Here is a 226,584-nt window from a genome sequence, read left to right on the forward strand (position 1 = left end):
TACTTTTCTGGTTTTGCAATCCAGAAGCAAAAGCACAGGAGAGCAGTTAGTGGATTGACTCTGCAAGGTCAACTGAGTCAGTCTTACTGCAAGATTTGTAAAAATTACTATTTTTACCACCCACTACCAAAAAACCCCCTCGTCTTCCAATGAACTAATAGCCACTAATCTTAAAGCATCATCTTTGCAACAAAATTTGTGTGAATCTGCACACCTACATCCAGCCATGCTTACGTGTGTAAATACATGCCTGTGTGAGATGGCACTCACACTGCTATGGACACACACAGAGCTGGTGCAGGGCAAACCCAGGGGTGTGCAGCAGCTACACTGAGATGGCTGCTGGCATGCATTGTCCCACTGCCCCACGAACTGGCATCAGCTGAAGTGGAAATGTAGTTGCCCTGCATCTACAGGGGAGAAGAGCCTGTTCACAGGCAGTTATGGTAGATTAGCTCAACCATTGTGAGTTCATTACCAAGATCAGTTACTTACATATCTATAAACAAAGCCTCACATCCCCAAAAATAGTCAGCAGTAGCCCCATGCATCCAGGCTAGACACAGTCACAGAGTTGCACCCCTTACAGAGAATAAGTATTCCACTCACTCTCATTTTGAGTTTAGCTGGGAGCAACAAGCACTGATTACTTAATTTAAACAGTGCCCTGGTTATTTAATGCACTAAATAACAACAGACATCCATAAACTCACTTATTTTATATACTTTTTTAATGCCCACAGCCTTCTCTAATTTGTGAATGCTGTCAACTTTATTGCACCACTAAAGCCTTATCAAACTTCGGAGCTGTCTCAGGTCAGACCGTAATGGATCATTTTCAACACTATAACTGGAGTACAGGGAGGCTAAATCATTTCACTGGAGTCCCACTTTCACATGCAATCCATATGTTTGTCTTTTCAATTCAGATAAGGTTTCTTGGTAGTAAAAGATGCCAGATATGGAGTCGTCTGTGTTCACAGCATGTGGAGTGACCCTGGAAGCTGTGTCTGTCCTCAGTCTCCAGAAACCACTTCTATGAGCTGAGCAATACTTAAGACCACCTATTTCAATCTGCCTTTGTATTCAACGTGGGCATCCACAGCTACAGCTCACCCAAATTTATACATGTAAAGGCCACTTGTCACGTTCTAAGCTGCCTTAGTAATCATCAGAGAAAAATAGGTGCCTCCTAGGAATTATTCATCCTGATTGTATTCAGCACCAAACTGCCTACACAGCTGTCTAGTATGATTTGAGATGCTTGACTGGCCTCCACTGTCTCAATTTTAAATTGACACCTATCTCAAAAGTTAGGAATAAAGCACCTGCCCCTCTTTGGCACATACTGGGTATCCAGCAGTCCCATCAGTCATCTTTCCCTTGACTTTTTAATCAGGGGGAGCAGGTTAGGCTTCTCAGGCTGATATGAGATGGGGTCCCTAAAGCATTTGTTTCTTTGCTTATGTCACTGAAAAAGGGAGAAGAAACCTAAGGAACTTGTGAAGTTCCACCATCCATGGTCAGTATAAGACTTCAACTACCAGACCTCTTTTCCCTGCAGTTAATTGTGCTTATGGTCTATAGCTTGATACATCTGTTGCTTGCAACGTCTCCTATTCTTAACTTCTGTTCTGAATTTGCAAAAAGCATGGAATAAAATACTGTTCAACTTTTCCTGGAAATAAAAAAACCCCACTTTCTAAACCAATTTAGGGCCTTAAAATTACTGTTAGGGCCTTAAAATTACTGTTACTTCCTAAAAATTCAAGCCTGAATTTCTAAACTCTCAGGGGAAACCCAGCATTTTTTAAACAGCAAATTCTTCAAGGCTGTGGATGAAGCCTGGCAAAGAGCTGTTCTCTAAGCAAGGCAGCTTAGTCCTATGCCTGTCACCATTTGTGACTCTCATCATTACAGCATGTCTTGTAACAGAAGCATCTTTCAGAGCTTTGGGGAATTGTTTGTTTTCTTGTTTAAAGACTGCAGTAGAAGGGAGAAAAATCCTGAGAAAACAGAAAAGGGAAGGTAGAAAGAGGCTAAGTACACAGGCAAAATGGAGCAAGTACAGCCACCATAGCCAACAACTGGCCTGATGGAAAGCAGAATCTCATGCTAAAGGATAGCCCCTGGATTAGAAAGCATGCCTGAACATGTTTAACTAAAGCATTTGCCTGATAGCCAAAGCAAACAAGAAGAGGCATTCAGAAGTGTGTTGAGGCTTTAAAATACTATTTGCAAGATTGGAGATCAGAGACTCAACAAGCCAAAGTTGTTGGTGCCCGTTCTATTTTCCAAAGTAACAGATCTAAGAAAGGAATTCACTCATGACCTCACACAACAAGCAACTGATGTTTTCGGGGAGAGCTCTGCTCCCAGCAGACATTCCTTGGACTGCTCTTCTCAGCTACCCAAACAGTAGTGCTCCTCTCCCCATCACTTGACCTGCAGCCTGTCTCAGAGTCCCCTTCAGGAAAGCCAAGACATGCTGTTCTTCTGCAGGGCAGGGGCAGATGACACTGGCTTCAATTCCCCCCCAGCAAGTGGCCACTGGGCCTGTGCACACAAGCACCAGCAGCTATGGTGGGATCACTCCTATACTGCACATGGACACCATCAAAGGGGACCAGCAATCATGTTCCTTGCAGTGGACTTGATTTGAACCCATCAGGTTACACTAAAACTACAGCCCAGGAGGCATTGGAAACATTCACAGTACATTCTAAGCACACTGTTTCTGAACATGCGTAAAATAATCCCATTACTTTACTACTCCAGAAAAAAAAAATCCACTGTTGCCTTTGGCATCTGTCTTCACACTTCTTCCACACTCTTCTCTGGCATGTGATGGTGGTGGTATTTGCTGCTGTTACTGAGATGCACGAGATTATGCAACTGTCTAGCATTTTGATTTAATCAGCTAGGGGGAAAAAACCTGCTCCAAATTCTATTAATAACTAGCAGCCAGCTCCCTCCTTCCCTCACTCCTCAAATTCCCTTAGAGGGAGGATCACAGACAGATCCCTGCAAGCACAAACTAGCAGCCTGACTGGATCAATAACATTCACAGTGCCAGGAATTTGCAATGAATTCTGGGTAATTAATCTGCCAGGGAAAGACAACCTTAATTAAGAACAGCCAAGCTGTTCTTTTCCCAAACCTTTTGATTAATAAAGCCACAGTATTGGTTTTGCCAAGGATTTTGGTCTTAATTTTAACATGTTTTGTGCTCCTAACAAATGTTTTGAAAGCAACCACGCAGGCAGCAGTAAAGTCTTCACACAACAGTCAGAGAGGTAACTCCTTTGCCTTCTTGACACCACCCTAAAGGTGAGTGGCCTCATTATGTAGGATGGCCTCAGTGCTGGGGAGAAGCACTGGCTTCACAGCTGGGATGGACAGTGCCATGGAGAGGTTGCCCTCATCCTCATATAAAGGGACAATAGTTGAGATAAAACTGCGACCTTCCCTCCACTTCTTCTCAGGAAGAGCATCCAGGACAAAAGGTTTCCTCAGTAAACCAAAGTCCTTGCTTTCATATCCCTTTCAGGCAAAATCTTGGAAATACCATTTGGGAGCAAAGGCAGATTGCCAGCACCCGTATTAGGCTGCAAGCAGCTATTTGGATATGAGCACTTGTACAGGTCACTCTAAAGTTCCTGAAGCAGCTGCTGTCACAAGGCAGTGAGAAATCCTCCCAGGCATCACATGATGATTCAGGAGGAGTATTGATTACATTTCAGAAACATAGGATTTAAGTTCTTTGTTCTTTTGCTTCTGGTTCTACTTCAAATTCTTAATTTAATGCATGATAAGTATCTACGGCAACACGTATCCTAGTATGCTCAGTGAGCTCAGAACCTTTTTCTGGTGCTGATGCCAACTGGTGCAGACTCAGCCATGTCCAAACTCTTTTTCCTCAGGGCAAAAAAGTCCAAAGGGTGGCTGCATCCAAACTGTGTATTGCTTCTGATCTGTGTTAACTCCTGAGCCTTGTTGGCTACTCTCATGGAGACAGCCTGGGCCAAAAGCATGTCAAAAGCTGTGCTAACAACTTACCAAGACAATCCTGGGAGCGTTTCCTGGGCATCCATTCATGGAGGACATGTCTCAAACGACTTAGGTAGAGTATATGCAGAAAGTCCCAGGAAACTCCTCCCAAACTGGCACTATACCCCAGCAAGGACTTAGCTGAGAGCAAAACCCTCCTGAAGCAATTTGCACATCCAGTTTTGAGGGCCTAAAAAGGTGTGTTCTTTTTATTTCTCCAAGGTAGAAAGGCTGTTTTGGTCTGTGAAACATGCAACAGTTGACTGCATTTCTGTCTTAACACAGTGCAAACAAGGAGACCAGACGGTTCAGGACAGGATGTCTCTGGAGGCACTGGGTGAGTCACAAAGAAATTCCAGAGACTTTCAAAGGGATCACTAATTTCACCAGCCCTACTCATCTTTGCTGATTGAACTCCACTCACCTATCTGAAGCCAAGGAGGGTCTTCATATTTATTGGGAAAAATTAGCATTTTCCCTAATAGTATCCTGGATACAGGGTAATTATGGTAAAGACTGATGAAAATCATTTAACTCCTACTATGGGGACAGCATGATGACAGCTAGATTAAAGATGTCCTTTATAAACCATCACAAAGCAAGAGAACATGATAATGAATGAGTTAATTACACCAGCATTTGAGGCTGATACTACCCATCTGCCGCTTTGATTAATTAAAACTCTGACGGACAACGAGGCCCTTCTCAGGTCTGAAGGCAATTAATTGCCAAAGTCCTCAATAAATCTAACAGCATCACTGCCTGAACTGGCAGAAGAGACCACTTCGAACAGGCCCAGAACAGAGGCAGCAGAGCATATCATGGAGTTCAAAGCATCCCCACCATGGTGCATTAATCTTTTGATGTAACACTGGGAGCTGGGGCCTAGCAATTTTAATTTCTTGTTTGATCTCCTTCTCTCTCCCCTTTCTTTCTCTCCTCTCAACATCAGTGGAAGGCGCAGTCTCAGTAAAGGACATGAACTGCTGAGGAAATTAAGGAGGCTTTGGCCCTTTCTGTCCTTTGTCCAGACTCTCCAAGCTATAATGAATGGGTTAAATATTGCTCTTGAGTCTCTGTTCTCCTTGGAATAGTTGTAACCAGTCCTAACAAAGCAGGATTTTGGAAATGTAATGGGGACCCAAACTCTTCCAATGCTTCCCATGTTCATCATTCAAAGAATGACAAAAAGCATCACCAGTTGCTCAAAAAGTGGTGGCAAATTAAATTTTCCTGTGGGAACCTCAAGGAAAGACTCAGAAACCAGACATAGACTGTGTGTCCTGACTTGGTCAGGAGCAAAGAGAGGGTGTGAGAGACAGAACCATAGAACATCCTGAGTTGGAAGGGACCCATAAGGTTCATTAAGTCCAACAAGATGAACCCAATCAAAGGACTTTCTACTGTGAGAAATCCTAGACTCCAGAACCACTTTCCAAAGAAGGAAGAAGAGGAAATCTCTAATGCACAACCATTTAAATGCAAAAGATGTTGTCTGTGTACTGCAGGGAAAAATGGCCACAGACAGCAGGAAGGAATTAGTCCTTTTCATTTTTCGCCCTCTGTCTGCACTGATCATCAGTCTTGCAAACTAAGCCTGGCTGGAACACAATGGGATTTTGAGGAAACACCATGAAATACCACTTTATTTTGCAGCAAACAGGGCTGGATGACACCAGACTATCTTCAAAGACAGTGCAGCTCACATGTGTAGTTTGGAGACCTTGCACTGCAAGGTGCTGCTTTTTTCAGAGGGAAAAAAGCCTTTTCTTCCATTTTTATCCTACTTATGCATTGTTAAGCAGTTCTTGCATTTCACCTTGAACAGTAACAATTGAGGAACTAAGGCTTCTTCATACTACAGATCCAAGACAATAATTAATAACAATTATCAGCAGTGCTTAGTTAATACGACCATAATACAACAATCCCACTGACTGCCAGTCAATCTTAGGCATCAGTGTGTTGAAGCATGACAGCTGTTCTCATTAAACACTGCCTCTCTCCTGAGGACAAGAGGAGAATCCTCTTTGCAACAGCAGCCTCAGCTGAGCATGATGCAGGCTACAACTTCCCATAACTTTCCATGCTGGAATGGGGCAGGAAACAGTGGGATTAGACATGTTGAAGTCAATAGAGAGATCATTGCTCTATAATCATAGAATGGTTTGGGTTGGAAGCAACCTTAAATGTCATCTACTTTCAATCCCCTGGCATGATCTGGAACACTTTCCACTAGCCTGGGTTGCTCAGAGTCCCACCCAACCTGGCACTGAACACTTCCAGGGATGGGGCATTCACAACTTCCCTGGGCAACTTGTTCCAATGTCTCACCACCCTCACCTTAGAGAGAAGGTGATTATATTCTGGGTGCATGGCTCTTGCTTATTGCTGGGTCTTTAGTTCAGTAATTGAAAACAAACCACCTATCAAAGAGTAAAACAGGAGCAAGTAAGCAGAAGAAAATAAATACGGGGCTTTTGTTTCAAACTATAGTAGCTGGTTCTTAAAGTGTTTCAGACGGGTTCGCTATGGAAAGGAACTTTTAACATACAAATAGAGTAAACAACAGACCCCTTTTCCAGTTACATAAAAAGAGGTAAACAATCAAGGAAAGAAATAGATCTGAAAGGGCAGTGGTAGGAAGGCACTTTCCAACAGATGCAGCGGCCATTTCCAAATACTAATAACTCTTTGTCTCCATCTAAACAAAGGAGGGTGAAAGACAGATGCCACATACATACCTAGATTTCCCAGGAGAAGATTGGAAGAGAAATTAGGACAGAGCAGATGTTCAAGGATTAACATTATTGAAGAGTAACAGAAACATTCAAGGAGCTGTCATTGCTCAGGTGAGCCCCAGCTGCCCCAAGGTATGTCTGTACCACGCAGAACAGAAGCATGCAGGTGTGCCCTAGGCATCTCAGAAAAGTCAGCTAGGTCAGAGTCATGTAAGTATCTCTTCAGAACACTGTGATCCCCTGAGCCCAAAGGGCAAGAGGAGGTTAATCTTCTGCCAGTGCATTTTAAGCCATCTTCAGAAAGCAGATAATGCAGCATGTCTCTGCAGATCAGTTGATGTGACAGATATGTACAGACGTGTGCATCCACTGTGGAGTGAATCCATCACTCAAACTAAGATTTGGGTCAGATTTTCTGACTCCACCTGCAACTCAGCTAAAGACCACTCTAAAAAAAAGAGAGCAAGGATGTGGGGGGGGGTGGGGTTTTTCAATTCTTTTACTTTCAATCCCTTCCCAGTATCACACATTTAAGTTGTCTTATTCTCCAAAAGTCCTTCCTCTCTTGTCCAGCCCCATAAGACTGCACATTCAGGAAAGGTACCAAGAAAACAGCTCTCCAAAGGCAGGGATATTTTTTTGTCCCCGTTTTAGGTTTAAGCCCATTTCACATATTGACTTCTAATGTTAAAGCCATAACTCCCTCCAAAAGATCAGGTTAGAAGAAACAACTTTCATAACAACAGGAAAGTCTTACAGCATACTGCAAGCAGAACCATCATTCCAAGCTCCCTGCAGCATTTGGCCATTACAAAGTAAGATGGGGATGTGGGTATAACTTTAGCTTCAAATTTCTTTCTTACCACTGTCAGTTCAAGGTAAGCCCCAATGTTATTTTTATCCAATGTATAGACCTAGTGCTACAGAGGTACTTGGTGTAACCTGCCACACTGCAAAACAGGTGTCATATTGAATTAGCTATTCTCTACTACACTTCTGTTCTGTTCATCCACAAACAGGCATGTAGTAGAAGTGTAATAAAAATCACTTTCTAACTCTTATTTTATAAATCAATTAATACCTCCAATTACACAGCACTATTGTCATGGACAGTCAAGAGAAACATTAATTAGACTGGCACATTAAACACTTGTTAATTACAGTCTCAGTTCTCAATGTCAGGAGAGTCTCCCATTTGTACCTTCAGGAGCTGTGAGAGGAGGAAGAAGGGAAAACAAAACCAACTCTTCTCTGATGCTGTTTGGTTCTTGGCTAACCAGCTACTGCAGTGTAGCTGCCTTATTTTCATATATATGTATGCATCTGGATATGCAGAGGGACTGATTTTATCCACAAGAATATAAAAAATAAGCATCCCTCTGCTGAAATCAGTGAAACTGTATTGTTATGTAAACCAGCAAAAATAAAACCAAATGCAACACATTGCTCCTAGAATTTTGATTTTGGTCTGAGACCTGCAATCATAGATTACGTTTCAGAGTATTTCACTCAGGTCTGGAGTTGAGCAGTTTGGTCCAGTTCAGCTGATAAGAATGCAGTTCAAGAGACAGAAGCATCATCAAGGCTTGAACGAACTAGAGATAATAATTTTTGATTGAGGCTCCACTCTAACTTGACCTATCTTCCCCTCACCCATGTATATGGTACATCTTTTATCTTCCTCTCCAACAAAATTATTACACTTTTCTCATGCCTTTCCATCTCATGTGCTTAACACTGCATTTTCACACATCCTTCACAGGTGGCCTCTGAGCTAAATGTCCCTTCTGAAGCACAGAAAGGGGAAAGATGTCTGTCCAAGAAACTGTAAAAGATGTGTTGAATTTAGCAAAGGGCTCAAGAACTGCCCAGTAAGTTGCTTTCAAACAAAGGAGCACTGAAAGTGCATTGTCCCTCTTGCATAGAAACTGACTGAAGCAAAGGGTGTACCAGAAATGACAGAGTGCATGTGCTGAGCAGCACTGAAAACTGCAGTTAATGTCCTGCTCAAAGCTCTGCATGGACAATTGATCTAAACTACCCCCCCTGGGGTTAGAAACTCACAGCAAAACTAAAAAGTAGAACTCATAAGCCCTAATTACAGGTACCACCAATTAACTACCAGCACATAAAATATGGCTGGCAGCACACAAGATCTTTGAAATCTTTTCATATGCTTTGATTTGCCAGGCAGAGAACAACACCAACTCTGATGACACATTCCAGCATTGTCTCCTCCATCAGCCAAGCTGCAGCAGATAGCAAAGAGTGCACAAACAATCTCTTGCAGAGAAGCAATTTTGTCCGGAGCCCTCTTGCATGCTCCCACGGAAATAAGCATAAACAGATTATTAGATTCCTTTAATAGTTTTGCAAATGTTCTTTTAGACATTTTAAAAAGCAATCAAGAGAGTGAAGGCCTAGTTGAAAGGGAGTATATTTGTTCCATTTGGAGCGAGGATCTCAGGCAGCTGCATGAGACAGTGAACCCCTACACACTGGGCTACAGCAATGTCCTGGTTTCAGCTGGGAGAGAGTTAATGTTTTTCTTAGTAGCTGGTACAGTGCTGTGTTTTGGATTTAATATGAGAATAATGTTGATAACACACCAATGTCTTAGTTGTTGCTAATAGCATTTACCCTAAATCAAGGACTTTTTAGTTTCTGATGCTCTGCCAGTGAGCATTTGCACAAGGAGCCAGGAGAAAGCATGGCCAGGACAGCTGACTAAAACTGACTGAAAGGATATTCCATACCACAGAACGTCATGCTCAGTATATAAACTGGGGGGTTTGGCCAGGAGGCACCAATTGCTGCTGGCGAACTGGCTGGGCATCAGTCAGCAACTGGTGAGCAATGAATTGTACTGCACACATGAAGACATGCCACCAGCATCACTGCCACACTGGCTTTGACTTGCCCAGCTCAAGGGTGCAGAGTCAGTCCACCAAGATCTGTGGCAAGGACATGACTTGTCTGACAGCCTAGAGCCCCACCTGAGGACTGTGCCTGCCCTCCTCTAACAGACACGGTTGGGGGAACAGTTGTGCAGGACCACAGCACTGTAGTTGTGAATTTACAGATCCCCAGTTGTTGCTCATAACAGTGAGTAGTTCACAAGCCAACTTGGTGCCAACAAATAAGGAAAGTTCCACAGTGAGTTTTCTTAGGATACCAGACCACCATATCACACATTGCTAGATCAGCTAAGCGCAGGTGCTCTCTCAGCTGCACTATATAAATTCAGACACAGCTCCGTCCACGCAACACAGTGACCCCAAAAACCTCAGCAGCATGGGCTCATCTCAAGGCCATCTTTTTTTGCTGAGTAGGTGGAGCCAGTATCAGATGAGATGGCTGAAGCTTTTGCTTTAGGATCACGATTCTATGCTGAATTCTCTACAGCCTGTACCAGCTTTTGGCCTTGAAAGCATACATGGGTGACACTCTTTCCTTCCTCATGCTGATCTACAGATCAATATGAACCTCTTTATTATCTAATTATAGCTGCAGGGGGCTCTTCGCAGCTCGAGAACATTTGTCTCCCTGTGATGTTAATACAATCAGGCACAAAGATCACTTCATTAAAAGATCATCTATGCTCGATCTTATTTGAGCTAAAAAAATCACTCCTTTTTCATACAAACTGCATGGAAAAAAGTGCAAAGCTGGATGATTCGCTGTAGCCCAGCGAGCAGAGTTCAGCTCCAAAGAGCAGCTGGAGGCGGACCTGTCACTAAGTAAATGCAGCACTTCCACCATGATTCAGATGGAAGATCCATCCACTGCACAGATAAATGGGCACTCTGCAATCATGTACGGTGAGGAAGTGAGGAGTACATTGAATGTAAGGTGCAGAGTATCTGTGGCAAAACCAGAACAAAGTCTAGCTCTCCTTTACTGTAAAATTATGTCTTTTTTTTTTTAGTTCAGCTTCCTACTACATATCCCTCCTGAAGTGCAAAATACCGGGTTTGTTTATTTATAGTGCAGTCAGATAGACACTGTCCTCAGAGCAAAGAGGCTCTCAGAGCAAAGTAGCTGGTGGTCCAAAGGGGATGTTGTCTGCAAAGGAGGCTAAGAGTGTCCCAGCAAATGCAGTTCTAGGTTGGTGCTTCACAGTCACCTGATAGCTGTAGCTTCCAGCTGGTCGCCAAGTGAATATTACACTTATACAAAAGAGCACATCTTCAGTGGTAAAGACTAAGATTAGAGATTAACAGCCCAGAGGAATCAGGTAGAGGAAGGATTTGAATTTGAAATTCTGTTATTGCTAGAAAATGCTTTAGCCTCTTGAGTAGGATATACAATAAGGGGGTAAGGGAACAGCACAACCATCTTGCCTTCACTAGGTTTTTTTCAGATCTAACCTATTTTTGCAGACATCATCTGAGGACACCTACCCTCAAGGCCTGTGGATGGAGAACAGTTTCTTTGTAAATTCTGCAAGGAAATCAATGCAGCCTTTGGACACAGTAGCATGCACAGATAATCTGCAGGCAGAGCACAGCCTTTGCTGCTGTGTCCCAGTACAAAATGGACATCTTAAAAATCCTCCATAGAAACAATCTTGCCTTGCCTACATCTACATTTCTACCAATACTAACCTGTGTTCATATTTCCCTCTACAATATAAATCACTCATCTGAAAAATAGGAGCAACACAATGTTCTTTTGAAAACCTCAGGATGAAAGTAAGCTATTACAGCACTCTCCGTGCCACTAAGTTATTAATAAACACACGAAGTTCTGAAATCTTTTTAGCAGATTCTCACTGCAAAAACCCTGTACTCTAGTACATGCTAGAAATTCAGCAGCAGGGAAACCAGAATCCTTGGTTCGTCATTTGTAGAAGGTTCGGGACATGAATTAAAGATCAGAATTGCTCATATAGCAGCACCATAATGCAAGTTGCTTTCACCTTATCACTCAAAATAATTTTCAGGAACTAGTGATCACAAGAAGACTCAGGGAGATACAATTATAGGTCACCAGGTTGACACTGGCCTCAGAAAACAAAGATTACTTGTACAGCAGGAACAAGATGAAAAGCTATAATGGAGCACCCTAGTGCTAAAGAAAATAAATTGGCAAGAGGTCTACCATGCAGCACTGGAGAAATAGCTATATCCCCAAAGAATGGTGTCTTGAAACCTCCTTGGTATCCTTCTGGAGAGGCGAATTTTGAAAAGACACTAAGACAGAAGGATTTGAGGGATCTCATTCCAGTCCCCAAGGATCACAATCAGACGGCAGCTTCCTGCAACCAGTGGCTGTGGCTCTCAAACCTGGAGTGCAGCACACATTGCTGATTTTATCTGAAGGCAAGAGCTGAGACTGGAGCACAGCAGCAAAACAGACTGGAGGAAGCTGTCATATGGCCGGGATGCATCCTAGTAAGAGTAAGGGAGCAAAGCTGGACAGACACCTGTAGCCAAGTTCAGAAGTGCTTTGTATGTGCATATGGCACATGAAGGAGGCAGGGGAACACATTGAGAAGGTGCCATGCATGAAAAGAGATAGAAAAGTTACAGTGCTCCCATGTGGGGTCCTCTCTCTAGAAACCATCACATCTTTGCTTTCTGCTGACCAGTGAGGTGGAGATGGTTACAGCAAGAGCCTCCATACATTCAGTCTAAGGCAGTTTGTAAACCACTCCTTGCTTATTATCCTCTAAATTGGGATCTCTGCATTCTCAAACACATATGCCAAAGCAGTGGGACAGCAGTTGTACGAGGAACCAAATGTGCTGAAGGTAAGAGATACACAGCAGAGCCATGGCAATGGTAAGGGGGAAAGAGAAGACGCTGGATATAGCACATAGAGCCAGGCCAGCTCACTTCCAACACATCTCTGCTAGTTCACAGTGGTGGCATTTCCCTGACTCTTCACAACAAAGTATGAAATTCTGGAGCTGCTCAAACACCAACCAGCAAAGCCACTGTCACTCAACACAATGCCTTCCCTTTAAAATCTCACAGAGAAGTATCACCCAGTTGAAGGGATTGCTTTGTTTTCTGTTCTACACACGAGGGGCAAAGTATGTGAATACATTTTGTGCCCAAAGGCCTGCTGAGCTTGAGATGAGTGAGACTATCCCCAAGTTCTGATAATAAATATAAAATATACATTTCATCCTAGGGTCTAACAGTCAGCTGGTCAGCAAATGAGCCTGTTAATGATCTCAGGGCACCGGTAAAAAAAAAAAAAATCATACACACACAGCCTATGACACCTCATAAAGCACTAACTACTTCTTGCTCCAAATTAAAACAGCATGCAAAGACAGGAGAAGGGCATAACCCATCTATTTCATATTTTAAAAATTAATTCGGAGGATGTCAGTGTTTGTTCTGTACCACTGTGAAACTGTGGGCTTGTATGGGAGCATCTGTCACTTGTACACATGCGTTGACATGTTCACAGATATCATCACCACAGAAGCAACCTTTCCCAAAGGAAATGAAGAAAGTGAGAGCCTGACTCCAGGTTACCAAAAAGTTCCCACCTGCACAGGGAGTGAAGGCTGTTTACATCATCATTTTGATAAACCTTTTTCTATATGTTAGTCTTGTTTTGCTGTAGGTGCAGTTTCCAAGGATGGTTGCACAGGCAGGCAGGAAGGATAACTATGATACTCTACCCTGGATCCCCATACCTGCACTCTTGATACAGGCAGGCCAGATGCACCTTTCAAGGTGCACCTTTCAGCATTCTACAGGAATGCTGGCAGAAGTGACAAATTTGGCTTCAATCAGCCCACTGAAAAAATACAAGACAATGGAACTGTCTGGTCTGGAATGCATGACTGCTTATGAAAAGTTTGGTGTATTAGAGAAATTCTATAGCCCTATGTTGTGACTTCTTTTTTTTTTTTTAAATGCCCTCAGCGAGCAATGCAAGTCTGGGTAATCATTGCTTAAAGCATTCCATTAAGGAACTACAGCTCTAAGACACCTGGATGTTACCTAGAAACAGCTAATGAGTATTAATACAGACTGGTTTATACACTACAAATATGGACAAGCTCCATTCATAGAAGCTACAAGAACTCTCTATTACCAAATAGCATTTTGAGCTGATGACACACAACTGAATCCCAAAAGCCACAGAAAGTCCAAGAAAGAACTTCTTTTTTTTCCTTTCTGCAGTACTGTGCTGCTCCTTAGGATCTTGGTGTGTCGGTTTAAATGAATCCTAAGGGAATGTTCTTGATATGATTTGCTCACTTCTCATACTAAATTATATCCTTATCCATTTGATTTCATCCCTCCTTGTCTTGAAGCACTATTTTTTTCAGTTACTATCTAATCCCAAACAGTGTATGTATATTTTGAGTTATCTTTCCCTTCTCCTCTCTTAGTTCCCTTAATGCCTTTAATTCATGCAGGGAGCAATTCGTGCTCTACAGACATGTCTGGTTTGCAAATCCCCAAAAGACCGTAGAGGAACAGCATTCACAGCAGTCATGCAAGCTTTCCTGCACCCTACTGTCAGAGCTTTTAGAACCTGAGCAACCAGGCTGCCAGTTCTTGGCACACCTGGTGATTTTGCCTCAGTATCCTCTGTGCAGTCATTGCTATCCAGAGGAAAACTGGTACAATGAAGACATCAACTTCTGTCCCATTGGCTGGTTTCATGCTGTCTCTGAGAGCACACAGGAAATCCCGAGAGATTTCAGAAAATCTTTGTACAATGAAGGCTACAGACACAGGCAAGTTATCTTCAGACGCATTTGTTCTTCTAGGATTTGGAAGGTGGAGTTGATTGTTTCTTTAAAGAAACATGACAGAGCGCTTGGACTAGGTGGCCTTTAAAGGCCCCTCCCAACTCAAACTATTCTATGACTTAAAGCCAAACAAAATACAGAATTGCATCCCAACAATTCCGGTCACTCTGCAGCTACTGAGTGAATCATAGAAGCATATTTTCTTCAGTTTCACTCATCCCATAGGAGCAGTTTTTGTACCACTCTCAAACCATCTACAGCCTGGCCCAGAGTAATTTTTTAAGACTAGATACTGGCAACCTAGAGGTCAGATTCCATCACAAGGAAATTCCTGCACAAAAACTCCAGCAGTTAAACTTAAGAGAAGGAAATAATATGTTTTGAATACTTAACATATATTTCTCCACGTAGCTGTGATTTGTCTTTCAATTCTCTTTACCCCACAGTAAATCTCTGAAACTGCCCACATCTTATCTGTGAAGAACTAGATTTCACTGTCCAGAAGGTAAAGCTGGTCCTGCCTTCCAGCACACACTGACTGTGTAAAATATATGCATAATTTTATGTTCCCTTGATTTCCAGTGGTCCCCTTGGGTATGTGTTGTTCTTGTGTTTCAAGTTACACTGAACTGTTGGTGGCAAAAGGTTTTTCTCTCTTAATGTTTGTTCTTTTTCACATGCCCTCTGTTTCATCACAGTTCTTACTTCTGAGTCATCATCAGCTTTAAGTTAACAGGGATTATACACAATCTCATGTGTAGACCTTGAGCTATGAGTCATTCAAATGCTAAAGCTCCCATTTCCTGAGGATTGCAGAGAAATCTCTTGCAGACAAGCTACAACCCAATTACGTATTGTCTTGCTGGACTAACCCTATTCCTTCCACATTGATTTTGTCACTGCTGCCCAAAGGGAACTTTGTGACCATTTGCATTTTTAAGTAGGTCAGTGTGTGTGTGTCTGGGAGAACTGTAAGTAAATGTTCATTATGTAAAACAGCTCATTCTTTCTGGACTGTGAAAGAGATATAGAAAGGCTGTTCTTTTTAATAATAAGCTTTGAAACCTCATCTGTTTCCTCTCCTTGCCTTTCAAAGTCATTAAGTGGAATAACTGATCCTCCATTTCTCCAGAATATCTCGATCTTTGTCTGTTTAATGTCTGCCTCTCACATACTCCTGCTGCCTGTGAGACACTTAATGGAATTCCCGCTGCTCCACTTCTCCTCAAGACTAATGATCATGTTCTCCTCGTGTCCCAGGGAGCATCACAATAACTTGCTTTTTTCTTCATTTACTCCCACCTCCTAAATCTTTTGCCATAAAACTTTTGCACTGACATACCCTCTCTATATGAAGTCTCATCCAACTGAAGTCCCTCAAAAGTCTTTCAACTGCCTTCCCTGTGAGACACCAAAAGTAAACAACTTTCCCCAATTGCAAACGGAGGATAATCAAGAGGCAGAGAGAATGAGTAAGTGGCCCCAAATGAGTCTTCTGCAGAAGTAAGAATAAAACCCTACTGTTGCTGTCCTCTGCTAGTGAACCACATTAGCTCTCTTACATTCTTAGGAAATAAGACAATTAAAAAAATTTAATGGAGCTACAGGGGACACAGCCTGTTTCTCTGTTCAACTTCCAGGTTGATTTAGTATTATTAGTACATCACTGAGGATTCCACCTGTTACAGAACACACCTTCTTTATCTCCCAAGAAGCCTGGCCACCAGATCTCACAAATTTTTGAATCATCCCTTTTGATAGAGCCACAGGCCCCTTACAAACAACATGCAGCAAACCCAACCAGCTTAGCTATGCATATGGTCCCTGCAAGGGCAGGTGTCCTCAAGTTTTCCATGTTTGCTAGCCATCAAAAGTACATTCAGATCAGGGCCTTCTGTGCTGCTCTGCTTGGGACCTAAGAAAAAAAATTTTCTCCCTGCCACCCCCTCCTTTTTTAGTAAGTAAAGGGTCCCTAAACATTCTGATACAGCTCCTGTAATTCTTGTGAAAAGTCACAGAGTACAGGGGGCTATTTCTTCACATTGTGGATGCACTGACTCCATGGGGAGAGAACCTTTATCATTTGACTACTTGCATTAGCAGGCTGGAGAAGGAATTCTCATACATCCAAGCCGTGTAAAACTCCAATAATCAGGTATTAACAGCTCTTTTACCTTCCTTTACCTAGCATTATGTCTGATCCACATGCTTCAGGCAAAAATATCTGCACCACAGTTGGTCTCCTCAGGGGCTTGTTCTCCCTTTATGCATTGTCTCAGAGAGCAGATAGAAAATGTTTCTAGTTATACCCTACACTGGAGGTATTTCTGTTTTCTGTTAATATCTTGAAAGCTGCAAGATTCACTCCCTTCTGGAGGAAAAGAAAATGACAGTTATTACTGCCTATTATTGCACATTAAAATAGGAAGAAAGGATGAGACAGAGTTGGAACTCAGTAAGATTGTGAAGAAAAACAATCCTTTGGTTTGATGCATTTAAAGCAACAGTAAATACATTTCTATGGTCAACCGACTAATTCCATCATAGACTTCCCAAAGTCTCATAGGAGTGCACACACTTGACTTGATGCATACAGAGGGGTCCTAAAAATTAGTACACCAGTAAATATATATATGAGTTTGAGTACTTTTTAGTGGTGTGTAATAATTCATTATTTGGTAACAGCAAAAAGTACTGTGAGTTGCTGGTAAAAGAGGTTGTTTTGATGGTCAGCAGTTGAGACTTGTATTGGTGAGGCATCAAAAAGCTCAGAATTCATTTTACTATGTCTTAGTCATGCTGGCTTTGCAAAGTTATTGGGAAGAAGCAGCAGATTAACTTCTGTCCAACTTGAGTCACTGAAGTACAATAAGTATGGCCAGAGAAAGTCAGATGAGTGAAGGTTCTATTATAAGGCACTCAGCTCACAGATGCACTAAGGTTATGCCTCATCCATAAAAACTAGAAGAAGGGACAGCTTTTCTAGTTCCTGTTTAGTTATTTTATTTTCGTAAATGCAAGTACTATTCCAAAACACTAAAAGGGGGAGGTTAGAGTGGGATAATAACCTTTCCACTTAATCAAAACTTGCTGCATGGAAAAATATGATTAAACTTTAAGCTAAGCTATGTTCAAATATTTTCCAAGTAATTTTCTTGTATAGCAAAAAGTATCTCTGCCTCTATTCTAAACTTTTACGCAGAGTTCAATGTGGTTTTCATCCTTTCGAAAAGGTAAGAGAGGCTAAAAATCACAGCCTTGTCTTTTTTAATGTATCTATTTTAGTTCTCCATATTAGATTATGACAGTATTACAAAAGAAAACTATTCTGGTTTCCTTTATTTTCTTTAGTATGTGTAATCCATTTCTCTAAAACTTTCAGGTTCAGTAATTGCAAGAGAAGAAGAGTCCAAACTGGTGCAGAACTTCTCCCAAAGCTGCCTTCAAAACAGTGCACATAAATCCTATATATATAACCACCACCACCCAGAAAGACAAGTCACCTCTTGCAGAAAATGCTGCCTTCATTTACCAGCACCTTTACATGGTGGAGGCTTATAGAGAGAACTGTTCTTTTCTATGCAGGAGTTCTTCAAAGCATTTAGAAACACAAGTGTGGGTGGGCCTCCAGTCCCCTGCTAGTACTAGGAACATATTGCTTTTTAAATAATCTTTGTAACCTGCATCTTACAAGAGGGACAAGAAAACTCAGAGGTTTTCCACATCTGATATTCTTAAGTGCTGCCCTGCACTGCACTCCATTACTGTCCTGGTAGCAAGAGAAGAAGAATGAAGACAGAAGGGAAAAGGAAACAAAGCTGAAGGTTGGGCGAAATGAGTTTTTCTCTGTCACAAACTAACAGCTAAAGTCAACTGCTTATTTCACAAGGTGGAACAAACCTAAAACCACTCTGTTGCTTACAAGCACAGCGGGAATATCTACCAATGTATTTGTCAGTTTAACAAAATACAAGCCAAAAGTCTTCTTCCCAGATTATCCCCAAGCCACATGAGATCACGAGGGAACTCCTCCTTTACCTTCTGTCACGTTCAAGTGAAGAATATAAAGATGGTCCCTAGTTGTAGAATTCACAACTGAAATAGATTCTCCAGTCTTCCACACATAACTGCTCTTCCTTCCTCATTTTCTAATTCCAAAGACCCTGATCCAACATCAGACAGATAATTCTGTCAAAACCAAAACATCAGGGAAGTTAGGAAGATGAAAATCTACCCTGGCCAACTAAGAGACCACAGTGCAGCAGAACAGATTTCCTCGCATTGGAAGTGTTTTCATGGTATGTGTAATACTTTTATGTCATATTCTAAGGACAGAGATGAAGCCTTACTTTCAGAAATCTCCAAACATGTTGACACCATACTATTGACCTGACATTCATTTCAAGCTGATTAGAATCGCACAAATCACAAGTCTTCAACTTTGTAACGTTTTAGAAGTTATTTTCCACTACTTCTGTGGCATTTTTACAACTGTCCAAGAGCACAAATTGGGTTTTTGAATACAAAAATGAATGAAACCAAACTTGAGAACTGTGTTAGAGTCAGGAGACCCCACTATTCAGTGACAGAGCAACCACCTTCATTTGCTGAATTGATATGGCCTGGATACTTCATATTCATGATACATTGTCACCAGAAGAGCCTGATTCCTCCTCTATGACTCCCAAAACTAGTATTTTGTCCTCTCTGTGGAGTATTCAGAGTTTCATGCTATGATCCCAGCTCCCTCACATATTAATTACACTTCCTGGTATAGTACCTCTGGATACTTTCCACCTCCCAGTGTCCACACTGGAAAACACTGTTTTTTAGTCCACACTCCTAAGGAAGAGAAGAAGGAAGAGGACCTGCGGACTAGGCAACATGTGATATGGCTGAGGTGACATGACAATTCGGCTGTTGGCTGGTACGCTCAGCTACTGGGCCAGCCAAAGAAAATGAGAAAAGGCTGAACTCTTTACTTCTTGTGTGGTGTTTCCTGTATATTTGCTTTTGAAGTGGACAACTAACTCCTCTAGTGCTTCTGAAGACTGGCAAGTACTGCAATTCAAAATGAGTATTCTCAATGTAAACAGTGAGTCAGACCTACTAAACAGTAAATCAGACTTTATAACTGAAAAGATAAGCTTAAATAGGTGTAAGATCTTTTCTAGTCATTGAATAAGAACTTCAAAGCTGGCCCTTTGCCAAAGAACAAGTGCAAAATCAGGCTGCTATTTGATAGACCCTAAGTAAGACAGATCAGAAGTTTCTGATAACTGATACTCAGAAGGTTGGGCAGAATGAAAGACACTTTACTTGTCTTTTAAGAATTTGCTTTCACTTGTTTTTAGTCATAAATTCACATTCCTCTCTTCAGTACTATCAACTCAATTACCACACTGAGCCTATCTGTACATACTGTGTTGTACAGGCAGCAATAAGATCTATGCAGCACTTCTCCATGAACTACACGTCTATTGCTTGACAGAAGCAATACACTCTGGAAATGCGGCCAACTGGTGCAAAAGAAACAGAAAGCCCTAATCCTTGTTTTGATTTGCAAAGTAATTCTATCTCATCTGAGGTCTTTACCAGGATTTTCTCATCATCTCTACAATATGGTAAAAATTATTTTATTGGGTTGTTGTGAAATTTAGAGTTTGTAAAGAATAGCATAAGTAATTAAACTCTGCTTCTGTAGAGGAATTTCGATATTCTGTGTTCATATTGTAGGCCCAGGAAAGAGGCTTTAGATTGTTTCTCTTAGGTACTGCATAGCTGGTCACCTGATTTTAGCAAACACGGTTCTGAAGACGACAAAAAACAATTTTTAAAATATTTTTATTAAACAAACAAACAAACAAAAATGAAGTGTAAAAAAACCCCCAAACAAACCAGTCCATGCTGTACTCCATAAATTTGCCTTAAAAGACAATCAAAACACTGATCAAATATTTATTTACAGTTGAGAAATATAAAATGCTATAAAGATCTGCAAAGATCACTTATACTCCCAGCCATCTGCATTTGAGAAACCCTTTCAATGAACTCACCTGGGACAGGTTGCAAGAGAGGGGAGAGCAGGCTGCTGTCAAGGGAAGTAGGGGCAAAAAGCAACTGCTGTTTCCCACAGGGGAGCTGTTGGTCAGTACGAAGTGCAGATGTTCCACAACATTTTGGAATTACAGATCATGATTTTTTTCTTTTTTTTATGATCTTAATACCATTTTTTACAGTATGTTTATACATTTATCATAATGGAATTAATTTGGTTGTAACAAACAAGCATGTGTGAAGGTGTCATTACTGTCTCTCTCATCTGTAATCAAATTTGAGTATCTCTTTCTAAGCAGTATTTGACCACTGGATTGCTCTCCTGGTTCCCAGTGTTAACTATTATCAGTTATCTGTCACAGGTGTCAGTGCACAGTTAGTACCAGGTGTATCTGCAGTAACTGTACTACTTAGAAGTCTAAACAAATCAAAAATCCCAGCACATGAAACAGGAAAAAGTATAACAGAAAGGGACAGACTTAGAGTTGCTGCTGAGCTGACAGAATAGAGAACCTGTAATATAGAGATGACCATAATTACTGATTTGGGTACAGTGTGACAAAATCAGCACACGTGGCTCTGCTGTGTGCTTTAGATTCTGTTATGCATTTCAAACTATTACTTTGTGAGTCCCTGGCCTAGAATTTCCTCCTGTTCCACCCCCCCCCGCCCCCAGTTTGTTTTTGTTCCTTTATTTTTGTTTTGGGTTGATTGGGGTTTCTCTAAAAGCATGAAAATAGTGACTTTTTCCTTTCTGTAACCATAATGCTAAGGGGTTACCTCCACTAAAGATTCAGTATGACATGGTAACCTCACTGTGACATTTCTGTCTTCCTTCCCAGGCAATGTAACAAGAACTTCAGGCACCAGAGCAGATTCTCATTAAATTTAGTAGTGTTTAGCTGAAAGCAATACCAAGGATAAGCTAGATTCAGTGTTCTTAAAAAAAAAAAAAAAAAAAAAGATGCCTTAAAGCTATTATTACTTCCCAAACACTTCATTTCAGTCTTCTTTTCTAGTTTTGAAAAGTCAGATGATATTTATACCAGCTGGAAGTGTTTCTGGGATTTCTGCTCTCATTTGAGAAAATAAAGATGGATGTACTGTCTTCTCGTTAACATCTTTTTTGTGCCCCATCTCACAGGGAGATCTCTTCCAAAACTTTGGTTGTATAGTCCCCATATATTACCCAGTCACATCATGTCCAACTGCAAACAGAAGAAACAGATTTGAAGGGAGCAGCAATGAATTCAAGTTATTCTTACATGTGTTTAGCACTTAGAATACACAGCAAATTTGGAAATCCTTATCATGTAACATGAATGGATTGCACAGAGCTTATTACTAAGCTTCTATAAAGTACAAAAGCAAACTTAAAAATTTCATCTTCCTATAAACATATGTGCAATTTATAAATTTTAAAAAGTACAATCTAAAAGTAGAAATCTGTCTGTTATTGAATCTTCTTTAAAACCATCTACACCATCAGCTTAAGCCTTGGAGTCAGACTTGTAATGACTCAGCCTGCAAAAGATGGCTAAAATATTTATTAAAAACCCTCTTGAAATCCTTGAATTTCAGCAAGTCTATATAGAGAAGTTTAATTGAGAAGATTAAAACATCTTTTCTTAAACAATTTTAGTTTTCAACCCACACAAATAGCTGATCAAGAAATACAAGCTTTGTTAAATGCTATTATAGTAAATTATAACAATCCACCATCAAATGAGCAGCCTCACTGGCTGTTTTGAAACACACTAGAGGACACATTTTGCCTATGTAAACACCTATGTTATGTAGTAACATAGTATTTGCCATCATGAAATTACACACCTGGTTAATTTTACGATAGCAAATAAGTAATTTCATGTGGCTCTTTTCTGACTCAATTTCTTTAGTGTTTTCTAAGCCATGCACTCTAATCTATTGCTTTAAGAAGTACTTGTGCTCTCTCATTGCACCTTTCAGTTACAGTTGAACTCTAAAGCCACATCATATCTTTACGGTACTCACCAAATCATCAACATCACCACCTTCATCTGTGGGAGGCAGAGTTTCATTTTTACTTTCTTTCGGAGCCAAGAACTGAAAATACAAATGTATTTATGTGATACTGACAAAGCTGAGAGTATTTCAGGCTATTTTAACAGAATGTCTCCTCTCTGTATCAAAATAAATCCACCCATAATTAAAAATCACGAAGAAAGTTTTTTCTGGTTTCCCCTCTCCAAAATCATCTTAAACTACAAGAAATTTCCTAAACTTGCTTTTAAAGGATTTATGGTGAAATGTGTCAAAAACTAGACAAAAGGATATGGTTCTTCAGACAACATACGGTTAAGGCTGCATAACACCCTACAATAAGGATGCTGTAAATATTAGCCCCTAGGCTCAGGGGGAGATGGGGAAACTTCACAGAAGAGAAATCATTTGAAATCTACTAAGTTCACAGAAACAACCTCAAGCATAAAAAGTTCTTGAGACATCAGTGGCTGGAGCCTGGGATTGTACACTTTCCCCTACCCATTTGTTTTTGTCCGCTGTCAAATACGGGATTCTGGGTTAGACGAAATTTTGTCCCCTACCGTTTGGCCATGTTTGTGTTCTTAAAAAAATATAATTTTTAAAAGTAATATTGTATGTAGCTACAAAATACTCAAGGATAACAAACTGGTCCCCACTGATATAAATACATATATGAGCTGACCAATGACTTAAGATATTTCCTATGTACAACATTCTAGTTCTGTGTAGAAGTTTCCCTGCTTAATTCAATTAACATTTAACAAATGAACAAAGACATGAATTAAAAAAAAAACACAAATCCTCAAACATGCAAGATGGTTAGAATGCCAGTCTTTAAAATTAGAAAATTCATTATGTAAAATTGTATTGCTGTAGCTGCTGATACAACTCACCATATGCCCTTCACTTAAAGTATGACATTCATAAACAGAAGAAAAAGGTATGTTGCTCAGACACTACAACAACTGAAATCAAACATGATAGACAATACCTGGAGTACTGCTGCCTCTGAATTATTTTTCCCTCAGCCTAAAATAAAAAAATTAGCTAGAATGGTAGAAAAAAATACCAATACTTGACTCCTACTTAAAAAAGCATCCAGTTGTCTACAAGTTTTAGTTACAATCTTTTTACCAATATCCTTAATATAAAATAATATTTTTTCCTTATTAAAATACACCAGAACAAACATACAGAGCCAGGAACAACCCTGCCCAGGATAAAAGACAGATGCAAAGCAGAGGAGGTAGAAAAGCCACATTCCGTGACTTTGAGTTCCATCATCCTTAAGAAACAACCTCACTGTAGGTCTAGGTGATGGAAGAGAACAGCTAATTAGAAAATCACCACATTAAACAGGCTACAATTACCCTGCTTAACATAACTCTTTTATGCAAACAGATGGCTTCTGAAAGCAAACTGCTGTTCAGCTGAGGACCCGAACTGTAACAGCCATGGAGCTTGTGTAAGAGGCCATGGGATACCTACCAGCACCACCAACCTCTGAGACAATATACCTGTACTGTGAAAAGCTTAAATGCTATTTTAAACAAATAAAATATTCTGATCCTTCTCTAGAGGACTCATGACAGCTTCAGACACGGGATAAAATACCATGACATTACCCACTGCATCCCACCTGTGGGAAAGAACCAGATATCATATGCACTAGGATGAAAAGCAAATACATTACATTTGGTTAACACCAAAGACAGAGGATGTAGACAACCTCTGCCTAGTTGTCTCAGAAGCCAAAGGTCAGACCTTTCCTACATCCTAAAGAGCAACATCCAAGAGGAATGTAGAAAGCTCACTCCACAGACAACACACGTGCGGAGTTCAACTTATCATAGAGATTTTGTAGCTGAAAAAAGAGAATGTGACAAGGACAGAAGGAATTAGAATTTCAAGATGCTGTATGTCTGTGTATTTTTTTTGTTGGAAGAGTTCTTAATCTACTAATCTAGTAGTAATATAAAGCACATACTATGAAACTAAAAGCTAATGACATTGTCAGCTCTCGAAGACTTTTTGTGCCAGATCAAATTTCATTTTTACACACTTAATTAAGAGTCAAATGGCATTTTCTGAAAGCAGCACATTTTTCAAAGTTTTCAAAATTAGCTTTCTCACACTAAATTAGGTAAAGAAAGCTAAAAGCTAGAGAAATGTATGATGAAGATTTGCAATAAATTGAAACCTGAAATTTCCATCAAATGCTGAATATTGAAAGTTGGGGGTTTTTTTTCCAAAAACCTATTTTACATTTATGCAAAAGGAAATTACATATAATAGCTGTGCTGAAATCCATTATCTTCCTCAATGCAACCAGAAAAAGCACTTGACATTTCTGCTCTTTTAACCTATCATCCTTATGCTCTAAAAAGAGTACCTCCGCTATTACAAAAAAAACCCAAAACCCAACAAAACTATCTAAAATCATTTTCTCAGTGATTGGAAAACATGCATGGATAACCTACCTTGGTACAGATGAAAAAAGCAGTTTCTAAAATACAACCTTTTCCTGCTCATTAACTAATTCATGGAGAACCTACTTCTACCCACTTCTGGCTATTGCTACCTCAAGCAAAAAAGAAAAAGGAAACTTTTACATGTTACCTCTCTAATAAGCAGCCTTCCTTTCTCCTGCAGACAGTAATCCTATAAAACCTGAAATCTTAGAGCCTAAACAGTCCTGAAACTACTATCAGGTAAGAACCAAGATGTAAGAGAAAAGGCTTTTGTGTCACATAAGACCACACTGACAGCCAACCTCGTGACCTACAGGTTTGCACATGACTTATTACAGAGGTGAAGAAAACTTGCCTCTTACCCTATTGAGGGATATTTGAAAAATCCAATATAATCTTTTAGTGAAGGATATCGTCTTCAGTACAGGAAAAAAAAAATTAACCACTTCTGCAATCTACTACAGACCTATGAAAATGCTGACTTTATATCACACAGCAAACCTGTGACTGGGTTTAACTGGACCAAAGAGGACTAGATTTTAGACCAGCACCATAACCTCAAGATAAAATTTTCTATCCCTGCACATCTTCTTCCAAGAATATGCAGTCTTACAGTTTAAATAAAAAGTCATATGAACCCCTGATGGACAATGGCAACTTAGCATTCTGGTTTTAGTTTGGACAATGTGCGGGGAGGTGGCTATCTAGTGAGTAAGTAGGACTGCCAGCTGCCTAGTTAGGAAAGAGATGCAACCCAATTATTCTGGAATTTATGTCTAATGAAAAACAGCCATTAGGTCCTTCATGTCTAGAAAAATCATCATACTTTGTCATTTGTACCCTGCACACATGCTCAGCTTTCTGGACTCCTAGTCTGTTGGCTTTCCATTTTCATGACATTTCTGTGCCTTCTTCACCTTGAGGTAAAGTGTTAGAGATGAAAAAAGCAGTTTCTAAAATACAAGCTTTTTCCGCTCATTAACTAATTCATTGAGAACCTACTTCTACACACTTCTGGCTATTGCTAATGGAAGGCCTGAAAGCTGCAAAAATCAATGTGGCTTCTTTTATAAAAGCTACTTCTCTGCAAAATACTTAGTGATTTTAGCCACAGGTTTACCTTCAGGGGGTCTGTAATACAAGGACCTTCTTTCTCCTAAACTAGCAGCCTGATACAATAATCCCCATCTTACCCTCTCCACACAAATACAATTTTTGACAGCAGCTCTGAATTCTGCTTTATTCCAAACAGAAGGCAGCATTCTGCCTGTTAGAATTCAGTCATTTGTAACTGTGACATCCTTCATTCATCACTGCAGTTACTGAAGTGCTATGTATCTGTAGGAATTATACCTGCAAGTACTCCAAAACTCTCATTTCCGAAAGGATCTAATATGATCACAAATAACACCAGCATCACTTATGTCATCCATCAATCACCAGGGCTGCATAAAGTGGAAAATATTGGTATCATTGCATATATTATGAAAACTAGCCATAACAACCTTAACGGCTGGAGTTCCCAACATGTTTAGACAATAAAAAGTATTTGATTTTTGAGCTCGTGCTACCCGTGAGAAGACATTTCTTTCTATGAAGTTTAAATAGTGATCTTATATGTGTAAACAGTATACTGCTGTTCCACTACACAGAGTTGCTGAAGTTTCTACTCTTTGTAGAGGATATTTTCAGATAATGTCAATACATGCTACTTTCTAAAGACCAATTAAAGTAAAACGTCATTATACATGCTAAAGAATTAGTTTTGCTCTGAATTGGGGCAATTTCAATCATGTGGCAAAAGGACACTCTTATTCCTTCATACTGATCCTGTTTCATTCATCTAAAGGTTCATCCACGTAAGAAAGTCTTCTATTCCACTGCAAGGTCTCTATACAAACAGATGCTCATTAAAAAAATGATACCTTTTGAGCCTCTTCGCTGGTCACTGAACTTTCCTGTGCTTCATCTTTACTGATCAAAGAAATTCTGTCTTAAAAATGAAAAAGATATATAAAAATATCATTAGAAGGCTTCCCAAAAATGCACCTAATGTTACAAATGAAAAACATGTTCCAAATTCCAACTTCTGAATGTGTCATCATTACTAGCAAAAAAAAAAAATATTGCTCAAAGGAAAATGTGACTTGCATAAATGAGTCAACTATGATATAAACTATGATATAAAAATAAATTAATGAGCATATTCATAAGCTTGTGGAAGTATCCATTTAGGAAACTGCTAATATTATGACAATCAAACTAATGAGACACTGAAATTATAGATCACAGATGAAATGCTGAAAATCTATTAGAAATTACACTTTTAGTCATTCACAGCATGCTCTTAGGTCCTTAGAAGAAATTAACTCCTAGCATACAGACACTTATGCTGTGATTACCTCGAGTCTTAACTACCAAAATGCTGGTCCTGGCCCATCTGGCTCCTTGCTTGTGCCAGTACCTCCACCCTGTGCAGTGAACCCACCCTCTCCCACTCCCCCCAGAAAATCTCCTCACCACTTGGTCACACAAATGCTTGTGCCTGAATAAGCAGCTGTGAGTGTGAGAGCAAAGAACTGTAGATTCCTGAAGGTTCAGCAGCAGCACAAATGTAACACCCGTAGAACTCCATGGCAGTTCCATGAAACAAGTGAACTTGTCAAACAGACCTGCCTTGCTCCTGAGCTACTAACTCATTAACTTATATCCATCCTCTTTTGGTGACTGCAGTCACTCATGACAAGGCCCAATGCGCACCACATTTGGTAGAAAAGAAGGGATGGGTCATGTGGCAAGATCAGGGAAAACAGGACTTCTCCTCCTGGTAGCAGCAAGCAAAGCACAATTTCAGCTGCTTACTGAGAGCAGTTGGATTATGCATAAAGCACCATGATTTCTTTTCACCATGCTCTCAAAAAGATACCATATTTAATATGAAAATATCATGTCTCTGTCTGTGGGGTTTTTTCCCCTAAAAAATATACTTCAGTTTGTCAAAAACTTGCATTTGTACTACCTAAAAATTATTCCAGCAGGGCTTTGAAAGATCTAAGTTTCCTGCTTTCAGAGTTTATTGGTTTCTTTTTTTCTAATTTCTTCAGAGAAGGTCCCTTACAACACTACTGAATATAATATTCTTGTCAGTGCTGTCTTGTGTTGTTTTTTTTGGGTTACCAAACAAATTCCCTTCTGTATTTTTTGCAAAAGTTGGATGAAGTAGACATTACAGTGTGCCTGGAGTTTATCACTTTGAAAGGTACTACACAAAGCACATGACTGCATTTTATAGCATGCACTCTTAAGAGTTACAGCTGGGCATTTAACACATTTTCTTAGCATTGGCTCCAATTAAAAACATGAGTATGATGTAAAAGATTTTTTTTTTAGTCTACTGTGTTTCATATTTGTGAAAATGTTCCTTTATTTATCACTTCCGTAGTCTCTGAATGTCTTTTAGAATGGCACTGCCTTGTATCTCCCGGTTTAATCAGGTCGGTGTCATATCACATATTCTGTCTTTTAGGTTACTTAAATACAAAATGATCAGTGACATATTTCAATGCTATCTATGACTTTTGTGAAGCTTAAATTGGAAGAATCTTTTTAGATCTTTGCTGCATGAGTTTCTTCCATTTATTCTGAAATTCAGCTGAAATTGTGTCTCCTTCTCCTTACCCCGTAACATTTAATTTGTCTCTCTTCTTCCACAATTAATCTACCATTGCAACAAGACTTGGCAAGGCATTATGAATATTGCTGATATGAAACTATTAGTGCAGAAAAGGAAGCTGCAACATGAAAGATTTTTTAGACATTTTTAAACAGGCTGCAGGAATGAACCATATCAAAATACTGCTGTGGGGTAATTTAAGCGTCCCATTGCTAACAAAGTTTTCCTCTTACATAACGGATAAATGGAAAATACAACTAGAAATTGGGGTTTTTTTGGTTTTTCTTAATGCCATCCTACCTTGTATCATGATCTCCCAGAAATCAGCTAAGGTTTTATCTTCCAGTTTTGATTTCAGGGCCCGCAGAAAGTCATTAAAGCACTGCACCTTGGACAGCTGAAAAAAAAAACAAACGCAATGGTAAACAAGAAATACTTAAACTACTAAAGAGCACTTCAAACTTAATTCTTCATGAGTCATCTAACACAGTGAACGCAAAAGTCACTACAGAATTTGGGTTTTATCTCTATTAAAACTACAAGTTCTAAGGAAAGGTGAGCCACAAAAACTGCCTTTCAGAAAGCTAGAAAGAATTCCTTGTAAATAGCTTTATTGAAGAAGAAAATTGTAGGATTGCTTATTTTTCTTACACCAGCATCAGGTCATAGGCCTTCTGTTTTATGTTTAAAAGAAAATGAACAACAGCAAATAATACCAGAGAAGCCAGTCACCATTCCAGTACGAATAAAAGCCTGCATAAAATGCAACTCCTTCTAAATTTTCAAACATCCTTTAACCTAAAAATCAATTGTTTTTGCTGCAGCAATAAATTATCAAGTTTCTAATACAGCAAACAGGCCTATCATGACTTTAATTTGAAAGAGATAAGAGTATTCACATATTAACATTACCTTCATGGCCTCCTCTCTGAAAACTCTGATACAATTGATCCCTTTCATGTAGTACTGTGAACCTTTATTTTCCAGGAACTGATCAATGCGGTTTATCAACTGCTGACTCACTGGAAGACAAGGAGAAATAAATAAATAAATCAAAGGATGCACACTTTCAAGAAAAAAAAAAACACTTTTCTTTTACATGTCTCTTTCTATTCCACATGCATCTAAACAGTTAATCATACCCACGATGCCTCAAGCTACACAAGTTGATTATTGTTATCTCAGCTACTGAGAATTACTTCAGACTCTGGAATAGCTAGATATACTAGGAAAAACCCCAAGCATGTCTAAGACAAAAGCCTTTTCCCTGAAAGCCAAGGAAAAAAGCGCTGGTCTCGCTTGTTTGATAAAAAGTAAAACCAGAACATTCAGGATCCTAAAGCTTGGGGAGATTATGTTCTACAACACCAGCATATACCCTAAACATCCTTTGAAATAGATGCATATTTCAATAAAAGCATTAAATTTACAAGGAAGGTGCAATAATGTCAAAACAACATCTGTAGGGTGATTGCAGTTAAAAGACTACCTTATTGTTATTGACATTAGAGTATAACTTGTCTCTGTACAGGTAGTTCAATGATTTTTTCATCAGGGCAACACTGTTTATCATTATAGAGATAAGTATTATAAACTGTGCCTGCGTGACAGAAAGAAGCAGAGGTAAACAGTGAGACCTGTACAAGAAAGAAGGGGAACACCAGTTTTATCCTTATGTTCAGCTCCTAAAAGGTAAATAGCTGTAAACCACTGCAAACAAGACAAGTAAAAATGTCACTCAAGAGCTCTGCAAGCCCTACTAATTCCTACTGGATTTTATTACTTTACTTCACATTTAATTACAGATGAGGAACTGTCCAATTTTACCCTCTGGCAGACACCTCAGCCTGGGAAAAGACAAACGTGAGGAGGATACAACAGTGATCTATAAACTCAGAAACATTCTGAAAAAGATGAATAGGGAGTTGATAGTTCCCTGCCTCTCTCAAAACAAGAGCCAAGAGTTGGGTTAAGAACTAAAAAAAAAAACAAAAAAACACCTCTTTAAACATAAACCAGTTAACCCCCTTCACCACAGGCTGCTGTCAGATGCTTGAGGTTTTAACAGCTTAAAAAATGTCTGAACAAGTTCTTATAATTCTTAAAAGAGGATCTCTATCAATGGAGATTAACAGTGATGTTGCCATTGAGGAAGAAAATTCAGAACAGCATTCTGAACAAGTCACAGCATCTGCCTGTCCTGTTCTGGTACTATTAAAAACCAATTACTGGATTAGCAGAACCTTTCGCCTGACCTACAGCCCTTCCTATGTCCAGATGTTATGGGCACAGCTGTCACTGCAAGTCTTTCAGCTAAGGATACATCAACAGAGAAAATCATCTGCCAGAGTGGTGGAAGAGAAGGAGAACTAAACACATGGAGACATTTTTTAAGTACTGTATTCCACTCTGCTCACTGTGAGCATACACAGCACAGGCTGTTATATTATTTTCTATAAAATGCCCAACTGAACTGAATCTGAAGGACAGCATCTCTGAAAAGAGCAAAACAAGGCATGTTTGATATTCTCCCACTAGTTTTTGACAATTTTTAGAAAAGGAGGCTGAAATGGTTCTGCTCAACAACAGCTATAGCACAAGAAAGTGTGTTGAAGTGCCTACTGCGCCAGAGGTGATCAGCTCACTCTCTATTTATTTCACCAGTAGCTGACAAACTAAATTGAAGCCTCACTACTTAAGCTCCTCAAGTTAAGTCAGTCCATTTTTTTCATGGTTAATGATTTTCTCATTAAATGTTCTAATTTCTTATGAATTGCACTAATAAAAGCAAGTCCTGCTGGTGTTTTCAGTGGTGGTGGTGGTTTTTTAAACACTGCCTTTTCATTGATGTGTTAAATTAAAACCCCAGGCACTATGAGGGTGCAATAGAAGTCCTTATTGTCAGAATGATTCCAGCACATACTGTTTGAAATTATCAGACACTCTACTACTTCTTTTGCATTTATTTTTTTAAAATCCCTTTCCATTTGATTGCCCTGGCAGCCATCAGAAGAAAAGACGTCTTCTTGCTACTGACTGTGAGCCGCCTCCTTTTGAAATTTGTTGTAAGGAACCAGAGGAAACCTACAGTGTTTTACTAGGCATTGAAATACCATAATATATGCAGCAAACAGGTTACATGGCAACAGTATTTTAAGTCAGATTCCTCTAACATCTTGAAACAGCTTGGCTAAAGCTGGTTCTGTCCATTGGTCTCCCTTAAATGATAGGCCAATGAATCTAGAATAGAGAAAATTCCTGTGTTCTGGTTAGACTACCAAATTATTTCAAGGGGCCAAAGACAATACCAGAGACAGTAGATAAGGATTATAACTGGAAATTTTCGAAGTGGACTCTGTTCCTTTACACTTCTAGGTCTGAGAAGTTTGTTGATTTCCTGCTGTCTTTTCATTAGTCTGAATCTTTGGGTCTGGGTGCTGCAAAAAATAGATGTCCCTCTTTTTGGAGCAAGGCATATTCTGCATAAAGATGTCTTTTCAACTAAGCTGTGATAAGCATTAACTCTGATGTGTCCCAGACAAATTTCAGGCATTGAAGTTTTGAAGAGTAGGTCCTTGAGTTACAAACTGATAGCCTATTCAGGCCACTGCTGTATAATTATAACTTCTTTTCCTTCCCCCCCAACTTACTTCATTCCACACACATATTTAAGGAAGTGAACTAACAGACTTCTACATTTTGCATTAACAGGAATTCCAGTACTCTTAATAACCACCACATTCTGCAGAACATCCCAAGAAATTTTAATCTCCTGTTTCCTCCTTCTACCTTGCCTGACTGGTTAGATAACAAATGTAGCTATTAAAGGTTGAAGAATGGCAGGAAAAAAAAAATCATAGAAGATCTTTTAGTTCTAACAGAATTTAATCCCTTCCCCGCTGGCATTCAGATACATTTGCTACTCTAAAATACATTCAGTAGTGCTGTCATTTCTTGTGAAATATGTCATGAACAATTATATTCACTTGTTATCTCTGAACAGTTATAGTACAAAAGTGTAGTTATATTTTCATGTTTTTTCAGTTTAGTTCTTGGTCTTGATTACTATGCCAACCAGATGACACAATAATAATAGACAAAACTGCCTATTATTACAGTCCAAGTTCAATTCCTTGGGGATTTTTTTCCCCCCTACAAAAATAGATTAGGTTAAGAAAACAGTTCCTCTTTAGACAAAAGCCTCCTGTTGTTGTCAGTCATTTGATTTATCTGCTGGTGGTGGTAATGATTTGTTATTCAGGGACAGTGCTTAAACTAAGAATCACTGACAAATCAGTTAAAACATCTGATAATTTTAAAATACTGCTCTATAAGTATCACCTTTTTATAATTGAAAAGAAGAAAAATTCTGAACTGAAAACTGTCCTAATTTTTGAGGACTTCCTTCATCTTTAAGCCAAGAAATATGAATTTTAACATTAAGACCTGTTGAACTACTCCAATATCCTATGAGATGCTGTTCAATTTTGAAATGATCTCTCTAAATAGCCTGTGGGTATGGATCATAATGATTTAAGCTGGATGTCTGAAGGACATATGACCCCAGCTCCCACTCAAATCAGGTCACTGTGGATCAGGTGGCTCAGTGCTCCACAGACTTAAGCTCTGCGTAGCTCCAAAGATGGAGAGTCTCCAAGTTCTCTGGGCCCCTCTTTCTTTGTTTGAGTACCATCATTGTGATCTTTATTATCTTTTTCCCATAACATCTAATTCAAATTCTGTTTGTTGCAACTCAGAGCTTTGAGTCTCACCCAGTTGCTGTGCCCTTCAAAGTCGAATCTAGCTTCATTTTCTCTGTGAAGCAGATACACAGAAAACTTCAAAGTGATTCTATATACTCAAGTATTTGGTTTGCAAATACTCTTCTGATGACTGAATCATTTTCAAACCAGTCATTGCATCTGGCCTACCTAGCAATAGAGCATGAATAGTCTCGGAAACACACAAAAACATCCAGTAAGATAAAAATGCAGACAAACTGCAAAAACATGCCAGCAAAAAATGAAATTAAATATTAGCTTTTCTAAAAACTAACTTAGGTCCAGAAAGGTAATTAACTATACCTATTTCTACAGAAAATCTTGCAATAAAGTATCATCTTTGTTCTCGTGCAATTACTGACTCCTTTAACTATATTTTTCTAGAAGTGCCTAGGAGTAAAAACATTAACAAAATTTCTATAAATATAAAAATGAGAGTTTTGTACAGTTTGCTTCTGGACATTTTTTCTTATGTCCATAAACCGTTGAGTTGTCACTGCAGATTTCTCTCCCCGCTGACAATCAGTAAAATAAAAAAAAAAAAGCTTTTCAGCTACAGGACTTCTGGCATCATGTTCTCAGACAGGAGTCCTGTAAGATGCAATGATATCTGGCCTATAAACTCACACAAATCAAAGGAAATACTATGCATGTGTCAGTATCTTTTTTTTACTCTCCTGATCCTTCTTCTACAAAAGCCTATGAAAATACAACCCACCACATCAGACACGATCTGCTCTCCAGAGATGCAGACATGGATGGAAACATCTAAATAGTCCAACAGGATGAACTGGTAGTCATGTGGCTACTCCTTTGGCATTAAAAAGATGGCAATCACTCACAGCATTTGAGAATCCTCTGTGCAGCCACAGCAATGAAGAAACTCATTGTACATCCTCGGGAGCAATGATTAGATTCTACTCAGGTAAACTAATCTATTTTATGTGCATTCTTTGACAAAAACATCAGCAGGTATTATCAGAAGACATCTCTTTGTGATGACTGTGTACTTGTAACCTGCTCAAAATAAGACCTGCATAAAATGACATCTCTCTGGCCCTGAATGCAAATAAGAAAGTAAAGATATCTAGAGGGGAACACAATTCTACTTACATGAACATCAACATTAACCACTAAGTGACACCATATAACACAACTCATCATGTAACCATTAAGTAGGTCCCTACTGTAATAAACTACAGTTGTCAGTTAAAACCAAAGTCAATTACTGTTTCAGGAATTGAGCTGCCAGTCTCAGAAAACCTATCCCTAAGATCCTTAACAACTTAACAATCTTTGATTTTCTAAAAATATGCAGGTACATATTAGTGGCCCAGTTCTAACTAACACATCATTTCTCCTGCTCTGGTCTGCTGTGGGACACAGCATCAGGCATGGACCAACTTGCACTTAGGCTTCTCCTGGGAATGGCACAAATCCTGACCATCAAATCCCAGTGAGGGCACGGCGGAAATGTATTGGTACTCGTTTTTGACAATAAATACACCATCAGGACTTCCTACAAGCTGTTTAAAAAGAAAAAAAATCCCCTTGGCATCCTCTGGTACTGCTAACTTTACAGTTTTGGTGAGAGACTTGCTGTGGACTGAAAAGGATGTGTGCCATTAACCTGTTTACATAACCGGAGTGCAATACACCAAGCCATTAAAAACATCCCTGCAATGTTTTATGTATTAAGCTACCTAAAAGGCCCTAAGGCATAAAAAGGATCAGCCAAAAGAAAGAGATAATATGCAGAGTATGTTTTTATTTATAGTGGCTCCTATCTGTCCTTTAAATGGGTGACTGCATTACATTCTGTTTAACTACACCTTATCATTATAGAGGAGATCTCACAGAATAAAAGTAAATTGCTCAGAATTTCAGAACCTTCCAAACATGTACTGCAGTTACCTATCTTGCCCAGCTACCAAGTGAACATATTTAAGCACTCTTTAGTTAAGCCATCTCCAAGGGTAATCACTATACTCATTTCTACCTTAAAGCTTTCCTACATGATACAATTTATTACTGTAATGAAGTAGTCAACTGTTTCACAGTGTCTGTATTCTAATATGTTGTACAATGCTTTTTTACTGCATCTTAATATGTTTGAGATTTAAGAACACAATTCCAAATATCTTTTCAATAAACAATTTCATCTGGATCTAATACAAAACCCATGTAAAAAGCTAGCTAGTTGGCTTACAGGTCTGGAACTTCTGGAGAGAAATGGCTGTATAGGCTTTAAAAGACTATATCCCAAGTCAATATACTACTCAACACACTCCTCAACTATGCCTAAAAGGACCAAATGCCTTACTGAAATACCTAGCACCTTACTCAAGCACCTCTGCAAATCTTTCTTTGAAAAGAAACATGACATTAGTGACTATTTGGCAGATCAAATTTACGTTGCCACAACCTTCAAACCACCCTTTAAAAGATAAAGGGCCCCATCCATCTTGTGCATTCTTTTTAAGATACCTCTGGATTACCTATATCTCTATATAGCTACTCTACTAGGGAAATACCATACAAACAAATGATAGTTCCATTGCATTTTCAGACTTAGGGCATGCAAGACGGTGCCTGACCTGTGCTTTCTATTCTTCCTCTCCTCTGTATCAAAACCCTGTCTTGCTGTATCCTGAGGATAGAGTCAGTGCACACAGAGCCTCCTCTCATCTTTCATACACACATACTACCTGCCTATAACACCCTGAAGTCACCTTTGCTTTCTTTTGCTCACAAGCAGTAAGAAATGATTTTTGCATGTAAAGATTTAAATCCCAGGCATCACAGTCTTTTTTTTTCTACATGGAACAGAATAAGTAGACTGCAGAAGACAGGTTTCTCACCCTGTGCATACCCAGCAGCCTTCAACACCAAGCCAGAAAGATCCTGGGAATGAGAAGCTGATATTCAGTTGGAATGAGGCAGTCAGTGAGCACCAAGGGATCTTCTGTTAGAAACATCTGTGGGGTTGCTCAGGTGCCTCAGTGTAGCTGTCTAGTGCTGTTTCACTCAAACACAGGTACCTGAGACTTTTAACTGGGGAAGGTGAGTATGGAAATGGGAATTACGAGAGACACCTTTCTTTGCTAAGTGGCACTAGAAACTAACCCGTAAATTCCAGAGCACCTCACATAGCACTAATTAATCAGATTGCATTTACTGAACCCTGAAGATGCCACCAATATAATTAAGATATAAAAAAAAGTCATTTACCATCTTTGAAGTCAGCGTTTTTCTTCCTCACCAGAATTCGGAAATCTTCTGCTGGGTTAACACTTCCTACCTACAAAGGTACAAAAATGACACAATTGTCTGCCAATATCCATCTCTCTCTTCTTGCAGAGCAACAAGAATCTTGGTATTTCTTTTAGTTTTAATACGGAAACAGAAGCTCTACACTTCTCTGCATGCAGACTCATAAAATGTAAGTCTTCCAATGTGTGTTAATGCACAGTACTCCCAGCAAAGGTTAGTTATGACATGAGCAAGATGAACTTACACTCACTATGCTGCACTGTTACCAGTCAGCCACGTTCTCTGGTGCCGAGAGGACACAAGGACAGTAATTCAGATTACCTGCTAGTTCAGCTTTGAGACCTTCTGTAGCACAGACCTCTTAGACCTCCCTAATCCAGCCAGATGCCTACTGAGGAGTGGGAGCTTCCACGCACATGAGTACAGAATCAGTGATTTGCCATTCAAATAAGAAGCCCAAAATTAAAAGCTTGCCCTCAAGTCATCTACCATTTCTGGCACATCTTAAAGCCGAAACTCTAAATGAGCATACAAGTGCAGAAACCTTAGAAAGGAACTAAAACCAGGTCAAACATAAATTAACACTTACTGAAAAATGGATGCATTAACTCTAATAATAAAAAAAACCCCCACACTGCTTAAAATTTCCTATCAGGAATGAAAATTCTCTTAAGTTTTTTTTTAAATTTTTATGCTTTGCTGTCAAAGTAATTTGTGGACTTTTCAGTAAGCTTGCTTGGTCTCATCATGTTTCTTCTAAATCTGGCAATGCTACTTTTCAGGAAATATCAGAAATTTATATTAGGAGTACAGAATATTGAAATCGTTTTAGATTTTAAATCTTTTATAAATATCAATAACGTATTTTTAAAAACGAACCTTAAAGAATAGCATGGTTGAAAACAATGGAAATTATCTCAATATGAAATATTTTTTTTTCGCATCATAGGAAAAAAATTCAAATAAAGGAAGGGCACAGTCATGATACAGGTTTCACCTACCTATAGAATTAAGTTAGATCTAGCAGCAAGATGAAGCCAATTTCTGATTTAGAACCCCAAATAATGCAGAGAACAGTGTCTAAAATCTCAGTAATATCTTTAATTAACTATAAAGAGGCAACTTCTATGTTGCAGATTATATGAAAGACAGCAAGAACAAAATTCAACCACTGAACTCCAATTCTGTTTTCTTCAGATCCTCAGGTTTGTCTTTTAGAGTTCTAAACACCAGGAAAGAATTCTGTGCTAAAATATCCAAGACTGACAGAAACCTATGCTAACATATGCTTAAAGGCAGAGAAAGTTGTCTTTATAATCTCTAGCAGAGACTCAAATGTACAAGTAGACAGTATTTCAGTCATGTTTCAGCTAGAAACCCTCCTTTAATCAGGAATTCTGCATATTCACTATAATAGACTTAGAGAATTAATACTCCCCCTTCATAACCAGATTTGTAAAAATATGCTTACAGAGGTAATATTGCCTTCAGCAAGTTTTAGGATGCTAAAGCTCTCTTCCTCATCTTCAGTTTTTGGCTTCTTAAGGCAGGGTTCATCTTCGCTGCTGCAAATGAGAAGGACAAAACTGAATATAAACACTTGAAGTAAATTGTCCTGCCTACTAACTAGGGAGACAGTAAATTAATGAAATATGCACTGAACTAACTGTAACTTCATTACATAACTGTTCCAAAACCAACACTAAACCATGCCTCATTTTTCCCCATAGACTCCACAAAGCAGACAGTAGAAACAGAGATCAAACTTTATCTTAGCGTAAAGCAAAGGCATCACTTGTTGAAGGTATGAGATTATTCGTGCTTATTTCAGGTGTAAATTTACTTATACACACCTTCACCTTTTTAAATACAAAATACCTCCATAATCACTTTATTTGGAACCTGTATGTTTAGTTAACCTTAATAATTTACACTATATATACACGACATTTGGTGTTCTCACCAGACTTGTTTTAAACATGAAATGGCAATGAAAATATAACATTTAAGTAAGCAATTAGTTTACTCTTCAGTCACTACCTGCTAGTTCCTGTCTTGGAATTTATAGGTAATACAAACCTGTTTACACAGTGGCTTTTGAGTCTAACAACCCCTATTCTTCATCAGCACATGACAGCTTTATAAGATTCCACTTACAGTCATCAGAATCTGCTAGACAAGCCCCAATTAAGCTTGTCTTATGACATTTTAAGCTACATCTCAAAATGCTTTCAAAAGGACTATTTGTTATTTTTAAAAAGCTAATTGTGATTTTAGGCTTCTTTCTCGCTTTGTCCTTACAGATAACATATACCTAAGTGTACATTCATGTTAGGAACTTAACTGTAACATGGAACATATTAAACTTTAGAGCACATCTTGGCAACAGGAGAAAAATCCAGATAATCACAAAAGGGGAAGAAAATCAGATACTACGTTCTGTGTCACATAATGTGACAGGTTACTGATACAGAAAAATTGATTTTAGTTTAAGAATGACTGAAAGCTACTCAGCAACCAAAACAGCAGGATTTGTGTTCAAGGAATCTCAAAACAAAGTAACAAGTTTTTATGAAAAATTCTACTACTGTCGGGAAAAACAGAAACTGCTTGAGGACACAGGGACAAAGTCAGAGATCCTGGACAAGGTGCCACTTTCTATTCTACAAGGTTAGAACTGATTGCAAAAATTACATTGCATGTTACAGAAGCAATCAACTATTGGAAAGAACTTGTACAGTCTTCCTTTTTGCTTTCTGTAGCACACTCCTCCCCTACTTTACAATCAGTGTCTATCTCACTTTGTTTCTGTAGTCTTCTCATCCTTTACTTTATTTTGTCACTACCGAAATGAAATCCCTTCTCCTCAGCAACTCCTGTCATTCAGCATAACCTTACTTATCACTCCAGGAGGAATGATGACTTTAGTTATGCCTCAGGACAAGGATAGGATACCTTGCTTCATTCTCAACTCCGCTGACTTTCTGACTAACCTTGAACAAGTTGCTTGATTGTTTTGAACAGCCTCTGTCTCTCTGTAAAATGGAGAAATTGATACTTATCAACATCAGTGAGTTTAGAACTTCTACTGAAACCAAAAATCTTGTATATTGACGTGGTTTGATAGAAAGTGCAAAGAACAATGAAAACTCTCTTTTAGAATATTTTTCTCCAAAAGGTGTGTGGCAATCAACTGGAATGTCCTGAAACCTTTTTCTTCCTGCGTTATTTTTACTGATTCAAAATGCTTTGGGATTGTAGGAAGGAGAAAATAAATGATGACGCTACATTTAACTGCCTAGGACCAGATCTACAGTTGTCATTAATCAGTGCAGCACAGCAGAAACTAATGAATCCATACCCATTTATACCAGCCAAGGATCTGACATTTAGAATATGCACTGATTAGCGGTATTTTTAAACTGTAAAACGTGCAATTACTATTTGACAAAAATTAATAAAATACAAGATTAATTTAAAACACCCACTTCTACATTAATATAGAAGCTTCTCACATGCTGCAAAGCTGGATGAGGTAATAGCCTCTCCACAGCCAACCTAAGAGGGAAAAAGTAAAATGCTTTCTTTTTTACTGGATTTTTTTTAACTAGAGAGCTTAGCAAAAGTGATACAAACGAATGCTGAATACTAAAATCTGTATTAAGGTATGATGTCTACAATTATGCTGCCTTAGTCTCATTAGACCTTAAAAATTAAGCACAGAAGAATCTGGTTAATATGATGATAGGAGACAGATCAGTTTTAGGAAACAAAAATAATGGTCAAGAGATCTTCTAGCCAACTTTTTCACAATACTTCAGCATGAACTGCCTATGTATGATAGTTTTAATAAGTTGAATCTCATAGAATACAGAATTTAGAATCGCAGAATGGTTTGGTTTGGAAGGGAACTTAAGTATTACCTCATTCCAACTCCCTGCCATGGGCAGGGACACCTTCCACTAGACCAGGTTGCTCAGAGCTTCATCCAACCTGGTCTTGAACACCTCCAGGGATGAGGCATCCACAGCTTCTCTGGGCAACCTGTGCCAGTGCACAGCTGCAGAGTGACGTACTTGTCTTTATCAAGTGAATAAGTTATATCACTCAACTTTTCCCCAAACACAGAACAAAACCATACAGTTAGCACTACTGTTGTAGCAATGACAATACTACTGCTCCCACTCATTACTAGAGCAATACCATTTTTATTTGCAATTTTTTAAAATCTTATTACCTTTCATTCTTCTGTTAATAGTTGAGTCTGTATTCTTTCACTGCCTTTACAGATTTTTTAAAAATCATTTTAATGCCCTACAATTTCTATCTCAATTACTCTCAATTAATCTCAATTTCATAGCTGCTTTTATCATCTCTCTAAAGGAAAACAGTTTTTAAGCAAAATAGATTTCCTTCTTCCTTGTCAAATAGATGCTTTTGGGAAGATATATTTTTAAGCAACTACCAAGAACAGGTCACTGCTTCTTGTTTAAATTCTCTCTCTAGCTTGCTTGAACCCAAATTTGCCCCCCCCTTTCATTTTTTAAACAAAGGGTTCTATGCCTTTTTAAAATACACATATAAATGTATGTATGTACACACACACAGAGAAACTGGGGCACAGAGTAAGGAAAAGAGAATTTAATCAGTATGAATTCACAGACAAGCCAAGGTAGCACAGGCACACACTGAAATCAACAACAACAAAAAGTAAGGTGTTTCCCAGTCTGTATGGAGAAATGTGGTCATTAATCTTGAGCAGCAAAGTGAGGAGTCTTATGTCATTTTTTCCCAAAGATAACTGGGGAGGAGGCTCTAGCCAATCCAAGGTAAAGGATATATGACAGGCAAGCTAAGTAAGAACTCAAAACACCCCAGTGACGTTGTTCCTAGTGCTGAAATGACTGAACCAAAAACGACAAAAAGAAGGGAGAAGGAGCTAACTGAGAACACTCCAACATCCCAGGGGCCCCACTAGTTATATTACAGATCTCAACAAATTAAGCTCTAAGAAGCAGATTTTGTTTGAGCAAATTGATTTGGCTGGGATGACAGTAGCAATGCAGTAGCAATTCAGCATTTATTCTTCCTATTTGCAGCACAAATAAACTAAACACAGTATATTCAACAACAACAAAAAATCCTACCTTGAAACTGTTCAAACAATAGGTATTCCAGGAAGAGTCCATAACAGTTTGATTTTTTCCAAGAAAACCACATTAATTGTACAGCTGATAATAATGAAGCTGCTTTTCTTGTAATTGGTATTCAAAATGAAAGCTACAGAACGACCTAAATCAAGCATGCTAAGATGACTCCACTTTATGGCTAATTTAAAGCTTCATGGCATTTATTCTAAACTAAATTAGACTCCCTTAGTGCTGTTTGAACTACTTTATAACCACCAGTAGGACAAATTGTCTGATCAGAAGACAGTAAGCAATGCAACAGCAACAGGTTGCCCAGAGAGGATGCACAGTCACCATCGTTTTCAAGATGGTTTTCAAGACCAGATTGGATGAAGGCCTGTTTAGACCTCACAGGTGATCTTGCTTTGAGCAGCAGGTTGTACAAGAAACCTCCTGAGGTCATTCCAACCTGATGGATTTTGTGATTCTGTGACAGGAAATACAGACATATGGAAGTTACAAACCGGTTGCTGGTGTGTCTAGCACTGTAACAGTACGACCACCACTATTCACAAAATACTCCAGACACACTGTGGCACCACAATATTCTCCATCCATCAGCACCTTTTCCAGTGTGTAACTCATCGATTTTCTGTTAAAAAGACTCTGAGCCTGCTTCATCCAGCAAAAACAACTTGAAGTGTAAAAAAAAAAAGTTTCAAAAAAATCCATAAAACATCTCCAACTTACTTGTCTTTGAAGATGTCTTGAGCAGTCTTCTCTTCTTTTTTCTTGCCAACTTCCTTCAGGGGAAAAAGTGCTTTTACTCTTTCCAGAGGAGCCTGACACCTTTCTTTTACCACAGAGGGCATCTCCAGCATCTCTAAAAGGTGCTGCTCTATTGGCGGCAGTGGTTTGTCAGGGTGAAAAGCCTTATGCTGCAAACACTGCAAGAGACAAAACAGTTTGAGCAAAGTAAAACTTTCAAAAAGTAAAACTTTTATGTGCTTTTAATATAATGCCCGTATGTCTGACATCATATGGTACATGCAAAATATCCTCCATATTAAAAAACTACTTTTGTATTGCTAGAAAATATTCCAGCTCACGAGTGCATTAAAAGTGATCAGCTGTTTAAGGAGATTAATAATGATATTAAAACAAGAATACTGATGCAGATGAGTGTTTCCACACTCACTGGAATGAGTTCTACGAAAATTATTAGGAAAATCCCAGGAATGAAACAATCATCTGCAATTGTTCATATTTTTAACTTCATACTACCTTTAAAATGCAGTTCTATTACTAGAATAGTAATGACTATTCTAGTCATTAGTAGTGACTAGAATAGTCACATAGGAAAGATTTCTACACATTCCAAAATTAGGCAATGAGATATATCTCAACCATGTATTCCAGTTATTGTCACAGTCCATTGTCCCTCAAAGAAAATTTTTCTTCTTAGTAAGTAAAACTTGGTATGCACACAGGAGAAACTTTCACCAGTTTAAGAGCAAATGCAAAGAGAGAATGCTAAATGTGCACAGGTGAGGCATAGAATATATGTGTGTTTAGAACTTGGCTCTGAAAGGAGAAGGGAATGAAGGAGACTGACAGATGTACATCAAAGTTGGAACAGATGGAAGGAGATACAGAGGAGGCTCTTTCACCAAGTGTGAAGTCAGTGCACACACTCAGGGAGCCAGAGGGCGAGAGACGAGATAATTGAGGAGGGCTACAGAAATTCCATTGAGAAATTTAAAAGCAAAGTAGGTATCTTTACAACTTTGTGAAGTATGGGATAGAATTAGAGAGGTGTGTGCATTTACAAATATATACACAGATACCAGAGCATGCATACACATACATCAAAACATGTGATGTACATGGGAGAAAAATTTTTTCCACTACCATTGCACTGGGTGCATTAGACACCAGTGTGAAGGTAACTATTCAGTAAACTAGGAATACAGTAGATTTGCTCCCTTGTTGGCTGTCAGGCATGACATTAATTCAAAAAACAAAATCAAAGCAAGTAAAACCCCCTATTCACTTTGAAAAGCTGCCAATAAAGAAAATCCAGACCATATGCTACACATCAATACTAATGTGTTTTCATGCTGCCATTAAGATTCCAATCCATACTAGGGAACATAGTGTCCAAAGGAGGCAGTTGTATAAGGCTACCCATTTGGAAACACTTGTAATGATTTAAGGCATAATTATTTTGAAAGAGAGTAAAAATGTTGCTGGAAGCTGCAGTAATGGCTCTTCTGATACAAACCCCCCCCAGTATTAAAAAAACATTAGGGAATTGAATTAAACTGACAAAGCAAACAACCTAATTACCCTGTTGTGAACATGTTTTTCAGGCTTTCATATCTGAAATCTTTATGTGTGCAGCTGTAAGAGCTGAGCAAACTGCCACAAATAGCCACAGCCTCCGCTTGTACCTGTTTTTAAAGTAGATGATCTGAGATAGCAGGTACCATCAAAACTCAGGTACTAAATGGAGATTAAGCTAAACAGACAACCTGGGGTTTCTAAACCCACAAAGTCCCCCTTGACTTTGCTTCCCCTTCCTTCTGTGCCCAGCAAGAACTATTCCTACCTTCACAGGCTAGAAGGCAACCCACACTATCATTGCCTTCCAGACTCACCGTTCTATTCACACATGTTGTCACCAATGCACCAGCTCCTCATTGCTCTTCTTAAATTCCTTACATTTACACTTTAGAGACATAGCCAGCTTTCAGGAACAGAGGTCACACTAAGATACTGGTCAACAGATGTAAAAGTAGGCTTTTCACATCATTAATTCCATGATAAAGAATGGCACAAATGCACGAACAGGTAGAAATTTACTGCAAGAAAGCATTCTGCCTTGTTTCCTTTCGAACCACATCTAGGAACATGCTTTTGTAAAACTATATTTTAGCAAATCTATAAATTCTACTGGAATCTGATAGTACTTAAAGCCTTAGAAGATGGGAGAGAGATTCAGCTATCTAAAAGATAAGCATTTAGTCTCTATCAGTCACCTACTCACTCTAAAAAACCACAACTATCATGTACTTTTGATCTCCAAAATAAGAAGGATCAATCACTTGGCCCAAGTTCTTTTTCATAATTATGGAGTAGATCTGGACAACTCAGTTTACACTGCTAGCTGGCTTTTGAGGTTAAACCTGTGTGAACTGAATCCTGACACAAATGTCTTCAGAGTTCAGTTTACACCCAGTTTGTGAAAATTTCAAAATGACCTTCCAACAACAATTCAACCAAAGATAAGATTACTTGTGAGGGCTGAAAGCCCTCACAGACATCCATGAGCAACCTCACCTCCCCAGTTGCTCTGGGTTTTGAAAGAGAATATTCACACAGTCCAACCACTTATAAATCAGCTTAATCCTCTAAGGTCACTTACTCGTGGTTTAATGAGAGCCATGATGGCACATTCAGATGGAGACTCTGCAACTGGATTCCATGAACTATGAAATGCTACGGGGCACCATCCCAACAAACCTCTCCCCATGTCTGTCTCTGCACAACCACTGCTGAACAACTTGTTTATTTGGCTAGCAAATAAAATGCACTGCATTTCCCAAATATCTTAGGTGCTTCAAATCCCTGTATTTAAGAGGGACAACTTAAACAATAACATTGGAAGTCTGTCACTACAAAGCTATGGAAGTTCACTTAGGCTTTTCTGGAAGCAAGGAATAAAAGTTGAAACTCTGGATATAGGATATTCCTCATCTTCCACTCCACCAAGCAATAACAACTACTTTCCACCCACTCTGTCATTTCCTAATGCCTACCACTACTTCCAGAGATATAATTTAGCTTGATGTTTCTGTTTAAATTCTGGCTCTTGTCACTTATCATTCCAAATATCTTCATGAGGCAACAAAGCAAGGAAATGAAGGAGGAGTTCATCCTTTTCTTCAGAGTTATTTTTCAAAACCATTTATAGGTCCTGTTCAGCCCAATGAATTTACTGGCTATAATCAAAAGATGGTGTATAATTTTTCTTCATAGTTCTTAAGGAACCAGCAGCGGCACTTGGCCTAAGAGCAAAATACTAAAAATCCGGAACATTTTTGCAGCAAAGGAAAGAACAACTTATATGGATTAATAGTAATTTTGTACTAAGACACACAAACGGGGCTGCACATAGCCAAGAGAAAACACTAAGAGGACTAGTAATTTAGGGCTTTCTAAACAGCAAGCATTGTGGACAGAAACTGTATCCTACCTTGTACATTCAAACAGTCAATAAATACTTTTTCCATCAATAGCATTCACCCTTACAAAATCCCATTATCCTCTAAGGAAAATGGTGAGCTACACAGTTACTCTCTTCTAGCAGCACTTGACTCAAATGCTGGGACAACATCATCATACCGTTTCAGAAGACAAACAGCACACCTATAAAATCCTCTCTTTCATTGATAGGTGGCATCCAGTAAACCAAAAAAATGCAAAATTGCCTCTAGCAATATAACACAGGAAATTCTATCCCCTATGTGTTTCATTTACAAGAAAAGCCATATTTGTTTTGCAACACCCAAGCTTAACAATCCTTCCTAAAATAAGAGTTGTGCAGAGGTCAGTTCATTTTAAGCTCTTGCCCTGCAATAACCTTCTACTGATCAAATCTTGCATTCAGTTGCACACTTGTCTTGTCAATATGACTGGCAGAATTTGAAGAGAACACTGAGTTCTTCAGGTGTCAATCAGAGTAGGATTTGAAGACTGGGCTTACATGTGTTCCTAAAACACACAATGACCTTCAGATCCTTTGGTTCTTTTGACAGTACGAGGTAGCAAGGGTTTGGGAAGTTAAGGTAAGTTTTCTTAACTTAAAAAGTGTCTTCTTCCTACTTGTAAACTGAAATAAATAATTCAGAATTGCTGAGATATGATGAACATAGTTGCTATAATACCATTTTTGGTCAATTTTCAAAGAAGAGTCACACATTCAATATATCTCCATGGTTCTGTATACCACACAATTCTGCAGCTGCATAAATTGCAACATAATTTTCCTTATTTTTAAATTTGCTGTGTCATTTTTTGAACACTTGAATTCCAATGTATAATTAAGTCTCTCATCCTCACAGTTGCAATGAAAGTCTTCATTATATGAAAGGATGTAAATCAAAATGTAGACAGCTTGATAGAATAACTGCAAGAAGTGTAAACCATTCTGCTTGCCCATAAAGTGCATCAGCTTAGACACCCAAATGGAACATTTTAAATGTCAACAATGTTAACCATGTACTACTGAACAAGTTCACCTCAGACTGACCTGGTTTGAAATCACTGCTAGATGCAACAATGCACAGAAAAGTGATAGGACACAGAATGAGAAGCTAAAGAGATCCATGATTTTCAGCTCATTTTTCTCTTTGCCCAAAAGCTGAAGACAGTCTATGTCCACACTGTGATCACTGCAATACAGTCTGAAGATACAAGTTTTTATTTGTCTAGTCTAAGTGCCTGTGAATATCACTGATGCTGCTGCAGAGACCTCAGCACGGGTATAATTTCTCTTGCTTCCTGGGAACTGGGAATTTTAAAAATAAATCTATGTCAGGGACAACATAAAAGTCACCAGCTACCCCATACTTAAAATGCAAAAGATTTTATAGCTGCATCTTCACAATGCAGATCTTTCCAATGTGAATCAGAGAAAGACAGAAAGATGAAAAGTCTCAACAAAAGAAGTTTTTTAAAAATGTCAAAGAGTTCACCTCACCTGATATAACCTCTGAAAGTGAGGGTTTGGGATTTTGCTGGCCTTAAACAGGTCCTCAAAAGTTTCTCCATCTTCATAAACCAAATTCATAGAATCAATCAATGAGTCAACAGCAGACAACTGATCCACTAAGGCAGCAATTACATACAAAGAAAAATTAAATACACTTCCAGATGGATGCATTTCTTGAAACAATTTATAAATGAAGATTCAGTTCACATGAGATCACAACATGAGATTTTTAACAAGTCATTACACGCCACAGAATACACTGCAGTTTCAGATGTACCAATAAAGACTATGGATAATGGACAGAATAATAAACCCCTGCTGTATTTAAGGACTACAGTGTAAAGTCATAAAGCCTTTTCTTTTTTTCCCCAAGACCTCAATTATTGTTGCCTTTCTGCTTTAATTTTTTTTTCTTTTTCAAGATGTTTTCATTTGCAACAGAAGGTTTATAGGCCACTTAGAAAATAAGGAGAACAGTTGGTTTGAAAAACTAAATGGCACAATATAAATTTTTAAAGTTATGACTGCAAATTAACACAGTTCGCAATAGCCAACTCCTGCTTTAGCAAGACAGGTTTTAAATTTGTTCTTAAACTGCTGGTTACAGGCAAGAAAATAGAAACTGTTTCAGAAACAAACCAGCATGCTATGTATACCCTGATGTGCAGGTGCCCATTCAATGGATCTCATAACAAGTGAAAGAAGTAGGAGTGGATTTTAAACTACATCCATTTAGACTCATTGCTATACAAAATTCTCAGAACAGTGAGTCACGCTTTGTGTGGCTCAGTGTTCTATGGTTCTCCAAAGATGCCCTCCATCTGAATCTGGACACCAGTAAGTGCATAGTTTAATAAACAACACGCCACAGAAAATATAGTCTTTGCCTTTGTGCACTATATTAACAGGTCACACTGCAACTGGCTGCAGGACCAAATTTACACCAATGGAGCAGCTGCCTCTGTTCTAATTCTAGCCTGATAATCACACACTGTAGATCCCACAAGGTTTGGCCATTTAGTCTCACAAATTAGTTCAAAGATCAAAGGATACAGAGGAGTAAATCTCAGATCTGTCACAGAGATCCTGTGAGACTGATGATCCCACAACCAGAGCCAGAAGTCATTTAACAGAACAGTTTAAAGGACAGCCTGCAAACTTCAAGTCTGCTGAGCTTGCAACTTAAAGTGGCAAAGCTTGTTACACACTTACACTTCAAGATGACATCACCATAAATGATGCCCAAATGGCTGGGTTTTTTTTCCCCCAAGGCAAAATAATGACATAACTTATGTTTTCATTGGACAGAGCATTTTCATTGGATAGCGCATCTTAGAAGACGACAAGAAGGTTACTCTTCCAGTTGACCAGCAAATACCTCACCTGTAGGAATGCATTTTTTATTGTTTTTCAAGGATGAAAATATGTACTGTCTTAGGTCTTCCATGTAGGGTAGTTGCACATAGATGAGACACTGAGCAAGAGGAAAGAAGAAACAACTAAGCCTGAAGAAAAACAAATATCTGTATCCCCAGAGTGCCATATCAGGACAATATAAACATAAGAAAAATCTGAAGACCTAATGTTTGTGTGTATTAAAATATTTAAATAAAATATTTACAGAGCAACAGTTTTAATCAGAATAAAACACACCATTATATTTTATAAGACACTGATGGTTGCACTCCTCATTTTTCTACTGGTGGAATAAAGACCTGTGAGACCATCTGATCCCTTTTTCTTGTGCAGAGTTTCAGCCAGCCATGCTTTAAATAACCCATATATTGGCGCTTTGGGAGGTTTTAGCATAGCTTACTGTGTTTCAAAGTCAAAAGCTGGTTTTGGTTTCTTAACATTCTCTGCCTCATTTTTTCTTTACTGAAATACCTCCTACAGTTCATGCCACCCTAAAAAATTCCTTTCTATCCTTTATGTTTATACCTTTCAAAAGTCTGAAGATTGTTGTGTCCACCCCCACCCCCATCACTGCTCAGCCATATACATATTTAGCTCTTTCAATAGTCTCTCGTAACTAAGATCAGTTGAAACATATGCTGCAAAAATTCTGACATACTGTGTTGCTTCTGGGTCTCTCAGAAGGCTCTCTGCAGAAGGGTAAGAGTGAAAAATTACCTCATATGCTTCCTTAATATACGGAAAAGCTACTCCAATCTGCGGGTTGCTCCTTCTATCATAAGCATAGCGCACGATAGCTACCACTTTCAACTCATCCAGTGCACGAACAAGGGCAGAAAAAGCAACTGCTGCATTCTAGGGGGGAAAAAAGAGAGGCAACAGAATCATGCAAGTTCTTATTCATCTGCTGAAATACGTCTTTCACAGTGAATTTAAAAGCACTTATTTAGTCAAGACTAGTTCCCATTTCAGCTGTAACTTGAACACAAGCATTTTTCACACTCAAAAACTGAAGAAGCAGAAAGGTCAAATCTCATCCTGATAGTGGATCCATTCAAAGCTGAGTAAACTTCAGATCCAGCACATTCCACCTTTTTCACCAGAAGAAGAAGAGCTCTCAGAAGTATTACAAGAGAAAGAGGGGGGAATTCAGACTCTGAAAGGTACTCATTAAAAGCACCACAGTGAGCCTTTTACCTACAATACTTAAAATAATTTGGAGGTCTGTTCTAAATAACACAGGACAGGACACACTGTTGCTCTACAGAAGAATGGACTTAAGCACCAATTTCAGGTTCCACATGCCCTTGCACAAACATAATATCTACCAGTTGCTCATTATTCGTGAGATACTGTATTCATTTGGGATCTAATCCAACTTATTTTCATCCTAATGGGCAATGGAACAAGACTTCTGTAAACTGCATTAAAAGTACTTATTAACGCAGAAAGACGGGACCATCTCAAGCGTCACTACTATTCTTTTCCATTCCACAGCAAAATACCTTCAGCATTAAACAGCATTTAAACTTCAGTTCACCTTACCTCATCACCTTTTGCCGCAAAGACCTTCAGAACCTGGTTGCCCATGTAGTAATGCCTCTGGATCTAGATACAAATGGCCAAAAGTTAGCCTGATGTAAAGAAAATGTCACTAATGCAACTGGACCAATTAAATTACAAAACAACTAACATCAAATTTTGTGGCTTCTCACTTGAATAATTACTGTGCACAGAGGTTAAAGCCTTGTATGTTAAAGCCCTGTAAGCCCATATCTCCGTTTATCACACAACATGGATATTCAATCATATTGGGCAGGATATTCTTACACCTTCCTTCTGATGGGCAGGAATGAAAGACTGTGGTACCTGCAGCTGTTACCAGTCTGAATAATACTGCAGTAATTCAAAGGTCAGTGTGTAAAACCACAGTAGTTAATACAAGACCCAAACCCAAATGACACCACATCTATGCTATTCATTTTTTCTAGCAGAGATACATCAAAAAGGAGCTGAAAAAAGTCGCATCCTTAATTAATAAACCTTCCTTGACAGCAACCTGGAGTATATATAGCTGTGCTGGCAAAGAAGCACTTCTGTTAGCAGAAGTTTATTCTGTTCATGAACATGGCTGGCTCAGAAACAAACAAAAAATAGTTTCATGAAGGGACATCACTGGCATAGTTGGAGCTACAAAGACTGAGACACAAGCACAGGTACCCTGCAAGAGTGGAAAACTTGTCACAAAGACTGCGCACTACTATGAACACTGGTTAAAATGACCTCTCTCTGTTAAAGAAAAAACTCTTCAAATTACAGTCTCAAAACTAACTTCATTATATTATTTTTTTTTTAAATTGTTTTTTCATTCATTTCAATTATACCTTCTTTATTTAGCAAATTACTGTAAGTTTGTTGAAGTCAGTGACAACTTGCACCAGAGCAGACCTATTTACTGTGTTACAGCACGATTCTTCAGCTCAGATTATTCTACCTACAATCATTCTCTGCTTTCTATCTTTAAAAGCTCAGGAAATTTTATGTTCAGTACAGCATAAATAACTAGATGTGTGTATCACTACACCTTTTTTGTTTGCAAAAAAAAAAATTTCCCTTTGTAACATTTTCAAGTATTATTTCTCAATTTACATGGCACGGCTTATAAATTAAAAATCAAAGTTTAAGCGCCCTCTGATCTTCTTTCCTGAGGGATGTGAATAACTCAGGAAAATAATATGAGGTGGTTCTATTTCTTCTTTAATTATGTATTTGGAGCTGTTCCAGTTTTTCTAGTTAATAATAAATTATCTTTTCTCCTAAGTTTTAGAAAGAAACAATTTTTATAAAACATATAGTTGAATAGAGTCAGTTTTATGATCCCAAACAATAAGATTTAGGGGCCAAAACTTAGTGAAAGCATAGGTCTTGAAAATTCCAGTTTTAGTCAAAAAAGTTCCTGATATCATTATCTATACACTTAAATTTTAATTCCGCAATCACACCTGAATAATTTTATTCCACTGAGTTATATGCTTCTACCATTGGTCATAACTACTCATACTCCTAGTTCCAGGACCAGAGCACACTTTAGGATATAATTTCTATCCATTATGAAATCCACAGACAAGAAAAGTATATACTAATCAAAAGCAATCAATATTTTGTGCATTGAAAAATAATAAAACCATATTGTTAATTCTTCGATGCATATTTATGTGAACCAAAAATATTCCTAAAATTGATGGTATTCCTACAGTTATTAACTATGTAGTTGGAGGTATTACTGCACTATCTGACCAATGGTGGGAAAATAAAAACCCACGTGAAATAACAGCTCACTTACAGGAGCATGATTTACCTCATCTGTTTCCCTCTTCGTTTCCATTTTCAATAAAAGTCAGATTTCAAGTCAAAAGAGGAGGCCAGCCTCCAGTGTAAGAAAACTCTGCCCATGGTGAAATACATCTTACAGATTTAAATGAAGATAATAAGACTAAGCTGTAGGCTAATGACGTATGAAGAGATGCAAGAAATTGTCTCATTGAAACACTGGATTCAGACACATTTCCCTTGTTAGATCCAGTTTCTGGTGCAGGATGTAGCAGTTCTCAACACTTCTCTGGCTCTGGCCAATTTAGGGCACGTAAGCTCAAGCCCGACATGTTTCCTCCATCAATTACTTGCAGTACACAAGCTCCCGTGTTTCTTAACAACTAAGTTCTCAAAGCCCTCAAGGAACAATCAGGTTACACTTTCCATTTAGGCTGGCTTTGCATTTCAATAAATCAACGTAACTTTCTAGCTTCTCAGTTAATAATATGTTTTTTGACACTGCACTGCAGTAGTCTAAGCACACATCCAGCAACATGCAGGAGCCTCTGTGCCAACTGTACTGTAAAGTAAAAAAATGTTTAGCTACACCTGTTTGGGACTAAGCTCCCTCAGATACTTTCTATTTCATTAGCATATTTCCTTTCTGGTAAAGGTAATGATTCCTCAGCCTTTATCAAGGGTTCTATTTTGTTCAGGCATTGAGACATGTCAAAGAGCAGGAGGGCTGGGAGCTGTCAAAACAGAAGGCGTAGAGCTGCCCTATGATTTCATTTTAGTTTTGATTGGTGAAGAGAACTGGGTGCAGATAACTCCAAGAGTAAAGTTTCAGTCACCTTGTGCTGAAATATCCAGGAGAAAAAAAGAGAGGGAGCAGCTAACATTCCCAGCAATTACTTGGCACTCACATCTCTGTACTTTCTCCTCATGTGTCCTGCTTCAAGAATAGTTTTGTTAAGCCTTTGTCTAAGGCTTTCCTAATTCTTAAGTCCTGGATTCCCTGCAGGAAATCACCTTGTGCTGGCTAACTTTTATTAAGGTACTTGTTCAATGTGAGTTTCTTAAAACTCTCAGGGAAAAAGAATAGCAAAGTCACTACCCCAAGTACAGGTAAGTGCATACAAACACCAAGCATCTCATGGAAATATGGAGAGTTTTTGAATGATATTATCTTTGTCTAAATTCTAAGAAGTCTTCGTGACATTTAGGGGTTTTTTTAATGGTAGAAACAAGAAGAAAGTTACGGTTCACAAACTAATCCTTATGAAACTGAGGATGAACGAATGGACTCAGTTCTCACACTTTCTTTAACAATAATGTTAAGGGAGCAGCATCTTCTGTTAAAAAGAAGCCACACTCGTGGCTGGACAAAGCCAGAAAGGCTGCTGCATGAGCTGAACAGAAGACAGACCATGTTCTGCTGCAGGTCTGGCATCAGCATTTAAGTTTGTGAGATGAAATGAGACCACAATACCTCAGTCTTCACTTTGCAGAGATCTGAGTTCAGTGGCTCTGGCTTCATGTGAGGGTAGCCATATTTTTGAGCTTCGCTCCTTCACAAGACCACATACTGCTTACATGTACTAGACTCAGCAAGTAAGTCACCCCTGCATACCTGACTGTAAATGCCCAATTCCAAGTACTGAAACCCAGTACAATACCTTGACTTCAGTGAATTCAAACCAAAACCTGGATTACTGAATAATCCAGGAAGTTGAATAGGAAGAAATTTAGTACCATACCTGAGACGATCTAGTGAATCCCAAAACAGAAAAACATTTTCCTTCTGTTTTGTATTTCATTTGCTCTTCATCTTCCTTGGAAAAAGGAACTATATCACTCCCATACCGAAAACCTGGAGAACAAGAGAAGAGCATCTGGTAAGCATATGGGCCTACGATTTTAAACACCAAAATTAGCTCTCTGAATATTTTAACAATGCATTCATGCCCCACAGCTACGTTCCACACATGCTCATCAAATTACTTTCCCTGTTAACAAAAAAAACACACACCCATATACGCATTATGTACTTCATGAACAGCAGTTGCACCCCTTGTACATCATTTTATGTAACACAAGCACCCTCAGAGAGCAGGAAAGAAAATAAGGGAACCGAACATCTTGCCCAAAGTTACGCTCACAGAATAGATTTCAGCAAACAGATTGCAACACTCCCTGCAAGAATAATATGAAAAACTTCAAACATACCACAAATCACACCACAGGAGATGACATCTGAAAAGATTCAGGGAATAAAACGTATTGACACTAGAAGCAAAATACACCCTCACACAATGGAAAACCAAATCACTCTTGTATGCAGAACTGGTCTTTCTATACATTTCTGTGTTTTACTTCCCATGCCTTACATCACAGCTATATCTCCACTAAGCAGGAAGCTGTAATTTCTCAGAGGTATCATCTGTTCCAACTGCTTATTCCCCTACCTCAAGCTCCAATAACCTCACTGTAACATCATCACTTTATTATACTGCCACAAACTAAGGATGATATCCTCAGGTGCGAGGAAAGCAGAAGGAACAGAGGTAAACCCCTGGAGGAAAAACCTACAAGCAGATATATTTTCCTGCAAACTGAAAAGCAATCACACAGGCAGAATGAAAGAAATTTCACTATGGGTACTGCAAACACAAAGGATTCTCTAATTACAACATTTCTCAAAAGATCTGCAAAGTCCAGGAGGCATCAGCAGCTCTTTAAGCATAAGAAATATCACACCACTGACAGGGAAATTTTTGGCCTCTTTTGTTCACACTAAACTTTCATAACTTCTTTTTTACTACTATCCCACAACTACTTACTAACATAAGCAGTCAGCAGATTAACTGAGAACAGTCACAAATGCTTCAAAATATATTCACTATAAGAAGTGGATTTTTTTATACATAGTTTTGAAGTTATAAAACATAAATAGACTATTAGCTTTTAACTATCATTTCCACTTAAAGAAAATCACACTGTCATTGGGACTTTATCTGATACTGCTACAAAACACCTCTGTGAATACTACAATTGAAAAAGATTAAACAAAAAACCCCAGTATTTATCTTAATTTTCAACTTATGTTATTCATCCAACAGCACTTTCTATACTGTTATCTGAATAGTTCTGCCCTTTACAGTTAATATACTTGCCCTACTTGTGTGGGATTCAAACAGCAAAGGAAAGGAAAAAAACTAGTAACAAAATACATCTATACAATTGCAAAAAATTAAACTGATTTGCTTAACTCCATTTTTAAAAATAAGCACATATTTCCTGCTGTTTCTGGGGCCCTAGTCTTCTAAGGAAATTAATCTGCTCAGAAAGAAGCTGTAGGTTCTAAGAGAAGTGTTCTGCATGCCACTACTTCAGATTGAACCTCTTAAAGCTAAAAGACTCTTGAACACTAAACCTTCCTTTGATGGCTTCATCTTTCCAATTGCAGAATAACTAGAGCAGTTGCTCATCTAGAAAAAAGCAGTGCTATGAAAGCATTTGCGTTATCAGTACAGCTGGAGATCTGAAAACAGAACAGAGGTAGCAGCACTACTCACTACAAAACTGAGGTATGGACCTCCACAGAGTATAGTTTAGGAAGCTGTAGTGCCTCCCAAGTTCCAGCTGGTGGTATTACTATAATTCCTAATACTGGCAAAAGTAAGAATTTCCAAAATATGTGAAGACAGAGTCTCACATAACAGTTGCTGTGTTCCATCATCCTGCAGAGCTTACATTCTAAGATCACAGCTAGGCATCAAGGTATAAACTAAAAGGCACTCAGGTGACTTAAGAGTACAAGCCATTATCTTCATTTTGTCTTCAGGGTGCACATAAAGACGCTGTACCTTGAATAGTATCATCTTTCTGAACCTCTGTCTCATCATCATCATTCAAGCAGTAAACAGTTTCTTTCTGCACATCATCTCTTCTAAGGGTTTTAGCATCCACAACTGTCCAAATTTTTTTCACCTTCTCTTCTGTGACCTTGATATCAGAATTCAAAGAAAAGGAATGTTTAACATTTCAGTAGGATACAGAGTACTTATCAGAAAAGGCAAAAAAAACCCAAAATCTCAAACACAGTGCTGCACTGTTTTGCCAATAAGGGACCAATAATGACAGCCCCAAATACACATCTCTGGCTGCTACCACAGTGCTTCCACCACACTGTTTCATCTGTATGAGACCTAACACATGAACTGTAACATATTTCTGACTGCATATTTCTCTTGGTTATTCATTAAACCCTTAGATTAAGTCATTTGTGGAAGTCTAAGTCACAGGATAACACGTAACTTGTTTGTTATGTATTCTACTTCCTATAGCCCTTTCTTTTCTCTCTACTTAAGTGCAATTGATGGTACAGTTAGTGCATGAGAAGAAAAGTGTAGAATAGGCAGAAACAGTAAAGACAGAATAGATTACATCAGCAGGGCTGCTGTATGACCTCAGGCCAGTCACTCAGTTCATGTTGCTTACTCTCCCAAACAGTTTACTTTCTGTGTAAGAACCTTTGGGAGGGGACTCTTTCTGCATATTTGAACAGGTCTGGTACAATACCCTAATAAAAAATTATGAATAAGTATAAATAGAAAGCTGATCTCTTTCAAGGCTAGTATGCTTATCTGTCAAAAATCAGATATATTTCAACTTATATACCAGACTCCTAGTCCTGGGTTCAAATAACAAACCAATTAATCTGCATCTCACCAGATCCAACAATACTGCCACACTATATAGTTACCTATTAACTATTCTATAACTGGACATTTACACATTTTATGTGTTTAATTACACTTACTTCTTCCTAGCACTGTGTGAAGAATACATATAAAATGTAAAGGAAACAGATTGGGCTCAAGCTCCACCAAACAGTACAAGAAAAACAAGCTAAAAAAATACACCTTTTTTTTTTCCAAGTCTGAAATAACAAGAGATAGGATTTGAAACAATGGCTGGTAAAACATTTTAAGCCACCATTTTACGTACTCATGTGCAAAATTCCTCTCATGCCTGGGCCTTAAGAGATATATGTGTCTCACTGGAGCAGCAGACATATCAGTGATGCTGAATGTAAAGCTTCAACAATCACAGCATTCTTAATCAGGTTCATCGACTTCAATACCATTAAGTGTCACAGCATAGACAGCAATTACTTCTATTTCTGTACATTGTAAATTTAAGTTATTTAACATGTATACAGTATGGTGAAGTTAAAGTTGCTGTGGGAACCACAGTTTTAGATGTACTGGCTTCTAAGCACATAGAAATCTCTACCCTAATTATCTAGTTGTTGTTTTACTTTTTATTTTCTTAACTTTAAGGAAAAAAAGATGCAGCTGCACCTAACTTGCTGCCAAATTACATTAAAATACATGATTTTATGAACTTACTGCTTTGTAGGCCACAATCCTTATGGACAGATTAGAACCAATAGTGAGCTGGCAAGGCCAAGGCATAGGCCTTCTTTCAATTTTCTTAAACATTGAAAGACGTTCCAGACTCTCTCTAAAGGAAGGAATCAGGAAAACAAATGAACTCTGGTGAACTGTAATAAAATACTATAGACAATACACTCTCTTTAAGGAAATGCATAAATCCAACTGTTTCAGCTTAACATTGTGACAAAAGAGAATGAAAAAAGAGGTGGTACAGTAGATTATACCCATGTTGAGCCTTTACGGTGGGTGGTGTGACATTAAGGCTCAAAGACGCTGTGTTAGGTCTTGTGGTGAAACTACACAATTGCTTACTAAGCATCTTACATTTATCTGTTCTCATCCAATTAGGACATGTAGATAAAACTGAAGAACACAAATTAGAAAAGGGTCTCTAAGTGGTAAAATGTTTTCTACAGAGAAGGTGAAGAATTCAGGTTCAAGTAACAGGATTTTGTTTCTGTAGAACTTAACTTTTGACACTTTTTTTAATACAGTACTAATGAACTCATTATTTTAAGGATATTTTGTCAGAATGAAAGAAGTTACTTTGATTATTTCTAGCCCAATCAGTAGACATACAAGTTCAAAAAAAACACACAAAAAAGAACTGTACTGATTTTATACTAAAAAGTGTTAACTTAATTGCACAGCTTTAAGCAATGGAGACCAAGAATTAAAAATTTACAGTAATTTATAATATATCATTGTGAATTCAAATAGGTTGACACCTCAGAACAGCTTTCAGTTCGTACAAACTATATTGGCTATTTTGCTGTAAAATTCCAACACAGAGAAAGCTTTTTTATTGCATGAAGCACAGCACAATGCTGACCTCATCTTTTTCACATTATGATAAAACCCGAAATCTATCTCTCTCTTGATTAAAGCACTTGTCTGGCAGAAATCAAGATCAACTGCTAAAAACTCCAGTACAAAATTCATTCTACTTTTCAGGTTTCTAAGGATGAGCAGGGTTTTTTTAAATTCTAACAGAAGCACAATGAAAGGGGAAAATGCACTGGGACTTTTATAATGAGATAAACACTGAATTTCCTCTTTTATTTTCTTTCCTTAGGTAAAGGAAGAAAGGGAGGATTTTTTTTTCTAGCAATAAAGACGCCAATATAGGATTTTTAAAAAGAATCTGTTACTACATCATTAAAAGTACTGCAACACATAGATTCCAGGATGAATGTGAAAATCAAATACGTAAGTGCCAAATGCCTAAAAATATCACTTAAGCTCAATTCATTAACTCTATACTTTAATTTCTTATAGAAGAAAAATGCTGCCTGTTATCAAAGACGGTTCATAAAAATCAAACCCTAATAAATGTACATTTCAACTTGTATTTTAAGAACACGTTCCTTGTCCTCTGCTCTCCATTCCCTTCCCCCAGAGGCAGGGGATATTCCTGTCCAGAATATCACAACTTTAAAAAAATCACAACAAAATTTTCTCACTTACTTTCCTGGCATGGCTAATTTATTTTTACAAGTGCTGAAATATTTTTACCAGCAGGAATAATAACTCTTGGAAAACGAAGAGTGTATCTGAGTTGGTCAATTATCATGACAGATTTGCAAAGCTGGCTTCTTAAAGCTTGATAAGCAACTTAATTGCATCTAAAACCTCACATATTCTTAAACAACTTTTTCAACTAAAGTTTTAATCTATTAGCCAAATGCCTGTTTATCCAGAGATTTTGGATTTCCCCTGGAAGTATGGCACAAAGAACAGCTTATACAGCAGCAACAGCCTGGGATAAAAAAAGTATAAAGAAGAGGCCAAGCCACATGGTAGCTTCATGCATATGGATTATCCTAAAGGATAAATGGCCCAGGAAAGATACCAATTTTCTGCGCAGTCTTTTGATGCAATGACAAAGCCTGCTTTTTTCTAGAGACTCAGACTGTTCTCTTGACTAGTATGGAACACATATACAGTGATACGTATTTCTTCACTAATGCACAGTAATGCTCAAGTAGCAGTTTAACTGGCTGCTGAGGTACAAAGCCCATCAGCTGAGTTGGGTGAGGAAGGGAAACCCCACAAATAAAATGATGAATAACAGCATGCAAACCTACAGGTACCACCCTCATGTAAAAATTACATTGGATAATCACATTACAGCTATGGTCTGCTGAGTTTCCTGTGGTCTAAAAGACCACACTTCATAATTGCAGAAAAGAAACTAAGTCAGTAACATCAGACTTCAATAAGGCATGTAGATGCATTTTGCCTGTTGCCCAGCTGAGACAACACCTATGTGGAAAAGTCTTGGATATATCATTAGCTATATTTTTTTCAGAAACACACGAATTTTTATTCTTTCATTGGGGAAAAAAGAAGTGAAAAATCATCTTTTAATTCTTGCATTAGGAATGCTGCTGCAAAAGTATATCGTTTGTCACAGTGGCACAGCAGACTGTGGTTAGAGAGCGGGATTCAACAAACATTACTCAAAACATTTGTGGGAGTTTATCAAACCAGTGAGCTAAAAGAAGTCTGAGACCAAGGAACACAGGCAACCATGAAATGCAAATGTTCTAGCTGTACTATGTCACAAATTTCATCTCTTTCCATAACATGCTTTTGAAATGCCATTACCTCCAAAATCTTCCAACAATAAAGATGGAAGAAAACAGGTTTTTTTCTTTAAATATAGATACAGAAAATTCATTTTCCTCTGAAATCTGTAAGCTCTTCTACTTATTCTAAAGCTACTGAAGAAGCTGAATGAAAGGGACTAAGTGTACAATAAGTTATAAAATTCTCTGACTTCAGTGAAACAGTAAGTCAAGGGATTGATTACTTAATTAATTTCATCTTTCAGAGAAGAAACCAGAAAGTAAATTTATAGTACAATAAACAGGATTAGCCAAGTTTACCTGAAAGTATAAATTTCTTCCAGCCCTCCTTCTTCATCCAAAGTATGCATGAGTTTCCTCACCACATCAATACCCTGTTTCTGTTGTTCAGTTAAACTCTTTATTGGAAATGAGTTTCTGTGCATATGAGAATGCACACTGGCAGTTGTATCTCCACTTCCGTCATCAATACCCACTTGAAATGGCAGACTAAGAACACAAGCAGAAGCAGTTAGTTTGATTTTTTCTTTATTAAAATAACCAATCAAAACAAAACAAAATTTTTATCAGGATCAATAATTCTATTTAGCTGCAGTCAGATGTATAAAGAGCCACATGGCTTGGAAAACAAATGAAGTAGTATTTTGGGTCTAGTTGGCATTGGTAACATCTTGACCAGAGTGATGCACCGTTTCTGGGTATCATGCATCAGTAAAGGCATCCACATACAGGAATGGATTAGATAGTAAAGTTAATGCTCATTAGAAACCAAGATCTATGAAAAAAGATTCAACAAAATAAAGCCCATAGAGAAGTGAATCAGATGGCAAGACAGCCTTACATATAAAAGGCTGTTGCAGAGAAGAAGGAAACAATGAGTTCTTCATATTCAGCCTGGACTGCAATCACATCATGGAGTCAAGTCAGATATTCAGAAACCTCATAAAGGTATTTCAAACCATAATCTCTAAAATCAACTGCCTGAGGAGAGAAAAGAGTCTCCAGTCTCACGGCAAATCTTTACCGGAAGATTAGACAAACACTGGTCAGTGATGACACGCATAAAGCTGACCCAGTCTGAAGTAGAGGATTGCTCCAGATGACTTGTTAAAGGCCATTCCAGGCCTGTGATTCTGTATTGGCTCCAAATGCCAGCAAATGGGACTGCAGTTCTCTGCAGTGAGGCTATTGGGTATTTCTGGAATAAATGTTACTCTTTGAGATTTTAATATCTTACAACACTTGGTGAATTTCTGACTGAAGATGACACATTTTCCTGCACTTCATGAATCAGACTTAAAAATTTAGCCAGGGGTTATAGATAAAATGATTTTGCTGCTCTTAAAAATACAGGAGAGTTAACTAGGTATAATAAACACAGAAAAGAAAGATGTGTAAGATCCTCTACTCTGTGGCCCTCATAATACCTGCAGATTTTTCAAGTCTTTTATCTGATTCAATTTTAAATGAACCACATGATGCCTTTTAGCACATTTCCACAAAGTAAAATAACTTTACCACTGTATTATGTTTCAAAAAAAGCAGCCTACAGATCTTTACCATACTTCCACCTCATTAGTCCTCACGAAACTTATCCATCAAGAAACATAATAAGCAGAGTTAACAATATACACAACAATGTCACATAAAGCAAAATTAAAGATCAAGCTTCAGCAAAGTGTTAGGTACCTTTTTAGGAAGCAGCATCCGCTGATAAATAGAGAAACTGTATTTTAAAGCTATTATAACAGCAAAAAGTTTCAAACCTCTGATACAAAAAAGTTAGGTAACTTTCACTATACAATGCCTAGAGACTACTGTGATGAGAACTGCGTAATACCCAACCCTACACAGTGCTCAGTGTGTGCTTGGCACCTGATAACAGGGAGGAAAAACAACTATATGCCAGAAGTTACAAATCTATAAACAGGGCATAAGAGATGGAAGCATAGGCCATAATAAAACTACAAGGTTCAGCAAGAAATTATTTTTAAACTAGTACCTTGAGTATTTTATATTTGTACATGTATTTCTTAAATCATCCTTTGCTCGTGTGGCTGGGAGATAGTGTGTAAATCTGCAGCCAGTGCTGTAACAGCAACATTTCCCTTGAGCTTCTCTTAGCCAAGGGGTTTTTTTTCTTTGCTATGTTACAAAGAAAATGTAAAGCTGTATCAGAAATCTCACATAAAAAACCTGTGACATTAACTTGTGGTATCAGCATCTGTGCTAGCCTGCACAACAAACAGGTATGGAAACAAGGGAGCAGGAGCTAAATACTGGGTCTCCAAAAGATGTAGTCTGACTAGCTGGAGGATTCATGGTGTTGCACCTCCACTGCCTCCAGTGCCAAAAACGGCTCAAATGAGCAGCAGGGTCATGTCAAGGCACATTACAAGCACACCTGCTTTTGCCGGGTAGACAGAACCTGACATTTTTACTTTCAGCCTCCCCTAAGCACAGGCAAAAAAAGACTTTTTGTGGAGGATCAGTCCATGATTTTCAGTCATGTTTTTCTACCTAATCTCTCTGTTATCTTGCAGATGGGTTGGCAAATGGCTTCAACGAATTTACTAAGTTCAAGCATTTTTCCTTACAGAATGCTGGATCCAGGTAAAAATAAATACTAAAACGGCCGTAAGTAAAACTACGGTTTTAACTTTCTCCTGTGACATTATTTGTTATAAACAGCAAACATTAACATTCACACAGAGTTTTGCTTTTAAACAAATTTCTCCAGAAGGCCTATGGCTTCCTATGTTACCATCACATGCAACAGCTAATACAGATCTCAGCATCAACATTGAATCTTCAGATCAATGCCCATACCATGACAATCAAGGGACTCGTGCTATAACATGTAAGACATCGTTTTCATTTTCCAAGCCCATTGTTGTGAATAAAACCCTTCTCTTCAGACTTGCTCTTCTACTGACACCAGAATCAGGCTATAAATATCTGCAACACTACCTCATTAATTTTTCCCAGTAACTTCCTTACCTAAAAGGATCTAGGCTGTTGCTGTGATAAACCCACTGTTTCTGAGGCTATTTCTGGCTCATTGTTTTCCCTTTCTCTGCTTATACAGATCTTTTGTCTCCCATTTTAGACTGTGGCTCTAAGCTATAACCATAAGTGGAGAAGAAGCCATCATCTTAACATTTATTTGCACATCACTGAATCAAGAGGACTTGGTCCATAACTCAATTTCATGGCATGTATCATTGATAGAAGTACTTATAATAATCATATTACTTACTGGTACAGCTCTACAGAAACCATACACCAACAGATCACCAGCTCTTTCAAGATCATTATTAAGAAAGCATAACAGTTTCCCTTTAAAGAAATGGCATCGTGTGTAACAGTCACTTTCATACTTACAAGAACTGAAGTGAAATTCCTGTTTTCTTCAAGTTAGCTATGATAATTTCCAGCTGATCCTCACTGACAGGACTATTAAGGTCTGTAAATAGTTCAATGTGTCTCTTCTCATATTTCTTTCCTCTTAAAGTACAAGAAAAAATACATATATTGAAAATATTATCTATAAGGCCTTTTGCTAAATATTTCCTTACAAAATTGATGGTTTACCAAAGTAATTAACTTGTAAAAGAAAAAAATCCAAACAAATAAATCTACTTGGCAGTAGCTATTCTATCATAGGTTACCATACTTATGATAGGATTTTTATCTTTATATGATTCCCCCTATTTCCTCCTATCCCCTAAAATTGAGGACTCTAGTCCTGTGACTGTATAAATCACTAACTACATCTAAATGAGTGGAATTCTGCCAATTTTCACCAATGTAGATAAAATGCTAACAAAATATGTTAGGTTTTTTATTGGTTATACTGGATATTTCCTTTGCAGCTGTAAGTATGTTCTTGTGAAAATGTATTTTAAATTACTGCTGCTGGTGGGGATTCCATTTCAGTACTCTAATTCAGTAGATTCAATGGATAACAGGGACTTTCAAGACCACTTAACACACTGAGAAGTAGTACCAATACACATCAGGAAGGTCTGCCAGTGACAGAACAAAATTCAGTTAAAATGACAGAGTTGTGACCAGCATGTTGTTGCATAAGGGTGATTTTCTTGAATTTTTACCCTACAGTATTTTCTCAGCTGAAGGCAAACTCCATATCAAAGGTTTTAGCGTATACAGGCGACTCGACTTCCTACAAAACAACAAAACCAGTTGCTCCATAGATATTTAAGGTTATACTGCCATAAGTACAGTGATTTTAATTCACAACTCAGTTTTAACCATTAAATTGATACAGCTTTCCACACTGATTAGACCTTATTCACAAAAATACAAATTGCATCACTAAGTCTCACCTTCTGCACTCACGATTAGATCATACAACCTTTTCAGCAACATGTTCAAGCTTCACTTTGAGAGGAAGTACAGTTACCTTCGTTTCCCTGGACCATTAGTTCACTGAGTGCTAGAAACACCTTTCCAGCCTAAATACATTCACTGACAACTTCGTAACACTTCTCTCAATATTTTTTCTCACTTTAAAGTGTTTCATCCTACAAGTTCATTTCCCGTAGTCTGCATATTTACAAACTTAAACCTTACCTCCAACAGGCTTCAAATTGCTAGGCTGAACAAAGTCACCTTTCTTGTTTAATTTGTAGCATATGCAATATAAATTTGATAGCCCTTTCCTAAGCATTTTAACATGCGAATTAATGCTTTTTGAAAACAGATTACAAAGAATGTGACAGAAAGTGAAGCCTTTGTGCCTTCTATAATGGCATTAATAGGCTCATGACTGTACTACAAAGTTACCAGTCGCCTCAAAAAGCTCTCAGATTGTCTAGAGAAGTCAGATGTCTCATGAGGACTCTTCAGAGATAGACTCCTTTAGTGTGCTGTTTATTTTTAATGTTTGGTTCTTTTAAAAAAAGCATTTTCCATATTTACATATACTGGAAATATAATACTGACAATCAAATCAAATCAGCTTCAAAGTGCAAAGTCAGAATTCTGTAAAAGGCTTTGAGTTACATACTCACATTGTTTCCTTCTGAAGCAAGTCCATACACACAATAATTGCATCCAGAACTAAGCAAATTTAAGAAAAACGTCATTTAGAACATGAACCATGTCACAAGTGTTTTTTTCTTTGAAACAATGTAATGTTTTCACTCCCCCCCCAAACACTGACAAACGCGCATTTTAGTTAAGGAACACTCTTTTGAGATAAATACTTCTAAAGTGACTACTGTGCAAGAGGTCCCTGCATAACTTGTCTGTTTTGCGATCTTATTTCTGCCCCTTTTACCTGATGAAACAGTTAAAAGACTGCTTCAGATCCCAATCCTTTAACTGTCAATGAGAGGCTCAAGTCCAATGAAAGAACAATATCTTTAGAATGTTCCTTTGAATCCACCAACAAATATATGATACCAATTTCTCCTGCAAGTTTTCCTTCAAACCACCTGTGTCTGATAAACTTTTGATGGTTTCTTCCTCATCACAACTGGGAACATGTGAGCCAGCTGACTGGCTGCACACTTCTCTGAAACAGCCCTGACTACCTGAGTGGAGCTCACAGCAATCATTTTTTGGCCAGAAAAAGGGAAGACAACGCAGAAAATTGAACTGTATGTTCCTGAAACACACAAAGGAACACCATACAGATCACCTTCTTTTAAAACTCTACACCTCGTGCAACTAACAACAGAATACATTCAAACATGAACAACATTCAAACCAGGAAGTGATTCTGGCAATGTTAGAAGTACTTTATACATTAATCAACCTGATAAATCTCTATTCTGCTTTGTCTGAGGTAGAGTTAATTTTCTTCACAGTAATTGGTATAGGGCTATGTTTTGGATTTGTGCTGGAAACAGAGACGATAATATAGAGATATTTTAGTTACTGTTGAGCAGTGTTTGCACAGAGCAAAGGCTTTTTCTGGTTCTTGTACCACACTACAAGGGAGGAGGACTGGGGGGGGACACAAGAAGTGGGAGGAGACACAGCCAGGACAGCTGACCCCAACTGACCAAAGGGATAGCCCACACCACGTGGGACCATTCTCAGCACATAAAGCTGGGAGAAAGAAGGAGGAAGGGAGGACATTCAGAGTTCTGGTGTTTGTCTTCCTAGGTCTAAGGTCTGATGGAGCCCTGCTTTCCTGGAGATGGCTGAGCACCTGCCTGCTCATGAGAAGCAGTAAATGAATTCCTTGTTTTACTCTGCTTGCATGCGTGGCTTTTATTTTACCTATTAACCTGTTTTGATCTCAACCCACGAGTTTTCCAGCTTTCACCCTTCCAATTCTCTTCCCATCCTGCTGGTGGGGAGCGAGTGAGTGGCTGTGTGGGGCTGAGCTGCCAGCTGGCCTTAAAACACGACAGTCTGGTTTCTGGTACTTCTGCTGATAGATTGCATAAATAATATTTTTTATTAAAAAGCATAAACCAAATTCTGCAATGCTATTTTTAAAAACACATGGCTTATTTGAGGCCTAAAATTATATTATCTTTGTTCTCCTTAATTAGCAGAACACTTCATAAAAGCAATTACTCCCAAAGGCCAAGACTCCATCTGCTAGCCTAAAAGAATGTCAAAAAGCAGCTAATCTGCTTTTGGACAAACTTACAACCACAAATTAGCTTAACTTTGATAGCAGTTAAAGCTTGAGAGGCAAATCTGAGCCCATTTCACAACACTGGCCTCCTGTCTCCTACATAGCTGAATCTGTTCAAGAAGTGTTCTACAGCAAAAGGATACAGTCTGCTTGTTCAGAGCCTGGTTTAATCACATCTTGAATGTCTTCCAGCAGATCAAAATCTGGCAGCATTAGTGACCTATGTACAGTAATGTTTTGGTATTGGTCTCCACTGGCAAGACCATTCCTAGTACCATGAGTGCCAAACAAAACTACAGCGACCTCATCTTTACTCTCAGCAAAAACCTGGAGACACAGAAAATAAAAAACAGGTAAAAAACACAGGCAGATTCATACACAGCTATGTTAGGCAGATTTCAGCAACCTGAACTAATGTCAAATACAATGGATTTACTTTTCCTTACTTTCAGTGCTAGCCTCTCAAAACATCATCTTACAGGGAGTTCACTAAGCGAGACATAATTCAACTAACAGATTGACATGAGGAGACCTAGGAAAAACAAGTAAAATTGGCTGACTTAGTACACGAAATGAGTCTTCAGGGTGGTATCTATTAGGAATGTGGGAACATTTTAGAGAAAGAGAATAGTACTTGTTTTCCCTAAAAGTTTCCACTGCCCTGAAGAAAAAGAATGACCAATCCAATCTCATGCAAAAAAAGTACAGCTGAAACAAAGAGCACTGTTACTCCTGCATAAAAAACAGACTAATTCTTACTCATTTCTCATTTATTTCAACTATTAGTAAGTGAGAAAAATCTTTCATAGATGCCATTGCCTCTTCTCCCTTTTTAACAGCTTTTTTTACACACATGAAGTCACACATACCTGTCGTTGCACAAACTTTGTCATAACCTTCTTGGCTTGTTCAAGTGAGGACTCTTCACCAGGGGAAGAATTGCTCATTGTAAAGCCCACATCCAGGCACAGCACTGTTGCCACCTGGAAAGGAAAGACAATACTGAATAAGAATGAAAAAGGGCCAATATAAGCATAATTACTTAAAAGGTTAAAAGGGTACATACAAAACCTGAAAATCAAACTGTATCACTACTGGTTTCTTTTACAGTAACTGTTAACATGACACAATGGTGGAAGACAGAACTGGTATAACTGCATTGAACAGAAAATTATTTAATCCTGTACCTGTTCCAGACATTTCAGTGGAAAATACAAAAAAATCCTTCTTTACACCATCTGTCCAGGGGGCAATTTCTGTAAAACCCTACAAATGTATTAGGGATCTAAGGTCTCTTCTACACCAGGAAATTAAACAAAGATATTTCAGTTGAAAATTGCAAGGATGAATTCCAATTTCAATTTAGGGGTTTAAATCCCCCAAGCTAGCCTATGTGTTTGTATTTCTGATCATCACTTTAACTGATTTACACATAACACTGCCCAAGTCTTCCCCTAAATTGATTTATGTACCAGTATATGAATACAGTAAAATTGCTTCTTGTCGCTTCTCAAGTTGTGGAAAGTTCCTCTAAAGTTCTTCTAGAGTCTCCACTTACCTTGATTAATCTGAATAATTTTATCATCCATCTGAATGTAGTTGCAAGAGGAATTCAGCAAAATTATGTCCAGCACCATCAAGGCCAGCTCAAATTTATTGTCACTGATTAAACCAAGGTTCCCTAAATATACAATAAAATCCTGGTGGGCTGCCAGTGGCTTAAATTACACTGCCTGCAAAAAATTATTGTTTGGCAGAACACAGGAAAGTTAAGTATTACTTAGATTGTAACCAGTCACCTTCTTTTAAAACACAAAATATATCCAATTCCATAAGAAGCGAAGCTACCAAAAGGATGTGGGCAATAAATCAGAAGACTGTCAAGTGACACAGTCACTTTTGCACAGTCTGCTTTTGCAAAGCAAAAGGGATGAACATAAAAAAAGGTGTTGGTCTAAGCTCTTTTGTATATTGCCTTGCAAGCAATTACAAGTACCTTTTCAAGCATCGACCAAAAGAACACGATACATTGTGCACCTCCCCTGTCAGCTTAACAAACACTGGTTTAACTCCCTGCATCCTTTGAGAACAGGAAGGAGAAGAGAAAGAAAGAAAGAAGGTTGAGGAGCCTGAGTTGTCCAGGAGGTTATACTCAGTCTTGGCACTCTGTTCCTCACTTTGCCTTCACCAGTGGCCTGTCTGGGAGCTAGGAATGAATGCCTCTGGAGTCAGCTAGGTGTGCAGAAGCTCAGAGTGGAATAGAGGCAGTAAATGAGGCTGCACTTCACTCTCACAAGAGCCTTGTTGCTGCTTACCTGCCAGCCTGGGGAATTAATCTATCAGCAACTGCAGAGCCTTGTTTTGCTGCTGTCCTGCCTCAGGACACACAATGGCTGGCAGCTGAATTAATCCTGTTGTCCAAAACAGGTAAAATTCCATTCACAGCTGGCAAGAAGACAGCAAAGAAACCAAAAACAGCGCAGGAGTGAAGAGCTGCTGTTTCGCTTAAGAAAAAAGACGATCAAGTGGCAAGTGCTGACATGCTCTTCTGGGAGGCAGCCATCTCCCAGCTCGGTGCCCATTCGGGTATGAGGATCCTCCTTCTATCAAGGGGAAAGAGGAAGAGGAAGGAAGAGGGCCGGCCTCTCTTTTGGTAATCCTCCTCTGTACATCTCTGCATCTGTTATAAGCTCTGTGCTTCTTATCCCTGAGCACCCGGCAACGCCGCGTTCAGGTGACACTTCTGAGATGCTCAGCATCTGAGTCTGTAGGACAACACTGTCACACTTGAGCTAAACGAACCTGTTTCGCTCAAGCTCTAATAAGGGCGGACATGGAACAAACCTGCCTTTACCTCTGATCTTTCCGTGCCGAAGAAGTTATAATAAAGAGTTATTATAAGAGAGAGATGGCTACAGCAGCACACACAAAACCTGTGCTTAACAGATACTAAACTGCCCTGTATCAGAAGAGACCTTAACGCAGCTTTCACCAACAGGGTTCCTTAAACATAATAGGCACACAAACCGCATTTTCAACAGTTCTACTCTTATTTTAGCAAGAGCAATGGCAATTACTGCTGCAGGAATACTGCATTCCCTTGGAGCTACTCAGCTTTGCACTGGCAGCTCGGAGGGCGGCCGGGGAGGAGTCATCGGAGTGAGGGATGGTGTTCCAGCCCCGGCGGCCCCCCGTTCCCCTGCCCAGCCCTCCCCTGCCCTACCTTTCCGCCGGGCGCCATGGCGCTGCTGCCGGGACGCGGTGCGCCGCGCTCAGCGCTCCGCCCGGCAACGCGGCCCCCCGGGAACACGGCGGCGGCGCCTCGCGTTCCGCGGCGGCGGCAGCGCCGCCTGGCGGCGGGACACGGGAGGGCCCCCTCAAAGCGCCACGGCGGCCGCGGCGCTGCCTGCGGCTGTGGGCATAGCGAGCAGCCGAACATAAGCCCGGTTTGGGTGGCCTGGGGTCCCCGAGGAGAGGTGGTGGCAGAGCAAGTGTCAGCGCCAGAGGGTCTCCTGTGCTGCCCTGCCCTGGAGCGCCTCCCGGCTCACCCATTCCAGTTTAACCACAGCCAACAGCCAAGGCCCCGCAGCTGCTCACTCACTCCCCCACCAGCGGGATGCGGAGAGAATTGGAAGCGGAAAAGCGGGCAAACTCGTGGGTTGAGATCAAAACAGTTTAATAGGAAAAGCAAAAGCCACACACACAAACAAAATAAAACAGAGAATTAATTCAACTGCTTCCCATGGGCAAGCAGGTGTTCAGCCACCTCCAGGAGAGCAGGACCCCATGGCTACTTGGAAAGACAAATGCCATCACTCAAAACGTCTCCCACTTTGTACACTGAGCATGATGTCATACGGTTGGGAACACCCCTCTGATCAGTTGGGGTCACCTGTCCCGGCTGTGTCTCCTCCCAACCTCCTTGCCAGCCTGGCGGTACAAAAAGCAGAAAAGGCCTTGGTTCTCTGTAAGCCCTGCTCAGCAACAGCAAAAACATCTCTGTATTATCAACCCTGTGTTCAGCACAAATCCAAAGGACAACCCCATGCCAGCCGCTGTGAAAAAAATTAACTCTACCCCAGCGAAAACCATCATAGCACCCCACAGGGCCTGTCCCCAGGGCTCTCCAGCCTCCTCCTCATGGAACCGCAGAGTCCCACAGGACACAGCCTGCTGAGGGAACAGCCATTCCTCGTCACCACCAGGACAAGGCTTTGGGCTGGCTGGAAGCGTCTCATAAGTTGCATTCTGCCCATGAATCACCAGCAGGTCAAGATTGTTTCATTAAGCAGTAGATTTCCCCCACCATTAACAACAGAGAGAATTTCTGAACCACACTGCATCCAAGCTGTTTGATCAAGCTGGAACCCACTGACTCTAAAAATCCAAGTATAATACATGCTATATCATGTATATCTTGGTGCCTGTTGGATATTAAATTATCAGAGATGTATGAGAACAGCAAATATTTCATCACATATATTGAGTACTTCTTGTTCTGCATTACCTTCCCCATGTCCTTTGAGGGTATCATTACTAGTGTTCTTTCACTTCTAGGTATATCTCAAAACTCACATTATTGTCCATAAGTATTCTCAAAACAGAGCACAATGTGGTGATACTACTATAGCTACAAAAGAGTAAATCTCACACAAACACTCCAAAAGCCTTTTACCAGGAGAACAATCCTGCAAACACAAGTGTTTCCTTTTTATATTGAGAGATGTCTGAAAACAAAAATCCCCTTTCCCTCCTTACTACATGGCCATGCTTTGGGAATATTGGTAATTGAAGGATTCTCTCTTCAAGGTGCTTTGCATATCAAAGGAACAGAGCAGCTTGACAACACGACAAACATTTTAGGGGAAAATGGTATACAAAAAACCCCAGTCAGCTACTGCCAGAGAAAACCATGCATTGTCTTCCTGAATATCTCTAAGGAGATTTCAGATTAATCAGCCAAGAAAATCAGGTCTGCTTACTATCGTTATTATTCATGATGCTATCTTAGTCCAAAAGCCCTTCCTTAGGCTCACAACCAGGTGAAACTACAGTCCAACTGATTTCCAACATAGCTTGCAGTCTAGGCACGAGACACAGATGTGCTCACACACACAAGAGGAACAGAGAAACAAGAACTGATCAATTTAATCAACAATGGTTTTTTGCACACCAGCAGAAAAGCATTTTGCAAGGCATCATAATCAATGAACATTTTATTTTTATGCCACCCCGATTGCTGACACAGAATATTGACACAAACCCCTTCATAGTCCTCTCTGAATCCTAGATTTGACATAAAAAGCTGAATCCCAGGCTTTGGTCCAAACTCTCACAGCTAGAGCAGTAATTGCAAATATTATTCAAGAAAACCCAATTTGGGCCAGGAGTGGGAACCTCTGCTTTGCAGGAGGTTTGCATGCCCAGCCCAGATACCAGCACCCTGTTACAAAGTCTGAGCAAAACTACAGATACCTGTAACCATCAAACTCCATCTGTGATCTTCTTATTCCTTAACTCTCAGTCTGACATAAATTGGGGCTTTTAGCTCTCTGGCAAAACACACAAACAATAAACCCAAACATTCCCCCTTTGCACTTTCGTGCTGTCAGATTTCCTCAGAGCTATTTCCACCATTCAAAGGAAAAACTCTCTAATCATTCCTGAAACAAACCTTAATCCCCATTTCCTTTTTCATTTACAAGTCTGCACAGAGCTCCCTTATAGGCAATCAACAGATTTGACTAATCAGCTCCATCTGGGGTCACTGGAGCTTGGTTAGCCTGGATGAAGATTTGAAGTTCTTTGCTTGCAAAAGCTTGCCAAAAGATGCTTGTGATTAATTGGCCATTTCCATTTTATAGAATGTCAGTCTCTGGTTATAAATAATAAATGTGTGATATCTCAGAGGACTCAGGATCCAGGGTGATCAGCTGTAATCTCATTTGCACCAAAGTGAGTCAGACCTCAGTTCCAGTTAGGTTCTCAGTCCTTGCTCTGCTTACTCCTTTTTGGGTTATGTCTCCCCCAAAAAACAAGCCTGGATGAAATAAGCACACTCTTGGGAAGTAGCAATGAAGGGCTTGCCTTGTGTTTAACTTCATTCTATGCCTTTACAAGGCAGCAAGGAAAATGGCTTCCCTTTATTTTTTTTTTTACAAGAAGGAATGTATTATCCAGACAGTTATAGCTGAGACCCAGCTGCTTACGGCAGCTCTGAGCAAATGTGAATGGCTTCAATGTAAAAGTAGACTGATGACTTGGCCTTTCTCCTTCTTTACCCACAGGGTAAAACTTTGGATAAATGCCTGGTGGAAAGAAGAATACCACAGCCATATGGGATCTTGCCCAATATCTTTATTGAAAGAGTTACGTGAAACAGAACTTTCTACAGAAAAATAGTTTTAACTTTGCAATCATTACCTACTCTTTGCCTGGGTTCATACATAAAAGTGGACACTAACTGCAAACTTAGGAATTATGAACTGAATTTCCTACAGAGATAAACAAAGCAGGGCAAGGACACTGTGACACTTTGTATTTCCATCAGTACAAGCTTGGCAGCAAGCTGAAAGACAAAGTAGATGGGAAATTGGCACCCAAAACAAAGCAAAACAAAGCTTGGAAGCATATCTGTTAGCATCTTCCTGCGTTGGGTTTCATGAGGTGCTCACAGTTGTCTTCTCCCAAGAGGTCTTTCCAAACATCTGCTTGCAAGCATATGCCAAAACTGTGGTACAGACCAACACTAGTATTTATTATGCCTGTTTAGTGATTCCTGATGGCCTTTCCCAAGGGATACAAGCCTAACACAATCTTTCCTTAGCTGTTTCTGTGAAATAGACCTGCGAGGAAAAGATCTCAGATGCTGGTTCCACTCTCAAAAGCAAAACTAGTCTTTGACTTTGAGGATCAGCAATAAGTGCACAGGGCTTATCCTCTGTCTGTAATTCATGAACACTTGGCACACTACAAAACTGTGCCTTTAACAAACTGAAAAATAATTTTAAAAAATCCTTCAGGGGGTTTAACAGTTCCCATCTATTTGTCTGCCCATTTTCAGCCTAGTTCATGCAATGGAAGGAAATTAGTGTATTAGGAAACAAAGAAATCTCTGCAGTAGGAAAATTAGAAAGCTAAATAGGGTTATACTACACCATCCAACTTTGCCTGAAAACAAAAAAGAAAAACATAGTAAGGAGAGGTAATGGGTTAGGTGAGTATGTTGGTGCATGCTACCAGGGACATTCCAGCTCAGGGGCTCCTGAACAGTGACAAATGGGTGGATCACAGCTGATACACAAACTACTTCAAAGCAGCACACCCTGAACTCCTAATCCCACACTGCCACAAAGGAGAAATAGCTCCACAAATTCTTCTACATAGAGCTGAGAGACTCTGAGGCTCCATGTTCATAGTTCCTCTTCCAAAAGAACATCACTGTTGCTTTTACTCCTCACCGTCCCCCACCCCAGCTGTTGAATTTCCAACTTCCTCTTTTCCTCCAAGCAGTCTATTTCTCTTCTCCAGACTATGAAATAAATACACATTTCTCAGGCAGAAAGAAAAAATTCCACTGGCTGTCATAGACCAGCAGAGGCCTTATCAAGTGCCACAGAGGGGGAAAGCAAGCAAACTGTGTTTACAACTCCTTTTCTCCATGCTATATTTACCTTTTTCGCACGAGTCACTGTTGACAATCACAGTCTTCCATTGCATGCACGTACTGTCCCGCAGAATTACTGCCCAGCTGGTAGTTCTTCCACTTGCTGTTTGTTATTCCTTGTGAACTGAATGACACATTTGTCTAACAGGTTGAATCCTGGTTTCTTTCCTTCTTCAGTCCATTCATGAAATTGGAAATGATAATTTTTTTTTTAGTTCTAATCTTCTCAGTCATTGTGCTTACCATTCCCCTCACTTTGGGGACATTTCCCCATTTCCTAAGCACCATTTTGTCTTCAGCCACATCATGAAAGAACATGTTCGGCTCGAGATGGCCACCCCTGAAAATAACCATTAGACATTCTAGATATAGCTCTAGACATATCATTCTAGCTCTTTTTTCATACACCAAAATATACACTTCCCAGCCAGCATATGAGAATGTCATTCAAAACGGCATCAAAGCCTCATTAAAATCAAGGTAAATAATTTCTATCTAGAAAGGCCCTTTCTCTCTTACCAAATAAAAAAAAATAAGAAATAAAATAATAATTTAAAAAAAGGTGTGTGATTATTCAACATCATTTTTCCTTTAAAAAAATCCTGGTTTTCTTTTTACTTATTATCTTCTGAGCACCTATCAAAGGTTTGATTATTTGCTGTGCTACTTTCTAGCATCTGAAACACAAATAGCCTATAACTCCCTAACATCTTTGCACTCTCTCATCCTTTTTTAAAGCAGATGTTATATTTGTAATCTCACACATCTTTCCAAGGGAAATTATTAATGCTCCTGAGCTTGCTTCAGCCAGTTTTATATTTGCCTTAGAAGGAATTCACCTGGCTCAATTATTTGAAAACATCTCTACTGTTTAGCACTCTCTGACATTTCCTGTTTTATTTCGAGTCACTTTTTGCTGCTAGTGTTGTGTTGCTGCCTGATTGCAAATGACCTTTGGAAATGGACAGTCTTCCACAGCTGTCAATTATTTAATTAGCTCAAAAGGCAAAAGCATATGCTGTGGGTCCAAAGTTTTCCTCCCAGCTGAATCTCATGTAACTGTCAGGAGGAGTCTACATAAAGCAATTTCATTTTATTTATCTAATGTGGTTTTCTGTAAGAAGCAAACAGAACACTGCAAAAGTCCAGCTCCAAAATGAGAGGAAATTCTGACATTAAAGTTTCTCTTGCAACCTTAACCAAATACTTTGAACCTGTATGTTATGATACAGGTTCAACAACAGGAGCAGGTGTTTTTTGCCCTGCAATGTCATAGTCTATTTCAATCCATATTGGGATAAAAATAGGGCCATGCATTGAAGGAGTCATGAGACTCTTGCCTCATTTGTTACAAAAACTGGGAGACGCAGGGTGAAAGAGGAAATTATTATTATTTTGGTAACTGAATGGTATTTTAAGAATTAAACTCTGGTTTTGTTCAGCAGGTTGCCTGTAATCTGATTTACAAATCACTTGAACCCAAGTCTCACACCACTAAGCGCTCGTTGTGAGTCACATTTTCTTGGTGCTAAATTTGAGATGCAGTCAGATCTGTGTATGTGCTGAGCCCTCACAGGCATTCATGAATGGAGCTTCACTTTCAACACAGAAAATGCCTTACTGTGCTGAATATTCAAAAAACATCAGCTGCAAGGCATCCCCTCGGGGCACTGAGACTTCATAGGCCTTTGTACCTTTTAAAATCCTTGTGCCTTTGTTGCCACATATTAGTTTATCAGCATTTATGTCACATGCCATTGGAAATAAACCTTAAGAGTATTTTTGTGAAGTACAAAAATACATGTTACAGTGGCATGTATTATTGAGAAATTGCTTTGCACAGTCTGTGAAAATGGGGTTTGGCCACACTTTGAAATATAAGGGCAAACCAAAATGCTGTATTGGCTTCTCATTAAATGTTTTCCCATAACCCAATATATAAACCTGGCAAGCCAGAGAAAGAATAGCATCAACTCCCGTGGATGAAGACTGTTCCAGATTGCATACCTACAAGGAACAGGGAGGGAGGGATTAATTTTATATTAATACATTAAAAAATAGCATGATATAATTTCTTAATATTGTCTATTAAAATCTCATAGTGTGCAGACTTTTTTGGATGCATTTCTAAAGCAGAAAAAAAAATACTGCAGTGGGCTTTTATCCCGGTTTTTCAGTTCAGCCACTGGAGGGCAACGTGATCCCAGTCACCGGGCAGAGGCAGCCCTGCAGCCCCCAAGGATTAGGGAGCAAGCACCCAGCAAGCACCGCCGAACTGCAGAGGAATTTCTGCGTATGGCAGAAATGAGACAACAACAGCAGCAAAAACATACCCTCTTACATTGCACTTTTTTGGAAGGTAGATTTAAAAATTTCTTCCTACATCTAAAAACTGGGTTTCTACTTAGGATTGCTTCATGGGTTCCAAATCTGTGGATTAGCCAAGGGATTTCTGCAGGAGACGATGCAAGGCCCACTCAGCCTGGTATTGCGAGAGGTGAAATATTTCCCACTGCTAAGTAAATGAAAACCCGAGACATGTTTTTACACTTGAAATAATTCTGGCAGACTTTTCTGGATTAGTTGTTAAATCTGTTACAACAGATTATTTGTTTATTGTGTTTTATAGGACTATGAGTGGTGTGATTTGCTTTAAAATTAATTAAAATAGTTGGGCTCAACTGACTGCAGAGCACCTGGGTTCCTTGAGAAGACCAGAGAGATAGTGTCAGATATGTTTGCTTTGAGGAAAACAACAGCCCAAGTATCAAATAGTGCTTGAAAAAAGTTAATACTGGTGTTTTAGGAAGAGGTAGTAAGTACAAAGTAGATACCCATAAAATGAAATGGTACCTTAGAAACTGCGGGGAAATGTATTATAAGACACAGCAAACCCACAACATTTTTCCCAGAAGTCATGTACTGGCTGCTGCCAATTTCAGATTGGGTTATCGCAGAAGCAGAATCTCATCCATCTTGTTCTCCACATGCTCTTCGTTTCACAGGCTTTCTCTCTATCCCACCGCTGCCTGTGCAGTAGGTCTTTGTTTGCAGCCATTAGCAATCCAGCTGTGTTTGCAGCATCTCTGGAAAGCGCTTTCATGCAGTGGGATTGTTCAGGACAAGAGAGCCAGGATAACTCACTGTGTGAAGGATTTGCTTTGCGGATGTGGAAGGATAAGCCTTTCGTATCCTCCCCATTTCATCCTTCCCCCACCAGCATCGTGCACGTATGCATGCACACGCTGGCTAATAATCTAATTTAATCCTCACAGCACAGGATTTTGTTCCTTATCCCTCCAACTGACCTGTGGGAGGGAACGAGGAGTCTTCAGCCACCAAACAAGGCTCTTTCCGAGCTGTGAGAGGAGGAGCCCATTTTAAATTTCTATCTGTTTGACTGCACCTGGAAGCAGATTGAAATTCGAGTGAAAGGATGAAATACTGGATCTTTAGAGAAATATCAACTCTGATGCACTTTAAAAATGAGTCTCTGCAATGTGGAGGATGGGACATCAGGTTCTAAATCTTTTAATTCTTGTGAGTTGTCAGTTTGTACAGCTGTGGGGGACAAAGCAGCAGTGTGAAGGAGGGAGCTGCTATTTGAGAGGAAAGAAAGGATTAGATTTGGGTTTTATTTGTGTAAATTGCTGTTAACCCATGACACTAGCAGATATGTGACGGTGTCAGATGCAGAGGCAGGGGAAGAATAATTTCAATCTTTCCTTGTCAGTTATTTTTTGTAGTAATCCCTTGGAGGGAAAGGAGTCTTCAGGATGGCAATGATTTCTGCAGGTTTTTTGTGCTAGACATTCAAGGCAGACATTAAAATTTTTACTACTTCCTATTGAAACAAATGGCAAATTTAGCCATTGAAAGAGACTTGGTTTTAGGGTGGAATTGGAGCCTCAGGGCAATCCTACTGTAATTATGGGGCTGGCTGAAGTCACCACCATGTCATGAAACTTTTGCCTTAGAGCCTGCTTCAATATTAGAGTTCATCACTTCAGTGATGTTTAATCACATTAGAGAGGAGCCAGTGCTATTATTGCTTTGAGTCACTGAAAGTAGCTCCACCAACACATATTTGGGGAGAATCGAGATGTCGTTTAGTGATGACATTGCGTGTGCCCTGGGATGATACTGCTCATTATATGAACTATTTCACTTTTTTCTTTACTACATGCAGGTACTAGGAATTATTTCTGCTCCTTTCTTAAGTCACAGAGGAGCTCATTTGAATAAATGAATGAAGGTTAAAATTGCTTGTATTTATTAATTCTACATGCAACTTTGACATGGTTAAAGTGTTAAGGAAAATCTCCATTATGATGGAATGATATTCTAGTAATTGCCTGTAATTATAAGGGCATCTTGTTACAAATATATTTAGGTATATCATTATAAGCTGACACTTCCATACTTTAGGACATGTATTTTAGAAAGAAAGACTAAATAAAAGGCATACTCTCCTTAGGCTAACTATCCCAGGAGCTGTTGGATTCATGCCCAGCACTGACACTGTAAAAGCCGTTCAGTTTATTTATGATATTTGTGGTTGTTCAAATCACAACTGCAGGTGAGTCAGATAATCAGGCTAGAATAAATTAAACTGTATTTGTGTTATATCCCAATGAGTCAGTTTGCTGTTATTTTGTAGTAGAAATAATTGATTTCCTTACCTTATCACTGTAGGAGCAGAAAGCTCATAGCTTACAAATAAAGATAGTCAAAGGCACCTTCAAATATATTGGCCTTAATATACATCGCTGATGGAGGAACTTGTAATAAACCAAGCCCTGAGGGAACATGTTGCCTGGGAGGTGGGTTTTTATCCTATTTGCAGGCAGAACATACTATTAAATTCAGTAGTTACCCTTTTTTATCTTGCGAAGTTAAATTTCTGGCTGGAAGAAATGGCTGGGAAAAGGAGCTCTAAGACAGGGAGATCACATCTAAGTTTTGTATCTTAAAGGGCTCCAGGTCAAATTCATCCACTGCATATCTAATTTCAGTGGATGCAAACCACAATGGATCTTAGCTGCTGTATTTTGGGGACACAGGGTTATGTTTTAGCACATTAAAAGCAAGGGCACTTTTTCAACATGAGGAAAAATGCATTGTTGGCCTGACTCAGACATTCTCTTTATTTTAATGCATTCTGACAGACTTCAGCTACCGTGTAATGACATGAAATTAGGAAAACTTAAACTTAATGGAACTCAGTGACCAAGGGGGATACACGAGAGAGCCATAAGCCTCATTTCTATGGGCTGCTTGTTTGCAATGCAGTCACACTTCACCTATTATGTGAAAAGATGTTTAGGGGGCTTTTTGAACCCCCTGGCAATTTACCTGGGTCAAACACACAACCATAAGCCCTCTCTCATCATTAAGTTGGAGAGAAATCATGCTTTAGTAGTTAAGACAAGCAAACACGATGTCCCTTCTAATTCGCCAAATTGATTGAAAAGTTGTATTTCCAAGTGGATTAGCCCCCTGAATTTGCATCAACCTCTCTCTCTTTTTTTTGTGAGTTCTCGTTTCCATGCAGGGAAAAAATGTGCATGGTCTAATCTACTCAGAAATGAAAACATATTAATTCAACTGCCTCCACGTTGCCAAGTGTTTGGAAAGAAGCAGGAAGGGCACTGGTCCCACAGATGATTCATGGCCTGGGATAAAAAGAGCTTGCATAAATTTTGAACAAAATTGTGTCCATCGCAGTGTAGGAATGTGGGCTGTGCATCCTTACTCTCTCTCTGTAATGCTAGTGTAATTGCATGCTTCAGTGTGGAAGAGCACTGGAGTGGCTTTTCATAACTAGTGGTTGCAGCTTCTAGAAGGTACCCATGGGGGTGGTTACATGGATCCATGGAGCAGCCTCTGCTGATAATCTTGGAGGAATTGCAGGATCCCGGCCTTAGGATTCAAAGCACTGTCATGTGGGATTACAAGGATGAATTCAAGGGACTAATTGTGGATCCTGTCACACCAGGAAGCCAAGTGTCCTTCACTATGTTCTTCACTGGAGGTGGAAAACCTCAACATCTGCCATACAGGAAATTCTGTTCCCTTGGCAGTGTTTGCAGCAAGTATAAAACCTAAAGCATCTTCTTGCTATTTCCAGCTGTTGCATTGGACATGGCACTGCCAGTTTGAGGAAATCAACTGTAGGTAGCGTTTTGGCTCAAAGAACTGTTACACTGAAGCTGTGCTAGCCCTCAGCTAGGAATTTCATTTGGGTTTTGCAAAGACTCATGTCTCCTCCTTAGAAGAAAGAAGATTTCAAATAAGTGTTCTCCCTGTGCTAGCAGGAGGGTAGAACTGTAATCAGACTGCATGGGAGAGCACTGAGGGTGGCATTTAGTATTTTCACACCTTGAAGAACTCTACTGGTGGATTCTCCTTTGGCTGATCAGAGATACACCTGAAGTACTCAGGGCTTGTAAGAAAATCTACCCAGCACAGCTGTAAATAGCAGCTTCAAGACACACAGAGCACATTTGTAGAGTTAAAAGTACTTCCTATTTTGGTATAGAATTGTGTCTCTCCCTGTAGATCCTTGTGGCTAAAGCTAAACAGACACCCAACGAGTGAAATGAAATCAAAAGTTTTCATTTGTGCACTATGAAATAAAATCTAAGAACCCAGAACCAAAAGCTATGACTTGTTAACAAGTACTGGTTAACAAGAGGTAGAACCGAGACCCATTTCAGACACACTTTAAAGTTGATCTTCAAATGTAATTAATTATAATCAATTATCAGCATAGAATGACTGTGTTCATCCCACAACACTGTTTTTAACACAAATTCAAGCAGAAGCATGAGAGCAACACTCTTGTAAAGCCACATACATCTTTATTCTCCACCCAGGCCAGCAAGGATGGGGAAAGGAAATGCAATTAAAAATAATAAGCAAACGCACGCTATCTTTACTTAAAAAAAAAAAATCCAGACTAGAGCAGCCAGAAACACACTCAACAATCAGAATAACTGGAATTCCCTGCAGTTGGACAGTGGCACATAAGCAGAAATGACTTGTGAGTTTCTGAAAGCAGGTAGAACAAGACAAAAACTTGTGCTTTTTTCTATTACAATAATTGATAATGATTATATATTTTGCAGCAGGCAAACTGCTACAAGAGGATAATGGGCAAGAGAGAAAGCTATCCAGAGTTGTTTGGGGAAAAGTTTGAATTAAACTTCTACAAATAGCACCAGAACTAACCCCAAGCTTAAAATAGCCCACACCAAAATCAGTGGCACACCTTGACTTTAGCAGGAGCCAAGGCAAGCTTGGTTAAGTATAAACAAGTAGAAAACACACTATGGATTGTCCCAGTATATCCCCCAAAAGGTGACCTCCAAACCCAGAAGCACAGCTGCCATGGCAGAGGGAGGGTACTATGACTCCTCTGACACTCCTTGGTGTCTACATAGCAGTAAGAGGCATAGATCTGTTTTTTTCTCCACTCCAGCAGGCTATTTGCAATCCTGAAAGCAAATCCTGCAGCTCAGCAGACATTTCACATGGCTGTATTCCGTAATGAGCTAGTATTTATCATTCAAGCCCTCTGTAAGCTAAAGACTCTTTGTGCAACTGACCCCAGCCTTTCATGTAGCCTTGAACAGCTGCTGTTTGTCAGTGACAGCTGAATTGGGTTTTCTCCCTCCGCAGCAGTGCACACTTGCCAGCCATCCTTTCCTCAAACTTGTTTGCTGCATGTGGGGGCCAAGATACACAATCCACTTCTTTCATGCCAGCAATGTCCCTTCAGGCAAAGTGTGAGAACGCTTGCCAGTGGACCTTCCTTCTCCTTAATGCTTGTTAAGAATCACTTCTTCCCACCCTCCAGCCATGTGGGAGCCTGTGATTTCCATGTGGAACACTATTAAGCAGAGTGGATGCACTGGGTCACTACAGATTGCCAGCACTGGCATGACTTGTCCTCAGCTAATTCAGAGGCATATCAACCTGCCTGTTCAGGACAGACCTGTGAAAGGCATTTCACTGCTTGAACCAGTCCCAGGCAATTGTCAGCCTCTTTGAACCCCACTGAACTATCTGACATTGTCTCACAGGTTGGAGTCTGGTTTTTTTTATTTCTTTTTTTTTTTGCTGGAAGTTGGTCACTGCCTTGAAAGACTTCACCAGTAAAAACTGAAAGCAGGAAGAAGCAAACACAGCCTGGCTGTACCTGCGCCAGGGAGCACCTCTGCTTTGTCAATAAAGTGTAGGGCCAAGCCTGCCCTTGATATTGGGTTTGTACACTATTCACACTGTTAATCCTCCAGCCAGTGCTAAGAGGCTCTTTTGACCATGCCTCTCAGGGACCAAGGATGCAGCAGGAACTACTTATTTCTCAGTGTCAGGCCTAGAGGATTGGATGGACTTGTCTATACATCACTGGTTCCCAGATGTTCTAACCAGGACAGACAGTCAGTGTAGTCTTGAGGTCATCCTTAAAATGCAACACAAAGCATTAGTTTCTGTGAAATCCAGCTTCTGAATGCTTCTTTTTACCATCCTAAAACTAGAGCGGCTCCCCATCTCGGAGGGAGACTGGGGAAGTGAAACATCTACACAGACATGAGTGACTGTGCAGCTGACAGATTGCACACCACGACTTACCTACCTACACACATGCAAATGGTTGGCTCCTCTGGGTTGGGGCTCAGACAGACTTTCTAGCAGCACCAGCTGAACTACAGCACTCAGAAAATAAATCATGTTTCACATGTGTAACTCAGTGCCCATCAGAATCCATTAAAACTCTCTTTTTCTCATGTCCTTCATAGGCCCAAACCCCAACAGTCAATGCAGTAAAAAAGAACTTTTCTGCTAGCTGTCTTTTTAAAGAGACAATTAAAAATTCTCCAGTTCCTAGTGGCCACATCAGCCTGGTCAGGGAGCCCACCTTGACATGCAAAGTCCCAAACGAAGGGAAACTAATTAGGAAAATGAGACTTGAGGGGAGGAGGATGTATGATCCATTGCTCTTCCATATAATTAACCAGGAAGGGGGGGAGGGGAGAAGTGGACACAGATTTCCAGATCTGAGGCACTAATAGACATAGGCTCTGAAAGGCTCCCATTCTGAAAGGGGAGATGTGACAGCTCTCCCGTAAGAGCAACTTAAAAACCAGAATTACTTGTTTCGTTGACACCTTCCCATCCCAAGTACCTTCAACTCCACCTCCCTAAATCCAGATGCTACCTGTCTGCACCTGCATTGCAGTGAGATGCAAACTGATCACCCTTCCTCAGAGCAGGTGTTTCTTCCCTATAACGCAACTGTTTGCACTGCACATTGTGTATGACTCCCATAGCTCAATCCTTCCTAGCAGTGCACCTACCAAGAGATCAAATGCAGGTGTGTCCCAAGCACCCATCTATGCACCTACAGCTACCTCAAGGTGCTTGGTGACAGGCTCATCAGGTCCCCACATGTTGCCTTACAAAGCAAGCCCTACTCTTTCTTTGTGTGATGGGGGTGTTTCAGGTCAGCACAGAGCTCACAGGCCATTGCTGGCTGCTCTGCTCTCCTCTCCCAGTGAAAGGCTGGGCATAACTATTCCAGTGGTCTGTTTGTCAAATTCTGACTATTGTCTAAGCAGTCAGTCTACCTAAGTTAGCTGCACTTGTTGGAAGGACTGGAAAAGCACCCTTTCTAGGAAAACTGCAGGAACACCACACATTTTGCAATTTAGCCTTCACCTCTGAATGGATTCCTACCTCCTGAAGTTCATCCCCTAAACAGAGACTTCTTTTCTGGGTCAGTGGGTCACTGTTATGCCCTATTTCTGAAAAGCAAAGTCTAATGTGACAGAAGCAGACTTTGCATCATGTATCTCTGCCACTCCTCAAACAGCCTGAGCCCTGCAGACCTGGATTTTCTTACCATTCCCAGAAGCTGTAATTAGCCACAAGAGATGACAAATCCTTGGATCTCCCCACCCAGAGCACATGAAGCTAGCATTCCTGCATTCTGTGATATTTAAAGAGCACTCCCAGCCCAATATTTTATTCATTAAGCTTGTGTTTAAATATATACATATATTTGAAAAAAAATCAGTGTGTTATTTTCCAGGTGAAAACCACTCGCATATGACCAAAATAGTCATCCAGGACAAAGGCTCAGACTGCTGAGGTTTCAACACCCTGCGCAGAGCTCTTGCCAGAGAGACTACCTGAGATATTGTCAGAATCTAGCAGCTCAACAATGCTGTATGGAGAACAATCTTCCAAGCCCAGCTTGCTGCAGAGCCAGCCACAGAAGCCCTTCTCCATATCCCTGACAGCACGCCACCAGTACCCAAAGGACCATGCTACCTGGGCCACAGCTGAATACAGGCCTAGGGAAAAAGAAACAACCATAATTATAATTGGGTAGAAGATAATCAAAAAGGGACAAAAGGTGATTTTGTGCCAGAAGGTCCTCTCTTCATTGTACACCAAGAAGATGTTGTACCATGTAATGGTTCCGTAGTAGAATGAAACCACGAAGGACACTACAAAAATGACGGGGAGGCAGATGATGGTCCAGAGGACAATGTGGGGTCCTCTGTCCAACCCAACATCACATTTCTTCTTCTTCTCGGGTACGTCCTCTTTAGGAGGTTCCTTTGACTTAGCCAGTTCCTGCAGCTCTTTGTCTGTCAGTGTGACATGGATGTCCACCATCTGACCCTTCTTCTTTCCCCTGGTGATTGTTCCAGTCAGGGTGACATATCGGCTGTCTAAAGGCATGTTCCAGACACCTACAACACAGATAAACTCATCTACATTAGATTTATTTTCTGTATGAAGTACTTTGTGTAAATCCCCAAACACCCCAAAGACAATTTGGATATGTGCATATGGAGTTATAATTAAAATAAAATAAAAAAAGATGGAAGGCAAGAAGCAATGCAGTATGAAAAAAACTATCATAGAAAGAAATGGAAGAAGAGCTAATAAGGGAGAAGACAGGAATTCCAGATGATAGAAATCACAAGGGAGAATACTCCAACATCTCCACTAGAGACAATATGTGAAGGGAAAATGCTGTAGCAGTATATGAGAATGAGATGAGACAGAGTAACTGAACTAAAAATCATATGCCTGTTTTCTCTGTTTCCCTCATGGATTTATTCCTGAACAGCATGGACACTTGGGATGAATTAGATAAATGTGACTGAAACTCATTCTGGAATAAGCACATCCACACATGGAGTTATACCTGAATAGCTAATATTTCACTTTACATTTGCACTGTATCTCAATTCGAATTAATTTTTGACGTTTGGAAAAAACTTACAAACTGTCATATAATTATATTTGCATTTTAAGAGATCCATAAGCAGGATAGTGATGGTATATGTGTTGAAGTTACAAATAGACTGCCTTAGTTTTCAAGTGACATTGGTATAGGATGGCCCCTGTAGTGATACTAGGCATAAACTCTTCTATGGGGATAAAATATGTTTCCTCCTGGTTTTAATTCTGACCACCTTGACTAAGAAACTCTTAAATACAGGCTGAGCAGTTTGAAGTGGTCCACAAAAGGAAGGTAGCAGATAAGTCATGAGGATAGGGGTTGGGATCAAGGGGGAATCTGGTGCATCTGATGGACCAGGAACTTGCATTCACATTTAAGCCCCTCTCACCCTGCACTGCTGACTCACAAAAGTATTAGCCATAGGCCTTGCCTTTCACAATTCTTCCCTTCTTCCCTGCAAGGGTGACCAGGACAGACATCAGAAGCGAAATGGGGCTCCAAAGTGCCCCATGATGACCTTGCCAAATAATTACTCTTCAAGAGGAAGCTGTGCTGAGAGTATGCAAACAAAAAGCAAATCCTAGATAATAAGTAAAAATCCCTATCAGAGGTAGAGCCACTAAATCCATCTGCTGCCATACTTTCACTTAATAGGCAATTGTTCAGCCATGGACAGCAACTTGATCACAGAATCATTTGTTTAAAGCACGCACAGCATTTTTCTGGATCAACTCCAACCAGCACACACATTGAAAACTAAGAGTGTGGCAACAACCAAACTCTGCAAAGAACTGTGGGAGATATCCCCAATCAGCCTGTAGTGCTTTTTGTTTCAGAGCATTTTCATGTATGAACTCAAACTCCCTTTGCCTGCAGTGTTGGAGAGGGTTCGTCCCCCTGTCACTTCCATTTGACCTTAAAGCAAGCTGTCACCAAAAAAAGTTTACGGGAAGTGGGTGTTCCCAGGAATACATACCATCTGCCATAGACTGGCCCAGGAACTTGGAGCCTTCCTCAGAGCTCCTCTCCCCTCCTTCTTCATCCGCCTGTTCTTCTTCCACCTTATTGTCACTCTCTGATCGATACACTATTATTGACTCAGGACGGGACTCTTTTTTCTTCTTTTTCCTCCGGTCCATAGTGGCTTCCCCATCAAAGGTGACGGTGGTTGCAACAGCCCTTTTCATTGTGCCAGAGCGAGGGCTCTGGCCTCCAGACTTGCTGTCTTTCTGCACTGTTTCCTCCATCCCGCTGCTGCTCTCAAGCACTTCACTTGGCATCTTGTAGCACCTGTTTCCAATCTAATAGCACCAATTCCTGCACTTACAAGTCATTGATTAGACAACGGTTCCATGGATGCTTTGTTTTGGTAAAATGTCCCACTGCTGACATCCATGCACTCCATTCCCAGCCTAAAATGAGAGAGAAGTCTGAAAAGAGTCTTTTTCTTACCAAGCAGAAAAAAATTGGCAGAATTTTCCTAAAAAGGGTTACTTCCAACTGGTTTAAATGTCATCTGAAGATCTCTACTACTGTCCTGAACATCAATTCTACTACATAGAATTTTTGTGGTATCTAATCTAATCTTGATTCTCAGCGTCCAATTTTAAATATAACAAACCAAAGCTACTGGAATAGGAAACAGTATTAACATTTATAAGAAGGAAGTAAACAAGCACAGTTTTCTGGATGAATTTAACATTCCTCTGCAATGCTGGAAACAAACAGAAGACAACAGTTTTGGTCCAAATGAGAATAAAGGACTAAAAAAGAAGTTAAGCAATTTAAGGGACCAGATTAGAGACAACTGCAACAGGAACACTGCACTTGTCCAGCATTACAACAGCTATATTGGTTCCAGCCTTTCTCATTTTGAGCATCTTCTGATTTACTGACATTTGCAAGGATATTACAAAAATTAATCAAATTATGTCAAAATGAATGATGTTTCAAACCTTAACAATTTAGCAATATTTAGTGTTGTCAAACTTGGAAAAATACAGTACATATAGTGGATTTAAAGCAAAATTATTATTAAGATGACTTTGCTAGGGAGGGAATTGGGAACCACAGCAGTCTCCTGATTGTGCAGGGAAAACAACACAAATCTTCACAAATCTTTGTACAAATATGAGGGCTCCATTTTTTGCTCCTCATTCAAGTAAAATTAACAGTAATACCAAGTGAAACTGTTATCTATGGGAAAGCTGCCTAAGTAAAAGCCACATAATTAAACATGCATCAAGGCAGACAAATCCTGCTCCATGAATATGGAAGACACAGGATTAATGGTTCTCAGATTTCATAACATTTAGGAAACTGACTGTGTCAAGTATTCATGAAGTATTTAGGTACAAATCTGAATACATTGAATAATGCTTTAACAGCTCTGAAGAGCTGTGTTGAACATTTGTATTTAAAAGAATGCACGTGACCAATAATTAAGCTTCTACCTAGTAACTGAGTCATCTCTTTAACAGGAAACTAAGAAACACAGTTATCATAATTTGTAGTCCCCACAATGCTGGGGAAATTGTTTTACTTGAACAGATGCTATAAAAAAAGTCAAGCATTTTTATATTTGGCAATATAGTCCTGGTCTTCCCACAGATCTAAGATTTTGCTGGTCTGTTTTGAAATTTTGTGCAGAACTTTAGATCAACCATTTATGTATCGTACACTCACACTTACACACATCTCCCACACACAAAACTTCTAATTGTATCACTTTAACACCTAAGAATGTGACCAGTTGGCTCTATGGGGCTTTGAAGAACTCAACAATTCAGATTATTTTTTGACATTATAGAAAATAAATCTTCCCTGGTGATCAGAAGACACATAAAATGGAATTAAAAAAACCCCCAAGATTCAGCATACCCCAGAAATCAGACTCCTTCTAGATCACTGGGCAGAGAATGTCTTTGTTAGCTCTGCAGGAGGGCTGGGAACAGACTGTTTAGATTACCATCTCACGTGTCATGCAAAAATGTATGCCTGAATTAGCAGACATACTGGAAAACAGAAATTCACGTAAGCTTTTATTTGGGTTTTTTTAAAAATGCCTGTATGGGTAAATGGAATGAATTTATGCCATGGCATAAACTCACTCTTTGTAGTACATTCATCCAGGAGGTAAAATAGGATCTAACATTTTTCTCTGAAAATCATCAGTAAAACTTCATGTTTTGCATCTATGAAATCCTAAAATCACCTGACTGAGCCTAATGAGCCCCTGGAGCAACAGTGAGATTCTGTTCCCAGAAGTGATGAAAACAGACCTGGAAACACAGAGAAACCAAAAGCATCACTGCTGGAATAATCTACTAAAAGCCTGGAGTCGCAGAAGTTGATTGGGGATTGGATTCCCAAAGTTCCTGGCTGTAGTTCCATGCTCAGTACCTACTAACTTGAGAAAGGGATGACTTGCAAGTAACATTTAAAAATAACACAAAGCTACAGGCAAAGATTTGCGGTTGGGCTTCTTTTTTTCTTCAAGTTGATCCAGCTGTGGCCTTGCTTAAACTCCCAGCAGATGATAAGATGACGTCAGTCTTCAGTGTGGTGCCAAAGCCTAAAGGACTGTGTCAGCCTTGACTATGCAAGGAGCAAGGTTATGTTACTTTTGACTGTGTCACAGAAATCTCTGGCACTGGAAATCTGTGTCCTGTTCTTGTGCTCACCAGTCAGGCAGAATGATGATTAATGATCAGAAGATGCCTATGATCCCCAAGTTATTTTGCTATGCCTGACATTCCCACCCCCACTATAGCAGCTACCCCCACCGTGAATTACAGCCAGGACTATCAAAGGGTGGCAGCTCAGTTTCTTGTCTTGCTGATAAAAGGAGAGGGAATGGGCAATGGGGGACAAGCCCCTAAGAAGGAAGCACTGTTCCTGTGGCTGAGTCAGAGCCCTTGGGATAAGGAAGCGAAGGAGCCCAGATTATTCTGTTTAAGGCACAAGAAGGTAAAATCTAATGTCAATCTGTCTACATCAAAAATAAAAACATAAAGGAGATCCCTCTGATCCAGCAGGCGAGGATGCAGCAAGATAAAAAGCCGCAAGATACAAATGCAGGGCAGACATTAGGTAGGTGTTTTAACAAAGTGGGTAGGTGTCACTTGATATACATCACTCGATGGTTGATATACCATCACTGGGAACTTCTGAATCTGGAGTGGCTATCTTGGCAGCAGTTTGGTCACCTGTACTTGACCAAAAGAGCTGTTAGTGTGGTGAAGTCCTCTGGTTTGTATTAGGGAGCAATCAGATGGTAGATCACAAATCTTGATCTTATGCCTGTTTGCACATCGTGTTTATTTTTTTCTCATCTGTTTCCCAATGAAGCAGCTGGAATACCCTCTGCCAGCTGGTCCAGACCTTCTGAACACAGCACTTTGAAATACCACCAGCAGCCCCACATCCTGCAGCAGTGCTGGGAGTCAAACAGACTCGAGCTCCAGTCCCATGTTTCCTTGGAATATTTTCTCTGTAGCTGCAAACAAGAAAAGGGCTCTTGCAGAAATCACAGTAGAGTACTTAAAAGCCTAATTTTTCTCTCTTTCTTTTCTTTATAACCTCTAAGAACAAGGCCAGCCCTCAGCACTACACGGCTGTCCACAGCACCAGTTCTTTCAGCCACACACCAAAATCTGCACCACTTAAAAGCCTTGCTGTGGAGCTGCAGCATGACAATTGCTGAGCATCTCGTATTAGTGATGTGTCCCATGTGGGAGCACAGGGACAGATAGGAATCTAATAACTGTCCATGGGAGGGAAGGGAAAGAAATGGTCACATTTCAGAGATAGCAGGGAGCAGTTTATTAGCCAAACAATTTATTATTAATCTCCATACAAAAACAGATGGAGAACCCTGGGGAGGCAGCTCTGCAAAAACACTCTGTAGAGGAATTTTTAGAAGCAGAATCTTCTGTTACTATGCAGGAAAGCTACTGCTACTTATGCTTCCCATGACAGTAATAGTCTTTGACACACAAAACAGGAGCCTAAAAGCTTGGCCTTGCACCATTTAGGTCAAAGGAAGCTTCTTCCATTGGTTTTCAGGGCTTGATCCTGCTGCTAACAGAAGAGAAATTATCCAGTTTGAATGTAGAAAGGAAGGAAGAGCCTTCCTGCAAGCTAATAAAATCCTTGATCTTAAATCCCTGCTACAGCACAAGTAACCTTTTTATGACTGCTCAAAGCAGACAGGAGAGGAAAAAATGTAGACGGTAAGCAGCAGGGAACATCAATTTTTATTTTTATAGTCTCATAAAATGTACAACACATAAGAAGAACTGGCATTGTATCTTCACTCACATCATGCAGGGGTTGTCTGCAGAAACAAAAAACAACCTGGGCTTTAGAACTACTGTGAGTTACGCAGGATGGGAAAAAGATAAAGGGAAATTTACCCCCGAGACACACCTCGAGAGAGAGAGCTTCCCAGCCCTGGATCTTCCTTTGCTTGCTGCATTTACTCCATAACTGCTGCACCCCCAATCCTATCTCCACCCAAGCCTGCCCCTGATTTTCTGCATGTGTGTGTATGTTTTTGAGTATGCATGTTACCCAAAAAGATCTTTTCCAATCCCTAGTAATTTTTAAAGGGGGTTATCTGCTGGCAGATTGTACACATGAAAAATAGATGGTATTAGATGCATCCAGCTGTTCAGTACAGATCTGTCTGTCACCAGTCAATTGTGTTATGACAAAGTGCATTGGTCTAATGCAGAAATGCAGCCCCAGACCCAACAAAAACATGTGCAAGACCTGTGTAAGAAAACACATTTAATTCAGAACTTATGTAGGGAAAGAGCCAAATGGTTGGGTTCCCTCGACAGCTTTGGATCTGTTTTAAATACCTAAATGACTCCATATTGTCTTTCACATATTCATCTTCACCTGCTGAAACAGAGGATGCCTGTCTTCTCTTTATTTCACAGTGAAATAGCTCAAACTAGATTGCACAGTTACTTGAATCTAGCAAATACTCAAGGCTGGGATGAATGACGTACTAGAAGGTAAGGCAAGAACAGCCCCTCCCTATCAGTACTAGGGTCTGTGCAGCTTGTGGTGAGCTTGACAGGGGGATTTATCTCACAGAAAATAATGTTATTTTTAGCCAGATGGATTCCCTCATCAGGTTCACTGTGCAGCTCCTTCTAGAGGAAAGAATGTCTAAGCAAGGCAGGAAAAACTACCTCTCCTGGCAGTGGCCTGTTTTGTGGCTGCATTATCTGCATAACAGCAAGAGGCACAAAGAGAAACATCCATCTCTGCCACCCCAGCAAGGTAAAAGAAAGCAAACGGCAAAGTTCATAGATCACACTTATCTTTCCCTCCCTGCTTAATCTATAGAGTTCAAAGCACTTTCATGTCTTGGAGAGAGAGACAAGAAAAATGACCATGGTCTGGGCGTGCATCCGAGCAGGAGCAGACTTCAAGCTGGACGGCCAAAAGCAGAGAATGGCACCGGGCACCTGAGCAGAGGGGATAACACAGTAAGATGACTCATGTCACCAAAAACTTTATGGGTGTTTGCTAATGGAGCCCCCCTCTGCTTCATGCCTTCCCCTCAGGAGCAGAGGGTGCTAAAAGCTCAAGCTAAAAGCAAAGGGAACTGTGGGGAAGCGACACAAGACTGCTTCTGCAGACAAGCACCGACAGACCCAAGTTTGCCCAGTCCTTCCAATTTATCACTGGCACATGGCTCCTGCCTGTAGACAGGTGGCATTAGTGCCAGCCGGCACCACACTGCTGAGCAGCTACTGGACCTATCCTGCTGGCACTGTGAGCCAGATCTGCATTGGCCAACTCAGCTGGTCGACCATCCCTGAGGCTGCAGCAAGACTAGACCTGCTTAGGTGTGGATTAAGGGCTTGCTGGCTCCTGGGGCCATGCTGGGTTGCTCAGGCCCCCTGCTCTCCCTTCCATCCTTCCATAAGACAACCAAATGCTTGCTGACAATATTCTACAGATACAGCCAAAATACAAAAAAAAAAAAAGTAGTGGAGAGAGGCATTCCAAAGTATCACTATATTGTTTCTGAATGACATTTTCAAAGGATTTTTTTAAAAGTCAAGGACATTTTACAGAGTATATGTTATATGAATCAGTTCTTTTTATTTTCCTTTGCTGTTCCATAACTTTTACAAATGTCACAGAATAATAATTGCTGTGTAGATCACTTATTACTGAAGACTGGAAGATACCATAAAAGAATAGCTGAGCATTTTTATTTTATATTACATGAAATGTCTAATCGATTTCTTACATACCAACTTTTTTTAAATCCTCAAACTGTACTGGTCTACCTCCTCTTAGAGCAAAAGCTTGAAGTGCTGTCTTGCCTTTGTCTTCCCATTTTTTTGTCCAGACTGCTAGAAGAAAGAAAAATTGAGACAAAGGACACAAAGCTTTCCAGTGCCTCCACATGGATTATATCTGTTTCTTTATTATACAGTGCTAAAAATGTCAAGGAATGGCATGTACACATTAGCCTTTAAAGAGAACCAAGGCTTTCAAAACAGCATGACTTGGAAATGGAAGTTGGTTTGAAATCTTCAAAGCAGACCAAGCATTTAGATATGAATCTTGAATAAACTCAACAGAAGTCCTTAAATCTTGTAGGGAAAAACATCTCAACCATAAAGTGGAGACACGCTTTCTCTTCCCCTGCTCTACCCCTCAGTTCTGCATTTGCCAAAACAGGCCATCCTGCACCTCGAAACATCAGGTGCTGATTGTAATGGCTACCCAATCAACTAAATCACTGTTGGATTACACCACACCATAGGAACAGCTGAACAAAGTCAATCTCACCAATTTTAGTCCAGTATCCTGCCTCCACAGCAGTGCCTTTAAGCTGGGATCATGTGTAGCATCTACTTTTATTGGTATAATACCCAATTTGTCCTCATTTGGGATTGGAAGAGGTACTAGGAACTTACTGCATACAACAAACTGGAAGTGTCTCCTCCTCTCTAGGCATCCAAGCAGATGCCTAGAAAACAGTAACAACAGAGCAAGCATGTAGTACATGAAAATGGAGTTTTGAGCTCCTCACCTCCCTTACCAGAGTGCAGAGGAAATACCTTCTACACAGCGTATGCACACACATACGTTCAAGTAAAAAACACCAGCAGTTGCTGTTCTTGAAGCCTCCAAAGCCATGAAGAACCAGTGGTGGGTGTGATGCACTTGTGCTGACGCAGGACATCTGCTACAGACTTGGCTGGCAGGTGACCTCCATCTCAGACCTCCATCACACACTGCTCTCAAGAGGATGTTTTAATGCATGCTGGACTATTGTCTGACCTTTACAATAATTAAAAACAAGGACCCTTGTTGCCACCTCAGGCTCTTTTTCCTTCCTAACTACTCAGAAGATCCCTGACCATCTAAGTCGCCTTTCTTGCCCTGCTCTGTGCTGGCAAGATCAAGCACCCCGGTGCTTTACTCAGACAAAATGAGGAGAACACACATCAAAATACTTGCAATTAGAGAGGAAGCAGTTGCAGTCATACAGCCTAATGGAGAACACGGTCAATTGTAAATCCAGCCTGGAAAGGATTATCTGAAAAATACTGAGACCAAGATATATCCTGTGGTTCTTATTTAAGCAAGATATCAGGGGGCTTCAAATCAGAACTTTCTCAGAATAACACCTGGCTGCAGCCCAGGAGTTGCTGGAGAGCACAACTACACAGAGAGAGAATTGGAAGATTCCCCTGGGAGTGATCAGGATTGTTTAATGCATTGCACAGTAAATATAATCTAAGGTATTTAGACAGTATCTCCAGCAGCAGGAATTACTTGGCTCAGGGGACTTGCGACTGGATACAAGTGCAGATAGAGATCCACGATGCCAGGATATTAAAAATGCAGCACTTTGAATTGCAGACAAGTGAATCATTTAGTATCATTAGTATGGTATTAGCAGGGTGTGTGATTATTTATAAAATCTGTCAACATACCTGTTTCAAACTGTTTGATGCTGATATTCTACATCTTGTAACACTATGAACTCTGCTTCAAGTGGGATGTCTTTCTTGGTATCTCCTGCATTTTTTTTAATCACTGGAATGAAATTCCTAGGGATAATGATGAAAGGCTGTAAAATCCTGATTATCTCCTAATTAGACTGAAATCCCCCAAGATACAGCTGAGAGTAAAGTACCTTTCCAGAGAGGAAGTCCCTAAAGAGATTAATTGACCAGAGAGCCTGAACATCAGCTGGGGCTGACCAGGAGGCTGTTCTGACATGGAAACCAGAGGCCACTAAACAGAAAGGCTCTCACTTACCGGAGAGAAATGATGAAAGGAAACACAGCCTCAGGAGAGAATGTACAGGAGGTGAAAGTATCAGGGATCTCCAAAGAGGCCTGTTGCATAATCCCACTGAAAGGTCCAGAGAGGTAAAGACACTGAAACTCAGACTGGTTTTCATTTGGTCTTGGCTCAATCCATGCATTTCTTGTAATAGGTATGGGGAAGGAAGAAATTATTGTTGTTATACTTTGTGTAGTTTGGAATCCCAGGAGAAGATACGAACCTGGAGCACACATAAGAGTGGGGTCTGCAAAAGCAGAGGCTGCTGCAGTGCAACCATGTTTTTTTTGCAAAAACCCTCTGTCAGAAATGGTCTCTGACATTAAAATTTTGTTTCTGGCACTAAGATGCTTTTCATTAAATCTCTTCTCCTCTCACCTCCTTGTCAGATTGCTGACTCCAGGGATACCTCTCCTGGGGTTTGGATCCTGTGGAGGTTTCTCTCCTGTTTGGAGCCATCTGTTTTCTCACATCAGGTTGGTATTTAACAACTGTGAGACCTTCCCCCTTGCCAAAAAGGATTACAAGCTACAGGAGGGCACGGACACCCTGAAGGATAGCATGATACAAGGAATTATTAAGGCAGTACATATCAGTGCCAGGATTTTTAAAGCATGGCAGAGTTCTGGACTGGCAGATGTCATCAGCTGAATAGCTGAGCCATAGGCTGGCAAAGCACATCAGCTTTGGACAAAAGTAGCCTTTTCTGAAAATGCAGAGTTTCCTATTCATCTCAACAAATTGAACTAGTTCATTCAAAGCCAAGATACAATCTGGGAGCTGTAAAAACAGGAAATCTAGTTTTTCCTCTTCAATATATAAATAAAAAAGTAAATGTTCAAGAATGATATCCCACAACTCCAAAAGAGATGACAACTGGAAAAAACTACAGATTAATTCTTTTTCCTAAATGTGTCATTTTGATTTTTGAATGTTTAAAGTGATAGATATACCAAGGCAAAAAAATTCAGATAGTTAATTCAAAAAATGAAAATTATGACTCCGAGGCTTTAAATGCAGATTTATTTTCTTCCAAAATCAAGCTGACATATACTGAAAAAATAAATAAAAAATAAGCTGTCTAATCAGACACTATTTTCTAACACATAAAAATTCAGAATCTGAACATTAAGTTTATAGAGTAACATAACTATGTAAGAGCCTTCTGCTTACTAATTTACCACTATGGCTGCATGTAGTAACAAACCAACATGTTTTAGTGTTACCAATAAAATTAACATTCCTTTGTGATTAAGAAAGAACAAGCATATGAGAAGATTAAAATTGATTTTAGTTAATAAGATTTTCTCCCTTTCATCTTAAATAATTTTGAATTTCAAGCCCTGGAGTAAAATCGAGTCACACAAAGGTACAGTTTGAATCCTTGGTTCAAAGGCAACCCACACAACAGTGAACAGAACCCACTGCCTTGCTGAAAATGTCCGTGAGCACTGGTTACCTCAGCTCTATTCTTTGTGGATAGATTTTCTACCAGAAGGGGCTACCCTCCATTGATGGCCAAGGAATGGATGTCTCCTTTTCTCTCCTTCCTCTCCAGTCTGTATACCTCTCCCCTTTTACCTCCCACCTATCACTAAGAGAATCTTAACAGAATCTTAACTGTTCAGCCCTTTATTTATTGTATTTCTGCGTCTATTGAGAAATTCCAGAAACCAAGCAATATATCCTGATAGGGAAAAAAAAAATCATTTAATAGTGCTTTCTGGGAAGAATAGTGAAATCAAGGAGGTCACATGAGCACAGAGGCTCTCTAGATTTCCTTTGGAGCCCTGCAGCTCAGTCGGGATGGCAGGCAGGTTGGAATATGAAGATCTAATTCACTAGCACAGATGAGTGCTTCTCCCTGGGATTAATTAATGATCACTCTGATACAGCCTGCCTGAGATATGTAGGGCAGCCAGAGACAGTTAATAGGGATCTGTGAAGTCTCAGATTGTGGAAGATAATTAAAGGAGGGTAAATTTTTTTTTTTGCAGTGCCACTCACAGTGCTTCACGTTTTGCCTCCAGAAAGTGGAGTGCTTTAAAACATTAAAGGATTCTACAAACATTAACTCACCCAAAAAAGGCAATTTTGTCTAACAGTTGTCTCACTGGCCTAAGCCACCGTGCAGAAATCCACTTCTGTCTTGCCACCCTTCGCTGAATGAGCCTGGACATACTGTTAACTTCTCTATGCCTTCTCTTCCCTACACTTTAAAGGAGGATATACAGCATCTGTCAAAAAACACTGAACTTCAGGATAAAGATGTTATCCTAAAATTGTCTCAGAATTAAAGTATTAAACCTCAGAATATGTTTCGGGAGAGTAAATAAATTTGTTTAACAAATGAGAAAACCACAACAGACTCAGTGATTCTCCCACTTTACCTATATGTGTCTTTTTTAAAAAAAAATTCTCACTGTCTTCTCATATTAGCCAACTCTCCTAAGGCAAAAATAACGAGACAAAATTGAGACATACTTTCAAACATCTCTTCTATTGAAAAGGACAGAGGAGATGCCTGGAAAGACACTGAACATGCACACACACGCTGCTGGGCACATCAGCGCTGGTTAAAATCACCTGCAATGGACAAAGATGCTCTGTCACTTCACTGTAGGATAGAAAGGAAAATAATGTTGGCTGTTCTCTGTGTCAACTGAGCAATTAATATTGTGCTTAGTTAGGGTGATTTCTGGGGCAGGGGAGCACACAAAGGCATCTTAGCCCAAAATGACTATACGGGGGACATGGTAAACGCTACACCCTCAGCCTTCAGGGCGCGGAGAGAGCACTCCCCGCCCGCGGGGGTGCTGCACACCAGCACCTTTGCCTGAGCCCTGTGACACTCCATGGGCATTCCCCCGGCCGGATCTCCGCTCCCGCTGATCCTGAGGGTGCCTGCCCCCGTCCATGGGGAAGGTGACCCGGAGCGGTGCAGAAAAACACGGCAACCTGACCGCGGGTGGGGGCAAGTGGGCGCTCGCTGCAGCGGAGACCCCGGGGCGCCAGCGGCGGCACCGACCCCTCCCCAGCGCTGAGCGGTGTCTCCCCCGCGGGGTCAGGGTCGGACCTGGGCGTTCCCGACCCCGCACAGCCGCCCGCCCTTACCTGCCGCCCGCGGAGCTGCGCCGCAGGACTCCGGGCACCGCCGGCAGCGCTGGTGCGGCCGCTCCGCCGCCGCCGCCGCCGTCCCCCGCGCTGAGCCCCGGGCGGGCGGGGCCGCGCGTCACTCGGCGGGGGCGGTGTGAGGGACGGAGGGAGGGAAGGAGGGAGGGGGAAGATGGCGGCGGGGCGAGGGCTGCTGGCGGCGGGGCTGTTCCGCGGGCGGGTCGCCATCGTCACCGGCGGCGGCACCGGCATCGGCAAGGCCATCGCCGCCGACCTACTGGCGCTAGGTGGGCGCGGGGAGGGGCGGGGGCTCCGCACGGAGCCCCGGTGGGGCAGTGGGGCGAGGAGGGTGTTGGGGTCGGATGAGGTTTGAGGGACGGTCAGGGAGTGCCCGGCGGGCTGCGGTGCGTTTTGGGGGCTGGCGGCGCTGCGAGGAGCGTGTGGGTGGGACGTTGTGACAGGGGCGGTGAAGGCGAGGGGCACAAGGTGAGGTTGGTGTGGGGCTGTGCCTTTGGGCCCGCTGGCACGTAAAAGATTTTAAACTCGGCGGTCACAGTGAGGGTGTGTTAAACCCGGACCCTTTCTCTCAGACTCTCCCTTCAGTGAGTTTTCATCTTGAGTTAACTGGAGGATTTATCGGGTTGTTGAACGGAGCCTGGCGGAGCAGAGTCGTTTTGAACTGCTGTCCACACAGTAACATTAGAGACGTGGCGCTTTTCTCTCAGTGCCTGTGACAGGAATGTCCTAAAGTTGAAGAACATCTTCACTGTGCGCTGCATGGGTTTTCTTTCCATGCTGAGTACAGAGAAGTGGTAAAACCTGGAGTCTCCTGACTCTGATATGAGGCCAGGAGAGGTAGAGGTGCCTCCTAATCCGCCTTGCAACACCTTTCCTGCAGGTTTCAGCATGAGTGGTAGGGATCATTGGCATCAGACTGGTTTTGGATAGTTTATTTTCATGATTGGATTCACTGTCTTCAAAATACCAACACCAACATTATGCCTCTGGGTGCCACGCTGCCTGTGGTTTGCACTGCTGGAATGTGCACTATACCATTGCACTGCACAGTAAACAGCTTTCTTTGTTAAGGCTGTGGTGGGAGACATCTCTGCCTCTCCTGGCCTTTGTCCCCCCAGCTTTCTTGTTCTGTGTAGCTGAAAGGAGGATTAGTTCTGTTACCTTTGTATTACTGGGAACTAAACATTCTCTTTGAGTGTCCTTACATGCTCCCTAAAAGAGGTTCTTTTTGAGCGTCAGCACACTATTGGTTGATGATGTTACCCAGTTACCTTAAAATTGTGCTTCATTTGATAGTCATTATTTTTTTTCAAGCAAAATAGAAATACAGAAATGTGTCCATAGCAGGCTAAATAAAAACAAGGCTGCAAATGTCTACAAATCACTGGAGAGAAAATTAAGAAAGAGCTATGACTGAAGTCTGACTGAGCAACCTTCCTTACCTGGAGATTTGCAGGTTGCTATTGACAAGAAGATGATCAGGAGCTCTTTCCATGTATACCTTGTGCTTTATGTATACATGGGGGGCTGCTTCCTATAGGTGTAGGAGCAATGGCAGATGATGCCAGTCATTATGACTGTCATGAGGAAAAATAAATGAAATAGTGTCAGCTTGTGCAGTAGTTACCAAGTGTTCCTCATGAGTTATTATCTCCCCCTCTCCCAGTTAGCATGGTTAGCAAAAATATAGTCTTTTACTGGACCTTATTCTCTATCAGTTTTTATATTAGTAAGCACTTAAGTTGATAAATATAACTGTGCTACTCTGGTTCAGTATTTGTATTAATTGGTAATTGTGTGTGCCATTTTATGGACTCTGCATTAATCAGGTGGTTGTTCAAGTGCTCGGAGTTCTTAATTTAAAAAAATCAGGAGACCTCATAGACTACTGTCTTTACATATGTTGTTTTAAGATGGCCACTGATTAAAGGTGAAGCTCCCATTCCTAGTGATATGTAGTTGCAGCACTTCCTTCTGGAAGAATTCAACTCTTATTTTTTTTTTGTTTGTTTTTTCTTTGTTGTTGTTGTTGGTTGGTTGGCTTGGGGTTTTTTTGTTTTGTTTTATGTATATTTTGACAAGATAGCCTGAGTCAAATGAACAGCTTGCTGCTTCTTCCTCCCACTAGTTATTTTGAGTTGATTCTGGTGTTTGATCACATGAGAGGCCAAATTTCACTTGGCAACAGAGGAGGGGGAAAAAAACCTTACACCTGGCAAGATGTGAACTTTTTTTTTTTTTTACAGATTGAATGTGTTGAATTGGTTTATGTTAAAGCAGATAAGCAGTTGACCTGGTATGAGGAAGGGATGACTTCTGCTGGGATGTAAGATTATGGAAGCAGCAGAGCAAACTGGGAGCAAGACATCCTTGCCTGCTTGGCAGTGGGAGCTAGTAATTTGCTTATCCATTATATGAAACTGCATGCCTGCTGGATTTGCACTAGGAATTAATTTGGTGTGCTTTGGTTTAGTCTATGTAGTAGCAATTGCTGAAGCCTTAAAGCTGTCCTGAGTCCACTGGTGTGACAGAAGACTCTAGGCTGATTGTAGTGTCAGTGCTTGCCTTTAATTTGGCATTAGCATTGGTTTTTTCTCTGTAGAATGATTCCTTCTGCCTCTAAATGCTGAAAAAAACAGAATACTTGAGCTCCTGCCTATTTTCCCTCTCCTTTCTGCAGCTAGGATTCTGCAGTGCCACAGAAAAGCATCTTCCTGCTGTCTGTAGTCTGCAGATAGGGATTAATCTCATGAGGCTATTATCCTTTCCTTCAGTCTCTGTAGGGTTAAAAAGCAAGGCATTACATTTGCTCACTGCTAGTCAAAATTACAGCCAGTCACAGAGTAAGATTATTTTTGTGGTTTTGGAAGCAAGCATTTTTTTGTAATCAAGACCTGCTGAAACATCTTTAAATCACTTAATTGATAAATGAGGCAGCTGTGAGCAGAGGCAGCAAAAGTGATGTCTGAAAGCTGCTTTGCTGACTCTGCAACTCACAGGCTATCTTCCCCTCTGCAGGAAGGAGAGGGAACCTTGTGGACTTTTTTTTTTGATTGCTCTTTTCCTGGCACAGAGGGATCTTGTTGCTAAGAAGCACCTGACATCAGTCATTTCTCTCTCTTGCAAGAATTTCAACACTGTATCTTCTAGTCAGTGACTAATAATGGCACATTCTGCAAAGTATCTCCATGACAGTATTTAAAAAAATAGCATAATTCCATTAGCTGAAGGATGTTTCATTTTGTCCCTACAGGTTGCAGTGTTGTTATTGCCTCTCGAAAATTTGACCGATTAAAAGCTGCTGCAGAAGAACTAAATTACAAGTTTTCTTCCATGAGTCCTGCCAAAGTAACTCCCATACAGTGCAATATCCGCAAGGAAGAAGAGGTAAAGACTCGTGGTCTTGTTCTGGGGCTTAACATGTCAAAAGCATATTGTGTATATAAATTCTCACATCTCCAAAGGTCTCTGCCCCCTCAAAAATAGCTTAGATCAGAGTATGTGCTGTCCGAGGGAAGACATTTATTAGCCACCTGAGCAAGAAAACATTTGTAATTGCAAGTGTTTTTCTGACCAGGCTTACATATTTCAGAAATTTCTAGAAGCAGGCCTTGAAACTGGCATGTTCTACAGCCGAGCCAGAGCCCACTTAGTGTGATTGTTTGTCACATTTCTGTGACAGAAGTGAGGGGGTGTAAACTTGTGAAGATGGAGACCTCAGAATAGTTCCTTCAAACAAGAAGGCATGGGATCTCAGTGCTTGTGACTTGACACAAGTTCCATGCATTTTCAGTTTAGCTTGTATTAAAGCCAAAAAAACCCCCACAGATTTATAATATTTTAGCCATGCTTAAATTTTGGTTACAGCTTGAGGTGAGCCTCATTACAAGCTTTATTACTATCCCAGTTAATTCTTTTTTCCTTTTTCTTCTTATTCCAAAAAATTAAAGATCAAGAGCCAAAGTCCTTAATCCAGGTTTTTCAGAAGTCTGCATGCACCTCCTAATTTTTTATCTGTGTAATTAAATATTTAAAAGTCCAACTTCAGGTTGGATTTTTAACTTATTGAAGACAGCTAGAAAATTTTCCAGTAACCACTGATTGCTACATTTTTCTTAACCTCTCAAGGTCTCTGTTAAATAACTTACATATTAATGACCTTCAGCAGCTATGAAGATACTGGAAATAACTGAATATGTAACCATAAACCAAATAAAAAATAAAATTATTCTCTCCTGGAACAGTGCATACCATAAAATATTTATAGTGATATACTCAGACTTTCTCTCCTGAAGGAGATGAACCCCGGGGCTGTGCAGTATGTCACTTCACCTAGCAGTGAATTTTAGGTTTGTATTTACCAGCATCAGCAGTGCAACATAATAGGTTATGACAGATGTCAGAGGGCAACTTACATGATTAAAGCTACAGGAAAGAAAAGAGGTAAAGAGAGAGGTCTCTTTCTTGCAGAAAGTACTCTGGCAGGCTTAATAATCATCTGCATGTGAGTCTTATTTCTGTATCAGTTTAAAAATGATTTAGTGGGAACTGCAGTGCCCAGTGGATGGTACAGGGCTTGGATGGTGAAATGAGGTAGTCTCCACTAAACTGGCATTCCTTCTTTGTTTCTTGTGTAAGTGTGGCTAAATACCTATTTGACAAAACAGGCTTAAGGGGCTTTGAAAATTTTTGAAGGTGCTTTTAAAGCCTTCTTCATAGTGCTTTGTAAAGCATTTAGACATTATTCTATCTTACAGGTAGCCATGCTTATACTTGAAGAAACTTTTGTCTTTGCTATTACCCTGCAGTTTTATCATAGAATTGTCCTCTTTCCAGTTTAGTTTTAAGCTCTGTTCATTTAGAGACACACCAGAACTTTCTTAGAACTTTTCATATGATATTGGTGAAGCTTCTGTTGGGTGTCGCCTGCCAGTGGAAGTTCTTTTTAACCATTGTCTTTTCAGGTCTGTATCTATTGAAGAAACGATTCAGAGGAATAAGGCAGATTAAGCACCAGTCTTCAATTTATCAGTCATTGATCCAGTTTTATAGTTTGACTCACTTCAGTTCTTCAACTGCTTCTGTTCAAGTCCTTTTCAGAAAAAAATCACTATGAAAATTTCATAAGCCCTTTGCTGAAGATTTGAGTAAGGAATGCAATTTCTGTTGTATGTTAACATAAGAACTTGTGTACCTGTTAAACAAATATTTATCCATTCCAGATGCCCATCTCCAAGACCAGATTTTTTTTACTGGTCAGAGACATCCTGCGATTTTTGTTCTTTAGCTCTTGGTTTTCTGGCTCTGGTCTCCTTTAGTTCTTCAGTGCTTGAAATTCTCAAAGATTGCTAAATCCCAGCCACTTGTTATTTAATTTCTAAAATTACTGTTGGACCAGAAATATGTGGATCATGTTTTCAGCTTTTCCATTTGTAGTGAGGATAGCACTTCCTTACACTTAGGTATTTTGGTTTGTAAGTTGAAACTAGATAAGCTCAAATTAACAATCATTAACTTACACTGCTGAAAACTGTCAGCACTGAGTGTGGCAAGTTTTCCACAACCCACTGCTTACTATTGCTTATTTATTATATTTGCTAAGAGCAGCAATGGTGAATACTGTTTTCTAATTTGCACTTGATTGCCTTGTGGAAACTAGAGGAAAAGTACCTTTGGACATTACTTTGATTCAAAGAGCATTGTATATCCACTTTCAAAAGCTAACCTAAATTTTGTGTCTGGGACTTGGAGGCTTAAAAACAGGGATCAGTAAAAGATGTAGTGGAGGATTTTCTAGCCTCGGAGATTAGACTTAAGTAGAGGCAACACAGTAATATAACTCACTTCAGTATTTTCACAAATACAGGAGGAGCTTCCTCTTAATAGTGGAAGTGGGATGAGAGGGCATATATAATTTTGGGTTCTCTCACAAAAGCAACAAGACTTGTACAACTGTGTTGGCTCTGTATGCTACACATTAATAGCTTTACAACTCATTGTCTACTTTCAGCTTAGTATGAGAGAAGAGTATTTACCTCAGAAATCACGGAAACGCATTGTTAGGTAGAGAGAACAGCCTCTGCAAGTATTCCATGTGAGTCTTTACGTCCTCTTTCTCAGCTCTTATACCAGGTACCAAAGAACTTGTGCAGAAGAAAAACGTTATAAATGTTTCAACAAGGGAAAAAAACCTTAGGAGTTCAAGCCCTCTTAGACATCAGAACTGATCCATCACAAGCTACAAAGCCCAGGAAGCTTCCTGAAGAACTCCATAGTTCCTTTAGTATATCCTTTTCTCTGACATCTCACTGAAGTCTTTCTAAGAGTAAATCTTTCTTATTAAGGAAGCCACTGTGATCACCTGTAGGAACAAGCCATCTGTTCTTACTCTAGATGCCATTTTTTTTTTCCATCCCTCCTCCATCAGTTCTGCATTTTTCTAAAGGCCTCTATGAATGCTGTCCTGGTTTTCATTTTATAACCAGGGAAACTGGAAGGAGGGACTTTGAATAAAGGAAATTTAAGAAAGATGAAGGTACTTTCAAATTGCCAGCTTATTATTTTTTTACCTTTATTTTTTTATCTTAAAGTAACTGACCTACTTTGAAGATGACACAGTTCATGCCTCTAGTTTGAATCTGTGAAATTCAAGCATTAGAAGATTCATCACTCATCATATAGTGCAATATGTTTGTTAGAGCTCTTTCTGGCTTAGGAAAAGTCAAAGAAGGTGCAGTGAATTAATTGCTGCAGAAGCTTGATGGCAGATATCATGGGAATAGCTTAATTAATTCACATTTTTAAGTCTCTAAATCTTCATCCTCAGAAGCCCTCTTGCTTTCTAGCAAATCTTACTTTTCGTTTAATGTGCAAGAAATAATCCTGCTTGATGGAGGATTTTCAACCACTGCATAACCTGTCAAGCTTATTTTTGTCATGAGTTTGCTACTGCTTTTTACTAGTTTTCCATTGAGTGTTCTGTAAAGGATAAAACCCCATTTTTATTTTTTAAAATGGAAGAGTAGAGGGTTCTGGGATGCCAGTAAGAGGATCTGAGGCTTCTATATTCTGTCGTTGTAAGGCCTTATGCTGGAGGAGTGGTTGTGCACCTCTCCCTTATCCTGTTGTCTGGAATATATATAGTGATAGATATTGCTTCTTAATGATTATTAAGCTGAAGTGATTTTAATTTGTTTGCATATTTGCGAGCACTGCCCGCATAATGTGTTGAGAGCAGGTCAGTTTGCTCTTGCTGAGAGGCAAACCAGACAGCTCTGCTGTGTGTGTGTCTTTTCCAACCAAGCTCTTTGTCCAAAATCCAAGGACATAATTAATCAATTTCACAGCCTCAATGTAACGGTGGCCAGAGCAGAGAGAGACCCCATCCTTTTCCCATTATGAAAAGAGCTTCCTATTTACCTCTGTATGTGTTAGGAAGGGGAAGCAAGTATTTGTGGGTCTTAAATGTTGAGGTACGACAAATCTATTGATGGGGCAAGACATGAGGAACTTTTTACCCTTTTTGCTATATGCTGTGGACAAACATTTCTTTAACTGGAACCTAGATAAGTAGAAGACATGTCTAGGTAAGTGGAAGATAAAACCTTGTACTTCTGGTAGGCCACTGCTGTTCTTGAAGTCAACAATTCAAAATTCTGTGCACAGAATTTTCACACTCCAGCTCCAGCAACAGCACCTGCTGCTGGACCAGACCCCGAGGGTAAAACCTGTTGCTTGGACATCTGACAAACAGGACTCCTTCAGACAGACTCCACACAGTACTACTTAGCACATACTTTGTGTCTGAGTTCACTAGTAGCTTTTCTTTTCCAATAAAGCTGTAGCTTAGCATAGGCTCAGTTGGTTTATAAATACTTAGTGCCTGTCTGTGTGAAGCCTGTAGTGGAAGACTGTGGCTTGGTGGGGAGTTGTGGGTAAGAGATTCTTCTTGTTGTACTTTTAAATAACACAGCATTAACATGAAGTAAAAATGCCTGTTACCACTGTGCCAGAATGCCTACTAGTTTTAGTTCCCAAATAGCAAATCTCTAACACTCTGTAGTGGGCTGTTTGCCCGTGAGTTTTACTTAAGTTCAGGGTGACCTGTGAATGCTTGTGGACATTTGTCCAAGTACTGTTATCTCGGTTATCTGGGAAAGTGTGCTTCTGCATAATACTTTTGAGTTGCAGTCACACACAAATGTCACTTATTGAAGACCTCCAGTGTTTTAGTTTTGTCAGAAATACCTGATTTTGCTGTTTTCAGTCTTTTTCAGGAGAATGTCCTACACTAGTAGCTCTACCTCATGAGGCTTTGCTTTGCTTACAAAGAGAGTCTTTAGTAACTTTTCTAAGTGGATTTTGAAATTATAGGATTAGAAAAGAATCTTCTTGAGTTCTTGCTGTGATTTAAATGTGTTCTACCAGACCCTCCTCCTCTCTTTGCTGGTGGCTGCTATCACTATGTTTACTGGGTGGTGACTGGGAGGAGCACTGCAACGAAGCACAGAAGACATTGTGAAAATTGCTACAGTTGGAGCCACCTGAGCTGTCACTGGAGACCCTGCTGGCCACTTCTGGTTTTCAGAAACAGAACTGATATGTGTTTGTTGTTGTTGTTTTTTATTTATTTCCCCCCCCCCCCCCCCTGAGAATATGGTGCAAGAAGCATGGGGTATGGAGCAGGGCACCACTTCACCTTCATGAAATTCAAACAGTCCCTTCCCCCTAAACACACACTTCAGTTGGTCTGAGCCTGTAATTAGTATAATAATCCAGTGTATCACAGCTGTCACAGATGCTTTGGTTTTCTAGGGTTTTTTCCCCTCAGAAGTGCACCTCAAGGTGCAGTGACCAATGTTAGGAATAAGATGGCGTTCAGAATTTAAAGGTGGTGGTTTAAGTATCAAAATTATTTTCTTGAGGCCTTCTTTCTCAGCAGGCATTAGTTTTTCAGTCAGGCTTCAGTCACTCTGTGTTTACATTTTTTTCTTCAGAGAGGTGCATCCTTGCAGGATCCATATTATCCTGTTAAATCAATCCCAAACTGTTAGCAACAAAAGATATAAAGCAGCTATTTATGAGTTGCTGACATGGTGAGATACCGATTACGCATTGCTTACTCTTTTTTTTCTGACGTTTTCTACTGCTAACTGTAAGCTGAGAAAGGCTGATTGATATCCTTCCCCTAGTCCAATCTGTTTGAGCAGCAGCATCACTGCAACTGTTTATTTTTCTGGTGGTGTTTTGGTCTGTGTTTTATTTAACCACAGATGGTAGTAACTTCATGTATGCGTGAGTAGGAAAAACTGATGCATGGTATCTAGTTATGATTGATGATGTAAGCAGGAAACAGTCATGTTGTCCCATTTCCTATTTCTTGAGATAAAGGTTAAATTATTTCTTAGTTGCTATGGAGTTCTTATTACTATCTTGTAATAATATTTTTGCTAAAGAAGACAACTTGTATTTCCAGCATTTTTTAGAGTTCATGTTTTGCAGGGTAACTAACCTTCTTGGTCTGTGTAAGAAGATTGGCTGTTGCCAACTCCTATGTCATAGTTTTAGTGAATGTACAAAACATTAAGGTAAGGATGTTAAAACTCCACAAGATGACTTAGATTTTCTATTTAAAATGCTCAGGTATACAGGCCAAATAAAAAAGCAGTAGTTACACTATATGGAGCTCTTCCAACATGTGATGTGAACACTCCCACCCTTTTGAAAAATGTCAGAGGATTCTTAGTAGGACTTACGTAGCAGGCTTCTGTGTGTGTTTGCTATACAAATTGTCAGCAGCATAAATCCCCTTCTTCTTTCAGTGCTGGTATTTTGTGTAGCACCTGCATTATACCAGCAAGATTTCCTAAATAAACATGGACACAGCCCAGTCCTTCTTGGCTGACCAAACCTGTCATAAGAATCTTACAGCCTCTTTGAAGGCCATACCTCCTCTTGTTCTGTGAAGAGGATATGAGAGAGAAAATACTGAGAATGAAATTGGGTACAGGGCTTAACCAGCATATCACACTAACAAATATTATTTCAGGTAGAAGCTTTGGTGAAGTCTACACTGAGTCTGCATGGGAAGATTGACTTCCTGGTGAATAATGGAGGGGGCCAATTTGCAAGTCCTTCTGAAGCCATCCGTGCAAAAGGGTGGAATGCTGTGATAGAGACAAATCTAACAGGGACCTTCTATTGCTGCAAAGCAGGTAAGGTCTGAACATTAGGCTATTTTTTAGGTTATTTGTTCTCTTTTTTTACTGCAATACCAGAAGACAAGAAATATTTCCCTGCCTTCTTTTTTCCACACACTTATCTGACAAGTGGGTATTTGTTTTCATGAATCTCATCCAAAGCTTTGCATTAAATGGTACATAACATTTGTTCATATATACAAAGATACATTTAGGCAAGTATGATCTTCTGGTTAAGGCCAGGTTTGGGCAGACAGTTGTCTTGGATACTCACTTAAAAGACTATAGGAAAACCACTTAACTTCTGGGGCCTGTATGCACTGTGTGTCACACAGGAAAATACTTCTCTCCTTCAGGGATATAAATTTAAGCTTAAATTTAAGTATGGCATGTGATTCTCAGATAATATTTGGGATGTAGAAATGAAAGTAATTTACATTACATAAAATGTAAAACCATGAAATCTTGATTTCCACCAAATGCTTCTTGACAATCGTTGAGCCTTACCTGTACTACACCTGTTGTCCCATAATCTCACCTCTGGCTGGGCAAGAGTGTGGTACAAAGAGCAGATTTGGGAAAATGTGTAATGTGATTGCAGTTAGGACTCCAAATTTGGCTTCCAATTGGCAAGTTCATTTGTATGCATTTCTTCTGATATTTATAGGTTATCTTCCTCCTTCATACAGTGTACAATGCCTGGATGCAAGAACATGGAGGAGCCATTGTCAACATTACTGCTGCCGTGAGAAATGGGTTTCCTGGAATGTCGTAATATATATTTTCTTTTTACATTTTCCTATGTTTTTCCTCTGGAAGTACTAGTTGTTCTTAAACACTTCCGAAAGGTGTGCACTGGGCAGCAGCAGAGTATAGAAATATAGCAGTTTGGTCAAGAGAGAGCAAGAGTATCACTTGGTTGAATGTGTGGGGTTCTTTAATTCAGTAGGGACTACAGGAGAAAATGGCATCTCTGGTCTCTTTCAACTGTTTTGTAAGAAACTATGAAGCAAGACTTTCCAGTGAAGCTTTCATTGGAAGTGGTGTGCTAGTGGGACTAGTTGGATGGAAATGCTCTTTCTCCAAATCGCTGGAGGGTTTTGCAAGAACTTGGCACCAGTTGCTTTTCTCTTCTAAGCTCAGTTTACAGATCTTGATGGTGCAATGAGTTATGGAAATTGGACCAGGAGTAGGGGAGTAGGAGGAACATTTCTAGTACGTTACCAGGTTTTGGCTTTGTCCTTCAGCTCACATAATGCTTGCCTTTCCTGTTTTTCTTTTTACTCCCACTTTGTAGACATCTTTCTTGGAGAAGGTTTCTAATGCAAATAGAATCAATTCTATTTGCTCTGCTCCTTTCTTGACTGGGAGAAGGCTCATGGCTACAAACATATTGTCATGTTTGTAGTTTTATACTGATACAAATGATTACATGAAAATGGAGCATCCTGTCCATACTTGTACATGTACTATATTTGTTCAAATTTCTTTACCCTCAAAATGTAGGTGAGCAGGAGTTTTCCAATTTGAAACTTGCTACCACAAAAGTTCCAATTTGTTGAAAGGTAGTAATGCTCAGGAAATTAACTGTTTCAGCTATTTTCTTTTCAAAGGAAATTTGGAAGTTGTCAATGTGCTGCATGTTGACCATTTCTTGAAAAAAAGTCTGAATTTCTTCTTTGAAACTTCCTTTTCCTCTTTTTTTTTAAACTTGGAAATTGAGTTTCTATTGAAGAAAATACAAAAAAATATACTTTGAGCAAGTGTTGCATTACCTCTTTTTGTCCAGCATTGAAAGTGTTCCAAATTAAGAGGTTTTAAGGAATATTTTCTCACTAGCTTGTTCTTGTCAGTACAGAATAAATTTTGAGATCCACAGGGTGGTGCTGAAGCTACAGTTATTTGAGTTTCTCCACTGTGGTAAAATCTGGCTGAATTGTCTTGTCAAATACGCTGAACCTGCATTTGAGAGTTGAACCATGAGAAAAAGCTAATTCTGAATAACAGTGGACAAGTTTTCCTAAATAACTAATGTGCATAGATGTAAGTGGATAGACAAAGCTACTTACAAGTCAAATTCCTGCTGAATTGATACTCTTTGTAGAAATGTACTATTGAAAAAGATTTGCCTTTACAAGTCCAACCACCACTTGTGCCAAAAGTCACCTGATACAGTTTTCCATCAGTATTAATTTTGAACATAAAACTTGTCAAGTTTGCTCATAGTGTGCTTGTGGGTTATTCATATGTTTAGACCAGAAAGAAATGAGTTATGTTTTCTTACATTTTTCTCAAGTTTTTTGTATTCTTTCCCTGGTATTTGAGAAGCTATTGCATCATCTCCTCTAAGTCTTTTTTGCTAGGCTAAAGAATCTAAATTCTATTTGTTTTCTATTTGTAATCATTTCAGACTAGTTTCCTATAGCAGCAAGGTGTATGACTTCACTCCAACTCTTGTTGTCTCTATCTCCATCCATCTAGAGTAATTTTTGAATAGTGAGTGATTTTAATCCTGTCTGTCAGAAGATTTAAACTATTTTTCAGATCACTGTCCTTCCAAGTCTTGCTTTACCTCTGCAGCCTACAGGTAGTTTTACATAGTTTGAACTTTACCTCCTTGTTTCACATTTTATAAGCCTCTCTCTGCAGTAGAGTAGCTGACCTCATGTCACACTGGGGGAGAGACTGTAAGTATTTTCCAGCAATGACAGGAAATCATAGCATAGCTTGTTTAATCAGTGAAGCTATGGTCAAGCTTACAAACTAGAGAATCTCTGTCTCTCAAAGTGTTGGTCCAGCCACAGAAAGCTACTCCGACTACCCCAGTGAGACTGCAGTAGAATTAATATTGGGCACTCCTAGCTGAGGGAACAGATGCTTCCTTTGCTTTCTTCTCTCAATAGGCACTCAGGAGCTGCAAGAGCTGCAGTGGATAACCTAACCAAGACTTTAGCACTGGAATGGGCTCACAGTGGAGTAAGAATCAACAGTGTTGCTCCTGTAAGTATATAATTAAACTTAGCAATCGTATGTGTTCATAATTAAAGCTTTCAGGCCAAAAGGAATTTTAAAATCTATAACCTGTAACTGATTTTGGATTGTTTATGCATTTATTTATTTATAATCACCTCATCTGCGTTCTTCAGGTCATTCGAGAGTGTTTTTTACTTTCTGGATGATGAGTCAGAGGATGTGGGATAAAATTGCTTCTGCTTTCTGCTTTGACTTGGCACTCTTGGTTGTTTTTTTTTGTAGCTTAATGAAATGATACTGGTATGAGTTGGTCATCTGTTTTACAAAGCCTTGACATGAGATTACTGAATGCTTTGTGTTTCGATGATGGATACATTATTTCTGAGTTCATGAAGCTTTTTCTGTTTGAGGTTCAGGTGTGCTGATGGTTTCAACCTGTGTTTATGAAGTTAGTTTAAAAATCTCTGAATGTGTAACACAGTGCCTTTTACTTTGTGTTCTACATATTAGATTTGCTTTAGACATAAAGAGAATGTATTTGAGGTGGACTTTCTCTCAGAGAAATCATATGTAAAAATGTGTGTTCTGATTTTTTTTCTTATCAAATTCATGCAGACAGGAAACCACTGTCAGCTAAAATATGCCTGCCACATTTCTGAGGAAGTAGGCAGCAGGTAGCAGTTTTTTAAAACAGCAGTATGGAAAGAGCAGCTATATTTTGTAGTGGATAGTACTGCAGATACAGAGGTTATATTGAAGCTCTAGCTTTAACTTTTTAGATTGTGTGATCTGTTGTGATTTGTGTAATCTGCTCTTAACCACAATTTATTTTGCACATTTACTCTCTCGCAATCAAAAGAGGAAATGTAAATTTTGTGCAGCTACTTCTACAATCAGGAATTATCCTACCCACAGTAAGTGAGTGTCATAAGTGAGGTGTCGTATTTGTTTAAGTGATCCCTAGGAAGATCTTGCTAGTATTTTTGTAGAATGTCTGTATATCCTGTTGTGCCCCTTGTCCTAAAACATCTGGCTCACTTTGTTTGGCATAGCAGAGAATGCTTAATGGCAGATGTATGATGATCATAAGGTAGTGGCTTTTATGTAGCCTTTGTGAGACCCAATTCATCTGGAGACTTGTTAAATATTAACATCTACTGGCTTCTACTTCCTGTTGATTTGTTTTTTCTGATTTATCAAGTCTTGGGGAAGTAAGTAATTAAGACAGCATTATTATGTGAATATACTTTTCAGGCATGCTAATTACCTAATGAATCATGCTGATTATACATTATAGCACATGTCAAAAGAAGTTTTTGACAAGCATACACTTCAGGGGTTTGGCTCTTTCATAAGTATTTGCTAGCTTTGTTACTATGCTGGTAACAGAAGTCCATGTTGTAGTTACAGTAATACTTCTGTCACCTTTGTGGACACACCAGGTTTGTGGTAACAGTATAAAACTGTTACTACTTTAGAGGAGCAGAGTAACCTGTACGGAATGGATACACAGAGAGGGAAACCTGTATTCTGGAAAAAATAGTTTCACATACATTATACAGATCTCTTAGAAATCTTAGTATGTGCTTTGTGGATGAATTCCAATTTTATTTGGTTTAAACTTCAGTCCCAAAGATTCTGTCCTGACCAATGGATGTAACCCTGTGTTCCCATTGCTGTAGCCTTCATCTTCCCTCTCAAGACTAAACTGGATTGAATAATCATCAGAGCAAACACAGTCACCTTTTTCTGTTTCTACAGCAGCTAAGTAGGGAGAGCTGGAATTCTGACTGAAATCTGTCTGCTTCCATAATTTGCGATAAATCCATCTCGTGTTCTTACAGATGACAAGACACTGGAGAACTTGTTCTTTGGGCTTTGTAGTTTCCTGCTGTAAGTTAGCATGAAATGCTTGTAATTTCAAAGCAGCCTCTGAGTTCTTTATACTCCATTTTTTGGTTATTGAAGTGACAGTGGAGAATTGGAATAATCAGAAGTATTGTGCTTGAATAGAGAAGTGGCTGGCAGCCAAATTACCTTCTTGTATAAATTATACTATTCCATTACATTTAAAAACTTGCATTCAACTGCTCTTTAGGTAGTTTAATCCCATAGGAAATCAGTGATGACAACTTCACAATTTTAGAATGATCCATTTAAACGTACTCAAGAGAACTTAATTTTCACTATGCTGTTTTGAAATAGGGACTAGTATTTTCGGAAACTGCTGTTGCAAACTATGGAGAGCAAGGTATAATGATGTGGTTAAAGAGCATTCCAAAGGTTCCTGCCAAGAGGTCAGCGGTTCCTGAGGAGGTAATGTGTTTCAGAACATTTGTGATATTTCTACTTCTGTGTCTCTATTTAGAAGCCATTTTATTATATGGAGAACAAAAAGACTTAATTCTGCACTGTGATGGAATATTTAAAAAGAAAAAAAGCTCGTAGTAATGTGTAGTCTTGCCAAGTGTGAGACTTAACCAGTAGTCACTGATATACAAAAATTTAATTCAGCTGCCTCTTACAGCTGAAGTGTTTCATGGTAGACATTAGTTCCTGAAGAAGTGGACTTCCAGGAGGAAGGAATGAAAGAACAAATATTAAGGTGAAAAAAATTGTATCTTAAAAGTACTTAGCTCTCTTCTACCAAGAATGTGCTTATTTGATAGATTGGTCCACATTTTTGTTTGATTTTTAAGCATTTGATGCTGAAAGTTTATTGGTTTTCCTCTGATAAGTGCTTGATGGTTATCACTAGGAGGATGGTTTTAAGATTGTTACAGTTTTTGCTGCGTGGAAAATGTTACTATGTCTTACCTGTAAAAGTTTTTACAAGCCTCTTTGACATAAACAGTTCCCAGTGGTCTAAGAAAGATTAAAATTGTCATTCTTTTGACAGATCTCTCCTGCAGTGTGTTTCCTACTATCTCCAGCTGCTTCTTTCATAACTGGGATAACCATGGTCGTGGATGGTGGCCAAAGTTTATACAGCCATACCCTAGAAATACCTGGTAAGAAATGGGTTACAAAATAATGACCTTCAAGTGACTGAAGTTGGGCAATGGGAGGACACAAAAGTAAAATGCCTGGTTTCTCAACCAACTAAATATGTTCTTTTATTTGTTTTCCTCAGATCATGACAGATGGCCTGCACCACCAGAAGGAAAAAATTCTGAAATGCTGAAAAAGCTTCTTTCTGGCGAATTCAAGCCAAAGCTGTAAAAGAAGGAGATTTCGCCTTATTCCCAGTTGCACACTTGATGATAATCTCACTTTGTGATTTGAGTTTATAATTCTCATTAATAATTTAATTTCCCATATGTAACTACATTGAGTGTCTTGATTTTCATTAGTTTATATTTAAAACTTGAAAGACTGTACACAGTAAATATCTTCTCTGGAAACATGTTCCATTCAGTCTTTTGGGAAGGGGAGGTATAAAAGACAAGTTGTCCATTTGCCTAGGCATTAAGTAATGAAGAATCCCAGCCAGAAGTGAATAAAAAGAATACTTATTTTGAAGTGAAGGGAACCAAGAGGAAATGTTTTGGAATCCTTCAATTTAGGGAGAAGGTAATTTAAATCTCTTGTTATTAGTTGGATCAGTAACCATTGAGGTAACTGTTATCTCTACACTATTTCTGTTCAGCCACACACTGAGTGCTCAACAATAGTTTTAAAGACCAAGTACAGTGAGTATTTCTCTGAAAATAATTAAAAATAAAGTGGAATACTGTTATTAAATTGGCATATTGTATTGGGAATGTTTTGAATTGCTTGCAAATACAATTGCATAATAGAGCTGACTGCTACTTAAATTTGATAATAGAATAATCAGATAAATTTAAACTTCAACATACAGTTAAAGTTGGATGGAAAGCAGTAGAGATTCAACAATTTAACATGCAAAATCTTGAAGCAAAATCTGTGGTGTGTAATGCAGTGCTCTCTGCAGTGTCCTCTACTAGTAAAGGAGAGATTTGTAATCCTTTTTTTACTGGTTAAAATGCTTTATCCATACTGTGTTGTCTTACACTGTTAACACAACTTTGTTCATTAGTGTCTCTAAAATAGATGTGATATTTGTGAATAATGCAGAGATGCCATTTAAGAACCAGAAATCTTGCAATGTATGACTTGAAAAGGCTATGTTCGTAGTTTTTCTTATTCACTTTAAGGCAAATGTTCCCATGTCTTCCATCTCTAGTGAAAATATAAATAAGTAATGACTGTGTTTGCTGTAACAACTGAAAATTGTGGAATCAAGTTGCTGCTATAGAAGCAAACTTTTTATACTTCATTTTGGACTGAATGTAAGAGTCTGCCAGTTACTTGTACTCTGCAAAGATGTTTGACCTTTATGTTTTTCAGTAAAATGTGGGTTCTTACATAGGTACATATAGACTGCTTTTCATGAAAATCTGAATTCCATTTTTGGGTGGGAAGAGAGGTTTGAGCCTAAATATGTGCTCTTTCAGGTGTATCCTCCTTCCTTGATAACTGGATGGTCATTTATGCAGTTGTGAGAAACTTGTTCAGAGATAAAGTCAGCTTTTTTCAAACCTCTCGTGAAAGGTATATTTTCATTATTGCAAATATTAGTTGAGGGTACAGAGTAAGAGAATTCCTGGAAGAAAATGCACCTATTAGATGACTAACTCTAGGAGTCTAGCCCATTGCGGTGAATGAAATTATTTAGTTTATTAAGACATTATTTCTACATTCTTAACATCTTTCTGGAAGAGAAGGTTAAATGTGAATGTGTGTGCTTCAGACTTGTGGAATTTACTTTCACTTTGTTTGAATGTGAGTTTCTATGGACTGTGAATTTGATGTGAGATGGAAGTGAATTGCTAAAACGAAATTACTTTTTGTTATATCCCAGAACTGTTCACTATAGAATTTGAGTATAAACTTGGAAATAATAAATTTTTAATCTTGCAAATTTCCTCTTTAACTATGCTGGAGCGTGAATATTCATAAAGAGGGAACTTTTATATGTAGTGATGGTGAAATGCATCATTCTTCTCAGGAAATGGAATATTAGAAAGGTGGGCATTCACCTGTGTGGGAGATAGGTTCACTCTGCAATTAATAAACTCCTTCACAAGTAAGAACTATAACAAACCTTTCTCCTTGGGATGAATAAAAGGACCTTTTATTTGACCTCTCCTTCTTCAACTTTCAGCCAAGCAATGGATGTACTACAAAGATGAAAGCTGATGCTTTAGAAGAGGCTGTGTGTGCTTTTTCCCTAGCAGGAAGTTGAAACAGCCAGCATTTGTGGAGCCATAAAGTGCTGCAGCTCAGTACAGTAGGAGAATATACTCAAAATGATCTGGTGTAAGAATACAGAAAATGCATCCTTGGAAGGAGAAGGGGAAGCATGAGTGTTTTCCACTTTTTTCTTTTTCTTTTTTTTTTTCCCCAGTAATACTACTAACATTCCTCCTACTGTGCACAATGTTAAAATGTTTATCACAGTTTGTTAGATATTAGGATAGCAACTCCTTGCTGTAATGGTTTAGCAATAATCACAGGTGTTCTTGTTTGTTGGTTGGTTTTGTTTTGTTTATTTGTACTTGTTTGGGTTTTGTGTTTTCTTCTTGCACCATAAAGGACATGAAATGTTTAATTCTCAGAACAGAGGTTTTATTTTGGTCTTGTCTCTTTGGTCCATTTTTATGCAGATTAAAATTATTTTAAAAGTTTTCCAGCACCTTGCAGGAACCCAGTGTTGTGTCAGCTGGCAGCATGAATGTTTCAGGTTTCTGCTGTTTGTGCTGCAGATTGTATCAGCTGCAGCAAAGCTCTTCCTATGCCAACAGCCCTCGATCAAAGGGCATTGAGAGGTTAAAAAGATGGGTGTGGTAGCAAAATATTCCCGACCTGTGTAAGATTTGGGTATCTGAAGTTGAGAGAACAGGGCTTGATTTGATTTTTATTTATTTTACAAGGAAGGTGAAAGCAACTGTAAGAAAAAGGCTGAGGAATCAAGGAAATACCTTGACCAAACACTGAAACATTTGCTGCAATGTGCAGTTGTAATAAGCAAAGAGAATACTGTTGGAATGACAGTTACACCTACCATTCTGTTAGAAATCTCTTTTTTTGGTTGCTTTAATACTTACCTCTGGCTAAACCTGCACCTATTCTGCCTATCCTTTACTAGGTATTCATTTGACTGATGAATAGGTGCTTATCAACTGCTACTTTGCTCCACTGTCTGGTGTTAAATCTGAATATGTGTCATAAAACTTTACATTTGTGACAGCAGTGTATAGTTCAACTGTCACCTGTACTTGCCTTATGTTTTACAGATAGTCTGTGTGTTAAGCAGAATATTGCTCATTCAGGGTACTTATTTAGTGTAAAATGAAGTTTGATTATTCTGTGGGTTTACTTAGTGTAAAATGAAGTCTGTGGTGTAAAAATCTTCATTCTTTAAAGATTGACAGTTGTCATGTTTGCTAAAGGGAATATAGTCTATGCAGTGGCATTCTGCAGTAATGTCCATTGTCTGCCTTAAGATGTAAATGAAAAAATACAAGGCAACCATTGCTTGTAACAAGCATTTATGGCTATGTTTAGTCTTCTGAATAGTTGTATAGAATATCCCATATAATCTTTAAGAAAGAATGCTCTTTGCCAGATAGTGTAATTTCATGTACTTCTCATCAGCATCTCCCAGTTTCCTCTTGCCACCTCAAGTAGCAGACCTGTGTTAGATGGCTGAGTGCTGCAGGCATTGGGGGAATTGTCTTATTAGTAAGGTCAAGAGTGTCTGTGTTCAGGGTTACTGAATGTGGCTGAGTCCTAAAGGTAAATTAATTGCTTCATCAACTTCAGTGATGGAGTTGGAGCAGACAAACCTATCAGTACTGCTGCCCAGGCTCACTGAGAGTGTGAAGTATATTTTTATGAATTTTCCAGCAGTGGTTTAGGGCTGTCCTCCCCAAGCTATTTGCTCTTCCTCTCTTGGCATCAGCGTTCCAGTGATGTTGCATTGTATTGGGAGGAACTGGAACTACTGAGATGCAGGCACATGTTTCTTTCTGTCATGGAAAGGCAGAGGAGCGTAGCAGACATGACTAACAAAGGTTTGAAATAATGCGGCTGTTTGCTCAATGCGTGTGAGCTGGATTTTAATTTATAAATACTGTTGGCTCTCCTCCTGGATCATGTTATAACATTCTGGCATCACAAACTTTACACTACTTTTGTTCCCAGAAGAAGCCATTTTGTCTTCCCTTATCTGCTCTGTCTCCAGCAGCTTGTTCCTTTGCCAGTTAACCCCTCATTTGCTTAAATATATGTGAAATTAATCTCTAGTGTAACTAGGTCCATTTCTGGATGTAGTTCAAAATGTGGTAATATGATGCCAGCTATAGGAATGAGTGGTGGGGAGGAAGAGAAACTTGGGGAGAAAAAGGAGGAGGATGGCATGGCTATGAAAAGGGGCTGGTTTGTTCCCATTTGAAGTTTAGAAGCTATGGCTGTAGTGTTACTAATACAGGGGCTGGTTAGCCTCAAGCAATACATGTAGGAGGTGAGAACCTCTTTTTGCAATGAGGTATTGATTCTGGAATTCAGGGAGAGCCATTCTGCCAGATTTCAGTCAATTGCCTGAGTACACTATCCTAAGATGTGCTTACCCTATAATTTCCACCCCCACACCTCCCAGCTTCTGTAGCCTGTACAGGGTTTGTACTGAATGCATAAATAACCGATATACTTTATTGTAGCTCTTGTCAGCTATTTTTATACTGTTATTTTCCATATCAGCAATTACACTGTTTCTATAAGCTTTATTTTACTCCTGTAGCATGACACCTGATCCCATAAACATGCCCCTGGGTTTGGGCTGAGCTCACTGTGAGCCAGTGTCATAAGTGCTGGTCCCTGGTGTCAGTAGATATTTTTTTATCTCAAAGTCAATATTTAGCTGTTTATCCTGTTCCTTATATTGAAGATGCTGTGATTTAGGGATTATGGTACATTAGTACTGATGCCTCTGCAAAGAGCTGTTGGGATGTGAGAGTGCTCTGTGCTGTGCAGGCTTCGTGCAGATATACAAAGGACCACAGGGGCAGAGGAATGTGGGATGATTTTCCACAACCTTTTCTGGCTTCTTCTGAAGTGAGGGAACTTTGGCTTGAAAATGTACTGTTAACTAACCCCTGCTCCATTAGTGAAATCCATTTGCAGGATGCTAAAGCTGACAAATGGCCATGAACTGTAACATTAAGGCAAGGGAAACACTGGATGTGTTTTCAGAGCTGTGTAAGCAGCTGTGGCTCATTGATCTTGCTTGATGGTGCAGGAGCATCACACATCAGCAGTTTTCTTGGCTCTATTTATTTCTTGGCCCTATCATTTGGCAGAAAAGGTTACCTCTTTAACTGTCTGGTTAAAGACTCGTGGTCACGACAAGTGTCTCATGAACACCGCTGACAATTTTGCCAACTGTGGAACAAAATGTCTTAGCTTTGGGAGATGACTGTATCTCCTTCATGTTGGCTCTGGAATCAGTGTGATTCAGTGCCTTGTGCCTTTCTTGAATGTGCTTCATCAGTTGGTCTTTCTTTAGCACCGTCCTCTTCAATGGATTTTTAAAACAATGCTAGTATTTGTTTTCCTCATTCTCTGCAGCCTGTTTCAGTGGAAGATCTCGAAATAATCGAGCTACGGACCTTCAGGTGCAATTTTTTAGTTTCATGTCAATTTCAATGGAAATTGACATGTAAAGCTTAAACTTCCCTTCAGGTATTTTTTCCCCGTGTTTGTTTAGGGTGATCAAAATAACCTTGTTTTGGGTAGATTTTGAGGGCTTGTCCAGACTTTACAAACCTCTAATTGTCTTACATGTTAAATACCTCTGAGCACATGACCAGAAAGCAGCATGTGAGCAGCACCTCAGCGGGGATTACTGTGCTCTGGAGTCAGGTGCCGCAGCACAGATCGCAGGTCGCTGTGCCTCGGTACAGCGCTCTCCGAACACGCATCGCCTGCCAGGGTGTCTCAGAAGGGCGTTTGCTAACATGCACAGGTCATTCGTGCATCTCGCACACATGGTTCATGCCTGTAAGGTTATTGTTAAGCTTGCATAAAAGTAATTACAGTGCCGTGGTATTATTTACAGTCATCGGCTACTTAGACTTCAAGTGTTGCAGTAATAGCTGTCCTGCTACGTATCAGGGAGTGCTTCCTCGCTGATTAATTTGGGATAGCATCCTTCTTCGTTGCGTGTGTTGACTTCCTGAGGGAAGCAGGTGGCTCCTGCAGAGAGGGCTCAGCCAGTCCTGGGAGAAATGGGCAACCTGAAGGCGGCAGCGCCGTTCTGAATTGTCCTAAAGAGCGTCACCGGGAGGCTGAGGCAGCTGCCGCTCCGGGCCTGGCAGGGGCGAGGGATTTCTTGCAGTTAGCGCTGGCCATGGTGGTACGGGGGTGCGCCTTCATATCCTGCCCTTGAACGGCGCAGATCCCGCAGCCGCGGGACTGCACTAGGCTGGGCCTTCCTTAGACTGGACTCGCCTGGCTGGAACCGGCGGCAGGAGCCGCAGGGCCCCGCCGCCCTCGGCCCGTGAGTGCCGCGGAGGGTCCGGCCCCGGGCGGGACTCGAACCCTGGGCTCTCTGGGGGCCCGGCGCGCACGCGCCTCCGCAGCCCCCGGGCGCACACCGCCCCCTCGCCGTGACGGCGCCGCGCGGTGACGCCTCGCGCTCCCTGCCTGTCACGGGGCCCGGCGCGCGCGGGGCGGAGCTCGCGGGCGGCAGCGGCGGCGGCGCCTCGCGCCCGACGGGACCCCCGGACCGGACCGGCCGCGGCCGCAGCGCCACCGCCCCCGCTCCCGCCGCCTCCTCCCGCCCCCGCTCCCGCCGCGCCGGGCTCGGCGCCGCCTGTCACCGTCCCCGCCGTGCCCCGGCGCGGGCAGGCCCCGGCCCCTTCCCCCCCGCCCCCGGGGGGGTGGGCTCCGCTCCGGAATCCTGGCCGCTCCCTCCGCGCCGCCCGCCCAGCCGGGGCTGCGCCCGCCGCCGCCGGGCAGCGCGGGGGGTCCCCGGCGGCCGCCCGGCCTCCGCCGTCACACAGGTCGGTGGGTGCGCGGGGCGGCCCCGGGGGTGCGGGAGCGCCGGGGGCGGGTCTGTCCGGGCGCCCCGGGGTGCCGTGGGGCGGCCCCGGCTGCCGGAGGTGCCCGGGCTGGGGGCACGGCCCCGGCCCGATGCAGGTGGAGCTGCGCGGCGGTGCAGTTGTTTGAGGAGCTGGGCACACGCTCGCTGATCTTCGTTGCTTAAATTGCAGCTGCAAAACCTTAAGTATTTTACGAGCTTTGCGAATATTTGTGTCCCCCGTAAACCTCGCCGCGATCGCACGGTGATGCTGTGGGCTCTCGTCTTCACATTGCTCTGCAGTGGTAGCGGTGCTGTGAATTGGGTATGTAGGTCAGATACTGCGAGATGTTTTTGTCAGGGGAAAAAGTGAATGTTGGATTATTTATTCCCCTGTTGCATTTGAAGAGCATTGCAGCACCCACGAGGTTGGGGTTTTTTTCCCCTGGTTTCCTCTCTTGCTTCATAAATCTGGTTTTAGTTTTGTCATGGAGTGTCCTCTAAGAGGGTGGTGAAAGATAATAGAAGCCTACCTTGAAATAAGGGAGATTTCTAGTCCATGCAGAAAATGTCTCTCAACTACAACATTTCTCTTCTTTAAACAATGCAGCACGTTGCAGAGTTAGAGGCCTTCAGAATCGTGTAGCTGTGTGTATGGCAAAGATGTGTGTGCAGAATGAATGTGTACAAGCTTGTCTCACGTTCTCTCGTGGCATAGCACTTACTGGCAGAATACCCTACAAAGCATTCTTTTCCTATGGGATTCCCTATGGATATTTTTAAGGGAAGGGGCATTGATGAGTTAGTATTTATGCCACACTGAAAAACCTTAAAAGAATTTTCTTGGTTGTTATTTTTTCCTGCTTTCATATATGCCCTTGCTTACAGTGGCCTGGTAATTAACTGCTTTCCTCAGAAATCTATTTTAAAATGAGAACTTGCTGTAATTCCTGTTTTCTTTACACTTTGTGTTCCATCATGATTGCCACTGAAACGTATTGAACCCAAATTTGATTCAGATATTGATTCAGATAATGAGGCTGTATATAATTAACTTGATTTTCTTAAGGTTTTATTGTATTTTGATAAAACAGAATAGGAGGATAACATTTATCAGATTGAATCATTGCTGGAGAAAAGAAAAATCTGTGTGGAGTTTGCCTTGATGAACTCTGTGTCAGTGTTTAAACAGGTGGTTTACCTGTCACTAATGGAAGACTATGGCAAAGAAAACAGATGTTTCTGAGTTGCTTGCCTTGGCTTGCTGAGATTTCTAAACTGTCAGAGGAAACTTTTTAAGATAGCTGTGGTGTTTGGTAATCTTGTGAGTTTTTATAGTATATGTGAGTAGGCAGAGAGCTGTGACAGGTAGAATTTATTAATATGGTGAAACGAGCATTACCTTGTTGTTTAATATTGTGGTAGGGAAGCTTTTTTTTTTTTTTTGCTTTACATTGATAAAAGTAGCTAATTTATGGTAAAAATAAATAACCTTTCAATTTTGGTCATCGACTTGTCAGTAGTTCTTTGCTGTGGTTGTTTGGAAAGCTAGTCAGTGCACAGGCTTGTGGAATTTGAAGTCTGTTGAGGATCAATGCAGAAGAGATTGTTTTATTATAAAGTTTTCTTCTGAAGAAAGCAAACAAGGTGATTATGCTGTAAATTTAGGCTGCATTTGTCGTTTTTACTTCACATTTTTTCCTTATTGTTTTCTAAAATAACGTGATCATAGTTAAGTACAAATCAGAATTTTTGTTTTTTAAAACCCTATCATTAATAATAAGTATTTATGGAGAATGACTTGAAAAAAGCTTTGCATATTTTAGCAACCTTAAGTTTTATTTTTTGTCTTTTATCTTTACTGCAGGCTGACTTTTTACATCAGCAAACTAAGTCAAAAGTAGTGAGTAACGTAATTTATTTTTGTGATAGGTTGTTCAGTGGCTCTCTACCTGGGCATTCTGTGAACTAAAAATAATGTTTTCTTATAAAATGCAACCTGAGAATGATAATGGATTGATTTTCTTCATTTACTCCCCCTCTTCCACCAAACGCACAACCACAGGTGTTCTGATCTATGGAGAGGTACACATTAAGTTTGGAGTAATGAATGTATTTTCTAGTAATATCTTTTTAGATATTTGCTGTTAACATTATCTTCTGTTTAGACTACTATTTGGAGAAAAATAAGTGAATGGTGAAAATGTGACTGATTTATGCAGTTAAATACATCTTAAATACGTTTGCAGAAAATGTCTCATTTTCATATGTAAATATGTATATGGAGTAGTGACTCCACCTAGGTTTATCTAATTAGCAATTAAGTTTGTCGACCTGTAAGTTTAATTTCTAAATGTAAGCTTTTAAAACTTAAGTTGGAGCTGACACAGTATTACATTAAGAAAAAAAAAATTAAAAATCTGTGAATTTTATTAAGCATCAGTTTTTCTGTGGGGGGGAAGAAAAATCTTTTTTTAAAAGAATAAATACTGCATTTGCTATTTTAGTATTCTGGCATTTTGTAGTGCTAAGGAATAGGTCAAAATAGATCATGCATGCTATAATTGCACATAGCTTGCAGAATTACATTGGAAACATGTAATTGGGCAGTGGGAACATGTTCAGAATGCAGCGTGTTAGCTGTGATTCACTTCTCACTTCTGGATCTTGGCATGAGATCTTGACATGACAAATGCAATTTATGGCTCTATGTTAACCCAATTTCTTAGGCTAAACATGCTAGGTTTTTCTGGGATGTTTTTAATGTATTCACCTTCAGAGTAATTTTTTAGAAGAGGTGGAAGGTTTGGTAACAATAAAAAAAGGAAAGATGGAATTCTGTATTTGGATATTGCAGGGATTTCCCTGGGAACCACCGCTGTAGAGACAGTTTACCCGCAAATACACATATGGCATAGTTTAGGGCCCAGCTTAATGAGGTTACTTGAAGTTGGCCAAAGCAGAAGGATGTTCATTGTCCTTTAAAAACTGAGAGTCAGGAATTGGTAATGCAGGGAGACCTGTAGTGTCTTTTTCCTGTCCATTTGTGAACTCTTACTAATGTTTACTTCTATATCTCAAATTATTGCATATTTTTGAAAATATACCAGCAGAGTGTAACTTGCTTTTTCACATGAGAGGAAAATAACTTTCTCTAGGCTGAAGTGTTTTTTCTTTGCTGTAACTTTGTTTTCAGCCATTTTTAAAATTCAGATCCTTCCCTGTGTCATTCTGACTTGCTTCTCCTTCTCTATTTCCACTCATCATTTGCCCATTTCTGTGGATTATCTGCAGCAGTAAAAGATGCTGCTTTTGTTTTCCTGAGATGTTTTGTGTGAAGTGTACAAACTGCCACAAAGTGCACATCTGACAAGAGCAGTGTAATAAAATTCATATGCTTCAGATATTTATGCTGTACTTTTGAAGTTCAAGTATGATAACACTGATGAACAGTTCTCATTTGGATGAAGAAATAAGTGATGGATATGTAAGAAGGGAAGGGATTTCATGAGGTCAGCCCCTACTCGAGGCAGAAACAAATATGCTGCAATCATGTCTGGCAGACATTTGTCTGATCTTTTCTCAAAAAACTCAGAAGAGGGGAATACCACACCTCTTCACTGATCTATTTATAGCTACTACATGACTATTACTATCGTTTGCAGGCTTTTCTTAACATTTAACTTGAGTCTCTGTCTTGGTGCTAGTTAAGCCAGTTAATTCTCATCCAACTCTTATTACTCATGCGGGATAATGAGTTCTGTGCTCTTTTCACCAACTGTTTGCATACATGAAGACTGTTCCTCTGTCTCCTTTTATTTCAGACTTCTCTTTACTAAACTGTGCAAACAGCATTTTTGTTGCTCGCTCTTACTGGGTTCTATGTGATTTGTCTGGATCTTTTTCCAAGTTCTCCAAAGTCTTTGAGCAACCAAGTAATTAACTTACTCTGTAAGTTGCAGCAGAAGTAACGTGACAGACTTGTTAAAATGTCATTCTAGGGTGTGTGCATACAGGTATGGTTGGGTTTTGGTTTTGTTTTGTTGTTGGGGATCTTTTCCCTGCCAACAACATCAGGTCCTTGGCTCCTGCATTTGCTAACACAGGAGCTCCTATTAGCATTTGTTGAATCAGGCATCTCTTTCTTCATATATACAAATTGAAGTTATCGTTCAAATTCAGTCTTCATTTCAGGTTAATTTTCTTCTATTAAGCATTTCTAGACTTAGTAGAATCACTTTTCAGTAAGTTATTCTACAGGAGAATACGCAATCATTGCTCTTCCGTATCTGTTTTCCAGCACATACAATCCCTGTGGCTTTTGAACATAAGCCTGCTCTAAAACAGGGAACTTGATTGAGAGCAAGTTCTCTTAGGGTTAGATGCAGCTTCTATTGGCAAAAATGTGTCTTTATTGGTTGGTGTTATACATGTGCTGTCTTTGAGGTAAATTGCATTGCTGCAATACCTTCTGTCAGTGTAACTGTACCTGAACAAGCCTTTTGCCATTTTGAGATGTCATATGGTCCAATGACATAGTAGAAGAAATTTCTATCCTCTAGGCATGCTTTACTGGAAGAATTGCAGAGTCAGCTACAAAACAGATGTGTTCAACATGTTCCCTGGTTTTACTGTATTTTGTCTGACTTACGTAAATGATTTTATCCATAATTTTTGAGGCTAGATCACAGATGGGACAAATTTTGTGATTCTTTCATCAGCACTTTCTTCACAAAAAAAATGAAACAGACACAAATAATGATTATTAAAGAAGACTTCTTTTGGTTTCTTGCTGGAAGAAGTATTCAAGCAGTCAGTGTTGCTTACCTCTTACCTGTCCTCAAAATTATTTTAAAATAATTTAAGCAGGAGTTCTGTAAATGCCAACAGTTTGAATGCTGTGTTACCAAAATGGTAACAATGGGAACTACAGTCTCACCTTTGAACAAAGATTTGAAAATTGGAAAACATCTTGATCAAGTTGTTGTTTGACTTCATTAAAAAAAAGACAATAGAGAACTAAAACACTGCCACAAGTAGTAATTAAACTTTTAAAGAAGATATGACATTCTGTAGAAGAGTGTGAGAATTGTCACTAAATATTTTTATTAATTTATAAATATTTTTATTAATGGAACTGCTAAAAACTGATTGGTAAAGCTTAACCTGTATTTAATTGTTGTTTTGTCACACTATGTGTGTTGTTAGCACTACCACAATTACTTTTTTTTTTTTTAATAAAAATCAATTTGAATAGCAACTCCATGTTTATTTTTGGTTTGGTTTGGTTTTTTCCCCCCATATTATCCTGATGATAATTGGTTTGGTATAAAGTAGCAGTTAGAAAAGAATTTCTTGCACTGCTGGTACCAGTAAGCTCAGTAACTTCAGGCAGGGATGAGGCTGGATCATGTAATCAGTGATTTCTTAAACTGCCGCAGCTACTTCCTTTGTGGAATATCTGTTATGCCTCTGTGTCTCTGATATTGGCAGTATTGTGAATACTGAATGAGACTTTAAAATGAAAATATCAATGTTATTGGTGAAGTACCTGACGAGCTTTAGTTAAAAATCTTAATCCATGATGAAATCGATCAAAAGATAATCCAGTGTTCTTCCCTCAATGGTGAGCAACAACGAGTGCTTATGGCAGATTGAGAACAGTGTAAGCGTATGTAATACTTAGCGGGAATATTCTTTCAGTCCCGAACTGTTTCCAGTAAAGGTTGGTTCTAAATCTGATGTGGGTTTTGTGTAGTTAGTAACCTTTGGATTTTTATCCTCAGACTTGACCAGTCTTTTTTTTTGCATGCAGCTAAACATCTGGCATCCAAATATCCTTTGGTAAGAAATTCTATAGGTATGCTATTTGTTCTGTTAAAATCTACTTTTTTTTTTTAACTTAACTTGTATTGGTTTCCTTTGGTACTACGTTTCAATTGGAGGAGAGTGAACAATCCATTTCTGTCCAACATAACAATATATCTCTCTGTTCCTCATACAATTTTGTAGCACTTTACCACTTTCTCCCCTCACCCAAATCTTATTGAAACCAGAGTCCTAGCTTGCCTATTTGTTTTTCCCTGGATGCCTTCAATACATTCCTTCAATAGATGCCCTCAGTTGTACTTTTTCCTGCTTTGCTACATCCTCTTCTAGAGCTGAAGTGTTAAAGACGTGAAAACAGTGATCTGTTTCAGACTGGGTTTTTGTGTTGTTTGTTGGTGTTTTTTTTTTCATAATTCCTAACACTGACTTAATTTCTGGGTGCTGACAGTATTCAGTGCAAAGTCCATTGGTTTCTTTTGTGCAAAGTTAGAACCTGCTGCTCTCCTTCCTCCCCTCCACCCAACTTGCATCACTTCCATTCATATGTGCTGTCTGATAAAGATCACTGCCTCTACTGTAGTCAGCCCTTTCCCTGCTCTCAAATAGGCTCTGGAGTATCAGAAAACTTTTTACCTTGCTCCTCTCTCCTGGATAATTTAGAATGTATCGAACAACACAGACTTTTGTGGAGCCCCACTGGTATCCTTCTTCCTTGTGAAAACAATAACTATGTCTGTCCTATGTTTTATATATTTTAACCAATTTATTCATGCAAGGGTGGGTCTTTTTATGCAGTGACTGCAAGAAATCCTTTGGTGAGACTTCTCCAGCACCAGAAATCCAACTAGACCGTGATAGTGACTGAGATCAGTTCTTTATACACACATTCAGAGTGCACCAAAATTTGAAAATGAGGATCTCTTCTTGCAACAGGCTTATCTGCTTTTCCCTGTTCTATCATAAATATCCATATGTCCATTATTTGTGATTTATTTGTTACAGTTTGCACTTAACTGTGTGTAGTTTTCTGGAATCCTTGCTTTATGCATGACTGTCTTTTATGCATGACTGTCTTTTAAAGGATCTTTTTACAAGATCCAGATCTGTGCAGTGGCCAAGAGGGATGGTTCCAGCATGAGTTCTTGCTCGTTTCTTTATGTTGGTGTTGGTACTGTAGAAGTGTGAGATCAGTTAGATAAGCTGATGGTTAATTAAAACATAAAATAAATCTTTTTCAGCTGGATTATCTGCTTGCTCCGGATCTCCTGCTTGTCATTGGGGTTCAGCTGGAAAGCAGCAGTTACTGTGGACAAGCAGGAGTACTCCCTTGACAGAAATGCAACCTTAGCAGTGGGACTGTTGTCTTAAAGGTGGTGATTAGGTGTGGGCACAGACATAGTAATCCTTCCTCTGGAACTTTTGAGTCTGTAGTTAGTTTACCTTAATAGCTGTATTTATGAGGGTTCTTACATTTTTATCACTTAAGGGAAAAGTATAATTATAAAGCATCATAGATGTCATTGTAATGGTTTGGTACCCGCTGTGCTAGGGGAGGTGCAAGAAAGAAACCTTAGGACAGTACCTTGTCTTTGTGTCTTTGCATTTTGTTTTGGAGTGTGTTGACAAACTAGATTTCTATTGTTATATTTTTGTTTAAATGTTGTTATGAGGAATTGGGTTGAATAACATTTTTTTTTCAGATTCTCCAAAGTGCAAAGGGACAAAGAATTTGTGTATTTGATAGCTTGGCAATATGTTCATATGTTTGCCTATGTCAGTCATCCAGTTTAAAAAACAGTGCCTACTACATATGGATAAAAACTTAAAAGTTTGTCCATTTAGACCTGTTCGGTGAGACCTGCTGGCTACAAAAATGCTGCACAGTCATGTTATGTGTGTGGTAAAAGAATATTTGGATTTTGCATAGTATGTGTTACCTACAGATGCACACAAGAGTTTTTTCAATTTCCATTTATGTATATCGGGTACACACTTGTCTGTCCTCTTGGTGATATTATTGAGCTCTCTGTAGCGTTCCAAGCATGAGTGGTCCCAGTCTACCCATAACTGGGGCTCCCTGGTTAAATTAGTTGCTATTTGTTGTTGTCATTGGTGAGTGTTATAACCTTGGAGATTGATTCAGTACTGTTTTTTCTGTGCTGTTTTGGAAATCTGTATGGCTCATGAATGTCTTATCCTACTGAAATATTCCATATCAGCGTGTTATGAGATTGTCCTGCATCTTATGCTCTTATTTTTTTCAGGATAGAAATAATGGAAGAACTGTCTGACTGAATGTACAAAGTTAATTTGAGTTATGGTGGGGAGAGCAAGTGGGGTACTGAACTAGGAAGATGGGAGTGTGAGCCAGGAAAGGCATTTTAGGCAGAAGTTACAGGTTATGGTGAGTCAATGGAGTAGGAAAACATGACAGCAGGGTAGAGGAAGAAAATCATAGTTATATTACTGTACTCTGGATTTCCTTATTGTATTGCTGCCTTGCATAGTGTGCAGGAAGAACTGTGCTTTGAGGAACAACTGTGCTTTGAGGAATGAGTAAGATACTTTGTAACAATGACTGTTCACTGAGGAGGATTCCTCTTTGATTTGTTGCAAAATCTGGAAGATGTGTAGTAAATGGGACTGAGATGTCTTCATGGTAAAGACACAAATATGTCCTTGGAGATTCAGATTCTGTTTTTGCTGGTGTCATGACAGCCTCAGCAGGAGAGCTCCAAATGGCAGCAACAGGTGCTGAGCTGAGAGCACAACTGAGATTTTTTAGAAGGAGAAACAGAAGCACCTAAATCTGATTATGACACGCCCTGTAGTGCATGTTTCCTGGTATTCTGCGATTCTGAAAATTTCCTGCTCCTGTTTTATTTGAGACACCTTTTATGCAGCTACTCAGTTCACATAAAACAGTAGATTAGGAAAAAGTTACAAACATCGTGGAAGTGTTTTACTGTGCGAGTTTGTGGGCACTGTAATGTTATCTTAATATCTTGAACATTTCTGTGATATGAATAGCACTAAGCAGTTTGTTTAGCATATAGCCTAGTTAATGGTAAGGAATATATTCTTAATGTTGTGATGCTCTGAGACTTTCCACCACAGTGGTGGTGATAAATTTCCAAGAGCCAGAGTGCTCTGGAGGCAGTGATGCAGTTATTTGTAGTCCAGTGAACTGTGTCTATTACTTTTTAACATACCTTTGTGAGAAAATCTAGTCTTGGGTAAGAGTAGAGAAGTATGAGCAGTCAATTTGTAGCCAGTGTGTTCTGTTGCAAAATTGGCACACTGAAGTATTTTGCAAGGTGTTGTGGCACCTGTTTCCAAGTTTCAGCTGTTGTGACCCTTCCTCAATTTAAAATACACGTTTGTTTCATAATAATGGTGGTTTATTCCCTTGGAATCATGAACAGATCTTAAGAAAGCATCATGACTTTCAAGACAGATATGCTTGATGGATCAGCAGTCATTCTTCAGTTAGATTGAGAAATGAGCTGTCGAGTGCTTTGGCTGCTGCTGAGGCAATGACAGATACAGGAAATGGAGAAGTTCTGTAAAACTTGAATTAGATGAAGAAAGAGATCTTGTTGAGGAAAGTAGATGCTTTTCTGTTTGAGGCCAATTACAGTCTTATCTTTTTTTGTGTGCTTGAAATGGAGTGGACTTATGAAGGGTTAGGTAATAGAGGCTCTTGATACTTCTTGGAAAGAAGAGGTTCATTCAAAGCAGGAAACTTGCATTCAAGTGCCTTGAAACTCTCTAAATATGCTTATCTCTCCCTATCAACTGTAAAGGAAGTGTAGAGAGATTAGCTTTCCTCAACTATGGTTACTCTTTGTGAATATTGCTGTAAGTGTTAAGATATTTATCTCAAAAGCCTAATTTTGCTATAAACTCATCTTGAACTGCTACTTTGCATTTTTATGAGAACAATCCTTAAAAACTGTGTCCTCACATACTCAAACCTTCCAGCACATTTTAAGTTTTTCAAGTCAAGATCATTGTTCATCAAACTGATAAATGTTATATGAATGTGTCAAATTACAGTTTCTAGAACAACAGGAACTAAAGATTTAATCTAAATAGGATGAAGTTTTGCTGTTGTCACTGGGCATGTTGGATCCTTCAGTTTATTCTGAAGTCTGTTTCTTAAGGTAATTTGAGAGAGAGCTGCATTTGTGGTGCTAGAACTGACCACACTATTTTTTGAGGTTTTATCCTTCCTGGAACTGGAAAGGCACTATCCATAGAAGTTGTATTTTATGCAAGTCTGGTCTGTTTTATTGTTTTGGGGTTGGTTTTTTCTTTGTTTTTGTTTTGGGTTTTGTTGTTGTTTGTTTTGTTTTGTGGTTTGGGTTTTTTGTTTGTTTATTAAATTGATCTCTGGAAAGGTTGCAGTTAGTAACCATTCTTTTCAGAAAACAAACAAATACCAAATCATGTCTCTAACTGTACAGATGAGGTAAGTCTGCATGGTCATGTGGGCTCAGTGAGACGTAAATTCACTTTCTTTGCTTGCCAGGAAGTGTCTTCAGTTTAAGAAATCTCAAGTCTGCACATTGTAGAGACACCTGATCTATCTGATACTGATCAGCCATCCCACAGTTGCTGTGTGCAGCCTTCCCAATGCTCTGCAGTAAGCAGTGTCCCTGTAGGTTGTGTATAGCAGCAAGATGGCTTCTGCATACACTACATCTTTATATGCACAAGGATTCCATTATGCCTCTTTAATGTTGTATTGCACTTATGTTAGATAATTACACATTGTGATTTAATAATTCTTCTGAATTGTTTCTTGCCAAACTGTCCAGTCTTTTAACTGCAACTTTTTTTCCAATTTCCTAAATGATTGTCTTTATGTCAAAATGCATTCAATGCAAAACCATTACTGAATAAATGTAATAAACCACAATATTTAGACTTGCATAAAATACAGCTTCTAATTATGAGTGGTGCCCTCCTGGTTGCAGGAACGATAAAAATTCAAAAAGCAGTCCTGTCAGTTTTAGCACCATAAATGCAGTTAATATTTTTTTTTAAACGTGTTTAATGTTATTTTTTTAATAAATAATAAATGGAGGGAAACCACAATACATTATTATGTGTGTTTAAAATATGTAATGGTATTGAAATACGTTTTGCTGGACTGCAACTGTTTTCACATGAGTCAGGTCATTTGCTTAAGCCATAACTTATGTGTCTTGTTGTGCCTGCCTGATCGTTGCTGGTCTTCAGGGGGCTGCACTGAGAGTCGTGTTCACTGGTATTTTTTGTTAAGCAGGAATATGTATCTCGAAATATTTTATTTAATCCATCAACAGATGATTTCCTGTTAGTTAATTGAGGTTTTAAAGCAAATAACTAAAATATCATGTGATATTTAGCCAAATATGTTGGAAAAAACTAAGTAGGATAATTGTTGCAGTTAGTTCTGTTAACTAATCTGTCATCATTTCAAGAAGACATATTTTGCTTGGCAGTGATAATAAACCCTGAAATCAAGGCATTTACTGTGTTTTTTCGTTTAATACTGTGGTAGAAACCAAGCTAAGTGTTGCAGTATTTTACTCTCAATTGATGTGAAGATAAACAATTGGCAGTTCTTGGACTGCATTTTATCTCTTTGTTCTTGTGGGTGGTGAAATTTCTACTCCAGTTACACTGCTGTGGTTTGGACACAACCTCTTGATTTTTTTTTTTTCCAAAATTGGAACAAAAAATGGATGCTGGCTATTTCTTCCTGTTTTTTTATCACCAATTGCTATTTCACTATCTAAATTCAGTAAAAAACAGGTATCTGCGAGTATTTTTGTCCCTTAATATATTTTTATTAGTAATTAAAAAATATGTTAACTTTGAATGAGTTGGTTGCTATAATTTTATGAAGCCCATCATGCTGATAGAGGTTGCTGGCTCATGTTACTCTGTTTAAGGTTGTTCGGTCTCTGTACAATAGGTTAAAATAGCTTGGGGTGCTGAATGAACTGGTTTCATTACAAGAGAGTGAGCAAATTGAGGGCCAAAACTGGAAGTATGTAAACTAAGCTACATGCAATCAGAACAAGACTTAAAATATTTTTTAAAATAAGTCCAAGTACTTTAGCAGAAATAAGCCAGAATTATTCTTTCTGTAAAAAAGTATTTGATGTGTTGGTGTTGCTTATTTTGTCTAACAGTCATTCTGGTGGTAGAAAGGTTTAGTTTAGCTGTTCAGGATGGAATTGGTGAATGATGGTAACTGTGGAAAACCACGTAGTGAGGTGCTGCCTGTAGCAAGGTGGGGGTTGGCCTCTTCTCCCAGGCATCCAGCAATGGGACAAGAGGAAATGGTCTCAGGCTGTGCTCCCAGGAGGTTCAGATTGGACATCAGGAAGAATTTATTCACTGAGAGGATTGTCAAGCATTGGAACTAGCTGCCCAGGGAAGTGGAGGAGTCACCATCCCTGGAAGTGTTCAAGAAGCAGCTGGATGTGGCACTTAGTGCTCTGGGTTCATTGATGTGGTGGTGTTCGGTCAAAGGTTGGACTCATCTTGGAGGTCTTTTCCAACTTAATGATTCTATGAAGTAAAAATAAAGGGGAATAAAATTTCTGTCTGATGTTCCCTGAGTCCAGGACAGGTAATCATTCCTGAATTACTGCCCTGGTTGTAAGAGACACTGCTCTAGGTTGTGTGTCTTCCTTACTCTGAGCCATCAACTGACAGAGCTTGGTTGGTTCCGCTGTTTTGCCAGTCTCTCCTAGCACAGTACAAGTGAGTGGACCATCTCAGTGTGTCCTGTCCAGTGCAATTCATCTCAAAATTGGGATAAATTGAAGGAGGAAGAAAGTGCTTCAGAATAGAAGGGGTTACATGACAGAGAAAGAACTAAGGAGGAGAATATTACTGCTCTGTGGCTCATGCCCTTGCTGACATGCTATTGATAGACAAGATTCCTCCCTGCTGGCTGAGAAACATACATTCATTCATTCATTCATTCATTCGTTCATTCATTCATTCATTCCCCTGCAGTATCTTTTAATTTTAAAAGATCACATAGTACTGTGACAGGAATAATATTTTTATTTTTTTAATTCACCCAGTAAAACTTCCATTTCTAGTGTTCCAAATTTGACCCACTGAGTCTTATTTTTCATTTTGTTTTCCAAATGTTACCTTAATTTATCAATTGTCATTGTTGTTGGCTTTTGATTTGGGTTAGTTTAATCTTTTTCTCCTTTTCCTACTTTTCCTGTGAATAGCTTTTCTTATATATTATTACAATATGTTAGAGACCCAAGTTTTTCTGAAGCTGATCTCACATCTGATGCGTTACTCCTAGACTTTTTCTTGTTACTGCTCTTTACTTCTATTTTCTCAGTCCTTCATGATTTTATGATACTGCTGCTGCTTTCAGTCTTTGAAAAGAGTGACTTTTTGTCCAGTGTTCATTTGTGTGTATGTCCGTATAAAATCCTCTTATTTTTGTTCATTTCTGTGGAGTTACCTTCTTTTAGGTATCTCCTAATGTCTTATAACAATGCTGACTTCTATGCTTGTCACACTATGCAGTGTCATTATTGTCATTTATACCAGCAGTTGCTTCGAGCTATGAAAAAGGCTACAAAAGTTCAGATTTAGGTATTACTGTTTGTCTTGTTAGCAGATACTGCTTTGTTTTTTTTTTAAATAAAACCCATAACAAGCAGTGCTGCACATTATTTTGGTTAAAGGTTAAGTAGGCATATTTGAGTAGGTGATCACTTCAGCCTTGCTTACTGTGATTTATAATAGATTGGCTGTGTGAGACCAAGCATTTGATTGTTTAGGAATAACATTTTTAGACTAAAACCATTTTGTCTGGCTCATTCTTCTGGCTATGAAATAAATTTTTATGGTTTTACTTTGATTCTGATTGTCCATTCTACAGTCTGAAAAATTACCTGTGAATGCACGCTCTTGATTTTTACTTGGCTTTTTGCATCATCTGGTTTTTTTATGGAGAAATGTGCATCTGAATAGCAATGCTCACAGGTTTTGATTTCTTGTTGTTTTGGTTTAACTTCCTTAGATTATGTCTAATATAGTAGAAGTCTGATTTAATCTTTAACTGTGATGGAAATAATTACAATGCATCTTTCTTATTGAGTTTGCATGATATCATTTTCCTTTGGTGTAAGAACTGGAAGCCATGTATCCTTGCAGTCATTTATTTTACAGAAAATTTATTGTAGGGAATTGATATCTTTGAGGTTCTTGCTCCACTGTTGAAATAGGTTTGGACTCCAAAGGTGTAAGGTACCTTTATGTGTAGATAAAGTATTACTGTATGAGTCTAAAATCCATACAAAATCAGGCTAAGCTAGATTGCTTGCTTCACCTTTTTTTTTGTTCTTGATTTTTAACATGAGCAGCGTCAAAGCTGGCTTATGTTCTTAAGTGCTTATATACTGCCTGTACTGTTCTCAGATGATTAGTTTAAGGCTCTTGTTGTAGCCATAGCTAATTTTACTTTTTAAAAATTATACTTTTCTTGTGAAGTTGAATGCTGTAGGAGCCATTTCATTTCTGCACACCATGTATTTTTGTATTTCACAGAACTACAACACCTTTTCTAGATCACTTAAATATTCCATATAGCACCTGCTTGCTTACTTCCTCTACTGTATGAGGTTAAAGCTTTTTTCTCCTAGCCTACAAGCTTTTGAATGTGACCAAGTCAGTCATGAGAGACGATGTAATGTGTGTGCCAGCACTTGTATACTTTTATCTTTCAGTAACCAAGAGGGCACTGGGTTGTGTTTATTATAGGAGTGCCACAGGGCATTTGAACAGCTCCATTATTGGCCACATGACTTACTTGCCCTCAGTCTTTGTTTCATTTGCATTGAGAAAGCTAAAAACAATTTCCAAGAATCACCTGGATATTTTCTTCCTTGGTGGCATTCTCAGATTCTGAAAGACTTCCAGGCTCTGGAAGGTGGCTGGTAGGAAATGAATCATGAATATGAATCAGCGTCTCTCCACCCTTATATCCAAAATGCTGTTGCTAGGATATTCTTCTTTGATGATGTGATAAGAGTAGCAAACACCTTTTTGAAATTCACTCTCTGTTATCCTTTCTTTAATTTCATTCAAATTCAGGCTGCTTGTGTCTCTCTGCAAGACCTTGACATAATCTTATTCTATCTTTGCATCTGCTCTTTGTGTTTTGCAGCCTTTGCTTCTCCTGAGTCTTTCTCTGAGTTCCAGTTTTTTGTTTCGCTTCCTTTTTTGTCCTGGATTGTAATTTACTCTTGTATGTGTGCACTATACTAACTCTACTATGCAGCCATGGATTAGGGTATGCTTTTTTCTTTTTCTACGGAATGTATATACTTCTGTTTGAAAAAACGTTGATTTTTGTTAGCTTGTTCTTGCTCACTCTCCACACCCACCCTGTTGTTAACAGCCCGTTGTGAAAATGAGCAGTTAAAAACAGAAGTGTTTTCTCAATTCACAAGGTGAATTCATAAAGGTCTTCATAAATTTGGATCTGAGTAATGTTTTTAATTGAAATTTTATTGTTGTTACTTGTTTTTGAAGTAACACTAAATGCTAACAGAAAGGCTGTCAAGCTGTTTAGTTGGTGATTAATTATATTTTATATTTGAATAGAAAGAATTTTGGTTAAAAGGGACGATAAAGTAAGACATATATAAGTTACTCAGAGAAATTTAATTTTCCTAAGTTGTGGATTTTTTTTTTCTTTTAAGGAATAAGAAGGAAGTGGAAGAGAAAATAAATTTATGTTCACTTATTAGCTTATGTTCTTTTATGAGAGATGCCACAAATTAATAATAAAGAAAGAATTCTTGTGGCTGGCGCAACTTGGAGAATATATTTTTAAAATATTTCTTCTTCAGCCTTATATGAGCCCTGTAGCTCAAATATCTTGAGCTTCCAAGTTGTTTTGGGGTTTTTTTTCAGCTACGTTTAGACAGAACATCTGGAGTGGTTTTGTTTGGAGATATAACTCGGTGTGGTTTTCTTCAGGTGTGGCAGAAGATTTAAAATGCCTCAGAGAACTATTGTATTTCTTTGAAGTGTTTTCAAGGAAGTATTACAGAAGTACTTCATCCAAAGTCATGAAACACATTTTTATGTTTAATGTATTAAGACATATAATTAAAACAGACATAAGAAAATGACATTAGCTCTCATTTAAAGACAGTTGAATCAAATACAGAATTAAAAGATGTTTTATGAGCATCTTCAATGAGTAATTCTTTGGAAGATCTCCCGAGACAACTGGTGATACAAAAAACATAGTGTAGGAAATAATTTAATGTATGTTCTGCTTTGCTTTTTTGACTCTTAGGGATGCAAAGGATGCAAAAAATCAGATATGGGGGAAAAATGTTAGTTGTAATATTTAAGGCTATAAAGGTAATCCCAGTTCACTAAGTAAACCAGTTCTCCTGGCATCTTGTGTGAGAGCAAGGTCAAAAGATACTTTCCTTATTTTGAGTGATATTGGGCACTATCATTCAGCAAATAAGTGAAAATTCAGCCTATTTTCCTCTCTGAAGATTAGTACAAATCCCCTGCTTTTCTGTCTTCATGTGTTTCCTTTTCTGTTATGGAGCAACAGAAGCTTTTTCCTTTTTAGTTTTTGTTTTTGCTTTGGAGTTTGCATTTGTTTGTTGGTTTGGTTTATTTTTTTTTTTTTTTTTTTAAGAGGCTGGAGACCATGTTAGTAGTGAAAGCAGAGGGTTGGGTCGTGAGGCTGTGGGCCACCCAGGCCAGGTTTAGTTCCCATACTCTTACAGACTTTAATACTTTACAAGACATTAGATGGGAGTTTCTTTTCCACAGCACTTGGAAACTGTTTGAGGTACTGTTTTGAGGCTGTCCATAGACTTGGGAGTATGTAACTCTGATTGCACATCCATCGTATTTTTAGATTTATTTTAGTTCGAATGTACTGTTTTGTGTGCTCTCTCTACTGAACTGATTTCTGATTATGTAGTGGGACCTCTGGGTCTTCTTGAAAAGCCTGAGTTATTATAGAGCTTGAAACAGACAGTAGTAGAGGACTCATCTGATAGGTAAAAGGCATTATTTAGGAGAGACCTTCATATGACTCTCAAGTCCAATGTAAGAGACAATGCCAAAAACTTAGGTACCGAACTGAAGGTGCTCAGAAGTCTTTTGAAAAACTAGAATTAATTTGTTATTAGATAGACAATTGGCAGAATATTCAAGCAAGGAAACCTGACTGACTGGTGCTGAAAGAGCTCCTCCCCTTTCTTCTTAGCCATGCGCTCCCACAGGCTGCCCCTTGCTGGTCTCAGGGGTCGTTTGACACTAAACCATAGGAATAAAAATTTTGATTAAAGAAGGGGAAAAAAAATGAGTCATATTCTACTAGTGTAGCTCCTTGAATGAACTAGCAGGGAAATAATTTGTTTTTATCAGTGTAAGGTAAATCTTTTTCTCTTGAGTCAGAAGGAAGGATGGTCCACTGCAGTCAACAAAAGGGAGGAGGCACAAGGGACCTTCCCTACTTGGTTACAGTGACTGCTTAAGAAATAAGGATTTTCTTCTCTTGCATTAAAAAAAGTCAGAATTTTTCCTGTGGTAGTCTGTATTGCAACAAATCTCATTGTCTGTTTAGGGATATGATTTTCGGTTTTTGCTGTTAACATCCATAATGGCATCTCATAGAAAGATTATTTTAATTGGTCCTTTGTTATTGGGTTTTTCTAGTTGGCCAATTTTGAAGATGTTGTGACAGGGTTTGTTCATAAAAGTGCTCCTTATGTTTCTGCTTTTCTGTATAAATTGTATACAGAATATATTTTTTATATATTGTATAATAAAAGTTAATACTTGCTGTCTTCCAGAGCCATTTACTTTCAGAAATGTTAGCATATCTGTGTTATGTTCTTGAATTATGGTGAAAAATTTGAGTTTATATAATCAGTAGGTGTGGATGACTCTTGATTTGTGCTGTGAGTTTGATATGTATTTATATTTATAGACTATATGTATCTGTATATAACTATCTATAACTTTAACTATCTGTAACTTTAACTATAACTATATATATAACTACATAACTTTAAACACCAGATAGAGTATGGACCTGTAGAAAAAGAATCAGTTTTTAATAATCTGGAGTAGTGGGTATCCCATATAGTAGAGTGTTACAGTTAATTAAGCTACTAATCATCATTGAGGGGTATAGGTAGAGACTAAAGTCAGCTTAAGTCTAGAAGAATATTTAGTTCAGGTTTTTATGTCTTTGTAAAGTATGTACATTGCTCAGAGGCTGGTGAGGCTTTGGGAGCAGAATCTGTTTTCTCCACACATTGTATTTGTGCCTTATGCAATCGAATTTGCTATATAGAATATTAGAAAAACTGCCCATAAACAATGAAGAGTTGGCTGTTTTACATGGCTTTGACAACTTCAGTAATTGTGGGGTTTTTGGTTTTGCTTTTTAGGGAATAAAATAATGCTAATGAAGCAGCCCTTTCCTTGAAGTTCGAGTTTTCAGACTCACTGCCATAATGGGTAAGTCTTATGTGTAACATACATAAAAATTTAGTTCAGATACTCTTCATTTCTATTGAGTGCTAAAACCATTAATGTACTACAATTCCTAGGAAATGTGTGCTTTGGCTGTTTAACGCAGTGTAGCACCAATATGAAAGGCAGTGTTCAGCAGCTTTGCAGTATTCAAAATATTTCTCTTTTTTTTTCTTGGAATATAGCACTTTTCCCTTATTATGTGGTAACTTAAAGATTTAAGTATAGGAAATTGAGATTCATGGTATTAGAGTATTTACTGTCCTCTAAATGGTAATGACTGTTGGAAAAAAACAAGTCCAAACCACAAAGTCTATATTAAAGGATTTTATCTTGTATCATTGCAGTGCAAAGCCAAGACTGTGTAGATGGTCTGTTTTTCTAAATATGTAGCACATTTGTATTACTTTAGATTTTATGCCAGTTTTTCAAGCTGTGTGTGCTTTTTAATGAGTTGACCATGTTGTTATTGTAATCATTTATCAGAGCTCCCTCTCAAAAATATCCCAGCAAACCAACCAACTACAACACGCACATTTTCATGTTGCTTTTGTTCATCTCTTATTGTTATGCTAATGTTCCTAACCTTATGCTTAATAATCAAGTTGCCTAATCTGGGAATACAGCATTCTTCAGATTTCTGATCTTCTCCAGCATTTTGCTTGAGAGGAGTGACTGTTGAGTCATGATGGATATTCAGTAAACTTTAAACACTTTACCACAGTTCTTTGGTTTCATGAAATATGCAACATAGTGACCACTGGGAAAGAAATTTCCAATCAACTGCTAAAACATCAATTTATTTTTTACCATTGCTGAGCACTAGAATAGGCTATAACACAATAAAATAGTTTAACTTATTTTAATTTTGGCAAATCTTGAAGTGTGTTTTAGTGTGAGAAAAGAATAACTGAGCTGCAAGAACGCCTTCAGTTCTGCCATTAAATATTGCTAGTAAAACTTGCTTTTATAGATTTGCATATCTTAGTAGAGTTATGAATAATGACAGCATGAGTGATGATCAAAGGTACTCATTTTCAGACCAGCTTTCTGATCTGTTAGGAATCTATTAAATTAGAGCACTTAAATCCCACAATTTCCTTGTATAATAAATATATTTGGTTGTATTTTAATAGAATGTGAAGGAATTCTCATGGTTGCCGAACACTTGGAATGCTTACTTGCTGATTTTAATGCTGAGCTTTTCTCAGGTCCGTGTTTGAGAAATACGGTTCTTTGTAAATCACAGCATTTAGCAATGAATTCTTCAACAAACATTGAATTGTTCACAATGTTCCTTCATTGTGAAGGAGCGTGAAGGCACACAATCAACACTTTTGTAGATAAATTTTGTCATCAAGTGTTCCAGATGCATGCTGAGTGCAGGTACTATTGCTGTGGCAAGGAACAAAACATAAGAAATAAATTTCTCTTAGTGGTAGATGTACAGGCTTTTGAGCTCCTAAGTGTTTTCCTGTCTAAAGGAGCATCCCATTTCTAGGGCAAATCTCATCTATCATGGCCTCAGGCTGTCACAGTTGTGGCAGATCTTCAGGATTTAGGGTTTTTTTGAACTTGAAACCTAAGTTATGTAGCACTCCTGCCCCTAAATTGTCCCCTGGGTTCAGTGCTTCTGTTTCTCCTTATGAATTCTTTCTTTAAGACCTAAAATCCTCTGTATTTTCAGTCCTGGAAAGGTTCTATAGAGTTTTATTTTTGGTTTATTGGTTGTTTTTTTGTTGATGGTTTTTGTTTTGGTTTTTCTTTTAATTACTTCATGCGCTATCAGCAGATGCTCAAACAGTTGAGGTGTTCCTCTGGGAGTTTGTGTATGCTTCCAGTGGGCATGATCATATCTGTTCAGGACAGAGGGAAAATGGTTCAAAAGTACTTGTGTTTTTTTCTGAGAGGGGCAGGAAATGTAATTTCTAGTAAATGTCTCACCCATACTATTTGAAACAAAGTACATAAGGCTTTTCCCCGTACACCCCCTTTCTTTTATTAATACAGCCTGCAGTTGTGTAGAGCTTAGTCTCTGTTATGACTTCGGTTTTTTAAACTTGCTATTTAAGTGTGGTTACTGATTAAGCTGTTTATTTCCTTAAGCACTGTTAATGATAAATAAAATAAAAACATTTGCAACGTGGCAGCAATTTTTTTTAATTTGGCAATTATGTATTGGAGTGTAATGAGGACTTTTGGATTTTAGAATAATGCTTGCCTAATTGTGAAATGAAATGGTAATGCCCTTCAAATATAACAGTCTTTTACACTTGTCTGGTCTTTCTCTCTGAGCAGATGAGCAGCAAGCTTTGAATTCAATCATGCAGGATTTGGCTGTGCTTCATAAGGCCAGTCGTCCTGTATTGCCCCAGCAAGAAACAGGAAAACCAAAGTCATCTTCACCTAAAAAACAGGTAATTTTTAAATGTCCTCACTAACCTACTGAACATGGAATGTCCTGCTGTGACTTCTGTAATTATTTTTCTTGCCTGACCAGTGAGCATACCAGAATGAGCTGTTAGTCTCCCACATGTGCTGCCATTTTCTTTGTTCATGTTCTTGTATTATCAGCCAAATGAAATGGTGGCATTTGAGAGCAGATCATAGTATATGCTTAAATAACTCTTGTACTGGTAAATTGAAGATCATAGAGGTATTTTGACATTGTATGTAGAGTGATTTTATAGTTGTTGTTATTATTATATTGATACTATACTATTTTAAAATATCAAGAAAAATTTTATAGGTTTAGTAGATTGTCCAGTTGTCACCTATATCACACCAAAGAATGTCAGTACAGCAGCAGAAACATGCTTAAGCTCTTTTACTGCATCTTTGGCCTCGGTTTCTTGTTTGTTCATGTGCTGGAAATGTGAGTTCTTTTCAGCTGTATTTTCTCTAGATACTAAACAGAAATGGAATAAGTAGTAAATACTTAGTTGATAGGTTTGAACTACTATACTGAGAGATTAGGAGAGGACAACGATTTTTACCCATAAATAACATAATAAACATACATTAACTGTATGTTTATTTGATTGGATCCTTAATTTACAGTTCAATATTTAATGAAATTTCCGTTTATGCCTATTTTAACCTGTTAATATATATATTCCTATATATTTGGCTTTTAAACTGTCGAAACCCAATGGCTACATCTTTTTCATTCTGTGCTTTAAAAGTTGTATGAGTTCAGTGTATATCACAGTGGTGCTTTGCTGATGTCATGTAACTCGTGTCTGAGCTGTGACTTTAGACATTGTGGTAACATGCATTTTTGATCCAAAATGATTTGAGTATAATACATGTTTAGAAAGTTAGAAGAAATGTTTATCCTTCTGTTTCAATTTATAAATTTTGAAAGTAATAATTTTTTAATCACTTGTTTTGGAAGATGCAACATTGTTACTTGGATAATGCATTATTGTTTTTCCTGCATTATTGTTTTGCCTGCAATAGGTGCTAATACAGTTTGATTCTTAAAATTATGATTTTGCAAAAAGCAAACTTTATTTCCTCTGCAAATATATACAGATATGGTTATTGGGAAATTTATTGCATGACTGCTGGCTTAATTACATGTGTTGGTTTCTATGGTAATGCTTATGAAACAAGATATGTTTCTTAAGCCTGGAATGCTCAACTGCAAAGTGTACATAAAAACCTGTTGTTGGAGCTAAATCTACCTGCCTGTTCAGGATAGAGAACTTTTTGGTAACCGTTCCACGCTGAATTTGAACTCATAAATCTGTTATAATATTAAAATATATTGATAGAAAATAATGTCTTTACGTAGAGAAGCATTCATTGTAGTTCAGAATAAGTTTTTGTATTTTTTACACACTTTAAGCCTCTGTCAGGTACTTCAGCAGTGGTAGCTTGTTTAGATACTTGTTGTATTGGAAAGGACAGAAAATTAATAAGGAATTTAGTTCTGGTGTAAGATTATTGAATGGGAGTTCATGGCCTTCATTAAAGGAGGTATTAACAAACTGATAGTGGTTCCTTTATGTCTTTTCTTACAGAATGATGTTAGAGTCAAATTTGAACATCGAGGTGAAAAAAGGTAAGGGAACGGTCTTGTCTCTTGATTATTTGTAGAGTTTTGTTGTGTTTTTATCATAAAGTTTCAAAGTATTTCAGATCTCTAAGTGTATTTTGTTTGAACTTGAATTTAATTTTGATATAAACACAATTTAAAGATAATGAACTGTTTGAAATGTGGGCTCTAAGTATACATAAATGTGGAAGTATCATACTGTACCTATGTCCCATGGAGGATCCTTCATTTGGTTACCCTTCAGATAGGTATTTGTAGCTGTGATCAATTACTTAGATCATTAGAATAGATCTCAAGTTTGAATAGACCAGAATATAAATTTTTTTGCTTCATCTTGTGTGTAATAAATGCATGATAATTTATTGTTACTGTAACACCCAGAGAAAGAGGTCTAAATCTTAAATCTCAGTATTGGATTGTACTTTGGAGGTACCAGTATGAAACTGTAAGAAGAAAATTTATTAGATTCAGATTGCTTTTATTTGATCAGTTAAAATTTATTTTCATTTTGTATATGAGGTGGCTGATGCACCTGCTTAAAGTGTACAAGCATCTGTATATATCACTGCTCTGATGACTGCTTAAAAGCTTTTACAGAATTCAGTGTACAACTCCATGCAGAACTGGTTGTGGACAACTGATTTTGCCTGCCTGTCTCTTTCTGAAAGCATAAAATTTCATTCTACCTGCAGAGAAATGGTTATAGAATTAGATCTTTGAAAATACTTAAGGAAAAAGGAAATAATATCCTGGTCATGCTGTTTGTCAGTAGAAATTGTAAATTTCGTAATTGCTTCAGAATGAAACCTATACATACTACTTCTGGGCAGCCCTTGGTGTGATGTGCAGTAGTTGAGTGTGTGTCCATGCTGATTACAGTGTGTGCCCTCTCTGTACGTGGAGCAGTAAAATAGCAGTAAGTTCCCTCGGTATTAACATTCTCCAGCTTCTTTCTATCACTTCTCTGAACATCACACATAAAAGTGCATCAGTAATGGTTGAGTGCTGTAAGTAATTTGGAGGAAATAAGTTTTTTTGAAAGCTTTGAAAATTGAGGACTCTTCTACCTAACTATTTCTCGTGAAATAAGGAGAAGCATGAATTTAAAACAGAGAGATGTTTACTTGCTGCCAGTCTGCATGGACGGTGCATTTTGCAGTTTATCATAATTCACTTTCACAGTGGACTAAGTTAATCAATTCAATATGAATTGCTTAACAAGCATAAAATAAGTGTGTGGAAAGATACCTTTCCCAAGCTTTTATGCTGTTGGACCTAGCTCTGTTCTGCACTGTCCCGAGTGCCTTGAGCCTTCTTGCCCAGAGGTACTGGGCAGCCCAGGCTCAGTGCTCAGCATGAGTTATAATACTTTTGTTGCCTGAGCATGTAGATCTAAAGATAAAGTAATGAAATTATGCAGGAAAAATAAGTTATGCAATGGCTTTCTCACTAGGTTTGAAAAAGGGAAGTGAAAAACAGAAGTGATTTCAGACTTGCTTTCAGTGGTGAATGTGGCACTTTGTTCCGAGGAGCTGGTGGTGTGATGGGTAGAGTTGTAGGCTTGTTGCACAAATTGTTAATTACAGTGAGAGTTGGTGTTGGTTGCTCTTGTTTGTTTTGGGTGTTTTGTTAAGATTTTATTTTTTAACAATAATTTTTAATTGTAAGTGGCCTGACTTCTAGCCTCATTTCAGTGAGAAAGTTGTCCCCTAACCAGTGTAGTACTAACCGAACCACTGATGAAAGCACAGTTATCCTTTGCTAACTTTTCTGCTTCACAGAATTTGAGTGCTCTTTCTTTTTTGAATGTGAATTGGATGCACCTCAATAGCTTAATCACTTTTAAATGCTTTTTTTGTTTAATGCTGTTGTATCTCAAAAAATACAATAGTTTTCTATAGTAAAAGGGCAGTTTGGGCTAACTGGTTTGATGAGACATTGAGTTAAAAGAAAATCTGACTTGTTGACCTGCAACCGCACGATTCTTACAGGAGCACATTTGAAGCACAGTTAGTGATGGACTGGGCAGTTTGAGTGTGTAGTTCATTATGGTAAGGATGGTGACATTTAGTTACCTTCCTCAGGTAAGATAGTCTTTCAGATTTCTGAAAAAGGGAGTAATTCCTTTCTGATGTTTATGCTTGTCAGCCTGTGGTACTCCATTGTCTTAGTTTTCTGGAGTAGAAAATTTTAGAAGTTTCTAAGAATTTGTCTCTGAAATGGAGGCTTGCAAAGCATTAAGCAAGCCATATAGAAGCAAGTAAAGTAGTCATAATGAAATCTAATTCTGTGCCTGATTATCCCTTTTAACTTTTTCACTGCTTTTCTTTCTTTTCTTTTTAAAGTCTCAAAATATGGAGGACAGTGAATGAAGCATAGTCTCTTATGGTCTTTTTAGTAATAAATTTAGTTCTAAAATAGTTCTTAAGTAATGAGTTGCCAGATTTTCATAGGTAATGGACAAAAATTCTTTAAAACTTAAATTGTTTTTCAGGATCCTGCAATTACCAAGGCCTGTTAAACTTGAAGATCTTGCAGCTAAAGCTAAAGTTGCTTTTGGACAGACTATGGATTTACATTACAGCAATAATGAGGTAATATTCTGTGTCCTCTAAATTCTTGCCTTGGACATTGATTGTTTTGAGGCTGAAATTTGCTCTCATAAGTAGTGGGAACCACTCCTGTGACAAAACTTACTCCTGTGACAAACTCCTGGGTTTCTAGTATGTGTGTGTGTGTTTTCTCAAATATGTAAGTCTTGTCCAAATTAGGATAGGCACGAGATACGTGAAATGTTTCATGAGTATCGTAATGAATTATATCTCAGACTTGGTTAGGAATGAGTAAATTGTCTTCCTGATCTGCCACAGTTCTGTTACAAGTCTTTACTTTTTTGAACTTTGTTGTGTTTGTAAATTTGAAGTAACATTTATCCTTTCTTCAGCGTGCTTGTAACAAACGTGGATAGAGCCTTCCTAAATCTTCGTTCGCGAAGCCCAGCCATGATATCCTTTCTTATAAACTCTTTTCTTTAAGGATTAATCTTGTTAGGCAACTGCTAGAATGCTGCATTTAGTTACTGTTTAGATTGGAGGAATACGCTTAGCTCTTGCTCCTCCTAAAGTGGCTGGTTCCCAAAGATATTTTGGAAACAGTGCCAGCACTGTCAAACCACTTATGCTTGATCAATATTACTTCTAGCTTTCCTTTAGAAGCAGGGGTGGAATTATAGCAAATATATTTACAGATGCAGGATCCATTCTCGTGAGTTACTTCTGGGTTTTGCCTTGAGTCAGCAAAGTTCATAAAGGATTATTCGTGTGGTTATGTACAACATAATTGCTGTATCTAATCTGCATCTTTGCAGAAGAAAGTGCCAGTAATTGCTGTTTGTTGGTAAAATTATCAGACACTTCTGTGAAACTGATCCTCAAAATGAAGAATTCCAACAGAAGGCTTTTGGAGATTAGGAAGGTCAAAAGTGATGGCCCTTCATAATGCTTTAGCCTCAGCTCCTTCCACTGATAGATTCATAGGCATTTGAGTAGGTTTTCTGCTTGTCAACTTCAGCACTAGTTGGCAAATCATCCCATCACCTTTCAGAAATGGGATGGTGATAACATGTCATTAGGATTAAAACTGCAATTTAACAAATGTACAAACTCTTCATTTTATCAAGACCCATTTCTTTTTGTATAAAACGACTGTATTTTGCCTGGTGATGTATTTAAGCATTACTGACTGATGCTCTTAAAAGTAGAATAGATTTAAAAATCTATATTGTGTTGTTCCTTTGTTACAAGTAGAAGTTGTAATGTACACTCCTAAAACACAAGCTCGATCTTACGCGTTATAGAATTCAGATCTCAATAGCACTTTAGTGGCATAACATTTTCTGTTCTAAAGACACACGTGTGCTAAGTTAATTCTAATTAGTTAGATCCAAGTAAGATTCTAGTGAGGACTAGAGTTGTTGCATGTGGATCACATCTTCCTTAAGGAAGTAAGGATACGCTTCCTTGACAAATTTTGTTTTTCAATGGAGAAATTCTGTTAGTGATGCAATTTCAAACAAGTATAGTTGTAATATTTGAGATACAAAAGTCTGCTTTATGCTCTGTAAAATAAGTCTTCTGTTCATCTTACAGACTTGTGGTAATTTAGGCAATGGTAAACACATTGACCCTGTTGCACCTTTTTCTCTGAAACTTGTAGGATATTCAGTTGCATATATGCAAAATGGCTGCTCTTTGGTTGTGAAGACTTGTTCCACCTGCTGTAAATAGTGAAGGCATCTGAAGGAAGAGTTAAGGTTGAACTTTAGACATTTTGATGCTAACTTGAGGGATCATTTAATAAATTTTATTTTCAAGTTGTTTGGTATGAATGAAAAGATTCCCTTTATTTGTTTCTCTGCACTTGACTTTCTCATTTTTTCTTGTGTCCTGTTTAAGACTTTTTTTTTCCCCTCCCTTTTTTGTAGCTTGTAATTCCATTAACCACACAGGATGACCTGGACAAAGCTGTTGAACTGCTTGACCGTAGTGTACATATGAAGAGTCTCAAGATATTGCTTGTAATACATGGAAATACACAGGTATGAATTGACATGCTAAATGTCTTTTTCCTGAGTTTTCATATTGAAGTATTATTTGTATCTTTTCTTAAAGATGGCATTTTTCCAATTGAAAATAATACTGATTGCTTCTTGATTTCAGTTTAAACTTCCATTAGCATTTTGTATTTACTCAGTTTTAACTCTTTCTTAGATCCTTCTCTTTGTTTGTCTTCCCAACAGTGGTAAAGTGTTCCTTAGTAGGATGATAAAGTGATACAGATTTGAAAAGCACATAAAATTTAAGTAACAGTAGTTATTTGAAATTGTTCTTTAAGTCACAAGTTGGTGGGCACTCCTTTGTGGGAAGTTCAGTGTTTGTTGTAGCAAAGACTAGTGGACTATAGACTAAATGCTTGAGGTGTTTTGGTATTATCTAACAAACCATGGCATTGATATTCATAGGATTTGTGTACTGGTACATATTGAAAATTATTTTTAAAGAGTAAGAATGAGCTACTAAAATAGATGGATTGTGATATAAATTGGCAAACTGCTTTTTTGACTGCTCAAAAAAAGGAATGTACTGCACAAAGCCTGTAAAGTTTACAAAGTATTTTCATTGTGAGGAGTATAAAGTAATAACAGCAGGTTGTAATATTTATGCATTTTCAGTCACCCAGTGTAAATAATATGGAACCCTTGCCCTCACTGGAAGATTTAGATAATACAGTGTTCGGTGTGACAGAAAGGAAAAGGCGACTGTCTGTAATAGGTAAGGTGAATATTTCAATAGCTTTAATTGTAAAAGCTTTTCTATTGTAGTATTCTCTTCATGAGGATTTTACTCTCAACACAGTGTTTGAATTTCTCATGCTCATCAATGACTCTACTGTAGAGTTTGCACTTGGGGGAGTGGATTTTGAATTTTAAGTTAAAAGTGGTTTAAATATATATAATACAGAAAATTACCCCAAACTCCCAGAGGTAAATAAATGTATGTAGAATTATTTGAGGTTACTGATGGGTAACCTAAGAAGCTGATGTTAGTACTCCCCTTTATTTTCAGATACAGGAATGAGCTACTGAAAAATCTGTTTATATGGCAGTGTGTTTTCTTGCTCATTTTAGGACCCTCATATTTTTTTAATGTCTGAACATTTGTGTAAGATACTTATTTAGGCATTGAGATAACGTTTTTGCTTATTAATATTTTGAAATTGATGTGATGTTAACTTCAAAATTTAATCACAAAACTAGAGAGTTTCATGAATAATTTTCCAGACAAGTTAATTATTATGCATGTATTATGAATATATATATTCGTGTTCTTACAGACTTAATATTCTACAAAGAAAAACTGAAATTCTCAAGAGTTGGAAAGGATTAGTTGACATAGGTGGAAGGGTTTGGATTTTGATTTTGTTCAAAAGAAGAAATTTACCCAGCTAGATGTGTGAGCAAATTGTGTTTCTGTTCCTGTATAATGAAAATTCTTTTTAATGCCGTTGAGGCAACTCTGCCCCAAATTTTTCATAATTCCTGGATTGTAGATTTTAAATGCTATACTTAAGTGTTGCATTGCACAGGCATTTGGGAAATGCCCAAAGGAAGAAGTGATTCAGGCAGGCTCAGTGCCTGTGAAACTTTTGAATAAAACCCCTGGATTCTGGGTTAATGTAGAGACTCTGACTGGCCTTTTTCTTTCAAAAGGTTCTAATACTCGTGATAGGAGTTCACCTCCCCCAGGATACATTCCAGATGAGCTGCATCAGGTGGCTCGAAATGGGTCCTTCACCAGTATCAACAGTGAAGGTGAATTCATTCCAGAAAGTATGGATCAGGTAGGTGTGTGATTTATTAAAATTAAAGTTTTTGTTAGGTTGCTTTATGAAATACTGCTGAAGGTTACAGAACTGTTTGAAAGAACAGCAAAAAAAAAATGATGATAACTCTAGAAAACATGATTGGTGAGAGAAGGTTGAAATAATTGTGCTGTTTAGTTTTGTAGAACCTGGTTTTTTTCCTCTGTAAGTCTCTTCAATTTTTTAAATTTTTAAATATATTTTAAATATGCTACAAGGGCAAAGATAGTATTCGTAATTCCCATGATAGCTGAGTGAGGTAGTGATAGATATAAATAACAGCAGAAATGTCTACATTAGAAAGCACAAACCTTGTCATTATTTTAATGAGAAGGATATGTAAGAAAGAAAGTTTTACCACTTTTCCAGGTAATTAAAGGAGAATTTAAGAAAGAGTTTGGATTTGTCAGAATTATTTGGACTTAACTGATGCTTAAGAGTTGGACTTGATGATCCTCGTGGGTCCCTTCCAACTCAGAATATTTTGTGATTCTCTGTGATACTGTGTTGAGGTAGAGGCAAGGGGATGACGGTGGGCCTGGCATAAATAAGGTCTGAAATACTTTCCAGAGTCACTTGGGTTTTGTGTGAAGATCACAAATGTATGTTATTTTGTTGTTCTTACTCGCCTGCATTACTAGTGTAGGATATCAGCACATTCAGCAAGAATAAAAATTCTGCTCTCCCAATATTAAAATTGCCCCTAAAAACAGCAGGAAAAGAAGCAGAAATGTAATGGCTCACAGCATTGGCAATGGAGAAAGATGTTTTAAGGAGGAAAGAAAAATAATGCTGCATACCCAAATCACTTCAAGTTGTTGTTGACATTGGCACTGTATTTACAAATGGCAAGAGGCAGTGGTTTTTATGAGCTGACTAAATGAGAGACAGATGATAGAATAAAAACAGAGGCAAAGGGATTGTGCAATTTGTTGCACAATTTTAATGACTGAACTGAGAATAGAGACTGAATTTCCTACTTTCTAAACCTGGGTGCTATTCTTTATCATAGCCACATGGTCAGATCCATCCCAGGTCTAGATTCATTCAGTGAAATGATTACTTTTGACTGGGGCCAAGTCATTTTTGGTCTGATCATGACTGGTCAGACAGATGATACCCAAGGCCTGGGATGTCCATTCACTCCTGAGTATTCAAGAGGTATGTAACCTGTCATGTATGCATTGCTGTGTAAGCTTTGAGCAGGTTTAAATTAATGAATTTTACTTTCCTGGAAAGCCAGGTTAGTTCAACCTTTACAGCCTCAAGGGCCAGTTTTGGGTGTTGGGAGCTCACAAATTCTGTTTGCTCCCTCCCCCCTAAGGTGCCACATCACCTTGGCGAGTGTTGGCCATACTGCCTTTGTCTGTCACAGCCTGCCCAACAAAGACAAGAAGGGAATTAGAGAGTGGAGGGCTTTGCTCTGCTCTGCTGTTGATCTGTCTGAGCACAGCTGTTAACACTGGCAGCAGACCTCACACTTGTACAGAAGAGATGATGGTTTGGATAAAAGTGGGCCGTGGGCTGCCATTTGGACCATACTGCATTAGGTTATAGAGGTAATTAATATGGCAGCAGGTGAGCTTTTCTTATCCTTTCAGGATCCACTTTTTGGCATGAGAAAAGAGGAGTAAAACTGCTGAACTTGTAGTAAATGTTCTCCTCCCGAGTACAGATTTTATAAGTGGCTGAGCTGCAGAGTGCAAACTCAATTTCTGGACAACATTTCTTTAATAAGTCCTTGATTGGTGTTCGACAAAGTGTATGCCCAGGACCTTTAAGATGCAGCACAGATCATAAAAATTGGAGGGGTAACTGCTTGATTCACAGCAAAAGACTGGTGCCCAATTCATAGAAAATAATAGATGTTACATAATATACCAAAACAAACTTCATTTTAGAAGGGAGCTTGTTTTAAGACAACAGATTAGCTTTCCACTCTGTTTTTACCAGCTCTTATCTGGTTTGGATTTTTTTTTTATTAGCTGTTTCAAAGCAGAAACCTTAAAGTATTTTAAAAAAATTTGAAAACCAGACTTGAACTTGTTGGTCTTCCTCTGTTTGTTATTTATTAGATGCTGGATCCATTGTCTTTAAGCAGTCCTGAAAACTCTGGCTCGGGAAGCTGTCCCTCACTTGACAGCCCATTAGATGGGTAAAAATTATTTACATTCATTATTTAGCTTTATTAGATTGTATAATTTATCAGTTGTAATGTATAACAACTCTCCAGTGACAGAGCTTCTTCCAGAAATTCCTCTCTAAGTTACAGAACATTTATAAAAGCTTATTCAAACTTAATTGCTTACTAATACTTGGAAAATACAGTAGCTTCGTTTTTTTTTTAAATAATTTGTGTTTGAAACAAAAAAAAAATTAGACTTCAGATCCTACAAAAATGCACTGAAGATTTTTGGTAGATGTTGCCAGGTTTTACATATGTGTGAAGTATATTCCCTGGTGGTGAGCCACTCCATTAAATTTACAGTTCTAAGGCACTGGCATATGAAGCAGGTTTTCCTTTGCCAAGGCAGAGGGTACCCACTTCAAGAAGATGGTCGAATCATTTAAAGACTCAACAAATAATCCTGTCCTTTTCTTGGTGATTACTGTCCATTCCTCTCCCTTTGTTCCCATTGCAGGCTTTCCACTTATTTTCCTTTGTTAAAGCCCATCATTTAGCAAGAGGCAGCATGTACTGGGGAAGGTCTGTAGGTCTGTTTGGGATGACCTCTGAGGAGATTCATGTTTTGAGAGGGTCACTGTCCACCAGTGAAGCCAAGCAGAACATACTCCTGTTTGGCTTATGGTTGGTCAGAAAAAGAACCTTGGGTGTAATGTTGTGCAGATTGGCTACTTGTTTATTTGGAACTGCTATACACATAGTGCTATTTTATTTTATTGGTAAAAAGATAAAGAATTGGAAATCACTGCTTGTGGCAATTAAATAAGAGCTATAATATTCCATAGTACCGTCTCACATGAGATGATGTGATTTGAGAACACAAATACATTTGGTCTAACATATACATTTTTGAGTTGAATAATGAGTCTTCATTTCACAAGCAAGAAGACAGTAGACGTGAAAAGTATTTTGTGGTTGTAGTGTGATAGGTTATACATACCTAATGTTTAATGTAGCTCCATAGAATAGAAATTCTACCAAATTGCCAAATTTTTAGGGTTTTTTGTGGGGTAGGGGTAAGTGGAAGAAGGGGAAATAAAGCAATCTTAATACAACTCATATTTCTTCTTCAAAACTTCTTTTGGTTGTTTTTTATTTACTCAATTTGTCACCTCTACTTAGTTTGTTTTCCTTTTTTTTTTTTCCATTGAAATATTTCCTACAAAGATGTAGGTTTTGTGTCTCCATTTAGCTTCTGTTACCCATTAGAGAAATTCTTACCAGAAAAAGGAGGACATTGTTTTGGTATGTTTATGGAAATATACTGTAATCGATTGCTCTGACTGGCAATCCCATCCATTCCTTTTGGTGGCTGGGAGTTACATACCAACTGTAGGTAAGAAACAATGTGATCATATAAGAACCAAAAATTCTTCATCATTCTATAACTTAACAAAATCACTTTCTTAATCCTATGACTTTCATGGAGAGAAGAGGAAATGCTTTTCCTCATCAAAAGGTTCTAAAATTTCTTTGGTTAAATTCCCCCAAGAGTTTTTGTAGGCTGTATAACAGATTTTGCCAGTCTGTAAACCTTTGTGTTTAGCCATAAAGATGTTAAACATAACAGTGTTCCTTTGTGGCTTTACCTGTGATAATTCATGTTTTTACTAATATTATTGCTCATTAACAGTCTGTTGCTTTCTTACTATGTTAAACTCAATAAGCTTTTCCATTGTTACTGATCTTCCATTGTTACTAGATCTGAGTTTCAGAATTGAGTTCCACCCAGTTAAACTGGTGCAGCAACTTGTTTAGCAGTAGCTTTTCATCAGTTATAAAGAATTATGAGACAGTAAGATTAAATGTTGAAGTAGTAGATTAACAGCAGTTTTTAGGTTCTGTATGTTTTACTCTTCCAGGGACAACTATCCTAAATCTCGGATGCCAAGAGCGCAGAGCTATCCAGATAATCATCAGGAATTCTCAGGTAGGTACAAATCTCTGGACATACTAGCTTTCCAGAACTGTTCCTCTTGCAGCAAATAATAAGGCTAAGAAGGTACATTCACATTGAGAGCTATTGTATTACACAAAATTAGTATGGTAGGAGAAGGCAAAGCAACAAAATCCAATCCAAATAAACACAGTAAAAGAGTTTTCTAAACATTTCTAAATGTTTTCTTCCGTATTATTGTGTGTGACACCACTGTTAGTGTTCATAGTGTAACTGTCTGCTTCTGTGAAAAGAACAAACATTGCAGTGCATAGGGGCACACAACAGTTAGTTAAACTGGACTGTAACGTCCATCTCTAAGTTGATGTATAACTGTGGTTAATTTATTTCATTTTGGGATGCTGTGGTTTAACCCCAGCAGTTAAGCCCCACACAGCCGCCTGCTCACTCCCCTGCATGGGACTGGGGAGAGAATCAAAGGGTTAAAGTAAGAAAACTCATGAATTAAGATAAAGACAGTTGAACAGGTAAAGCAAAGCTGCACACACAACCAGAAGGAAACAAGGAATTCATTCACCACTTCCCATCAACAGGCAAGTGTTCAGCCATTTCCAGGAAAGCCATTTCCATTTCTATCACACCTACCGGTTACCTGGGAAGACAAACACCATCACTCCGAATGTCTTCCCTTCCTCCTTCTTTCTCCCAGCTTTTATTGCACAGCACAACCTCAGGCAGTATGGGATGAATATCCCTTGAGTCATATGGGGCCAGCTGTCTTGGATGTGTCCTTCCCAACTTCTTGTGCCCACCAGCCTACTCTACCAGCTGGCAGGGCAGTGTGTGAAACAAAAAAATGCCTTGATTATGTGCAAATGTGCTTCAGCAATAACTAAAATATCCCTATGTTATCAACCGTGTTTTGATCACAGATCCAAAACATAGTACCATAGGAGCCACTCTGAAGAAAATTAACTCTTTCCCAGCCGAAACCAGTATGTGGGGCCTTCATTTTCTCCTATGTGAAATAATGATCACTTTGAAATGCTCATGACTTCTGTAATTGAAAGCACTGCAAAGTGAAAGGATGAAGGAGAACTGTGTGCTGTGCCTATAAATTAATCATCAACACTAATGTTTTTTTCATACCATACTCTGGCTTGAATCCAAGTTGTTGTGCGGGATTCAGGCTATGAAGTGCAGTGGGTAACCTTGAAAGTGCTCTGAAGTGTCTGTCATGGTCATGCCTCACTACAGAATTTTGCTGTTGAACAATAGTTAGTTGCCAGTAAATCAAAGGGGGTTTGTGTTTTTTCGGTCTATTACATACTTTTAAGGCTTCTTTTTATTTTGTTTGTGAAGCTTTATCTAGGTAATTGTGCAGTGGTGAGTTTTTTCTTTTAAGGATTCTAGAGTGCTTAACAGATTGCACCACTTTTAAATAAAAATGTATAAGAAACATTTAGGTGGCAGAGATAAATACCAAAAAAGTTGGAAATGTCAGAAATTAGTTTGCCTTTCATGTAATCTTAATCTAGTTTGCTTGTGTTTATTTGGGTTACTTTTCTAATAGGATGATCTTGCAATTTCTTTTTTTCTATGAGTTTATTGTTTTTTTCCTTTGGGATGCTCTGGTATGTTAACAGTGGGATAGATAGCAATCATTAATTCCATATTCAGTATTTATTCCCATGATTTGATGTGTAACAAAAGCAGAAAAAAATATCCATCTGGCCTAGTTTTTCCTCCTGCCACAACCAGTACCAGGCTTCTGCAGAGGAGCATGTAGTATTCCTCCCTCAGAATATATTCCTAGTCATGTATAGCTCTAGGGTTCTGCAGATGCAAGATGTTCTTCTGTGATTTGCTGGATCTTTTTCCTTTCACAAATTTTTCTTGTCTCTATTTCAACTTGTATAAATGTTTTCAACATCAACAGTCTGTCGCAACAAGAAGTTGTGCAATTTATTGTATTTTAGGAAGAAGTATGCACTTCATGATTCTGGTTTTTTGGAGGGTTTTCTTTTGTTAGATTTTTTTTTGGGGGGGGGTTGTTTTGTTTTGGGTTTTTTATGGACCTCTGTCTCCCTTTGAGCTGTTGCTTTTCTAGTATATGGAGGCCTACATTCCTTATGGAGGAGTAGACCAAAACTTTGTTCAGTGTATCTTATTGATTTACAGCTTTTAATTTGCTTCCTAGCCAATACAGAGTTCAGCTGCTCCTTACTGGAAGTCTCTATCATGAACCTTTATATAAACCTACATTTAATTTCATCTGTATAAACCTACATTTAATTTCATCAGCTGCTTTAACATCCAGTCACGTAGACTCTTAAGGGCCTTCTCTAATTCTTTAGTTGGCTTTATTTCTCAGAATGATTTTGTCGCCTCACTATTCATTATTCTGTACAGAGAATTCATGCATAATTAAACTGCATGAGTTTTAACCCAGATTCCTGTCAAGCTGTTGACCGTTTCCTCCCTTCTTATGTACTTATCTTCTAACCAATTATTTATGCATGAGGGACTTTTTCCTTTATCTTATGAATACTTTTCTCCTTCAATACTTTTTAAAATCGGACCTTTTGATTGTAGTTCAGTAATTCAAGCTCTCTTGACTCATTCACTAACTTTTCATATTTATGCATCTTTAAATTATATTCTTTAGAGCAGTTTTTCCTCTAGAAACTACTTTTAAAACTGGAGTAATTAGGCCTGCTGTAGTCCTCTGACTTTCTTTTAAGCAAATCTCTTGAGCTGTTGAATTCTTGATCCTTGGAACTTTTGACTGAACGTCCTTTTGGTTCTTTTGGGTTGACAGATTTGTGGCTTTTGTTCTATAATCTGGTTTTACTCTGATGCTTCAACTGAAGCATATCCTCTGATATGTTCCCCCATGTTTAAGTTTATAATGCCAAAAAGTGATTAATGTAATATGCTCTTGTCACATTTTAAATTTTTTAATCTTTTTATTTTCTAGTAGAGTATGATATCCCAATATTTGAGAAATTTGGAAAGGGGGGGACTTATCCCCGAAGATACCATATTTCATATCATCAACAAGACTACAATGATGGTAAGTGTGAATACTGCAGCAGTTTAATTAATCTGTTTTTCTCTTCCTAAAACATGAATTAAAAAAATTAGTTTGTAAAAATCTTAATGAATGAAAGTATTGGAGAAATTGAAACCTTACATTCTTTCCCCAAACTCACTTGCTAAACTTCTAATGATTGATAGAGCTGCTGAGCAGTTTTACATCTGGTAAAGTTATGGATTACAGAATTCCTGACTCATATGCACAGCTGTATAAATGTTGTCTATCTTCGTCCATGCACGAGTCATCCAGTATAAGCTTTTGACCTTTGTGACTCTTTTCTATCTAAAGTAGATATGTGAGTTTGTCAATTTTTGTTCTGCTTTAAGGAATCTCAAACACGGTGGAATTGCTGTTAGGAGTTTCTTAGATTAAAAGAATAAATAAAATTGAAGAGCAGTGATTTAAACCAAGAATTAGCAAGTAGCTGATGAAATCAATTGTTGGAATGCAAGGCAGCACCTGCTGATGTAGCCACAAGACTGGTTTGAACAGTAATAACATTAATACAAATTTACACATTAAATTTCCAAAGGAAGGAAAGAGAAGCAGCTGAAGGATTTTCAGAATTCTGGGTGTGTCGAGCAGTAGTTGAGAAGTGTTAAGAAGAAATTTCTCCCAAGACCAGATAGCTTCATTTGCAGTGTGGAATGAGCACAGCAATAAATGGAATTATGTTACAGAAATCAGAGAAATATCAAATTGAAGGACTGTGAAGCAGTTTCAGTCCAGTCCCTTGCTCTAAGGCAAGATTAAAGAGACAAAGATCTGTCACACTGACTTTTAAGTAAACTCTAAATTGACTTCAACACAAGAGATACTCACTTTCTTTATGTAACCAACTTCAAGATAGCTTATCTTATAACTTACCTTTCTCTGTCTTCTAAGCCATTTTCCTGCAAATGAAACTAGTAACTGGTTAACATATCTTAACACTGTTAAAAATTGGTCACTGACCATATTATAACACTACATCACACACACATCTATTTTCTCTTAGTTTTCTTCTTCTACTCTAGCTGAGGCTTTTCTCATGGCCACCTTATGTATAACATGATATAACCAGAACTCAGTAGGTAGCAGTCACATTAATGTATTGCAGAATGACACTTTTTTCCTAGTCCCCTTTCTGACTGCTGCTCAGTCTGTGGTCTGTTATAGTTCCTATATCCTTTTTTACATTACTTTTAGCCAACCAATTATTATACACTTTGTAATTTCTGTATTAGATTTCTCTTTAACTATATATGTTGTACTTCCTTACTGAATTTCATTTTGTTGATTTCGGAATCATCTCCAACTTCCAATACCATTGTCAATTCTAATTTTTATCTTTAAATGGGCTTTCAGCTACATTTAACATGATGTCATCTGCAATATTTCAGTATATTATGCTCCATCATATGTACATCATCAGTTAAAACAGTGTATGGAAGTGTATTGAAGGTAAACTGCTCTGGATGTCCACTGAAATTATCTTCCCCTTTCATGAGAAATCAATGATAACTGCTCTGAATCTGTCTCTCGTATAATCTATGTACTAAGTTGGTCTGTGCAACACTTTATTAGTTGGCTTATGAAAATGTCCTGTTGAAATAGGAAAATTAAATTAGCTACATTTGACAAACCAATTATGACTGGTTTATCACCTTTTTGTCTTCTGAATGGTGAATAAAACTGCTTAATGACTTGTTTGCATATCTTTCTTGGAATTTAAATTGTCCAGACTAGTATAGAAGTCTGAGTCTACTATTTCAAAGATATTTTCTCTGCTTTCTTCAGTTCTCTGGTGTCGTGGTTTGAGACCCCCAAAAATCCAATTTCTAAGCCCTCTACACTTTGCCTCAATGTGAGAGGGGATTTCAGACATAACACATCTACTAGCATGAGGAAAATCATATCAAGATTTATTACTAACACAATAAATACTATAGAAACTAAAAAGCAAATAAATACACAGTATTAATACAATCTCTACCATCCCTGGGGTCCTTCCACATCAATCCAGAAGAAGAACCTTCAGGACGATAGCTAAAGTCTCTCTCTCATTGAGGTATCAAGGAAGGGGTCTTCTTTACCCCCATCAGCTGCTTGGCCTCTGCTGAGGTCTCCTCCTGGACTACAAGGGAACACTTGTTTTACCAGGTCTGCATCACGAATTACAGGGAGCCAGCTTCTGAGTCCTTTCTCCCTGTTTCGTGAAGGTTCCTCACAGAGAGTATGATGTCCACTTTTCCTCTCCCGGCTGCAGGGTTCTCTGGGTTTTGCTCAGTCTTTTATACCCCAAATAGTTTTCACCAAAAGTCCTTGCCCAGAAAAAGCCTGCTTGGTTTGGCTTCTCTCTGTTTCAGCTGCAGCTTCAGTTCGACTTCACGTGGCAAGGGAAGGCATTCCTCCCCCCCGCATTCCTCCTTCGTTTTTTTCGCTGCTCTTGTCCAAACCTCGAGTAGAGCACCTCCAAGCCCCTCGGACCGTCTCTGGCTCGGCTCCAATGCCGTGCCTGCCTGCCAGGGGGGGGCTAGCTCCAACCCCAGCTGGCCTCTCAAGCCTGTACCATTGTCTCTCCAGGGCAGTGGGGGGGAGAAACCCCTAGCCTTTTGGCCACAGCACCTGAACCAGTTTTAATACTGTCCCAGGCTCCCTGGAATCTGGCCAGGGGTGGGGAAAGAGGGCGCCCTGTAAGGGGCCTGCAGGCCTCTCTCTCCTCTCACCTCATGGCTCCGAATCTCTCTCTCTCTCGCTGCCCGCAACTTCCTCCAGCTGTTGTAATATGCTTATTTCACAGGGGCGAAATAAGCTCCGATTGGTCCCTCATCGGAAACTCACCTGGGATCAACCAGGTCCAGCTCTGCGCCCCCTCCTTCCCCCAGGACATCCCAGATGTCCTCAAACCAGGACATCTGGGAACTCCTCCTCCAGTGTAATACCTAATGAATCAAAGACTCCATCAGCTATTGCTGAGTTCTGTAGGATGAAACTTCATCAGCTGATGCTGTCCTAAAAATAGTTGTGTTATCTAAATAGATTAACATAAATTGCATTAGCCATCTAATTGTAATTAACGTTTTGAAGATCAGTGCCCTTTTTTTTTTAATTCTATTGCTGCAACCACCTCCAAATTTGACATTGCTTGTGTTTTATTTTCTTTTTGTGTCTTTGTTTTTGGTTTGGTTTTTTTTCTTTTGTTTTGTGCTCTTCCTATTGATTGCATGTGTTCGTCTTTCTCTGCGTTCAGTTCTTATTGGTTTGCAGAACGAAGATGCCAGCTTGGGCACATGGGACTGTAAACTTGTATCTCATTCTCCTTTTTATCAGAAATTTGATATTTGCACATTAATAGAGCAATAAAAGCAGAGGCAGGGTGTTTTCCTTTCTCCTCTTACAGCCCTCCAGGTTTCTGAAGCATTTCAGAACAGTTCCAGAAGTTGATCCTAATTTTGGTCACTTAAACATAAGGTTTTGATTCAGTCTAATCCTTATATACATCTGTGATGAATGTTTGTTTCCTTCTAGGTGGAAAGTTAAATCAGCAAATTTCATGATCACTGTGTCCTATTATATGCTGTGGCAGATTTGAACTAGATAGTGTAGAATTCATAAATTATTTGCATACACAGATTGCTTAGCACTATTTTTTTGTAGAGTAACATTAGCGTTCTTTGTATATCATTGAAGGTCGTAAAACTTTTCCAAGAGCCAGAAGGACTCAGGGGAACAGCTTCCGATCGCCAGTTAGTTTCAGTCCCACTGATCACTCGCTGAGCACGAGTAGCGGAAGCAGCGTCTTTACACCGGAATACGAAGATAACCGGATGAGGAGGAGGGGGAGCGACATAGACAATCCTACCCTGACAGTCATGGACATCAGCCCACCCAGTCGCTGTAAGTGAAGGCATTTTGTGAACTCTTACCTTATAGGTGTACTGTGTCAAAACTAAGCATGTCACCAAAATACAGGCAATTGAGTAATGTGGTTTTATCTCTCTAAATAGGAAAAATTCAGGACTTAATCCTCATCGGTATTTTCACAGCTTACTGTGCCAACCTTCATATAGATTTTCATATGGAATTTACATCTGTGATAACAAAATATTGTAAAAATAGTTTGGATGATTTATTAGACTCCTGAGGACCTGAGAGGGTTTTGTAGGTTGCAGTTACTATTTATTTTTGGATATGTTGGTCAAGTTTTCTGTTAAACTGTAGACCATAAGTGGTACTATTTCATACCTGTGGTAGCACATCAGGAGCAAGTATACTTTGTGATGACTTCAATAGCTGGTACATTTTAATCATGCCTTGATTTTTAACAAAAAGTTAAGTTTGTTTAATGTGCTTTTTCTCTTTTTCAGATTAGCTGTTGCTTATTTTAAGTATGTTTATCTCTACCACAAATTATTTTGTGAATAAATTTAAGTAGCTCATGTTTTCCATCTTACAGGAAGTTTTATTGATCTTTGTAACTTATACGGGGAGGTTTAGGGCACACAGTCTCTGTTGTTGAAAAATGTAGTCTTTTAAAAAATTATTTTCTGTGTATTCCAGTTTTTCTCAATCAGCTGAATAACAAGCTCATTTGAAAACCAAAACATATTATATTTTCAGCACCACGAGCTCCAACTAACTGGAGACTTGGTAAACTGCTGGGTCAAGGTGCATTTGGCAGAGTCTATCTGTGTTACGATGCTGATACTGGAAGAGAACTGGCTGTTAAACAAGTTCAGTTTGATCCTGATAGTCCAGAAACCAGCAAGGTGAGTGATACCAAAGGGAGACCTTGTAAAGGGCTTCTGTTGAAGTGGTGTGTTTTGGACTGGGCTGATGTTCCTTTCCTTGAATAGGATGAGCATGTTTTGAATGTGTTTTAAACCACGTACTGTGTTTTTGTGTCCTTGTTAGTAAACCTGCTTTGTTCATACCACAGATAGTTAGTCTGCTTACCTGACTTTTATGTTACATCCCATTTTTTAAGTTTCAGGCATATGCTTATGCAATGAACGTACATAACTTGATTTGGTGCAGTCTCGGTCTCTAAAATTAAACAATTTATTATGAAGTGTGCTCTGAAATGATAATTATTTATACTTACAGAAATTAGAACAAGTTCCATTTATAAACAGAAAAAGCTGTGCAAATTTAAACGTTCCTGAAAAAAATTCTTTAGGATATTTTTTTTGGCTATGAAGAAGACAGTTTGAGATTCTTATCTCTTTTTTTATCTTTTGATGGGCTTTCTGTGTTTTGATTTTTTTTGCTGTTGTTTTGGTTTTTTTGTTTTGCTTTCTTTAAGCTATGCTCATCAGGACTAGCTGCTGTTACTCACTGTATTTCTCTCTAAAGCACACAAGTTTCCTTGTCAATTTATTCTCTCTCTAAAATGGGACTTGTCCATCTTTAATTACTGGACCCTGGCGGAGAGAAACTACTTAAAAGTAGCATCCATCTTCTATTTCTTCTTTTCCCAAATCATACTTGCTGCTTTTTACAGGATGGAAAGAGAATTATTACTTTCCTGCATTAGGACTGCATTCTGCACTGTGGGGAGCAAGGCCGGGAAAACAATGGGTGTAAGCATGATTGCAGAATTGAGTGGCTGCCAGTTATAGTTGCTGCTACTAGTGATGTAGGATCAAGGAAAAAAGTCAAGAATCACTTGTGCTGTAGATTTCTAGTGTAGTTGTTGTTGCTACTTCTTTAAAATGTAACAGAACAGCTGATTATGCTTTGGAATTGTTAAATATAAAATATAGTAGTATCTGTCCTGTAGCAACAGTTTTGTGACCTCCTTTGCCATAGCATTTTGTAATACATACCTCTCTGTTAAAAAAATCTGTTTTCTTTCTAACCTCAGAAGTGTGAGGGTATCAGTCTATGATGGATAAAAATTAAGTTTTGATGAAAAACTTCGAGGTGAAATTTGGAATCTAGTCAAATCTGAATTCATGGGTTAGTGTTTTTCCAGCATCTTGCTATACAGTGCGTTTCAAAATATCTTCCTGTTTGCAAAATTTTTGCTGTTTCAGATAGCTCTGTAGAAAGCACCAGCTGTGTTAATGTTTTGCTTTGTTGTATGTCATTATTACAATCTCAAGTGGTCCTCAAAGCCATTTTTAAAGCATAGTCTATCATCCTAGAAATGCTAAGAATTAATGCTAATTATTTCACTACAAAGATTTAAGGGGATTTTTTTCCTGTGTTTTGTTTTTTTGTTGTTTTCTTTAATCCAGTTGGAGGCTTATGACATGTTGCATAATGATCACTGACGTCACACATATTGATATCTGCTGTGCTCTGAACAAACAAACATAACTTCAAAATAAGAGAAACAATGAAATAACAGCAAAATCATCCCAAAGATAATTTATAGAAAAGCCATAGTTTGGTTTTTTTACTTACTTCAATTTAGCAGTGATATTTTCTTGTTATAAAATGATAAACTTTACATAAGCTGCAGGAGTATTTTGTTACTTAGTTTGCATAACCCTTCAATATGTACATACTGTTCTGCTTTAAAAAATCCAAATCCAAAACATTATTGTTACCACCTCAAGCATGGTAAATCTTGTCTGTTTTGTCCTTTCAGGAAGTAAATGCACTTGAATGTGAGATTCAGTTACTGAAAAATCTGCTGCATGAAAGGATTGTTCAGTATTACGGCTTCTTGAGAGATCCGCCAGAAAGGACACTCTCAATATTCATGGAGTACATGCCTGGGGTAAGCAGGAGAGCCTGGACACTTCAGCCATCCTTTGTGTGCAGTGTGACGAGCACTCAGGCAGGCAGCTTTTGCATAAGTATATGCAGATATTTAAAATTGTCCAAGTTAAAAACAGTCGCCAAGGATGGGTAGTGACAAGTGCTTACAGCGCCCGTCATCTCCATTGCTTGCTTGGGTTTTCAGAATTACGGTGCTTTGAACAAAAGCTCTTTGTGTTTGATTTTGGCATAAGGAGTGCCTGGCAATATCTTTGAAAAGACAATACTATCATTAGTAAACTCTTGAATCTTCCTGAATTTTACTGTTTTGTTTTGCCGTGCTTCAGTTATTTCAGGAAAACAAGAAGTGGTTTTCTGATCAGGGTGGGAATAAGTGCATATATAAAATAATCTTGGTGCTTGTTTTTTGTGTGGCACCTACATACATGCTGAACTGCTCTTCTACTGCTTTGTTAGGAAATATTATAAGGTCAGAAAATTGTACATTTTCATTTTCTCACCAAGTGGGGTCAGCAGAGCTAAATAAAATGAGATCGTATGAAAACAGTCTCTGTATTTCTGAATAGTTACAGCATTCTACTTACTCTGAGACTCCACAGGAGAAAAGTGGTGTCTGGGGATTTTTTTGTTGTTGGTGGTGAGTTTTTTGTTTGCTTCTTCATTCCTTAAGTGAGATCTGGGCTTTGTTTTGAGGGGCTTCTTGAATTTTTCTGAGATTTGGAGGGCAGTGTCACGGAAGTAATCTTAGCAGTTTGTAACTCTGTGTGACAAAGCCAGGTTAAACAAAAGTAGTTGCAAAAACCCAAGAATTTTTTATTCAATGTTATTTTAAGCCAAGACTTGCATACCTCCTAATTTTTACATAAAGCACTATCCTCCAGCATGTGGTGTTTTTTTTCTTGACAATGTTTTTTTCAGAGTATAAACAAACATAAGTAAAGGGCATGTATTGAGTCCAACTTGAGTATCACCTTTTAATCATTGAAAAGGTTGAGAGTGGTGTTGGAGTGAAAGTAGTGCTGTTCTTTCTCTACATTGCACTGGAACTATTCAGCTGCCTGACAGTTTTAAAGTTAATAGTTTAATATTTCAGTATATGACTTCTCTGCCCAGTCTTCCTTTGGTCAAAGTATATATTTTTCTCAGTGGAGGTAAGACCATATCCGTACTTTTTAAGTTGATATTGAGAATGATTGTAACTTTAAAATATCTGTGTTTCAGGCATAAATTTAGTTGAAGTTCAACTGTACTATTAGCTCACCTGTGATTCTAGAAGTGTGTTTTATACTTCTTGTGTGCCATAGGGTTCCATCAAAGACCAACTGAAATCATATGGAGCACTCACAGAGAATGTGACTCGTAAATATACGCGGCAGATTTTGGAAGGAGTTCACTATTTGCACAGTAATATGATTGTCCATCGAGATATTAAAGGTAAAGATAGTTCTGTGCACAGTTCAGTGCTCTTTATTACTGATCATTTTCCAGTCTTATGTGAAGCGCTAAAATGTAATTAAGTTTGAAATGCCAAAATACTGACTTAAAATCAATGAGATTGCTTTCCATCTTTTACTCTTGTCATTGTTGTAACCTGAGGGGGGAAAAATAAGCATCTTTGTGATGTTCTAGCAGACTTTTGACAATGTTTCTGTAGTCTCTGTCTGCAAAGCAATTAAGATAATTTTCTTTGATTTTATTTTAGTATCAATAGTTTTAAATGCATTGGAGTATGATGTCATTAGAAATAGATAGAATGTGCAGAGGAAAAGCATCACGACTTGAAAGTTTGTGTTTGCAGAGTTCTGTTTAATCAGTTATATAGAGATTACCCAGCACTTCACTGGTGCAGGAAGAAACTGGCAGAGGTGACTTGCCTGATAAAATGACTCAGACTTCTTCCATTTTGCTGCCAGAAAACCTGATTAAACAAACATATTTACTTTTTGCAGCTAGATACAAGTGACTTGCATGTGTTGCATAAGCAAAGTATGAATATGTAGGAAGATGGTGATGTGCAAAACAGGTGTATTGAACACAATGCTGTTGTATTCTGTAAAATTTTTACCATTCTCCTGTTGCTTTGTATCAATAGTATTTTGTTCCAAAAGAGGATGAGATATCACAGTCAATTTGTACATGCTTGTGCAAGTAACTGTTTTGTACAAATCTGTAACACAGTTTGAGATTTTGCTTTAATATAGTATGAAGACATTTTCAGTTCTGTGGAAACACCATTCTCGTTTCTTTTTATTTCCTGTGTGTGGCACATTCCTTATTTTGCCAGGAGGCCTTTAAAAAGTGACTGCCACTTCCCAGAGAAGACCTAGGATGCAAACCAGTGTGTACAATTCATTGTTTTCTGAACTGCAGAATAGAGTAACAAAAATGAGCAGAGAAAGTAAATTTTCTGGCTTGAAATTCTAGGATGATGTTGTGTTGTATCACTGAATGCAAACTTCTGTTACTGTTTTCCATACCAAAGCATTGAGTCTTCCATGAATGTAATGCTGTGTTCCCTTCCTTCCAGGAGCAAATATTCTGCGGGATTCAGCAGGCAATGTGAAGCTTGGTGACTTTGGTGCCAGCAAACGACTGCAGACTATCTGTCTCTCTGGTACAGGAATGAAGTCTGTCACAGGAACTCCCTACTGGATGAGTCCCGAAGTTATTAGTGGAGAAGGATACGGCAGAAAAGCAGACATCTGGTACGTTAAAAAAAAACTTCTCTACTGAAAAGTGTAATTTCATTTTCAACAGTGTAGGTGTTTGTTTTCTGAAGTTGGAGTGTTTCATTCTGGGGCGTAAGCTGAAGAAGGTGGTAAATGTGAGCACTGACAATAGAGAGACTAACACTGAAATTCAGGAATTTTTTACCTGGCAACTTCTCAGCCCGTCAGTTTAGAGATCGTAAGAGAATCCTTTGAATTGACCTTGCATGAAGTTAGGATTACCAGACTGTTCCTAAATTCTGGAGAGGTACTGGGTGAAAACAATACGTGAAGCTTTGAAACATCAGTTCAGTCAATGTTGTTTAATGAAACTTCACCACTGAAATACCTTTGATGCAAGGCAGAAAGTTTAACACTTAAGAACAAATTAACCAGATTTAAGTGGGAGTATCAAAAAAATTTGGTTTAAGTTGTTATTAACTACTTAAGAGGTAAAGGTAATTTTCAAACATGAACGTTATCAAAACATTGAGTAAAGCCAATCTAACATGGCTCCAGCTCCAATGAACAGATGACTGTAGTGATTTGACTCCTTGAACTGCAGGTGATCTGTGAACATGGACTAATGGGCAGGCAGCAGTACGTGTGCAGGAGTAGTAACACTGTGTTTAAAAAGGAATCACATTATATCCAACCAATCGCAATACTTCTAACCTCAGGGAAATTAATTTAGGCTAGTTCAGGTCACTTAGTAATTACTCTGCTATACTGGAATAATAGACCAGCCTTACAGATTTCAAGCAGTTGACTTGTTCAACTTTAAAGTATTTGTGCCACAGTTAATATGTGTGTTTTGGTCGAAAAAATCTGAGGTAAAACTTAAGAAAAAATACTGAAGTTTGACTTTTGTCAGTGAGTAAATCCTTACTGTGTAAGGCAACATACCTCTGTCTAACAGAAAAAATTCTTGCAAGTATCTTGAAAAACAGACTTCCTGAGAATTGGAAATTTTTCCAGCCTATCCATTTTGCAGTATCATTCACTTGTTATTGGAAGGGGCTGTCTTTCAGGACCTCTGGAACAAAGTTTCTCTGGCCATATATATGCCCTTCTGCTTTCCTAAGTCCTTTAAACATAAGCTTTGTATACAAAGATTGATAAGGGTCTTAAAATTTTGTTTGGCAATCTAAATTTATTTTTAGTATCCTTGACTAAAAGAGGAAGATACCACAAAGGAGGGTTTTCAAAATTTTCAACTGCCATACTATGTTTGCTCATTATTCACTGGTGAGAACTTGTGCATTTCTAATGAGCAACACAGTGTGCTTGGAGCATTCCTGATGCTTTGCATTTCTGTTCGGCCTCAAGGAGCAGGAACATTTCCAAGTGCTGTGCTGCATGCATGACTTTGTCAGCCTGCTGAGCACTGAGTGCTGGCAGTGCCGTAACGCAGTTGGTATTGCCTGGATAATATCTAATTAGCTCTTCACTGAGGTGTAGTGGCTTTTGGCCCAGTGAAGTAAAAGAGTGGAGATGCAGGTAGTGATTTGTGTAACTTTGAGATAAAGGCATAGCAGTACATGCTATTTTTTTTCCAATGCCTGTTTTCCGCTGAAGTTGCTCTGTAGTGTTAAGTGGACGCTACTTGTTTGTAGTATTTTAGTTCCTCTCTGCTATTTCTTGTTTTCCTAGAAGGGCGTGACTCTGTTCTAACCTGCTGTTTCACTTCTGCCTCTGTTTCAGGAGCGTAGGTTGCACAGTGGTAGAAATGCTCACGGAGAAGCCCCCGTGGGCAGAGTTCGAAGCCATGGCTGCCATCTTTAAAATTGCCACTCAGCCAACCAACCCCCAGCTGCCACCTCACGTCTCTGACCATGCTCGGGATTTCTTGAAACGGATTTTTATTGAGGCCAAGCTGCGACCGTTTGCAGATGAACTGCTAAGACACACGTTTGCACACTATCACTAACACCTGCCTCAACTCGGCTTGCATCTACTGCATTTATTTTCTATTTGACTGCACTTTTATTTTTATTTTTTACAAAGAAAAAGGAGAAAAAAAGACAAGAGAGAGAATATTCTCTTGAATCTTTGTTTCACTTAGATTGTAAACAATCTAAATTTTGTATCTAAAATGAGAATCTTCTCTCCCCTCCCACCCCACCAGGACTAGAACTTTTTGTTTCTATAATGTACTGATGTGGTTGATGTAGATAAAGCACTTTAGTACATATTTGTTCCTTATTTAAAGGGGAAAAAAACCGACAAATGCTTGGACAGTCAGGAACTGTGTGACTTTTTCTGACACCGCTGACTGACTCAGGGTGCAGGGAAAAATAGACATGCAGCTAAAGGACAAGAAGATTACTTCTCTGTGATTCTTCTCTATATTGTAGGTACTTGCAGCAGAGAGTTCTAAGTTCTTATTATATTTTAGCATTTTAATCAGTTTCTGGAATTTACAGTTTAAGCTGGAATGCGCAGTTCTGAGAGTTAAATGACGAGACTGGAAGAACTTGGAACTCTTTGTATGTACAGCAGTGTGTCTAACTGGTACTTCTATGTGACCAAAAGAAAATAACAAAATGAGCTCAAAACTAGTTAGAGGTTTTGGTGTAGAATTATTGTATTATCTTAATAGGAAAATAATTACAGGTAAACAGATTATAGGCCCAAACACCTAGGTACTACCATACTGCAAGGGGAAAATTTCCATACTAGACAAGGGTCAGCTATTGGATGTAAATAGTTAGGAGAATGTCTCCTGCTCTATCTGCCAAAGAGAACCTCTGTTGCATAAGCTTAGAGGGAGACGGTTATCTTAGCTGATAAAAAATAGTGATGTTGAGAGTCAGTTCTCCTCCACAATCCCTTGAATGGCTGGAGGGGAAAGGAAGGGACTAATCCTTGTGCAGTATATGAGTTACTTGATTCAGAATGAGCTACAAGAAATGTTTTCAAAGCTGTTAAGAGGCGCTAGGATGGAATGTATGTCAACATCAAGTGCCTGAATAATAAAAAATTCTTCCCATTGTGCACTAAAAAAAATTGGTTTAGTAACGCAGGTCAGTCATCTAGATGTGTTGAAAATTCCTGAAAGTTAAACATCTTTGAACATCAGGAATAAGTCACTGAGAAAGGTAAGACTCCAGTTATATTTTTAATAAGGTAACACTGATGAATCCTCATGAACAGGAAGGCACAGCACAGAGAACTGTATGAAGAATAGGCCAAAAGTGCAAAGAGAGCCAGCAGTTAAATAACATGAGTGTGTTTACTCCATCCTGAGAATCCAGATGATTGGTATTTGTCAGATTTCCAACTGTCATAAAGCTTACGTTAATCACTTTTTCTATTTCTGAAAGAGCATAATAAAAGAACAGAAGTAAAACTCTGAAATAATGCTTCTCAGTCGAGAAGCCCAGGTACTGATCAGGTGTAGTGAATAACTGACTTTTCACAGCAGAAGAGTCACTCTCATATTTTTGTAGAAGAACAGAACATAATTTAAAGGGGCATTTGGAAATAAACTATTGGACTACAGAACTGAAATTATCTTTATTGTTTTGGATGATTCATTGCTTGCTTTTGTTGTTTTGTTAAGGCAGAGTGGGCTGGTACTGTAACCCTTGTCCACTCTGACAAGGCTCTACCTATTCTATATCTTTAGAGGACTATCAGAGTGACGAAGTGCATGAAGATAGAACAATAAGCTTACCCATTCCCACAGTCATTTATGAGATTTCTGAATTTATTCTGCTAAATTCCAAATGTTGTACCAGAGCATAAGCAGGAGTATGGATCTGTCCTAATCACTTTACCTGTAGTGGAGTAAGAATGACTTTTTCAAGGCCATCTCTCCCGAGACAGAGTGGTGACTTCTTCAGCTTATGTGAGTATTTTAGCCAATTTATAATTTTTTCGGTCAGCGTACACAACTGTGCAAAGTTTCCTGAGCATGGGAAGAACTAGTCAGATCAGGAAAAGTGTAGGAGGCTGAAAGGAAAGTCAGCTTGTACTGACTTCTTTTTTTGCTTCTCAGTCACTAGATAAAAGCTGTGAAGCAGTTTTTAAGGAGAATTGGTATATGCTCTACTCTAGAGGACCTTTGCTTTATAAGCAAAATATAGGGACAGTAGGGATGGGAAGTTTAGTGTAGAACCTAATAGTTTATGTCAGTAATTTAAAGATCATATAGTTGAAATGATTGATTTCAAACAGATTAAGAAGGTACTAAACTCAAGGTGAAAATGTATATAAAAATCAGTAGTGGTCAGTGATATCTGAAAAGGTAAGGAAATTTTATACTACCAAAAAGGGACATTAAAGGGAAAATGTAACCAGGTTTATCTGTAGCATTCATAACATTTAGATATACTATTCTAAAGAGAAACTGCACTCTCTGAAGCTTGAATATTTTCAGAATCTAGTTTTCTTATGATGTGTCCTTTCTGTGAGACAGTGCTGGGTCCTGTATATTGCAATATCACTTCCTCATTGTGACTTTTAATTACTGAACAATCAAGTTTGCTGCTTTTGTGCCTTTTCTAAAAAATGGCATTCAGTCATGACAATGGTCAGTGTTTTGGAGCCAGGAAAAAAGAATTTTCAGAATGCATTTTTCATCATGTCTTTAACATGTCAGAAAGCTGCCAACGTGAAGACTGTCCTGCTTAGATGAAGTGGACATTTCTCAGTTCCAGTGATTCCAGTAAAATTTTATGAATTTAACCAAGGTTAGGCTTGAGCTAGGTCTTTTTCACCCTATGGAGAATTTCTCTACTGACTTAAGTTGCTTAACTTAGAGTAAATGAGATGTAAAGATCCCTGCTCACAACTTCTTGTGTGTCATTAAAAGGCCACCGGCATTTTAGAATCATGAATTAGTCCTAATTATTGAATTCAATTACAAGAAAATGCCAGTGAAAGCAGTAATGTTGCAGGGTTGGTTTGCTTTTCTGTAGACACCACAATGAAGCTGTGCTCTCAAAAAATAAGGATCGGTGTTCATGGTGAGTATGTCTATTTTCAAAAGACCTACTTATCTGCTAATGCATTTTAATATGCTGTCTGTTGCACATATTAAGTAACAAAATTTAAGCCACTTCTGTGGTATGGTTTTAATGATGTAACAAACAGTCCTGTTAGAGGATGACTCAAAGTTTCAGTTGTGTTGTGTTAGAGCAAGTTGTTTATTTTTAATTTGGGTGATAGAAATATCCATGTAAGAACTCAAAAAGGTATGGATCTAATAATTGCAAAGTTAAATCTGCGTAGTCTTTTTTTTCTTGACAATTTAAATATAGTCTTAAAACTGCAACTTGACTTTCAACGTGATTTGTAGCTAAATAGTCCTTTCAGTATAACAAAATGAAAAGGGTTTTTTTTTAGCTAGTGCCTTTTTATCTGTATGCCTTAATTTTTATTCATGTTAGAACACCATATTGAAATATGTCATACAATTCCATGTCACCAAAGCAGTCTTAGTGGATGGATTTTTTCAATGTGCCCAAACAAGAGTTCGCTTAACTGCATTGAAAAGTGTACTTGAGTTATAATGTGCAGCAGACGTTTAAATTCAGAATTTTAAAGTGATTTCTGGCTTCCTGTGTTAACACAGGTTTTGTATTTGCATTCTGCAGACCATAGACTGATGCACATACCAGAAAGAGGACTTGTCTGCAGTCACAGAAATAACAGAGTCGTGATTTGCCTTCCTGGGTCTGGGTACCAGACTCTGCAGCAGAGTTTTTAATGGGCTTGAAATTGTAGTTCTAAGACTGTTTACTTTCAGTGCACAGGAATACAGTATGTCCAAGCAAACCAACAGAGTTCTCAATGAGATTAGCATGGTGCCCATGAAACTCTTTCCTGTGCCTTTTGGATAATCCTAATCCTGCCGTTGTCTTGACTGAAAGCCTCGTAGCACTTGTAGGTACAGCGCAGTACAGCAAGCCATTCTTTGGACAACATAGAGTGATGTCTTAACTGCAGCTTCAGAGACTTGAGCAAATTGGTCAGATCTACAGTTATTTATAACCAATTTCATACTTTTTAATCTTGAAAGACTTTGTCACGCATATAGAAAAGTATAATGTGTGTGCTTGAATGTAAGTCCCTATGATGTTTCTGGAAAAGCGAAAGTATTACTGCCATTGTAATTTCTTCTTGCTGGTAACTTGCTATCTTGTGTCAATGACAAGTCTGCAGTGTAGAATCACGTACAATTACCAAAGCTTTTCTATTCCGTATACATATAGCCAAAAGTGATGTTTCATGGATTAGTACTGTCACTTATAGATAGTGTATATCCACCAGTAGGCTGTCGCTGACTGAGTAAAGCAGGTACTACTAAAAAATGATAGACACTACCCATGTTTCAGAGATATGGGTGTTCATAGTTGCTGTTCTGATATGCAGAATTCATGCCCACGTTAAAATGAAGAGTTTTCTTTTTAAAGCTCTTTCTAATTTAATCTTATTGTTGTAATTCTAAAACTAATGCATAAGCTTGGTGACTAAACCTGGTGACTTCTATAGCTGGGTTTGAGCTTTGGGACATTTAAGGAACGCCATGAAGATGGATTTGTGACCTAACCTGCTTTGTGCGCCATAGTGAGAACATTCCAAAGCTGCTGGGACGCAGTCAGTCCTCTCAACATGACAGTCAGATGTCACCCACAGTTACCTACCTGGGTGTTGGTGATGCCTTCAGGAGGAGCCACTAATGCACACCAAAGGGTCAGGCAGAATTTCTCCCAGCCCGCATCTTCTGAATCAAAATCCATGATCAGAAAACAAAGGAGCTCCTTTCTCTGTTTATTTCCCCCACTTAGCCTGCATGATTTATTTTTCCTTCTAGCTGACAGAGCTTAAACACTGCATAGGTGGTGGCCACCGATAGCTCCTGAAAAAAGGTGTGTGTACAGCTTTAGATCAGGGGTCCTGTCATTTGAACCCAGGACGCTGCAGCTCCTGGGTTCCTGGAGCAATCCTTGGGTTTTCTCTAGCAATATATACACGCATGGAGTTGAGGGGTAGGTGGGATGGAGGAAATAAAAATTCTCACATTTCAAAGCAGTCACGCCTTGGCTAGGACTAGGTTTTCGTAAACTTATTTTAAAGGGAGAGGAACTGGATTAAAACAGATCAAAGTTGTATCTCATGGTTCAGCCCTTATGTTGAGTCCACAGATGAGGATTGGAGGTCAGGGTCTTCTGCTGAGAGATAAAGAAAAGGATACTCCAACTCTGGGGTGGATAATCATGGCAAATAGAGTTTTTTCATGCTTTTTACCCTAGAACTAGATAATACTTTTCCCCAGAGGTTTATATAATGTGATATAAAAACAAGGATTGCATTTTTTTTTTGAACAGCCATTAGATTGTTGGTTCCCTAGTGTTTGCTGCTTGTTAATACCCGTAAAAAAGGTGGTGTCAACTTAAAATTGGAATGGTTTATTAAAATATAGTGTCTGTCATCTCAGACCTCACAGGAGTTGTATAATGGAGTATCACTGTAAATACGTGGAGGAGACTTAGATTAATTGGAACGTAGGCTTTTAGTTTTCATGAAGCTATGAATAAAAATTTGTAAATTTACTCTTGATCTAATGTACATTTTTATGTAGCCATTAAATTCTCTATTTAATCTATCAGTTTCTCACTGTAAATGTTTTTACTCTCAGTTGAATGCTGGGCACAGTTTGTAATGTATGTACACAAAGGTGTTTTTTTTCTATCAACGTTGACTTTTTTGCACATTTTTGGAAATATTTAATTTGTACACTGATTTAATACTCTGACCAATTGTCAGTGGGTGTATGAGAATCACGTGTGTGTGCAATGTACTACTGTCTGGATGTATGGTTTTTTTATTACTTTTGAGATGTTGCTACCAGTAACTGCACTGCTGTTGCTGCTTTACATGGAATATCTTGTGTTTAAAAAAAAAGATAAAAAGAATTAAACAATTAGCCTATGGTTATCATGGTTGAGGAACTCAGGAGTTGGGCATTGCTTACTAGTTCCGTTGTCTAACAACCTTCCAAACTTAAAAATGAACAAACAACCCCCCCTTGTAATTCTGTGTATGCATTGAATGTGTGTGTATATATCCCAGTAATCTTATTCCACAGTTTCATTTCTACATTTTTATGAACTTGTTTTTTAAGGGTACTATGTTTAGTTAGAATAATTAAATATATAAAAGCTTTGAGAGATGATTTACTAGATAAATATATTTTCAGCTGGCTGATGTTCAAAATATTTTTTTAATTTTTGTTTTTAACCATTCGAAATGTATTTGTATTTCCAAAATCAGACACGAATTGTACTTAGAAATATATTAAAACACTCTGTAGGGACAACAGTGTGATTTCTCTTTTAAGAACCCCGTACTTCATAACATCGCGCAATGTCACTCTCGTACCTCACTTCCGAGTTGCCCTTTGCATTGTTATTCACCATGCACTTTGCGGAAGCCTCTATTTAATTTATTAATTTTTAATTATTTTTCTCTTTTCCCTGACACGAGGCTGCCCCCGAGGCCCCGCTCTCTGCCCGCCCGCACGTCCCACCCCGCGGCGAGGGCGGCCCCGGGAACAGAAAATCGATGGCGCCTCCTCCCCTCCCGCCCCGCCCCGGGCCGTGCGGAAGTGACGCGCGGGCGGGCGCGGCGCGGCGCGCGGCGGCCATGGGCAGGAAGGAGCGGGGTGAGAGGGGCCGGGACGGGATTGGGGGCGCGGGGACCTTTCGGGGGGCCCTTGAGGGGGGCTCCTCACAGCTCCCGCTCTGCTCCCAGATAAGAAGAAGTCCAAGAAGCGGCATTACGACGACGACGAAGACGATGAGGACGAAGGTGCCGGGAAGGAGCCGCAGGAGGCGGTGCCATCGGCGGCGGGGAAGCAGGTGGAGGAGAGCGGCACCAAGGTGGACGAGTACGGGGCCAAGGACTACCGGCTGCAGATGCCCCTGAAGGCCGATCACCACTCGCGGCCCCTCTGGGTGGTGCGTGCGGGGGCGGCGGTGCCCGGGCGTGGGACGCGCTGGGAGCCGGGGCCGTGGCGGGGTCAGTGCGGGACACGGGCAGGGACCGGGATTTCCCCCATGGAGAAGCCGGGACCGCTGCGGGGCCGGGCGGGGACGCCCCGGGCAGGCCGGGATGTGCGGAGGGTAGAGCCCCGGAGTGGACTCGGAGCGCTGAAAGCGGGGTTTGCTGCGGGACGGGGCGGCCCCTGCAGCGCCTGTGCGGGGACACCCTGGATGGGAGCCCCCGGGAATTGCTCACAGCCCAACAGCCGCCAGGCAGGGCCCCGCTGCCGGGCCCCCCTTTCCGCCGGGGTGCCGTGGAGCACCTAAAGCCAGACGTCTCCGGGTGGGCCCGGAGAGAACAGCCCGTAGAGGCACGTTTGCTGATGACACGAGTGGAACTTGTTGCAGCGACGCAGCGACGGGATTTGTTTGTTGGAGTGAAAGAGCTTTAAGACAGACTGGTCCCGTTTTCCGTAACTGGTGCTGTTTGTTTTCTCTGTTCTGAAAGGGACCTTAGTAAACCAGCCTGAGGCCTGGCCAGGGGCGCAGCATCTAGAGAAGAGGTGGTTGCCCTGGCAGCGTCTGCAGGGTGCCTGTCACCAAGTGCTGTGACACCCAAGTGCCTCCTTTCCCTCTCCATTCGTTCCTTCTATGTAAAATGAGTGAGGAGTTTTATTGTTTTAGGGGAATGGGGCTGGAAGCTTGCATCTGCTCAAGCCATTTCTTTAGCATTAAAAAAGGACCAATCAGTTGGGAAAAGCTTTATCGATTTGGGTGTGGTTTATTCTTAGTGCCATCGAAGGGACATGGACAAATTAATGTCTGGGCCCTTTCAGAAGACAAAATTTATGTTTCTGCATCTTGTGTGTTCTTGTAAATTCATTAGGGCAAACCCTTTTTTTGAAACCCAATAGTGTCTTACTACCTAAATAGCAGATTGTCACTGTGTCATTATGGCTACTTCATAGTAAATCCCTGATTCATTCAACCAGTACTGCTGTGCCTTGAGCATTTCTCATTATTTCTGCAGGCTCCTGATGGCCATATTTTTCTGGAAGCGTTTTCTCCAGTTTACAAATATGCACAGGACTTTTTGGTTGCCATTGCTGAGCCCGTGTGCAGACCCACCCACATTCACGAGTACAAGCTGACTGCTTACTCCCTGTATGCTGCAGTCAGTGTCGGTTTACAGACAAGTGATATCACCGAGTATTTACAAAAACTGAGCAAGACTGGTGTCCCAGATGGAATAATTCAGTTTATCAAGGTAAGGCTATTTTATTGGCATTGGAAGTACATCTGTTGCTACTAATGAAATCCTTTCCTTTTCCCTCTGCCTAATTGATTTATTGTTTTTTTAATTATTCGTTGTTTTTAACTGTTGTATTCTGTCACTGTTTCAAGAGAACATTATTTTATCTTTTGTCTTCTTCTAAAGTGTATTTTTGCACATACACTATTTCCATAATATGTTCTGTGTGGGGTTTATACCTTTTTACAAAAAAATACATCCAAGTGTCTGTGTAGATACTTTGAGCCAGTAGGAATTGTAGGTGGGGGGAGCTTCCTCAGATTTGCTCTTGAGGAAGATTATGAGTGAGGGAAGCAGCCTGGAATAGCTGGGCACTGTAAGACATAGCCTGCCTTATCCTGCAACTATGTTCTCACAGTCTTGGAAGCAGATTGGAATTAGATAAAAAAACTGAATACCTGCGACTGATTTCCTGCATGAGATGATGTGAGCGTCTTCTGAAAATACCTTTTCAGGTTTGTTCCATGATCAGAACAGCATTGCAAGTAAATGTTTTGTGGTACCATGCTTCCCCACAAAGCCCTAAACCCATTGCAGCGTTTGGTCCCAAACGTGGAATTGCTCTTTTGCATGTTCCTAACGACTGCTGTGTTTGTTTGTAGCTGTGTACTGTCAGCTACGGGAAGGTGAAGCTGGTTCTGAAACATAACAGGTAAGTGGCTTCTTCCTTAACTCTTGCGGCAGAGGAAGCCTTTCAAGCACAGACCTGTGCGTGAGTGAGTGCTCTCAGTAGCTCTTGAGTCTCACAGCTCCCAGCTGAGTGTAGCAGCTCTGGGTACAGAATCACTTTTATAGCTGCTGGAAGTATTTAATACATTAGCCAGTGAATTCAGTTTGGATGTCCTGAGCTAGTGCTGGTTATTGTAATATTTTTTAAAGTAGGTTGCAAATTTGATATTCTAGCTTGTTTCTTTATTGCTTGAACTTGCAATATATCCCTGAGGTTTTCAGATCATTGTTTCATTCCTTCCTTCCTAATTTGCATGAGCCTGGTTAGACAAGTTTTTCACACTGTCCTGCAGTCTTGTGTATTCTGACTTTTAATCTGTTACTCGGGAAGGATAAGCAAATGCACTGGCAAGAGGTGGGTGCTTGTGACTAGGTTCCTAGAGGACAACGCTGGAAGGGACCTCGAGAGGTCAGCTCACATATCTAAACCTGTGATTCTGCAGTAGGGAGGGAAAAGAAGAAGACAGCAGGAACCTGAAGACCATGTCTGTAACTTGCCTGTGTTTTCTCTTTCTCCTTTTATTTTTTTCCTAAATTCTCTGTGGTCTGACAGCCATAGATAAGCCCTGGGACTATAATCTAATGCTCTGCTTGTGCTGCTGCTTTTTTGAACCTGCTGCTTTGGGTAGAACTAGCACTGATATTACTGGCAAGCTTTTTTGTTTCTGAGAAGATTTCTCTCATGCCACTTAAGTCTCTCTTGGCTCATATTTTAACTGTGATCTCAAACCAGCGTCATTATTGATGAATCTCCAGGATGCATTAGTTTTAAATTTTTAGGTGGTTTGTGTTTTGGAAGTTTTGGATTTTTGTCTTTTGTGCTTTTTTGGTGCTGTAGACAGGACTTTAAAACACCACATCCAGTGTTTTCACAATCTCACCTCAGTTCAATCTCAAAAAAATTGACTTGTGTCGCAGTCACAAATAAGACATGTATGTGAGAGCTCTGGGCAATTCTGCTGGAGTTTTCCCACTTATGTTAGAGAACGTTTGAGCGAGATGGATAGCTGCAAAGTACACGATGCTTTTGGTATGAGACATCTTTAAAAATTTTGGTTGCCGTAATGTCTCTGTTTTTAAATTAGCACCCCAAGATTGGATGCTTAAGAGTGCATCTGGGACAACTGTGTATTTAAGCATCTCTACCACTCTTCCTATGAGTTATTGAGTTGATTAGTTCATAAAAATGTTTTTCTTTGTTCTTTAATTTTAGGTATTTTGTGGAAAGTACCCACCCTGATGTTATTCAGCAGCTTCTGCAAGACCACGTAATTAAAGACTGTCGCCTGAGAAATGCTGAGGGTGAAGAAACAGAGCTCATTACGGAGACATTCACGAGTAAATCAGCGGTATGTTTGGGCATGTTCTAAAACTCTGCAGTGAGATCAAGGTAGATAAACTCTTGAGTTTATCTTGAGTAGATTGGAGTGGTTATTTGTTTGTTGTATCAGCGGGTTCTACCCGCAACCATCTGTGACTCTTTAATGAGCATAAGTTTGTGAGGGAGAGGAGGCCAGAGTAAGTCTCTAATGAAACCCTTGGTGAAAATTCATGGCCATCTATTTCAGATTGCCAAATCCAGTGAAGGAGGCCTTGGTCCGTCAACATCACAGGGAACAGATACTCAGAATAAGCCAGATGTCCCAGCTGACTTATTTGAGTTTTATGAACAGATGGACAAAGATGAGGAGGAGGAGGAGGAAACACAGACAGTGTCATTTGAAGTCAAGCAGGTATGATATTTTAGCCTCTGCATTTGTAGCTTTGGGGAATGTGTCGGGACTTGCATGTAAACATGAGAACTGAATGGGAAGTGCTGTGGCTCTCTTTGCTAGGGGAGATCACTGGGAGTCATTAACATTTCTTTCCTTTTGCCTTCCAAAATCGAAGAGTCTTCCTACAGGGGGTGGCAGGCTGGGTGTTGTTCCTCTGCTGCCTGCAGAGTGCTCACAGGCCAGAGAGGCTCAGGGGCTGAGGGAGGTTCCTGTCCCATGGGGCTGAGCGTTGCTCTGCGCAAGACAAGCGAGAATTCAGTGGAGGGCTGCTTTTTGTTTTGTTTTGTGATTCATGTTTGCAGAAGGAACTCTTGGTGGTTCCAAGTTCATTACTTAAGAAGGAGAGCTGGACATTGGAGCACAGTCCTTGCTTGACCTTCAGAGAGCTTTTGTAGAATTTTTCAAGTTGTTTTTGGACTTTGTGATTCTAGTGGTGGCTTACTGGGGGGAAAAGAATTTATAGAAGAAGATAACTTAATAGATGTTCTGTTTATTTTAAAACACTCAAACCAAACCAACAATCTCTTGGTGATTGACTCAGCCTGTCATTGTGGTGGAATAACTTCCATACCAGGGTATGGAGGTTTTCAGGATAACAGATGTGCAGCTTTAGTGGGTCCTTCTGTGTAACACACAGAACCCTTTGTGTCTGTTACTGAGCTCATTGTTGTAGCACTTCAGGGTGTAGTTTAGTCATTGCCAGATAAGCAACACATCCAAGATGAATGCATTATGCTCTTCCATCTGCCTAAAAAAGCCTCTCTAATAATGACTGTTATTTAAAATGTTTGAGGGGGCAGGGGTGATCACAGATAAAGTTTCTGGAATCAACCTTAACTCTTGCAGACTTCATAAGCATAAAAAATAGAAGTAACTTCACTTGGTACTATATCATCTAGTTGTTTCTAGGGAAAAAAATAAAAGAAAGAATTAATTCAGATATGGGGAATTTACCATCTGAAGCTTTGTTTCCTCTTTAGGAGATGATTGAAGAACTTCAGAAGCGTTGTATCCATTTGGAGTACCCCTTGCTGGCAGAATATGATTTCAGAAATGATTCCGTGAATCCCGATATTAATATAGATCTGAAACCTACTGCTGTCCTCAGGCCCTATCAAGAGAAAAGCCTAAGGAAGATGTTTGGAAATGGACGAGCCAGGTCTGGTGTTATTGTCTTGCCATGTGGTAAGTTTCTATGTTGGTACTTAGGAGTTTTGTTCTTTATTTGCCTTTGGGAAAGGGAATTCCAAATATGACATCTTCTTGGATTTCACAGAGCAGCAGGGACTGTTCTGGTACCAGTGTGCAAGTGGCAAGTGCAAGTGGCAAGCAGGTGGCAAGGCTGTGCTGGGGGAGAGCCAGTTAACAGAGCTGTGTTGGTGTCCCTGCAGGGACTGCGGAGCTGGAGCTGGTGGGTGGCCCTGGTACCTTCAGGTTGCCATTCACACTTTCACTGTGCCCTCTGTCAGCTCTGGTTATCTGCCAGTGAAATGTAAAGCTGTTGGCATTGGCATCATGTGTTCCTTGGTTAGGAATAGGGAGATGGGGGGGAGCTGGGCATACAAATGTGGCATAAGGTGGTGAGGGTTCTAAGGAAGAAAAGAGCTCGTGTGCACAAGTTTTGGGCAGGGGAGATTGAGGTAGAAATGAGGAATGTGCAGACTGGGACAAGGTATGGGAAGCAATGGAAAAGAAGTGTGAAGGAGGAATGGGAAGATCTAAGGACTTCTTTGTGGGAGAATGCACATAACTGGGAGAGACAGAGTAGATCACCTCTGGGGAAGCTTTCTGTAGCCACCTGTAATTTAACATGCTTTTGAAATTAAAAAGCATCAAAAATGATTGCTTCTGATTGTCAAAGCCGTTGTTTACAATTATTTTCTTGAGAAAATGCGGTTATGTGTCCAGTAGACAATCCACTCGGGTTTTTTAGAAACAAATATTCCATTTCTTTAAGATTGTTGCAGCAAAGAAACAACAAGGAACTTGTCCTTACATGATTTCATATCCTCTCACAGTTCTCCTCTGCTCTTTTGTTTTGTTTGCCTCCTACTCTCTACCTGAGAGATGACTAATGAATGTCACTCCTCTTGCCCTGCAGGTGCTGGCAAGTCTCTGGTTGGAGTGACAGCTGCATGTACTGTCCGCAAGCGGTGCCTGGTGCTCGGGAATTCTGCAGTGTCCGTGGAGCAGTGGAAGGCCCAGTTCAAGATGTGGTCCACCATCGATGACAGCCAGATCTGTCGGTTCACCTCTGATGCCAAAGACAAGCCCATTGGCTGTTCTGTTGCCATCAGCACATATTCCATGTTGGGACACACGACAAAAAGGTCCTGGGAAGCAGAAAGAGTAATGGAGTGGCTTAAAAGTCAAGAATGGGGCCTTATGATACTTGATGAAGTACACACTATCCCTGGTAAGGAAAGGGCCTGCAAACCTTTTGTATTACATGCCATGTTAATGTCACTCTGCTCTTTCAGAAGTGGTGTTTTTTTGCCAATTTTCGCCTGATTCATATAGTGAGTAAACCCATGGCTTAGGGTTTTGAGACAAGTAATCTACTTCGTTCTACTTCTTTTTTCTTTTTTTTCCCCCTGGTACTGTGCAGTTTAGCTGACCATTAGTTTTCTGAAATCCTTCAAATTGGACACTGTGTTTTCTATAATGGCAGTGTAAAGTAGAGGTTATGTGTAGGTTGATAAAGTGCTCTTAAAATACATGAATTACATTTGTATAATTGTGTTGTATTTGAACAGGAGAGGAATTAATCTGCCTTATTTTCTTCTGAGATGCAGTGGCACTGCAGGCTAGCTTTTAATATCTATTTCTGCTCAATATAGTCTGAATAACTATAATGCTTACCATCCAGAAATACCCATTGTCTTTGAAATTACTATGTAATTGAGATCTATACTACTGGAAAGCAATAATATAGTATTAAAGTGTCTGTAGAATAATCCTGGCTAAAAATACCACCCAGGATTCTGTGAGCTGCTCTACCTTATTCTCATTTGAATATAATTTGGTGTCTACAGAAATAATAGATTTCAGAAGTAAACCTTGATGATTAACTGCCACTTTATTAAAGTAGCACAGTGCTGGCACTGTTCTGTCACTTTTGTTCTTCCTTGGTTTCATAAAAATGAAGGTATGGCATTTCCTCTGTGACCTCTAGCAATACTAAAGATGAGTAGTTCTGCCATATCCTACAAGTCCTGAATGTGGCAATCAGCCAAAAGTCCTTGTGTCATAGTTCTTTCTAGGAAATAATAAGCCATGGTACCTCTGAATATATTAATTTTTTTTTGGGGAATGTGAAATAATAAAGATTTCAAGTTTACATGGATTTTCAGAGTACACTGACAATGCAAGCTAAAGGTGCAATCAGTGTGAAGTTTTGCTGTAACACAGATTTGTTAGGAGTGTATGTGAAACGGGATACAACTTCCCAATGCTGTGCTTGCTTTGTGCTCAGGAGTTGATGAAAGTGGGGTTTTTTTTAAGTTGCAGTATTTGTCTTCTAAAACCATTCAGGAAAGTAAACAAAAAATTTGTCTTGCATTTCTTAGCAAAAATGTTCAGACGTGTGCTCACTATTGTACAAGCTCACTGTAAACTGGGGCTGACTGCTACCCTGGTCAGAGAAGATGATAAAATTGTTGACCTGAACTTCCTGATTGGACCAAAGCTCTATGAAGCCAACTGGATGGAGCTGCAGAACAGTGGCTACATTGCTAAAGTCCAGTGTGCTGAGGTGATGCTCTGCTTTTTGGTACTTCTAGTGTTTATTTAGTATGCTTATAACTTTTTGTTATTTTTTTTAAGGAAGATGTATAAAATTATAAGTATTTAGCTGGGAAAAACAGCTGCCCTTATGACTTTTCATTTCTTTTGTAGCTTAGGCAAGGCTGTTGCAGGTCAATATGAACATGGGACAAATCCAGTAGCCACATGTTCTTCGGAGTGACTTCAGCACTCTTTCTGTTTGTGGGGATTGTGGTGCTTGATCAGCTGTGTTGCAGTCAGCATTTGGAAATGTGAACAGGGCACTGCTGTAGACCTGGTTTGATGCAGTTGACATTCATGTTCTCTTATTTGACTTTGTATCTTAAAGTCAGTTCTCTGCGGTAGCTTAACATCGTGTTATGATGAGCTTAACATCAGGTGCTGTGCTGGAACCTGCTTTCTGGAGACAGCACCTGATAGACAGTCTGTAGTTGTTGAGAAAAATTCTTGTAACTCTTAAAGAAGGATAGTAGAAATTTTAAAAAACGTAAGAAAACACCTGCTTATTTCAAACCTGAATGTATGAGGTTGAAACTTGAAAACATAGGACTAGATCTCACCATTTCTTTCCAATATCATGGTGTGAACTCTGTTCTTTCCAGCATATGGGTGAGAGAAAAATCTGATATTAGAGAAGTGGAAGTCTTTCACACAGCCACATTAGAATGTTAAAATAATTTCTGAGTCAGCCTAAAAGTCTGACTTAATGTATTGTCTCTGATAATTGACAGCACAGATACTTAGGGAAGAGTATAAAAACAGGGCAAACATATGTGTTACTTTTCCTGTCATGTCTCCAAGCTCTCCATTATTTACAAGCTGTACGTGGTTCCTGTGTAAGTATCAGTAGATTGCTTTTTCATGAACTTGTCCAGACTCTCACTGAATGAAAGTTTTAGCAGCTATGATATGGTAGTTTCATAACTGTTTCTTGTCTCTTTGGGTTTTGGGGGGATTTTTTCCCTATTGTTTGTGGAGATTTTCTGTGTTGGTTATTTTTGTTGGTTTTTTGTCTTCTTCTTGTTGTTGTTATTGTTACTATTTTTGTGGTTTATTTTAAGCCTGTCTTGCTAATTTCATGCAATTCTTCCTAGCTCTAGTACTTGAATAAAAGATGCAGATGCAGGTCAGCTGTCATCCTTTTTGAACACTTTGCAAACTGGAGGTTGCAGAAGGAAAAAACCCAGTGTTTTGAACTTGCAGAATGCAAGTGAAGGGCACCTAGAAAATAACTAGGATAAAGGGGGAGTAACCAGTCCTCAAATTCAGAGTTGCCCATTTAGGCACTTTGGGTAGTTTTGCCTTGTGAGCAGAATTCTTCTCAATCCCTGAACTGCCCTTTAGTCATTGAAAAGTGAAACATGGGCTGTGTTTTGTTGTGAATGATGGGAAAATTCTGCACGTAAATATTCTTTAGGCCAGTATTTTGAACTGACATTAGATGGCATACCAAAAACAAATCATAAAGAAACCCCAGTATTGATGGCTGATAAATAACAAGTCCAATACATGCACAACTGCATTGTATATTTGTTCAGATTTTCTTGATGTGTTATCAAGCAGTAGCATCTTTAGTCGACTTGGCTTGTTCTCTACAGCCAGGAAAGGTGTCTGGTTTGTTCTTGGAGTGCAGTTCTTTCCAGGTGGCCAGAGAGGGCAGTGCATCTGTCTGACAGGGCAGGTCATGGTCATTGTGGGTGCTGCTCTTCCACTGCTCTAAAAAAGAACAAGCAGCACAGTTTAAAAAGTTACACAAAGTTTAGAAGAATACAACAAACCTGTTCTTTACTTGTATTTTCAGAGTTTTGTATTTTACAGATAATCCCTTTCTGAGCAGCTGTACTAAATTTTTGGCTTGGAGTGCGTGTCTTGCAAAATGTAAAAATGAAGATATCATTGGGATGAGAAGTAGATCTTACCCATTTTCGAATCCAGAAGAGAATGCAAATACAAAATGTATTGGGTTTGCCATGTAGTCAGAGGTATTGAGCAATAGATGGAATTTTTTACTGCAGTCACATATTCAGTACTCATATCTCATTGTCACTTTGATATAATTCCCTTCTGATTCAAGAGTTTTAAGTCTTTCATTCAGACAGCACAGGATAACAACAGAGCCTATTCAGTGCATAAGTTTATTTTTAACGTAGTCAAGGAATGAAAAACGCATAATCTAGCATTTAACTCACTGGAAAAAATGTTTTGAAACAAAAAATTAGTTATTAACAGTACAGAACAATTCATGTTTAAATAAGCTGCAAATTATCACTTAACTTCCTCAGCTGAATGGTGGTTATTAAAGAGACTTTTCTCTGCAGTATTTTGTTAATATAGATATGGGGGAATAACCCATATGCAGCAGAGTGAATGTTTTCTAAATTATGTGCCCTATGGATCATATGATTATATACTATTGATAGGGTAATATTATTGGCATAAATTTTTAAACTTCATAATTTCTTCTATTTTCATGCTACAGTAGAAAAAATAAGCCTAGACTTGTGGAGTACTATGATAGTTATTTACATAATAAAATAATTGCTTAGGAAAGTCTGTTGAAAACTTCTGATCACTCCTAGTGTTTTGGAAGTTCTAGACTTTAGCTGTTAAAATAAAGATCACTCCTTTGTGGGCATATGAAAAAAAATTGGTAAATTTGTTTGTAATGAAGACTAAATGTGTTTCAGTTTTCAGAATATGGATAAAAATTTTTATGGAAAAAGCTTTGACTTCTGTGACAGGGAAATTATACAGAGAGTTCATTCCTTTGATTGCTCTTAAACAAGTAGTAGTGCTCACTAGATTACTTAAGTATGAAACATAAAGGAACTATCTTTCAGTCTTGTTCCAGTCCCACTGCCTATTTCTGTCTTTGACCTCAATGCCAAAGCATTTCGGAAGGCTGAAATGTTGGTGAGGTTAAACAGATTTTGGCAGTGCTGGAGACTACACCAACTGGTTGCTTTCATTTTGATACAGAAATTACTGTGTTAAAACCTGTGGCCTGCACTATACAGAAAGTGCTAATCCATTATCATCCCAATATTTTTTCTATTCCCACTGGAATAAAATGAGTAAATAACAGAGGGTTAATGTATGTGTGTGTGTTTTCTAATCGTAGGTCTGGTGCCCAATGTCACCTGAATTTTACAGAGAATATGTAGCTATCAAAACAAAGAAAAGGATACTGCTGTACACCATGAACCCAAATAAATTCAGAGCCTGCCAGTTCCTGATTAAGTTTCATGAGCGACGGAATGATAAAATCATCGTATTTGCTGACAATGTGTTTGCACTGAAGGAATATGCAGTCAGACTTGGGAAGTAAGTGTTCACAACCAATGATGGCACTGTTGTTTTCCTCCTTCCATGAAAATTTCCTTGCAATCTCATAGCTTTCAATAGTCTTTGATACTTCTTGTAATGCTTTAATTCCAATCTCCTGTATAAAAAGGAGCTCAGGAGGGTATTTTTGGGTGGATCTTACTGGCACTGCAACATTATTTCTGTGTAGAACGGTTTGAAAAGAATCTCTGTTTAGCGCTTGTTTCAGAGAAGTTTACATCCCATATTTCTGTTAAGGACAGTATTTCTCCGTCTATTTTTGTTGTTATTATCATCATCTTCATCATGATCCAGTTGAAAAGGGAGGGGCTTCTAAAAATATCACTAGAACTGTTTTCTCTAATGAATGGTAGCTTCCCCTGTCTCTGAGACATAGGTTTTCAAATATGCACACTCTGGATCTTTGAAGATCTTTTGGGACCCAGGGCCTTCCTCTTGGGGTTGTTGAAAGGTCTCAACCCTGTCTAAAAAAACGAAGACAAGTTTTCTGGGGATGTGTGCTGTACCAGTGCACTGCCTAGAACTGTTGTAATTGTTTAATAAACAAAAGGAGTATATTTCTCCTGAGAGCTGCTGGATACCTTAAATGCCTGTAACATGGGTGCAGTTATGGAAGGTTGTACAAATAGAGTTTAATGAGAGGTCAGCATCAGTGTGTTTGTAGGGTTTGGGTATGAATGATCAGGGAGAGTTTGCCAGGATCAGGCACAGAGATTATTGGGGAAATAAGCATAGAAGTTGGCCTCATCTGTTCTTTGACAAACCCAAAGAATGTCTTGCTTGCTGGAAGCTGTGGGACATTTGGAAGGTGTATGATTTAATGTCTAGGAATTTCAGCAGTACTCCTTAGCAAAACACAAGTCTTACACTTTCCAAATTCCATTTTCCAACTTCCAAAATTCACGATCAGTTCTGAGTGTATTTTAAGAGCCGTGTGGTGCTGGTGTGCTGTGACATCAAAGAGCAAGCCAAGCTAATGGTGCTGGATGAATTCCAACACCCGTGGTCTCTTTCATAATTTTTTTAATCTGTCTGGACAGAGATTAGCTGTAATGATGCCTCTGGAATGTCCCTAGCAGTGTTCAGTGCACCACAGACAAAGCCTTTAGCAAAGGGCATGCTGGGAGGGGTGATGCTACATAGCACAGCAGTTGTAAGTGGGGTAGGTGCAACAGAAGCGTGGCAGGAAAACCGGTTGAAGAAATAGTAGGTGCTCCCTTTTGGTGTTCTTGAGTGAATTCTCTGTTTCTCTCATCATTCATGGAGCTCCAGGTTATCTGGCTGTCAGTGTTACCAAAAAAGGAGGCTTGCAGTGGTGGATGAAGGTGAGAGAGTCTTTGTTTTAACCAGAGATATTTGTATCATCATTTGCTGTGAGCAGCTAAAAGAAAGGGAACTGTTGTTTTGGGTGGGGCAGGAATTACCTGTGTGCTGAGGAGAGCAGCTCAGCACGTAGGGGTGAGTGCTGTGCAGAGGGCGGGAGCATAGTTCCCACTGCACTTCTCATGGAAGCATGCAGGGTGGGTGGGCTCCTGGATGGACAGAGAGGTAGCCACGGTCTGGCTGTTACTGCTGACTCCTCCCTTAACTCCCTTTCCTTCAATACTGGGGAACCATCAGGGAAAAACCATGCACATGACAGGAATTATTTTGACTGTAATTTTTGGGGCCGTAGAATTCAAATTTGCTTAGCCAGCTTTTCCTCTGTCATGAGTCTGTCAGCCAGTATAGAAGAGCTCATGTGCTGGCTGCTTTTTACTGGTGTTAGAACTATGTTTAAATCACTGTTTCTGAAGGACTGTGCCTCTGTGGTTTTGTCAGTTAATGGGAGAGGGATCTATCTTTGCAAATCCCTCAAATGTCTTTTTGCAGTGAGGAAAATGAGTAATTAAAAAAAAAAATCCATCTAGCATTGAATGTTTCTAGGTTGAGGAAAGTACTTAGATCCGTGTCAATGAATCACTGTCAAGTAGAATCTGGGCATTTTAAAATGGAGGATTGATAGCCAGGAGCTTGGGGTTTTTCTGTTCTTAATATAAAGCGTCTTTGAATCCCTTCTTGGTGACCTTAAGAAAAGAAAGGCTCACAAATGCTTTAGTTTCAATTTAAATCTACCATTTAAGTTTTGGGGATTAAAACCATTACAATCTAAATAATAAATGAAATTTAAAAGGAGACTTAAAATATTAGTGAATGCTACTAATTGAGTAATAATGGTATTTTTTCAGAGTTAACTCATTTGCCACCTTCAATTTTTAGCTGTATTTTTCTAAATACCTGGTTAAGTACACTAAATAGAAAAATTAGATTAGAAGTGACTAGGATTTTTTGCTAAAAAAACCCAAACTAGAATAAAGTTTGTAGTACAGACAGTAAAAGGAGCCAATGCTCAGGAATTAGTTGATAAGAATAGAAAACCTTAGTATTATGCACTGCATGTTTATGTTCAGCTGCCATTCATGTATGTGCAATATTAAATGTTAAATGAAAAATTTGAACTTGGTTCCTTGTGTTAGAAATAACCTATGGAAATGTGAACAAAATAGAAACTGTAGAACTTGATTCCTGTTGTTTGGAAATGCTTGTTAGCCAGCACTTGGAAAAGTAGTGCAACAGATGACAAAGAAGTGCTGTCCTGCATGCCTTTTTTTTTTTGTGTGTGTGTGTGGGGGGGCTTTGCTGTTTCAAGCTTTTTAGTTTTTTCAGCTCTGTTCTGAAAACAGCCAGACCCTGGGAAATTCAGACTAGTCCAAGTTACTCATGAAGTCTGTGGGCAACTGAGGGTTTGTGTGAACCTTCAGGATTGAGATACTGACTGTTCCATGTGATTCATTGTCAAATGTTAGAAACCTTAGGTGAAATGCCACTGTGAGCTGCTCATGGAATGTTTGGGACCTTGTTCTCAGGCCCAGAAGGTATTAGAAGGGGCAAGAGGTTAGCTTTAAAAGCAACAATAATTTTCCCAGAACAACATCCAGCCCCAGTTTATGACACTCACTGTATCCTTGGTAGAGAAGCCTGGATTTTCAAGTGTTTAAATAGGAAGCAAAGGTTGCAGCTGTCACTGTGCTAACTCAGTACGTTTGAGGAAAAAAATCTCTTTATTTTAACAGCTGCCTTCAGTCTTTCACGTAGGCTTAGCAAATGTATTCGATCTGTTTATATACAGCTTCATTGGTGCTCATAATTGCAAAACATTTGTGACAGTCAGAATTTCTGGCTGACTGGGTTGCTGCAGAGGGTTCTACAAACCACTGGGCAGCTGCCATGAAGAGCCAAACAAGTTAAAAGTAAACTGAAAGCTGTACCAAAATGTTTTGGTTTTATATCTTTTCAAATGTGTACTGTTCTCCCTGCCATGGTACCTCATACAAAATGAGTGAGAAATCTTGAATTTGTTTCATTTGCATATGTTTTGTTCTTTTCAGACCCTATATATATGGCCCTACTGCACAGGGGGAAAGAATGCAAATTCTGCAAAACTTCAAGCACAATCCAAAAATCAACACTATTTTCATTTCCAAGGTAAGTGAGGACATGCGCTGCATCCTTGTACCTGTTTTCAGAGTCAACTTTATTTAAGTTACACATGCATGGTGTGCATTTGACATCTTCATATTGCAGCTCACAAAGAAAGGTGTGCTTTGTATTTATTGTTGTTGATATGTGGAATTAAGATCCTGCTTAGAGGCTGTTGCTCTGTTACAGGTGGGTGACACGTCCTTCGATCTGCCAGAAGCCAATGTTCTCATCCAGATTTCATCCCATGGTGGGTCACGAAGGCAGGAGGCTCAAAGGCTGGGACGAGTGCTGAGAGCCAAAAAAGGTAAAGGAGATGGTGGTTGGGCTCTGGGACTAGGATCATAGTATCCTAGAGCAGCAGAGACACTGGATGTTCTTGGTGTTTCTTTATATCCTCCTTGGATTACGTTTTAGTCAGAGAGTATGCCTACATACCAGTGAATGAATATATGAAGCATCTTCTGGGTCAGTAAAGCTTAGTGATGGGAAAACTTCCAAAGGAAAAAGGAAAGCTGAAAGAAAATTAAGTTAAAAAAAAATAAATGCTAAGCAGCCCTGGTACATCCTGGACTTCAGATAGCCCTATGAATTCTTAGCTAAGTATTTTTGTCTTACTTATTTTAAATCAAAAACATTGCAAACTTTGGTTTACATGGATAAAACTTTCCCTTTGTCTCTTTATTAAGCTTTTTTGACATGCATTGCTTTTGCCTGCTTCTTTACATAATAGACTTAAAAATAATTTTATCTTTCACTTTGCCTAGCAGAATAAAGAAGCAGGTTCTTCTCAGAGCACCTGTATGATTGTGTTAATGTGCATTTCCTTTTCCTTTTTTTCTTTTTCACCTATTCTCAATTATTAAGAACAAGAGTAGGAGTTCCTATGCTGTGTCAATCAGTTTATGCAAGGTCTGGGTGCAGCTAAACTTTGCAAATAGTTTTTGTGGAAGACAACTTATTTAAACACCTATTTTTAGCATTTATTCCATTTTTGTTCTTTGTTACTAATCACTGAATGATTTTGTGTCCTAGGCATGGTTGCAGAGGAATACAATGCCTTTTTTTATTCTCTTGTATCCCAAGACACTCAGGAAATGGCATACTCAACAAAACGGCAACGGTTCCTTGTGGATCAGGGTTACAGCTTCAAGGTAACTTGGCCCTGCCATTTATTATACTTGGAGCCTAATTTTCATATTCATTCATGTTAGTATTAGATCAAATATTTAAGAATTCTGGTTGTGGAATGCATTAATGGAGGTTTTTCTCGCAAGCGACAACTGTTCCAGTGTTGTTTTTTCATCTGTGGGGACAGATACAAATAGCTGACATCCATTTGCCCAGAGCTTTTCTGTTTTCTTTTCTTTTTTCTTCCTCTAAAGGTTTGTATTTTTCATTTCCAGCTATATGTATGTATATGTACACCACTGAGTAAGATTTTATATGTATCTGTGCTGTCTGTAGTGTTAAGCTGTTTAGACCATTAATAAAAGTCAAAGACAGTTCCAGCAGGATATGGAATCAGAAATCCTTGTCTTGGTTTTGAATAGCTAACAATGAGGAGGAAGAGCCCTCACGTTGTACTGTGCTCTATTTCTTAGGTAATAACAAAGCTGGCAGGGATGGAGGAAGAAGAACTTTCATTTTCAACCAAAGAAGAACAGCAGCAGCTTCTCCAGAAAGTCCTGCAAGCATCTGACCTGGATGCTGAGGAGGAAGTAGTTGCTGGAGAGTATGGTTCAAAGTCAGCTCAGGTAATGAATTCTCTGAAAAGGATGTCCACAGATGGAACAGAACTGGACCATTTGATTTCCATCCAGTTCTGTGTGTAATGCTGTCATTAGAGACAGCATTAGACCTGGTATCTTTTATGAAACATTAGAGAACAGATTTATTTTTTTAAGCTGCATTAGCTTTTAGCTATTGGAATAATTCACTTTTTGAGCACTAGGAAGAAATTTGATATGGAATTAATGTCCTCCATCATATTTGAAGGAGATGATGACACATCTATTGTTACAGATCTTCACGTGTACCTCCTAAGTCACATGCAATGAAAATATTTTTAAAAACTTTAGGATACAAATATGTCACAGCATATACTTTTTTTTGTGTGGCACTATGCTCCTTGAATCATGCCCTCATTTCCTCATGCCCAGAGTGCAGAAGCATAAGGGCCACTTTTGTTCAACAGAAGAACTTGTAAGGCTTTTTGGCATTAGGGTCACTCAATGGGCAGTGCTGCCCAGTAGCCAGTGGGTGTCAGTAGGTTAGAGCTGGTCTGTCTGATCACACACTGAGAACGTGCCAATTCTCCTTGTTACCTGCAGGTGTCCCGTCGAACAGGCACAATGAGCTCGATGTCTGGAGCAGATGACACTGTTTACATGGAATACCATTCCTCACGGAGTAAGGCATCTACAAATAAACACATCCACCCGCTGTTCAAACGCTTCCGAAAGTGATGCCCTCCACGTGTGCATTTTGTTAAAACTGTGGATCCATATACCTGCTTCCTTAACTGAAAAGATGGAATTGAAATTTCTGACAGGTCCTTTAAAAGAATTTTTTTATATGACTCTGTATAGCCACATATTTACTTAGCAAAATTATGTGCTCACATGGATGAATGTGAAAGGAAAGAAGGAACTAAATCCTAACACAGAAATACTGTCCAGTGATTGGATCCTGGTTATACCTGTCTGGTTTTCAGGGTAATTAATAGATTTTATTTTTATCAGCTGAAGACTCTTTTTCAGAAGAATTCTGAAAAGGTTTTGTAAATGAAGTTTGTACTGATGTTTGAAATATTATTTATCTGATTATTGTGTTTGCTCAACAAAATACTGTTTTTTTAAATGCTTAAATAAAAGTCATTCATTGAGCTGAACAAATCCTGGAAGGAGCACTTTATATAATATTTTTAAACTGGGAGCTAATTTATAACTGTGACTTAACCTGTCTTAAAATTCTAACAAATTGGTCAGAAATATTTTGAAGTTTGAGGACAAGAAAGAGAGAGACTCTTTCCAAATAAACTTAAGGAAAGCATTAGTAAATACAAATAAAGTCTATGCTCTGTTTTCCTCATTTTCTTCTTACTGTTGAGAAGTTGCTAAAATAAAAGCTGTTTCCCTTGTCATTTTTATTCTATTTATTAACCATGCAATAAAACCATCGTAACTGCTAAACAGTGCAGTGTCACCACAGAAGTTATTACTGAATCAAAAAGCATTTTGACTTCTAACAAGGTGAGTTGGAAGAATGCATGAAGGAAAGATTAATGAGTTTGCAGTTTTTTTAATGAAGACTGCAATATAATTCTAGAAGATTAGAGGAGAAATGGTGGTGGTTTGTGGCAGAAGAATGCTTTTTAAATAACATCTGCTTAATGCTGTAACAGTTACACTACTTGGTGTTGTATTATGAGGTGGAAGGTTTTTGCTGATAGAGCTTTAGGAACAACCTATGAAAGAAGGTTGATCTTGATGTGTTGGTTCAAACTAGGTTAGTATAAATATTTACCATACTGGAAGGAGCACGTATGGTACGGCTCTCCTGGTTAATTGACAAATATTCTTCAGAAAAACACCTATTCTGTTTCTTATTAGCATGAATTCACAAATTGAGAGTGTGGAAATACTGGAAGCAGAATTCAGAAGAGCTGGTGCTTGTTTTCAGTCTGAGAATCAGGTAATTTTGAAAAGGGAATGAATTGCTTCAGTTTAAACTCTGGGCTCAGAGCCCCTACCCTGTAACACATGGTTCTTTCTCTTGTGCTGAGTCTTCTGCCTCACAAACTGGAACCAGCCAGTGCTTGAGTGGCTTATAAGGAAGAGATGAATGTGCAGTATTGTGGTGCTGATTTCCTCTCCCCAGTTTAAAGCGTTATTTAGTTCTGATAGTAGTTTGGACCAGCTGAGGTGGCATCAGTTAGTAGCAAAATGATAATTTAGTATAATGGGAGGGGCCTGTGACAGTGAAATAGCTGAGCAAGTCAGCCAGTGTCCCTCTGCATAATTCTTTCTTAACACGCTTTATGAATTGCTTTGGAACTATTCTGCACCCTTCATACACTTGGAAAAAAACCTACTAAATGTGGAAATGGTTTAATATTGATTTTTGTAATTGTGGTACTAATAGTAGCTGGATTTAGGACAGCGCTCTAGTTCTTGTGTAGTAAATCATGGCCATGATGACTAATGATCTTACTCTTCTAAGTAATGGGTCTGTGTGGGATGCAGTACATGCACCACCAAGTAAAGCACAGTAATTTTACGAGGTATGAATGACTCCATGCATCAGTGATAGCATCTTGGTGTTCAAACTGTAGGATTAATTACTTTGATATGATTAACTGCAGTAATTACCGCCTGCTGTTACTCCGGACTGAAGCTGCAAGTGGCAGACTGGTGTGCATTTACTCACTGCAGATGAGTCGCTGCTGCACAAGGTAGCACCTGTACCAGAAGCTTGTGCTTATGTGCTCTTCATCCTTGTGGCAAACCAAGAGTGTCTGTATGAAGGCATAAAAGCTTGAAGGGTGATGCTGCTACTCATCAAAATGACCTTCTAGACTAAAAGGGCACAGTGACCGCGGGGTGGCGTTTCAGCAGCGTTACAGCTCAGCAAAGACTGAACTACACCCAGATTGTGTTTCTCTGGCTCCTTACACCTCCTGATGGTCATCATTTTTAGTAGTGCCATACTTTTTTCTAGTGTGTTTAAAAACATGGGACTTCAAGGCAAGTTCTCAGGGTAACTGTAGTGTCATACACCGTAAGAATCACAGGGCAAGGATCTAAACCTATGAGAAGTCTACAAGTAGAGCTGAATACAGTTGGTTCATGGGGTTTTTGTTAAGTGCTATCAACACCAGGCACTGTTAGCTTTTTCTGATTTAAGTATCTTCATATTCAATTAGTATTTTGCATGTTAAGTTCAAATTTTTTCCCCTTTCAGGAAAATGCATGGGAATTTTAGAAAGCATTTAAAATTCTGAAGGAGTAACTTCACAACTTGAAAAGATCTTTCAGAAGATGGGTTTTGAGGACAGTCAGAAATGGCAAAAATCGTGACTAACTATGGCTTTTTTAGTGAAGAGATGTTTTAAACTACACTGAAAATTTTTGCTTACATTTCTTCAGCTTTTCTTCCTTACAAATGTTCTGAAAAGCCTGTCTGTGTAGTCTTAGCTGAGGGTGTTACTTGGGCAAAGTTAAATGCCTCTGATCAACTCTCTTTTACTTCCATAAATTGTATTTTTAGATGATTTATACTTCTAGCTATTTAAACAGTTACATAAAACAGTACAATATTTATTATACTGGATATCATAAAATGATGTTCAAATAATTACAAGCCAGATATAGCCAAGAGAATAATTCTAAAAAAACCAGAATTCCTGGTAAGATGATAATGTAGCCATTGACTCTGAATACTGGTGTTATTGACACAAAGAGCTTCAACTGAACTTTGTCAGAGTTCAAGCAAAGAGGAGAGCAAGTTTAAATTGGATTTAGAAATAATTAAGCGAAGGTAACAAAGTACAATTAATCAGACCATTAGGGGGTCTAGACTGAGAGAACAGCATGACTGTGGATTTGAAGACAAGTTATCCAAAAATAACACATAATCTGAATAGCCAAGTTTGGTTGATATTATGATCCCATTACATAACAAAAGTTAACTAAAACTGAAGCATGTCTGGTGTGAAGGGGCACGTGCTCCAACTTGTTTGAAATAACAAAAGACACAACTGACTTGTTACATAAAAAAATATTTTCAGACTCCAATGACCAACAGGCTGAGACAAATGTCATTGTTTATATTTTAAAAACTGTGAGTGTGTTTCCAATCAGTGTTAAGACATCTGATAAATGTATAAGCTGGAGAGAAATATTTATCTTCCAAGTAACATGAACATGCAAACAAACAGAAATCTAACAATAAGTAAACCACTTGAAACACCGAGTGCCAGTGGGGTTATACAACACAGTCCCTAAACTGGGACTACTGCCACATCCAGAAATTCCTCAGGGGGAAAGCAGGTACTGTTCTGGTGAAGTACTTAAAGGACAAAACCTCTGCAACTTTTTCAAGTATCTTGGATAGAAATACTCTGTCCTACAATAATTTTGATGGAAAAGAGATAACGGTGGGAAAACAGTGAATAGTGAAGAATTCTAAATAGGGAATTTACTGGAAAAAGGTACACCCAGAGAAAACTACAATAGTTGCAAAACTGTAGCCTTTACAACATGCTGTATCTAAGTTTATCTCACTAGCATATTAATACAAGCAGATGCTTTACACTATCCTAATGGTGTATGACAAAATAATAATAAAAAAATCTACCATACTGATAGCTGCAAGCGGGAGTTTTTAGGAAGAGTTTGTATATTCCCTCCAGCAATCTAGAAATTACAATACGAATATAATTTTAAAGTCTGTGTAACTGTGTCTCTCAAAGCATCCTTAGACCAATATTAAGAAACAATGTAGCTACACCACATAGAAACCTAAGAAGGAAAACTTCAGCGGTAACCTAGACTGTGATACACACAGATGTGCCTGACAGAGGTTCTTATGAAGTTCTTAGGAAGTTCCATGATAGCAATTACATCCTGCAGTACCTTGGCTATCTACCTGAGACATCCTAAAAATATCTGAGGTACCAAGGCTACCTGAAAAAGTAACCAAAAATCTGTAGCAGTGAACTAAGCCCATCATTTTATGTTTCTCTCTCTGACATCTTTAACAAAAGATGTACAGATCTGTAGGCTGTTGTCATGGTCCTGGTAGTCCTCTTTTCCAGATGAAATAAGTTTCTTAACCTCATGCTTATATAATTTTTTTAAACCTTCTCAATTTTTTTTCTGTTGCTGTTCTCTGAACCCTTTCAAGTATGATGAAGCCCATTTCAAAGACATTATGTTAGCTTAAGCTAGCATATACTTCAGCAGATTTTAAGACTTTACCATCTACTTTTTATTCTTGTAATATTTACAGTTGCATTTATAAAGACTGATGCGCCTGTCTAACTTCTCAGTATTTATTTCAATGGAGTTATCAGTGGCAAGAGTAAGCATGTGCACAGATCTTAACTGGATTGCAGCCTCAAAAATATAAATGAAGATAAATAAGGAAAACAAAAGTTATTAACTTCAAAGCTTACTAGACTTACTTTTCCAGCAGTTTATTCATAACTAAGTTCTAAAAATGTGGATTTTACTTGAGACTCTTTTTTCCTCAAGTTTTACCTGAACTTCTGATTCATTTAAAAAACAAGGTGGGCTCTTCCACATAATTTCTGAAACTAATCAACATTTAACAGATTATCACATTTGGAAATACACAGAAATACACATGAAAACAACACAAACACTTTTGAAACTGTGCAGACTCCTACAAAGTTGACACAAGCTGCTTATGGAGTATATCACATCCAAAAGATAAATCATTATGCAATACAAATAGCATCCCTGCATACTGTAGTTGACAGGAGCTGTTTGTAAGGTTATTGTGTAAAACCATTGCTACTCACATGTGGATGCACAAGTGTTTTTCATGTATGTTATGGGATGATGAATGGTTCTAAGAGAACTTCTCGCAGAAAATACCCTATTTTCTAACATACAGGAATGAATTAATGCCCCAGAAAAAAATAGCCCTAACGCCACCTTTTTGGTGTAGGAGAAAGATGGGATGAGCTTTTTGCCAAACTAATCAGGAAAAGAGGGAAAAAATGAACTTTGGCTGCATATATAATGGGTAAATTTATCTGTTTTGGATTATACAAAATAATAGGTTCGTTCCATTCAAGTTTCATCCCAGACCCACCCCCCTTTTCCAGCCCTAGGGGAGGGAGCGTTAACTAATGGTCTGTGTAAACTGATGCTCATGCAGTAAGAGTTTGGAGAAGTGCTGCTTGTACAAGTTAAAGCAGGCACTGAAGAAAGACCAACCAAATAAAAAGCAGCTGCAGGAGCAAAGTTGACCCTTCTGAAATTAAAAGACCATGTCTTTCTCCACAAGAGTTTTGACGATGAAATGCAAGCAGACGATTGAATCCGAGAGGACTTACTTTTACCAGGCGCTTTTTGCCAGCAATAGGTTTCCTGGACTGGCCAGACTGTGCAGCAGCCAGTCCCTGGCGGTGCGGAGCAGCCCGCGGGAAGAGGCGGCGAACAAAGGCGAAGGGCGCGGAGCGGAGCTGCTGGAGGCCCCCCGGCGCCGCCTGGGCAGGGTGAAAAGCCTGCACGAAATGCCCGGACCCAACACCCTCTACAACCTCTACGAGTTCTTCTGGAAGGACGGCTTCGGCCGCATTCATGAAATCCAGGTACAGCTCACTCGCCTACTTAACGCTTTAATCACGCCAGGGTTACTTAAAACCTTTACTTTTCGGGTCAATCACCGCGTTCGCAGCACCGCTGATGGGCATCGCCGCGCCGCCTTCGCGCTGGTGCGAGCCGGGATTCAGGGGATCCCCCATCCCGTTTCCCGCAGCGCTGGAGGCTTTGGCAGTTTTGTTTCGCCGGGGATCACACGCTGCCCCCGCGCCCCGGTGCCTCCCGCTCCGGAACTCCCGGGCTGCAAGCGCTGCCCGCGCATCTTTGTGCGCGTTGTGAACCTCTGAGGCGGCGCCTCGGGCTGAAAGGAAAAAATAATAATAATAAAAAAAAAGGCTTTCTTTTTTTTTTTTTTTTTTTTTTTTTTTTTTAACAGGGCTGTTTCACAAACTTGCAGAGGGCTTATTTTTAGCGAGCAGGGCTGGGAAACGTGGGCTCCCGTGGAATTTCGTACCGCAGCGCCCACCCGTGCCGTGAGGCTGTGCCGGTACCCGGGGTCCTGCCGCGGCCGGGGCGCTGCTCCGCTGCATTCAGAGACCATTTTGTTTCTCCTACTCCAGCCTCCCCTTACATAAATCCACTTCGCCCATGCAGATCCCCCGAGGGGGCGGTAGTTGCCCCTGGCCCCGCTGCCGTCCCTTCGGCAGGAGGCGGGCGGTTTGAAACCTCCCGGGGATGCGGGACAAGGGGCTGGGAATGGCGGCGGCTGGCGCTGCCCGCCCTGCCGCCCCCTCCCCTGGTCACCACGCTGGCGCGGGGGAGGGGAGTGGGCGGTGGGGAAGCGGGGCCGGATTGACGGCGGGAGGGAGCAGGGAGGGCGGAGAGCGGCTCCTGTCACCTGGCGGGTGGGAGACGGTCAAACGAACCAGAGCCGGGCGGGGGTGAGATGCGTCCCCTGGTTTGGGCATCTCCGCTGCTGTGGTGCCACACAGGTCAAAGCGTGTCCTCTTCCCCGGTGGCACCTGGCGAGGGTGGGTGAGGAGCCGTCATCCCTGCGAGGGACTGAGAGAGCTGGGTGGACGAGGATCCCCCTCGGGGATGCTGGCATGGGCAACAGTCTTACCGTAAGCCTGTAGCTATCCAGAGATGAATTCTCTTGGTTGCTTGGTCAAACGTGGGTTTCATTCCTAAAAAGTCACAGTGCATCTCCTGGGGCCCTTTCCCCACGTAGTCTAAGCGATTCTAAAGGAAACACTTGTGTGTAAAGCTATGGTTTTCACTCTTTTGCAGCTGTGGATCTGTAATGCTTTTCACTGGCAGTACAGATTTCTCTGGGAATACCTCAGATGTGGCACTTATTATTTTGCTTTTCTTAGTGACCTTTCCCAAATTGCTAGAAAGAGATTCAGAGTCAGCTGCAAGAGGTTCACTGCCTGACAACTGCTGAAATCTAAGAAAAAACCAAAACAAACAAACAAAAAAGAGAAAGGGAAATAAAAACAGAAAAGGAAAACAAAAGAAAAAAGAACTTCGGTTTGAGAATCAAAACTGGAAAGTTAAGATTTACAAAAGGCCCAAAAATGCTAGGAAGAGAGAGGAAACAGAAAGAAAACCCACGAAAGTTGCTTGATTTTGCCCAGTTTTGTTGTATTTACCATTTTGATTTTTAAGAAGAAATGTAGGGCTCCTGGGTGTATGCTGTGTTTGATGGCAGCCAAACTAAATTGCTAATGATTAATTGTTCAGCTTGATTGCTTGCTAACTAAGATGCATGCAGATGAAACTTCAGGTCATCTAAAGCTTTTGTTTCATTCTATGTCTTTTTTTTCTCTACCTCTGTGGTGGTTTACAGAATTTGAGGGGCACTCACCATGGTCTTATAACACTAAAAAGGATGGATGCTACCATTGGTTTCAAGTTCTTTCACTGTCAAAACAGTGAAAATTCAAAATATTAAAGGGAATGTAAGACAACCTAAATTGTATATGCTTTTCACTATCACTGGCTGATATGTCTATTTTCTTCTTTAATGAATATTATTCACAGAAAGGAAAGTGTGAGGAATTATAACTTGCAATATAATACTAGTTTTTATTCTGTTTAAAGTCCCAAAAAATCACAGGATACCCTGTCTGCATACATACAGAATGCAAATAGGCATTAACTGGATTAATAAGAGTCTGTTAAATTTAACAATACAGTGAACATCAGGAATGAATTAATCCAAAACCCTCTGGTAACCAGCACAGCTACTTAGACGATGTCCTTCAGCACACACAAATATTTTTGCCCTATATCCAGGAGGGGTGGGGGAGCCGGGTGCTTTTTCACAAAGGAGGTTCTGTTCTCAGTAACATGATTCCAGTTAGTCTCGCCTACAGCAATTATGGCAAAGGGAAAGTATTCTTAATTTGATGGAGTTAGATCTCTCTTGTCTTATCAGTGCTATGCAAGTGTAAAGAAAAGAAAGGTGAGGAGGGAGGGATTTGGGTGCTGGCAGTTTTAATTTATGATGTGTGAGAGGATAACTGGTGTGAGATTGCTATGTGAGGCACTAGAGTGTAATATTTTTAAGGTTTGGAACAAGGGAAAGAAAAACTCATGTTGTGAAAGAAAATACGAAAGAGAAATCCTGGGCATTTCATTAGATATGAAGTTGATAGAACGGAGTTCAGTCTATTGAAAGCAAGAGATGTCCAAATAGTTTGTCCCTATCTGTTTCTGGTTTAAAACTAGTATTTAATTTATTTGATTGAATAGCTTGACACTTGATTTATTTACTGTCAAAATTTATTGTGCCATGTAAACCTCAGCATCAGGGGGAAAAAACAAACTGCTCCATAAATAGGAAAATTTGTTGAAACTGTTTTTCTATGACTAGTGACCTGTATTTCCCTCACTCCACTGATTTTTCCTTGCGTCACTCACCTTCCAATTTATGCTTTCCTTTAAAGATGCATGCTCTCAATTATCTCCAAGTTCAGTATCCCTAAAATATCTTTAAGGCAAGAAATACTTTGGGTTTTGGGTGTGCTTGTTCACACATTCCTCTGCCTGTGGTGTTTGGTTAGGAGCGGATCAAGCAGAAATGACAACAGCTGAATTTCTGCTGTAGCATTTCCCTCATCAGGATGACTAATATGTGGGTTTCATTTGAATCCAGATGCTGATTTTTGAAAAGGGTAAGAATATCGATGTAGGAGACCTTTAACTGTTTAAACCAGACTGAAGTTGGCCACTGTGTTCCAAAAGAAGTGACTGGCAGAGACCACAATTGCACAAATCTTGTTTTATTTGGAAACTAGGCAGAAAGAGTTATATTTTTTTTAAGCACTTGGTACCATATTCTGAAGAATGATTCATGAGTCTTAAGCTTATTATAGGCAATTAAGCAATTCATCTCTGTAATCAAGACTGAATAAAAACGTACTTTACATAAGCTAATCTTGGGTCAACACTAGACTTTCACTAGCGTAGTTGGTGTCAAACATCTCTGGTTTATAATCAGCATATCTCTGTAAGCAGATGTCTTTGGCATAAACTTTGTTCAGTTTAGCTTGTCTTAATACTTTAACCAGAAATAAAGACTGTAAAATTTAATTCTGAAGTCTTAATATCTTTTGAATAACTTTTTCCCCCTCTGACATGATGACATATCTAAACTCCAAGTGAATTTGTGGGAATTTTGTTTCACTTTATGACCATGTCAGAACGAAATTTATTTGAAATAATCAGTAAGATTTCATGGGACGGTGATAGTGCAATCTTACTGGAAAACTTTTTGGGTTTCTTTTTCTTTTATAAATAATTTAATGTTTTCCTATCTTCTTTATTAATTGCCTGTTGCTTGAATCATATGATTTGTGGATCAAGCACAATATACCTCACTGCAGGAATAAGAGCTTACCTTTTCCTTTCTTTTGCAAATTAACATAAGTCTTTCTCTAGTTTACTCTGACAAAGCTGTCCCAAAATGCAGTTTTTCACTAGGCTGTTGCACTGTCATTGTCCTCAGTTAGGTGCGAGAAACTTACACGTAGGGGTTTTCTATAAGCAATAAAATGATAGAGTAAGTGTTTATTTACAATAGGCATTAATTTAACCCTATGTACCCACATGTTTTTCATTTTTGCAGACATTCTTTCTAACCTGTTTGATCTGAAGGGATGTGTTTTCAAGTGCTGCAAGTCCTTTCATCTTCTCAGTGTTTGGTTTCACTCACGCTTTGTGCCTTAGAGCTTTGGGTCTTTTCAGTCAGAGGTCCTGAACAGTGTGACCTCTCTGTTTTCCTTCTGAATATTTCACAGTAATTCTTAGATGCTTTCTTCTGACACTTCAAACTGTTCCTTGACTGAAAGGCTGAGGATCAAATTCTAAATGTGAGAGATCGATTCACTGTATGACAAATTGTCAGTTTCCTTTTGTGACAGTTTTCCTTAGTAACACTTGACTTCTGTTTCTCTTTGTTGGTGACATTGTAGCAAAAACACACTCAGGAATATGGAAAGATCTTCAAGTCTCACTTTGGTCCCCAGTTTGTTGTATCCATTGCAGATCGAGACATGGTTGCTCAAGTCCTGCGAGCAGAAGGTAGAGCACCACAAAGAGCTAACATGGAATCCTGGCAGGAGTACAGGGATTTACGAGGGAGAGCCACAGGGCTTATTTCTGCGTAAGTATTGTTACTCCTTAATTTTCTTTATTTTCTTGTAAAAGTTTGCTCATTTTCTGAAGGACTGTACAGGTCATCTGGGAAATCAGGCTTTTCTGTGTGTGGAAAATCGTGTGGTTAGTGGGGGAAAGACGGCAGGAATTTGTGGTGAATGCTGTGAATTTCTCTGTTTTGTGAAGTTTCCAAGAGATGGTAATGATGGGTAGTTTGAATGTGCAGGGAGCTACCTTGCATAAGACTTTCTTTGGGAATGTGTTTCAAATAGAGTTATCTGAACTGACTCACCTGCAAGCTGTTTTGCAGAACAGGGCTTACTAACTTTGGCTCTGCACTGCACAAATGTGGGTTTGTTGCTTCAGATCTAGACTGTTGCATCTGGTTGTAGGTGTGCTGTGTGGCCTTGTTTGCTCAGATTAGTTTTATTGTTCACCAAAGTGCGCCCTCAGTACATTAATGCAGAGAAGTCACAGTATGATCAATTCACACTGTGGTGCATCCCCGTGCAGATATTTTTGTACATGGCTGATTCTAGAGGAGTTATCTGTCTTTAAAGCTTGCATAACCTGGCAGTACATGTGGGTGTAGTTAATTGCCACTGGCAACTACTCACAGTCCCCACAGACATAGGATGTTTATCTAGCGGGAAACTAATTTTCTGAGTCATGGACAATCTGTTTCTTTCATGGTAGCAAAAGGCTTAATGTATTGCACTGCAGGCTCAAATCTGAAGCTGCAGTTCCCACTCAAGATAACAGCTCTTTGATACTTTGTGAAATCATACCTTAAATCAGGAGATAATCAGAAAATATCTGAGATTATTAAAGAGATAAATTATTTTGCTGATCAATAAGTTTCTGTGCTTTGCAGCAGCATTGCTCCAGGTGAAAAAAAATAAGGGGAAATACATAACAATTTAAAATAGACACATAAAAGACAATTGCCTATTTTCATGAGGAATTGAAAGGTATCCCTGTTCCCAAATGCTCTGCTCATACAGAGCATCGTGCAGATGCTACAATTCTGATTTTTAGCCTTGAGCATGAAGGTTTCCATGCATAGCTCAGCTAAAGGAGAATTTAGCTGTAACTTGTTTTTCTATAGATAGGTCTGCTACCCTGTTACTTTGTAGGTTTAGAATGAGGGTAGCCGAAAGTGATGTATCAGTAATGGAATTTATGGTGCCAGCTGTCACTCAAACCAGAGATTGACTTACACCTGCACATACATGTTGCAACACTGAAATTTAATGAGGATGTGCAATAAATGCAGGATAAAAATGCAGGATAAAATGCAGGAGCATAATTACAAATATATATTATTATCATTTTCATTTTACCACTTGCTTTTATTTGCACTGAAAAATCACAAAGTTTCATTGCAGAGCTTTTACCCAGCTGATGATTGTTAAGGAAAGTTGTGTATAGATACCATTAATAATTTCTTCCAGGGAAGGTGAACAATGGCTAAAAATGAGAAGTGTACTGAGGCAAAAAATTCTGAAACCTGAAGATGTGGCTTTTTACTCTGAAGGAGTCAATGAAGTTATCAAAGACTTAATTAAAAGAATCCACACTCTCAGAAGTCAAGAAGAGGATGGGGAAACAGTAACCAATGTTAACAACCTTTTCTTCAAGTACTCGATGGAAGGTAAGCCTGGGCTGGATCACACCTGTAAAGAAAATGTAAAAAGTGTGTTTATGGTTAGGCATTTCTGTCAAATGACTAGTGTCTCATTGTGATTGATCTGAAAAGGGAAGCTTGATATTCTGCCTTCATGTGTCTTCCTAGTTAGTGCAATAGGTATCAGTAGAATTCTTTTGTAGAGTCCAAAGAAATGATACCTTGTATTAAGGAACAATTCCCATGGAAATGCTGGTATATAGGTAAAATGTTCAATCAAGGCATTGAACGGTTTCAGTACTCTATATTTTTTTATTCATTTCTCAAAATAAGGATGTTTACCTTCTAATAGTGTGATTCTAAGAAATGTTTATTTCACAATCCACCAGTTAAATTCCAGGTGGGTAATCCCTGTGTGATGTATCTGTGTACAGTTCATAGCTCAGTGTGGAATACTGCTGTGGGTACTGCTTTTCCCTGCCTACATGTGCCAAGTGTGGGATTGTTATGCTTGCTCTAAAATCATCTGCCACTGGCTACCACTAATGAGGGAATGCTAAATGAAACTCTGGTCTGAGCCAGTATGGCATTTCCTGTGTTCTTACAGAAATCTAGTGGTGATTCATATTTCATGCATTTCTTGAACTGACTGCATATAACCCAATCTTGTTATATGTTATATGTAATGCCTTTTAAAAAGTAGGGACTCTTTTCTGACAGGCAGTTGAATAATTTGGAATTTGAAAAACTTCCAGACTGCTCACTTCTGAAGATACTCTATCAAATTGCTGGCTGCCTGTTTGGTCTGTTTCACATTAGTAGTGTCTAAAATTGGCATTAAACTAAAAGTTACCAATTTTATGGAATTTTAAACTCTAAGCTTACTGATTCACTTTACTGATGGGTTAGTTTAAATTCTTCACATTCTTTTAGCTTTTCATTTATAACTTGTGCCTGGTACGCATTTATTTCCCATACAAATTCAGTTTTAATTAACTTAGACTGTAACTTTGGTCAGGAAACCAAAATGTAAGATCAAAGTCAAACATTATTATCTATTGTACCTGTTTTTAACAGGGAAAACAGAGAAAAAGAGACTAGAGTGTCTAGACCAGTTACTCTAATTATCTAGTTAAGTTATAATATTTCTTGGAAATATGTGAACAAACTATTTACCAATGAAATTAAACCTACAACATTTATTTTAAAATTTTATTTTAAAACATTTCATTTGATGCAAATGGCTTTGAGAAAGTATCTAATTTCCTTTTTAAATTACTGAGTAACCCCACTAGCTTTTAGAAAAACTGTTAAATAAGAGTATTTTGATAATAGGAATAGCTTTTATACCGTACTACATGATATTTTCATAAATAAACTGGGTAATATGATTTAGATTTCACAAGTTGGGAGGAAAAATTGCTAGAAATCTGTGTTCAGGAAGTAATTAAAAAATGGTTTGCTAGCAAACCTAGAGAACATTTTGCCTAATTCCAGTAGGGCAGTTTCTGTTTGAGTTTGGTCCAGTATTTAATAATTTGGGTGCGTTTACAAAAACTGATCTGAGAGACTGCAGGGACACTAATAGATGGGTAGGAATTAACTTAATAAATGGAAGAAATTGTACAGAGTTCAGAAGAATAATAATTTAATAAAAAAATATAAATAAAGTACTGGTCTCTGGTGGTAGGGGTTGGGGGGATGGTGGTGGTGGTGGTGTTTCTAGAGGGGCAGAAAAACATCTGAGGAAATTACAGCACATCAGAACAAGGGACAGTCAGTGGTGTCACTTGCAGCAGTGTCACACACACGCTGTTTTTCAGGGCTGGGTGGAGTATACTGTGTGCATTAACAGCACATCTGGAGTGCAAGCTCTTTATCCACTTATACATACTCAGTATTCATTTACTTCCAGCTGATGACAGACACAGCCACTGGTAGAAACTCCTGCGTTGTCACCAGTTATCAGAACTGTCTTTGGATTTGCATGTCCTTGTGGATTCAGAGGCCAACGCGGCAGGCTCGGGATTTCTAGTGCAATGCAAAACACAGCGAGCTGCTGGAGGGCTGCTCTACTTCTGGTGGAATTCCTGGCTGTCTCCTCATGCAGAGCATTATTGACATAGCAACTACTGTCTGCTACAATGTCTAGCAGGGATTTTTCACTGCCTTTTGAATTTCTGTTTCATCTGTTCTCCAACTGTAGTAATAATAACTAAACACTTCTTGTAAGGTGGTTCCCTCCTGTTAGTATTTTAATTCTTTAAATTATTAATATGTATTTATGCATGTGTATAGCCAATTCTTTGATTTTGTATGTGCAGGTGTGGCGACTATTCTGTATGAATGCCGTCTGGGCTGCCTGGAAAACAACATCCCACAGCAGACTGTTGAATATATTAAGGCTCTGGAGTTGATGTTTAGTATGTTTAAGATCACTATGTATGCAGGTGCTATGCCCAAGTGGCTTCGTCCTCTTATTCCAAAACCCTGGAGAGAGTTCTGCAGATCCTGGGATGGACTCTTCAAATTTAGTAAGATTTAGTAGTAGAAAAGTTCAGCTGTATTTCTGAAGGTTCTATGTGTATTTGAATGGGACAAGATGCATTTCTCTCCTAAAATTATAAGAAGACATTGTGGCAGAAGTAAATTTCACATCAAATGCAGGCTGGCCAGGGAACTATTTAAAAAAAAAAATCTAGTGAGAAAGAATTTTACCAGTACACTTCAAATACTTCCCTATTGTATACAGTTGCTTTGTTATTTGTCCTCATCTGTTTCAACCCCCAGTTGTTTCTTCAGGTCCATATTCTTTGCCAAGGTTTTATCTTAAGTCACTCCAATTCTAATGAGGGTAGTTTTGTTGACTTCAGCAAAACTGTAGTTAGACACTCCGACAAATAATCACCACTAAAACTGACTAGAAAGCTAAAAAATTACACTCTAACAATGAATTAAACTCTTCGTGAAGTTTATTTACATACATACAAGCATATAAGTTGACATTGAAGTACACTGCTGTAGTACAATATGGGGATTTTTTGTAAATAAAACATTCCAGGCTACCTTATGAATCAGCTTGCATGTAAGTTCATGTAAGTAAGAAGGAGTTGTCTTTGCAATTTTTTTTTTAATATTCCAGAGTGTTAAAAAACCCTGAACCCTGAATGTTAGAAAGCTGCATGCATTTTCATTTTTTTGTTGTCTCATTCTCTGTGGCATTAACTTTCTGAGGATTTCTCTTCTTTTTAAAACCCTGATTTGACTGAAGATAATGTTTGTAGTCTCTAAGGTATAAATGGGACTCTGGGCGAAATTGCTCAACATGTCATCCCTTGAAGTTTTTCAATTTTTGTTATTATTTGACGCAACTCGTCTTTGTCTTCAGAGTAATTAAGTTCTGGTTGCTGTTAATGTCTTGTAGCAGCCTTTGTGCTGAGTTGCAGCAGGCTCTGCAGAGTTCACCACTTCTTGCAGAGTCATCAGAAAACAAGCCAGGTGGGCATAAAAACTTGACCTTGAGCCTTCTTCTCTCCTTGTTAGAAACTGTAGTCTCTTGTATCCTTTCTTTGTGCTCAGCATTCTTGTGCTGTGAGCTCCCGAGGTTCCCGTTAGCTCAGTCTTTCCTTACCAGGAGTACCCAAGGACCTCCACCACCCCTCAGTTATTTTTAACTTGAGAAAGAAGATTCGTTTTGGTTTTTTTCTTCTGGCTGTGTAGTGCAATGTAGCATGAGGGAGAAATGTCATTACTGAATGGAACCAAGAGAAAAATAAAAATGGACACTTAACAATTTTTTTGAATCCCAAAGGTCAGATCCATGTTAACAACAAATTGAAGGCTATTCAGTCTCAGCTGGACCAAGGAAAAGTAGTGAATGGTGGGCTACTTACATACCTCCTAGTGAGTAAGGAACTTACTTTGGAAGAGATCTATGCCAATATGACTGAAATGCTTCTGGCAGGAGTGGACACAGTAAGCTTGTTATAATTTTCCTTGTGCACAGTTGTTTTTGTAAACCAGTATCATTTGCAGCTATCTTTAGAGATAGCTTGTTTATAAGCACATAATTTAACACATTTAAGTCATGACATCTTTAAGTAATACAAAATACCTACTGCACTGTGTAATCTCTCTACTGGAATGGAGTCAGTGTTCTCTTCTAGCTGTGGTTTACAGGAACCTATCACATGGGAGTCAGTTCCTCAATTTATTAAACATATGAAATAGCAACTTTCTTTACATTCAGCTTGAATTTTACACATTTTCTTTTATTGGTTTGCATAACAGGTTGGTATTTGTCTTCTTTAGATAAACCAAAATAAAAAAGGCCGCTGAAAGTTAGTGAGAAAAAAATTGGTCAATAAACTTGTATGTAGAATTTGGTAAGGGATTTTCACATATTAAATCGACTGGGACACACATTATGGATCAGATATCTGCTTTCTGCTGGAGTCCATTAGGAGGGGGTTGTTAGACCAGCACTGATGTGGGTAAGGCATAAGTTCACCCTACCCCTGCTTGTGCTGGCAACATACAGTCAGGGTGAGGCAAAGAGCTGTGGTAGGGGTCTCAGGACAAATGGGGCTGGTGTATCCAATATGTTGACACCTAGGGAAATGTTTTAAGCGTCTCTCTTTCTTTATTCTTCTGATTTGTCATATAGACCATTTGAAGAAACATAAACATTAAGGTCACATACGCATCTTACCCTCCTCTCATTCCTATCATATGAAATCAGTGTAGCTTAGTATTGACTGCAGCGTGACAATCCAAAGACTCAGGAAAGATAAAAATGAGTTATTGTATATACAATGTATAGAATTATTTAGAATATCAGTGAACACTGTTATTGTAAATGACTGTAACTGAACAGTTTTTTAAAAGGAATTATATTAATTTGATAAAGAAAGTGCTATGTAGGATTGTGTTTAGTAGTCTTAGAGAAGAAAAGACTAAAATAAGTAAAAACGTAAAATGGCCTCTAGGGGAAAAAAACCCCAAACCTGGATAATTGAATTCAGATTTTTTTGATTTAAGAAAGTTTGTAAGGTTTCTAAAGAAAACAAAGCCCCTAAAAGCAATCATTTTTGAATTCCAAAATAAGGAGCATATGTAAAATTTCTTTATGTGCTGAATATTATTCCATTGATTAAATATCCCAAGGGCTTATGAGTTTGCAGATCTTTTTTATGTTTGGTTCTTAAGTAAAGTACAGTTATTCATCCCATTCATTTTCTGATCTTTCAGACCATTAATTTTCCTTTTTTTAGTATGCAACAGAGTTTTATTTAAACTAAAAGGACAATGTTCAAGTTCATGCCAACAAGAATTTCTCTTTCCATTTGACTCAGCTTTCACATCTGGGAACTGTCTCTGTGAGAGAACAGTACTTCTGATTTCCTCATTTCCAAGTACAAAGCAAAAATTTAGGGAATCTTTCTTTCTCCTTCTGCTGTCAATTCAGATCTCATTTTATTGAAAAAAACGAAAGAGGTTTAGAGGATTATAGAAGCTTTCAACAAAATTGTAAGGCAGTTTTTGGCTACAAAGCATTTTGGCTGCCCCCGTAATAGTGCTAATTTTTAAGAGGTTATGAAGGAGCTGGGAACCTGGGAAGTAACAGTGTTTATATCAGAGAAGTTCTGTGTACAGCTGGCACAATTGTCTCTGAGCAGAATAGAACATGGTTGTATTTTAGACTACACAGCCACTCAATATTGCAAGAGAAAAGAGAAAAGCTTAAGAGAATGATACTTCTGGCATTATACCCCAGTCTGAAGACAAGACATAAAAGGTCACCATCATGATGACATCATGCATTCTAAATTGATCTTAAAACATAAGACCAAAATAAGGCATTTCCAGAAGCTGCTTTTTTTTTTTAACCCACACATTTTTTAATAACCTTGAGCTTTGTTGTACTATTTGGATGCTGCCCAGAAGGACAGACTTCAGATGTGGGACGATGCAAACCTCAAGAAGCTCAACAAGGCCAAGTGCAAGGTCCTGCACCAGGGCCAGGGAAGTCCTGAGCACAAATTCAGGCTGGGTGGAGAATGGATTGAGAGCAGCCCTGAAAAGAAGGACTTGGGGATGTTGGTGTATGAGAAGCTCAACATTGACCTGGCAATGTGTGCTTACAACCCAGAAAGCCAACCATGTCCTAGCCTGAAAAAAGATTTTAACACTAAGTAAATAAAAGTATTCTCTTATCTTGGTTTCTGTGAAGTGTTTTTGTTGGGAGGAAGGTAAAACATATTGAAAACTAACAGTTAACCTAATCCATTGCTCTTTAGAATGTTTATGTTTCAATATTGTTTACATAGTTGCATTTGCATTTGGTTTGTCTATTGCTTTTTATATTTCACTGGGAAAATAACAACATGGATTGTTTCTGTATATGGGGCACTTTTAGATGGAAAAGGGATGAAGGAGGGGATGGCGAAGTCTTACAACATCCCATTGAATCCAGATATGAATCATTGCCAGTCTGTTATAAAACTTTAAACATATAAAACATATAGTTGAAAACTGATTGTTTTTCTTGGCTTGAGGTTATTTTATATCTACTTTTGTTGTGCTTGATGATGATGATGATTGTGGTTTCTTCCTTAGACTTCTTTTACTTTGTCCTGGGCAACATACTTGTTGGCAAAGCACCCAGAGGTTCAGCAATGTGTTTATGAGGAAATAGTGAACAAGCTGGGCAAAGATCAAGTTCCTGTTGCTCATGATGTCCCGAAATTGCCTTTGATTAGAGCCGTGCTGAAAGAAACCTTGCGGTAAGTAGCAGACAACTGTAATAATAAACTGAAAAATTTAATTTCTTTTTTTTCTAATGGATTTTGAGTCAGTGCTATGTACATAAGTTTGTATTCAATTGTCCTTATTGCTATTTGTTGCTTTTATTTATTGTAGCAGTATTGTGTCCAAGGATGCTTAAGTGATGAATATGATAGACTATATAATGTTTAATCTTTGTAAGTAAGGTAGAAGTGGTATCACAAATGTAGGACACATCTGTTAAGGTAAGTAAATTGCAAGCTTGATTTTTGCCCTATGTAGGATGAAGTGTAACAATCCCCTCCCCAACACTGGTAGTTTGCAGTGTCACTTCAATGATTTTAAGCTTCTTGATTTAAATTAAAGGCATGTGACATATTTTTTTTAATATGTTTATAATAAATTTTCATTGTGAGGTGAGGGGAATAAGAGAATTTTAGAGAAGGCATCAACAAGGCTTTTTCAGCTTTAGCAGTAGTGCTAAAATATATCCATCTTGACCAAATAAGTGCATGCTTGTACATGTGTAAAACAAATAAATATATAGACCAAATATCTCAACCTCCTGTTACTAGTAAATAACTTTTCTCAGGTAATGATCATATTCTCACAGATGATTCAAGGTCCTTGAATCTCCAAGGTGTTCTGTACTTTTGAAAAACCTTTCTGCTGTGAATGGATATGGCATTCGTATCATGTATCTGTGAATGCAAATTGGGATCTAAATGTTTTTTAATTGCATTAGTCATTACTATTGAACTTCTGGTGGATATTTCTCTCTAGTTTATATCCAGTATTGCCAGGAAATGGAAGAGTGACCCAAAAAGACTTGATCGTTGGAGGATACTTTATACCTAAAGGGGTAGGTTTTTTTGCAGCCCTCAGCAAAGAGCAGAGTTTAATTTTTGTGTATGAAATGTGATCTATTACAACATATATACACTCCATTGATTTTTAAAAGATTTCACCAATCTAAAACACTGAGAGGAAAGTATTTCAATAACACTCATTTATACTCCATGAATGGATTATATAATTGGTTTGTTGCTGTTGTTTTCGTATTTTTTATTTGGGTGCTCACCCACTAATCAAACTTATTATCATGACTCGTTCTTAATGTTCTTGAGGGTGGAGTCTATTAAAAACATCTATATAGTGCTACAATTCAATTAAAAAACCATGAATTTTATTATCCTTGCAGTTTTCTAATTCTTTGCCTGTTAACTCTTCTTGTAGAAAGAGTTTAATTTCCTTTTTAAATTATTAATCTTTCCCTTATACTGTTCAAAGATTACACAGAGATCAGGCTAGAATTGTATGATTTTATTTTAAATGACAGCACTCCTGTGTTATAGCAACGTACCTTTGAAAGAATCAGGATTCTTAATTGGTAATTTATTATTCTACACACATCTTCCCCCTGCTTCCCTCCCCTTAACTGGGAACATCATGACATCAATTATTGCTGGGTTTTGTTCCCCCCCACCCCCGAGTGTTGTAGGGTTTTTTAATTCCTATCCTCTCTTTTTTCCTTTTCCATTGACTCAAATCTCTCCTCCCTTTCTCTCATACCAGCTTTTTGAAACAATTCTTCATTCTTGTGACTTTTGTTCACCTTCCCCACTGCATCTTCTCTAATATACCCAGCAACATTCAAAACAGCTTGAAGATTATTTCATTTGATGAGTTGAGAAAGGGATTTGATTTTTCTAGATATCCTTTTATCTTCTAGAATTACTCAGAGATACTTAATTTTTATCACCTCATATTGCAGAAATTACAGTAATTGCATTTTAATTTTGTTATGTGTATTGAAGTTAGCTAAATGTGAATATAATTTGTTTCCTCAGACGCAGCTGGCACTTTGTCATTACACTACTTCATACAGCGAGGAATATTTCTCAATGGCAAACGAGTTCCGACCTGAGCGCTGGCTGAGGAAAGATAACTTGGACAGAGTAGACAACTTCGGTTCCATCCCCTTTGGCTATGGAATTCGAAGCTGTATTGGGAAAAGAATTGCAGAGCTGGAAATTCATCTTGCACTGATTCAGGTCAGAACCATGTGACAGCATTACAAGAAGAAAAATAAATTGATATGAATTTTTTATTCTGCATATACCATTTCTGGGTGTCTTACAGTGCTCAAAAACCTTGTTTTGGAGTGTTGTCTAATGTAGTTATATGGGCAAAGGCTTAAAAAATTGAAAACAGTCATGCTTGAAATGTAGCATAACTGTTAAACTACATTGCAGAAGGAAAAAAATATATAGTACACATGAAGTAAAACTAAAGGTAGGATTGTTAAGGAAACAGATTTGGTACAGAAGGTTTTTGTAAGTGCATCAGAAGTCTTTCTTAATGTCTATTAGGATGGCTATCTGCTCAGTTTCAGTATCTTAGAAGAATTCAGTACTTACAGAGATGTAAAATAGATTTTATATCCTTGTACCGATCACAGTGTGACAACAAATAGTAGAATTTTTCTATGTTCCATGTTTAATATTAGGAAAAGTTGAGGAAGTCATGGTATTTCCCTCCTGAAAGTTTAAAAATAGATAGCTGGTGTATTGTTTGTTCAGCTTCAAAATGTGTGAGATAAATCTCTTGAAGTTTGTTTTAGCCCATGATTTCTATGATTGTCATGGTTCTCACTCTCCCACCAGCGGGATCAGGAAGAGAATTAGAAGTGTAAAAGCTGGAAAACTCATGGTTAAGGTAAAGACAGGTTAATAGGGAAAGAAAAGCTGCACACACAAGCAAAGGAAAACAAGGAATTCATTCACTGCTTCCCATGGGCAGGCAGGTGTTCGCCATCTCCAGGAGAGCAGGGCTCCATCATGTGTAATGGTTACTTGGAAAGACAATTGCCATCACTCCAAACATCCCCCCTTCCTCCTTTGTCCCCCCCCCCCCCCTTTATATACCAAGTATGATGTCACATGGTCTGGAATATCCCTTTGGTCAATGGGGGTCACCTGTCCTGGCTGCGTCTCCTCCCAGCTTCCCACGCATCCCCAGCTTCCTTGCCAGCCTGGCAGTACGAAAAGCAGAAAAGGCCTTGGCTCTGTGTAAGCCCTGCTCAGCAATAGCAAAAACATCTCTATATTATCACCCCTGTGTTCAGCACAGATTCAAAATACAGCCCCATATCAGCCACTGTGAAGAAAATTAGCTCTATCCCAGCCAAAACAAGCACAATAATTTATGTTTGCAAGTGATTATCTCAGTCTCATTAAGAGGTTTAATGCATAGAGGAATTGTGTGATGAAATTATAGTGACTCTGTTCAGGAGAGGTTCTAATATTTGACTCCTTGATTTATGATTGTTTCACTTGGTGCACTGGACAGTTTTTTTCTCGTTTTTGGTTTGTTTCCGTCTGCCCAGGAAGAGAAATATGTCTGATGGGATTGGGAGTCTTATTGCTTTCTTTATAATTGCACATACTGATTGATATTAAAGGAAGTGAAATCTGAAATAGATAGAGATGAACCTCACAAAGTTTGAAAAAGACCTTAGTTTCTTTGATAACGCGGACTGTTTAATGTAGTTATGTGGAAGTTCCTCAGAAAGAACTGGACCAGTCTTCCCTCAATCAGAGGAGGAAGATTTTGGACTATAATCTTTACCTTGTAACAACTATTTTTTTCTTTCCTGCATGGGAATCATATACTTTCAGCTCCACAGAAACTGCAAAACAAATTTTTTTTTGTGACAGTCTGTTATGTCCTCTTTTTTGAAGGCTAATCTTCATCTGTAATTTTGCAGCTTTTCTAATACTTGTCCTCTTTATCTTCACAGTTACTTCAGAATTTTGAGATCAAAATTTCTCCCAAAACCAAACCAGTTCATGCCAAAACCCACGGACTTTTGGTTCCTGGAAACTCCATCAATATGAGATTTTCTGACAGAAAGTGAGACTCAGATATTTTGGAAATACTTATTCAATTTTCATGGAAACAGACTTGCATTTTATGGATGTTTAAACATGCTTGTTGTCTGGTTTGTAGGTATTTGGCAAAATGACGAAGTAATATGTTCTGCCTTAGTTGTAGCAGTATGTAAGAGAAATTACCTGTCCTATAATAGTTATTTACACATATGGAAATATATACTGAAAAAATTCCTTCTTGCACTGGGAATCTCCTTTTACCTGGAAAGACTTCTAGTAAAAACACATGCATTAAAAAAAAGAACACAAACCCAAAACAACCAAAAGTAAATTCACACATGTTAATGTCATTCAGTGTTTTTGTATCCATGTAAGTTGTCTTTTATATATAATAAAATATTTATACAGAATTTACAAGTTCTGAGTCTTATTTTAATGACTATTTATAATTGCATTTTTCTTTAGCATAATAAAGTTTTTAACTTGTTGGATAGAACTGGAAGGTTCACCACTTCATGGGAAATTACTAGTGCAGCTAGAAAATATGGGGATTTTACAAGAATTTAAAGTGTGTAATGACCTAGCAGAAAGAAAGATAATATTATGTTAAGGGTACTGTCATTCTGGAGGAAAGATACTGGCAAAGTTACTCAAGAAATACTCTAGGACTGACTCTAATGTTCATGTTTTGATTAATTGCTTAATACATAGAAGAGTGTTAATGATACAAAGAATAAGAAGTGTAAAAAATCAAACTCCTCTATTTGGAGCTAGAAACAGAAGAGCTATGCTGCTACATGGGACTGGGAACGGGAGTGGGAGAGCCACTCAGTGGTGTCTGTGGGGCCATACCAAATATCACATGAGGTCAAAGTTCAGGAACTGGAGAGGTGGGCTGTGGACTGCATGGAGGATGGGGCAGGCTGAAAGAAAGGGGATGAGGCAAGAGCAGTTTGGGTGCCTGATGTGTGTACTATTCACATGATATATATAAAAATGGTAGTTTTGATCACTGAGGTTTTCCTTCCTATGTTATGTTCTCACATAATGCTCATAACTCTAAAAAATGCTATCATACAATTACTAAAGATTTACATATTTGGTAATGCCAAACTTACCCTGTCCATGCCCAGAGAAAAACTCAGAAGAGCTATAACAAATCCCCAATTCTCAGTGTTCCAGAACAGTGTTAGTTTGCACAGGCAGGCTCCCATGGTAGCAGATGCACTGCAGAGTTTTTCACCTCCTGAAGTGTCACAGAAGTGTTAATAGAGGATTTACAGGGCCGTGTGAAAAGCAGATGGCAGGACGATTTAAAGTGCTACCAAGTGATCGTCACAGCTGTACAGCTACTTAGCACAGATGTAAATACATATGCTAATACAGTCACTGTGGAAAACAACTGGTTTTACACATTGAACCCTTCTGATTTTTGCAAAGTGATTGGCTCTGTGTGGACTGTATATGTTGAAGCAAGATAAAATGTGGCTCACTGGAATGCGCGTCAGAAAATATTAAGTGGTCCAAAGCTGCTAGATATTTCTTGTTCCTATACAGGTTTTCATCTAAATCTTATACCTGCAGTATTAAATAATAAAGTTGGAAGAAAAGGTGTGAGTAGTAACTGTTTTAATACCTGATCATTTAAAAAATATATTTTTATATATATGTACAATAAAAAGAAACATACTTTATCCTCTGTGATTAATACACACATTCACATACCTTTTTCCCTTTCAAAGGGTACTTACAACAGAAAATATGTACATGTATACCAAGACCTTGCAAAAATTATTTATTCATGTTCTTGCTGAATAAAAAAAAAAGAGACAAAAACATGTAGGTGTCATGTGGGTATTTAAAAAAATAATTTCATCTGAGAGTTTTTTCTATGTTTCCAATGGAATTCTCTTCAAGGAAGCCACTGAAAATACTACACTGTGGTTTTGGTACCACTAGGTGGTGCTGCCTCCATAGTATTCCTTAGTGAAAGTCTGTGATTACGTATCTATGGAAAAAGAAATTATATATACATGGCTAAAAGAAATGTACTTTCTACAGCTTCTCAAAAATAGAGTAGTTTGGTTATACTTGTTTGACAAGGATTCTTAGCCCTTGCATGTGCAAACGTGCTCAATTTGTGTTCATCTTTTGTGTATGCTTGTTTAGAATGGGAATTTGCATGTAAAAAAAAGTACAGTATGTCCAAAGTTTCATGTGGGCTTCCTTAGAAAAAATCCAGCCTTTGCAGTGCTGTATGCCTTCTGTTGAGATCTGTCTTTAACGGAGTTTGTTAATCATTGAGCTTTGACACTCTACCTGTTATCATGCAAAATTCAAAATAAAGACAGTTCCTACTCTGAAGAGATCACAGTGTGGGTAAGATAAGACTATAGGAGACAGAAAATAACTGAGGGAGATATTTGACTTTTTCAGGCACTGTTGTGGTAAACATTGCAGTGAACAGTAGATCTTCTGACACCATTTAGAGGGTAACAATCTTAGCAATTGTTTGAAACACAGTGTTTGCTGTCAAGTGTTTATGTAGTTGGCAAACAATTACATTGGAGTGTAAACTCACTGAAGCAGCCCACTTTATTCAGATAAAAGGAAGGCTGGAGTCAGGGATTTTGAAGGGAGTGTCTAAGGGATAAACACTACAAGAGAATGTTTGCCACATCAGTTAGATCTCAGGATAAGAAATATTTAGACAACTCTTTCTTACTCTCAGTAGCTCAGCTTGTGAGTTTTTCTGTCTCCTTTATGCAGATAGTGGTGACCACTTGAATTTGCTTGGAGATTCCCAAATACTGCAGAGATAGTCTCATCCCAGATGCAAAAAAGAAGCATTAAGTCTAGATGTTAGAGAATCAAAAAGGTATGTGGGGAATAAGTTACATATATCTGGAAGGGCTTGGTTAAAAATACTCACCTAAGATACCACTGAAAAAGCATTCAGTAATTCACTATCACATTTAGAGATGCTTCTTTTATGGTCACACATTCATAAATAATATATGGATAGTAATCATGATAACTCTATCAAACACCAGTTATTTTCAGATGAAGTTGTACGGAATAACATGCAATTCTTTTCACACAGAAAGAAGGCATCAAATTAATCCAAGAAATATTCATTTACTAGTTGCTAGTGAGCTTAATTTTGCAACATAAATAGATGCTGGCTCTGGAAAGTGTACACTGTATTTTAAAGGTGGTTACAAAATATCCCAACTTTGCAGATTTCTGAGACAAGAATCTCACCTGGCAAAGCTTTCTAACTCATATTGTGATGCAGCTGATCAATCACCTCATCAGGGAAGACTGCACAGAATGGTTACAGTTTTCCATTCATTGGCTTTGTCAGATTAAGTTGAGGCATAAAAGATTTAATACATCCATACTGCTTTACCAAAGCAAATGTCTCTAATGTTTGTATGTTTTCAAGGCTGTAAATTTTGGGTTCACACCAAACAGTCTCGGTGTGTTAAATTCCACTCTCTGCATCTTCTGAGATTGGGTCACCTTGATTGACAAGGATTTATTGGTGAGTGCATAGTAGAGATTAATGTTTTAATCTGTCACGACACAGGGCCACATTGGAATACAAGAGTAGTACTTGTAATTACTGCAGTTGTGTTGATGCATAATTTGGTATTATGTACATTCATAATTATTTTTGATGTTGGCACTTCACTACCTAATACTGTGGGAGAGACCAAATGAAATTTATGCTATTATTTGGAGATAAATATATATATATATATATATAAAAAATAATGCAATTATTATGTAATTACAAATAGCACACAGTCATCCTTCCAGTGGCACCGAAAATAGTGGTCTATTAATGAGTTTCTGCCATGAGAAGTGATAAAATATCAATTGTTCAATTCAGGTAACATTAAAATGAATTAAATTACAGAAAAATATATGGCGAATGGGGAATAACCTTATGTTTCCCAGGTGATGGGTCAGGTCAGAGTCCTAAGGCTTTTCCACTGAGTTGGCTACTTCTCAGAGGAGAAAATCTTTCCTAGGCCTTTGCTTTGTTTTTGTGACTATTATTTTAACTGCATAGTGTTAGGAAAAAAGAGAGGAGAAAAGAGTTCATTATTTTTAAATGTCTTTACAATAAGGCAACAAATGAAAGTACCCTCCAATTCTTTATTAACATGTATTTGGCATCTAAAGTTTGGAAATTTAATGTTGGACAACTTGACTGGAAAGAGTGATGTTTAGCATCAGCACCAGGGAGCAATGAGAATCCATTATTTATTTCTCAGGAATTTGTAAAGAAGGACTAAAACAAGGAAGCCTTGTCAGATTTTACTGTTTTTATGGACTATTTTTTAAGGGGATGGCAACTCAACAAGGAGTAAGAACTGCTAGCTAAAAGATACTTCCCTTGGTTGGTTTCTGTGATTCTGATTGGTGTTTTTAGTGACTATTGTTTCTAACCAAGGGGCCAAGACAAATACATATTCAGTATAGTCTTTGTGATCAGCTGGACATTCCTATGGGATGGATAGCAACCTCTAATTGCAAGATAATGTGGGACTAGTACTTGTGTCCAAATAACAGTTTCTATCCTTCCATTGCAATGAGAAGAAACCTGTAAAATATTTTTTTAAAAAGAGCACAACTTATCTGATTAGCTTTATCAAAATGTGTCTAGGGCATGGTTCCATTCCATATTGTGTAAAAGCATGAATTGTGTCTGTTTACACATATATTTTCTGATATTTATATAGGAAGATGAAGACTTGTTTGCTGTGAGTTTTGTGCGTAGGATAATTAATAAATTATCTCCAGGAAATATTTCATTAATGGCAAGGTCAAACCTTCTTATTCTCCTCCTCTTTAAAAAAAGCTTTCTAAATAGAATGCAAATATGTAATTTCAGCAGGAAAGAACAATGTGGTTTTAGGATTACCACACCCCTATGAGGCTCTAAGTAGATGTAGTATTGGTAGGATTTGCAAGTGGCTTGTACCTACTTGTTGCTCCATTTAAGGTATATACAGTTGCTTGCCTTACTAAATTTTTACCATGTAATTCTTGGTAAACCCGGATCTTGTTGGCATGCTGGGAAGAAATATTTTTGTTTGTTTTAAATTTAGGATCTCATGTATGCATGTCACATCATGCATACATCCAGAAGACAATGCTGTGCAAGATTATTCTTATCCAGGCAGTTTGCTTTGTCTTGATGTGATGGACCTCACTAGTGCTATGTAGACCAAAAATACTGTTCACTTTTAATAGCTGCCTTTTGGGTTTCTATTTGTTACCAGTTTCTGGAAGCTTGTTTTCCAAGCAGCACATTTCTGTAATACCTAAAATAAATTTATCTTTACCTCCATGACCAAGAGAAAGGTATAGCTTGTGACTCAAAGCCATGAATGCCTTAAAATAAATGAAAGCATTGAAGTGATGGCTTAATTCTCCCTACCCTTCTTTGGTTTTCAGTTTTTGGGTTTCAGATTTTGATATTTTTTCCTGTCTGTACACCAATTCCCATGATTCCAAAAGGTGGGGTTTGAAAGAGCATCCTGTATTGCAAAATTCATAGTAAAGATCCTCAGATGCTGCAACATTTCCAGACTTGTCCTTTGGCTTTTAGAGTACGGTAGCAGAAACAGTATGCATTTCCATCAGTTGTGCAAAGACACGTTAAGAAAAATTTTCACAATACGTTTGGTTCATTTATCTGGTAGTGTTGCCTTGTTTCAAAATGGGGTCTGAAAACAAACCAGAAATTTAGGCTGACACCTAAGTTTATACTTCTAGCATGCTGATGACCTTGATAACTGCACAAGGCTGTGACATATCAAACCCTCAAGGACACTTGACTTAAGACTGTAAATGTTTTCTGCTGAATTTGGCAGGGAGACTTGAACATGTCAGAGCATTGCATGACATGTAAAAACGTCACAAAATTTGTGAAGAGAAATATATAAATTCTAACTAAGTGACCCTCAATTCTAAGACTCTATAATATTCCATTGTCAATCATGGATCAACTATTTGCCCATGAGTGGAAGAAATATGCTAATTTACCAGAGTTGGAAACAGCTAAGTACCTACATCAATTGAGTATAGTATTTAGAATTTAAGTAAGAATTGAGCTTGTAATAACGAAGAGCTGTTCTCAGTAAAAACCATTTTGATGGGATTGTTTGCTCTTTTCTCTCAAAATGGCTTATACTTCACTCCTGGTTTTCCAAATGTGTACCACTACAATGCGTGGACCCACATTATTTTTAAGGTGGAATATTTGAGTGATGCAGCTGGTATTTAAATAATATAAGTGATCCCAATGCATGAAGGCTTACTACAGTAAACATCTACTTTTATTCTCTTGAGCCTGTACTTTTCACTAGAAATTAACCCTTTGGTGTGAACCAAATAATGATGTCAAAAATAAATCACATGCATAAAGTTCCTCAAAGTCCCTATAATACCCAGAAGCATTGTTTTTCTGCATAGGATTTTTTTTACCAGAAATGCAAACATTTGTATTGATTTACCTTTAATAAAACTAGTGACTTTGAAAATGGCTTTTGCAGAGAAGTACTGCTAATTTTTAAGTTACTTACTGTGGATCATTGATTCTTTTGAGGCCTTCACTGTTTTTCACTGAGTCTTTATGAAAGTCTTTAGAGAGTTGATAAAGTAATCTGGTGGAAATGGCTGAGTTGTTACAGGTAAATACAATTGTTTTTTACATTTTTCTGTGCTATATTTTCTGCAGTTCAGTCCTGATCCAGGACTAAGAAAACACTATTATAAATGTCAGTAAATATTAAATAAAATACATTGTACAGTAATAGTATATTGGATATTGCAGAAAACTGCACGTGCCCAAACCAGAAAGTTACCATCTTAATTTTCTGAAAAATCGAATCCCAGATCTCAAAAGCAAAGAGTTGGATAATTTTTAAAACTGAACAAATTCACGTTGATAGTGAGTTGACTAACTGAAGGTGAGATAGCTCTCATAAATAATTTTCAGTGAATAAGTCACTCAATTTCATTGCCAAGGAAATGAAATGAGGCTCTCAGTAAAGGGAAGCAAGGAAGAAAACATTGCAGCTGGGGCAACTGTGACAATTACATAAGTCTACCTGGTATGATTGTCACAAGTATGAAACCTTGTGCATGTATGTTTTATAGAAAAAATCTTATTTATTTCACTGATAGTTTGTGCTGTTATATGGTATCCTGATGATATGATATCCTTTGTGTGATTCCACCAGATGGGCCAGGTGTTCTACCATAGTTATAGATGAGGACAAATTGGCCTGTCTATTTGAGTATATAATTAATTTTAGTTTTTAAGATATTACAATAAATAGTAGAAGACTTCCAGAATTCTCAAAGTCATTTCCAAAGGAAGCACGATTCACTTGCCTACTTCCATGTTGATTGATGACAATGAAAAAACGAAAAAAGAATTGCTTCATATGTGCCAAATCCCTTCTTTTCCTGCACAATGGGGCACATAGGAATTTTGACACTATTTTTAAATCAAAGTTCTTTCATTTTGCTTTAGGTTTAAAGGACAGAACACTTAATCAACAAGGTTTTATCTACTGTTTTTATGGCAGAAACTTCCTGATCCTTCCTAGCAGCTTTCTGTGAGAGAACAAAGAGTTTCCATGAGAATATAGTCGGTCAGAAAGGAGTTCTAAGGCAAACTAGATAGTGGTGAGGTTGATATCCGACTTACCCTTGATAATGTTATCAGGTTAAAAGGAAAGACAGAAGTCACCTTTGCAAGCTCTTTCAGAATGTTGTCCCAGAAGAATGCATGATCTTCAATGGAAAAAAAGGCAAGCAGGCTGTTTAAGGCAGTCAGGGTTGAGTCAGAACTCGATTAGATTTTGCTACATACACGTTTTGTGTAATTTGTTGTTTTCAAGGTGTTGGTCTTAAGTTAATCCTTCAACTGACATCACTGAAGCAAGAGAGGGGTGCTGGCAGTGAGTGAGGCCAAGTGACCTGTAGTGCTATGGCCAGAGTTAGAGTCGGAACAAAACTGTGGATCCAAACAACCAGGTTGTTTAATATTTGAAATTCAACTTTGAATACAACAAGAAATTGTGATTGAAATAGACCCATCTTGCATTATATTAGTACATGAGGAGAAGGGCCTCTGAATTCTTGGAATAATTTATTGCAAATAATATTATTTAGCATAAATATAAGCATTTTAAGAATTCAGTAGTGATTTATTTATATTTATCATAAACACCTTTAATGAACTCAACTCTATTAAATATTTTTTAAGAACAGTAATTATACACTTATAACCAGAACTCCTTACTGAAAGGAAACAAAAATCAATTTAACTGGGTTTTAATCTTCTTAATAACTGGAACAGAGAATATATACTTCTAGTTCCATGAATGGTGGAGATTACTGCTGTTTTAATTTTAGAATTTTTTTTTATTTAAATGAATTAGAATATACAGGAAAGATTTTGCCACCAGTTTCAGGGAAATGAATATATTTTGATTATCACAGCTTGTAGCTCTAAACACACAAACTACAATTAAAAGGTTCAAGTCAGAAAAAATAAAACTATGTTAATGGACACATTGCTGAAATCACTCTTTAAAAATTAAATATTTATTCGAATTTAAATTAAGAATCATGTCCATCCTGCTCCCAGATGGACAAACTTGGCAAAACAGGAATAATAATAAAAATGAAAAAAAGAGCTGTAATAACAATTTGTGCAATGAAGGGAATAAATTGTACCTAAATTACAAAATAATAGACTTCAAACCAGTGAGCACTTAAGCACATGTTTAATTGTAAACAGGTGAGCAGTTCATCTCCCTTTAATGAGACCACTGAGAAGTGAAATGCACTTATGGGGCTGAGGCCTAACATAGGCATTATTGACTAGAGTATTAATCAATTAAGAAAGCAGTAAAAAAGCAATGGTGGTATGTACATGTTAAAGATGTGTGTTTGTGCTAGTGTGTTTGACAGATTTGCTTCTTGCCCATGAACTGTGTAAATGAATCATCCTGTCACCAGGGAGATGGACTACAGGTGGGTTTCATAACCAATCTGGCTGTCTTAACTTTAGCTATTTAAGCTGTTCATCTAATCTCCCACTGTAGCTAAGGGGGAGGTTTTGTTTTATCTTTTTCATCCTTTGGAGGTACTGATTTCTCTGTTTTGACTATAAAAGGAGCCAAGGTGACTCAAATTAAACTATATATGTTTAGCTGGGTATAGTCAGGTGAAATTAAGTGTCCTGGGGTCTAGTTTTAGAATAGATGAGACAACTGTGCACATATTGCACTTAATGGATCTCATTGTGGGAGGTGCACATAAGCACTGTCTGATTTCTTTTAACTTCAATTGTGCAGAATCTGTCACTAATGGCTTCCAAAAGGTTAGACATCTCTGCCTTACAATACCACAGAGCACAAACAAATACAAACATAAGTTGCAAGCCTGTATGTTTATTATTTTGTGCAGTCCAATTGACATTATTTACATTTTTAAGGTTGTAAAATGCTGTAAGTTTGAGGTCAGTACAACGGTGGATAGACACAAGACTGAAGCCTCTCCCATTCACAAAGCAACAACCTTCATATATTACCTGGCTAAAATGGCTTATATGGTCATTCAGATGTATAGCCACTCACAGTATGTGGTTTCGCTGGGTCATGCCAGGGGAATGCCTTTGCAACACACCTGGAGCCAGGCAAATGCTTTGCAGCTTTGGTGCTGATCCAATCAAGCACAGAAATAACTGGGAAATGACTCATGCTGAGAGGTGGATGCTTGCTGTTAATCCCAGCTTTTAAAATGTACACGGTTTGTCATCATTTTTCATTGTGGTGAATATGTGTGTCTGGATGATTTTGTTTCACAGTTGTCTGATGTTTGCCATGGACTCTCTTTTCAGCTCATGTGCTGCAATCATTTGCTTTTCACTTGAAAGGATGCAATCAGACAAAAATCCCTTCCAAACCAGTTTCGCTGAAGTAAAGACCTAAGCAGGAGAAGTAAATATATGAGGTAGGATGGAGAGGAATGTGTTCTGACCCTGAGACATCTGCTCTTTTAAATGTTATGTTATAAACGTTTAACCACATGTGCATCTGTCACCCGTAAAAGCTCAGCTAAGGAGGAGGAGATGGGGGTGAGAGACAGAGGAAATGGGATATTAATTATGTTCCCAGATGATACTGAGTAGTGAGATGCTGCTGAATTATGGATGAGGTTGGAGAAGAAAAGTAATATGAAAATACCTAGGAAGGCCAAAAGTATGGAAAAATTCAGATGCGTGTCAGACACTGTTGTTTATCTATGGAAGATGAATACTAAATGAATACTAAATAATAATCATACAGAAATATGAATACTAAATGTAAAGCCACAAAGGAATTGAATGATTTTGTAGTTTGCAATACGGAGTGGCATCATAGGTATGCACACGCTTCAGTCTGATAATGTCTTGGATCACTGCACTTTTCTCATATACAACTGAAACACATGCCCAAGTATTTCATTAAATGGGAATAGTATGTCTACGAACACAACTGAAGTGTAGT

The 226,584-nt window shown here is 38.8% G+C and overlaps 6 protein-coding genes and 1 long non-coding RNA gene across 21 annotated transcripts; 4 read left to right on the forward strand and 3 right to left on the reverse strand.

Moving 5' to 3' along the window:
• Positions 1-20,346: 20,346 nt before the first annotated feature.
• XRCC5 (X-ray repair cross complementing 5) lies at positions 20,347-70,416 on the reverse strand. Of its 4 annotated transcripts, none has more exons than XM_064661270.1 (22): positions 70,335-70,416; positions 67,981-68,094; positions 67,255-67,438; positions 65,526-65,574; positions 63,874-63,996; positions 60,790-60,978; positions 57,851-57,965; positions 56,303-56,441; positions 54,194-54,306; positions 50,667-50,729; positions 49,839-49,976; positions 49,089-49,179; positions 47,694-47,821; positions 42,680-42,876; positions 38,272-38,365; positions 36,759-36,828; positions 29,659-29,768; positions 29,047-29,143; positions 26,999-27,066; positions 23,594-23,631; positions 22,591-22,662; positions 20,347-21,785 (listed from the first exon to the last, which is right to left on the reverse strand). In XM_064661270.1, the coding sequence occupies exons 1-22, from the start codon at positions 70,350-70,352 to the stop codon at positions 21,776-21,778; spliced, it is 2,220 nt and encodes a 739-aa protein (XP_064517340.1). In that variant the 5' UTR covers positions 70,353-70,416; the 3' UTR covers positions 20,347-21,775. The 4 variants fall into 4 exon arrangements, with proteins under 4 accessions (XP_064517340.1, XP_064517344.1, XP_064517342.1 ...); XM_064661274.1 differs by lacking the exon at positions 70,335-70,416 and adding an exon at positions 69,427-69,684; XM_064661272.1 differs by lacking the exon at positions 23,594-23,631.
• An 11,204-nt stretch (positions 70,417-81,620) lies between these two features.
• Positions 81,621-98,683, reverse strand: TMEM169 (transmembrane protein 169). Of its 5 annotated transcripts, XM_064661275.1 has the most exons (6): positions 98,494-98,683; positions 97,864-97,965; positions 97,459-97,593; positions 95,758-96,432; positions 87,020-87,455; positions 81,621-85,543 (listed from the first exon to the last, which is right to left on the reverse strand). In XM_064661275.1, the coding sequence occupies exons 5-6, from the start codon at positions 87,321-87,323 to the stop codon at positions 84,921-84,923; spliced, it is 927 nt and encodes a 308-aa protein (XP_064517345.1). In that variant the 5' UTR covers positions 87,324-87,455; positions 95,758-96,432; positions 97,459-97,593; positions 97,864-97,965; positions 98,494-98,683; the 3' UTR covers positions 81,621-84,920. The 5 variants fall into 5 exon arrangements, with proteins under 5 accessions (XP_064517345.1, XP_064517346.1, XP_064517347.1 ...); XM_064661276.1 differs by lacking the exon at positions 97,459-97,593; XM_064661277.1 differs by lacking the exons at positions 97,864-97,965; positions 98,494-98,683 and adding an exon at positions 95,025-95,141 and having other exon boundaries at positions 97,459-97,616.
• On the forward strand, positions 98,641-116,640 carry PECR (peroxisomal trans-2-enoyl-CoA reductase). The gene is made up of 8 exons (XM_064661280.1): positions 98,641-98,780; positions 101,765-101,898; positions 108,560-108,725; positions 109,400-109,481; positions 111,614-111,710; positions 113,889-113,999; positions 114,583-114,694; positions 114,817-116,640. The coding sequence occupies exons 1-8, from the start codon at positions 98,666-98,668 to the stop codon at positions 114,903-114,905; spliced, it is 906 nt and encodes a 301-aa protein (XP_064517350.1). The 5' UTR covers positions 98,641-98,665; the 3' UTR covers positions 114,906-116,640.
• Positions 116,641-121,494: 4,854 nt separating this feature from the next.
• MAP3K2 (mitogen-activated protein kinase kinase kinase 2) lies at positions 121,495-174,886 on the forward strand. Of its 4 annotated transcripts, XM_064661285.1 has the most exons (18): positions 121,496-121,771; positions 121,982-122,113; positions 140,100-140,169; positions 142,483-142,601; positions 144,213-144,253; positions 146,742-146,841; positions 148,731-148,844; positions 149,478-149,577; positions 150,516-150,646; positions 152,743-152,822; positions 154,715-154,782; positions 157,730-157,825; positions 161,522-161,728; positions 162,452-162,600; positions 164,430-164,561; positions 165,868-165,997; positions 167,091-167,268; positions 168,976-174,886. In XM_064661285.1, exons 3-18 carry the CDS (start codon positions 140,166-140,168, stop codon positions 169,199-169,201), a joined length of 1,875 nt encoding a protein of 624 aa, XP_064517355.1. In that variant the 5' UTR covers positions 121,496-121,771; positions 121,982-122,113; positions 140,100-140,165; the 3' UTR covers positions 169,202-174,886. The 4 variants fall into 4 exon arrangements, with proteins under 4 accessions (XP_064517356.1, XP_064517355.1, XP_064517353.1 ...); XM_064661286.1 differs by lacking the exon at positions 121,982-122,113 and having other exon boundaries at positions 121,495-121,771; positions 157,733-157,825; XM_064661283.1 differs by lacking the exon at positions 121,982-122,113.
• Positions 174,887-175,843: 957 nt separating this feature from the next.
• Positions 175,844-193,875, forward strand: ERCC3 (ERCC excision repair 3, TFIIH core complex helicase subunit). The gene is made up of 15 exons (XM_064661281.1): positions 175,844-175,945; positions 176,035-176,240; positions 177,295-177,531; positions 178,179-178,228; positions 179,519-179,654; positions 179,874-180,038; positions 181,061-181,265; positions 182,182-182,496; positions 183,650-183,834; positions 186,988-187,190; positions 190,640-190,736; positions 190,920-191,037; positions 191,766-191,884; positions 192,335-192,487; positions 193,064-193,875. Exons 1-15 carry the CDS (start codon positions 175,846-175,848, stop codon positions 193,196-193,198), a joined length of 2,424 nt encoding a protein of 807 aa, XP_064517351.1. The 5' UTR covers positions 175,844-175,845; the 3' UTR covers positions 193,199-193,875.
• On the reverse strand, positions 190,769-193,174 carry LOC135417326 (uncharacterized). The gene is made up of 3 exons (XR_010431994.1): positions 193,058-193,174; positions 191,169-191,245; positions 190,769-191,082 (listed from the first exon to the last, which is right to left on the reverse strand). It is a non-coding gene; the product is annotated as an uncharacterized LOC135417326 (long non-coding RNA).
• Positions 193,876-198,288: 4,413 nt separating the features above from the next.
• On the forward strand, positions 198,289-216,408 carry LOC135417325 (cytochrome P450 27C1). Of its 5 annotated transcripts, none has more exons than XM_064661287.1 (9): positions 198,296-199,077; positions 203,509-203,699; positions 205,147-205,346; positions 207,644-207,853; positions 209,131-209,294; positions 211,938-212,104; positions 212,889-212,967; positions 213,956-214,159; positions 215,908-216,408. In XM_064661287.1, exons 1-9 carry the CDS (start codon positions 198,754-198,756, stop codon positions 216,022-216,024), a joined length of 1,656 nt encoding a protein of 551 aa, XP_064517357.1. In that variant the 5' UTR covers positions 198,296-198,753; the 3' UTR covers positions 216,025-216,408. The 5 variants fall into 5 exon arrangements, 4 of the variants coding, with proteins under 4 accessions (XP_064517359.1, XP_064517357.1, XP_064517358.1 ...); XM_064661288.1 differs by having other exon boundaries at positions 203,563-203,699; XM_064661290.1 differs by having other exon boundaries at positions 198,937-199,077; positions 203,582-203,699.
• Positions 216,409-226,584: the final 10,176 nt, after the last annotated feature.

This window comes from Pseudopipra pipra, chromosome 7, assembly GCF_036250125.1.
Source record: "Pseudopipra pipra isolate bDixPip1 chromosome 7, bDixPip1.hap1, whole genome shotgun sequence".
Classification (NCBI taxonomy): domain Eukaryota; kingdom Metazoa; phylum Chordata; class Aves; order Passeriformes; family Pipridae; genus Pseudopipra; species Pseudopipra pipra.

Excerpts from the sequence above, each read along its gene's own strand:
- XRCC5 (XM_064661270.1), bottom strand. Across the intron at positions 49,977-50,666 it reads TTGCGGCAAAAGGTGATGAG|AATGCAGCAGTTGCTTTTTC; the intron begins GTAAGGTGAACT and ends TTTCCCCCCTAG. Across the intron at positions 42,877-47,693 it reads ACTTTCAGAGGTTATATCAG|TGTTTGCAGCATAAGGCTTT; the intron begins GTGAGGTGAACT and ends TGTCTCTTGCAG.
- TMEM169 (XM_064661278.1), bottom strand. The coding sequence starts at position 87,323 with ATGCCAAGTGAAGTGCTTGAGAGCAGCAGCGGGATGGAGGAAACAGTG. Across the intron at positions 85,544-87,019 it reads GGGCCAGTCTATGGCAGATG|GTGTCTGGAACATGCCTTTA; the intron begins GTATGTATTCCT and ends TCTGTGTTGTAG.
- PECR (XM_064661280.1), top strand. The coding sequence starts at position 98,666 with ATGGCGGCGGGGCGAGGGCTGCTGGCGGCGGGGCTGTTCCGCGGGCGG. Across the intron at positions 109,482-111,613 it reads AATGGGTTTCCTGGAATGTC|GCACTCAGGAGCTGCAAGAG; the intron begins GTAATATATATT and ends TTCTCTCAATAG. Across the intron at positions 114,695-114,816 it reads CCATACCCTAGAAATACCTG|ATCATGACAGATGGCCTGCA; the intron begins GTAAGAAATGGG and ends TGTTTTCCTCAG.
- MAP3K2 (XM_064661285.1), top strand. Across the intron at positions 157,826-161,521 it reads TCAACAAGACTACAATGATG|GTCGTAAAACTTTTCCAAGA; the intron begins GTAAGTGTGAAT and ends ATATCATTGAAG. Across the intron at positions 162,601-164,429 it reads ATAGTCCAGAAACCAGCAAG|GAAGTAAATGCACTTGAATG; the intron begins GTGAGTGATACC and ends TTGTCCTTTCAG.
- ERCC3 (XM_064661281.1), top strand. The coding sequence starts at position 175,846 with ATGGCGCCTCCTCCCCTCCCGCCCCGCCCCGGGCCGTGCGGAAGTGAC. Across the intron at positions 178,229-179,518 it reads CTGGTTCTGAAACATAACAG|GTATTTTGTGGAAAGTACCC; the intron begins GTAAGTGGCTTC and ends CTTTAATTTTAG. Across the intron at positions 190,737-190,919 it reads ACACTATTTTCATTTCCAAG|GTGGGTGACACGTCCTTCGA; the intron begins GTAAGTGAGGAC and ends GCTCTGTTACAG.
- LOC135417325 (XM_064661287.1), top strand. The coding sequence starts at position 198,754 with ATGTCTTTCTCCACAAGAGTTTTGACGATGAAATGCAAGCAGACGATT. Across the intron at positions 212,105-212,888 it reads GTGCTGAAAGAAACCTTGCG|TTTATATCCAGTATTGCCAG; the intron begins GTAAGTAGCAGA and ends ATTTCTCTCTAG. Across the intron at positions 212,968-213,955 it reads GATACTTTATACCTAAAGGG|ACGCAGCTGGCACTTTGTCA; the intron begins GTAGGTTTTTTT and ends TTGTTTCCTCAG.